Genomic DNA, 237,701 nt, shown 5'->3' with positions numbered 1-237,701 from the left:
GGTTTCAATGGGATGCATTTTTCTTTGCAATTCAACATTGTATTTGATAGTTATCAGTGAAATAACTCAAATAGATTGTGTATGCTAGATAGTCAATTCGTTTCCACAGGGCAATTTCACAATATCCTGAGGATTGAATTCTGATAAGATGGACATGTGCGTGGGAGGGCTAGTATTTGCTTTACAAGTACTAAACAGAACCCTTGCTATTTGACTTCTATTCTGACTCAGTTTCTAAGAAATTATTGCACAGTGTTTTAACAAGAATTGAACAATGCTGGGACAACTTTTAGCTCATTAATCACTTCCATCTCCCCATTTAAATATGGAATTATAAAGAGGATAAGATCATTTAGTCCACATTGAAGAAAAATGGAATAGAAATTTATGAGATTTCCAGTTCTAAACTGGAAAAAAAAGGTGATTTTTTATTCTGTTTGTTTAAATGACCCTAGCCACAATTATAATTTCCTTTAAAGATCACATGAGAAACTCAATCGGCCCTCTGTAAATGCCAACACAAAATGCAAAGTAGAGATAGATGTAAGTTTAGCAATCTTAAGAGATTTCATTGTCCACCAGAGCAATGGTCATACAGTCCAGCAGCCTCAGTTTCATTTGTTCCCAGTAGCATTAACCTTAGATCAAATTCACAAAGGGTGACACGTACAATGCAAAGAGGATTCCCAACTCAGTAGGCAGAATATGTAACATGCCATAGCATTAGATGAGATGTAGTTCAGAGATACAACTTGGAAATAGGTCCTTTGGCACCGACCAACGATGACCCTGTACTCGAGCACGATCCGACACATGAGTGACAATTTCCAATTTTTCCAAAGCCGATTAACCTACAAACCAGAACGTCTTTGGAATGTGGGAGGAAACTGGAGCACCAAGAGAAAACCCACGCGGTCACATGGAGAACGTAGAAACTCCGTACAAACAGCATCCGTAGCCAGGATCGAACCCAGGTCTCTGGAACTTTAAGGCAGCAAATCTACCAGTATGCCACTGTGCCACCCCAAATCATCGGTAGAAAAGTAATAAAAAATGGAAACAGGGGTAAACCAGATGTCCTCAATTGTCAAAAGGACACAAAGTGCTGGAGCAACTCAGCAGGTCAGGCAGCATCTCTGGATATCATATATAAATGGCATTTCGGGTTGAGATCCTTTTCCAGACTCTTCAATTGTGCTCTGCCACACAGTATCATCATTATCAGTTCTCTCCCACTAATCCAGATTCCTGTCAGACCTATTTCCTTCATTGTAATATTCCCTAAAAATACTCAGCTTTGAATATATTCTAATATTGATCAACAGAATGGAGTATTGCAAGGAAGTGCAAATCAAGGGATGCTGGCGGATGCACCAGTGGGTTAAATTCTCAAATGCAAAACACCACTTCATTTATTTAATGGGAATCATTTTTACTTGCATTCATTCATTATTCAGATATCTTATTTTATTTTAACTGCATTAACACAGAATAGACACTGAAAGATGCACGTTAACAAAATCACAGAATCACAGGGGGGCTACAGCATGGAAGGAGACCATTTGGCCCATCAAGTCCATACCAGCACAAAGCAAGAGCAATTTATGTAGTCCACTCCTCATTCTCTATCCATAGCTCTGTTACCTACAGCATTAGAAAGACCGATTAGTTTGGATTTGAACTTGGAGCTTGAATACAAAAACAAATTTATGGAAGAAATAACTGAACTAATTTCTCCTAATTATTCAAACTTGACTCCAAACACAAAACATTGTCCAATTTCCAACAGCTTTCAAATTATGTTTAGTCCCACGGTTTGAAACAAACTCAATAAATCTACATTACCAGTGCAACATTCTCTTTAAATTCATCAGGCTTCACATAATTACATTACGTAGGAATGTCTAACAAACCGCCAGGTTGTAAAGATTATTGTGTAGACTTTGGGCACATTAACTTCTTAGTGTTCAGTTAAAGCAGTAAAAGCACCATTATTTCTAACTCTATGTGAAAGGTCTGCTACTGACAGGAAATAAACCAAAGGTTTGTCTCTGCAATGACTTTCAAAAGCCAAATGGTGAAGTCCGGCCCTCTTCTTAAGATAGTGGAAAATGAATTACTTTCCACATCAGCAAGTTACAGTACATCAAGTCCGCCTCTTGTGCTAGAAGCAATAAGCAGAGTCATTTCACTATTAAAACTGACAAAAACACTGATTATTGCCAGATTATTGCTCGGGAGCATTTTTTCTATAATGTCTTTGGAAAGTGATCTGTACATTAGAGGCAAAGAAGAAACAAGGCTTTAGCCCACCTTGTCTGTGCCAACGTAATTCCCCATTTAAGCCTGTCCCATTTATCTGTATGATCACTCCAAACCTAACCTATCCAAGTATCTGTCCAAATGTCTTTTAAATGTTGTCATTGTACTGCTTCAATGTCTTCCTCCCGCAGTTCATTCCATAGGCCCACATCTCTGTGTGAAAAGGTTGCCCTCAGATTCCTATTAAATCATTCCCCTCTCAGCTTAAAACTATGCCCTCCAGTTCTTGATTCCACTGCCCTGAGAAAAAGACTCTATGCATTCATCCTATTTATTCAACCCATGATTTTACACACCTCTACAAGATCACCCTTCAGCCCTTCTGCACTCCAAGGAATAAAGTCATAGCCTACCCAACTTCTCCCTGTAGAATGTTGCCCTAGAATCCTGGCAACATGCTTGTAAATCTTCTCTGCACCCTTTCCATCTTCATGGCATATTTCCTATGGCAGGTTAAAGTGTAGCCACCCCAACATCTTGCGCAATTGTAAAGTAATGTCCCAACTTCTATGTGTAGGAAGGAACTGCAGATGCTGGTTTATACCGAAAATAGACACAAAAACCTGGAGTAACTCATCGGGTCAGACAGCATCTCCGGAGAAAAGTAATAGGTGACGTTTTGGGTCAAGACCCTTCTTCAGATGATCAATTCATTGACTGATGAATGCAATATGCCAAAAGCTTTCTTCACCATTCTACCTACATCACTGGCAGTATTACTCAAAAGAGTATTGGCATTTGAAATTAGGAGCATACCTCTTCAGAGAGGTTGTTCCACAAGGCTCCATGCACTGGGATTAAATACACTTGGAGGTGGTTTTCTGATGCACCATCAGATTTATCTCCAAACTCCTAATTTTCGTATTTAAATATTAAAGTTCAGCTCATAGTGTGGAATAGAAATACTTGCTGGATTCATATTATACACATGTTGCAAATTAATTACAGGTGAGTTAAGTTAATCATAGTAGGTGCTTTTCTGGCATGTTGTTGGAGTCAACACTTTAATTAAGATGCTTCTCTTTGTCAAAGACCCTTAGGATTTTCACTCAATCCCCAATCCAGATTCAATTAACAGTCACCTAAAACCAGATTCCTTCTGCAGCCACACTCAACCCATCTTGTACACATCTCCCCAGTGGATGGTAGCTCTCTGGTCCTAAAGACAAACTTGCATATGCACGGAATAATGACAAGAAATATATGAAAGGAAAGAGACAAATGAATAATCAATTTAATAACACAGTTTTAAAAAAAGGGACAGATCTACAAACCAATATTCTTTATTGAAGAACGTCAATCTTCAACTTTCAGCAGTGGCTGATATGGTAATGTATCACAAAGTGAACACCATTCTTAAAGGTATCGCTAATTTGATGATAAAAACCAAATCAACCATGTCAGCATTTGCTGATCATTAAATTTTTCATACTTTGATATGACCAATGTCAAAGGGTATCCCGAGTATTTGAAGCAATTGAAATTCTTAAAAGGAAGGTCATAGATGCAACTGTAGATGGTTGGGAACAGGTAACTGACCACAGGAGATCCTGCTGTGAAGTTGTGGGGCTTGAATGATGGACTTTCAACATAACAATTTTATTTTCTCTGTGATATGCCTCCAATCATTGGCATATTTTCCTGTTAGAATAGAATAGCCTTTTATTGTCATCCAGACCGAAGTCTGAACGAAATTTAAGCAGTCATACATATAATACAATACAATAAAAAACAACAATAAACACATATTAACATCCACCACAGTGAGTCCACCCAACATCTCCTCACTGTGATGGAGGCAAAAGTCTTAGGGCTGCAGTCTCTTCCCTCCTCTTCTCCTTCTGCGCTGAGGCGATACCCCCCGGGCGATGTTAAAACCTGTCCTCGCGGCTCAAACACCGCGGCCCGGGGTAGTCGAAGCTGCCGCTCACCAGACCCGCCGACGCAGCCGCCGGCCCGCGGCCGAACCCCCGGTCTCAGGCCACCGCCACCAGAACTGCCGTCCCAGCCCCCGGAGCATCGTTCCAGCCCCGAGCCGGATCGCCCTCACGTGAGTACTGCCACCGTCTCAGCCTCGCGCCAGGCCGCCGCTCCTCCCTCGGGCCAGGCCGCCCCGACCGGGCGCCGCTCCTCCCTCGCGCCAGGCCGCCCCGACCGGGCACCGCTCCTCCCTCAGGCTGGGCCGCCCCGACCGGGCACCGCTCCTCCCTCAGGCTGGGCCGCCCCGACTGGGCGCCGCTCCTCCCTCAGGCTGGGCCGCCCCGACCGGGCGCCGCTCCTCCCTCAGGCTGGGAACGCCGTACCTCCCCGAGCTCGGCTACTCCGACGGGAGCACCGTTCCTTCCTCGGGCCGGCCGTCACAGCCCCTCACGGAAGCCCTGTTCCAGCCCCGAGCCGGGCCGTCCTCACGGGAGCGAGCTCAGTGCGAGTCCTGGCGGGCTCTGCCTCCTGAGCCTCGAGGTCGCCAGCTCCGCCATTAGGCCTCAGCGCAGACGGAGGCAGAGAAGGGGAATACGACAAAAAAGTCGCATTCCCCCGCAGGGAGAGACAGCAAGCCCCGTTTCAACCCCCCCCCCCCCCCCCCCCCCCAAAACACAAACTAAAACCAAAACTAGACTAACCAAAACGAAAATAAACAACCCAAAAAACACAAAACAAACAGGACTGCCGGAGAGCCGCTGCAGCCAGAGCCGCGCCGCCACTAGAAGCCGCGCCGCCCCTGTTAAAGCCCATCGACCAGTTTTACCAGGGTGCCTTGATGCCACATTCATTCAAATGCTGCCTTGATGCCAAGGCCATCATTCTTGTCTTACCCTTGGAACTCAACTCTTGGATGGTAATTTTGACTGGTTGTAATGAGATTTAGAGGTGAATGGTTTAAGAAGGAACTGCAGATGCTGGAAACTCGAAGGTACACAAAAATGCTGGAGAAACTCAGCGGGTGCAGCAGCATCTATGAAGCAAAGGAAATAGGCAACGTTTCGGGCCGAAACCCTTCTTCGGACTCAAGAAGGGTTACAGTCTGAAGAAGGGTTTCGGCCCAAAACATTGCCTATTTCCTTCGCTCCATAGATGCTCCTGCACCCGCTGAGTTTCTCCAGCATTTTTGTGTACCTTTAGAGGTGAATGACTCTGGTAAAATCCAAACGTGGCTTCAGAGAGTAGGTTCTTCCTGAGTAACAGTCGCTTGATAGCACTGTTGGTAATACTTTACTTCCCTTTGTTGATACTTGAAATTAGACGGCTAATCAGAAACTTTCTGTTTTTTTTGTTAACGGGACATTCTCCCTATTGTCAAACAAATGTCAGTATTGCAACAGTGTTGGAACAACTCATCTAGAGCTACAGCTGGTTCTCGAGCACAGATCTGCAATAACACAGCCAGGATGATGCCTGGGCCCTTTGTTGTAGTCAATGCTCTCAGCCATTTCAAGATGTCACATAGAAAAACACCAAATCAGCAGTTGAGCGATGATTTCTGGTAATCAGAAGAAGGTTTCCTTGCCCATGTTTGATTTGATGCATTGAAATTTCACATAGTCTGTAGTCAACATCGAGGGTTCACGAGAATACCCTTCCCCTACTTGTACATCACTGTGCTGCTGTCCCTGGTGTGTCTTTCCTGTGGATGGGACAAGATGTTAACAACTCAGTTGTGATGGAGGAGTCTATCATGCAATGTTCAAGCTATGATTCTGTGAGTACAGTTATATCAGTCTATGCTTGTCTATTCTGTGGGATAGCTCTCCCAACTTAAACCCGAGATCCTAGATGTTGTGAGGAAAGGTTTGCAAACCTTACCAGGTTCAGATCTGGTGCCCAGGTCAATATCAAGCGGTTTTTCCAATTTTATTTTTAATTTCAATGTTGGCATAATGATAAAACTGAGTGGCTTGCAAGACCATTTCAGCAGGTGTGTAATGCCCCTGTCCCACTTAGGAAACCTGAACAGAAACCTCTGGAGACATTGCGCCCCAACCAAGGTTTCCGTGCAGTTCCCGGAGGTTTTTGTCAGTCTCCCTACCTGCTTCCACACCCTGCAACCTCCGGCAACCACCTGCAACCTCCGGGAACCGCACAGAAACCTTGGGTAGGGTGCAAAGTGTCCAGAGGTTTCCATTCAGGTTTCCTAAGTGGGACAGGGGCATAAGTGTTAACCACACAGGCTGTTTTGGGGGGTCTCGTGAAGGCCAGAACAGGTAAGGATCAACCCCTATAAGATACTTGTGGATAAAATGGGATTTTACAACATTTTTGTGATCGTTGTTACTCAGACTAGTTGCTGATTTTCTTTTCACATTCCAGATTATTAACTGAATTTAAATTCCACAGCTGCCATAATAGTTGAAATGAGATCACTGGATTTAGTCCTGACCTCTAGATTACCAGCCTTGAAACTTATCTGATGAACCACCAACCCATATTTATTAATTATTATTGCCACAGTAGTAAAATTGGCTCCTAGGACATTCTTCTTGGTCCAAAGGTCAATACTTGTAAAATAAATATAATTAGCAATTTACAAAAGGCAGCGATTAAGTTAATTGCATTTTAAATAGGTCACTAAAAATGTCAAGGTGGCAGCTAACTATAATTAATATTTTTAAAAAACAACCCTATCTATGTGTGCAGTCACTATGATTCCACAGTAGTGTAGGCCCCACCATAAATACAAATTGAAATCTCTGAATGTTCATAAGGATCGACCTTTACCAACCTTTATCACATCTGGGGTAAGGAAGTGAAACTGCCCTTGGGATAGTCTTCCAATCACATGGCTTTGGATGCCTCAGCACCAAGAATGGCTATGGTGGCACAGTGGTAGAGTTGCTGCCTTACAGCGCCGCAGAACTGGGCTCGATCCCGACTACGGGTGCTGTGCAAGGAGTTTCTAGTTTCTCCCCCTGATCGCGTGGGTTTTCGCCAAGATCTTCCGTTTTCTCCAAAGACGTATAGGTTTGTAGGCTCATTGGATTGGCGTATGTGTAAATTGTCCCTAGTGTGTGTAGGATAGTGTTGATGTGCGGGGAACGCTGGTCGGTGGGCCGAAGGGCCTATTTGCGCATTGTATCTCTAAACTAAGAACAATAACAGGAGCACGTTAACGTTGAAATAATGTGAATTGGAGCATAAACGTGTTATGTGTGCTAAAGAAGACCACAAGAGTACAATTACAAATAATTGATGAGTGGCCAGTACATCTGTTTATTATTAAGGCAGCCATTGTATTTCATCACCTGCCAAGGACAGGTAGCCATAGAGCTCAGAGCTTGGCCCACGTGGCACATTACGTGCAGCAGGTGCGACTGTAAATCGTGCTTTACATGACAAACATATGCTGATTTCCGAGAATAAGCAGAGTGGCAGCTACCTCACAACATTCAAGACACCATCCAGATCTCTGACTACATTCACTGCCAGCTTCACACCATCCTGAACACTCTTTATATTGTTAGCCCCACGGTGTGGGACTAGAGGGCAGTTTTATTGCATTTCACTGTTACATTACCTGAAGCTGGAACCCTGAGATCACATCTGTGCCAGGAGCATTTAAGATTGGCATTGTTCTGATGAATGCAATGAAAGGTAGTGTGTAATGCAATATGCCCAGTCTGTTAGAAGTGGAACTCTTCCTTCATCTGTGATCAAGCTGTGTGGCTGCTTACTTTCTCAACTTGTGGAAAATTAACTGGCCAGGGTCCAGCCTGGATGTGGGCATTACTGGAGAGTGTGAGCCAATGGTTAGAGGTTTCAGATTTATTTGGACCTCAGGGACCAGATTAGTTAAGTCCCTGGTCAATGATGATCCTTAAGGAGGACTCACTGGCGGTACTGAAGTGGTATTGATTAGACTTCTGTATTGGAGGTAGTTCTAACCTGGCACTTTTTGCTACAAATGATGCCCATCATTTATCAATCCACACATGAATATTGACCAGGCCTTCTTAAAACTGCACCATTTTTTGAAAAGCTGAAAATAATTGAAAATTATATAATCATCAGTGAACATCCCCATTTCTCACCTTATTTTGGAAAGAAGGTCAATGATGAATCAGTTGCAATGGTTAGGCTGACACTTTGCCCAGAGCAACTCCCACATTGTTGTCTGAAGATAGATTGGTTGACCTTGAGAATGTTTCTGTCCATTTTCTGTTATGTAAGATACAACTCCAATTATTGGTGTAATTTTTCATTAATTCCATTTGACTTCAGATTTACTGACATTTTGAATTGTCACACTGCTTTGTTTATGTTTGAACCAAAGCTACAATGATGTTTTGATTAAAGCAGAATGGCCAAAACCTGTTAGGTAATTGGTGAGTAAATGTCACTTGATAGAATTGTTAATGATAACATCACTTTGCTGATGTTTGAACCTAAAACGACGGAGCAGTGGCACAGTGGTAGAACTGCTGCCTCACAGCGCCAGTGACCCAGGTTCGATCCTGACTGTGTGGAGTTTACACATTCTACCTGAGGTTTCCTCAGGGTACTCCGGTTTCCTCATATTCCAAAGACATCTAGATCTGTAGGTTAATTGGCCTCTGGAAATTACTCCTAATGTGAGGGGAAAGTGGGATAATATAGATCTAGGGTAATCAATGATTGGCATGAACTTGTTGGGCTGAAAGGCCTTTCCTTGCTGTATTTCTCAACTAAAGGTAAACTAGATTTGGTTTGTTCTGTTTTTTGAGATACCAACATACCTGGCTAAGACTCCACATTGCCAGATAGCTGCTGGTGTTAAAACTACACTGGAATAATTTGTCAGCAGCATAGCTTATCCTACAGGATTTTTTCTTCATGTTTGCTGTATCCAGTGCCCTTAAAATTTATTTGGTATCATGTTCAAAACACCAAATGGTCCCTGTGATAATGAAGAGGCTACACTGAATCATTTCTCGGCACCTCTGGCTGAAGATCTCGCTGAAGGTGGTTGCACAAATTTCAGGCAGCCCTTTGGTGCTTGCCAGCCAGTTTCTCTCATGGCTGAGGATTTACTTGGAGCCTCCTCCTCACATTGTCATTCCCGTTGTCCTCCACCATGAAACACTCACACAGGATCTCCCAATGTTCCCTGGATCCTAGACTTGTCACTCAGAATCTTCTTCAGGAGAGGAATCAGTCTGAAGAAGAGTCTTAATCTGAATCATCACCTATCCATGTTTTCCAGAAGTGGTGCTGCCTGACCCGCTGTGTTACTCCTGCATTTTGTGTCTTTTTTGTTTATAGAACTGACATGTTACAATGCTGAGAACTATATTCTGCCCTTTGTATCTCCCCCTTTGTTCCATTGTACTTGAGTTTGACTTGATTGCATTTATATCATCCACTGAGTCCGCGCAGACCAGCAATCCCCATACACTAGTACTATTTTACACACTAGGGACTACTTACCATCTTTACCAAAGCCAATTAGCTTACAAACCTGTACGTCTTTGGAGTGTGGGAAGAAACAGGGGAACCCGGGGAAACCCAAGCGGTCACAGGGAGAAACCACAAACTCTATATGGACAGCACCCGTAGTCAGGAACAAACCCCAATCTCTGGAGCTGTAAGGCAGCAACTCTACCGCTGTGCCACCGTGCCACCCAAAATGTATTTGTTTCTGATCTGTTTGGATAGCATGCAAAACAAAGCTTGTCACTGTATCTCGATGCATGTGACAATAATAAAACTAAACCTAAGGCCAGAAGTAGATGTCATGGTTTCAGGATGAAGGATTGTTTAAGATGGAACAGATAAGCAGTTTCTACCCTGAGAAAGTCATGGAATTCCTTCCTGGAAAGTCATTGAATATTTACAAGGTGGAGGCTGACAGACATTCGAATTATAAGGGAGTCAAGAGGTAACGCGAGTACATGGGAAAATGGTTTTAAAGCCAAGATTGGATCGGCCACAATCTCACTGAGTGGCAACACAGGCTCGAGCTGTCAAATGGTCTTCTCCTCATATATGCTTCTGCCAAGTAGCCTGTCTGGCATTATTCAGTGTTTTTGGCAGAGATCTTTGACACATTGACTCTCTTGCTAGGCAAAGGCATTTAGGAATCAATCCTACTGCTGTTGGCCTGAAGATATAGGCTAAGTAAGAATAGCAGACTTTATTCCATGAAAGGTATTAGCCAAAAAGGGAGATTTATTTTATTTTACAGTTTGGTAGATTGCTAATTACTCTTATTGATTCTTGCATTGTATTCGAGAACATTAAATGAACTTGCCTATGAACTGGCAAGTGAGTTCCAAGTGTTAGTCCTAACATGGTTTTACTTGGCGTATGATGGGGCATAGACCAAGAAGGTGGAAATTAGTCAATTGCATTAATCGTATTTTTTCAATGGACCGAACATACCTCGGTACCCGAAGTTAATATGTGTGAAAATGTATATTAACATTTTACTCAGATAATATCTAAACTAAACTGAACTGGCTAGAAATTAAACTGTCATATAAATCAACTGCGGAGTAACTTTGAATGTTAAATGAACAGAATGTTAGATTCCCTTTCTACTGACACCAAGATGTATCAAGCTGCAAAAATGAATGGAGACATTTGGAGAGTTGTCAGCATAACTACACACTGAGATCTGAAGTCTTGTCAACTTTCTTTTGTTGAGTGTGATGCTTCTGTAAATCCATTGGAACCTCACGTCTATATTTTCCAGATAGGGTCAGGTTTCAAATCAAGTATATTTTTAGGCAAATATTAAGACCATAAAATGTTACTCTGTAAGGGACGAGCCATCAATTTTTGGATAAAGCTCTGCCTAATAATTTTTAATGTGCCACAAGTCACAGAAAATCATTGGAACAAAATCAGTTATAACATTTGAATGGCTCACTCATTCTCTTCATCAGCTTTTGCTGACATGCTATGGACGTTGCCTTCAGGTATCTAGGGTGGAGGGCCATTGATAGTTCTTCTACTGGCTTTCCTCATCGTTCATAAACTCCCACTCCATTCAGTCATCAATCGATCTTGTTTTGTGAATATATAACTAGGACCCAAAAAAATGAAATGTTAGCACACACAGGTGTGGTACCTGGAGCCTGAGGCAGCAGAACCGCAATATTATCTGGAGGCAAAAGGCATGTATATGAGTAAAACATGTAAAACGGATAAATAAAGAGTAGGAAAGAGAGATAAAGTAGAAGCTTTTTCCAGAGAACTGACACAAGGCAGTGAACTGAATGACTCTTTAAATGTCATTCAGTACAAATGTCCATCAATTTTGCGTCATTGCATATGAGTCAAGACATGGGGAATGCTAAAATGTTTTATCTTAATATTCCTATAATGGAAATGCAGCCTAAAACACTTAGCAGCAAGAGCTATTGCTGCATCTGCACAAGGTTTTTTAAACAATGGCATAAACTGGCAAGCTTAATTTAGAATTACTTTGTTTGACTCACAGAGGCCTGTGTAAATCATTCACAGTATAACTCACCGAAAACAAAAGAATATTGGTGATCATTACAACATAACTAAGTACTAGTGTGTTATTACATAAAGAATCTGCTGGGATCAAAGAATCAATATATTCATACAGCAGTGAACAAGGACATGTAAATATAGAATCATACAAATTAGCAGCATTAGCTTGTATGATCTCACACTGTACTTTTTAATTAGATCATTGCCAGAGACAATTGTCATACCGACTTCATATTCCCATCTACCTTTTTGCTTACCAAGAAGCTATCAACCTCTGCCTTGTAAATATTCAGTTTTTGCTTCTACTGCCCTTTGAAGAATAGTTTCAAAGATTCACGATCCTCTGAAAAAGAAAAGAAAAACCATTCAGTTTTAAAGGGACAACCTTCATTTTAAAAGGGTCTCGACCCGAAACATCATCCATTCCTTCTCTCCAGAGATACTGCCTGTCCCGTTCAGTTACTCCAGCTTTTTGTGTCTATCTTTGGTTTAAACCAGCATCTGCAGTTCCTTCTTACACCTTCATTTAAAAACCCTGGTCCCTAGTTCATGTACAGCATTTTCTCTGACTGCTAAAGCTTTTCACTATACCTTATTAACACATGTGACAATACTAAACTAAACTAAACTAGTTCTAGCTCCTCACACATATAACCATATAACAATTACAGCACGGAAACAGGCCATCTCAGCCCTTCTAGTCCATGCCGAACACTTACTCTCACCTAGTCCCATCTACCTGCATTCAGACCATAACCCTCCATTCCTTTCCCGTCCATATACCTATCCAATTTATTTTTAAATGATAAAATCGAACCTGCCTCCACCACTTCCACTGGAAGCTCATTCCACACAGCTACCACTCTGACAAATAGGAAGCATTTTCTTTACATCCACCCTATCAGAATGGCCTCCTCCTGCACCTATTTTCTATGTTTCTACAGTGCCCTCTATAATGTTTGGGACAAAGACAAATCATTTATTTGTACTCCACAATTTGAGATTTGTAATAGAAAAAAATCACATGTGGGTTAAAGTGCACATTGTCAGATTTTAATAAAGGCCATTTTTATACATTTTGGTTTCATCATGTGGAAATTACAACAGTGTTTGTACATGGTCCCCCCATTTCAGGGCACCATGATGTTTGGGACACAGCAATGTCATGTAAATGAAATAAGTCATGTTTAGTATTTTGTTGCATATCCTTCCCATGCAATGACTACTTGAAGTATTTGGTCGCCCAATTATAGGAAGGATGTCAACAAAATAGAGAGAGTACAGAGGAGATTTACTAGAATGTTGCCTGGGTTTCAACAACTAAGTTACAGAGATAGGTTGAATAAGTTAGGTCTTTATTCTCTGGAGCGCAGAAGGTTAAGGGGGGACTTGATAGAGGTCTTTAAAATTATGAGAGGGATAGACAGAGTTGATGTGATCAAGCTTTTCCCTTTGAGAATAGGGAAGATTCAAACAAGAGGACATGACTTCAGAATTAAGGGACAGAAGTTTAGGGGTAACATGAGGGGGAACTTCTTTACTCAGAGAGTGGTAGCGGTGTGGAATGAGCTTCCAGGGGAAGTGGTGGCGGCAGGTTCGTTGGTATCATTTAGGAATAAATTGGATAGGCATATGGATGAGAAGGGAATGGAGGGTTATGGTATGAGTGCAGGCAGGTGGGACTAAGGGAAAAAAATTGTTCGGCGCGGACTTGTAGGGCCGAGATGGCCTGTTTCCGTGCTGTAATTGTTATATGGTTATATGGTTAAGTCTGCGATTCATGGACATCACCATTTGCTGGGTGTCTTCTCTGGTGATGCTCTGCCAGGCCTGTATTGCAGCCATCTTTAGCTTATGCTTGTTTTGAGGGCTAGTCCCCTTCAGTTTTCTCTTCAGCATATAAAAGGAATGCTCAATTGGGTCCACATCAGCTGATTGACGGCCACTCAAGAACTGACAATTATTTAGTTTTGAAAAACTCCTTTGTTTCTTTAGAAGTATCTTTGGGATCATTGCCTTGCTGTAAAATGAACCACCGGCCAATGAGTATTGAGGCATTTGTTTGAACTTGAGCAGATAGCATGTGTCTATACACTTCAGAATTCATTATGCTACTACCATCTTCAGTTGTATCATCAATGAAGATAAGTGAGCCAGTACCTTCAGCAGCCATAAATGCCCGGGCCATAATACCCCCACCACCATGTTTCACAGATGAGGTGGTATGCTTTGGATCTTGGGCAGTTCCTACTCTCCTCCATACTTTGCTCTTGCCATCATTCTGATATGTTAATCTTTGTCTCATCTGTCCACAAGACCTTTTTCCAGAACTGTGGTTGCTCTTTTAAGTACTTCTTGGCAAATTGTAACCTGGCCATCCTATTTTTGCAGCTAACCAGTGGTTTGCATCTTGCAGTGTAGCCTCTGTATTTCTGTTCATGAAGTCTTCTGCAGGCAATGGCCACTGACAAATCCACAGCTGACTTCTGAAGAGTGTTTCTGATCTGTCGGACAGGTGTTTGGGGATTTTTCTTTATTATAGAGAATTCTTCTGTCATCAGCTGTGAGGATCTTCCTTGGCCTGCCAGTCCCTTTGCGATTACAGGGCTGCCAACTCTCACGCTTTGAGCGTGACACTCACGCATTCCAGCCAATTCTCACGCCCTCACGCTGAAGACTGAATTCTCACGCTGACAGGCTGTCTCTGGATCTGGTGGGCAGCGTGAATCATGTCGCAGCGGCCTCTGCAGTCCGTCTGTCTTTTTATTATTTTTTGTCCTATTTCAATGTAGTTTTTATTTTTTTTTGACGGGGTATGTGTGTGTGGGGGGCGGGGGGTGGGGAAACTTTTAAAATCTTTCCCCTGCACGGAGAACCCGACCTTTTCCTTGTCGGGTCTCTGTTGTCATTGGGGCTGAGCAACGTGGAGCAGCCTCCAGCAGGAACGACCTAGGGCTCCAGTCGCGGAGCTGTGGACCTACTTACCATCGTAGAGCTGGCCGAGTTCGGAGCGGGAGGAGCGGTGGTGGCGCGCTGCTGCGACCGGACCCCCGGAGATTCGGAGGCTCCAACCGCAGGTCTGGTGGACAGTAATACCGGGAGCCCGCGGGTCCCTGCTGGGAGACCGCTTTTCGGGGCTTCCGCAACGGCGACTTCTCCCGCCCGAGTTGCGGGGTTGAAGATGACCTGGAGCGGGGCCTTACATCACCGCCCCGCGCAGCTTGGAATGGCTGCGGGACTTTGCTAGCGCCCGCCGGGAGCTCCAACAAGACCCGGAGTGCGGCCTTGCACCACCCGGCGTGGCGTTAATGGCCGTGGGACAATTACCATCGCCCGCCGGGGGCTTTGACTCTGACATCGGGAGGGGAATGGGGAGTGCAGGGGAGGGATGGGTATTTGCCTTCCATCACTCAATGAGGTTCAAATGACAAATAAAATTGTATTGTATTGTATTGTATTGTATTGTATTGTCTTCAGTCCCTGCACAGCAAAGATCCTATAGCGGAGCTAAAGGGTCTTTGCTGCACAGTTTGTCTCTTTGCGCCACATGACACTGATCTGCACGGATTGGGGAAGCGCATCGGTCCCGGGCAGCGAGTGTCAGCGCTTTTGTGTGCCATCTGCGAGCTCTGCGCTGCCGGCTGCCGCGGCAACCTCGCTCCCTCCTTCCCTCCAACTCACACGCCAGCGCCAGCGCCGCCAATCACGCTGCACCGTGCCCGCCAGACTCCCCATTGGGCGGCCGGGGAAAGAGGGGGAGGAGAGAGGGAGGGGAGAAAGAGAGAGAGAGGGGGAAAGAAAAAAAGGGAGGGATGGAGGCAAAGAGAGACAGGGGGAGGGAATGTAGAAAGGGGAGGAAGAGGAAGCATGAGGAAAAAGAGGGAGGATGAGGAAAGAGAGGGAGGAGGAGGGAGGAAGGGGAGGAAAGAGGGAGGGAGGGGAGGATGGGGGGGAGGAAAGGTGTGTGTGTCTGTCTCCGTGTGTGTCTCCGTGTGTGTGTGTGTGTGTGTGTGTGTGTGTGTGTGTGTGTGTGTGTGTGTGTGTGTGTGTGTGTGTGTGTGTGTGTGTGTGTGTGTGTGTGTGTGTGTGTGTGCGCGCGTCTCTTCCTTTGTGTATGTGTCTCCCTGTGTGTCTGTTGTCACATCCTGGCCTTAGACAGGGCTGCCAACTCTCACGCTTTGAGCGTGAGAGTCACGCATTTCAGCCAATTCTCACACTGATGACAGAATTTTCACGCTGTCTTCAGTCCCTGCACAGTTTGTCTCTTTTGTGCCATATCACACCAATCTGTGCGGTCTGTGGAAGAGCGTCGGTTGGCGGCTGTGAGTGACGTCACATCTCTTCTCTTCTTTCTTGGTTGGATGTGCAGCCGCCGACAACATGAAGCAGCCGGAGATAGAACTAACCAGGGGAATCAGTTGTAAAACATGGGGGGCCCACAATGAGGCCAAACATCTAGGACAGGGTTCGGCAACCTACGGCACACGGGCCGAATCCGGCCCATAACCCGAAAAACCGCATTTATTTTCAATTCGTTTTCGCGGAGTCAGGGCAGGCGAGCCGACCTGAGAGCTGCAGCCAGTCCTTGGGACGCGAGCTGATCTGGGAACGGCAGCCAGTCCCTGGGCACGCAGAATGCCAACTTGATCATTATGGACAAATTTGGCCAGCCATGTACATGTTGTATAACTCTGACTCTATGAAGATCTGAATGGGCTTAGAATGACCATTTAAGCAAAATTGCCCTCGCTTTCCCCATTTTGATTCTTGAGATTAATATCCCTTTGCTCTGTTAACAGCGTTAAAGTACTTATGAGGTAGAGTCAGGAAAGGGAACATGTTATTTCTTTTTAGTTTGCTTTAATTTGTTAGTTGATTTTTTGTTATATCACAAAATTATATAATGAGAATAGGACCTGTTTTGCTTAACAAATAGTGTAGGAAGGAATTGCAGATGCTGGTTTAAACTGAAGATAGCCACTAAAAACTAGAAAAACTCAGCAGGCAGCATCTCTGGAGAGAAAGAATGGGTGATGTTTCGAGTCGAGAACTTCAGCCTGAAGAGGTTGAAAACCAGCCATAAAACACAATGTGTGTTATCCAACTAAGGGCAGAAATCAGAATCATGTGTTCATCTTTATTCACGTGACACCATAATAAATATATTACAGAAAAAATAATTTAATGGGGTGGCACAGTGGCGCAGCGGTAGAGTTGCTGCCTTACTACCACATGGGTTTTCTCTGGATATTCCGGTTTCTCCCATATCCGAAAGAAGCGCAGGTTTGTAGGTTAATTGGCTTCTGTAAATTGTCCCTGGCATGATGGATGGAATTGGTGTATGATAGATTGCTGGTCGGTGTGGACGTTGTGGGCAGAAGGGCCTGTTTCCATATATATTTTTACATATATATCTTAATTTCATTGAACCATATATGATTGAATATGTGGCATTATTTTCGTTTTGTTTCTATATTCAAAGGGTAAGGTTGAAACCGTCTGAAGAAGGGTTTCGGCCCGAAACGTTGCCTATTTCCTTCGCTCCACAGATGCTGCCGCACCCGTTGAGTTTCTCCAGCTATTTTGTCTACCTTCGATTCTCCAGCATCTGCAGTTCCTTCTTGAACAAGGTTGATTGATTTATTTGTGCAGAACAGTGATGGAAGTCCAACTTTTGCTTTGTTTCTCTGAAATGTTCTCTATATATATGCATAACAGCATGAATATAATCTGATTTCCATACATGAATATAGTCATTCATATGCTGCACCTGTTGATCAGAGCCTGGCTCTATTGTGGAATGTAATTAGGAATGTAATTTAGCCGTACATTCATACCTAATCCAAATTAAAGCATAAATGTTGCATTCAAATGCAAGTTAAAAGACTCGTTACAGTATGCACCAGATTGCACAATTTCAAGCTGAAAAATGCAAAAGCTCCCTACCGTGGGAGAGGGAAGCTGCTTGCAAAAGTGGGGAGTGTTTGGACTGTGAGGCGATTGGTTGACACCAAGGTTTGCATGTGGGGGTGAATACAGAAGAGTCAGGGTTCTAGAGACTGAAGCAGACAGAAAGAGTAGTACACAAAAAACAAAGCCAACCCAAAACTGACCTGAAATCAAAATATATGGCAAAATAATGTAATGGGCTCTTCAAAAGGGACAAGAGGTTAATGTGCTCCTTTTTAGATCCAAAACTTAAAAACTAAAATAACTCAAATAAAGGATACTAAAATAAGCCCGCCAAAGGTAACGAAAGATTTGAAAGCGAGAATTAAGAAATTATGAAAAACTGACTCATGATGCCATCTAATGGCTTATTCTTGTAACTATATGGTGACTTCAAAAAGTACTGCAAGAGGATGAGGAGCCACTGTTAATTGGACCCCAGGATTGTCGGACAGGATGGGCACTTGAATGAGTGAATACTTTATTGTCATGTGTGACAAGTCACAGTGAAATTCCTTCCCTGCATACCCGATGTATGCAACATAAAGTGCGCCAACAAAGTTACAAGCATCCCACACGAGGTCCTCCTTTGTTATCCCCCCCCCCCTCAAGACAGTCCCCCCACGCCAGTTCCTCCATTGTTTTTCGCCCCCTGGAAGCGACGTCCTCACTCCCACGTGGTCCGTCATCGTCCATTGCTCGGCGCCCACATCCACCGCCGCACCAACCTCTCCACTATTGTCGCCGAGTCACCTCCTGATGCCCCCGTGGTACTCGACATAGATTACAAGACCTACACCAAACCCAAACCAATTAGGAGCAGATGAGGGCATTCAATCCAATTTGTGATCCCAGCTACAAAGACAGATGTGTACAGCAATTAGTTCTTCCCCCGCACAATTAAAGCATGGAATAATCTCCACCCTACTATAGTTACCTAACCAGATGCAACTAAATTTAAAGTAGCTCTTTCTTCCCAATAACCCTCTCTGGCTTAAGTCCTCCCTCCCACCACCTCCAGTTTAAATTCCATTTGGAATATTTTGGAGGACCAAGAAACAAGAAGACCCCCGGGCCTCAGACGTGGGCTCTGTCGACCCAAGCTTTGTCGGCCACGGGACTCCAACTCGGGAGGCAGTGGCTCCAACCTGCGAGGCTCCGGCCCCAGCTTCTCCGCGGCCTCCTGGAAGGCATCTGCATCATCTCTGTAAGGCTCCTTTGGTCGAGGGGCTCCACCGCTGCCACCAAGATTCACCCTCGCCGCCGAGGCTCATCCAACCCAGGCAGGCTTCGCTGCTCGGCTTCTCTGCAGCCCTATGGGAGGTGTCCTTACTTCATGCTTCCTGCTTTTCAATCATTTCAATGGCAGACAGCAACAAGTTTAGTGTTAAATGCCTGCACATTTCAGCAGGGGCCTCAATTAATGTTAGACTCTACAAATAAAGTCACATTGCAGCCAAAAAGGGGAACTGTTTGTGGCTGGAAGTAGAGATTGTGGTTGTTTTAAAAAATAATCTAGGCTTGGGCTGCATTGAAGAATGATGCATCGAGGAACAAAGGGAGGAGAAGCCTTCTGGACATCTGTTCTGATGAAGCATTCTGACTTGAAATTTAGTTTAGTTTAGAGATGCAGTTGAGAAAGTGGCAAACCGGAGCAACCAGAAGAAGCTCACACAGTCACAGTGAGATTGAGCAAACTGATTGGAGAACTGACTGGAGACTGGAGAAACTGGGGTTGTTGCTCTTGGAGAGAGTAGTTTATGAGGGGATTTGAGAGGAGAATTAAACTTGACGGTAAGCAGTGGGAGCATACGAGAGCCACGCCTATGCAGCAGAAGGAGTGCACCACATCGCAAAATACCCACTCTGCCCCACCGGACACCTCCTGCACCATCTGTGGAAGAGGCTGCAGGAGGATCCCACATTGGCCTCAGCAACCACTTCAGAACCTACAAAACTGGAATGGAGGCAAGTCATACTAAATCAAAGAGGACTGCTGAAGGAGGAGAACAAGATATTGACAGCCCTAGCGAGCAGAAATAAAAATAAATTGTTGGTTTAAGGACCTGGAGAGGGTTTTAAAGTGATAGATAAATTTTAAGTTGGGGGGGGGGGGGAGTATGGAGGATGGGGAACATCCAGAGAATGGTTTTGATCTGGAACTCAATGCCAGTAACAGTGGTGGAAGCTTTTGAAAGAGGCTAAGGGGAAAGAGCAGCAAATACGACGATCTGGACCTCACAGTTCTGGCATGGACTAAATGGGATGAAAGGCCTCATTCTGACCCAAAATGATCCTAACATTCTAAGGGTCCAGGGAATCAGACTGACCACTTGTCGTAACCCCAAATTAGAGGGCCGCTGGTCTCAGCTTCCAAGCACAAAAACATTTTAACTTCATGCCATCGTAAGAGGTCTGAACTTAAACCCAGTATGAGTCTGGCTAGGACTTTCAGAATTTTCCTGGAGCTTTTAGACTTCAAACACTAATTTAGAGCAGAAAAAGTCATTGAGGAATGAAAAGGTCTGCTTTTAAAATCATTTCTTTGAACATTTGTGTTTGGGGTAAAGGCTTTTGGAATTTGGAATCAAGAATTACCTCACTCGTTAATATAGGGTTGCCAACTTTCGAACTCCCAAATAAGGGACAAACGGTCAAAATAAGGGACAAATTCCCGACGGCAATTTGTTGACCGACTCGGCAGTGGCGGGGTGAATGATGAATTGGCCCGGGTGCTGGACTGCACACAAAGCCCAGCCGGCGGGCCAGCTGAGGAGTTTTAGCCTGGGTGCACGCGACTTTACACGCAAAGTCCAGCACACCATCCAACTCATGAACCGATGATCGGCCATGAGAAGGCCGTGAGAATGTGGTGTTGGCGGTAAGCGAAGGTCCGAAGGTCGGACATTTGGCCGGGCTGCCAAGCGATGGGGCCACGGGCGAGGCGCTGATGCTGCACTCCATGGGCTGCACTACGTCGGGACAGGTGAGGCGGGGCCGGATGTGGCGCTCCGACCTGACAGTCCCCTCAACCTGAGTAGTAGCAGTCAAATACGGGACAAGGGCGGTTCCGTATGGGACAAACCAATATACGGGATGTCCCGGTTAATACGGGACAGTTGGCAACCCTACTGGGTAATGAAGAATCTAAATAGAGTGTGGGAAGTCACTGATCCATGGCAGTGGCAGTGGATGGAAAACAATGTTGCTGGTGAGCGAGCTTGGGCCTTAACTCCCACACCCACGGAAGCACTCTGAATGTGTGAGAAGCCTAGGACATGGAGACTGAGCAGTGGCCATGTGAGGCTGTGTCAATGTGTCCGGATTGAGGTGTCAGCAGAGTGGACCGCTGGAGGCCCTGCAGCAGCCTGGGGCTGGATTAGATTGGGTACCGCTCCCAGTGGCTGAGCAAGTGGGTCAGCCGTGGCCTGCAGCGGCACAGTGCAGCATAGCAGCAGTGGAGGACATCCACAATCATCTGGCTAGGTCAACCCCAGCAACCTCGACCCAGTGCCGCTGCCAGAACAAGGGCCTTTATGGTTAAGGTAAAACTCTAACATTTTCAACAACTCTGAACTTGAAGGGGACATGATGGCACTGGAAGCATGGCAACTCTTGAACTACTTTCTAACACTCGTACTTGGTCATAGTCATACAGTGTGGAAACAGGCCCTATCAGCCCAACTTGCCCACAACACCCAACATGTCCTATCTAGTAGTACAACTGCCTGCATTTGGCCCATTTACTCCAAACCTATCCTATCCATGTACCTGTCTAAATGTTTCTTAAACTTAAGAATGCTTGGGTCTAATGTATAGTAAGATTACTACTGAAAAGTATGCAAAAATAAAATCCCTGTACCTAGGTACATGTGACAATGAAGCACCATTAAACTATTGGAGAAGGAAAGACAAACTGAAATCGCAGGCATTAGGCACTATGATTAAAAAATGCTCCAGGAAAATGTCCAAAACGAGTCATCAACTCCAGCCTAACCATGACATGGTAAGTCTAACAATATTCCCAACCATCCACACAGTGCTCTGTCATATAGCCTCAACTGGATTTCTTTGGAGAGTTAAATTCCGGGAAATTCGTGGTTTCTTACATCCCATTTTTATCACTAATCCAACGTGTTAGTTTCTTCCCCTTTGGTATAATCCAGCAGGCAAATAATTTGCATGCATTGCCTTGAAGCTTACAATAAATGCAGTTAAATCTCAAACACACAGAGATAAAATCAAGAGAGAGGCTACTTCCTTGTTAAAATAAACACTATTTAAGCCTCTTCTGGATACTGAAATAAATTTGCATGCATAACGTGGTAAACATGAGATGCTTTCTGTCAAGTCATTGTGATCTCTCATGCTTCTTGCTGTTTTTCACAATCCTCTCTGCAAAATACAAAGATATTGATTGTTAAAAGCTGCACCAAAGCTGTAAAATATTTGGCTCTGTGAACAACTACAGATATCAAAGCCATCATTGTTTCATAAGATTTAGTAGAGGGAAATAAAACATTTTGCCAGATTACGAAAAATAAACATTGGACCAAGAGAAAAGTTACAACTTTTTAAGTTAAAATGAGTAGAGGTGGGACAAAATAAAATAGTTCAATTGGCTTTTACTTTCGAGTTGATAGTGGACATGGGGGTCAAAGGTTCAAACTGGTGTCAGAGAAAACTGAGCTGGTCAAAAAGAAATCCCTTGCAGAAGTAATATGGAGTGCACACACTGCTCAAGCAGTGGAGGCAAACACGACAAGCTTATTGAAAAGCAAGTTGGGCAATGGGATCTGAAAACCATCTACTAATGCTAATGCTTGAGCACAGGTGGGTTAAATCACCTCCTGCACCTTGCTGAGCCAGCGACTGTAGGAATGAAGGGTTGCTTCCAGAGACCTTGAGCCCCAAATGAACAAATTAGTGCTGAGAAAATCATTGACCTCAAAGTTGACTCCTCCCTTACCTTTTATGAAAGGCAACTCCAGCCCGCCAACAAGAAACATCTGTACAAAAGTTTAATGTGAGATGTGATGCTTAAATAGCATATCACAAATCATACTTCCAGATTGCATTTGGGAGCACACTGACCTTTAATCTTGCTGGCATCCTCAGGATTGACAGGAAAAGGAAGGCAGGATAAGTCAGCCAGGAAGTGCCAAGGGAGGTATCCCCTCCAGATTACCTGAAGGAATTCTTCAACCACCCAACTCCATTCATTATCCTTCACCCTCCCCTCATTACTGATCATAAGCCTTCCACACCCCTTCACATCATATGTCCACCTCAGATTCAGATTCAGATTCAAACTTTATTGTCATTGTGCAGTGTACAGTACAGAGACAACGAAATGCAGTTAGCATCTCCCTAGAAGAGCGACATAGAATATGAGCAATAAATAAATATATTTACATGCATACAGTCATGGTAGTGCAATTATTATTTTTCCTATTGGGAGGAGTGTCCGGGGGGGGGGGGGGGGGGGTGATTGGCAATCACTGAGGTACAGTGTTGAGTAGTGTAACATCCGCAGGGAAGAAGCTGTTCCTGGACCTGCTGGTCCGGCAACGGAGAGACCTGTAGAGCCTCCCGGATGGTAGGAGGGTAAACAGTCTGTGGTGGGCAATTTTGCGTTGGGCAATTTTCACCACCCTCTGCAGTGCTTTCCGGTCGGAGACAGAGCAGTTGCCATACCATACTGTGATACAGTTGGTAAGGATGCTCTCGATGGTGCAGCGGTAGAAGTTCACCAGAATCTGAGGAGACAGATGGACCTTCTTTAGTCTCCTCAGGAAGAAGAGACGCTGGTGAGCCTTCTTGACCAGAGTTGAGGTACTGTGTGTCCAAGAGAGGGGTCCACCTCTTTCTCCATCAGTTATTGGTATTTTCAACCTGTCCTCCAGTACCTTCAAGACATCATCACTTGTCTGAAGCCTTCTACCAGTGGTAATTGTAGTGGCCATTTGGCTTAACTCAGTATGTTATAAATTATGGCCATTTGCTTTTAAATTTTGTCTGCCTGTAATTATGTGGGTGGGAGTAGGATTTATTACGTAGTTGGAGGCGTGTTTGCTGCGGAGATTCTTGCGCAGAAGCTTGTAGTTTTTTCGTGTCGTTGAAGAAGCATTGGGGGGTGGCATATCTTTCGACCATGTCGGAGCTTTCGACCATGTCGGAGTTGCATGAGTAAGATTAAAATGTACTTAAACTCACTGTTTTTTACTACGACAATAAAGAAATTATTAATCAAGAGACTGTGTTTTGAAGATTTATCTGTTGACGGCTTTGAATGTCTCGTGGAGAGCCCCCATGCGTAAATGAGGCTATCTCCTTACCCCTTTGTCTTTGACATAGTGGCTAGAGGAGAAAATTCCTTCAACGATATAATAATCTGCCATTACATCTAGTCGAAAGCTACCTTACAGACAGAAGGTGGAATAATTAGTCCCAAAGAAGAGGGTCAGAAGGTTGGGCTCCATGAGAAGAATTAGTTCCAGAAGAGGAACTGAAGAGCAGTTCCTAGGAAGAGGAACTGAAGAAAATAGATCTCAGCCAGGGATTGGCTTCGAGATTTATGGACAGCCATGCGACTTATCTAAGGGAGGAAAACCTCACCACAAAATCGTGAGTAGAACAGCTATTGTATTATTCTGTCAAAATATCTAAAATAAATTCTGGTATTGACCTACTTATCGGACCCAATGCTTTGAAGGCATTGGAACCTATGCAGATTGTGAGGAGCCAAGGTGATGGACCGTTTGCTGTGAAAACCCTACTAGGATGGGTTATCTATGGCTCCTTGAGAAGGAACAACGAAAGCGGGAACCAGAAGAACTACCCTGCCAATGCTGTTAATCAAATATTTACACAATTTTCTCACAGAGAGTGGTGAGTCTGTGGAATTCTCTGCCTCAGAGGGCGGTGGAGGTGGGTTCTCTGGATGCTTTCAAGAGGGAGCTAGATAGGACTCTTAAAAATAGCGGAGTCGGGGAGAAGGCAGGAACGGGGTACTGATTGGGGATGATCAGCCATGATCACATTGAATGGCGGTGCTGGCTTGAAGGGCCGAATGGCCTACTCCTGCACCTATTGTCTATTGTCTACTGGTAAATTAGAAAAGCTATTGATCAAGCAATACAATCATGACTTCAATGAAAATACCAGTAAGGAATCTGAAGAGATGTCCAGGGAAGAGTTAAAGTTCTTGGATATTATGAACTGCTCAGCCAAGATGATAGACGGACAATATTGTCTGGACTTACCTATTAAACAAGAATGTGTTAATCTGCAGAATAATCGTCGTATGGCAGAGCAACGCACCCAGAATCTGAAATGCAAGTTTGGCAAGAATACGAAATTTCATGAGGAATATACGTCTTTCCTAAAGGATATGATTGACAATGATTATGCCAAAATGGTACCAACAAACCAACTGAATCGAAATGATGGAGAGCTTTGGTACATTCCGCACCATGGGGTGTATCACTCGAAGAAAGGGACCTTGAGGATGGTCTTTGACTGGGCTGCAGTCTTCAAAGGAACATCACTTAACTGTCAGCTACTGCAAGGTCCAGACCTTACCAACTCACTCATTGGAGTTCTCATTAAATTCAGACAAGAACCAATTGCTTTGATGGCTGATATTAAAGCAATGTTTCATCAAGTCAAAGTATTAGAAAAACACATTGACTACTTGCGATTCTTATGGTGGTCTGAAGGGGATGCACAACAAGATCTTGTTGAATACATTGAAGGTACATCTCTTTGGCGCAGTGTCATCACCAAGTTGTGCGAACTTTGCATTAAAGAGAACCGCAGACGACAATAAAGTTCACTTTCCAGAAGAAGTGATATCCACTGTGAAGAATAATTTCTATGTGGATGAGTGCTTAAAATCCATTTCTACTGAGCAGGAAGCAATTCAAATGGTAAAACATCTGACTTCCCTCTGCAATCACCCTTTCCAAGTGGATCAGCAACAGTCGTGTTATATTGGAGAGCATTCCACCAGATGATAGAGCCAAGGAGACAAGGGAGTTGGATTTGTACAAAGACAATTTGCCAATGGAAAGAGCATTGGGACTGCACTACGTTGAAACAGATGTGTTCAAGTTCAGAATCTCGATTCAAGAGCGACCATGTACTAGAAGGGGTATCCGATCCGTGATTGCTTCGGTCTACGACCCTTTGGGATTTCTTGCACCATTTACACTGCCTGCCAAGTTGATTTTGCAGATCTTTGTAAGGAAAAGCTTGGATGGGGTGAGAGTATAACACAAACTTCTTCTCACCGATGGACAGAATGGTTAGCAGATCTCAACAAGATCTCTGAATTCAAAGAGGGCTGGTGCATGAATCCTACAAGCTTTGGTAAGATCAGAGGTGCACAGCTGCATCATTTCTCAAATGCCAATGAAAGTGGCTATGGTACTGTTTCATATCTAAGACTGGAAAATGATAACAAAGGAGTACATGTTGCATTCTTAATGGGAAAGGCCAGAGTGGCACCATTGAAACAAATGGCAATTCCCAGAATGGAACTTACTGCCGCAGTCTTAGCTGTTAAAGTTGACATAATGCTGCAAAAGGAACTACAGCTTCAACTGGTCGAATCTATCTTCTGGACTGATTGTAATACGGTGCTTAAATACTTCAACACTGAGAACAAACGTTTCTTGACATTTGTAGCAAACAGAATCTCTTTTGTATTGGGAGCTACCAATGTTTCACAATGGAAATATGTTAACACAAAAGAAAATCCTGCGGCTGAAGCGTCTAGAGGACTGACAGCAGACCGTCTCTTAAGCAATAAGAGATGGATCAATGGACCAGAGTTTCTCTGTAAGCCAGACAGAGAATGGCCAAAACCTGAGCTGGGACTTGAAATCTCTGCTAATGATCCGGAAATTAAACAAAACCTCACAATGAACGTTATTGCTAAAAATCCTATTATTCTCTTGAAGGATTTTCACACTTCAACATTATTGTTACAACACATCCATGAGTTGATCGGACATGGAGGAAGAATTTTCATGCTGTCAAAACTTTGTGCTTTTGTGCTTTGGGCTCTATACTGGGTATCATGCCTGACATTAAGGGTTTGGTGCGCGCGATACAAGTTCAAACTAAGAACAATGTTTTAACAAGGCCAATAACCAAATCATGCTTGCTTCTAGAAGGCGAAGATGAAGATGGAAGAATCGCTGAAGAAGTTTGAACGCGGATATATAATGCATGCTGGTCTATTAGTAATTGCCTCGTTATATACTCAGAACAATTAGGGGCCGGTATGTAGTGGCCATTTGGCTTAACTCAGTATGTTATAAATTATGGCCATTTGCCTTTAAATTTTGTCTGCCTGTAATTATGTGGGTGGGATTTATTACGTAGTCAGAGGTGTGTTTGCTGCTGGGATTCTTGCGCAGAGCTTGTAGATTTTTAGTTTAGTCAAAGAAGCATGGGGGGATGGCTTTCCACCATGTGGGAACTTTCGACCATGTTGGAGCTTTATACCATGCACGAGTTTGACTACGAGTAAGATTAAAATGTACTTAAACAAGAAGTTCGGATGAATAGCTCACTGTTCATCCAAAGAAACTATTAATCAAGAGACTGTGTTTTGAAGATTTACCTTTTGACAGCTTTGAATGTCTCATGGAGAGCTTCCATGCGTAAACAAGGCTATCTCCTTACCCCTTTGTCTTCGACATAGTGGCTAGAGGAGAAAATTCCATGAACGATATAATAATCTGCCATTACAGTGATGCCTCTTGCCGTTGGCCACACTGTCCACCAAACCAAATAACAAGTGGAAATTGATTCAACAAAGGTTAATAATGTTCAACCATTAAAAGAGGGAGTGTCTTCTGTTCTTTCAGCCTCATTGGGTTTTTTAATCAGTTTCCATTTTACATGCAATAATCTCTCTTCCCAACCATTAGCAGGCCCATTCAGTCATCAAGGTTGATGAAGCAGACCAAATGCCAGGAGGTTGCTAATGTCAGGGATTATCAGCATTATATTGGCATGGTCCACTATGTGGGAACTCGGTTGTGGTAATATCTGAAGGGTTGAGTTAAACACCCTCATTTAAATCCATTTTGTCCTTTGTTGACCTATGTTTTTTTTTTTTTTATCAGGTGGCCGGATTTCCAACTTGCAAACTGTTTGGTTTACGAACTGTTCTCAGGAGCAGATCCCTGTCATAACTCAGGAATGCTCGTACTCTTCCCAATTTGAGAAAAATTCCAGAGCTCAGGAACGTACCAAATTCTTCAATATATATTGGGCTAGAATTTGCTGCCTGTTCCAAACCACCCCTCATTCAATACTTAACTCCAACAGCTCCATCTAAAACCTGTAAGAAATTGCAGAGAGTTGTGGATGCAGCCCAGACCATCATGCAAATCAACCTCCCTTCCATTGACTCCATCAACACTTCATGCTGCCTTGGCAAAGCCACCAGCATAATCAAGAATCAGTCTCACCCCGGTCACTCCCTCTTCTCCCCTCCCCCATCAGGCAAGAGGTACAGAAGTTTGAATCTTTAATCAGACTTTACTGGACGGCACTGTAATCATATATAGTCTTTTCACTGACTTGATATCACGCAATAAAAAAGATTATCACTGTACCTCGGTGCACATGTCAATAACAAACTAAACTAAGCTAACTTGCTGCTATGTACCATGCAGTCTCTCAATGACAAAATCCTGCTTGGCTGGCTGTCAAACTTGTCAGTCATTAAACATTTCTGAATTTCGCAAATTATAAAATTATGACAAAAATTAAAGGTTGTCTTTAAACGAACAAAAAATAAAATACGTAAACATTGTTAAACAATTATGAACATTTAACTAAACACAATTAACTCAAAACTTGTAATTTGCTAATCACTTACTCCTGTATGTGGGGTGTTCTGAGATTATGAATGGTGTTATATAAATGCAAATTCATTCTTTAATTACTGGAAGATGGATTTGATTTGAATAGTTTCCTGTCAACCCTCAAACATTTTCCAAGTACTTTGACTTCACTTTTCTCTTCATTCTATTCATTGTAGAAAACTAAGAAATTCTGTTTTCATTGCAGAATGATGTAGGATCTGATGAAGGCAACATTTGCATAAATGTTATAAATTATAGAGGAATTACTAATTTATAAATATTCTTAAATGTAATGCAGCACCACAACTCTGTGCCTCAATTAGCTGTACATTTGAAATATCATTATTTATGCTAAAGACCAAATATACAAAACCAGATTATAGAAGGATTAGGAAATAAAAAAGATTTTATCTAGTATCAAAAGTTTTTTTAGGTAGTTCCACACTTGAGCTAACTTGAGTTAAGGTACTACTATGAGATGGCAGCAGTTGCTAATGTAATTTTTTTCATGAATGGTGCAATTATTGCACAAAGTAGTCTTTGTGAGAACATCTATTCATTAAACCGTCAGCTGAGCTCACTGCTGAAGTTAGTTATTATCTCCATAACTGTAAACTGGGTAATAAATCTCAAACATTTAAAGACAGGAGGCTCTATTTAATGTTCAACGAATGTCACTGTGACATTGATACACTTTCTATGATCTCCTTCAGGTGAGATGGAAAAATAATGTTTGAAGTACAGTATACACTTTGCATCAGTCCTATTTTATCTTTGGAAGCAGGAAGCTTTTTAATTTAGAGACTTGACTAAGTGAGACCTGTTGGGTCCCAGTCACATGGGAGGCCTGGTCCCCCAATGCAACCCATTCCCCAATGCAAGTAGGGGAGGGGGGGTGTGGGGGAGGGGGGGTGGGGGGAGGGGAGTGTGGGGGAGGGGAGTGTGGGGGAGGGTGGTGTGGGGGAGGGGAGTGTGGGGGAGGTGAGTGTGGGGGAGGGGAGTGTGGGGAGGGGTGGTGTGGGGGAGGGGTGGTGTGGGGGAGGGGTGGTGTGGGGGAGGGGTGGTGTGGGGGAGGGGGGGTGTAGGGGAGGGGTGGTGTGGGGGAGGGGTGGTGTGGGGGAGGGGTGGTGTGGGGGAGGGGTGGTGTGGGGGAGGGGGGGTGTGGGGGAGGGGGGTGTGGGGGAGGGGGTGTGGGGGAGGGGTGGTGTGTAGGGGAGGGGGTGGTGTGGGGGAGGGGGTGTGGGAGAGGGCGTGTGTGTGGGGGAGGGGGTGGTGTGGGGGAGGGGTGGTGTGGGGGAGGGGTGGTGTGGGGAGGGGGTGGTGTGGGGGAGGGGGTGGTGTGGGGGAGGGGGTGGTGTGGGGGAGGGTGGTGTGGGGGAGGGGTGTAGGGGAGGGGTGGTGTGGGGGAGGGTGGTGTGGGGGAGGGGGTGTAGGGGAGGGGGGTGTGGGGGAGGGGGGTGTGGGGGAGGGGGGTGTAGGGGAGGGGTGGTGTGGGGGAGGTGTGTGGGCTCACCGGTTCCTGCCCCGGCTCTGACCGCACTCACCGACTCCAGGACCTGGCTCCACGAACACAACCAGCCCCGCCCACGTGATTGACAGCAGGTGCCGGAAGGGGCGTCGCCATCCCGCCGAATAACAGACCAGTAACTTTTGTAATATTTCACTGATCGGAACAAAACTTGGTGCACTTGGAGCAGAGGAGAACGGTGAGTAATAGCCCTGTCCCACGGTACGAGTTCATTCCAAGAGCTCTCCCGAGTTTGCCCTGATTCGAACTCGTCGGTACTCGGGGCTCTCGTGGACATTTTTCATCATGTTGAAAAATCTTCACGAGTCTTCCGTGCTTACCTGCCATTAGTGAGTCTTCCCGAGTACGTGCCATTAGTGTTATGAGCCGCTAAGAGATGTCCCCGAGCTCCGACGTACACCGCTACGTTCATTCTCCATGCTTACCACGAGTTTGATTTTTTTTAACTCGGGAGAGCTCTTGGAATGAACTCGTACCGTGGGACAGGGCTATAAGGTGGCGAAAAATCCTAGCGATATAGGGTACCGATTTTGCGCAAATTTAAAAACAACGCAAACCAGAAGAGGACAAGATGAGAGTTTTAGTAATAATATAAAAGATAGAGATAGATAGATAGATAGATAGATAGATAGATAGATAGATAGATAGATAGATAGATAGATAGATAGATAGATAGATAGATAAGAGCGTGGAAACAGGCACTTCCATCCAATGAGTCCGCACTGACCAGCGAACACCCGTAAACTAACACTGTGCTATAAACTAGTGACAATTTACAGAAGCCAATTAATCTACAAACCTGCACGTCTTTGGAATAGACAATAGACAATAGGTGCAGGAGTAGGCCATTCGGCCCTTTGAGCCAGCACTGCCATTCAATGTGATCATGGCTGATCATCCCCAATCAGTACCCCGTTCCTGCCTTCTCCCCATATCCCCTGACTATTTTTAAGAGCCCTATCCAGCTCTCTCTTGAAAGCATCCAGAGAACCTGTCTCCACCGCCCTCAGAGAATTCCACAGACTCACCACTCTCTGTGAGAAAAAGTGTTTCCTCGTCTCCGTTCTAAATGGCTTACTCCTTATTCTTATACTGTGGCCCCTGGTTCTGGACTCCCCCAACATCGGGAACATGTTGGGTTGATGGGTTGGCTGCGTGACCGACGTCGCAGCGGCCTCTGCAGTCCGTCTGTCTTTTTTAATTTTATTGTCCTGTTGAGTGTATAGTTTGTGGTGGGTTTTTGACTGTGTATGTGTGGGGGGCGGGGAAACTTTTAGATCTCTTCCCTGTACGGGGACCCGACCTTTTCCCTGTCGGGTCTACGTTGCCGTTGGGGCCTAGCAACGTGGAGTAGCCTCCAACCGGAACAACCTGGGGGCTCAAGTCACGGAGCCTGCATAGCTGCAGACCTACCATCCTGGAGCTGGCTGGCTTCGGAGCGTGGAGAGCTGTGGTGGCGCGCTGCTGCGACCCGACTCCGGTGGATGGTGACACCGGGAGCTCGCGGGTCCCCGGTGGGCGACCGCTTTAATGAGCACCAGCAACAGTAACTTCTCCCGCCCGAATTGCGGGGTTGAAAGTGACCTGGAGCGGGGCCTTACATCGCCAGGCGCGGCTTTAAATGGCCGCGGACTTGCTAGCGCCCGCCGGGAGCTCCAACATCGGGACCCGGAGCAGGGCCTTACATCGCCCGGCGCGGCTTTAAATGGGCGTGGGACTTGCTAACGCCCGCCGGGGGCTTTGACTTTGACTTCGGGAGAGGAATGGAGAGCAGGGGAGAGACAAGACTTTGCCTTCCATCACAGTGAGGAGGAGATTCACTGTGATGGATGTTTGTGTAAATTGTGTTGGTGTGTGTCTTGGTTCTTTTCTTGTATGGCTGCAGAAACCAAATTTCGTTTGAACTTCATGTGAGGTTCAAATGACAAATAAACGGTATTGTATGTTTCCTGCCTCAAGCGTGTCCAAGCCCTTAATAATCTTATATGTTTCAATGAGAGACCCTCTCATCCTTCTAAACTCCAGAGTGTACAAGCCCAGCCGCTCCATTCTCTCAGCATATGACAGTCCCGCCATCCAGGGAATTAACCTTGTAAACCTACACTGCACTCCCTCAACAGCAAGAATGTCCTTCCTCAAATTATGGGACCAAAACTGCACACAATACTCCAGGTGTGGTCTCACTAGGGCTCTGTACAACTGCAGAAGGACCTCTTTGCTCCTATATTCGATTCGATTGTGGGAGGAAACCGGAGCACCCGGAGAAAATCCACAAGGTCACAAGAAGAACATACAAACTCCGTACAAACAGCACCCGTAGTCAATATCAAACCTGGGTCTCTGGCGCTGAGAGGCGGCAACTCTACTGCTGTGACACCTTGCTGCCCCTCTCTCCTTACCTTTCACTGATCCCTTAAACTTGTTTTATCTCCAACCATTTTTTAGTTCTGATTGAAGATGATTGATTAGAAATGCTTATTCTGCTTCTCTCTTCATGGATCGTCTGATCTGAGTATTTTCAGAATTTGCTGCTTTTATTTCAGATTTTGATCTTCAGCATCCAACCTACATCTACCCATTTCGTCAGGAGAGGTGTGGCTATAGCGACCCCCGGTGGTACTGTTGTTACCCCAGTGAATCCAAAGTTTGGTGATGTTTTATGTACGTAATTATATGTTGGTTGTATACCACAATATGTAAAGTAAAATTGCATTTTGACTCACTTTAAAGTTATTGATTATATCTTTTGGCCTGGTATTTGCAAGTTTTCAAGGCAAGTGAGACAGGATGGGGAGTGTGGAAGGTAGAGAGGGGGAGTGTGGATAAACCATGGATGTAGCAATGACACTGTTATTAATGGCATCCACTTGTTATCATTTACGTCTTCAGTATTCCAATGGCAGTCTCCCAGTGGGAAGGAGAGCTGAAACAAGGGGTCATGGAATGGAGAATGCCTGGCCAATAGGGAAAACAGGGCATGTGGCGGGGAAGGTGAGAGAGGATAGCAATTAGCAGTCAGGGCGAGAAGGACAGAGCCAAGAGGCCATTCCTTGAAGAATGTTTCTTAATGGGAAGAAAATTGTCACCAATCAGGAGTAGATCAGCAGAAAGACAGACAAAAGGTTTACAAGTCTGGGAGGAATGTACCTGACCATCCTGACAGAGCAATGTTGTGAACATGCTGTAAATGCTCCTGCTTTTTACTGCAAGGTCATCTGAGCACTGGGAAACACCCAACACCAGCCGTTACCTATAAATCAAGCTCCGTTCTGCACTTTTAAAGATAATAATATAGTGGCTCACTGCTCTCAGAAGATGGAATTCATCTGTTGTATTCACTCTGCTCTTTCTTGAGTTTAGACCTATGCATCTGTGGCTTTCTGTTCTTGACGTTACCATGTTCAGGTGCCATCCTGCAACTTCCACGACTCTGAAAAGCCCGATCTTTGCCTCAGGAGATATGCAATTTCTTATATTCTCACTTTAAGTGTCAGTGGCCTGATGGCACTTGATCGATGAAGTAGGGGTTGGCCTGGTCCAGCACAATGCTGTTGGCTCCATCTCTACTCCATGTAAATGCCACAGGCTGCGTTTGATTCACTTGTACACCCGGCTGCTTCTCGCGGCTGCCTCCGCCAACACCAGGACCCGCAGCCACCGCAAACACACTGTCCACCCCTGCGTTTCCATGAGCCGAGGTTGCCATGGCCCACTTCCCAAGCTTATTCCGGAATTTTAATGCGATTTCCGAGGGTGTGGGAGAGGTACAGTTCCCTCTGTTGCTGCAGCCATGATTGTAAATCAATCAGCAGCCAAGGCATTCTCAATACTGTCAGTGAGGGAAATGGAAGAAGGCAACAAGTAAGTGCTATTCAAATGCTATAAATATAAAGCAGTGGACACCTTGTAGCTGCAGGCAGTGGGCATCTTGATGCTACCTTTAGAAACAATGGGAGTTGCTTGAAGCTGCTGCAGGCTTTCCAAGAAAAGTGTTATGACAATGCCTCTGCTGCTTCTGAAGAGCGATGCTCTGTACACCCTCCCAAGGCAAAGAACCCAGTGGTGCATGTGAATGATTCCAGATGCCCTAATCTTTCCCAGATATGTTGAGAGAGTAGGAAATAGCATCAACATTAACTTCCACCTTAGAATCTGGACAGGTCAAGATCACACTTTGATGCAATGGAAGCCATCATCCACCGCCCCTCAAGCTTTGCAATAAAGACTATACAGTATAAGATCACCCCCCTCCCCCCCATGTCCAGGACTGTCCAGCATTGCATAATTTCAAAATGTATGAATAAAATATAATTTGGGGCTTAAAATGGCAGCAAGCAGGCATGTGAGCAGTTGGGAAAGCATCCAGTATTTTCAAATTATTGCTGGAGTGTCTAATCTAATTATTTGAACCAAGTGATAGTTCACATTAGCTTTAAGCTGCACTACCTTCTTGGAACATAAAGAAATAAATGGTCATGTGTAGGAAGGAACTGCAGATGCTGGTTTAAACCGAAGATAGACACAAAACGCTGGAGTAACTCAGCGGGACAGGCAGCATCTCTAGAGAGAAGGAATGGGTGACGTTTCGGGTCGAGACCCTTCTTCAGACTCAATACTGCCTTCAGCATTATGAGCCTGATTTTCCAGAAGTGATGGCAGTGAAACTATATATGTCATCATAATTTTGTGGAACTAACATCAGCTGAGTCCATGTGCTTGTGATGGTGCTGTAACTAATCATACGTGCATATGACAATAAACTTAAATCGAGTTGGCTTGAGCCCTGGCGCTCCCTGCATGCTCATGCTCATTGGCAAGAAGCCAGAGGTGCTCTTGTTGGGAGCTGTACTCATCTGTACTCAGCCATTGAACTGAACAAAAGAGCTAGAAGTTGACTAATTGCCCTGCACTCAGAGAGGGAACAGTGCCCAAAATCGATGCCAGGAGCAGTGGAATGTTTCCCCCATTGACTAACAGTCAACAGTCGGAAGAGACTCAGTTAATTTTTTCCTATTTTAAGAAAGGTTTTCCCATAGCTTACTAAATTAAAAAGACTTCAAAATAGTTTAGTCTTTTTGTGAACAGCCATGTGTTTGACATGTCTGTGATTGCCAATCTGAACAGTTACATACATGACTTCTGAATTAGTAACCAGATTTCAAATCATATAGTAAATCTATAGCCAATCTTGTTATCAGAACTGTAAAACCAATTGATCATTTTACAGAACTAACAGTATTACTTTTAATATTGTTCTCCACAATTCAATACATTTAAAATACCACATTTTTTGATGAAATTCAAATAAATGCATATGATTACAAAACATTCTACATAAATACAAAATGTTAGCCAATTTACCACTGTAATATTGCAGGTAATAGCAACATGGATACACAGGTGCTACAAGTACTACACCTACTCTATCAATGTTTCAACGTAAACTCGGCCAATGTGTGCTTTCCCTGCATGTTGAACTCTCCACTGTGTGAGCTCTGTGCACTGTGCCATACATTATTCAAAGTATGTATTGCACCAATAAGTTGCAAAGATCTGCTTAAGATATTTAGGGTTTTTTATCGCCCTCAGCTTGCAACATTTCAATAAAATTAATCTTGATTGATATTTGGGAGACTGACCCGATATCTATTTGCCAAAAATTATAGGAATGGTACGCGAAAATATTTTGCATCATTCTTTCACTCAAACGGCCAAATGACAAAACGTGTTCAGTAATTGCTAACAGAACAGTACATGGAAAACTCTATGCCAATTTTAAACTCTTTCTAACACAAATTGAATGCACAAGCAGTTTAAACCTGTAATAAGAACCACACCACATAATTCTTATCAATGCTGTGTATTATCCTTTGATTGCCATTACTGTTTGAATATCGGGTCTAATAATGGCATTAGGTACACAAAGGGTTTTTGTTTAAATCTTGGAGTGTGTGTCTTGCACACATTACAGCCACAACCAACAAAGTCAACATCAGCTATATCAGGGCCTCTCAAGGAGACCAAAAGTTCACATGGCAATGGTTTATTTGAAGTAGGAGAGGTCCTTGGGCTTCCAAAGGAAACCCCCAACAATCCATTTGAGGCTTCTCCTTTTTCTTGACCCTTGTGCTGGAGAGCTCCATGTCATGTTCTCAATGGTGGTCTATCCCTTCTCACCCAAAATTCCACAGGCCATGTGATGATTCTAGCTTAGGCCGAGTAGGAACAACAAATAACAAAAACAAGGACCAAGATAAAATGGTTTGTGGCTGATAGTACAGCTATTAAGACTTTTATCACTACCCATATTTTTTATTAGCCTCAGTTGTTCAGGGTCCCTACTCTTGATTGTTACTTATTGACCTGAGGAAATTGATTAGCATTTGCAGTTATCTGATCACAAATCTGTTGAAAAGTTCCCCCAAAACTAAAATTCCTACATACACTAAATTTCTATCTACACTATCAATATCATCATGTACAAAACTCACAGTGAATTCTCTGCAACCATGAAATCATACCTCAAAGTGTTGAACATCTGCTGCAGGCCAGAGATTTTGGGAAGCATGTGAGAGAAAATAGGCAAGGCAAAAAAATATTCAACCAAGAACTAGACAACTGACAAGTGATAATGTAGAAACATAGATCTATAGATACTGGTTTACAAAAAAGGACATAAAGTGATGCAGTAACTGAGCGGGTCAAGCAGCATCTCTGGAGAACATGGATAGGTGACGTTTTAGGATGGAACCGTTGCTTGACCTGAAATGTCAACTATCCATGTTCACCAGAAATGCTGCCAGATCAAATGAGTTACTCCAGCACTGTGTCCTTTGACACCTTTTGACATGGGATAAAGCTTCTCACCCCTTTCAACCCCCACCACCACGTCCAATGTTGACCAAAGTCAATGATCTCCACATGGAGTCCAATGGCAGAGTCCAGTCTCTCTGTGAGTCGCAGTACTGAGCATTCTCTCAGGGGATATACCAAAGGGTTGACTTTCCCTCTAATTTCATTGAAAAATACGTACTATTTTTCAAAATGTATGTTTCTTCAAGTAACGTAAGCTACAAACTCGTAGATAAAAATCGAAGGTAGACAAAAATGCTGGAGAAACTCAGCAGGTGAGGCAACATCTATGGAGCAAATACATGGAAACTGTTAAAAGATCATGCGGCAGCTATAAACTGATACCTGTACAAGTGCTTTGCCATCTTCTCCATGGGTTATTTGATGTGTGCTGACAAATTGTAGAAGTACATGTTCTACAGGGATGCATTTACATGTTCCTTTCGTGAGAAGTCTGAGCACTCATGTTCCCGATGTTGGGGAGTCCAGAATCAGGGGCCACAGTTTAAGAATAAGGGGTAAGCCATTTAGAACGGAGATGAGGACTCACTTTTTCACACAGAGAGTTGTGAGGCTGTGGAATTCTATGCCTCAGAGGGCAGTGGAGGCCGGTTCTCTGGATACTTTCAAGAGAGAGCTAGATAGGGCTCTTAATGATAGCGGAGTCAGGGGATATGGGGAGAAGGCAGGAACAGGGTACTGATTGGGGATGATCAGCCATGATCACATTGAGTGGTGGTGCTGGCTCGAAGGGCCGAAGGGCCTACTCCTGCACCCATTGTTTATTGTCTCCCAGGAAATGTTAATTCATAGCACTAATTTTGGGTCTTTCTGGACTTTGGAGTATTTTTTACTGTATTCATATACATACTTCCTGATCTGTACTTAACCTCCTGCTACGCAAAAACTCACAATGCAAATTACAGCACACAAAGAACGCAGTGTCTTATTCAAGTGGGCGACTGATCAGATGAATAACTGCTTCTCAAGTCCGTTATCAAGCCAGTCACTAGTGCTCGGGTCCACCGTAGACACCAGCCTGTCCTTCGTGCCTTGTTGCGGGGAAGGCCAGTCAGTTGGAAGGTTGGAGAAGAGTTTGGAATTCTAAGTGTAGCACTAAATTGGAAAATGCACCAACAACAGTAAACTACTTTAATTATTACTGCTTATCAGCAAGGCTACAGAGAATGCAAATTACACTGTTAAGTGGCCAGTCAACTATAGCTCATGATGTTAGAAAGGTGCCTATGGCACTGAAAGCGAATTTACTCACTCGCCTTTGAAGAATCTCTACCTTTATTACTGTTCTGGATTTAATTAATTATAATACACAGAAGTTCCTTGCAATATTCAATCACTAACTCAACTTTATCATTCACTTGCTCTGGGTGAAGGAAAAAGATAGCCCAACTGAATTATACATAATTTAAACAATATATTTTCTATAGTATCGCCGGTTGCGATACTAGTTGACGGTGGTTGCCGGAGGTTGCAGATGGTTGCCGGAGGTTGTCCGGTTGTCCAGATGGTTGTCCAGCAACCACCTTCAACTAGCATCGCAACCGGCTTAGACTAAAAAATTACCGATTTTTAAAACGGCAACCTAATTTTAGTCGCAGCCGGTTTTGAATTTTTTGAAATAATCGCCGGAACATAGAAGAAGCAGAAACTACTTTCGACCATTAGGGAGACTGACAAAAACCTCCGGGAACCGCACGGAAACCTTGGTTGGGGCGCAAAGTCTCCAGAGGTTTCCGTTCAGGTTTCCTAAGTGGGACAGGGGCATAACTCTCTCTTAAATCCATCCAGTGACTTGGCCTCCACTGCCCTCTGTGGCAGGGAATTCCATAAATTCACAACTCTGGGTGAAAACGTTTTTTCTCACCTCAGTCTTAAATGACCTCCCCTTTATTCTAAGACTGTGGCCCCTGGTTCTGGACTCGCCCAACATTGGGAACATTTTTCCTGCATCTAGCTTGTCCAGTCCTTTTATAATTTTATATGTTTCTATAAGATCCCCCTCATCCTTCTAAACTCTGAAGAAGGGTTTCGGCCCGAAACGTCGCCTATTTCCTTCGCTCCATAGATGCTGCTGCACCCGCTGAGTTTCCCCAGCAATTGTGTGTACCTTCCAGTGAATACAAGCCTAGTCTTTTTAATCTTTCCTCATATGACAGTCCTGCCATCCCAGGGATCAATCTCGTGAACCTATGCTGCACTGCCTCAATCACAAGGATGTCCTTCCTCAAATTAGGAGACCAAAACTGTACACAATACTCCAGATATGGTCTCACCAGAGCCCTATACAACTGCAGAAGAACCTCTTTACTCCTATACTGAAATCCTTTTGTTATGAAGGCCAACATTCCATTAGCTTTCTTCACTGCCTGCTGTACCTGCACGCCAACTTTCAGTGACCGGTGTACAAGGATGCCCAGGTCTCGCTGCACCTCCCCCTTACCTAACCTAACCCCATTGAGATAATAATCTGCCCCTTGTTTTTGCCGCCAAAGTGGATAACATCACATTTATCTATATTATACTGCATCTGCCACGCATCTGCCCACTCACTCAACCTGTCCAGGTCACCCTGCAACCTCCTAACATCCTCTTCACAGTTCACACTGCCGTCCAGCTTTGTGTCATCCGTAAACTTGCTAGTGTTGCTCCTAATTCCCTCTTCCAAATCATTAATATATATGGTAAACAGTTGCGGCCCCAACACCGAGCCTTGCGGCACTCCACTCGCCACTGCCTGCCATTCTGAAAAGGACCCGTTCACTCCTACTCTTTGCTTCCGGTCCGCCAACCAATTTTCTATCCATGTCAACACCCTACCCCCAATACCATGTGCTCTAATTTTAGTCACCAGTCTCCCGTGCGGGACCTTATCAAAATCTTTCTGAAAGTCTAGATACACTACATCCACTGGCACCCCTTCATCCATTTTACTTGTCACATCCTTAAAAAATTCCAGAAGATTAGTCAAGCATGATTTCCCTGTCATAAATCCATGTTGACTTGGAGTAATCCTTTTACTGCTATCCAAATTCCCCATTATTACCTCTTTAATAATTGACGCCAGCATCTTTCCAACCACCGAAGTCAGGCTAACTGGTCTGTAATTCCCCGTTTTCTCTCTCGCTCCTTTCTTGAAAAGTGGGATAACATTAGCTATCCTCCAATCCACAGGAACTGATCCTGAATCTGTTGAACATTGGAAAATGATCACCAATGCATCCACTATTTCTAGAGCCACCTCCCTGAGGACCCTGGGATGCAGACCATCAGGCCCAGGGGATTTATCATTCTTCAGTCCCATTAGCCTACCCAATACTATTTCTCGCCTAATGAAAATTTCTTTCAGTTCCTCTACCCCCTCAGATCCTCTGTCCTCCAGTACATCTGGGAGAGTGTTTGTGTCTTCCTGAGTGAAGACAGATCCGAAGTACCTGTTCAACTCTTCTGCATTTCCTTGTTGCCCATAATAATTTCACCTGTGTCTGCCTTCAAGGGACCCACATTTGACGTTGCTACTCTTTTTCCCTTAACATATCTAAAGAAGCTTTTATTGTCTTTCTTTATATTCCTGGCCAGCTTCCCTTCGTACTTCATCTTTTCAGCCCATATTGCCCGTTTTGTTTCCTTCTGTTGTCCTATGAAAGTTTCCCAAACCTCTGGCTTCTGGCTACTCTTTGCTGTGTTATACATCTTTTCTTTTAGTTTTATTCTATCCTAACTTCTCTTGTCAGCCACGGTTGCCTCCTACTCCCCTTAGAATCTTTCTTCCTTTTTGGAAGAAATGATCCTGCGTCTTCCGGATTATGCCCAGAAATTCCTGCCATTGCTGTTCCACCGTCATTCCTGCTAGGATCCCTTTCCAGTCTACTTTGGCCAGCTCCCCTCTCATGCCTTCATAGTCCCCTTTGTTCAACTGCATCACTGCCACTTTGGATTTAACCTTCTCCTTCTAAAATTGCAGATTAATCATATTATGATCACTACCTCCAAGCGGTTCCTTTACCTCGAGTTCTCTTATCATATCTGGTTCATTGGACATCACTAAATCCAGAATTGCCGTTTCTCTGGTCGGCTCCATTACAAGCTGCTCTAAGAATCCATCTCGGAGGCATTCTACAAACTCTCTTTCTTGGGGGGTCCTGAACCAACCTGATTTTCCCAGTCTACCTGCATATTGAAATCACCCATCACCACAGTGGCATTACCTTTGTTACATGCCAGTTTTAACACCTGCTGCAACTTACACCCTACATTTACTTCTTATACTTTGCGCATTCATATACAATACTTTTAATTCCTTACGCATCTCACCTTTCACATCGATCCCTATTACACTTGGCCATACTCTCCTATCCCTTTGTGAGCTTCCTTTCTTGGTAATTCTGGGGTCATTAACTATCCCTTTACTCTCTTTCCCTTTCAACTCCATCCTCGACTATCTCATTTGACACCCCACCCCCCTTATTCAGTTTAAAACCACCCGTGTAGTAGTGGCAACCCTGCCTGCCAGAATGCTGGTCCCCCACCCGTTAAGATGCAATCTGTCCCTTTTGTACAATTCCCCTTACTCCAAAACAGATCCCAGTGATCTAAGAATCTAAATCCCTGCCCCCTGAACCAATTCCTCAGCCAAACATTCAGGTCTCGTATCTCCCTGTTCCTGCTCTCGCCAGCACGAGGAACTGGAAGCAAACCGGAGATAACTACCCTGGAGGTCCTGTTTTTCAGCATTTTTCCGAGCTCTCTAAAGTCACGCTGCAGAATATTCATTCCCTTCTTTCCGACATCGTTTGTGCCGACATGCACTACCACTTCCAGCTGTTCACCTTCGCCCTTGAGGATTTTCTGCACTCTGTCCATGACATCCTGGATCCTGGCACCAGGAAGGCAGCACACCATCCTCGAATCCCGTCTGTTCCTGCAGAAACCCCTGTCCGTACCTCTCACAATGGAGTCTCCAACTACAATGGCATTGCCTGACGTTGGCCTCTTTGGTTTTGGCTCATGCAGGTTTGTAGGTTAATTGGCTTCTGTAAGTTGCCCCCAATGTGTTCTGTAAAAGTATGGTACATATTTGTTTTTTGAAACTCACCTGTTTGTAACATTAAGAGGACAATCAATTAAATCAAAATACTTTGTTGTTGACCTTTAGCATCTGCTCCACTTTTTATGGTAGTGATTAACTTTGAAATTCACCATAGCAAAAAATAAGAGTTTGAATTCACTACTTTTTTTTAATAAATACAGCTTCGAAACATCAAACACTAGTTTATCTTATTTGCAAGTTGCCACAGCTTTGCAACAATTTGTCCAACTTTTTTTTGTATCTCATTCACATTTCCTTCTGAAAATGGTTAGCAGTCAAAAACGAAGGTTTAATATAAAGGAGATAGCCCACCATCACTTCGGTAATACTGGCCCCATTACACCCTGATGGTTTCTGTAAAAATGAGAAAACCACAAATAAATGTGTGAGGGGGGGTCACAGTGCAAGGACTCCTCCAGCAAAGAGATGATTGATAATTGATAGTAGACACAAAATGCTGGAGTAACTCAATGGGTGAGGCAGCATCTCTGGAGAGGAGAGACTGAAGATGGGTTTCGACCCGAAACGTCGCCCATTCCTTCTCTGAGATGCTGCCTCACTCGCTGCGTTTTGTGTCTACCTTCAATTTAAACCATTTTGTGTCTACCTTCAATTTAAACCAGCATCTGCAGTTCTTTCTTACACATCGATAATTGATAGATGTTAATTGATAGATTTTATTGGGTGCCAAGGTGCTGCAGATAATTTGAAACCACACAGCATCACATCTCTTGGAAATGTTATCTATTTTATGAAAGATTGAATGCAAAAATTGGAAAGATGCAACATTTATTACACAAATTGTACCTTAACACAACAGTTCTTTTCAGTGGACATCCAATCCACCATAAATGCAGATTGAGATACAATTTCCATTTTAATTTTGCAGTTTACATCGAGAGCGTCTCACTGTTAGCACCACTTAAACACAGTCAGAAAGAATGGATTTTTCTCCCTCAAATGCCATAATTTATTGTTTAAATATCGTGGAAACATATTGGGAAAACTGGCCAAGTTAAATAATCGCAACGAGCATTGATTGGATAAAGAAAAAAGACACAAAGTGCTGGAGTAACTCAGCGGGTCACGCAGCATTTCTGGAGAACATAGATAGGTACCTGCGTGTTGTCTGACCAGCCGAGTTACTCCAGCAGTTTGTGTCTTTCATTTGTCAACCAGCATCTGCAGTTCCTTGTTCTTACTGATTGGATAAAGGTCTTGATCAGGTTGTTTCCAGTTATCCTGTGGATCAAATCAGTTTTCCCAATACTGGACTCGATGACACTGTACAGCAAGTAACTGCCCTCCTGAAAACGTGATCAAAGCAATCCCATTTCAAATTTAAAAACGATAGGAATAAAAAAAAAAAAAAGAATTAGTTTAAAGGAGCTCCTGGAATGAGATTTTCATTTTTTAATTGTACAGACCATAACTGTGTTTATGAGGTTCCACTGTGTGTCTGTTATCAATGTAATGTCATTACAAATTCCCAATGACGGTAAAAGCATCTTTAAGTTACCGATCCCGGTCAGTACACTCAAGCGAGATATCGAAAAGTTAATTAAACATGTGCATGTTGGTTTTTGATCAGCATTAGTCATTTAATAATAAAGTCTAGAGATCGCTCTTACACCAACAAAAGCTTGGAGACCATTTGAGAAACTCTCATATACTCTGATTAAAATGTGATTCGCTGGTCTGGCTGAGTTTTATTTAAACCTACAAACTACCACGCAAGATAAATAGATTACACAATCAAACCAATACCTCACAGGGCTGTAAAAACAGAACAACATGGCCGACGGATCATATATTGGCAATCTATGAGAGCTGCAACTTTAACCTCGCCTGGTGGCAGGTTGCTTAGTGCTGCAATTCCTCACCCTACCCTGCCAATTTTAATGTGTTAGAACGCATAGATACCAGGTGCCCGAGGAAAACTCTAAATATCTGCATCTAGCTTCACAGTTCATCAAACTGAACAAAAATGAATGGGGTGAATAGTAAAATCTTAATCTTAAATCCATTTATTAATATTGAAGCATTCAGTTAACTTTTAATTACCAATGTACATAAGCTCTTTATTTATACCACTTAACTCCTGAATGGTTTCATGTTGTAACAAGCTGAAAAATTCACAGTAGGCAACTAAGGCTATTAAGAAGATGCATCAGTTGGTAACAGTGATGGGCCAAAGGCTGTATGGGTGCCAGCACCAGCCTTTGTCCCTGGTGCAGAAGGAGCTGTAACTTTACTGGGATTGCCACAGTGAAAACAATATCACTAGGTACTGTGATCACAAATACCATTATAGAACTGGACCAACTAATGGAAAGAGAACACAGGCTTGTCAACATCCTCCCACAAGCCTAAATAAAACGTAGCGGGTTGATTACAGGAAATCATACTGAGCAGCCAGATTTAGATATTACTTAGAGAAGAAGGGAGGGGGGGGGGGGGGGGCAGCGATCAAAGATATATTCCACAGCTTTATGTCACAATTGTGATTTTATTTCATTCGCCAGGAAGATTGCTACCAGGGGAAGGAAAGCTGTTTATCATTTGTTAAGTAGATTTGCCTTATGTTTCCATGTGCAATGCACAGCTGAAACATAGGAAAGAAATTCACTTTGTATCAGTAACATTTATACACCTCAGCACTGAGAAGTTAAAAACTGAATATTAAAATCAGTTAAAATGTTAGGAGTTCCCACTGTTTAAATCGTTCACATTAAATGGAAAATATGATACAATGTGAAAAGAATATTTTGTTCTTTAAAAGACACAACACCAATGATTCATACCAACCTCAATTCTGTTTTTACATAATCTTGTGTTATTCATCAGCCAACAAGTTTGTCATTGTAATTTAACATGATTTGGGCAGTGAATAAGAAGTTGCCTGCTTTTTTTCTGCCCTGTGTTAACATAAGTAAGAAGAAAAATTCATGACAAAATGACAGGTCGGGTTTAAATTACATAAACGCAGTCAGTACTTAACATCAAAAAGAAAGCTGGTTTGACCAGTTTCAGTCTTCGAGGGCAGGTGGGCTCTCTTTCTTTCTCTCTCTCTCTTTCTTTCTCTCTGAATTGGCATCCACAGGTGCCATCTTGCAGCAGGCGCTGTCAGAATTCAGCAATGCTGAATAATTGGATGGAGGCAGAGCTCGGACTCTGATGTGAAGCTGGCCTTAAAGTACCTTCACATCATCAAGTGTCTTCTACGGTGCAGTGCAAGGTGGTCCGAGCGGGAAAAGCTGCGGTCACAGTCCGAGCATTTGAAAGGCTTTATGCCGGTGTGCTTGCGGAAATGCCTCGTCAGCTCATCGGAGCGTGCAAACTTCCATGTACATCCTTCCCAGGTGCATCGGTAGGGTTTCTCTCCTAGGAAAGTAGAACAAAATTGTTAATGGTGTGCAGACCACACAACACCTCCTCTTGGATTCGCTAGATCTGGCATTCTAAGACTGCAGGGCATAATCAATTTATCAAAATGGATGATGAGTGGGATAGTGTTAATGCACAGAGTCTTTGACCCAGTGTAAGGGAATCAAGAACCAGAGGACTTTGGTTTAAGCTGAGCGGGGAAAGATTTAATAGGAACCTGAGGGGAGATTTTTTCACACAGGTATATGGACTGAGGTGCCAGAGAAGGTAGTTGAGGCAGGTCTGATACGATACAATAAAACTTTATTCATCCCCGGAGGGAAATTGGTCTGCCAACAGTAACAACGGACAAGGTACACAAAAACTTGAAATCAAAAGTTTAAACTTAAAACTGTAGCAGCATTTTAAAATTACTAGAAAAGGAAAAGTTTAGAGGGACAAATACGGGCAAATGGGACTAGCGTGGATGGGGCACGTTAGTTCGCATGGATGAGTTGGATAGAAAGGCCTGTTTCCATGCTGTAAGACTCTATGACTAATAAAGTTCCAAGTTCTCCTCAGCTTAGCTTGAAAATATGAAATACGGAGGTTGAGAAAGACCACCTCCAATTTGCATTGAGCCTCACTCTGACAATGAGGGTCTCCTTGTCTCCAGATGTCCATTGTCAGAGTGAGGCTAAACGCAAATTGGAGGAACAACATCTCATATTTCGCTTGGGCAGCTCACAGCCCAGGAGTATGAATATTGATTTCTCTAACTTCAAGTAACCCCGGCATTCCCTCTCTCTCTATCCCTCCCCCACTCAAGTCGCACCAGCTTCTCGTTTTCACCCAACAAACAGCTAACAATGGCCTATTTTGTTTTGACATCGTAACTGTGTTGCATATCTTTCATTCATTGTTCTTTATCTCTCTACATCAACATCTATATCTCTCGTTTCCCTTTTCTCTAATTAGTGTGAAGAAGGGTCTCGACCTGAAACGTCACCCATTCCTTTTCTCCAGAGATGCTGCCTGTCTCGCTGAGTTACTCCAGCTTTTTGTGTCTATCTTCGGTTTAAACCAGCATCTGCAGTTCCTTCCTACCCATATCACTGGTAATCTGTCGTAGGATCCAGACCCAAAGATAAAAGTTGGCCGGGCTGGGATAGCAGCATTTACTTGCTGCCCTTCAAAGATTCTCTTAGGATCTAAAGCAAATGCAAATAAAACATGGCAATTCCAGCAGCATAACATTTCCTACAACGTCAATCAAGATTAAAAGTCTTGAAACTACAGCCTTTTATATGTTGAGGGATTTGAAAACCAGTGTTGAGGGAGTTAGTAAATTTATGCCCAAAGGATAACAATAACTACATCAATTAACAGGTCCAGTAACACGAGTCCCATTTTAATTGGGGAATGAAAGAATTTGCTGAGCTGACATTTTAATAAAAAGACACAAAGTACTGGAGTAACTCAGCTGGGTCAGGCAGCATCTCTGGAGAACATGGAGGGCTGAAGACGGGTTTCGGCCCGAAACGTTGCCTATTTCCTTCGCTCCATAGATGCTGCCTCACCCGCTGAGTTTCTCCAGCATTTTTGTCTACGAACATGGATAGGTGATGTTTTGAATCATGACCCTTCTTCAGATTGAAAAAAAGCTGAAAGCGGAGGCAGAACAAAGTCTGGCAGGTAATGGGTTGATAAAACGTTTTTTATAAAAATATACAAATTTTCAACGTGATATAAAACCAAGAGCTGATCTGCATCTCTTGGTAGATATAAAAGATCTCCTCCCTCTACTAGAATAAATGGAGAACTTATCGCTGGTGTCCTAGTCAATACTTCTCTCTCAATAAAAAGCTATGAAAGAATGATGATCTGGTCAATCACATTGCTACATGTGATATACCTGCTGGGCATAAAATGGCCACCTACTTTCCTATGTTACAATAGTAACAGACCATCAAAAGCATTTCAATGGATGTAGAGTGCAGCAGATGTCCAGATTCAGAGAAATTGACCCTTTGACTCACTTTGTCCATGCTGACCATCATGTACCTATTTATAGTAATCCCATTTACCAACACTTAGTCAGTAGACTTCTATGCCTTGGTGATTTAGGTGCTTGCCACAATACGTCTTAAATGTTGAGAATTCTTGCCTCCACCTCCCACTCAGGCAGGTCTGCCTGCTGAAGGAGGCACTGTGCATTGATCCCAGCAGGGTATAGATTATTTTCCTTTGATCCCCAAACCTTTGTCCTCTAGTGTTAGATATCTCCATCATGAGGTAGAGTTTCCCAGTATCTAATCTATCGCTGCCCACTCATATTTTTGTAAACCCCTATCAGGTCCCCCCTCAGCCTCCTCGGTCTACGTAAAACAAAACCAGCCTATTGAGTCTCTTCATAACTGAGTGAGAATGTGTGAAACGTGATACCTAAATGCAAATCTTCCTGTTTAAATGGGAGAAGAGTGTGGTGCATTGCACCAACGCTCACTGCCCCCGCTAAGCACTGTTTCAAAAATCACAATGGTGATCACTCAAGCAAGGTGATGATGAATAACCATCCTCTCAGTACAGATGCTGGTTTTGAAGTTCCCACACTACGCACAGGGAAACAAGAAACAAGTTGGGACAGATGTACAGATGTTAGTTAATACTCTTCATACTATCATCATCGTTTGTTGATGCAACAAAGCCTCTGTGAGGCTATGCAAATTGTTCCATCTTATTTTGCATATTGGCTCTTGCATTGATGTAACACGTGAAGAAGGATTTTCACTCTATCCTTCCTTGTAATTATAAAGTACAACACTGGAACAGGCCTGTCAGCCCACTAGGTCTGTGCCAAAATAAACTAATCTCGCCTGCTTGCACGTAATTCATATCCCTCCATTCCATGCGTATCCATGTATCTATCAATAGCCTCTCGAATGATGCTGTGATGGTATTTCGGTCACGGTCACAGAGGTCGACGTCAGAAAATCCTTCAGAGGGGTGACCCCTCAGAAAGCGCTTGGACCTGATGGTTTACCCGGCCGTGTTCTAAAAACCTGTGCGGACCAACTGGCTGGAGTTTTTACGAACATTTTCAACCTCTCACTTCTGAGGTCTGAGGTTCCCACCTGCTTTAAAAGGCATCAATTATGCCGGTGCCCAAGAAGAGCAAGGTGACGTGCCTCAATGACTATCGACTAGTGGCACTAATGTCGGTGGTGATGAAGTGCTTTGAGAGGTTGATCATGGCGCAAATCAACTCATACCTCGACAAGAACCTGGACCCACTGCAGTTCGCTTACCACCACAACAGATCAACGGTGGATGCGATCTCACTGGCTCTCCACTCCGCTCTGGACGACATGGACAACAAAAACTCATATGTCAGGCTGTTATTCATTGACTATAGCTCGGCATTTAATACTATCATCCCCTCCTAGCTGGTTACCAAATTCTCAGAACTGGGTCTCTGCGCATCCCTCTGCAATTGGATCCTCGACTTCCTCATTCACAGACCACAGTATGTCCGTATTGGTGGAAATGTGTCAGCCTCGATAACAATCAGCACAGGAGTACCTCAAGGCTGCGTGCTCAGCCCCCTGCTGTACTCACCCTATACTCAAGACTGCGTAGCCGGTCATAGTGCGAACTCCATCATCAAGTTCACTGACGACACCACTGTTGTGGGACGAATCACTGATGGGGATGTCAGAGTATAGAAGTGAGATCGGCCGTTTGACCAAATGGTGCCAGCACAATAACCTGGCTCTCAACACCAGCAAAACCAAGGAACTGATTGTGGACTTTGGAAGGGGTAGGATGGGGACCCATAGTCCCATTTATACCAACGGGTCAATGGTGGAGAAGGTCAAGAGCTTCAAATTCCTGGGCATGCACATCTCTGAAGATCTCTCCTGGTCCGAGAACACGGATGCAATTATAAAGAAAGCACATCAGCGCCTCTACTTCCTGAGAAGATTACGGAGAGTTGGTATGTCAAGGAGGACTCTCGATCTTCTACAGCTGCACAGTAGAGAGCATGCTGACCGGTTGCATCATGGCTTGGTTCAGCAACTTGAACGCCCAGGAGCGGAAAAGACTGCAAAAAGTTGTAAACACTGCCCAGTCCAACATTGGCACTGACCTCCCACCATCGAGGAGATCTATCACAGTTGTTGCCTCAAAAAGGCTGCCAGCATCATCAAGGATCCACACCATCCTGGCCACTCACTCATCTCCCCGCTGCCTTCAGGTAGAAGGTACAGGAGCTTGAAATCTGCAATATCCGGGTTCAGGAATAGCCACTTCCCCACAGCCATCAGGCTATTAAACTCAACTCAAACAAAACTCTGATCATTAATAGCCCATTGCACTTTATCTGTTTATTTATGTGTGTATATATATATTCATTGGTATATGGTCACACTGATCTGTTCTGTATTTATGTATGCCTACTTTATTCTGTTGTGCTGAAGCAAAACAAGAATTTCATTGTCCTATCTGGGACACATATAAACTCTCTTGAATCTTGAATGGCACTATGGTATCTGTTCCAAACCAAGGGATTAGGACCCTACAGTTCCCAAGCTGTGCAAGATCCACGGGGTTAACCCTTTCTCTCAACTCTCCTCTAACTACTAGTGAGCAGTTTAGGCCTCAAACAATACAGTAAACCAGCACAATAAGTGGCACTGGCCCAATTTCATGCATGATCTGCTAACACATGGTAGTGCCTAATTGCAGATAGATGTCAGGCAAAATACAGGTTTCCAATAAAGTAATTGAGCTCCAGTTTGGTCAGGGTGGAGTTTGCATGTTGTCTCAATGAATGTGTGGAATACCCCTGGTGTTCTGGTATCCTCAAAGGCATGTGGGTCTGTAGATTAATGGGACACTATCAATTGTTACGCATGTGCAGGTGACTAGAAGAATCTGGGGGTTGGGGGTTATTGATGGGAACGTCATAGAAAATTGAACAGTATAGCACTGGAACAGGCCCTTCGGCCCACAATGTCTGTGCGGAACATGATCCAAATAAAAAAATGTAATCGGCTTACACATAATTCATATCCCTTGATTCCCTTCATATCCACATGTATATCCAAAAGCCTCTTAAATGCCACTATCGTATCAGTTTCCTTCACCACCTCTGGCAACACGTAGCAAGTGCCCACCATTCTCGTGTAAACACGTGCTCACCACATCTCCTTTAAACATTGCCCCTTTCACCTTAAAGCTATGCCCTCTAGTCTTTGATGTTTATATCCTGGGAGCAATGATCTGATTGTCTACCGTAATGAAAAGATTAATGCAGGATTAATATAAATCAGTGATTGATTGATGGTTTGTATGGACTCAGTGGGCTGTAGGGCCTGATTCTGTGCCTAATAAACTGCAGCTACCTGCACCGTCCAGAAAGACCAGCTCTTACTTTGCGTTAATCTTGCTGAGCAGCATGAGTAATGTTAACCCAATGTGATACTCCAGGCCCTAATTAGTAATCTGCACCATTAGTCGTCATTAAGATGATCCTCAGTGACTCCAAGATTAAAAACCACAAATGGCTTTGAAATGTCAACCTCTGTATGGATTCCTGGGTTCCAGTGTATTGATGTTATTCTCTCAGTCGCTAATGAACGGTATTTTTCATACTTTGTCATAAAGGAAAAAAAAATACAGCAAATATTCTACCAATAACACAAAATACACAGTGCAGAAGCAGGCCATTAATTGCAATCCATGCCAGAGGTTACATTCCCCCCCTCACACCTCAATTCTTCCTCATCTGTTTCTCTCAGGCTAAACATCCTGGTCTCCCTGATGTTGACGTTTAATAGCCACGCCCCTCATTATTCCACGTAGTATCGTGTTCCGCAATCTCAAAGTATCTTTTCTTTCATCTAAATTCCCTCTTTGATTTCTTAATTAAAGAGCAGCCCACATTTGGTATTCGACTGGCAACTTCTGACTGATGAGAGAAAATAATTTTCTGACCATTAGGGTGTATCTATATTCCACAACGAGAGCTGACAGCTTGTGCGCCCAGGTTCACCAGTAGCTCCACTCTCTGTTCCAAGCATGCTCTTTTGCTTTCAAATGTCAGTTGAACCCTTTACATGTTGCAGCATCAAGATTTGTTTTTCAAGTACAGTTCAGGCAACATGTTAACGAGAAATATTAAGTTGCATTACTCTTAAATTTACCAGTTTAACACTGATGCAGCAATACTTTTATATAACTCTTGTAACTAGAAATGGAAATTTGTCTTAAAATTCTGCAGTCTTCCCCTGCAGTCCAGGCATGAATCTTTCAATTACAGCGTTAACACTCCAACTTTAGCATCCATTGAGTGGAGAGGGAGTGTAGCAAGAGGCTAGGAACACATTCTTTTGGGGCACTGGTGTTGAGAATTATCATAGAGGATGTTTGCCACCTTCCTTACTGTGTTTCCAAAGCTGTTGTGCTGCTGCAGTAATAATTTCATTGTTCTGTTTAGGTACATATGGTTATTAAACACTTTTGAATATGATCAAGGGGTCATGAAATCAAGTATCTAGTTGCAGAGGAAGCTGCTGACTCCTTGGTCCAGAAGTTTTGTTGGAATTATGGTGTAAGAGGCAGTGCGCTTATCAATAAATGGGAATTAGATGGTCCAGGGATAAGCGTAAGTCCCGGAAGATGGTGTCTGCTGTCGACTTCCTGCAGTAATTGGCGAAGTGCAGTAGGGCAAGGCTCTCTGGGAGACTGAAGTTAATGTGCGCCATGGTGGATGTCAGAGCCAGTGTACGATAGTCATTAAGGCACGCTATTTGGCTTTTCTTTGTCACTGCAATGATAGTGGTCTTCATAAATCAGGTTTGAACCTCAGAATGGAGTTAGAGAAGTTAAAAAATATCTGTGAATACTCCTGGTAGTTGGTCCATGCAGCTCCCGAAGGCATGGCCAGGAACTCCATCAGGTCAGTTGCTGTCTGCCTGTTCACTCTCAGGAAGGCTAAGACTGCCGGGGCTGGTGATGTGATTCCACTGACCTTCTGCTCATAATGATCACATGTTGAGCTCATCAGTTTTTGCCTGCAACAACTGCCTGACATCAGTTTAGCCTCTTATAGCAACAAGCCTTGCCACAATCGATTGAAAAACAATTCAGTTATTCTATCTAACTTACTTAAAATCTTAAATTTTCCACATTACAAAACAAAATATTATTTTTTTGAGAAAAACAATCAATGGATTTTTTTGCTTTTGAACTGGAGTAAATATTGATCTGTGTAACACACAGGAAACTACCCATACACCAAAACACTGAGGCTTAGAAATTCTCACCTGCTCAGACAGCTGTGGTCCACTGATGCAAAGTTCAGTTGCACCTTTTAACACGTTATTGCAGTATTTTGTTGTTTCAAATATGACCTAGGTGAAGTCTGGGATTTCAGAGGCAGAGGGAGGCAACAGCAATGATTAGGCCATTGCAGTGTAGCAGCCTTAATGTGAATGTCCTAAGATCACAAACTTGGTACATGGACAAACTTGAGCGCCCTGGACAGGAAAAGACTACAAAAAGTAGTAAACACTGCCCAGTCCATCATCGGCTCTGACCTTCCTTCCATCGAGGGGATTTATCGCAGTCGCTGCCTCAAAAAGGCTGGCAGTATCATCAAAGACCCACACCATCCTGGCCACACACTCATCTCCCTGCTACCTTCAGGTAGAAGGTACAGGAGCCTGAAGACTGCAACAACCAGGTTCAGGAATAGCTGCTTCCCCACAGCCATCAGGCTATTAAACCTGGCTCGGACAAAATTCTGATTATTAATAACCACTTTCTGTTATTTGCACTTTACCAGTTTATTTATTCATGTGTGTATATATTTATATCATGGTATATGGACACATTTATCTGTTTTGTAGTAAATGCCTACTATTTTCTGTGTGCTTAAGCAAAGCAAGAATTTCATTGTCCTATACAGGGACACATGACAATAAACTCACTTGAACTTGAACTTGAATTGGGATGGTCAGAATCAAGGGAATAGAGGGTCGGGAAGGAGATGTGGGGGGGATAGGGATTGCGTGCCGAGTATGGAGCATATTGGTATCCCAATTCAGCATTATTATGAAAACGCATTCATCCCATGATGGTCACTATCAGGACAACTTGGTTGAATTCCCTTCACAATGCTCCAAAATCAGTGTTGCCTGGAGAGTGATATCTAAAGCAGAAATTGCAGCCAGTGCACAGAACTGAATCAACACAGAAAATCCCAGGTCGAATTTCTGAGGTAGCAGAAAACTATGCAAGAGTAGCCACAATAACATTCACCCAAGGTGACTCCAATCCTCACTTGCGTAACACAAAATAATCAGCAATGCGCAAACGTACGAGGTCTGTCATTCTTCTGGCTTCCAGTGCCCTCTTGTGGCCATCAGAGGCTTTAACATAGATTTCACATATTTCTAACACACTAAAACATTGTTGTGTTTGGTCCTCAAACCATGTCAGGTTCCCCTTATTAAAAACATAACATTTGGTCCAAACGGGTTAGAAAGAGTTTAGAAGTTGTCATGCTAAGGAAGTACTAATACAAGACCATCGCAGTTCAGGGCTGTACCGTGCTCAGTGGGACTCAGCTGCCTGATGCACAGAAATGTGAGATGGGGCTCTGGCAAAGCTCATTGCCTATGGCAGCCAGGCTGCAGCTGCCTCACAGGGAGGCAGGCTGCGGGGGAGATGGGAGGAAGCTCCCAGGTTCACAATGAGAGAGTCCTTGCCAATGAAATACATCCCATGAGGGAGGACATAAATCGAGGCGGCGAGGGGGCTAATGTCAAGATGAGCTGCACACTACTAGAAATAATCTTAACCAGATACACACAAACTCAGCGGGACAGGCAGCATCTCTGGAGAGAAGGAATGGGTGACGTTTCGGGTCGAGACCCTTCTTCAAACACAGGCTGTTATGCCATTCACACTGACCACATGCCCAACCTTCTCCTGCACCCTCCCTCAAAGGCGAGACAACAAAAAGGTGACTCTAGGCATTCATCACCTCCATGTAGACCTTTAGAATGGAGAGGAAGAGGCATTTTTTTAGCCATGGAATTCATTGCCACAGATGGAGGTGGAGGCCAAGTCATTGGGTATTTTGAAATCGGCGATTGATAGGTTCTTGATTAGTAAGGCTGTCAAAGGTTAAGGGGAGAAGGCAGGAGAATAGGGTTGAGGGGGGAAAATAGATTAGCCATGATCGAATGGCGGGACAAACTCAGTGGGCCAAATGGCCTAATTCTGCTATGTCTAATGGACATAGCAGTCACAGGAGGAAGGCAACCTTTCCAACAACACACTGCTCCACATTCACAGAGCTGCCACAGAGGTACTCATCAACTCATGTGCAGGGGCTACATGCAGTCTTCTCAGTATGTTCTGTAATAATGTCACCTAGTGTTCAGGTTCAGAATATTTCCTGTTCACAGGGCCAACAAGTCACCTCCTACTGAGGCCTCTCAGGCAGCAGACAGACCCAGGTCCCACAGCCATCTATTCCAGGCAGCTCCTTCAACTAGTGATGGGCAGCAGTCCAAAGTCCAAATGAAGTGAAAGGTTGTCATGGGTCAGCAAAATCCATGCACTCCCGGAGAGAACAGGGCCATCCGTCCAGCAGCCTGAAAATAGCTGGATGGGGATTACTGCAATGTAGTGCCCAGACACTGAAACCCATGTCCAAACATTGTCCAACTACAAGGCACTCGGATGTCATACTTGACAGACAGATGTCATGGTTTACTATTAATGAAAAAATAGAAGTTGCCATATTGTAAACAATTCCCAAGGCTCCAGCACATGCGGTGGTCAGTGGTGGAGTTGACAGAATATGCATCACTCAAAGAGTTGATGAAAAACCTAGCTTTGCCAACTCATCATGAAAAAATGAATGTTTTACAGCATACTGGAGATTTTGTTTTAAATACAACCTTACTATTAAAAAGCGCTGTATAAAACAATTCTCTTTCTCTGTTAAAACTGGCCATTATTTCCCAGCTGGCTAGAAGTTAACCATGCAGAGACAGACTCCAACTGGGATACTGTATATAATACCAAAGAAGAGGTTTAAATTGATTTCATTATAAAGATTACTTGACATGAACCATAACCCTATTAAATCTTGAACAATCTTTTAAAAAACCCGATAATCCTGATGAAGTTTTAATTATTGATATACAGCAGAACAGGTTGAAATGCACTAAACTAATACTTCAGTTTTAACCAGCAAGTGGCTTCTTAAGCTCAGATCAATAGCAAGGTACTCTTGGTGAATAATTCAGATGTTTGTGCAGAGGTAGCTTGCTTATGTTTTCACTTGCAGATTTTTACATTACTCAGTTTACAATGAAAAGAGCTTGCAACGATGAATACAGAGAATACATAACCATCTTCAATGCTGCCTTTCTCAACATCTATCACCCTATCCATATTCTTATTCATATCCATATCCGTGTCGGACTCATGTTGGCTGTGCTCCCACTGATGTGGCACCTGCAAGAGCCCTGTCCTTACCAAAGAACACGGTAGGTCCACAAATGATAACCAAACCTGCCCTCAACCCTAGGGGTGACACCGACCTGTATGGATCCGTCGGTGTGCCTTTAAGTGAGAGCTCTTCGTATACACTTTATTACATCCCTCAAAGTCGCACCGATGGACACGCCTCCTTTTTGCATCAGGTGACTCAGACCTCGGTAATCGTCGTATTCCGTGCAAACTCTGGGCACTAGGATACGCAGAGGTTACATGTTAGAAATATTTAAACATATATACACATGACTACAATCTTTAAAAATAATTAAATTTAAATAAAAATACAAATTATCCGGTGAATACACTAACACCCCCACATCAGGCCATGCCTCTGAATACCTGGAGCACCAGTAAAATCTGCTATGAATGATAATATTGTATGTGGTAGGCTCCCGAAAGTCTCTTAAGCATTCCTATCAGCAGCTGTAGTTTAGGAGATAAATATCTAAACCGTGTTTATTATTTTAACCCCTCACTGACAGCTGAGAAAAGGGCTTTTCCAAATGAGGAGAATGAACATGCCTTAATTTTGGGTCACTGAAGTCGGCAAGGTTTCTGTAACACAAGCATTCCTCCAAGCAGTAATGTGATGGTAAAATAAAATGAATCACTATTTTGCACTATCAATACGAGCAGATTATTACCTGAGACACATGCAAATTGGTAATGGGTAAACAGGATTAGGGAGGTAAATGCTTGGTTTAAAACTCGATGTGGTAGGAATGGGACCGTAGCACCAGCAATGGGAGGGAGAGAGCTGCTTCGTCGGGATGGGCTTTACTTGGATCACACTGGGACCAGTGTCCTAGTGAATCACAGAGGGCTGTGGACAGGGCTTTAAAATAAATAGGTGCGAGAGCTTCCAAAAATAGAATCGAGGAAAAGAGAGATGTGGTATTGGATAATGACAGGGGCATTGACCAGCAAAGTGTGTCAGGCTGGGGCAGAAAATACAAACAGAAGTTGTTCAACTCAGAACAAATCCAGAGTTAGTAAAAAAATGTGGAAAAAAATCAAGGCTGAACAGTTTTTATTTAAGGTATACACAAAATGCTGGAGTATCTCAGCGGTACAAGCCTCGTCCTCAACTCCAAGAAGACGAAGGAACTTATTGTCGACTTCAGGAAGGTCAGAGGGGGCAGACATACCCCCATCCATATAAACGGGACTGAGGTGGAGCGCGTCTCCAGCTACAAATTCCTCGGGGTACACATCTCGGAGGATTTGTCCTGGTCCCTCAACACCTCCAAGCTGATCAAAAAGGCACAGCAGCGCCTTTACTTCCTGAGGAGGCTCAAGAAAGCCCACCTGTCCCCCCAGATCCTGACCAACTTCTACCGGTGTACCATCGAGAGCATCCTGACCGCCTGCTTCACGGTATGGTACAGCAGCTGCACTGTTGCGGACAGGAAGGCACTACAACGGGTGGTGAAAACCGCGCAGCACATCATCGGTGCCCCGCTCCCTGCCATGGATGCCCTCCACCAAAAACGGTGTCTGAAACGGGCTGGGAAGATCATTAAAGACCCCTCCCACCCCAACCATGGACTGTTTGCCCTCCTCCCATCAGGGATGCGGTACAGGAGCCTCAGGTCTCGTACCAGTAGGATGAGGAACAGCTTCTACAATCATACCGTCGCATTGCTGAACTCGGAGTCCCGCCGATAGATTCCTCCGGTCCCTCCGTCCCCATTGTTTAATTATTCTGTATTTTTTATTATTCTGTATCCTCTTTTTTTTTAAATTTCTATATTGCACTACTACGGACTGACGCAAAACTGCATTTCGTTGTACCCATACTCAGTATTTGTGCAATGACATTAAAGTTGAATTGAATTGAATTGAATTGAATTGAATTGAAGCAGCATCTCTGGAGAGAAGGAATGGGTGACGTTTCGGATCGAGACCCTCCTTCAGTCTGAGTTACTCAATCATTTTGTGTCTACCTTCGATTTAAACCAGGTTCTGCAGTTCTTTTCTACATGGTTTTTATTTAGTTTGGTTTAGTTTCGTTTAGAGATACAGTACGGAGACAGACCCTTCAGCCCACCGAGTCCATGCAAACCACCCAATCACCTGCACACTGGCACTATCCTACACACTAGAGACAATTTACATTTTTTTACCAAAGCCTATTAACCTAGAAACCTGTATATCTTTGGGATGTGGGAGGAAACCAGAGCACCCAAAGAAAACCCACATGGTCAGAGGGAGAATCTTTAACTGTGCATGTGGCATTTGCAATAAGACAGAAGAGCTGACAGCACAGGCAGCAAACTGTAAGTGTGATCTAATAGCCTTTACAGAGAGACCTGGGTAGATCCTGACCTTAGGAGCTGCCTGTGTGAAGTTTGCACTTTCTCTCTGTGACCGAGTGGGTTTCCTCCGGGTGTTCTGGTTTCCTTTCAACTCCCAGAGAAGTGCAGGTTTGTAGGTTAAATGCACTTTGTAAATTGCCCCTGGTGTGATGGGATTGAATGTGGAAGTGGGAACATAGAATGAGTGTGAATGGATGATCGAAATCACTGCCTTCAATTTAAATAAGAGTAATTATAATGCTATGAAGATAGTCTCAGATGGACTGGGAAAATAAACTAAAGGGCCTGTCCCACTTAGGCGATTTTTTCAGCGACAACCGGAAAATAGGCTGTCACCACATGGTCATGGGGTGACGCCTGTATTGTCGTGAGTTGTCCCCTCAAGTGTCGTAACTTTTTTCTTGTAGCCGCTGGATTTTGAAATGTTCAAAACCTTTCGGCGACAGTGGGCTTGACGTTGCCTGTCTTCTCCTGTCGTGGGTGCTGGCGTAGGTTGTTGCCAGGATTACGCCAGGTGACGTTGGTTGTCGCCGAGTGGTGACCTCAGTGAATTCCATTGACGACAACCTACGTCGTCCTACATCAACCAGCGACAGGTACCGGCGACTGAATTGTCTTCAGTTGTCGCCGACAGGGTCGTAGCTTGTCGTAGCTTGTCGCGGGTGGACGTAGGTTGACTTCGGTTGTTGCCTGTGTGGTCATAGGTTGTCGTAGGTGTGGTCGTAGGTGGACATCCTAAGTCGCAACGATTGGGTCGCCAGTTGTAGGTAGCTTGCCGTAGCTTGACGTCGACTAGGTGGTAGGTTGTCATAGACATTGTCGAAGGGGGGGGATCCAGTCACTGCTTTTTCGGCGACCTGCTACGACTGTGACAGTTGCCAGCAGTCGCTGAAAAGATCGCCTAAGTGGGACAGGCCCTTAAGAGACAGGTTTGATTGGGAATGATTGGGCTAACATATGATGAGCGTTTGACAGCACTGGGCCTGTACTTACTGGGGTTTAGAAATATGAGGGGGGAACATGCAAAGAGTGAAAGGCCTGTATAGACTGGATGTGGAGAAATGTTTCCACTAGTGGGAGAGTCTAGGACAAGAGGCCGTAGCCTCAGAATTAGAAAGGAGATGAGGTGGAATACCTTTAGTCAGAGGGTGGTGAATCTGTGGAATTAATTGCCGTAGATGGCTGTGGAGGCCAAGTCAATTGATGTTTTTTAAGGTGGAGATTGACAGATTCTTTATTAGTAACGTTGTCAGGGATTATGGGGAGAATTCAGGAGAATGGGGTTGATAGGGAAAGATAGATCAGCCATGATTGAATGGTGGAGTAGACTTGATGGGCCGCTTGTCCGAATTCTGCTGCCATAACTTCTGAATTTATGAATTAAGAAGGTCACTAGATGAACTGTGGCAGATAATCAAACAGCTGTTCAGTTCAGTTTAATTTATTGTCACATGTACCGAGGTATAGTGAAAAGCTTTTGTTGTGTGCTAACCAGCCAGTGGAAAGTGCCATGAATTAATCCCAGTTAGAAAGGACGATCCCATGAAAAAGAGGCATAAGCTGTGGTTAACAAAGGGTCAGGATAATGTTAAAATGGAGAGTAGAGCATACAATCAGGTGCTGGGCAGAGGATTGAAAAGTCTTTAGGATCCAAGAAAAAAACAAAAAAAAAACGTTTTCAAGGAAAAATGATTTTGAGAGAAAGTTTGCGTTTAATATCAAAATTAACAATAAGAATTTCAATTGATATATAGTCAAGAAAAAGGCAGCCAATGTAGGTGTAGGACCTTACAATTGAGGCCGGTGAATTAATGATAGGAAACAAGAAAATGGTAGATATGTTAAACTAATTTTATATATCATTTTTATCGGTGGAGGGTACCGCAAATATCCCTCAACTAACCAACAGGCCAATTTCAAATAAAAGGAAGTAACTTGTAAAAATCCCAATCACAAGGAATAAAAATATTACAGACATTTTAAATATTACAGACACGAAAGATGGACAAATCACCTGAATCGAAGCATTTTAAAGTTAAGTTGCTGCAGAGATAGAAGATTCATTAGTTGCAATTTTTCAAAACTCCCTAAATACTGAGAGGAGTGCAGAGGTTTGGAAAATAGCCAACGTGACCCACTTGTTCAAAAAGAGAGAAAGATAGAAGACAGTTTAATATTACTGTTGGCAGGATGCCAGCAACGATAATCAAAGAGGAAACAACCAATTATTTATGAAAGCTGAATGTAATCAAATTGGTCAACATGGTTTAATATAAGATAAAGCTGAGAAATTTGGTAAATATCTTTGAGGGTGTGAAACAGAGTTGATAGAATGGAGGTGCAGATCTACTATATTTAAAATTCCAAACGGCATTTGATAAAGTGCTAGAAATTAAGAGCCAATGGTATTGGAAGCAGTGTGTTAGTACGGAGTAAGAACTGGCTGCCATACAGAAAAGGATGATTGGAACAAAACTGTCCTTTATAGGCTGGACAGGTTTTAATAATAATGGATGGGATTTATATAGCGCCTTTCTAATACTCAAGGCGCTTTACATAGTGGAGTGCAGCAGAGATCAATTTTTGGTCCTCAATTGTTTACTATTTACATACATGACCTGCTGGAGGGAACATAATGTGAGGTTTCCAAGTTGCTGATGAAGTAAAAATAAGAGGGAAGTCAAGTTGTGATGATGACATGGGGATTCTGCAACGGGATAGCGACAGATTGAGTAAATGGATGAAAACCTGGCAAATGGAGTTCAATGTGGGGAAGTGAGAGCATGTGCTCTTCAGTAAGAGGAACTTAAATGGAGAGGCTGCAAATAATTCAAGTTTAAAGGAATCTATGTGTTTTAGTGCAAGCTTCACAAAATGTTAACAGGCAGGGGTCCCAGCATAAGAAGTAAAAGAACATGTTGACCTTTTTCACAAATGGATTAGAGTTTAAGAATAGGGATGTTTTGCACATCTTTACAGGGTGTTGGCTACACCTGGGGCTTGCCTAGATAGGTCTCCACTACATAAGACCTGGAGCGTGGACCGGACTTTGGAATGGCGCCAAAATCTGGCACCTCTTGCATGCGGTCTCGGTGGACTATTTCTGTACATTTTATTAATTGGGGGTTGCACTTAGGAATGGCAATACTTTACGAAACTGTATGTTTAAAACGAAGAGCTTCACTGTGAGTTTGCACATGTGACAATAAAGCACCATTGAGATCTCCAGTCTGCAAAGGAATGTTGTGCAGTTTTGCTCCCTTACCCAAAAAAAAATATAGTAAAATTGAAGATAGTCCAAAAAAGACTCAGGGATTCCTGGGATAAGAGGATTGTCCTATCAAGAGAGGCTAAATGATTTAGGTGTGTAGTAGAAATTAATGATCATTGAGATTACAAACATTTGCAAAATCAACCTATTTCTTAATGCAAGTGTTGTTTCACTATTCAATTGCTTGTGTTCTATTTTCAAAATTATTTGTGCATCCTTTTTCAGCTGTCTTGCACAGTTCTTATCTAGGGTGTTGGACAGGCAAACTAGTAGACAGAAGAAAACCTTGAAATGATTAACAATAAAAAACAGGCAGTACCCCCAAAATAACATGCTAAAGCAGAATTTACAGTGTGCCGAGAACCAGAACTGTGCATTTTGTAGAAATCCAAATAAACAAGTAGAAAACGGAGAGAAAACAAAGGATCATTGTCACAAACAAGACAGAGATTAATCTTGATAATTTACAGTCCAAGATGAGCCCTTGCATGTATAGAGGCACCTATGAGGTTAGGCTAGAAGCCCAACCACAAATCATTTGTTCTGCAGCTTTAAGATTTTGTTTCAACAATTGTGTGAACACATCTCTAAGTGGCTTCTCCTTATACACTTTATCTATCTTTGTTCTCTGAAACAATGTTCTTGAAGAAGGATCACTCCAACCATGTTTTACAAAAGGCCACTTGGGTCTCGAGTATTAGATGTGCCAGCACAACACTCTCTGCCTGTCTGCAACAATGGCATCAAAGGCCACTAAACCACAGAGATGTTTTTTTAAATATAGTTCATAATAAGAGTGCTAAAGCTCCTGAAGTAAGAACACAACACATTAGAAATGCTCAAAAGTGTTGGAGGCCTGTCCCACGAGCATGCGACTGCATGCGGCAAGCACGACCAAACCGGAAGCGGGGGCAGCCCGGGGGTCGCGCGGAGGTCGAGTGATCCCCGTACAGGGCCTGTCCCACCAGCATGCGACTGCATGCGGCGAGCGAGACCAAACCGGAAGCAGGGGCCGCGCGGAGGTCGAGTGATCCCGTACGAGTTGACGTGAAGTTCGAGCAAAATCCGCGGGATGTTCGCGCTAGGCGTACGCCGTCAAGACGCTGTGTACGGCGTCGAGACGCTGCGCACGCCCGTCGAGGCGGTGTGTACGGCCTCAATGCGGCTGCAGGCCGGCAGGCTGGTGCCGCGCGGAATTTTTGGACAGTGTCAGTTTTTCGGAGCCCCGCGCAATGTCGGGACCAGCTACGCACAACTCCATACGGCTCCAGCGATCGAAGTGGGACCGGCCCTGCGAGGCCGTACGGCTCAAGCGACCACGTTAGGTTGCGCTTGCCGCATGCAGTCGCATGCTCGTGGGACAGGCCCTTTACTCAGCGGGTTCGGCAGATTCTCTGGAGAACATGTATAGGTGACGTTTCAGGTCGGCACTGTTTTTCAGACTGAAGAACTATCCCAATCTATAGAACAAACCCAACTATATCACAATTGTAGAACAATCCCAGTTATATTTCTGGCAGTACAGCATTACTAAGGCATCATAATGGCCATGAGTGAACACTCAAGTGAAGTTGGGGATCTCAGGGTAGACATCCCCATATGTGAAGAGTTAGATAGCCTTCAGACACACATCTCTCTGGACTTCTCTCATGAACAATGTATGTGCAAGCTCAGTTTTTCAAAGCTGTCACAACCAAAGTTTCACCAAGCTTTATCTAGGAAGAGCTTCAGCATCATCTTTTACCAGGAATGCTCAATGTCATATTGATACTCAACTTCCTCAGCACTCTGATGTGTTCCAACTTGCTGGATCCTTTGCTAAATCAAAGCAGTCACTCAGACATTGAATACATGAAGCAATGATTTACTCTGATTTCAGTGAGAAACAGGTAGGACACTGGGACTTGCCAGCATCATTGCTTTCCCACAACCATAGGCAGTTATTGACTGCATGCACATCACCAAAACAATGCTCTTTAATAATCCTAACTAATCTTTGAATAGAAGATAGACACAAAAAGCTGGGGTAACTCTCCAGAGATGCTGCCTGTCCAGCTCAGTTACATAGAAACATAGATTTTCTATCTATGTTTCTATGTAACTCAGCGGGACAGGCAGCATCTCTGGAGAGAAGGAATGGGTGATGTTTCGGGTTGAGACCCTTCTTCAGACTGGTTAGGGATAAGGGAAATGAGAGATATAGATGGTGATGTGGAGAGATAAAGAACAATCTTTGAATAGGTAGGATTTCCACTTTCTCAAAGTGAAGGACTTTGTGGATCATGAGGAAATACCTTATGAACAAATTCTATGTTTCCAGGAAACGCACATCTCCTTCATCTCATGGAATTGACACTGCTGGACTTTAATGGCCAGTTCTCACGGTGCGACCTGAAGCAAGATGTCACCCGAGTGAAGTGGTCGTGGTCCAGCACGAGTTCCGCACGATATAAGGGGGGATAGATAAAGAGTTCCCACGGTACTCGGCAATTCTGTCATTTGTGCGAGTGACTTGTCCGTCTCCCGATCTTTCCCGTTAATCGTGAATGAACATCGTGGACTGTAGTGTAGTTAATCACGTGGCACAAATGATGTCACTTTTTTTCACACACTATATAAATATCCTCCGTTCGTAGAATTGGCTCATTTGCAGGCATGCCTATACAAAGTTGGTTCGAGTACAGGCTGGTTGTTATTTTCATTGACGTGCTGTATGCATTAGCGCAACATGTGCATCGAAAACGCTTGCGTGAAGGCAGAAGGGTGAGATTAATTAAAAAGATAATTAAGAGGAAGTCTCACTGGGTTAAGCCCATGTTTCAACGGAGACCTCAATTAGGGCAATATGAGCAACTGCTTAATGTGCTGTGCGAAGAGGATAAAAGTGCATTCAAAAACCTTGTCAGAATTTCACCCGAGCTCTTTAATGAGTTAAAGAATAATTTGGGACCTCTGCTGAAGAAGACTGACACTGTAATGAGAAAGGCACTGGAACCAGGGTTGCGCATAGCAATCACCCTCCGCTACTTGGCCTCAGGCGATTCTTATAAAAGTCTATCTTACAACTTTCTTGTCGCCACCAACAGCATCTGTGGTATTGTCAGAGAAACCTGTGAGGCGATCATCCAATTTTATTCAGCTGAAGTGATGGAATGCCCCAGTACACCAGATGCGTGGAAGAGAGTTGCACTGGGGTTTGAAAACAGGTGGAACTTTGCTCACACATGTGGGGCTTTGGATGGCAAGCATGTGGCAATCCGTAAACCACCCGGATGGCTCAAATTATTTCAATTACAAGAAATTCCACTCAATTGTACTCATGGCGGTGGTTGATTATAACTACAACTTCCTGTATGTGGATGTGGGCACACCTGGAAGTGTTGGTGATGGCCGTATTTGGAAAGAAACCTGGCTTGGAAATAAAATGGAAGGTGGAACAGCAGGCATGCCTGATCCAGAACCTCTGTCAGGAGAAGACAGCCCGGACATCCCATATGCGATGGTTGCTGATGAAGCCTTTGCACTACGGCCCTGGATGATGAAGCCATATCCACAGAGGAATCTAACTAGGGAACAGAGGATCTTCAATTACAGGCTGTCAAGGGCCAGGAGGGTAGTAGAAAATTATTTTGGCATCTTGGCAAACAGATTTAGATGCTTGCTCAAGACAATGGAGCAGAGGCCCAAGAATGTGGAGAGTATAGTATATGCAGCATGTGTTCTGCACAACCTGATCCGAATGAGAGGTGCAGCTGCTGGATCAGCAACATCCATCCAGGACGGTGACATAGTGGACAGTGACACAGGGGAAGTAACACTAGGTGCTTGGAGAAGTGGTGCGAACAAGTTGAAAATGGTCTCACTGCAGCGTTTGAAAGGTAACTCGGGCACATCCTGTGTGAAAGAGCAAAGAGACCATCTCTGCGCTTACTACAATTCACAATTGGGGAGTGTGCCGTGGCAGGACAGCTATATTGATGGGTAGCCGACCACGGGAACACTACTGCATGTTATAAGCTGACTTCCTAGTGTTGTCCTCTGAAAAGTGCTTCCTATAAGATGTTCGTCCGCAAAACCTGCCGTTTAGAACATTGTATTGTCCCTTTAAATGCCTGAGTTAACGCTTGTAGCGGAGGTTGATGGATATAATGTGTTTTAAATAATCTGGCGTGCCTCATTTGTTGTATTTCGTGTTTGCGAGGCCCTTTTACAGACAAATGTATTGTGTGATGCATCTCCTCTCAATATGTGACAGAATAGGGTGTAAACGAAGAGGGTGTAAAAGCTGTCCGCCACTACTTTTACATTGCTGCTACAGGGAACAGACAGACTTATAAGATAAATTAAAGGTGACTGCAAAAACAGCACTTTTACATCTGTAGCATTGTATGTTTTTAAATCATGGATAACATTAAATTGTTCTCCTGTACATAAACTAATATATTGTTATAGTTACTCACATGAGCACCGGGGATGCTCAGCAGCCTTCGTCTCCAGCAGGTTGCGCTTTCTCTCCCTATTTCTATAATCCTCTCTGGATTTGTCATAGAGAATCTCATTGCATTGGTACCACTCCACCAGTTCCCCCTCTTGTTCCCTGTTGAAGTTATATGGCCTTACCTTCTGCCATCTAACCTTTATGTTATCGTCTGCTGAGGATATTGTGGAGGCAACAGCTACTGAATGAATGAATGAATGAATACGTTTATTGTCATTGCACAATACTGTGCAACGAAATTCCATTACATCTCCTCCGGTTAAAAAAATACAAACACGACAACCATTGACACATATGTACACTTATTAGTAAAAATAAATAGGTATTTTAAAAGAATTTAAAAGAATTTAAAAGAATTTGGCGGCATTTCTTAGAATTACATTTTGCTTCCCCAGCATTCTCTGTTGGAATTTAGCTCTTTTATCGCACATGGGTAGAAACTATTCTTTAGTCTACCGGTGCGAGCCTTCAGAGTCCTGAATCGCCTCCCAGAGGGTAGCAGAGTAAAAAGGTGGTTGGCAGGGTGGGATGTGTCCTGCTTGATATTTGTGGCCCAGCGCAAGCATCGGGCCCTATATATGTCATCCAAGGAGGGCAGTTGGGCGTTTGTAATGTTCTGCGCAGTTTTTATAATTCCCTGCAACGCCCTTGATCACCCTCTCCCTGCTCCAAGGAGCCCACAGGCAGTGGTATCTCTGGCATCTCCTCTTGCCTCTCCACCTGTCTCTCTTGCTGAGTTTCCTCCTCATTTACCTGCATGGCTAAAAACTTTCTGACTTTCTTTGACCCCTTTCTTTGCGCTTTTCTGAGAGGCATCTCTGCAAGTCTTTTTACTGTGAAAAAGATTATCAAACAATGACAATTAGGTGGGACGTCCTCGATGGACACATGGTCCATTGGCGATATTGAGACCACCTTTTTACTCACCTTATGTCCCTTCTGTCAAGCTTCCGGGTTTACCGTTCGCAGGAGTTCCCACGGTACCCGCAAGTGTCATTACGGATATCGCACGGATATCGCACTGGCATCTGCGTTCATACAATGTTGCAACGCTGCTCAAGTCACTCTTGGAGAAATTCAAAAATGTTTGAATTTTCTCCCGACCTTACCAAGTCACACGACTACCTGCCGTTAGCGCCACGGAGGTCCTCGGTGGTCCACGAATGCCGTACTGCTATCGCAGAAGGTTCCCACGATGTTAAATCTTGTTAAGTCTTGCTTCAGGTCGCACAGTGAGAAAGCCCTTTAAAGCAGCCTGGTCAGATTCTGGAGAATAAAGGCTATTCTCTATCTCCAGGGCTTCTCACATCTTGCACTCTCCAACCAAGCAGTTGATTGTTTCAGAACATTGTATGTGCAATCAATGTTCTGATTACGTATACCTCAAGAACCATGCAAGAATTAGGATCATGGTTGAGAATGCCATTGCTCTCTCAAAGATGAGATTTCCTTGGCTGTGGCAGTCTGGGGATGTCTTGTTGGCAGATGTGTAAACTTAATTGACATTTGCTTCATGATGTTTGATGTAGAAGAGCAACAAGGAGACTGCAACTCCAAAGTAGAGCCAGATGAACTGAAGGAATAGGAGAAACACAAATAGGAATGTCACCAACAAGGTGTTGACATGTTCAGTAATCCACAGTTGATCTGTTGCAGTTGTGCGGCTGCCATGGGGAATGTACCTCTTAGGGCTAGCACACTCCTCTGGCTGCAACATCACAAAGCAAAGGGAAATGTACAATATCAGGGGACAATCCATTATGGTTCACACAGATCCTGCTTACATGATGTACATAAACAAATTAATTCAGATCCTTGGCTAATTGGGTATTTGTGCTAAATCTAGAAATACTTTGTTGCATCAAAAACCTGTGCAATGCAGTTGCTAGACATTTATATAATCAGTCTATGCTGACCTGAAATGACACCACCAACAGGGGGCAGTGAGTTGTTTTTTCTATGGGAAATGTTTTAGTACACACTACAGGATATGAGTAAATCAACTCCTGTGCACAATTGGCAAAGATAGTAACTTCCTTATGCCCCAAACTGCCTCCTGATGTTTTGGTGTTCAGAGGTAAAGTTTAATACAGATGCTTGTGTGACCCATTGACCTAGGAAAGTTTTGTCATTTGGGAGGAGTTCGCTAACAGCCTCACCTCATTCTCTACTAGGTTGGGCAGTTTGTAAACCCCAGAACCGGTTTCAATTTTACTTCCATTTACAAGTATAAAAAAAACACCGCACACGCCAATTTCACCCACAATTATCTCGAAAAAAGTTAAATCTTTCACCTAAAATGTGCAGATACCAGATATAATTAAAAATGGAGATAGTTTAGCAGAGAAGACTGAAGAATTGTTGTCTGACACTAAAATTTGAAATAATGAGTTATCGAGGTAGCTCTGGAGCATTATTGCACTCTCAAATTCATGAGGGTTTTCAGTTATATTTGGTTGAAAACTGCAGAGGCTTGTCTTAGTGGCCTTTGACACAAGAGCATACATAATTCTCAGACATGCAGTGCAATGTGACACGGCTTTCTGAACAACTGTGCTGCTATGTGACCTGGTTCAACAAGTGGGTGTGGCACACTGTGCCTTCATAATGGGGGCTTGTTGTATGGTGGCAAGGCGTGGCACGCCAGCACTGATCAACGGGATAATGCAAGCAGCACTGCGTGCAGACTCGCTGCAGAAACCGGGCAACAGCTCTCAACGATTAACCACCTTAGGAGCGGGCTGATGCAATCACAGCAATCTCCAAGGAGGCTAACTCTACATTGATGAGATGTTTTATTCTAATTCAAATTTGTAAATGTATTGCAAAATTACAATTTACAATCCTCAATAGAAATGTGTGGAGGTTAAATGAAATGCTACCCTCTAGTCTTTATACAGCAATCTTTAGTCAGCTCTGTAACTTCATTGGGGGAGGGTTGGGTAAAGGCAAATTCAACGTAATTACCAAGCTACATGGACAGGACAGAGGTTAAGAAACACTTCTTCACACAAAGGACCTGGGAAATCTGGTAACTCTAATCTTACAGTTTCAGTAATATATTTGTGAAGCTACAATAATTTCACTGCAACACAACTAGTTCCACTGAATAGTATGGTATTAATGAATCAGTTCAACACAGCTGCACAGTGGCACAGCGGTAGAGTTGCTGCCTTACACCGTCAGAGACCCAAGTTCTATCTTGACTATGGTTCCTTTGTCTACAGAGTTTGTACGTTCTCGCTGTGACCGTGTTAATCCTGGCTAAATTGGAGAGGCTAGGACTTCAAAATGGGGTAAAAGCTTCAGGGTTGCCGGGAGATTTTGTCTATTTGGAGTTGCTCTCTGCAGAGCTGGGACAAGATGAGAAGAGGTGTCTGGAGCTTAGATACATTTTGCAAGCAAAGAATGAGAACATCTGCAAACCCTGTCAATTATGTGCAAAATGCATAGAATGAATTGGATGGCTGCAAACCAGACATACACCTTGTAAATAGTTGTAAATAATGTTGCAGTTCTGCTTTGCTGAGTGTTGATTCGATGAGGTATTGAGCCTTGTCTGGGTTTCTGGCAGATCAGGGTAAATGTTTCTAAGTTGGTTTCCTTGCGAAGTCCGGTTGGAATATAATGTATTACGCTGCTGTATTATTGGGTTCGAGAACTGTCTGTTATGTATGGGGTTAATCGATATCTGTAATTGGATTATTAAGAGACCACCCCCATGTGGTTTGGCCCCTCGAGGTCCTGGGACATATAAAAGTCCGCGATCATGAGGTCCAGGGTCAATCTTCTGGGATAGCGCTTGGAACTGCGTGAACTTCTGGAGTGTCTCTGTCTGAGCGAGGCCCAGAGGGCTTGAACAGGCAGATACGAGAATCGAACCCGCAGTGGGATAGGTACAGTAGTTGAACTGTAACGCGCTTTTGTTAAAATAAAATGTAGTTGTTTCAAGTGCTTGGTTCAGTGTTTTTACTGAAACTAGACTGGGGGGAAGCTTAGAAACGAGCCATTTACAACTGCATGGGTTTTCTTCGGCTGCTCCAGTTTCCTCCCACACTCCAAAGATGTGCAGGTTTATAGGTTAATTGGCTTCTGTAAATTATCCCTGCTGTGGAGGATGGAACTAGTGTATAGGTGATTTGCATAGTTGGCACGGACACAGTGGGCTAAAGGGCCTGTTTCCACGCTGTATCTCTAAAGCACCATGAGAGATCCAAGTGACAAAAATCTCAAAGATGTGACTAATCCAATAAAAAATCATTTTTCTAAAGTATATTCAGGTATAATTCATGCTTTTAAAAGTAGGACTGAACATTGCCAAGAGCAATGTACTATGCAATGAAGCCTCACTTTTATCATCTTTGCCCCAGTTTTCTTTCTTTCTATTCCAGAAATGCTGATTCCTTGCTCAGACATGGTTCTAGATACGTAAATTGCTATCCTGTATCATTCCGCGCAGTAGCCACTGCTGGGATCCCAGGAATGTCACCTGGTTTCCAAGACATAATAGGCCAACCATTTTCATCCTTGCCAGAACTCTGCACACATGGAAGTGCAGGAACAAGAACCCCAACTCTTCTAAACTTCTCTGAAGCAGAGATGTTGCAGATTACAAACTGCTGGTCCCCCTCATTTGCCAAAGCCAGAAATAATTTGAGGCAGATTGTGGTCGAATAACAATGTCCTTTCTGCAGCTAAATGAGACTCATATAAGTAGAATTAGACTAAGTGGGACCCGTTGGGTCCATGTCACACGGGAGGCCTGGTCCCCAACGCAACCCATTCCCTCATCGCAATATTCCACCACTCACCCATAGCCCCCATCTGCGCAGGCACGGCTCATTTTTCCTCATTCCCAGCACTATCTCCCCTTCCTCTTCACTCTCCCTCTTCTTTCCGCTCTCCTCCTCCCCTCCCCCATCTCCCACCTCCACCCTCCTCACCTTCCCCTATCCCCCGACTATCCCTCCTCACCTCCCCCACTGCCATCCTCTCCCTCTATTCCCCACTCCCAACCTCCCCCACTCTCCCTCCTCACCTCCTCCCTCTTCTTTCCCACCTCCTCCTACCCTCCCCAATGCCTCCCTCACCTCTCCTTCCCTCCCTCCTCCATAACTCCTCTCCCCTTCCCATCCCCCTTCCTCCCCCAATCTCCCTCCTCACCTCCCCCACTTTCCCCTACCTCTCCCTCAATCCCCCCAGTCTCCCTCCTCACTTTCGCAGGATCTCAAGTTTGCCGCTTCTCTCCCTTCTGGCGTGCCCCGGAGGAGCATCAGCCGACGCGGCCAATCAGTGTGGCGATGGTGCAGGAAGGGGCGTCACCGTCCCGGCGGTGACTGACAGGAGAGGAGACTAATCTGCGCATGCGCGGTTTTTAAGAATTGTAAACGTTTATGACTTTTAAAATATACCACCGATTGGAACAAAACGCATTGCACTTGCTGCACAGGAGAATGATGAGTAAGATGGCGAAAAATCGTAGTGCTACCTGGTACCGTTTTTGCGCAAATGTAAAATAAACCGCAAACCGGAAGTTAACCAGATAAGAGTTTTAGTTATATAACTAGACCAAGGGGGACTGCGTGGAAGGAAGGGGGCAGGGGAGGGGTGGAGGCGAGAGGGGAAGGGGGTTTAGGGGAGGGAGGGCAGGGGGGCAGGGGAGAGGAAGGGGGGAGAGAGGGAGGGGGGAGAGAGAGAGAGGGGGAGTGAGAGGGGGGTGGGGGGGTGAGATATGACCTGGCAGGCTGGGGGGCGGGGCCAGGAAGCAGTTGGGCCAGGTGCAAAAGCATTGCGAGGTCAGCAGCTGGGCAACCTTAATATTTTTTTTAAATGTCAGTTTGGTGATAAATTTTAGTAAATATCTCAGGAAATAATCGACCAAATTTATGGAGGTTTTGGATTTTTTAAATCATAAGGAAATTTTCTACCAGATGTAAAAATTTCACTGTTATTGTAACGTCAGCAGCTGGGCAGCAGTCAGATTTTAAAAAAAGGTCAGATTGGTCAACAATTTTAATTAAAAAGTCTGGAAAATAATGTGCCAAAGGTACAGAGGAGTGGATTTCTAAACTCGCAAGGAAAATCTCTACTGAAAAATGTAAAAATGTTCCCGTTTCGGCATCTGGTTTTCGAGGAGATACGTTTCACATGCAAAATGACAAACACACACCCACACACACAGAGTTTTAATAGATATATGATAGATAGATATGATCATGTTCCGCATGGACATGGTGAGCCAAAGGGCCTGTTTCTGTGTTACATTAATCTATAAACTCTATAACTCTCAGTTATTTGATTTTCTCTGGTGGTGCACAAATTTTACAGTGTTGGTGCCTTCTCAGATTTTTCCCTACGCATTATTTCACTGCTACGATAAAAGGTGACAAGGATTAGGGACTTGCCTGGGTATAAAACAATAAAATCTGACCCAACTACAGCCAGTCTGAACCTGACCCAAGACCACGGACAGATTTAGAATGTCGCAGGCAGGTTCAGGCGAACAGGCTCTAAATAAAAAGCTACACATGGGTACACTTACTACAATGAGTTTGCCCTGGTCAATCATGAGACCCAGGTGACACAATCTGACAATCAATGATCCATCTTTAGTGGTCACCTTTGCTGACTGTCACAGGTTATTCTCCATGTTTATTACAGACAGAGACCCAACAAAACACCCGCCAGCCTTTGCCGTTCTCTTCACAATCTGGCTTAAACACTCACCCAAACGGATCTTCCAGCAGCCGGGCCGGATCAATAGGCCAAACCGAGTCCTCCCTGAAGAAGAGGAAGCAAATAACACCACTCTGTCATTTCAATTATAGTTATCAACCCATTGGTGCACAGTAAACTCTCAAAAACAAACTTACTGTGTTTCCAAGCCAGCTACACTCAAAAGGTTTGTTGCTCTTTTGGACTCAATACGAGATGGGCCACTTTATTTTCTCTGGTTAGCAAACTATGCCAATAGATACTTTCAGATCCAGCTGATGGAAAATACAAATTAATGAAAAGGGGAAAGTTTAAAAGAGATGTGTTGGGCAAGTTGGTTTTTAGACAGAGAGTGCAAGGTGCCTGAACTGCACTGCCAGGAGTGGCGATGGAAGCAGGTATGATAATAGTTTTTAATTGTTTTTTAGATAGGCACGTGAATACACTGGGAATAGAGGGGCACGTATCATGTGCAGGCAGCAGAGATTGGTTTATTTGGCACTATATTTAGCAGAGACATCGTCGGCCGAAAGGCTAGTTTCTCTGCGCTGAACTTTTCTATGTTTTATGATGGCCTAGATTGCATGGCAGTGCGTACAAATTAATTGAGACAGTGCAATATACTCAAAAGGAGAGCCATGACCATCAATGCATCTGGAAGCATTAGTCTCACATGTTGGCAGTTGACATCCAGTACCCATTACATCTGTAAAATAAAAGGCGACAGCCATGTGAATACTTACTCTCTCATTGCCCCCGACACATTGAGGATGGTAGAGTTGCTCTCATGAACACTGTCAAATGATATGTTGGGGGAATCATCATCTTCCTCACTGTCAGTTTTAGTCTCCGTGGGGGACATGGGACTCTGATCGATTCTCACTGCAAAAATAAAATACAATGAAACGATTATTCTGAATAACTGAATAAAGACAGCCTACTTATTTGCTTTACATTTTCAGAGGCCCAGAATGATCACAGGGAAGAGAGATGTCAACTACAAAATCCATGAAGTAGGGAAGATTAAAAGGAGATCTGATGGTGGTGTAGAAAACCATGAAAGGTTTAGATGTGGGGGGGGGGGGGGGGGGGGAGGGGGGGAAGAGGATGTCCCATTAATGAATGTTTCAACAACCAGAATAAAGTGATGGATGAAAAATACAGGAAAGAATGCAAGAGAAGCAGAGATTAATAATGATCTGCTTGGGGAGTGGTACAGTTAATCAGGAATATTAAATGGGAATGGGAAGCCATTTGTTTGGATGAAAATTTGCAGGGAAAGGAGAAAGGAGTACGACTAGCTGCATTGTTCTCGGAAGATAGACACAAAATGCTGGAGTAACTCAGCGGGACAGACAGCATCTCTGGAGAGAAGTAATGGGTGACGTTTCGGATCGAGTCCATTCTTCAGACTGATTTCAGAGATGCTGCCTGTGCCGCTGAGTTACTCCAGCATTTGTGTCTATCTTCGGTATAAACCAGTATCTGCAGTTCCTTCCTACACATTTGTTCTCGGAAGAGTCAGCTGGTTCCATTTTTCCCAGAACCATGACATTTTCCATTTTGTTCAGCTTTCCTTTCAAATTATTCCAAAAATAATCTTTCCATCAACGGCACAGAGGCGCAGCGGTAGAGTTGCTGCCTTACAGCGCTTACTGCTCCAGAGACCCGGGTTCAATCCCGACAACGGGTACGTTCTTCCCGTGACCACATGGGTTTTCTCTGCGATCTTTGGTTTCCTCCCAAACTCCAAAGACGTACAGGTTTATAGGTTAATTGGCTTGGTATAAATGTAAATTGTCCCTAGTGTGTTTTAAAAATTTGAATAATGGCATTTAGTTTGGTAATTAATGGTGGAAAATTTGCTTGAAATAAAGAAGGGTATTTTCCAGTTACGTAAACTCCAAGATATTTACATTTTTCCGTAGCAATTCTAAAAGGAAATTTTAGACGGTGTGTCTGATCTTGAGGTTTTATTGGCATAATTTCACTTTTGTTCCAGTTTATTCTATATCCTGAGAAGGAACCAAATTCCTCTATAAGATTTAGTATGTTTGGAATGCTAACTTGGGAATTGGTAATATATATAGTAGTATGTCATCTGCATACAACGATATTTTATTATTAGAATATTTAATATTATAGCCATGAATATTCGGATGTACTCTTATGCTTTCATCTAAAGGTTCGATCGCAAGGGCAAATAACAGAGGTGATAATGCACACCCGTATCTATTGCCCCTGGATAATTGAAATTTAGGTGAGAGTATTTGATTAGTCAGTATTCTGGCAGTCGGCTTGTTATATAACAACTTTATCCATGAAATAAAATGTTCTCCTAATTGAAATTTTTGCAATACTGAAAAAAGATATTTCCATTCTACTTGGTCAAATGCTTTTTCTGCGTCTAATGAAATAATTGATAAGTCTTCTTTTATCGTTCTTTGTGAGTGCATTATATTAAACAGGCGTCTCAAGTTGTTGAACGAGTGTCTCTTGGGTATAAACCCAGTTTGATCAGGGTGTATTAATTTACTAACGTATTTGCTTAGTCTTCTTGACAGCGTCTTAGCTAATAATTTTGGGTCTGTATTTAGCAGAGCTATTGCTCTATATGATCCCGGCTCTTCAAGAATAAGGTCATTATTTCATTGGCTATGTGTCTTCTTAAGAGCAGGACAATCATCCCATTGAAAATCTACAATGCAAGAGGTTCTGCGGCTTTTGGAAATGTTGAGCGTTATCCCACTTTCCAGCACTTGGTCTGTAGCCCTGCAACTTATGGTTATAGTGAGGGAGTAAGATGCAACTATATCGGGACTCTGCAACATGATATAGAAAGGTGGCGCACACGAGTGAAAACTTGGCAACTGAGTTTAATGTAGAAAAGTGTGTCATTATGTATATCAGTAGGAAGAGTCAAAAAACAAACTTATGTAAATGGAAAGAGATTGCCAATATATGGATTTAGATGAATCTTGCTTTTATTATGCACGTTTTATTCGACAAGTGCAGCAAGTAGTTAAGAGGCAAATGGCACAGTGATCTTTATTGCATAGATGTTAAAGTTCCTCAGAACCTCAAACAATGGGTAGGTGGGGACCCGGCCTTTCCCTTGTGTTCAGAGGTGGCAACGTTGAGGCATATTTTATCTGGATGTAGGACTAGTCTTTCTCAGGGTCGGTATACATGGGGGCATAACCGGGTATTGAAGTGCATAGCTGCAGCAATTGAGAGGAGGAGAGTACTGGTGAAGCGAGTGTAGCGATTAATTTTGTCCGTGAGGGTGAGAAAGGCAGAGGAGGGAAGCTTGCAGGTAGGTATGTCAGGTCAGCTACAGGAGTCAAATGATTGGGAGATGCTGGTAGTTTTAGGAGGAAAGCTTGTTGTTCCGCAGGAAATAATTACTACTAGTTTGAGGCCTGATATAGTGTTGTGATCAGTTAGTCAGCGGATAGTGTATTTTATAGAACTGGCGGTGCCTTGGGAGAACTTAGTGGATGAGGCATATGAAAGAAAAAGGCTTAGATATGTAGAGTTGGCAGCAGAAGTGGATCAGCGAGGATAGAGAGCAAGAGGTGGGTTGTAGAGGTTTCATAGCGAGATCAACCATGTCGTTATTTGGAGAGCTAGGAATTCGCGGACTGAGTTTGCATCAGGATGTAAAGCAAATGTCAGAGGCAGCAGAGTAAGGCAGTAGGTGGATTTTGTAGAGAAGAAATAGTGTCAGTTGGGGGCAGAAAGAAAACATATGACAAGCGGTATAGAAACATAGAAATTAGGTGCAGAAGTAGGCCATTTGGCCCTTCGAGCCTGCACCGCCATTCAATATGATCATGGGTGATCATCCAACTCAGTATCCTGTACCTGCCTTCTCACCATACCCTCTGATCCCTTTAGCCACAAGGGCCATGTAGATGGTTTATGCATGCAACCTATAATGTAGCTACCTCATCACCACTAACCACGCCCCATCATATTAGTATAACTGTAGTATCCTCCCTTTGTTCCTCCCACTAGGTCCCAGTACGCCTGAAGGCTGGATGCAGTCAGTGCTGGGACGTGTGTGCCATGTGCTTTATTAAACTCCTAGTAAAGGTTACAGTGTGTCAGCTATCACTCCTTTACATGGCGTCAGAAAGTTAAACTCGCATTTCCCGTTTACCGGTTTTATTTTATTTGTCCCCGTTAGTGCCCAGTGTTGGGCTTCCTTTGACATGGCATCCTCATGCCGAAAGCCATCTCCCCTTGTCTTCGACGCTGACATTGCGGAGCGATGGTCGACTTTTGTGATGGACTACACTCACTACGTCAATATCGCGCACCGGAACGACCCAGCCGCGGTCAAAGCCTCACTCCTGCTTAACCTGGCCGGTCCCGACGCAATGAAGAGAGCTCAAGCCTTTGTCTACGAACCAGCAGTCCTGGATGACAACGACCAGCCGGTCGAGCCAGTTGAATCGGCCGACGACCCGGTATGTCTTTTGCGCAAGTTCGCGGAGATATGCGACCTGCCCTCCAACCGTATACTGGAGCGGGCCAGGTTCTTCTCATGCAAGCAACAGCCGGATGAACCTGTTGAGTGTTTCATCGCTGACCTGCGCCACCTTGCCCAGCGGTGCCGATTTGAAACCATGCGCGACCAGCTCACCAGGGACATTCTCGTCACTGGCATGATTGACCAGAAGCTACGTGCCGACCTGCAGCCTGCTGATGTCCAGCAACGAATTGCCCAGAAGCACGAAATCCAGCGCCGCTCGCACGACAAATCCTGCCGCCCCCTATCGCCACTGATGCCTGGACAGGTCGTCCGTTTGCAGACGCCCACCGGCTATTCCCGACTTGCCACCATCGTCGGGTTCGACAGCGCGCCACGGTCCTACCTGGTGGATTTCGAGGGGACTGTATACCGACGCAGCCGCCAGCACCTGTTGGCGGTCAACGAGCCCAAACCACCTCCTGCGATTCCGTATACCCCTCCATCGCGTGTCGAGCCTTCCTCAACTAACTTACCCTCTGCTCCCTGCATGCCCCGGTCGGTCCGTTTGCCTCGGGCACCTCCCCCTGCTCTTCCCGGTTTTGCTCCCCAGGCTCTGTTGTCCCCTGCAAGGTCTTCTCTTTCTCCAACTTCTGCTCATTCTACCCCTTCTGTTTCACCTGGCTCACCTGTGCCTCTCCGTTCCCCCTCCAAGCTGGGTTCTCCACCCACCTTCTCTCCCCCTCCTGTTTCTGTTCCTGTCCTTCCTCCTCTTCTTTCGGGTGGGGAGGGTGAGGGTGCTGTGCGCACTCGCTCGGGTCGGATTGTAAAACCTCCGGCTCGATACGGAGAGTTTGCTTAGCTTTGCAGGTACTGTATAACCAACCTGCCATTGTTGTAACTTGTTTAAATTGTAAGGGGAAGGATGTAGATGGTTTATGCATGCAACCTATAATGTAGCTACCTCATCACCACTAACCACGCCCCATCATATTAGTATAACTGTAGTATCCTCCCTTTGTTCCTCCCACTAGGTCCCAGTACGCCTGAAGGCTGGATGCAGTCAGTGCTGGGACGTGTGTGCCATGTGCTTTATTAAACTCCTAGTAAAGGTTACAGTGTGTCAGCTATCACTCCTTTACAGGCCACATCTAACTCCCGCTTAAATATAGCCAATGAACTGGCCTCAACTACCTTCTGTGGCAGAGAATTCCACAGATTCACTACTCTCTGTGTAAAAAATGATTTTCTCATCTCCGTCCTAAAAGGCCTTATCCTTAAACTGTGACCCCTTGTTCTGGACTTTCCCAACATCGGGAATAATCTTCCTGCATCTAGCCTGTCCAACCACTTAAGAATTTTTTAAGTTTCTATAAGATCCCCCCTCAATCTTCTAAATTCCAGCGAGTACAAGCCGAGTCTATCCAGCCTTTCTTCATATGAAAGTCCTGCCATCCCAGGAATCAGTTTGGTGAACCTTCTCTGTACTCCCTCTATGGCAAGGATGTCTTTCCTCAGATTAGGAGACCAAAACTGTACACAATACTCCAGGTGTGGTCTCACCAAGACCCTGTACAACTGCAGTAGAACCTCCCTGCTCTTATACTCAAATCCTTTTGCTATGAATGCTAACATACCATTCGCTTTCTTCACTGCCTGCTGCACCTGCATGCCTACTTTCAATGACTGGTGTACCATGACACCCAGGTCTTGTTGCATCTCCCCTTTTCCTAATCGGCTACCATTCAGGTAATAGTCTACTTTCCTGTTTTTGCCACCAAAGTGGATAACCTCACATTTATCCACATTATACTGCATCTGCCATGCATTTGCCCACTCACCCAACCTATCCAAGTCACCTTGCAGCCTCCTAGCATCCTCCTCACAGCTAACACTGCCCCCCAGCTTCGTGTCATCCGCAAACTTGGAGATGTTGCATTCAATTCCCTCATCCAGATCATTAATATATATTGTAAATAGCTGGGGTCCCAGCACTGAGCCTTGCAGTACCCCACTAGTCACTGCCTGCCATTCTGAAAAGGACCCGTTTACTCCTACTCTTTGCTTCCTGTCTGCCAGCCAATTCTCTATCCACTTCAATACTGAACCCCCAATACCGTGTGCTTTAAGTTTGCATACTAATCTCTTATGTGTGACCTTGTCGAAAGCCTTCTGAAAGTCCAGATATAACACATCCACTATTTCTCCCTTATCCACTCTACTAGTTATATCTTTGAAAAATTCTATAAGATTCGTCAGACATGATTTACCCTTCATAAATCCATGCTGACTTTGTCCAATGCATTCACCACTTTCCAAATATGCTGCTATCCCATCTTTAATAACTGACTCTAGCATTTTCCCCACTACCGATGTTAGACTAACTGGTCTGTAATTCCCCGTTTTCTCTCTCCCTCCCTTTTTAAAAAGTGGGGTTACATTAGCTACCCTCCAATCCTCAGGAACTGCTCCAGAATCTAAAGAGTTTTGAAAAATTATCTTTGTAATTGTTGTCTGTGCAAGTGTATCTTGGTCTTATGCAAGGGAGATATTTGTGATGTTACGCTTAGTGATGGGCTAGGATTATTGGAAGATGAGTGACAGAGGGGATCTCATTGAAACATATAAGATTGTTAAGGGCTTGGACACGCTAGAGGCAGGAAACATGTTCCTGATTTTGGGGCCACAGTTTAAGAATAAGGAGTAAGCCATTTAGAATGGAGACGAGGAAACACTTTTTCTCACAGAGAGTGGTGAGTCTGTGGAATTCTCTGCCTCAGGTTCCCTGGATGCTTTCAAGAGAGAGCTAGATTGGGCTCTTAAAAATAGCGGAGTCAGGGGATATGGGGAGAAGGCAGGAACGGAGTACTGATTGGGGATGATCAGCCATGATCACATTGAATAGCGGTGCTGGCTCAAAGGGCCAAATGGCCTTCTCCTGCACCTATTGTCTATTGAGAGAACGAGAGACCGACTGGTGAACCTTCCCGAGGTGTTCGTGGGCCTAACTCAACGGAACACCAATGAAGAGAGGTGACTACTTCATAACCCCAATTATATACTTGCATCTACTGGATTCGTTTTTTTTAAAGAGCTAATTAATATGTAGGTAGCTGTTTCGTGTTTTTTTGCATATGGAGTTGTTCATTGTAAGTTGGTGTATTTAGTTAGATAATACTTTGGTTTTGGGCTTGGTTTTCTTAGTTGAGTGCTTATCCTGGAGCATAAGTACTTTGTGGCTTAATTTATAATCTTCAATTAAACAGGGTGCGGTGCGGCCACACCTGGAGTTCTGGGTATTTTTGGTCTTCCTATTTGAATGAAATACTAGCATTGAATGCAGATCAGAATAGATTTGACATGCTAATTCTTGTGATGACAGTGTGGTCATGCCAAAAATAGCCAAAGTAAATTGGATTTGTATTCTTTGGAGTTTAGAAAACGTAGGGGTGATCTAATCGACACGCAAGATCCTGAACAGATATAATGGTTGTTGAAATCGTTCCAATTGAGGGAGAGGTGCAAGTGAGGGAACGTGATTTACAAAGTCAGTGGTCAGTCATTTAAAACAGAAGTGCATCAGAGTTTTTCCTCACAATTGGTGGTCAATCTCTGGAATTCTCTACCCTCCAATGCTGTGTGGCTGAGATCACTGAAGCTATTTAAAATATCGTAGATGAATGTTTGAGTGATTGGGGAAGTGAAGACGATGTAGGACTGGCACAGAAGAGGTCTTGAACAAATCAATCATTACCATGAAGGGCAAGTTGGACAACTCCTGATGCTATTTTTTGTGTTCTTGAGCTGTACATACAAGTACTTTCTAACCGTGACAATAGTTTCTTCCTTTACCAAACTGTTAGATAGGCTTTACCACCCTGTTGATTAAGATCTATCAGATCTCACCTTTAATCTTTGTACTAATTATTTTAAACCAGGGCCTGAGGTTTTTCTTTTCCATTTATTCAGTCCTGTTTCTCCATAAATGAGGCATACAAAACCGTCTTGTGTCTTGGAGATAAACTGAGCTTGTCAACTTGTGCTTTCCAGCTAAAATTTGAGAGTTGAAAACATCATCAAATCCCCTGTGCAACTTCTCCAGTGCAAATGCATCTTTCCTGTAATGTGGTGATCAGAACAGCTTGCAGTACTCCGTGGGCAAACTAGCATTATGCACAGCTCAGCAGTGACCTCCGTGCTCTCGTCTTCCATGCTTCAGCTAAAAAAGGAATCCTGCTGGGATTTTTAACCATTTTATTGACCTCCTGCCATCTTGGGGAACTGCAGTCGTACAACTGAATGATCCTTTGTTCCTCCACACTTCTCGATATTCTTCATTTACTCTTCATTCATTGTTTCAGTCACAAGAATTATTTATGATGATTCAAGGCCAACATTTGCAGGTGATGAACATACAATTGGCACAAATATTTACACCCCCAGACAATTAGCAGACATGCTTCACAGCTGCATCGGGTATATAATAGTCGTAAATCAATTGTTTTGAGATCTTCTGAAGAACAATTTTCTACTCAGACAGGAGGATTTCTTAAATTTGCCTTTTTAAAAAAAAACTGTTTTTTGTTAATTGGGAAAACGATGCACCTGTATACCAACATATACAATGAATGGTATAGGATCCCGAAAACTAACATCTAGGTTCAGGAGCAGCTTCTTCCCTACTGTCATCCTGTTATTAAACACTACAATCTCGAAACTAAGCTAAAAATAACACAGACTTGGGAGTTTTTGTCTTTGCACTATTATTTTTTCTTTGTTTGTCTCATATATATTGTAGGTGTGTGCACGTCCATGTGTGCGTGCGCTTGTGTGCACGTGTGTATGTATGTCCATGTGTAGATATACTGAATTTCTTTTGACATTTATTATGATGTTTACAGAGTACTATGTTTATCGTGCTGCTGCATGTGAGAATTTCATTCTTCCATTTCAGGACATAGTGCAATAAAACACTCTTGACTCTTGAACCTCCTTGTTTTGCCAGTACTGATTTTTAATCTTTGTTCAGATGGTTAGTGTTTCCAACATTAAGTGTAAAACAATTAACAAAGTTCCAGTAACCTCAAAATCAGAATAACCTGATTGGTTGCATCATTGTACGGCAATGCAAATGCACAGGACGGCAAGAAGCTACATTGAATGGTGTACTCAGCCTGATCCATCACACGCACAGCCCTCCCTTCCATTGAAAACATCTATACGAGGCACTGCCATCATCAAGGTCCCCATCATCTCCCCACCATGCCCTCTTCTCACTGCTACCATTGGGTAGGGGGTACAGAAGCTTGGTCCCACGCCATCAGATTCAGGCACAGTCACTTTTTTATAACTATCAGGTTCTAGAACACAACTCTAATCCTACATCGACAACAGAACACTACAGCCCATTTATTGCACTATTGTGGACTTGTTTTTTTCTAAATATACCCGAGCACTAATGTCTTGTTATTTGCAGATATGGATCACGTATAGGTAGATGAGATCAGTTTAACTTGGCATCATGTTCAGCACAAACATTGTGGGACAAAGGGCAATGTTCAATGTTCTAACACACACCAGAGACAAGGGGATAATGTATAACCTGTAAAATTTAGTCTTTAGGCTAATGGTTGGCATCAAAAACTAGTGAGTGTACAGATATCTCTGTATTTGGTTATAGTTGTTCGCTCAATATTCACATAGGAAGTAGTGTTGAAAGGCACTGACAGCTGTGGTCCAATTGCACTGTCCTTGAGAAGACACAAGAGACTGCAGATGCTGGAATCTGGAACAAAAAATAAAATGCTGGAGGAACTCAATGGGTCAGGCAGCATCCGGGTGCCACTTGACCTGTGGAGTTCCTACCGCAGTTTGTTCTTTGCACAGTTCTTGTCTCTTCCTTCGGGAGAACACATCATTACAATTTTCAGACTGAGAATCAAAGCACCACATTGTAATTGACCTTTTCATACCAACAAATGTGTAATACTGCCATTCCTTTGCAGTAATGCACCATTGTGCTGGAATATGGTGGAGAAAACACGTATTTAACAATTCTTTTAAATCAATGAAATAATTCAAGGTAATGGAACATTCATTACCGGACCTTGATTCACGTAAGATATTATTGGGCCAAAAGATCAATAGCTCACGCACAGAGGATAGGTTTAGAGGATATACTACAGGAAAAGAAAGAAAGTGCTCTTTAGGATGGGATTTCCAGTGCTTCACATCCAAACAGGTACATGGATAGGAAAGCTTTAGAGAAATATGGTCCAAATGCGGGCAAATAGGAGTAGCCTAAATGGGACATCTTGGTAGGCATGGACAGGTTAGACGAAGGGCCTTTTATGCATCCACTCTATGAAAGGATTATTGCTTCAGACAGAGGAATTAAAACCGGAATACCTTCAGAACCGGATAGGTGCTGATATCTTGGAGAATTGAACAGATAGTGAAGTCTGTACAGGTAGGAAAAGAAGGGCCACAGGAAGAGTGAAAAATGTAAGAATTTTAAAATCAAGGTGCAGTTGTACTTATATCCAAGGCAATCAGATAGTGAGTGGGGAGGTCATGAGCACAAATAACCTGGTGCAAGTTGGGATACAGGTAAGGGAGTAATGAGCAGGAGTTTTGAAGAGTAAAAAATGAGGCCCCAGGTACAAGTGCAGCAGAAAAGTTTAGCTTAGGTGGGTAAAAGAATGGCTGAAGACTGAAGGAGCAGGTAATCTAAGGCTGGAATGAAGATACTGCACTAGCAAATGGTTACATTTGCCGGTTGGAGATAATAATTCTCGGGCACTTTCATTATTTGCCACTTATCATGATGACCATGCCCACATATTCTCAAGGGCACCACAGTGGTGCAGCAGAAAAGATCCCGTCTCACAGCACACGGGTTTGATCCTGACTACGGGTGCTGTCTGTACAGAGTTTGTACATTCTCCCTGTGAGGGGTGAGTTTTTCTCCGGGTGCTCCAGTTTCCTCCCAGACTCTAAAGACATACAGGTTTGTAGGATAATTGGCTTTTGTAAATTATAAATTGTCCTTAGTGTGTAACATAGTGCTAGTGTCCGGGGTGATCGCTGGTCGGCACAGACTCAATGGGCCGAAGGGCCTGTTTCCACGCTGTATCTCTAAAGTCTACAGTCTTGTTGTATGCAGGTGAGGACTATCTAATTTTCTAAGACGATGCAAATGGAATCAAAGATTGGTCAACCATCAACCATCTGACCTTATGACAGAACATCAACAAGCTGAAGATGGCTGGGCCATGGGACTCCATCTCAAGGAAATCCTGCTGTAAAGTCCTGGGGTTTGGTTTGATAGACCTCCATCAACAAAAACCATCTTCATTCACCATGTATGAATATACACAAAAAGATCCAACAAATAGCAGCAAATAAATGTCAAGGTTAAGGGAAAAAACTGAGGGCAAGATCAGAGCAGTACTCCCTTTAATAGTGGGATGGATTTTTACATCATTAGTCATATGAAGCATATTAAAGTTCCACATACAGAGCAGCTTTAATGGGATTTATTGCCAGTTGTTAATAAAACATCTGATTGAATAGATTATAGCAAAACCTATCCCAGTTTTCCACAGAGCCTTGACTTCAGGAGGAATACCATAAAAGGTCACAACACAATACATCCGGCACTGTTTCAACAACAGGGGAGCATTTCCAAACAATGAGTACATGCCGCAACGAAAGAAGGCAGCATCCAGAGAAACCGAAGAACAATTTGCCCAAGATGCAGCCTCCCTCCACAAAAGGCTCTCGTGGCAGAAAGGTGCCGGAAAGGTAAACGCAACGGCATGTGTGGCTTCCATAAATGCTGCAATGGAGCAAAATGCCCTTTCCAGCGATGAGTGTAAGACTGGGTGTCATGGGTGTCATGGTACACCAGTCATTGTAAGACTGGTTCCCTTGAGTTATCACAAGGGAAAGGTTAGCCACTTTGCAAATTTGAGTATTCGTGAAAGGCAGAAATTATACAAGTAAGCACCTTATGTGACAGATATCCAAGGAAAAGCCAGCAAGGATCCTGAGGTAAGATTTTTGAGAGTGCTGGTATCCCTGGCGCTGACTGAGGCCTGGGCAAGCATTTGTACGAGTTGTGCTCATAATGTTCAGAGGTTATAAATGTGAGTGAACACCATCTGCCTAATTATTCTTCCTGCAAGAAGTGTTAATTAGAGGGTACCTCCCTGGGCGAGGAAGGCTTTAGGTGCCATCTAATTTGTCAGAAGGTTTTCTCCTATTTCTGAGGATGACCGCTCTGTTTTTGAAAGTCTCCTGGTGTTTTTGGCCATGGATTCGTGAAGGGGAAACCTGCTGAACCCTCCCCAATGTGTGGTGACTGTGATCCTGCCTTGGCGCAGTTTTCTGGGGTCTATTTTGCAACTTCTGTCTTGTTTAGCAGATAACACCAGAAAATCTGCTATTGACACTTGTTCTTGAACAGGATGCGGTTCCACAAGGACGATAGCACAATAAGAGTTTTCAAATAGAAGGTAACAAATTTTCTCATTTCAAGAACAATTTAAAGGTAAGGGGGAGATCAGCAATGCTGTTTTAACAGCAGATAATAGCCTCAGGACAATAGAAACATAGAAAATAGGTGCAGGAGTAGGCCATTAGGCCCTTCGAGCCAGCACCGACCGCCATTCAATGTATTGATAGGTATATGGATGGGAAAGGAATGGAGGGTTATGGTCTGAGTGCAGGTAGATGGGACTAAGGGAAAATAAGTGTTCAGCACGGACTTGTAGGGCCGAGATAGCCTGTTTCCGTGCTGTAATTGTTATACGGTTATATGGTTATTAATATGATCCTGGCTGATCATCCAAAATCGGTACCCTGTTCTTGCTTTTTCCCCCATCTCTCTTGATTTTGTGAGTCCTATGAGCTATATCTAACTCTCTCTTGAATATATCCAGTGCATTGGCCTCACTGCCATCTGTGGCAGAGAATTCCACAGATTCACAACTCTCTGGGTAAAAAGGTTATTCTTCATCTCAGTCCAAAATGGCCTACCCCTTATTCTTAAACTGTGACCCCTGGTTCTGGACTCCCCCAAATCTGGGAACATTTTTCCTGCATCTAGCCTGTCCAATCCCTTAAGAATTTTATATGTTTCTATAAGATCCCCTCTCACCATTCTAAATTCCAGTGAATAAAAGCCCAGTCGACCCATTCTTTCATCGTATGTCAGTCCAGCCATCCCGTGAATTAACCTCGTGAACCTATGCTGCACTCCCTCAATAGCAAGAATGTCCTTCCTCAAATTAGGAGACCAAAACTGCACACAATACTCCAGGTGTGGTCTCACCCGGGCCCTGCAGAACTGCAGTAGGACCTCCTTGCTCCTATACTAAAATCCTCTCGCTACAAGGCCAACATGCCATTTGCTTTCTTCACTGCTTGCTGTACCTGCACGCTTACTTTCAGTGACTGATGTAATGAGTCAACTTCTTAGTTATGCACCTTAGTGCCAGTTTAGATTATGCATTCATCACTGTATTTGTACCCACAGCCTCGGAGGCAAGAGTGATTGGACCAAAGCTATCACCTTCACTTTGTATTTTGGAACACAAATCTTCTTATTGAAACCGAGGGAGGAGGGTGGTTTAAGGCCAACTGTTGTTTAAATTTCAGTAAAAAAGATCTACAATAGCACATCAATATTTTGCACTCATTGGCAGTTTCAAAATATCAATATGAAATTTAAAAAACGAATGTAAACATTATTATAACTAACTAACTATAAGTATATTATGTTCCCTGAAACTTTGTGGCTGTACCCATTGCCATTAAAATGAAGAATATGCCTATAATTAAGCACATTGTGCTATGCCAGTAGGGGTAGCTCCTAGTTAATGCAATTCAAAACACCTCAAATGAGGAATTCAGGTGCATTGTTACAGATATAAAGGCTACGGAAAAGCTTTGCAAAGTTGCTACATTCACCATAATGCAATGCAAACTCCGAAGAGAAACATACAGTCTCTGTTTTAACAAAATATGCTGACTATCCAGTTCGACTTGCGAAAGACATGCAAGTCTTGTTTTCCAATCTGCAGGCCATTCACAAAATGTTTCCATCATACTCTAATCTGGTCGGTGCTGGAAGGATTGAAATTATTCCACTACCTAGTTATTAGTCCATTAGTTTGACTCTTAGGGGTGGGCATATTCCAAAAAGTCAGTTATTTGTCTATAAGCTAGAAGACAAACCTCAAAAATAGTTATTTTGGTCTCAATAATCTTAAAACCTCCTTTCCAAGTGACCTTGGCTCCTATACTGGCTTTCGCTCTGGATTAGAAAATTTCACTGAGCTGTTCCCCCTTCTTGTGGTCTAGGAACAGACCACCTGCTCTAAGCAGAGGCGAAACTGGGGAAGGGAAAAGGAAACAAAGATCACAGTACAAAAAAAACATGCAAATCTGGAAACTGCCTCACAAAAAATACTGATACTTTTATGCAATTTATACATAAATCCATATGTAAACATTTTGGTTCCAGTCACATCCAAACTTGGAATAAGTTTTAAGCATTTAGCTTGGCTAACACGAAATTTCAGAAAGCCAATGTAAATATTTAAATAATTAGACTGGAAAATAGAAAACATTTGGGCTCCACAACTTGTTGATGGTCATTGAATTAGCTGTTTAGTTAGGACAACAGAGGTGAATCTATTTCCTGGCGTGGACATGATAGAGGGTAGTGCAAGTTAGTTAAATGAAACTAAAACAAACTATCAAGACCTCAAGAAACTTTTTTTTTGTGTGTCAAAGCACATCAATTTTCATCCTGTCCCTGAAAACTCTAATTCCGTAGTGGAATAATTCCCTAGGTAAGACTGTTAATATCTTGCACCATGTCTAATTGCTCTCGGGATGTGTGTGTTACTTCTACAAACGCTTACAGCTGGTTCAGATGTAATTGAATATTTTGCTGGTTCAATCAAACAAGATGGTGTGGGACTGGAGTCACATATAAGTGCGGTTTCATGTCTCAGTTAAAATATCCTTACCCAGCTTTATCTAAACTTCGTACATGTATTAGTTCTAACAGCGACTAGATGCACCATGTTGCCTCTAAACCGGGAACCATGGAAGGCGGCAAAATATGTTTTTAGTTACTTTTCTAAGTTTTCCTAAAATCCATTGGGGTTTACTATATTTCAATAGCTCGATGGACACTTTAATTGATAACAGATTTTAAAATTCTTCAACGTTTCCTCTTGACTGAACCTTAAGAAGATATTCAGCTACTACAAGACTAATCCAATCCAACAATAGAAACCATGACAGTCGATGTGTCTCCCTAATCCATGACTGTTAGCCAATTTGCAGAAACCAATCAGCATAGTTACCGAGATCAAAAACATTTGGGATTTGAAATTGGTACCTTATCAACCCACATGAAAGCACTGTTCACTGAATACATTTGCTATGCCATTGGGAAAGTAGTACTAATTGTTCACTGGCCATCGATCAGAAAAAGACTACTTGTTCTTACGGGGTTACAAAAGTCAAGTCAAGAGTGTTTTATTGTCATATGTCCCGGACGGGACATTGAAATTCTTACTTGCGGCAGCACAACAGAATATGTGAATATGTAAACATTGTATATAACGGGGAGAAAAAAATTAAATAAATAACAAATATAGTGCAAATAACAAATAATAATATACTATTTTGCAGTTCAGAGCTCATAGCTTATTTGTTGTGTTTAATAGCCTGATGGCTGTGGGAAAGAAGCTATTCCTGAACCTGGACGTTACAGTCTTCAGGCTCCTGTACCTTCTTGCTGATGGCAGTGGTGAGATAAGTGTGTGGCCAGGATGGTGTGGGTCTTTGATGATGTTGGCTGCCTATTTGCGGGAACGACTACAATTGATCCCTTCGACGGTGGGGAGGTTAAAGCTGGTGATGGGCTGGGCAGTGGTCACAATTTTTTGCAGTCTTTTTTGCTCCTGGAAGTTCAAATTGCCAAACCAGGCCACGATGCAACCAGTCAGAATGCTCTCTACCGTGCACCTGTAGAAGTTTAGGGGAATCCACTTCGACATGCTGAATCTCCGTAATCTTCTCAGGAAGTAGAGTCGCTGATGTTGCATCGGTGTGCTGGGTCCAGGAAAGATCTTCTGATATATGCACGCCCAGGAATTTGAAGTTATTGACCCTCTCCACCATAAACAGGATTGTGGGCCCTCATCCTTCCCCTACTAAAGTTCACAATCAGTTTGTGGACCATAATTGGACTTACTGATGTTGAGAGCCAGGTTGTTGTGCTGGCACCATTTGGTCAGTCGGTCGATCTCACTTATATACTCTGACTCGTCCCCATCTGTGATTCGTCCAACCACAGTGGTGTCATCGGCGAACTTGATGGTGTTCGCACTATGACCAGCTACGCAGGCATGGGTATTTCACCATTTTAAATGTTGATCTCTTTAGAGAAAGAAAGATATACACCATGGAAACAGGCCCTTCTGCCCACTAAGGCCATCAATTACCTGTTCACCCCAGATCTATGTCATCCCTCTTTTGCATCAACTCCCTACATACGAGGGGCAATATACAGAAGTCTATTAAACTACAAACTACACGTCACTGGGATGTGGGAAGAAACCAGAACATCCAGATGAAACCCATGTGGTCACAAGGAGAATATGCAGGTCAGTATCAAACCCGGGTCTCTGGTGCTGTGATGCAGCAGCTCTGCCAGCTGTGCCACTGTTTTCTCTTGCATACAATAATGGTCGCATCTACACCAGTAACCAGGTTGAGCAACAGTCTGAATAGTTATTCCCATACTATCATCAAAAAAAGATGCCATTAGGTCAATAGACAATGTTTCAATTTTGCTAGATGTTGTCAACCCTCAGCAGGGTAAAGCAAAGCATTTATTTAGTAGTTTATACAGTAAGTTGAGGTGAATGTGTAGTAGGATTATCATGCTCAGAGGGATAATCCTAATACATTTATAGTACCAGCAAACAAAACCAAGACTCAGAGGACATCTTTACACTTCTCAGCACTTAATGCAACATAAATGATGATTGACAACTTGACCACTTCTCTCTTACATTGGGATTTGTTCAAAAACATGTTTTAAAAAAAACACAATAGAAATGAGTTCCAGTATTCCAAATAGATTGATTTCAAAAATGTCAACAATTTAATGTAACTCGCAGTTGCAATTCTAGCTAAACCTGTAGACATGAGTTAATATGCTTTACCTAAATCTCCAGCTGAACTGACTGATGCCTCAAGGCTAGGTAACCACAGCAAGATCACACCGCTCTGCGTATGGAAAAATAACCAATTGCTAAATCAATATGGTCACCAGAGAGCACGAGTTCATTGCATAAAAAGTTGCAAGCTATCTAAGCAATTTAAGAATCAATCTAAAATCAATCAATGTTCTTACCTGCACCTTCACTTTTTCCATCATCCCCAATGAGAGGGACAGTGATTGATGACAAGATGCCATCAGGTTGCACAGCCGTGTAGACCACAGGCAATGACTGGACCACCACAGGCAGATGTTGGAGGTTGCCCATTTTCCTAGGTAAACTGATTGAGGGCACAGCGTGTATGACGTGCAGAATCTGCTGGCCACCAACCCCCTGGGAGGAGGCCAAGATGGAACCTGGCGATAACACTGCTGGGATGGCTGAAGTAATGTTGATTGATCTCATAGATGAGTTGTTCAAAGAAGAAAACGAAGAGGCTGCTATAACCGGAAATGGCGTTGTAACTAGTGGCGCTATGGGCGAGGTCCTAGATTTATTTAAGGACAGATCAACAGGTTCTGTCTGTGGCTGGTTATCATCATTTGAAAGCAGTTCCTCTGGTGGTTCCATTTTAATGGTGCTGAGTAACACCGGTGAATCTTTCTTCAGATCATCAAGCAACATAGACGATTCCATTTTCACATTATTTATCAACATTGGGACTGATTCCGGCCCCTCACATTCAGAAGCTGGGACTGTCTGTGAAGAGAAAAGATTTCTTTTTAAAGTGTTTGCAAATGTGAAACTTTCCATTTATTATTTTGTTTAATTACATTTTACTGTGTGCAAATTGAATTGTATGCTTTTCTTCAAGCATTTAACATATAAAATACTTATTAAAACAGAAATAAATGTTAACTTTTTGGCTTTACCATTGCTCTCAAAAATAGAACAGTAAATAATATTATGAATATTATGGAAATTAGTAAAAGATGAAAGATCACTGTACCGTTCGTTAGACGAGATATTCACCCTTGAAACAAAAGAGTGCTGAACTACTATCTACCTCTTTGGTGACCCTCGGACTATCCTTGATCAGACTATGCTGGCTATACCTTGCACTAAACTTTATTCCCTTATCATGTATCTTCTATACATCGATCCATGGTAAGCTTAATGTTTGGCTGATGTCTTATAGTTTTATTCTTGTTTCTCGGTCTTATAATGGCTTCTTTGACTTTCATTGGCACAACTGTAGATAGTAATGGTAACAATTTCTTCATTGTTACAGGGGTATTGTACAATATGTTCAAGCAGGCAGAACAGTGGAGGGGTATCTGAATTTGACTATCAATGATTTTAGTTTTACAAGAAACTGTCACCAAAAACTGTCTGAAGTCGTAACAAATATCAAAATTATTCTTTGGTACTTGGCCCTGCTGGTTCATCCCACCTCCCTGCTCTTTGGTCACTAGTCAAGGCTGCAGATATGGCTGTTCAAGTACTCATTCTGATACTATTGAATGTAATAGACGGAAGAATTGTGATGGGTGAAAATTGATCTGTGGTGCTTTTCTGGAAATAGTTGCATTGCTGGTTACGTATCAGGGGTGAAGATTACAGAGTTTACCAGTATCCCTCACTCATCAACAAAAGTTTCCTTTTCTTGACCTTTTGAGAAAGATAGCACAATTTGACAGAGAGAGTGGAAATAATTGGGTAATTCCAGTCAGTCAATCCTGATGAGCCTATTACAATAAATGACAAACTGATTTTGTGCACATTCTATACAACTGCCCTCCCACTGCATTTTTCAACTGCTCCATAATTGAGCACGTATTTCACTGTAAGGTTTACCATGGCAACACTATCAGTGCATTAGAATCACTATTTTTGATCACAATTCGAACATGATTCTTTCACTTGCAGTCATATCTGCAGGTCTATTATCATGAACTTGTCAGCATGTTCACTCATATTTTCTATATTTTGGCATGGCTGCGCAGTCTAGACTAGAGATGGGGGCTTTCCTAAATGGCCTTTGAAGAAATTTCATGATGACAAACCTAAAAAGCTTATTTTCCATGAATTCTCACCATTGCTGCAAGAGAGGCTTTTGAAATGGTAAAGAACAAAGCAGGAATGGGCCCAACTCCCATTCTGGGGTCTAATAGCTCAAAGTTCACCTTCATCTGACATTATCACCATATCTGATTCAAACTCCAGGACAAGTGAGAAATGAAACAAGGTTTAAGTTTCAGGGGAAGGTATGTGGTATGGGAGGGGAAGGGGGAGCAGGTTGGGTAAGAGAGAGCAAAATTAGACGCCTGCTACAGACCCAATCACACACCTTCCCTTGTATTCCCACTGCTCCTCCCCCAATATCCCCCAAGTTTCAGCTTTTTTACATTTCTATTCTTTACCAATTCTGGTGAAAAGTCATCAACCTACTCTCTAGAATTTAGGAGATTGAGAGGGGATCTTATAGAAACTTATAAAATTCTTAAGGGGTTGGACAGGCTAGATGCAGGAAGATTGCTCCCGATGTTGGGGAAGTCCAGGACAAGGGGTCACAGCTTAAGGATAAGGGGGAAATCCTTTAAAACCGAGATGAGAAGAACTTTTTTCACACAGAGTGGTGAATCTCTGGAACTCTCTGCCACAGAGGGTAGTCGAGGCCAGTTCATTGGCTATATTTAAGAGGGAGTTAGATGTGGCCCTTGTGGCTAAGGGGATCAGAGGGTATGGAGAGAAGGCAGGTACGGGATACTGAGTTGGATGATCAGCCATGATCATATTGAATGGCGGTGCAGGCTCGAAGGGCAGAATGGTCTACTCCTGCACCTAATTTCTATGTTTCTATGTAACCCAAAATGTTAACCCTACTTCCCCCAACATAGAAGCTGCCTGACCTGCTAAATATTCCCAGCTTTTATCTCTTTTCATTACTGAATTGCCTGAAACATAGATCTAAATCTATGTACACACAGAAGAAGTGAGATTCCTGAAATAGTTCAATGTAAAATTGAATCTGGAAGATAACCACCTATGGATAAGGCTCCACCTTTATGTTTTGCCTACTAAAATAAATAACTTCACATTTACCACACTATTCTGCATTTACCATGTAGCACTCACTTCCCAACTTGTTTACATTGCTTTGAAGCCTTATTATTTCATCCCTCTCAACCTCACCCAGTTTTGTGTCATCGGTAAACTTAGAAATGTTACATTTGGTTCTCTCATCCAAATCATTGACGTATACTGTGGGTAGTTGATGAGAATGCCATGTCTCTTTCACTCGCTCCTGGAGCTCCCAATCTCCACTGCAATCTCTGCCCCATCCACATCTGCATTCCCATTTGTAAGCCTTATTTGCCCCCATAATGTGAGACACCATGGCCCATTTATTTGGCAGCAAAACACAGTTGAATGATCAGGTAATTCAAGTGCTGTGTCAGATGGCCAGCATAACTCTTTTCCTAGTTAAAACCATAGTTTATGATCAGCCATGATCATATTGAATGGCGGTGCAGGCTCGAAGGGCCGAATGGCCTACTCCTGCACCTATTTTCTATGTTTTCTATGTTTCTATCTCCTGTCATAGCGTAAAGAACATGGACAGAATCCAATGTTGATCTATATCGGAGCGGTCATCTTCAAACATCATTGAGTTTCTTAAGGAAAGTGTTCATTCAGATCTTTTGGCATTTTGTTCTATTAATTTGATGACTTAGGTACAATATCAGGCATGTATGTGGTGATTTTTATGTCAATACCGAATAATAAATTCAAAACATGCCACTTTATTTTAGTACAGTTTAAAGATACAATATGTGAATAGGCCCTACAGCCCACAGAGTACACTCTGACCAACAAGTTCACACAAGTTTTGTTATCTTATTTTCTCATTCATTCCCTACTCACAAGGGACACTTTTACGGAGGACAATTAACCTACAAACCTGCATGTCTTTAGGATGTGGGAGGAAATTGGAGCACCCAGAGGAACCCATGCCATCGTAGGGAGAACGTGCAAACTCCTCACAAACAGCACATGAAGTCCAGATCAAACCCATGTCTCTGGTGCCATGAGGCAACAGCTCTAGCAGCTGTACCACTGTGCTGCACATCCACTCATCAAGTTTATCTGCTCTTGCTCCCATCAGATACCCTCACTAATAGAGGTCATTGCATATATAGTCCCATTAACTGGATAAGCACTTCACGATTATAGTGAGAGCTTTCTGTAATTTAAACAATGAACAATTATTGCAATTTGTCTTGTTGGCAATTACATCACTGTGTAAATTGCAATTGCTTACACATCTATCATTATGAGTGCCTGCAAAGCTCTTTAATGAATGCACTTAATTGAAATAAAATAATGCTGTCTATGCTGATGGATCCCCATAATCAGCTGTAATGGGGAAGTTGATTTGGTTTCATGCTCAATCAATATGTTGAACCTTCACTATTGAGCCCCGCAAAGTAATGAAAAATTTGGAAAATAGGAAGGTCTATGTGCACCTACAATGGTATGTTTCCTTTGCCTCTCGGCCTTGTTATGCCGCATCTATCAGTCATGTCCTGGGTTCTGTGTTCTGCATAAACACTACTCTGTAGGTAAAAGTCCTTGGAGAGCTTCTACGTGAGATCCAGAGTCAAACATAAGGAGAACCATATTACAATGACCTCTTGCCATGAACGCTTGCCCAATTATAAGTAGCAATGTTACAAAATTTTGAGATTTTAAAAATCAAGTCTGTAATTTATCCCATCAGATAAAGCATAAAAATAAGTTTAATTTGACACCTAATTCACTTTCATATCTCAAGTATTTAAAAAGTTATGGCCATTTTCATACTCGGAAATGAGCATCTTGTTCCCTATTGATTTTCTATGGACATAACAAAAAAGTTGTGATCGTGAACAGTCAAAAGCCCATAACTTTCTTAAAAATTAAGAGAACTGAATGAAATTTTCAGTTATCATAGATTGAAGCATTCTGAAACAAATATAAAATAATCTTACTTGGATGACCTGAAATTAAAGCATATAATTAGTTAGTTACCTAATTGTAGCTAATTTCAGACTTCAATTACTAGATCTAAACATCTATCCATTTCTTAATAAATTATTAACATTTTTAAATAGCCTAAATGTCCAAATAATATTCACAAATAAGTCACAATAAAACATGATTTTAAAATCTCATTTACATTAATTTATAGACCAAATGGAAGGAATTCAGTGTTCAATTGCTGTAAATAAATGCCCATTTAAATCAGCTTTCTAGTGGGTCCCTGTGGAACGCGCTGGTTTAGAACGTTCACATTGCGGTAGATTTGTGCCCCAAATGCCGAGAAAAATACTGCGCGATATAATGGGGCCAAATTGAGCTACTCGCAATATTAAATTTTGTATAAAGGGATCTTTAGAAGCCCTTTTTAATGTAAAAATATACAACCTAACTTCTGCTATTTGCTTTATGAGACTCTGCGGTTGCTGGCGGCCGCGGGTTTAGAGATTGATTTTTAAACTACTATAACTATTATACGAGGCCTTTAAACCTAATAATAGCTTTTGCGACGGGGTCTTCCAGCGATTTTTCGTTAATAATTAACTAGGCTGAACATCTTCGATTTGAACAGCCTAGAGAAAATCGCGTTTTAAACCCGCCCCCTCTAAACGGCGCCAAAATCGCGCACAACCTCAGCAGCAGATCTTCAAAGACGCTTCAGGTAGGCTTTGCAACATACCTATTATAAGGAGTTGTGTGCATGACCCCTTCATTCCATACTGGCAGATGTGCATGACAGGAGAAGGTGCAGATGAAGTAAAGGTTTTCAGGAAATTGGATGGATTTACATGTCCCCAATAGTATGCCTAAAGAGGATCCCTGCGCTACACAGATTGACGTGATCTTCATCCTCTAGCACTCACTGTGCTGGATAAAATAATGAACCTCACCATCACTTCACGCTCTGGGATGTTGCAGACGGTAAAACTGGAATTTGAGGAAACTGCTGGAATCCCCCCAGCTGCAGGGACATGAAAATTAGGGGATCGCAACTTTGAGATGTTTCCACTAGTGGCAGAGTCTCAGACTAGAGGTCATAGCCTCAGAATTAAAGGACGTTCTTTTAGGAAGGAGATGAGGAGGAATTTCTTCATACAGAGGGTGGTAAATCTGTGGAATTCTTTGCCACAGAAGGCTGTGGAGGCAAAATCAGTAGATATATTTAAGGCAGCAATAAATAGATTCTTGATTCGTACAGGTGTTAGGGGTTATGTGGAGAAGGCAGGAGAATGGGGTTAGGAGGGAGAGATAGATCAGCCATGATTAAATGGCAGAGTAGACGATGGCCTAATTCTGCTCATATCTCTTATGACCTTATGATGTTATGATCTTCAAACAGCCAGAATAATTTTTTGTTTCAAGATATTTTCTTTTGGATACTGGACTTCTTTCAAGGTTTCATTTCCCAAAATTCCAATTTCTCCAGCTGACAAAAGTGGAATGTGTTACCACCGGTTAGAATGTACTATAAAGCAATAAAGAGTAATATTTTCTTTCAAACGGTAATGCTTGAGTGTATTGCATTTCAAATTGTGTTCTCTCCTATGCTTGCACGTCGAATATTAGATATTAACACGGACTTGTGCTATCAAAGCACGTTCTATGCTTCCGTTCCCACATATTGCTTTGTCGTGTCGCCTACATATTTTGCCTCTGTATCAATACAACCCGAAAGTATTCTACACACTTCTCCGAACACACAGTACCCAGCTTTAATCTCCCTGCTTCTACACACACGCATCAGGCATACTCTCCTCTCCTGCCACGAACACACTGTACTCATTTCCAAACATACAGCACCTCTGCTGTAATCGAGGTCAGATTTGGTGTCCATTGCCATGGATCATTTTCTCTTTTGACAACGAGCCAATAGTTGCCAAGGTAACAAGAGCAGGGCATGAACTTCCTGTGGGAGGAGAGGAAATTAGCGCTGTATGCCTTTCACAGGTACTGCAGAAGAGGGTGTGGATCTTAAAAGAAAAAAACTCAAATTCAACTAGTGGAACATCTCAAATCAGAGAGATAATAGCAGTCCAAGCCATTCACGTCGTACACAAAAACAAATGTATTTTCTGCTATGAAAATGTGAGGCCTTGCTGCAGCTTTCCCCATCAATAGCAGCCTGCTGCCGCATCAGGCAGTTCACAATGACCTCTCTGTAGATCCCCAGTCAATACATTCAGCCAACTGCAGCATGGCCTTCTGGAACAGTCAGCTATTCACAACATTTAAAAAAAAGAGTGCCAGAGTGCAGCAAATATCCCACCCAAGTGAAAAAATGTTATTACTGGGAACTACCCTACATAACAATAACTCAAGTTTAAAGCAGATTTTCCACAATAAATGACGTAGTGGGTGACTTGGATCACCAGACTGATTCCTGGGATGGCAGGACTTTCATATGAAGAAAGACTGGATAGACTCGGCTTGTACACGCTAGAATTCAGAAGATTGAGGGGGGATCTTATAGAAACTTACAAAATTCTTAAGGGGTTGGACAGACTAGATGCAGGAAGATTATTCCCGATGTTGGGGAAGTCCAGAACTAGGGGTCACAGTTTAAGGATAAGAGGAAAGTCTTTTAGGACGGAGATGAGAAAATCATTTTTTACACAGAGAGTGGTGAATCTGTGGAATTCTCTGCCACAGAAGGTAGTTGAGGCCAGTTAATTGGCTATATTTAAGAGGGAGTTAGATGTGGCCCGTGTGGCTAAAGGGATCAGGGGGTATGGAGAGAAGGCAGGGATGGGATACTGAGTTGGATGATCAGCCATGATCATATCGAATGGCGGTGCAGGCTCGAAGGGCCGAATGGCCTACTCCTGCACCTATTTTCTATGTTTCTATGAGTTGTACTTCAATACTCTGTTATTCCCACGAGGGGCAGCAATTAGATGGGACGAAAGATTCAACTACATGTAGCAAATGGAAGCTTGTCAGTAAACACTAAGTTGTCGGAACATCAAACTTAGAGAAAAATAATTCCATTTAATTAAAGCACTTTTTTTTTTTTTTAAAGGGTGTTTTAATTTGAAACATCATGGCCTGTATGTTCTGCTGACCATCAAAACATCCAATCTAATTGGTAACTTTGCTTCCTTCTATCCAGTCCATCTTCATGGTGCATTGTATCAGGAAGGCTGGAAGTATTGTGAGTGACGCCTGCCACCCTGGCCACTCCCTTTTCTCTTTTCTACCTTCTCAAAGAAGATACAGGAGCTTGAAAGCTCAGATATCCAGACAGAAGATCAGCTTCTTCCCCACAGCTATCCAACATCTGAACCAATCATCTCTTTCACAGCCCATTCCCGGAAGTGCTCTCCTTATTCTTATTCGGTTATTCCATACTTTAATATTCTTTTGCACAAGATTTTTGTACCATTGCACCTTTTTATACTTTTATTTATTATTTACTGTATGAATATTTTTACTTTGAGCTTCATGTGAACATAGAATTTCATAGCACCCAGGTACTTATGGCAATAAACTAATCTGAATTTGAACCATCCATGAATCACGCTCTGACACAAAGTATATTTTCCAAGAGCAGTCTTCCTTGGGCAAGCTGGCTCCCAGTTGAGACAAAGCTCAGTGCAATGCACCAGCACTTCAAATGTAATGGACAGCCTCAGCACCCAAGAATTGCCTCGACTGTTGGTGAAGCTCTATCCTCAGCTTATCAGAAGTCAAATAGATCGATCGTATTATTAAATTATTAAAATATATTAAACAAATTAGAATACCGGAAAACAATTAAAACCATTTAAATCAATTCGGTATTAAATCAAAATGGAAATTAATTTGTCGTTGACCATCTGTCCGCAGCCATTTCCCTTAATGAATTTGGGCCTGGTGGATAATGGGCTGATTTCCACTCTTCCACTTGGCTCCACGTTACAGTCCAATAACCGGGTGCAGCTAACACAGCAACAGTGATCAGTTGCATTGCAATTTGTTCACCTCATTGGGAATCCCACTTCTACCCAGTTAAATGTGAATTAGCAAATCATCAGATGAAGATCCGGGTAATTGAAATAATAGTTTAGATCATATTGATTGAATAGGCGATATGGAATGGAAACATTCCTTTCAGCCTACCGAGTCATGTGGGCAGACAAGGTCACAGGGAGAACCTGCATACTCCACACAGACACCAGCCAAGGTCAGGATCGTACCCAGACCTCCGGTGCTGAGACAGCAGCTCTACCAACTGCACCACTGTGTCACCGCTTTGAATTATACCAGTTTCGTCACTATGATCAAGTTAAAAATTTATATCAAAATAATGATAAATTTAATAAATTTATTAGCATTTGCATTTACGGTCTCGAAAAATGGTTTAAATAAAAAGTTCTTCCTTAATGATCCATTTTAATGATTTTCTTTTTATCATGGAAGTACATAATTTTATTTGTTTTTAAATAATTGCCATCCATGAATATATCAGTATTATTGGCAAGATGGAAACCTACTCGCAACCAATGCTCACTCTCAGGCTAACCTAGCATAATTATTAGAGGGAGTCCCCTGGAAAGTCTCCACTGTAAAATTACAAGGAGGAAGTGTTACTTCAGATCTGTCCGGGAGCCGCCCAAACCCAGGAAACCAAATTACATGGCGCTCAAGAATATTTTCCCGCACATTTTGGTGGGGTCAGGCGTTGCAAATTGGCGGATCTGAAGTTCCAGCCCATTTGGAATGGAGCTATTTCAGGATGCATGAAAAAAACAGGATCTTAAAGCCCTTTAAGTAGCCACTCAGCTCATTGTACCCATGTTAGGTCTTTGAAAAAGCAATGCAATGGGTCCTATTTCCATACATTCCCCAGATGTGTAACTAGTTCCTTTCAAGTACATGTCCAATTCCTCTTAGAAAGTTACTAATGATTTTGACCTCGATAATCATTCGGTACTTCATTCTAAGCTGTAACTTTCTAGGAGAATATCTCAACATCAGTCTGGTTCCTTTTTAACACATCATACATCTCACTCTTTAGGCTGCAAAGCCATATATTTACCTAGCAAACTAGGCTCATATTGTGACGCACATTTATGGACATACTAAAGGTACACACATAAGTATGCTCATACACATATTAGAATTGTGTTATGGGCATAAACCTTTTAGAATTGGCATCAAGGAATTTGTTCTCCAAATGCGAGTTTTCCAAGTTTTTCTCTCCTTCTAAATTGTGTTCCAATTTCCTACAGAAAATAGCAAGTAACAACTAGGCAAAACACCCCAAAAGACTTGTGGCCAAAACAATGCTGGACTCATCATACCACCACTTTTGCCTCCTTGCATTTCCGAAGTTTACCCAACAGAGCAACTGTGTCACTAGTAGCATCACTGTCACACTTTGTCAGCTTAATGCTGATTCACAGTCCATGGGCTAAAATTGCTGCACCAACAACTTTAAAACTGTGTTGCGGGATATTCAGTGCTGTTTTGAAAGTCACAAAGATCAAGGATTTAATTGTGAAGTCCATGCAATAGCGCTGTCAGGTTTCTCTGTGTAACACCATGCTTTGTCAGTTCCAGTAGGCTATTCTGTTGATTTATTAGCTTAGTTTAGGTTAGTTTCGAGATACAGTGCGGAAACAGGCCCTTTGGCCCAACGAGTTCGCGCCGACCTGTAATCCCCGCACAGTAACACTATCCTACACACAGTAGTGACAAACTACCGTACAGAGAGCACCCGTAGTCGGGATCGAACCCGGGTCTCCAGCACTGCAAGCGCTATAAGGCAGCAACTCTACCGCTGCGCCACCGTGCCCTCCAACGGTTACAAGTTCTCATAACTCTGGTTGCAGGTGGAATCTCCACAGACATCGCATCGTAGAAGCAACCCCCTAATGCCCCTGTCCCACTTTGGAAACCTGAACGGAAACCTCTGGAGACTTTGCGCCCCACCCAAGGTTTCCGTGCGGTTCCCGGAGGTTGCAGCTGGTTGCCGGAGGTTGCAGGTAGTGGAAGCAGGTAGGGAGACTGACAAAAACCTCCGGGAACCGCACGGAAACCTTGGGTGGGGCACAAAGTCTCCAGAGGTTTCCGTTCAGGTTTCCTAAGTGGGACAGGGGCATTACTCTACAGCACACAAAAGGACAATGAATGGTGCTGCAATTATGTGAGGAGGCGAGAGATTGCACCCAGGAAGTCACTGGGGCCTATACAGGCAGATAAAGAACAATGCCTGCAGGAAGTGTGTTTTTTGTATAAGAGGTAATTTGCCACAGAGATGTTTTGTGTTTCAATGCTGTCGATGCTAGTTGCTGGGTATATTACACAGCGGGAGAAAAAAGGGCATCAGAGCAAATTAAATCCTGCTGAACAATCAGGAGACTAATTTGAAAGCAGGCACTAAAACTCAAAGAAATTTGCGCAAAATTGCTCCGTTCAGTGTTTTGGTCATTTTCAACAGGAAAGTGCTGTATTCTGCGAGTTGTGGAAATAAATTTCCAGTCCCATGCGTTTTAATCAACAGAAATTGGATTGATCCAATTTAAGCCTCTCACTACACTGCAAACCTTCAGTCAAGCTTAAGGCTCTCCATCCTAGTTTCTTGGTTTGTGCCTCTAAGATTGTTTGAAAATGCTCCTTTATACACATCAAATATATTGAAACCCAATATTAAAGCTGCTCTGTAATACATGTTGCTGCTCTTTTGACCTAGGGGACTTTGCCTCACTCTCGTCTGAGCAGCAGAGACTCTGCTGTTTCCACGGTACCAGCAAAGACAGAAAACATTATAATGGTGAATACAAATAAATAAATGCATTATCAACAAGAGCAAACCCCATTTCACATGAACGCTTCGCTCATAAAGACCACAAGACATAGGAGCAGTACTAGGCCAATCGGCTCATTCAGTCCACTGTCCCATTCGATCATGGCTATCTATTTTCCCCTCTCATTCTCCTGCCTTCTCCCCGTAACCTTTGATGCCCTCACTAATCAAGAACCTGTCAATCTCTGCTTTTAAAATATCCAATGACTTAACTGCCACCGCCGTCTGTGTCAATGAATTCCAGATTCACCACCCTCTGGCTAAAGAAATTCCTCCTGATCTCCAATCTAAAGGTATGTCCATTTACTGTGAGACTATGCCCTCTGATCCTAGACCATCCCACTACTGGAAACATCCTCCCACATCCACCCTATCAAGGCCTTTCATTATCAAGAGTCGTTTATTACAGTCTGCCAGTCTAGTCTACCAGTCATGATGTATTCAAGAGAGAATTAGATATAGCTCTTAGGGCTAACGGAATCAAGGGATATGGGGAGAAAGCAGGAACAGGATACTGATTCACAATTTTCAGCCATGATCATATTGAATAGAAGTGCTGGTTCGAAGGGCCGAATGTTTCTATATTACCTCCCAGTTGAGATAGCAGTCAGCAATTCCAATATTGGTTCAATTGAATAATAAGTAATTAGGTACCATTCAGCAAGTAGTACTGAAAATATTAAAAGCTATAAAGCAAGGCAGACTTTTAGACCCCTGTTTTGATTGCTTCTTGCCAGATGGATTCAAAGTGCTGCTAATTTGATCACTAGGCAGTTTAGTTTTGTCTATAGATACAGTGCAGAAACAGGCCCTCCGGCCCACCAAATGCACGCCATCGAGCGATTCCCTGTACAATAGCACTATTCTACACACTGGGGACAAATTACAATTTTATCAAAGCCAATTAACATACAAATTTGCACGTCTTTGAGTATGGGAGGAAACCGGGGTACCCGGAGAAAACCCACACGGTCATAGGGAGAACATACAAACTTCGTACGGACAGCACCGAGGTCTATGGTTGTCAGGCAGCAACTCTACCGCTACACCACCGTGTAAATGTAGAAAAATCAATTGCACAGTGCATTCAGAAAGTATTCACACCCCTTCACTTTTTCCACATTTTGTTACGTTACAGCCTTATTTTAAAATTGATTACATTCATTTTTTATTATCAGTCTACACACAATACACTAGACTGAAGAAGAGTAAACAGGTGTTTCGAAATTTTTGCAAATTAATAAAAAATAAATAACTGAAATATCACATTTACGTTAGTATTCAGACCCTTTGATATGACACTCAAAATTGAGCTTAGGTTCATCATGTTTCCATTGATTATTGAGTTTTAAATGGAAGAACTTTAGAACCATCAGGACTTCATACAGCTGGCCACGTGGCCAAACTGAGCAATCGGGGAGAAGGACCTTGGTCAGGGAGTGACCATGAACCCGATGGTCACTCTGACAGAGCTCCAGAGTTCTTCTGTGGAGATGGGAGCAAGTTCCAGAAGGACAAATATATCTGCAGCACCACCAGTGGTAGTGGCCAGACGGAAGTCACTCCTCAGTAAAAGGCACATGACAGCCCGCTTGGAGTTTGCCAAAAGGCACCTAAACGACTCTCAGACTATTAGAAACAAGATTCTCTGGTCAGATTGAACTCTTTGGCCTGAATGCCAAGCGTCACGTCTGGAGGAAACCAGGCACCACTCATCACCTGACCAATACCATACCTATGGTGAAGCATGATGGTGGCAGCATCAAACTGTGGGGATGTTTTTCAGCGGCAGGAACTGAGAGACTAGTCAGGATCGAGAGAAAGAGGCAGAGAGGCAGCAGGCCAGCAGAAGGCGCCGAGGTGGCGGATGGTTCCACTGTCCGGTCCCGGTGGCCGCTCGCAGCCACCTGAGCTACTTCCCTCCCGCGGCAGCCGTGAGTGAGTTGTTGGCATGATCCACGACCCCCTCCTTCTCAACGCTCCTGCCCTCCCCGCATCTTCACACCTGGAAGCCCAGCCAAGTTTTCTACTTTGTGCAGCCCAGGCCGTGCTGACCCAGGCCAGACTCCTCACATGCTGGGGAAAGGAACTCTCCACCGTTTCTTCTGCATGTTGCTGAAGTAAGACTAAAATGTGATTTGTACTTTGATGTGGAATTGGCATGTTCCTTGATTGTCATAAATCAGAAATGCACAGCTGATGGTTAAGAATTGAGTTAATAAAAAAAATAAAAAAATAATTTTACATCTTGTTCCAGACTCAACAGCTAATGGAAGTTTATAAACTCAGTAACACTTAATTCGCACACTAAACAGCAAAAGTAGACTGTATATAATCATTTATTTTCCCAATCTTTTGGTTTAGATTTCATAGGTGGGTGTGTCATGAATGGCTAGTTTACAAACAGAAACATTGAATTTTTATTTGTTTACTAAACTAAGTGGGACCCGTTGGGTCCCAGCATCACACGGGAGGGCTGGTCCCCAACGCAATATTCCACCTCTCCACCAATTCCAAAATTGGTGGCCAGTGGTGGGGGGGGGTGGGAGGGGGGTTGGTATGGGTTGGTATGGGTTGGTATGGGCTGCAGGGACTGGTTTCCAGAGGGCTAGTATGGACATTATGGGCCGAATGGATTCTTGGGCTGGCGGCTCAGTCACTCACGGCTGGTGGGCTGGAAGTTGACTCACGGCTGTTCCTTCAAATTCCATTTCAAGCAGGGTGCAAGGCCACCAAATTCAAGTGCAGTTTCTTACCACTTCAAGCAGGGTGCAAGGCCACCAAATTCAAGTGCAGTTTCATACCATTTCAAGCAGGGTGCAAGGCCACTAGAGACAGCGAGTCATGACCTTTCCCTTCTCCATCTTGCAGAGCCTGAGCCATGCGCACACTTCTGGGTTTTATAGTCCCTCCCCCCCCCCACCAGAAGGGGAGTGGCCTTCATGGCATGATTGACAGGAGAGAGAATTCAACATTTTTTTAAACACTAATAACTCTTATTTTTCATCAATGGGAAAAATCCTCAGCACCTGATGAGCAGAGGGGGACTCCGCGTAAGATGGCCAAAAATCAAAGCTGTACGTGGTAGCGTTTCTTCTAAAATCAATATAAAGCGCAGACAGGAAGTGGTCAAGATTAGACTTTTAATTACATACACAATACACACACAATACACAATACAATTTATTTGTCACTTGAACCTCATAGAGGCTCAAATGAAATGTTGTTTCTGCAGTCATACACACATGAAAAAAAAGACCCAAGACACAACACAATTTACACTGACATCCATCACAGCGCATCTCCTCCTCGCTGTGATGGAAGGCAATAAAACTTATCTCTCCCCTGCACTCCCCATTCCCCATTCCCCTCCCGAAGTCAGAGTCAAAGCCCCCGGCGGGCGATGGCAATTGTCCCGCGGCCATTTAAGCCACGCCGGGCGATGCAAGGCCATGCTCCGGGTCTTGTTGTTGGAGCCCTCAGCGGGCGCTAGCAAAGTCCCGCAGCCGTTGAAGCCGCGCTGGGCGGTGATGTAAGGCCCCGCTCCAGGCACTCCTCGACCCCGCGACTCGGGCGGGTGAAGTCAAGGCAAGGCAACTTTAATTAGGCAAGGCAACTTTAATTAGGCAAGGCAACTTTAGCATTTCCAAACCAAAGGCAACACAGCTTTAGCATTTCCAAACCAAAGGCAACACAGCTTTAGCATTTCCAAACCAAACGCTACACAGCTTTAGCATTTCCAAACCAAAGGCAACACAGCTTTAGCATTTCCAAACCAAAGGCAACACAGCTTTAGCATTTCCAAACTATATTTTCAAACCACATTAAGGGCACTGACAGGTCTGTAAAACCACACAGTTTAGTAGACATGTGTTCAGTGTTATTCACAACTCAGACTGAGAGATGTGACCCTCTCGCTCCCCCATCTTGCAGAGACTGACAGAGGCACTCAACACTTCCGGGTTTTATAGTCCCTCCGGAAGGGGCGTGGCCTTCAGGAGAAAAAATCTCAACATTTTTTTAACACTAATAACTTTTATTTTTCATCGATGGGGAAAATCCTCTTGTCCTGCGCAGCGGAGGGGGACTCCGAGTAAGATGGCCAGAAATCACAGCCGTAAGTGGCAGCGTCTTTTCTAAAATCAATATGCAGAACAACAGGAAGTGGTCAAGATCACACTTTTAGTAATATATAGATATAAAGTACACGCGATGTACGAAAGACAACACTACAATCTCAAAATAATAATAATAATAATGTCTTGGACTGGTCTCCTTTTTGGAGAACATTGTTACTTCAGTACAGTTGGGTATTACTCAAAGTTGAACTCTTTCAAACGTATGCATGCACAGTAATCTGCAGTTCTCTCTCTTGCAAAAACTAGATGACAACTTGCTGGAAGTTCATAGTAATCATACTGTCATGGTTTATTATGGTGTACGATAATCATGTGAGGTTATTTGTATTATTGATTTGACAGTTAAAACTAACCTTCCTCGGAATCTCCCGCCACCATGATCCCAGTTTGCTCCCTGCCTAGCTAGCCTGAAACAAAGCGCGTGATTGGTCAATAGACGTCCAGCTCAATGTCAAAACGTGCATTGATTGGACAATTACAACTCGGATAATTGGAGGTTTTTTCCATATTTTAAAATATATGCAGGGTTTTTTCTTGACGAGTTTCAGATATGATTTCTATAATATTTTTACACAATATGTTATAAATACAGGTAGATATTGGATGTGGGTTACGAAATGAAACAAAAAAGTACCTCGGCCCACGGTCTAATCTGACAAGTTAAGGACTATACAAAGTGAAATCTGTGAGACAGGATGGCCATGCTACACTCAAGCCTTGCTGGCATAAAAAACAAATGATTCACTATTTGCTCTGCAGCTGGATTTGAAATTGTTAGATGCAGCTATCATCAACAACTGCCCAACAATTAGTGTAGCAAATATACTTTACCCAAGTAATTTTTTTGGCACAAGGGACTTTTAAAAACTATCCACATATCAAGCTACATGTCAAAGCTGTGCCAGCTGCAAGACTTCCCACCCTGTACAACTGCATTTGGCTTTCTGACAGCTCAAAGTATAGTGACTGCTCTAAATATCTAACCATGGCAACATGGATAACTGCAAAGGTTGCCAGGCTCGAATGATGAAGGAAATGCTTTAAGGGCCTGTCCCACTTATGCGACTTTTTCGGCGACTGCCGGCACTCGTCAAAGATCGTTACAGGTCGCTGAAAATTTTCAACATGTTGAAAATCCAGTGGCGACCAGAACAAGGTACGACTCTTTGGGCGACTACTCACGACAATAAAGCTTCACCCCGCAACATGTCGCCAGGGTGTCGCCTGTATGGTCATGAGTAGACTCCTAGTCACCCAGAGGGTCGTTGTGTGTTTCTGGTTGCCGCTGAATTTTCAACATGTGACGGGTGCCGGCAGTCACCGAAAAAGTCGCGTAAGTGCGACAGGCCCTTTAATCATTTTATCAAATACAATATGACCTCGGCATACAGCAGATCATTAAGCCAAATAAAACTTGAGCATACATTTCTTAAAGAAATAATGTTATTGCGAAGTATTGCTGCATTCAATTACTTTACCTTCTTTGTGGTAATGTTACAACAATATGAATTTACATTGTAAAAACATACACATGGACATCAGGATGCCAAGCCTAATGAGAAATAGTTTGTCGAGATAATCCAAAATGGTAGGTGATGGTCAGAAAGATTAAGTAGCAAGCTAACTGAAGGGCAGTGAGGGTATACGTCCTCAACCCATGATCTCATGTATTAGTTAAACAGGTTCATGGGAAGGTAGGATTTACCCGTTTCCAGTACACATTTACAAAGCTGACACATTTCTGGCATTTTTGATATAATTCAAAAAGTGCACTTATTTTTTTTCTTTAAATAATATTGTTTTGTGAATTTTTTCCAAAGCTCACTTTTCCCCTGTTTACTCAAACCAATTGACTTTGCATAATGCTGTCTGCTCTCTATAGCCTGACAACTTAAAGGGCCACTCACTTTCTCACTCACCAACTGTTTGTTGTGAAACCTACTAAATACCACTGAAAATTCTACTACAACCTCTCTCGCCCTCACACCATGTTTGGTTTTGACCAGATTATTTCTTTACCCGTTTCCATAGGTTTTTATAACAATGCTTGGTTCCTGATTCTCGAGTTTCTATGTGCCCTCACCTGAACAAACTCTTACAAGTCCTTCTGCAAGCACATTTGACCAGAGGGGACTTCAAGATTTTCAAGCTCATTTTCAAGCCTCTGTATTTCATATCAATTATTTGGCAGTTGTTTTATGAAAGCTTGTTCAGGTGTGAATGTGACTTGCCCATGTGACTTGGCCTATATATCTATATCTATATACAGTGCCCTCCCTAATGCTTGGAACAAAGACCCACCATTTATTTATTTGCCTCTGTACTCCATAATTTGAGATTTGTAATAGAAAAAAAATCATATGTGGTTAAAGTGCACATTGTCAGATTTTATTAAAGGGTATTTTTATATATTTTGGTTTCACCATGTAGGAATTACAGCAGTGTTTGTACATAGTCCCCCCCATTTCAGGGCACCATAATGTTTGGGACGCATGGCTTCACAGGTGTTTGTAATTGCTCAGGTGGGTTTAAATGTCTACTTAATGCAGGTATAAGAGAACTCGCAGCACCTAGTCTTTCCTCGTCATTCCATCACTTTTGGAAACTTTTATTGCTGTTTGTCAACATGAGGACCAAAGTTGTGCCAATGAAAGTCAAATAAGCCATTATGAGACTGAGAAACAAGAATAAAACTGTTAGAGACATCAGTCAAACATTAGACTTACCTAAAAGGACTGTTTGATACATCATTAAGGAGAAAGAGAGCACTGGTGAGTTTACTAATCGCAAAGGGATTGGCAGGCATCCACAGCTGATGACAGAAGAATTATCTCTATAATAAAGTAAAATCCCCAAACACCTGTCCGACAGATCAGAAATACTGTTCAGGAGTCAGATGTGGATTTGACAATGGCCATTGTCTGCAGAAGACTTCATGAACAGAAATACAGGCTACACTGCAAGATGCTAACCACTGGTTAGCTGCAAAAATAGGATGGCCAGGTTACAGTTTGCCAAGAAATAATTAAAAGAGCAACCACAGTTCTGGAAAAAGGTCTTGTGGACAGATGAGACGAAGATTAACTTATATCGGAGTAATGGCAAGAGCAAAGTATGGAGGAGAGAAGGAACTGCCCAAGATCCAAAGCAAACAACCTCATCTGTGAAACACTGCGGTGGGGGTGTTATGGCCTGGACATTTATGGCTGCTGAATGTACTAGCTCACTTATCGTTGTTGATGATACAACTGCTGATGGTAGTAGCATAATGAATTCTGAAGTGTATGGACACATCCTATCTGCTCAAGTTCAAACAAATGTCTCAAAACTCATTGGCCGGCGGTTCATTCTACAGCAAGTCAATGATCCCAAACATACTGCTGAAGCAACAAAGGAGTTTTCAAAGCAAAAAAATTGTCAATTCTTGAGTGGTCGTCAATCACTCGATCTGAACCCAATTGAGCATGCCTTTTATATGCTGAAGAGAAAACTGAAGGGGACTAGCCCCAAAACAAGCATAAGCTAAAGATGGCTGCAATAAAGGCCTGGCAGAGCACCACCAGAGAAGATACCAAGCAACTGGTGATGTCCATGAATCGCAGACTTCAAGCAGTCATCGCACGCAAAAGATATGCAACAAAATACTAAACAGGACTACTTTTATTTACATGACATTGCTGTGTCCCAAACATTATGGTGCCCTGAGATGTGGGGGGGGGGGGGGGGCTATGTATAAACATTGCTGTAATTTCTACATGGTGAAACAAATGTATAAAAATGGTCTTTATTAAAATCTGACAATGTGCATTTTAACCACATGTGATTTTTTTTTCTATTACAAAGCTCAAATTATCTCAAATAAATAAATGATGGGTCTTTGTCCCAAACATTATGGAGGGCAGTGCATCCCTCCAAATTAACTAGCCAGTTGGTTTACAATCTCCTTTACTGTTTATAGAATATCACTGCACCTACTCTAATTTGCTACAAAATAACGATATCTGCACTTCAACATTAATTTGTTGACAAACTCATGGGAGCATTCAAAGATGTGCTAACTTGCAGTGTAAGTGCACCATCTTTCTGTATTCTCTGCAGTTCTTACAATAAATCTGTTGCTTACTTACCTCCAGATCACCAACATCCTAAAGCAAAACAGCTCAGATTGCATTCTCCAATAAATGATTAATACTAGGCCAGCTTTCTCCCTAATGTTTGAGACTCTCGGTAGATGTAACATAAGCTCTATCGATTCACTGCAAACTTACCTCGTCTGCCAGTGGATTCATCTGGATAATAGTTTACTGGCGAATAAATCTAATCCAATTTTCATTACAAAGTTCAAAACAAATTCATTATCCGACAGGATTCACTGAGCAGTCAATAGAACATTATAGTTATCAAGGTTGAAACTGATATGTCAGTTGTAGAGAATAAGATAATGGAGCTTTCTGGTCCTGACTACTCTTGCTAGACATGTTCTTGGAAGTTTCACCATAATTAATGAGTGCTTCCTTCCATCACTGTGCCCTCTTATGCAGCTGTTTCCCTCATCTGTACCTTCATCTACATGCTTCTCATGGGTTGATTGGACCTACTTCCATGTGCTTTGTTACATTTTTAGGGTCTCCAGGATAATCCTGGAAGGTTAACTCTACCCCAGATATACATTTACCAATGCAAAGTCAAGTAATATAACAATTAAGATTGTTGAATTATTTTATAGATGACGAGTCCACCATGAAACTTTGCTGAAATTACAAAGACAATTGGGTTCCCTGAAAAGAAAACAAAAAGAAAAACACCATACAACCAATTCCACTCCATTCTTCAACTTGCACACTTGGCAATTGAAAGCAGATATCACCAGCACCTGCCCATGGACAGGGCTGCCAACTCTCACGCTTTGAGCGCGAGATTCTGTCTGCCTCCACCGCCCTCCGAGGCAGAGAATGCCACAGACTCACCACTCTCTGTGAGAAAAAGTGTTTCCTCGTCTCCATTTTAAATGGCTCACTCCTTATTCTTAAACTGTGGCCCCTGGTTCTGGACTCCCCCAACATCGGGAACATGTTTCCTGCCTCATGCGTGTGCAAGCCCTTAAAAATCTTATATGTTTCAATGAGATCACCTATCATCCTTCTAAACTCCAGAGTGTACAAGCCCAGCTGCTCCATTCTCTCAGCACATGACAGTCCTGCCATCCCAGGAATTAACCTTGTAAACCTACGCCGCACTCCCTCAATAACAAGAACGTCCTTCCTCAAATTAGGGGACCAAAACTGCATACAATACACCAGGTGTGGTCTCACTAGGGCTCTGTACAACTGCAGAAGGACCTCTTTGCTCCTACATTCAATTCTTCTTGTTATAAAAGCCAACATGCCATTCGCTTTCTTCACTGCCTGCTGTACCTGCATGCTTACTTTCATAGACTGATGTACAAGGACCCCCAGATCCCGTTGTACTTCCCCTTTTCCCAACTTGACGCCATTTAGATAGTAATGTTGGGAGCCCTGGGGTCCAATGTATGCAGTCCTGCCATGGACAATGTGTTTGTGTGTTCTGGGGAGGATATGGTAGAGTTGAGAAGATTGTGACATTCCACAAGGGCACAATATAATCTACTCCGAGAGCAGGATCCGTTCTCCTCCTCCACTGTCGCATAAAAAAAGACTGGCACTGCTCCAAGTTTCCACCTCGTCACTGGGGAAAAGAGAAGAAAAACAAAACTGCCGAGAAGATCTGCTGTGCTTTGTTCTGATAGGGGTGCAGTGGGTGCAGAAATTGGAGAAAGGGAGGGGTGCTCCAATTCAAATTCAAAACTTATTTATAAATGAAGTAAACACCAGTCATGAACTCAACAAAACTGTGCCTTCACACATCTGCCAAGGGAGGTTCACCGCACCCTTTGCTTTCCAAAACAATTCAGACTGGGAGAACAATCTGCTTCCTTTCAGCAGGCCAGCATTCAAATTCACCTGAGCTCATAATTCCTACTCTCAAACCCACAGTATGGACCCAAGGGAATAAAAACCAATTTAAACCATGTAAACCACATCCTTGACAATTGACTCCAGTGGTTCACTGAAATTTGGAAATGATTATTACTTGAAGCCAAGTTGACATTATTGCCTATCACAAATACAGTGTGGTACAGGTGCAATGGAAATCTTGTTTACAGCAACATCACAAGTACATAGATTTCGGCCACACTCAAAAACAAATTACACATTTAGCGAAAATAAAAGACTGCAAAAAGACATTCGTAAAAAACACAATTAGTAAACATGCCCATGGTAATGCCAAAAGGTGGTCCATAGCGTTCCACTGCTGAGGTAGGACTAGGATTCTGCAGGTTGGTTCAGAAATTGGCGGTTATAGGAAAGTAGCTGTTGGAAGGCTGATCAAAACACTAATTGTAAATCTGTTGCACAATTGTTAGAAAATAAATGAATTATATTGCACACCTTCACATTTGGTAAATAATGCGAATTTGCCAAGGTAATTACCAGCAGTTAGCTCCCAACCCCTTCTCAATGATTTTCAATAATATTTTTATTAAAATGATTCGGGTCTGATGGCTGTCACGCGTAAGCCAAAAACTCTCATTCATTGTTCATGTTTTCTTCATGCTCTGAATTCAATGCTTTTTCCCTACTTCACTCCCACTCCCTGAACACTACAATAGCAGCCAACAGCACTTCAATACAGCAATGAAACGGAGGTGCTCCCTCTGATTACAACAATTTTATGCAAACAGAGCCCAGTCTCCCAGCTTCTCCACAATAAGTTTACACTTATTAAAAGTACCTTTGCACTTTTTCCAATTAAAAAAACAACTACACCTTATTCTGTTCCCCAGTGACTGTAAAGGACTGACGTTATGTGCAGAGTGTGCTTTCTCTGATAAACAACAAATATCCTCTCAATCGTAGAGTTGCAATTACACTTTATTTGAATCCCTTTAATATAGAAACATTTTCAATCCTGTAGAATGCATCCCATTTATTCCGCAGGAGGGATTAAGTAGCAAGGATAAATAACAACAAGCTCAAGACTACACCTGCACATCTGACAGCTGCTTTCATTTCTACTCCTAAAGTGGACAGGGAAAGACATAGTAAGTAGAAATGCAATAGTTATCCTATACAATTGAGCTTTGCAAGAGGCAGCATCAATATTACATTGCTGCTGTTGAAACTGGGCCTGGCAGAGATGGTAACACAAGGAGACATCCAACAGTGATACTAGTTAAAGAATTGTGGTAAAAATAAAATATGCACATTGTCACCATGCAGAAACTCCAGTGCCCTCCATAATGTTTGGGGCAAAGACCTGTCATTTATTTATTTGCCTCTATACTCCACAATTTGAGATTTGTAATATAAAACAAAAAACGTGGTTAAAGTGCACATTGTCAAATTTTAATTAAGTCCATTTTATACATTTTGGTTTCACCATGAAGAAATTATAACAGTGTTTATACATTTCAGGGCCCCACAATGTTTGGGACACATGGCTTCACAGGTGTTTGTAATTGCTCAGGTGTGTTTAATTGCCTCCTTCATGCAGGTATAAGAGAGCTCTCAGCACCTAGTCTTCCCTACAGTCTTTCCATCACCTTTATTGCTGTTTATCAACATGAGGACTAAAGTTATGCAAATGAAAGCCAAATAAGCCATTATGAGACTGTGAAACAAGAATAAAACTGTTAGAGACATCAGCCAAACCTTAGGCTTACCAAAATCATCTGTTTGGAGCATCATTAAAAAGAAAGAAAGCACTGGTGAGCTTACTAATCGCACAGGGACTGTCAGGCCAAGGAAGATCTCCACAGCTGATGACAGAAGAATTCCCTCTATAATAAAAGAAAAATCCCCAACACCTGTCCAACAGATCAGAAATACTCTTCAGGAGTCAGGTGTGGATTTGTCAATGACCACTGTCCTCAGAAGACTTCATGAACAGAAATACAGAGGCTACACTGCAAGATGCTAACCACTGGTTAGCTGCAAAAATAGGATAGCCAGGTTACAATTTGCCAAGAGGTACTTAAAAGAGCAACCACAGTCTGGAAAGGGTCTTGTGAACAGATGAGACAAAGATTAACATATCAGTGATGGCAAGAGCAAAGTATGCCTTTTATATGCTGAAGAGAAAACTGAAGGGGGACTAGCCCCCAAAACAAGTATAAGCTAAAGATGGCTGCAATACAGGCCTGACAGAGCATCACCAGCAAAGACACACAGCAACCGGTGATGTCCATGAATCGCAGACTTCAAGCAGTCACTGCATGCAAAAGATATGCAACAAAATACTAAACATGACTACTTTAATTTACATGACATTGCTGTGTCCCCAACATTATGGCCCTGAAATGGGGGGGGAGACTATTTCCACATGGTGAAACCAAAATGTATAAAAATGGCGTTTATTAAAATCTGACAATGTGCACTTTAACCACATATGATTTTTTTCTATTACAAAGCGCAAATTGTGGAGTACAGAGGCAAATAAATAGATGGGTCTTTGTCCCAAACATTATGGAGGGCACTGTGCATTGAACATATTTTTTCAATAGGAAAGCATATTATTGTTTCAGAGTACACACATCTAGCAATTATGGACAAGGGCTACGCCCAAAATTCAAAAACCTATTTGCTCGCAATGGGCAGCAGCGAGCTAATTAGCATCTGAAAGACCGAGGGGGCAATGTTTTCGCTATAACCTTTTGTCAGAATCAATGCATTTCCAACATTTTCTATATTATTTCTGAAATCCAGCATTTATAGGAACACTCAGGTCTCATTGTTATGTCAAAGCCTCCACAAACTGAGGGATCCCAACAAGAAAGGCAGAATCTAGTCATCCTCGCCCTAAAGCACTTCCAGCTATGAGAGCTGGGCCTTTACTGTTGTTTCAGTGATAAAACATTAAGTTTCAAAGAAAACATTTTTTTAAACGTCTTTTTGCCATTGCCATTTCCATCAATGCAAAATTGCAATCCATGTCCATTAAAATAACAATGCAATTCTCAAGTCTGAGTAAAATGTTTGTTACTTAAGTAACAAGTGTTTGTAACATTTAATCCTCAAAGTAAATTATTAATGGTTTTGTTTTTATGTTCAGCATCAAATACTTCCTTTCTTTTTCCAGTCTCTTCCTTGGTAATCACCATGGATTGCTTGTTTCCTTTTTAACATTCCCTCTCCCCCTTGCTCTCTCCCGATCCTTCTGTTCAATGTCTTCAGTTCATTTACTCTCTGAAGAATTCAGTTCCAAATATGTCTCCATCACGAGGCTTGTCTATAACCACACCCTGCTGTCACAGGCGTAGGCGGTTTTCCTTGCTAAACTGGGTTTTTCTTTTCCTTTTAAAAAAAAAATCATTTACACAGTCCTTCCCCTTCATTTATTAAAACTCCCCAAATCCTTGCTTCTGAATCTTTCCCTGGAATAATTATCCCCGTATGCTTTCTTTGCATGTCTTTTGTTTAGTCACATTTCAATATCCATTTACCCTTTGCCATTGCTTCTTCCCCAAGCGTTTAACCCTGCCTAAAGCTCTTTAAAACATGTTTGCCTCTACGCCCATCTGCTTTCCACACCCGTTTACTTTGTGTAATGGGTTGAAATTCTTTTTGGTTTCAATTATTTACTTGCGTAATCAGGGATCGATCTGCCTTTTAAAGCAAGAATCTACAGCCTCCTTGTTTGCTATAAAGAGGAGCCAGAGAGATCAAATCAGACACGGCTATTTTAACCTCCTACACTTCCAGATTTTGCCAAGATTAGATAGTTGGTTTGAAGATGTTGCCAGTATTTTTCTTTTTTTATAAAGTAATCTTCGACTGAGATGGTTTTCACACTGGGATACAATTCACAGGCACCAACAACTCCAAAATCCACTGCCGCCCCACCCAAAATACCAACTCTCGTCAGGGCTGCTAACACTGGCTAGGTTTTGACCAAAGACTGCACTGCAGCAGAATTTAATTTTGCCCCACCCATAATCTAAATTTACAATCGCACTTTTTAGGACATAAAGGAAGTGTAGTTTTCCCCACCTTAGCTGCAAGGGACAAAAGCTCAAGCACGTATTCTGTTCTGGATAAAATCCGGAGAGAGATTTTCCCTGAGAAGCATTGGGAATCAATTGTGTTGAGTTGATGGAGAAAAGTCAAGAGGAAAGTGATAGTGGATTCTATAATTAGTGGAGTGGACGGGCTGCAGAATTTATAGGACGATGCAGTTATCACCTTGGTGGCACACTGAATCGAGGATTGCACTAAAGGTTGTGGCCTATATTGGTGCAAATGACATAGTTAGAAAAAGAGATGAGATTCTGCAGGCAGATTTTACAGAGTTAAAAAATAAATAAAAAAATTATGAACCAGGATCTTATGAGGTAATTATCTCCATATTTTTTTCTGGCGTTTCACTAAACTGAAACACACAAGAAGATGGGTCTTACACTCAATATCTGCAACGGGGTCCTATCAACCTACCCCTGCTGCCTACTGAAAATTAGGATTCTCAGAGACTGGAAAACATGTACCTACATCTCCAGGGCCTCTACTTGGTGAAAGTGGGCAATGATGATACAATTCATCAATGTCAACAATTGCGTGTGCAGCCTTTGGACAATTGAGGAAAGGGGCTCTTGAAGATCATGGTCTCAGACTTGGCACTAAATGCATGGTCTAGCACAGCATTTCTCAACCTTTTTACCCTTGCGGAACTCTTGAAATAATTTTCATGTCTCAAGGAACCCATGAGTTGGGGGTTGCCGGGCCCACCACCATTTTGAGATCGCCATTTTGACTCGCGTCACAACGGCGATCTCTGGCGTCACAAAGGGGACCCGTCAGCCGCGCCTGCGCAGTTGGGGGAGGATTGCCAGACCGGGATCGCCATTTTAACATCCAGCGATTTGTATAGGTGAGTGATACTGGGGGAACAATGCCCCCCCCCGGAGCGGCATCTGTAGTTCAATTGAGTGGATCGGGTGTCAGTCAAGGAGTCATCACAATGCTAGCAGCGGACTCTCGAGCCATATACGGAGTGCACGGCTGACTATGGAGGCGCACGCGCACAAGCAGCGTCTCAGGGGGAGCCTGGACACCCCTGCACCGGGGACAGCTGCAGCCCACTCTGGCAATGGGGAAATCATCCCGCGGGCCGGATTGGACCGCTTCGCGGTAGTTTGACACCCCTAGTCTAGTTTATCACTATTTCTCTCTTTTCTCCTAGCAATCTTTCGCAGAACCCTAGGGTTCCGGAGAACCCCGGTTGCAAATCGCTGGTCTAGCAAATAGACTTGAACCATCTACAACAGATACCTCAAGGTAATTGAGAAATCGACATTTCCACAAAATCCTCCAATGATAAGCAAACCAAAATCAGTGTTCTCTCGAAGGTAGACACAAAGTTCTGGGGTAACTCAGCGGGACAGGCAGCATCTCTGGAGAGAAGGAATGGGTGACGTTTCATGTCGAGACCCTTCTTCAGACTGATGTCAAGACAGTGGGTGGGATAGAGATAGAATGTAGTCGCAGTAAGACTGGTGGGAGAACTGGGAATGGGGAGGGAATGGGGAGAGAGGGAAAGCAAGGGCTATTTGAAGTTAGAAAAGTCAATGTTCATACTGCTGGGGTGTAAGCTACCCAAGCAAAATAGGATTAAGAAGGAACTGCAGATGCTGGAAAAATCGAAGGTAGACAAAAATGCTGGAGAAACTCAGTGGGTGAGGCAGCATCTATGGAGCGAAGGAATAGTTGACGTTTCGGGTCAGGTTTGAAGAACGATCTCGACCCGAAACGTCACCTATTCCTTCACTCCATAGATGCTGCCTCACCCGCTGAGTTTCTCCAACATTTGTGTCCACAAGCAAAATATGAGGTGCTGGTCCCCCAATTTGCACTGGGCCTCACCCTGACTTCTCTCAGAGGTCAGTATGCCCAGTTGAAGATAGACCCAAAATGCTGGAGTAACAGGTCAGGCAGCATCTCTGGAGAAAAGGAACAAGTGATGTTTTGAGTTGGAACTCTTCTTCAGATTGAAAGATAGGGATGGAGGAAAGGCAGGAAACTGGAGGCCAGAACAAATCAGGGCCGGGAACAGATTACAGGAAGGGTGGAGTCCATAAGGGCCCATTGTTGGCTGGGGAAGATATGCTAATGAGAGGGATACAAGGATGTGAACAGTGGAACTAGTAGGATGCCTAGGGTGGGGATGGGAATGATACGATACGATAGATCTTTATTTATCCCAAGAGGGAAATTGATCTGTCAACAGTCATAACACACAAGATACATGAAACATGAAATTCAAGTGTCGTGTGGAAAGGATTGGGGATGTGCAAAGATTTGGGCGGGTGGGGGGGAAGAGAGGGCAGTCAGTCTACCCCACGACAGAACGGGGAGGAGTTGTACAGTTTGATAGCCACAGGGATAAAGCATCTCCTGTGGCGTTCTGTACTGCAGCTTGGTAGAAGCAATTTGTGGCTGAAGGTACTCCTCAGGTTGATTAGTATGTCGTGGAGGGGGTGAGCTGTATTGCCCATGATGCTCTGCAGTTTGAGGAGCATCCTACCCTCCAAGACCAACACCCATGAATCTAACTCCACCCCCAGGACGGAGCCTTCATGATGTGTTTGTTAATCCTGTTGGCTTCCGCATCCATCGCTCTTCTGCCCCAGCACATAACAGCGAAGAAGATGACACTGGCTTCCACCGATTGGTAGAACAGCTGCAGTTTTTTGCTGCAGATGTTGGAGTGTTGCTTGAAATTGGAGGAATCAACTTTCATACCACTGGGTTGTAAGTTGCCCAAGCGAAATACGAGGTGCTGTTCCTCCAATTTGCGTGGGCTCACTCAGACAGAGGAAGAAACCTAGCTACAGTATAACGGCTGATCGCTTTCCCAGCACCATATCATCAAAACTGGCATTCAATTGCGAGCTCTGTCTTTGGAGGAAATTACAAGGTGGATAGAGGTAATTCTCCCTTTATAACCTTCTGATTTCCTCCTTAGGGTTGTTCCTCAATCCTCCATACTGGGATAAATTTCATCCCAGCTGCTTGTACCTGACGCAAGCATCCATTTTCATAACCAGAGCCTCAATTTTTCTTGTCATCCTGGGTTCATTACTCCTATCTGCCTAACTCTCCACTCTAACAGAAACAAGCATACCTTGAAATCTCACTATCATGCTTTTAAAAAACATCCCACCTTTCGTTTGCCCCTTTGCCCGTGAACAACCTATTGTAATCAAGCTCTTGTCTGATACAATGTTGTTTTTTCCCCAGTTTAGAGCTTTAACTTGAAGACCAGCCGTGTCTTTATCCATAACCATCTTACAGCTGATAGGAGAACTGTGATCAGTGGCTCCAAAAGGCTCACCCACAGATACTTCAGTCACTTGCCCCGACCAATTCACCAAGAGGAGATCATGCCGTGTCATCTCCCTTGAATGGCCCTCTACATATTGCCTGAGGAAATGTTCCTCAACACAATTGACAAATTCCACCTCATCTAGGCCCTCGGTACTATGGATATCCTAGTCTATTTTGAGCAAGTTAAAATACCCTACTATGACAACCCTATTAGTCTTGCAACCATATTCAAACACGTGGCATATTTGTTCCTCTGATTCCCATTGGTTATTTGGGGCCCCTAAAGTACAATTCCAACAATGTGATCATTCCCTTTTTATTTCTCAGCTATGCAAATATAACCTCACTGGACAATCTTTCAGTAATGTAATCTCATACTGTTGCATGATGTTCTCCTTAATCAATAAAGTAATAACTCCCCTTCCTCTTTTAACCCCACCTCTATCTGACCTGTGGCATCTGCACCCTGGAATAATAAGATGCCAGTCCTGTCCATCCCTTAGCCAAGCTTTCAGATTATAATATCCCAGTCACATGTACCTGTCCACACCCAGAGTTCATGCGACTCACCTGTCAGGCCTCTGCCATTGAAATAAATATTTATATCTAATTGCCTTTTCTTGCTCCTTGCCGTACTCCTACTGATTCTGTCTGATGAACTTGTGGTCACTCACTTCCATATCATCCTCCCACCAGACTCACCACTCCATTGGATTCCATCCCCCTGCCAAGGATGATATCAATGGCCATGTGTGAGAATGGAGATTAAGGGACAATGAGGGTAAATGGGATTTTTCCGAGAGGTGACAGGATCACGATGGGCAAATGGCATTTTTTCATGTCATAGAGAAAAATATGAAACTACGAGGAGGCAAAATGAAGCAGAGGGCAAGGATTTAAAAGGGGCACAAGAATTTACAGATCAGGGGTACATAGTGGCTAGGTTGGTTGAAAGGTGGTTTGAAAAAGCACACCATGTTGTATAATTTGTGCCAGTGAGTACAAGAGTGAGGAGATCACAATGACTTTATTAAGGCACTGGCTTAGTCACAACTGGATACTGTGCTTGGAGAAAGTTTGGACAACAACTTCAGCACTGTAGGTTGAAGCTGGAGTTGCTTACCTTGGAACAGAGATGATTGGAAAGGGTTCGAGGTTTGCAAAGTCAGAAGGGTTCAGATAGACAAGATAAACTGTTCCTACAGGCATATGGGTCAAGAATAAGGATATGAAACATATTGGCATCAACCAGGAGTGATAAGAACATATTTTTATAATGCCGTAAGTAGTTATCATCTGGTATAGCATCTGGAGCAGTAGTAGTGTTCATTTTCAAAAACAAACCAGGTAAGAATCTGAAAGAAACGATTTTGCTGGAGGTGTGGAGACGGTTCAAGCAAAGAATTATCTACATAACTCACATAGAGCTTATTCGCCACAGGAGGCTGGCACTTTGATGAGAGTCCATGGGCAGATGAAACCTAGGCAGAAAAAAGAGATCAGCCAGATGTGATTTATTGTGTTCTCTCGATGTAGAAAATATTCTGTAATTAAGAAAATTCAATTCCAACCATTCTCAAAAACTTGAGCCTTCAGACCTCAGTCCGACATTGAATTCCAACTGTGTTCCATAGCTATCATAAAAGTCCACTGAAGTTCATTTAAACAAACGGGGACTCTAAAGATCACATTTTTATACACTGCAGTGATTCACTTATCATTACACTCTTTACAATGAAGTGGTCTTTCAAGGGGACAGTGCCATAATCCTGTATCAGCACAATCACATCAGCACAGTACACTTGACAAAACCAAATGATATCATTAACCTTGACACTGGGGTGTGTCTGCAGAATATGTGTCAAGCTAAGCATTAAGGTAAAATGTTGGTCATTTGGTCACTTGTAATGGTAGTCATTCAGGGTCATCAATAGTAATATAGTGAACATTAAAGTGTCTTGGTCTAAATACCATCCCATTACGCACATATAGCAAATGTACTCAAGGTTAACATAGATGGTTAACATAAACTCCAATTCCCACTACAGCCCACCACAAAAAAAATGCTAACAAATTTCCTGGTAATATATTTTTTCTCTTCGAATAAAAACCCTCTTCATGCAGCATATTTGTCCCTCTGGCCCTAGAATATTCTTAGAACCCACTGCCAGCCATTCATTTTAAACCACTGATTGTCACATTATTGCTTGGATCTCCTGAAATAAATCAGGCTGAAATAACAGGGTGTCTGCAAGAACTGAAGCAGTGGGCCTGGACAACATTGATTCCTGCCAGTTCATACTGAGTTAGGGCATTCAAAAGCAGGATTTAAAGTCCCAGAACCATATTTCCAAAGCCATCTGTGGTTTCCCCTATTCACTGTCCATCCCCAACTATGTGCGAGTACACATGTAGCATCTGATACAACTCCTGATGAAAACTTGCTTGTGATTATTGGAATCCATTTTGTAACAAAATTGGCACCCAAAATCAGTGCACAAGGACAAGGCAGAAAAGGGAATATCTATCAGTAAGACCACCAGATCTAGCAGGCAAAACTGCAACAGAGCATCTGCACATACATGGCAGTTCTAACAATCTGCACCAAAGCTCTTTTGTGTCTGTAATTCACATGCAATCTTTCAGCACAGAGACACTGCATGGGCAAAGAGTATCTCAACAAGTTGGTGGACATTTCCCCGTGACAGAAGTCAACATTACTGCCTCTTGCACTCATCCAACATCCAACTCGAGCTACAGCAAAATCAGCATACAGATTTCAGTATTAGCATCACCTGTAATTTGAACATACACTGCTCTCATATCCCTGCAACGTTCGACATGGACTGGAGGGGAGGTGCTTTATGCTTTTTTTTTTTTAATCAGTGCCAATCTACAATGATTTCTGAAAACACACTAGTGATGACATTTACCTCATGCTACTTGCTTAGGGGATGTTGATTCATGGTCTGTCTGACCTTAACGGCATTTGGCTCCAGCAAACCTTATCAAGGGCTCATACCTAAAATAGGTATTATAACTATCATTTTTGCCTTTATGACCACACACTCCAACAATGCTTCCGTAAATGTATACACATTGTACCAGATACACAGAGTTGACGTGGACAAGCTTTTCCCATTGAGAGTAGGGAAGATTCAAACAAGAGGACATGACTTCGCAATTAAGGGACAGAAGTTTAGGGGTAACATGAGGGGGAACTTCTTTACTCAGAGAGTGGTAGCTGTGTGGAATGAGCTTCCAGTGGAAGTGGTGGAGGCAGGTTCAATTTTATCATTTAAAAATAAATTGGATAGGTATATGGATGGGAAAGGAATGGAGGGTTATGGTCTGAGTGCAGGCAGATGGGACTAGGGGAAAATAATTGTTCGGCACGGACTTGTAGGGCCGAGATGGCCTGTTTCCGTGCTGTAATTGTTATATGGTTATATAACGCGGTTTCAGCAACAACACATCTTGCGGGTCCCTAACAGTGTTCTCAAACAAAGCTGGACTCTGAGCCAGGGAAGGAAGTCAGGACCAATGGCAAAAAGGACATGTTTCCACAACTTGGAAATGCAACTGTAAAAGGAGGATTGCGACACAAGTAAAATTCCAAAGTTTTGGAAAACTCTGAAGCTCTCAATTGATGACAACACTTCACTTCTGAATACACTGGACCCAATTGAATACTATTCTATTCTAATTTTTGGTGGACTTCGACATAAATTGCAAAATAGAATACTCCAAGGCTACTGCATGAATAGGAATAACAATTCAGCAAACATACCAAAAACATTTTTCCAACTGAACTAGTGCCATGAATGACCAGATAGTGTTTCTCTAAAAATAAAATTATGTACGTCACTCTTGAGAAATGTTATCTTGCTGTACTGTTAGTTACAAATGCTCAGGACTGGAAACCAGTTTTCTGACAGCTTTTGCACAGTCCTTGAGAGTACACAGACCGCATATTATGATCACAAGACCCAAATTCACTGGTAACAAAGACCAGGCAAGTGTCACAAATGGTCAACGCAAGGAAATTAAAAACAAATTCATTTGTTTCTATAATTAGAATGCTATGACAGCAAATAAATATTTAATACATTAAAATCAACTTAAGGGTCATCAATAAATAGCAATAGGAGTCCCACGTCAGAGAAAGCAAAACTACACTAAGTGACAAGGCAGCAATATTACTGAATCATGCAATAAACTACAGCCCCACTGATCCAGAGCAGAGGAATTTCCTGCCATTCGGGTCAACGATTGGAAAACACAAATGTGAGGCACCACAGTACTGGTAGAATTAAATTCCAACATTGGAAATTTACACGGGCCACAGGAATTTATAATAGTCAGGGTAACAACACGATTCAAGGCATTGCAGACAAAAATAATTGAACACAGATGCATTAAATAATTGATCTTATTCAACAGTGAACCAAGCATCTGCTGTTGTCTGATTTTTGATAGAACAAAGCTACAGTGCCCTCCATAATGTTTGGGACAAAGACCTACCATTTATTTATTTCCCTCTGTACTCCACAATTTGAGATTTGTAATAGAAAAAAAATCACGTGATCAAAGTGCACATTGTCAGATTTTATTAAAGGCCATTTATATACATTTTGGTTTCACCATGTAGAAATCACAGCAGTGTTTACATAGTCCCCCCATTATAGGGGAGTTAAAGTTTGACTGATGGCAGCACTCTGCAACTGACCACTCTTCATGCACAAGCTCAGAAACGACAGTAACAGCTTAAAACTAGGGGTTTTCTGTGCTGTGATAAATACTGAAGTAACAACCGAAGTCTCTGTCTCCTTTACCATTAACTCCACCCACCTGTCAATCAAATCCCTTTCCAACCTGTAACCACCTATGACTTTGTCCTGCCCCCACTTCTTTTTTCCAACCTTCACTCCCCCAACTCCAATCAGTTTGAAGAAAGGTCCCAATCTTAAATGCCCTCCATTCTCTCCACAAATGCTGCCTGACCCACTGAGTTCCTCCAGCACCTCGTGTTTTGCTCAAAATTGCAGCACCTGCAGTTCCTTGTGTCTCTTCTGAAGTAACTATATTGGTTTCAGACTTCGCCTAGCACCAGAATTCAGAGTTATTTCACACTGCTGTTGGGCAGATACAAATGATAGAAAAACATTTGTGCATCAGTTGGAACAAAGATATTTATTATTTAGAATATTGATTTCCAGCACACTATTAATCAAAAGGATTGTGATTAGGCCATATTTCAAGGGTTTTCTGGACTGCTCTTACACAAAAGTCTTAAATAAGTTGACAACAAAATCCAGCGTCTTATCAAAAACACATTACCGCAAGAACCTGTAATAAATGGTAAAATCCAAAATTTGATAACTTAAGCAACAGAGCACAAGTGAAGAGGATAATAATAAAACCATATTGACAGGTTGAATGCGCCTAGATTTGGATGCCTTGCTCCAGGAAAAGTCAAGGTGAGAGAGAGGATACTGGATAATTTTAAGATGATACATTTGTGCTGGGTTATGAGAAAAGAAGCAAGTGATAAGATTAATCAAATTGCTTTCGCTAATTGCCAAAGGCTCAATGTCCTACTTCTACAGACCATAGTTAGGAGAAATTAAGGATATGTACCCTAGAAGTTATAGTACATTAAGCCGCCATTACATGGCACTACTCCAAAGCTGCAGTTATAGTCCTATCATACAAACTTGAGTAGAAACAAATATCCTTTCAAACCTGTGACTATGCACTTCCTTCCATCCACTGCAGAAAGTCACCCAATTTAGCTTTAAATTAGCACCCATATTCACTGCCCATCCCCAACCTCAGCTTCTACCTTGCCTTTCAAAACCAAAAGCATTTAAAAGAGAGTTAGATAGAGCTCTTGGGGCTAGTGGAATCAAGGGATATGGGGAGAAGGCAGGATCGGGGTACTGATTGTGGATGATCAGCCATGATCACATTGAATGGCGGTGCTGGCTCGAAGGGCCGAATGGCCCACTCCTGCACCTATTGTCTATGTATTCAAGCACTCAGTAGTCTTTGACATCATTCACTACATCATTCTCCACCAACATCTCTTTTCCACTTCCCAGCTGAATAGAAACACTTTCGCCAAGTTATAATTTTTCTGATTAAGTCTTCATGACAGCCCATTAAGTCACCACTAGTTTCCAAAGCAATCCTATTTCCACACTCATTTTCTCTCTCATGTGGATAGACACTAAAAGCTGGAGTAACTCAGCGGGTCAGACAACATCTCTGGAGAAAAAGAAAAAGTTACGTTTCGGATCGAGACCCTTCTTCAGACCCTCATGTGTCCATTTTCTCTCTCATGTGTCCATTTTCTTCACTCTGATTCACCTTTGCATAATTTAAATTAACAAAGTAAACCTTCCAACCAGCAGATTTTTGGAATATGGGAGGAAACAAGACCACTGGAGCAAACTCATGTACTCACAGGAAGAATGTAGACTTCCATACAACAGTCTTGGGGGTCAACACTGATCCAGAATCAGTGTAGCTACAAGCAAGCAGTACTAACTGTTGTATCACTGTGCCACTCAACATCAGAGGATCTCCAACAATGGCTCTTGTGCCTCCATACAATTAAGTCAAGAATGTTTAATTGTCATATGTACTGACAACTGAACAATGAAATTCTTACTTATTGCAGCTCAACAGGCCCGTAACTGCAAAAGAGCAAACCATATAATAATCAAAAATACAATATATTACTAACCATTATACTAGGTACCTATAATTGTGCAAAACAAGTCTAATGCAACCAAAGACAGTCTATAGAAGATCATAGCTGCTGAGTTATTGTTGTGTTTTTCAAGAACCTTATTGATGTTGGGAAGAAATTGTTCTTGAAGCTGGTGGTCACAGTTTAAAGGCGCATGTACCGTCTTGTGGTAGTGTCGAAATAAGAATGGGCCAGGGTAGATATGGCTCTTTGATGAAATTGGCTGCCGTTAAGATAAAGGCGATCTTTCCTCATCTTTATAATCCCCTTTTTTAAGACAGCACCTTTAGATGGAGAGGTCATTTTGATGATGGATCTGGCTGCATCTACCACTCCTATCCCTTGAGGGTTTGAGTTGGCGAACCAAGCGGTGATGCAGCAAATCAGTATACTATCTACTGTACACCTGTAGACGTTCAAGAGAGTACTCATCAACATACCAAATCTCCACAGACTTCCAAGGAGGTAGATACTTTGATGATCTTTCTTTATAATTGCATCAATGTGCTGGGCCCAGGACAGATCTTCAGAGGTATGCATGCCCTAGAACTTGAAGCTGTTCACTCACTTCATCGGAATCCTGTCAATAAAGACAGGTTCATGGATCCTCGGCTTTCCCCTCCTGAAGTCAGCAATCAACTACTTGGTCTTGCTAACGTTAAGAACAAGAATCTTGTTCTGGAAACATTCAATCAGATTTTCAATCTACGCCCTATACTCTGACTCAATGTTACCTGTTAATCATCCAACAAAATTGATTCTGGAAACCTTAATGAAATTATGCCTTTTCTTTTTAAATACCCATCATATGAACACATTCAACACCATCTAAGTGGTTACATCTCATGACCCCAGCTGTTCTATAGGACCCATTCATTTATAAACTTAAATGGGTTCACCAAAAAGATACTCTCATGAAACAGTATTATCTTCCAAGTGAAATGCTCTAAACAGTGTTGCAATGGCAAGGTCACTTTGATTTTAATCAAAACATCTGTTACGCAAGCAAATCTATGATGAACATGAATCTTTGAAAACTACAAACAATAACTGTGGGCAGAAAGTAACACATCAAACCATTGAATTATCACAGCAACATAATCACTCCATAACAGAATAATTTAGTAAAGATGGAAGAGCATGAAGGAAAAAATAGATGCGGCCACCTCAATACTCTAGAAACAGCAAGGACTACAATATTAAATCTGAACCTGAAAGCAAGTCAAATCATTTGAGGCATCTATTATATGAAAGAACAACCTACTGAATCGAACATGACGTCAGCTTATGCGAGTTGGAACATGATTGCATTGGTTAACCACACCATTGATGCGCCACCCAAGTGACCATTCTTCAGGTGTAACCTTTAAGAAACTCCAATTCTTGGATCTTCTAAACCACAAAAATATTTTTGGAGCATTCAGCAGCTGAATTCTGAATCAGTGTTAGCTCACAAGCAGTTATAACATACTTCTTGATCCACAACACACATATCACCAGGGACATTCAACTGCCATTGTCAATTTTTTTAATCCAGCACACATCTTGGCTCCACATATCAGAACCTTCCTCAATATAATCAATGAAAACACTATGATTCCATACCACAGTGAGCAGAGGAATATTCCCCACAACCTCCAAAGCTTGAAGGCAAGAGAAGAGAAGATATTTTGCCAGGACTTGAGGGCCTGGGCTATAGAGAGACGTTGGGCAGGCTAGGACTTTAAACATCAAAGCAGATGAGGCTGCGGGGTGACATTACAGATGTGTATAAAATCAGGAGGGGAGTAGACAGGTTGAATTTAGAGTGTCTTTTTACCAGGATAAGGGAATCAAGAACTAGGTTTAAGGCGAAAAAACTAATTGGCAGGAACCAGAGAGACAACTTTTTCCACGCTGAGGGTGGTGGGTACATAGAGCAAGCAGCCAGTAGTAGTAGTTGAGATGGTAGTACAATAAGAAACATTTGGCAAGTACATGTATGAGAAAAGATCACAGGGATATGGGTCAAGCGCAAGTAAATGGGACTAGTTCAGATGAGGGCATCTTGGTCAGCCAGAACAAGTTACGCCAAAGGGCCTGTTTATGTGCTGTAAGATTCTCTGACTCGGGGATGAAACTCCTGCAATCCCATAAAAACCCCATACCCAATTTCAAAGACTAGAAATTTCATGCAGAAACACAACTACTAATGTCAATTTACCATTGATCGTATCAAGGAACTACCAAGTAGTCACCTATTTTGGAAAGACTGCTGCAGACTGATATTTATCAAAGCATCCTCTGGCTCTGAGATCTCCAGAGTTGCCCTCCCTTACTCTTAGGCCAATGAAGGGTCTCGACACGAAATGTCACCTATTCCTTTTCTCCAGAGATGCTGTCTGACCCGCTGAGTTACTCTAGCATTTTGTGTCTATCTATAGCTTTGATCCCCTTCCAGTTGAGAATAGGATGGACATCCATGCGAGACAATGGCCTTCTATATCACCTGACTGTCATCCTTGTTCTTCCACCTGAAATCTAAAGAACACCTAACACAGACACAAGGCACAGAAGATATTACTTTGTGTGGCTGGTCTAAACTTTTACAAAGGAAATGGGTGGGTTATACTGCCTATTGGTATCGCATGAGTGAGTTTATTGGTGCTTGTTCATGGACCCACTTTCGAAGGGTGGTCTCTGGATAGAATTCAAAATCCAGGGTTCTGACGAATTCCATTTCACACCCTCAACATCTCCCTCACCCATCCCCCATTGAAAGGCACAAACACCAAATGTGCTAAATCAATCGTCACAAGAAATTAACTCAGCTGCTTTTTCAAATTTACATTTAGCAGGTAATAAATTAAAATTTTCAGATTTCAAAACTAAACAGTTACACATTTTTGAAATATTTATAAAGAAATCAAAAAACCTTACCCCACAACACGATAAATCAGAATGGTTTAAATTATCAGCACTCTCTAAATTGCATTCACCTAAATTTTATAAACCTGCTAGATTTATTTTCTGTTCCATCAATGTTACTGGTGACGTGGAAACTACTAGAGGAAAAAAAACAGGGAGGGGTTCAGGGCTGTGGCTTGTATCTTCAGGGACAACATGGGGTTTAAAAATATATCAGCTTGTGTTTGTTTTAAGTGCATTCAAATAAATGAGTCTTTACCACTAACCTCTCTTTTAAGAAACTGTTACGTTAAACTAAAAAAACTAAAAAAAACTGGTATTGAAATTCAGATCCCAGAAAATTAGAAACATGAAACCTATGTATTAATGCAGATTTCTAGCAGTCTGCGACAGGGATGAAAGAAGGAGTTAATCTTTCAGTTTCCTATGCAAGTCTAACATCGAAGGTTGTCATGACTATTTCCTCCCATCCCACCCCCACCCTATCCCCGCCCCCCCATTTCACCACATTTGCAAGTGAAGGGGTTACATTAGGAAATAGAGAGATATTTTAGACAATGTGAAATAGAAGAGAGGAAAAATATCAGAAACAGGTGAGAATGTTTTACTTCAAAAGGTTAATAATTCTGTCAATTATAAAATAATTAAATGTATACCATATTATTGAATGATTATAAATAAACTGTCTAAAAAGGTGTAAAACAAAAGATGACGTTAGACATTGCGTTTTAAAAGCTTTAAAAATTTTGTTTTATCCCAAGGATAGAAATATTTTCCTTCCATCATCTTCAGACATGGTAGTTTGTTCCTGACATTCCTGAGGTCTGGAAGCAATTAGTGAAGTGTCTAGAGAGTTGGACTTACCCCTTCCCCAGGTTCCACCGGCTCTGTTTTGATTCGTATAGCTGGCATTCCTTCAAGCATTAGCATACTGCTGTACTCCACATCGCCAGTGCCTACAGAGCTCTGCAGAGGGAGAGAATGGGGGGAGGGGTGAGAAGCAGGCCATCAGAACAGTTTTATTCCATGAACTCACAAACAGCTTCCACCCAGACATAAAGATGAAAACAGCAAGTTAAAAATGGTAAACAAAAATGTAAAGAATACCTTTCCTTGTGAAGATCACAGCACACAGATTGATACACAGCCCATTCTGATTTTTTTTAAAAAACAGAACAGCTCCCAAACCCTAGGTGTCGACGCTGAAGGTTTGCAGGCTCCACCCTCTTTTAGGGTGGAGTGCAGGCAGTTAATTTACTACTCCAGGGCAGAAGAGGTCCAGCTGTTACGCAAATTGCTAGGAAGAGCTGCCTCCCTGCCCTGTGCAAACAGAACACTGGTGCTCCAACAGAGTGGAAATAAAGAGAGGCCTCATTCCCTCAAGCTGTGTTGTTCACAGGCAATGAGGGATGAATAAAAAGGTAGAATTCCTACCCCCATCCTCCTGCCCCACCCCTTTTCAAAAAAAGGATGTGCAAGCTCCAATTTTAAAATTCTGTCAGCCGGAGGCTTCTAAGACATTGTAATTATTTTGGTTGACACCCATTTCTCAGGACTCTTCTCCAGTAAAACACATGGGTCCAAACTCACCTGACAGAACACATATTCTGGTCATTTAGCAGCAGAAATGTAACTGCATCATTCATGGCAGTCATCTTACTGTCTTTTAATGTTTTTAAATGCAACACACTGAAGCAGTTGACAGTTTTTGAATACATGTGTTTTACCGTTTCCAAAATGTATGGAATGCACAAACATAGCAAGGAAGCGAAGATTTCCTGGAAATCTACAATGTGGGATCATATCCCATAATAGCAGCACTGGATGATAAATTTCAGGAGGAAATTCCAATGCAGTTTGCAAAATTTAACTCTTTGCTTTATTGTTAGAGATTTGGTCCCTCTACAGTGCAATCTCAGGCAAAGCTGTTGGCAAGAAAGCTCATTAAGTACTGGCTTGACTTGGTTTGATTCTCGAATGTCACATAAAATCAGGATCTGGAAGTGTAATCATGAAAATTCAAGTGTAAAAGTAATTTAGTGTGAGTTTAAACAATTGTGGTAAAAATACAACAAAAAAAGCAGCATAAGATAAATCTATGTTAAAACAAGATCCAAGAACTAAACTGCATCAAACCTTCTTTAACATGGAGGTATCAAGTATGCAAGATATTGCAACACAATATATTGTTGCATTAAAACAGAAAATGCTGGAAACACACAGCAAGTTAGGCAGCAACTGTGCAAAAAGAATCAGTTAATGTTTCAGATCTGGGCACCAATACATTTTAGAATCTTGCGGCTTCCCAGGTTAATGTGTGTTTAAATCATAATATCCAAGCATTCCCCTCCGGTCAGAGAGGCCCGCCTCAGCTGAGCAAAACAATATGCTCAATGGTATCCTGCGATTACATTTAGATTAAGCTTAAGTGCAGGCTCTGAACTAACCCATAAGACACTCACCCTCTGGCCTGTTATACTATGTTGCTGTAATACACAATTCAAGGAAAGACACAAAGTGTTGGAGTAACACTGCGGGTCAGGCAGCATCTCTAAAAAACATAGATAAGTGATGTTTCAGGTTGGGACCCTTCTTCAGACTGTATCTCTCAACTCATACAATGCACATATCAGTGTACTAACCATCTTGTAACTTTTCCCTGTCTGACATATTTATCTCTTCCTCCTTATCCAACAAATACTGTAACCAGTTTTTCTGAACTGTTGCTGAGTTTAGTACAAACAAATGGAAGTTGCCGGCTTGATTATTCAAATGCTTCAACTTTTAAGACTCCTGCAGAACAGCTTATCAAATTCCAAAAATTACAGACCAGGATGTAAAGGATGTTTCCACTGGTGGGAGAGTCTAGGACCAGAGGTCATAGCTTCAGAATTAAAAGGCACTCTTTTAGAAAGGAAGTGAGGAGGAACTTCTTTAGTCGGAGGGTGGGTTAATCTGTGAAACTCATTGCCACAAAGGGCTGTGGAGGCCAAGTCAGTTGATATTTACAAGGCTGAGATAGACAAATTCTTGATTAGAATGGGTGTCAAGGGTTATGTGGAGAAGGCAGGAAAATAGGATCAGGAGGCAGAGATCAGCCATGATTGAATGGTGGTGGATTTGATGGGCCGAATGGCCTCATTCTACTCCTATAACGTACCCACATCCACTAATCCCATTTTCCCCTTTTGTTCTGTAACCTTCTATGTAGATTCTTGACTGGTAAGGATGTCAGGGGTTCTGAAGTGAAGCAGGAGAATGGGGTTGAGAGGGAAATATAATTCAGCCATGATTGAATGGTGGAGTAGACTTTATGGGCCAAATGGCCTTTCTTCTGCTCTGAGAACCTATGAACATATGTATTGGGTGCTCATGTGCTCAACTAGATACTTCCCAAGTGTTATGAGGAGTTGTGTGTGTGGGTGCACCTGCTCATGTTTATCATCTGCTAATCACCATTACCAGGTTCTTAACTGGACCAACCATTTCAGCATTATGGTTGAAATACCAAGACAGCAACTAATCTCTCTGCTCTGGTGTGGTTTAAGCTCCTTCAAAATATGCTCCAACATAAAAAAAGTTAAAGTCAGGACAATGATGGCTGACTTAACATCCACCTTGGACACTGCAGAGAACAACAATTCTCAAACAGTTTATTCTACCCACAACAAAGCAGAAGTCTTTCTTTCCTTCCCTTAAGTTGTGGGTAACATACTCAAAATCTCAGGATTTGAGGGAGGAGGGGGATAAAGATTTTTCCAAAAAAGGCAGAACAAACACTTCCCAAATCATTTTTCTCCTGAAGAAATCCTGTGGTTTTTTTCCAAGGATGAAAGGATTCACCCATCACCCTCTACATGGAAAACGTTGCCCCTTAGGTTCCAAATAAACAAACCCTATGTTATGATTCACTAAAGCCCCTGCCCCACTTAGGAAACCTGAACGAAAACCTCTCGAGACTTTGCGTCCCACCCAAGGTTTCCGTGAGGTTCCCGGAGGTTGCAGGTGGTTGCCGGAGGTTGCAGGTAGTGGAAGCAGGTAGGCAGACTGACAAAAACCTCCGGGAACCGCACGGAAACCTTGGGTGGGGCACAAAGTCTCCAGAGGTTTCCGTTCAGGTTTCCTAAGTGGGACAGGGGCATAACTCTGGGTAAAATACTCTCTGCATTCACTCTATTAAAATCATAGCCTGCCCATCCTCCCTCTATAGCTCAGGCCTGAAGTCCTGGCAACGTCCTCAAAACCTTCTGCACTCTCTCTGTTTTCTCTGCACTCTGCACAAAATTATCTGCACTCCTTAGCAGGTTATAGCAGGTTGCCCAAAGCAGAATGCAATACTACAATGTGTTCTCACCAATATCACGTACAACTGTAACATAACATCCCAACTTCTATACTTAATACCCTGACTGATGGTTAATGTATCGAAAGCCTTCTTGACCACCTCAGCTACCTGTAACACCACTTTCAAGGTGACACCATTTATCCCAGGGCCCTGCCATTCACTGTGAAGATCCTGCCCTGGTTTGATTTCCCAAATGCAACATCTCACATTATCAGCATTTAACTACATTAACCATTCCTCCTCCCACTTGCCCAACTGATCAAGATACAGGAGTAATTTTTGATAACCATCTCCGCTATCTATGCTACCATCCATTCTGATGTCATCTACAAACTTACTAATCATGCCTTCTACATTCTCATCCCAAATCATCGATATAAACCACAAGTAGCCCTGACGCACGCACTGGTCATAGGACTCCAGTCTGAAAAGCAACCTTCCACCGTCACCCTCTGCTTCTTTCCATGGAGCCATTTCTCCATCCAATCAACTAGCTCTCCCTGGATCCCATGCAGTCCAACCTTCCAGAGGAGCCTATCATGCGGAACAGTGTCAAATTGCTTGCTGAAGTCCATATAGACAATGTCTACAGACAACGAGAGAAGAGCAAAACTCAAGAGACACGTGGGTCAAGCTTCTTTTTTTACACAGAGAATGGTGTGCGCCTATAATGTGCTACCAGGGGTGGTGATGGAGGCAGATATGATTGTGGCATTTAAAAAGCTTTTAGACAGACACATGGGATATGCTAGGAATGAAGTATGGATCATGTGTAGGCAGATCAGAGTAGTTTATCTTGACATTATCTTGTTCAGCATGGACATTGTGAGCGGAAGGGCCTGTTCTCGTGCTGTACCAATACTTATCAGCGCACACGGCATCTGAGAGCGAAGTATAGTTTTGGGTCAACGACTTCCATTGAGAACTGATGATCAAGTCCAGATTTAATGATTTACTTCAAATTTCCAGCAAGTGGAGTTTTTGATTTCCTTCATTGGATCGGCACCTGAACCAACTCCATTGCTGTTTACACTGGAAATGCGGAGATCAGATATTGATCTCCCCTGCTCTGTGCACCAGCTACATTGGCCTAACACAGATAAGAGCATAAGGCTATCAACGAGTTGTCAACAAATGGTGGGAGGGGCATTTCTTTGGTAAAAGCTGTTGCCTAGAAACATTGAAGTGAGCTCAGAATGGCCTCCCAGTAGCACTCAATTCAGAATTGCTGCCCGGTGATACAGTGCAGCACATTTCCATTTACAGCACTAATTGAGGCTTCCTGCAGACAGAAGCCTGTCGAATTTGATGTTAGATACGCTACTGAAATTACCCATTCCCATTCTTCTTCGCAGATTTCAAACATTCCTTCAACTTCCGCCAGAGATTAACATACACACTCCACACAAGTCTAAATGTATTATCTGAATGTTCATTTCAAGTGGGAGAGTGTAACCTTCACACTGTGTTTATTTGCGCAGGGAGGGCCATTCAACTGCAGAGTTTTAGTTATCTCAGGGGCTTCAGTTTATCTCTCATACATTCAGCTGCAAAGCTGCAAAAACCCTGCTAAAGTTTTATCTGAGATTTCTGCAACTCTCTTAAAGTTACAGTGACCCAGAAAGCCCTTGTGGAAATTTCACCACACCCTGTTTTTTGAAGTATTTTAAACCCCTGGTGCACTGTGGACATTTTATTCTGTCAAAACTGCAAGATATAAAGTGCATTTTCCACATGTAGAGGGTAGAGGTGAATAACAGAAGTGACAACAAACATTACTGGAAATGCTCAGGTTAGTCAGCTTCGATGGAGTCAACATCAATTTTCTGGATGTGCTCTTCCGTCATAACTTGTTAACAGGAAAATCAATGGCTGAAACCCAACTCTTTGGTTTTCCATTAATTTTTGTTTTGCTTAGTTTCAAGTCTGCTGACCATTTCCCAAATCAAATGCAGGGAATTGCCAGATCAGCACAGTGAAGTATTGCTAAACAAAACGTAAATTGCTTAGTCTGGAGAGGCCAAAAAACTGTTTCATAGCCCATGTTCGAAAAATTGGACATAAACAGTATAAGTGCAAAACCAAAGTGCAGCCAATGACACATATGTGACATTACACCATTGAAGCACAGTCAGTCACACATTCTATAAATAATGCATTATCGGTCCAGCATAGCAGGAATGGCACAGAGTACTTACTGTGCCCTGACAAATAGCATGGAATAAACAGGGATGCTATATTGGAGTTCAGTTCGACATATTGATTGATTTTGTTTACTTGGCAGATCATTCAGATTCTTTCCAGTTACCTTCCCATTGTACCAATGCGTCATGATATCAAAATGCAAGACCATTAATTCGACAAGGTTGTCAAGCACCATTTGCTCATCGTCTGTCTGGAATGAGTTTTGTGAAGCAGGGGATTTTTTTGGGTGGTAAGGGGAGGGGAGGAAATGATGGCACACTGCACCTGGAGATACAAGTACCTCATCCAGTCTGACCCTGGAAAACAGGAGCATTCAGTAACCATAATTTTGGATGAAAGCTAGATGATTGAATGCAGTGGATGCCCTGATCAAGAATATCCACTGATTTCTAATACATTCATGTGACTTGAGTGTCACTGGCAGGATCACATTTTTCGCACATCCTTTTTACTTGGAGCAGAGTAATTTCCAGAGGCAGTTAAGAATGGACGTGTTTGGGAAGGCAACAGATTTCCTTCTCTAAGAGGACAAACTTGAAGGTAGAGACAAAATGCTGGAGTAACGCAGCGAGACAGGCAGCAACTCTGGAGAGAAGGAACAGGTGACTATTCGGGTTGAGACACTTCTTCAGGGCAGTGGGTGGGACAGAGATAGAATGTAGTTGGAGAAAGTAAGACTGGTGGGAGAACTGGGAAGGGGGAGGGGATGGAGACGGAAAGCAAGGGCTATTTGAAGTTAGGGGTCAATGTTCATACCGCTGGGGTGTAAGCTACCCAAACGAAATATGAGGTGCTGTTCTACCAATTAGCGCTGGGCCTCACTCTGACATGGAGGAGGCCCAGGCCAGAAAGGTCAGATCGGGAATTGGAGGGGGAGTTAAAGTGCTGAGCAACCGGGAGATCAGGTAGGTTAAGGTGGACTGAGCAGAAGTGTTCAGCGACACGATCGGCGAGCCTTCGCTTGGTCTCGCCGATGTACAGAAGTTGATATCTGGTACAGCGGATACAGTAGATGAGGTTGGAGGTGCAAGTGATCCTCTGCCTCACCTGAAAAGACTGTTGGGCGTCCTTGGATGGAGTCGAAGGGGGAGGTAAAGGGACAGGTGTTGCATCTCCTGCGGTTGTAGGGGAAAGTACCTGTAGAAGGAGTGGATGTGGCCAGTAGTGGAATCCCAAACTTGATTAGTTTTGTGGTGCATATAGGGTATGATTTTAGATCACCTTGACGAAAGACATAAGTTTATTATTTCAAAAGGTCAAGAAATCCCAAACTAGATTAATACGAAGAGTACTTCATTGGCTTTAGGCCCTAAAACAACTTTTGGCACTGCAAGTTCCCCATACACAGCCCTAACCAAATATTATGTTTTACTACTAATGTTTGAGGAATAAATATACATCAGGACAATGTGGTAAGTGCCCTGCTCTTCAAAAGAATGCAATGGGATCAAGTCCACTCAAAACAGCAAATAAAAACAGATTAATTACTTATTGGAAAGACATCATCCCCAGTAGCACTGCACTCCCCAACTATTGTACTTATGCTCAAATCATATACTTGGATCGCAAGATTACCAATCCAAACTGAGTCAGAGGGCTATCGTAAACCAAGATGAGACCAGTAAAATGTTTTCACAATGCAAGTAACGTTTTGACTCAATAAAATTTAAGCTCCAGTGAATGACAATAGCAGAATACAATGTCAGCCTTAATCAGTTACCACAAGGCAATCCAGTCTTTGAGACTCTAACAGTGTAGAAAGAAGATAAAGTCGAATGGTGTTGACTCAATTTATTAACATTGCACTGACAACAGGTATAAACTGTAACTTATACAAATATACCAGAACTCTAGTGCTGTCAAGGAAAAAGTAATTAAGATTATGTTTGAGACTTTTTCCAGAAAAGACCTGGCGTGCAGTTTTACTTTTTATGTCAATCTGGATGACTTTTCCGCACAATACCGGTCAAACCGGTTTCTAACATTTTACCAAAGTTCACCTATCACCCACACAAATCCACAGGAGGTATGTTCAGCTCCATCAATTGGACAGTTTGGCTAATAAAAAGCAAAGGTACACCAAAATAAATATGTAAGGCAACAACAAACAATATTAAACATGATATAAGAATCTGACTTTGAGAGTTCCCAGGACCCAGGTGGGACAAAGCATTGGTGGAGATGTGGTCAGAACATTCCAGATTCAATTCATAATTTGTATAATTACTCCTCTTCAAATGTTCTGTTTCCATGATAATGGTCAGGGGGAAAAGTGAAACATCGGGATTCAAAATTATACCAGTGCTGGAGAGAGGAAAGATATTGAGGCTGGGTGCAACAGAGGACTGCCTATAAATACAGCAATGACTAATTTCTAAGAACCTCTGATTAATGATGCACCTTTTACGGCTTGGTACAATTAGTCCAAGATGCAGAGGATGCACACAGGTTGCAGATGAATATTCCAACCAAGACGCAAATGCAAATATTTTCAGCAGCAGCAATGGGATTCCAGTTAAAAACCCATAGCAAACTTGAATCAGGAAGGTTTTGGTTGTCAACAAAAGGCTTCATTCACATGCCTGTTTGATTTCCTTCTACCATCTACCCAATGCACTTCTGATTCTCCACCCACACGCCAGCACTTGATTTGAGGAAGACTTTAGATTTTTGAACAGTCACATCAGGCTGCATGTGCACACGTGCCAGTGATCATTCTTCGCGTGCGAGTTAAGACAGGGAGTGTCAGAAGGTAATTCAGCCGTGGGCTGGACGAGGGTGGGGGAAGAGGGAAACGTGGGAATCAAGCACATTCCACCTGAAGCTCAATCATTTCTATCCCCGTGAAGCAATCTCGAGCAGAAACGCTATCAAATCTCCTCCGAACTCCCTACTCCGCCACCTGGCTTACAAATAATTGCAGAACAAAAATAGATCAAGAAACCTTCATCTAACACTATAGACATATTTCTATCGCTTTCCCCCATATCTAGCATCACTATCATTCATCAATTGTGGTAGAAATTCTGCAGCATTTTTACAGAGGAAAATATTTCCCTCAAATTCTTTATTGTATTTAGAATATTGTATTTTGTAGGGATAATTAGCCTTCAATTGCATAGTGTAGGTGATATCGTTTTGTTTATGCCAGTCATAAAATGTCATAAATTTTAAGGAGACTTCCAGCTGGTTCACCCCTTAACCTTTTCTGGATGAGAGAGCCAGTCTCTTTACCCCCCCCAGATTGTTAGAGCTTGTCAGTTGTAATATCAGCCCTCAGGCAGATAGGGGGTCAATATTGGGACCTCTGAGGGCTCTCGTCCACATTGGAAAGTACTGGAAACAGAAACAATATAGGTTTTTAATAAATGGTATAGTCAAGGAAAAAAAATATTGGACTTCAAATCAGCTTGCTTTGAAGGATCCTGAAATGTTAAGGATCAACATGCATTGAAAAGCTCCGATTCCACATTTTGCTAGCTGATTTTGGGAAGTATCATCTGCTCCAGCTAACACTCTCTTGTTCACAACCTTAGAAGCAATAATGAATAAAAATACTGTAGGTCATCTTTTTTCAATTTTCTAGATTTCATAAAAGCATCTTTGTTAATTAACAAAAAGTAAATGGAGATGTTTCCATCCTGTGTAAAATGAGGTCTGCAATAAGTTTGTGTTTTACAAAAAGAAAACAAATTTGCCTGCAAACCAAACTGGGGGAAAAAGCCACAACTCTAACGGATGCGAAATAGACTACGTGTCCAGTACAAGCTCCATGAGACAGGGAGTGGCTCACGGCCAATTAAAATACATGAACCAATATTAACCACACCCGAATGTCAGGAATGTAATGGCCGTCAGTATGACTGCAACAGTTTTTGCTGGATAAGGGTGTGGTTTAATAGGAGTGCCTGGGATGGGAGGAAACACCAACACAATCGCATGTACTGCAACGATGACCTGTAGCTTTGAACTTACATTTAGTTTCAAAGAAACATATTTAACCAACTGTATTCTGTAGCAGCAGTAACCTTCAATTCAGCTTCTGTAAAACACATTATTTTTTCTTCCCCCCCCCCCCTTCTAAATGCCCCAATTGTCCAGAAATCACATATGCTAATTATTAAAATGGATTCACTTCCATTCAAGTAACATAGGGGAAGACAACTTCCTCTTGAACAGCTCTGGTCTCACAAAATAACGTGGCTTAATTCTGCTTTCCATGGCAGTAATAAAAATTGGTCTTTTTAATGGATCTAGTGAACCATGCAAATCAGCAAGTCTCACAGTCCAACACTTCCCTGCCGCTAGTGGATATCAGCTGCGGCAACGTTGCAGGCACAGTAATTAGCCACAGGGCCATTGGGGGAGGGGAGGAAAAGTACCATCACTCAGGGATCTCGATCGTAGTGCAATATATATGTGCAAAGCCTGTGCGTTTTATAATCTCCTGCTGGAAACTGCATATACAGACATATGGTGTGCAGGCCTACCTATATCAGGCTAAATTGTGATAGAGAAAAGAAGCAGGAAAAGGCCATAGGGCTTTTCAATGCCGCTCGACAATTCAGTAAAAATCATGGCTTCAGCTCCACTCTCCTGCCCATCCCAAGGGGCAGAGTGACCAGTTCTTCTGTAGCCAAAACCTAACAGGAGTGGAATTACTGTGGATTCTGAACACTGCCGTTCTGGGCATTGAAGAATGATTGCTTTGTTAACATTCAAGCATGGTCTTCCAGAAAGTACTCAAGCCCTAATCACAGTTATTTTCAAACCACTAATATCTGGGTTGAAAACAAAATATATATATGTTTAAAGCTTTTATTAGAAAAAGCTTTTTACTGCAAATCAAAAATCACAAGATATTTAATGATGACCTTTGTCCCTGGAGCACCACTGAAGGTGACCACACCAAGTGTACCTCATAATCCTTTAAAAAAAAAACACTATCAGGACTCCTCCATGACAAAGCCTATGTTAAAGAGTCAATGCTTGGATGCAGTTGACTCTGAGATAGGATTTTGTCTTAAATTGGATTCACATAAATCAGAAAAAGCATATTCAAAAGCTAGGCCATATCTGCATGCAATTGCTGATGCCAGCCACCAAGTGTCACAGTGATGCAGCAGTCCAGCTGATATTTTAACTGAAGTGGACCAGTATCAACAAACAGAAATACATTAAAGATATTTTCCCCTGATAACTATCCTGAACGTTTTTAACTCCATATTACTGATTCATTCCAATGCAAAGTTTAGCACAAGCCTCCTGAAAGCTTCAAGTTTCATGTCCCATTCTCTGTTATTGCAACTTAAATGACGTGCAAGTGGTATCCTTATCTCTGTCTCCCTCTCAGTCTGAAGAAGGGTCTCGACACACGAAATTCCACCCATTCCTCCTATCCAGAGATGCTGCCTGTTCCTCTTATGCCCGTCCCATTTAGGAAACCTGAACGGAAACCTCTGGAGACTTTGCACCCCACCCAAGGTTACCATGCAGTTCTCGGAGGCTTTTGTCAGTCTCCCTAATGGTCAAAAGTGGTTTCCGCTTCTTCTATGTTCCTGCGATTATTTCAAACAATTCAAAACCGGCCGCGACTAGAAATAGGTTGCCGTTTTAAAAATCGGTAATTTTTTTGTCAAAGCCGGTTGCGATGCTAGTTGAAGGTGGTTGCCGGAGGTTGCAGGTGGTTGCCGGAGGTTGCAGGTAGTGGAAGGTCTAAAAAATTACCGATTTTTAAAACGGCAACCTATTTTTAGTCGCGGCCAGTTTTGGAATTTTTTGAAATAATCGCCGGAACATAGAAGAAGCGGAAAACACTTTTGACCATTAGGGAGACTGACAAAAACCTCCGGGAACCGCATGGTAACCTTGGGTGGGGCGCAAAGTCTCCAGAGGTTTCCGTTCAGGTTTCCTAAGTGGGACAGGGGCATAAGTTACTCCAGCATTTTGTCTATCTTTGGTATATATTACCAGTGCGTTTTAGACAGCCCCTCAGGTTGAAGTTAACTAATTTCCACCACAGTTCTAATTGTGTTAAAGTTAGTGAAATGATCTGTGCAGGATCCACACAAAGATACTTTTTTTTTTTTTTTAAATCATTTCAGTTTCCTTCAAGGAATCAAATGCCTCTTTAGAGCTTGGAGTGGACACTTTGGGAGTCTGACGCAGGCATGCAGACAATGTGGCCCAGCTCCTGGAGCCACTTTAATGTGATCTGGGTCTCGATACTCAGATTGCAAGTCTGGGAGAGGTAAGAGACATTAGTTTGCCAATCCAACTAATGGATCTGGAGAATTTTACACTGACAGCATTTCTCCAGTGTTTGGAAGCTTCTACTGTAGTTATCCCACTATACCTGCCTTATTGCCATAGAGGGAGTGCAGAGAAGGTTCACCAGACTGATTCCTGGGGTGTCAATAAATTGTATAAAAAAATAAAATAAAAAAATAGGACTGTCTTATGAAGAAAGACTGGATAGACTTGGTTTATACTCTCTAGAATTTAGGAGATTGAGAGGGGATCTTATAGAAACTTACAAAATTCTTAAGGGGTTGGACAGGCTAGATGCAGGAAGATTGCTCCCGATGTTGGGGAAGTCCAGGACAAGGGGTCACAGCTTAAGGATAAGGGGGAAATCCTTTAAAACCGAGATGAGAAGAACTTTTTTCACACAGAGAGTGGTGAATCTCTGGAACTCTCTGCCACAGAGGGTAGTCGAGGCCAGTTCATTGGCTATATTTAAGAGGGAGTTAGATGTGGCCCTTGTGGCTAAGGGGATCAGAGGGTATGGAGAGAAGGCAGGTACGGGATACTGAGTTGGATGATCAGCCATGATCATATTGAATGGCGGTGCAGGCTCGAAGGGCCGAATGGCCTACTCCTGCACCTAATTTCTATGTTTCTATGTTTTCCAAACCAGTTACATTTAAACTCTTTCCCATACCCTTGACCTTAAACCCTCATCCAGTTTTTAGGCAAACATTACTTACACCTCCACACTTATCATGAGCAGCCATTTTCACTCTGGTTTCCTCCACTACAACCTTTGCTAAGTGCCATTACGTTAATCACTGTTGCAGGCTATCAGAGTTCAACAAAAAAAGCTGCTGGGATCCCTTCAGTATTTTCATCTGCATCAGACATTGGATTAGAGGAAAATAGGTATACACCTGAAACAATGCATTTAAAAGCATTGCTTTTAAAAATGATTGCATCCATTTCAGGCATCAGGTAAATGAATGAACATCTGATGCGATTCATCCTATTGCTAGGTAGACAAAAATGCTGGAGAAACTCAGCGGGTGAGGCAGCATCTATGGAGCGAAGGAAATAGGCAATGTTTCGGGTGATAGAAACATAGAACCACTTCGACCCGAAACGTCGCCTAGTTCCTTCGCTCCATAGATGCTGCCTCACCCGCTGAGTTTCTCCAGCATTTTTGTCTACCTTCGACTTTCCAGCATCTGCAGTTCCTTCTTAAACATCCTATTGCTAGCATCACTCCACTGCCCCATTTCACACATGCGATGACTGAACAAATGTGTGCAGAACTCATTCCAAAAGGTCCTGAACTGGAACACTTGTTTTTCTCTCAACACAATTAAATGAAAAAATAAATCACAAAGTCAGGAATAAGACACAATTTTCACACCTTACAAGCTCTTTGTACTCTTCCATACTTCCAGTTTCCCTCTCCCCGACTTTCAGTCTAAGAAGGGTCTCGACCCAAAACGTCACTCATTCCTTCTCTCCAGAGATGCTGCCTGTCCCCGCTGTGTCACTCCAACATTTTGTGTCTATCTACAATTTTTAAAATGTCCCTACTGCTCATTTGTTTTAGATTTTAAAAACCTAGCCAGTCATTTTATATTCTAATGAAAATGCAATTACCTGAAGCACTAGCCATGGGTGAAGCACAGGAGAATGGATCTCAATGGCTTGAGGACACTCACAACACAATGTTGGCCCTAACCATTGTCACAGGTGAGGGAGGGTGGGGACAGGGGTCAGCCATTGAGAGAAAATTGCAACAGACCCAGCCCACTTCCCAAAGGTTAATGCATTAATTACAAGGCAGTTGCTTGCTGAGCAATCTGTGAACACACAGGCATTTAAATGCATTTTAAGAGAGAAAAAGGAAGCAGAACTCTCAAAGTGAAAATGTCCCAATATCATGTTTCGATCTTGGTGACTCTCAATAAGGAATTAGGGCTGCATCCAAGATATGTTTACTGCACAAATGTGGTGAGGGTGGGAGTTGGAATTCATTTTCTTGTCTTGGATTTGTGCCCTTTTCTCCATCTCCCCACACTCCCCATTCCCTTGGATCAAATGAAGGAATTCAGGACAGGTGCTGGGTTACTTGTCATTAGCACACATATGGAAACAAACCAACTGCTGCCCTAGGGCTGAATGTAGACAAAGCAACCCAGAGGCAATATGAGACACCACTGTTGGAGATTCCCAGCTTAATAGAATATGAAAGACGGAGAAAACAAGAGTTAAGCAACTTCCTTCAGTAGTGTAGAAACAAGGATCCACAGATGTTGATTTACAAAATAAAATGACACAAAGTGCTGGAATAACTCAGGGGGTCAGATAGCATCTTTGGAGAACATAAAAAGGTAGATAGATTGAGTCCTGATACAAAACGTCACCTATCCATGTTCTCCAACGAAGCTTCATGACCCGCTGAGTTACTCCAGCACTGTGTGTCCTTTTTTCGTTCAGTAGTACTCTGGTAAAAGCCAACACCAGACAGGAGAGCTTAAAAATGGATGTGAACACTTTGAAACTAATTGAAGATATAGAAGCGAATAAAACATGTTGAAGCCAAATGTGGCCATTTCATCGGCTCTCAGAGAAATTTCCTTTCTGCTCACTTTCTCTGTGAGGAGTTCCAATATTTAGACCCAGCCATGATACATTTCCAGGATCTGGATAGGGTGAGATTGGCATGATGACTGTAGAGATACAAATATACAGCATGGAAATAGGCCCTGACGCCCACTAAATCCATGACGAAAATCAAACATCTATTTACATCAATTCCATTTTATTCTCCCCACATTCACATCCAGCCCACCTCCATCACCAAGATTCTACCAATTACACCAGGGGTCATTTATAGTAGCCAATTAACCCATTAACTTGCTTGTCTTTGTGGTATTGGAGAAAACCAGAGTATCATAGAGAAATCCATGCAGTCACAGAGACAATGTGCAAACAACACACAGTGGTAGATTGCAAGATTGAACACTCGTCGCTGGAGCTGTGAGGCAGCAGCTTTCCTGGTTGCTCGACTTATTATGCAGGCCTGAACACAGTTAGCAGAAGTTCAGAAGTGGACATGGGGGTAACGAGTGCCTAGAGTTGTGCTTGTCAGCAATCAAAAATAACAACAGAACTCACAAGATAATATGGGGAACTCTCAGCCACAATAGAGCATTACATGCTAGGATTAGATTTAGAGGGCAAGGGTCATCCATTTCAGAATTACTTTTTAAGAACAAATCAAAAGAAAGTTTATTTCAGTAAAAGCAATTATGGAATCTGTATTCTATCTAAAAATGTATGAGGTTCCATACTAGATTGTATATTCTACTGTCCACTTGCCCAAAAACACTATGTGGGAGAATAAATGAACGTGAAGTAATTTACTAATCTCACCTCTCCTTCTTGATAACCTACTGCTATAAATAGTGGAGGGAGGATCATTTTGTGGAGACTAAAGATGGTATGCCAGAAAAACAATGAGGAGGCATCAACTGAGATGTTTTAGGCACTAGAGAACTTGCTTACATTTACCTTGCAGTCAATGACCAAAAATAAAAACTACCCAGAAGGAGATGCACGAGTTATCCAGCAGTGACCCTGACAGAGTCAAGCTCATTAAATAATAGCAGAGGATTCATATCTCTGGTCAGGGCCTTCTTTGGTGTTCAAATTCCATGCCACTTTAAAACTTTCAAATGTAAAGACTAATTTCATGCAAGTGGCATCCATAATAATGTTACATACTAGCTAACAACACGCTATGTGGTCAATTGTCTGTATATACAGCATATTCACCGAGGAACCATACAAGTTCAGGAAGCTCATTACCAGCACAAAATTACTCAATTCCTAAATATAACAAGGATTAAAATAATGAAAGCAACTTTTGCCACATAAAAATCGACCTAATGAAGGTACCTGTATATCAAAATGCAGGATCCAGCTTTTCCAAAGCAGATCTTGGAGCTAAGAAGCTGTTGCCTTCATCTAAAGGGTTTTGCATCTTTCATGGTTTCACAACAAATTGTTTCCTGGTGCGAGAAGAATACTTTATCTGCCCCACCCATTCCATGGCAAAGCTCAGACAGACACACTAAGAACATACATAAAGCCCAAAAGGAAGCTGGGCTGAGGGAAATTGACTGGATTAGAGCTGGGACACTGCTATTGACAGTTCAGAACATGTAGAGATCAAACAGGCAAATATCAAAAAAACAATATTGAGAAATTATTTTGTGTGTTTGAGGACTGATTAAAATGCTTCCAATCCTATAACTACTTTGTACATTGTAAAATAATAAAAGGGAAGGCTCCAATACTACCCCAAAAGAAAGGAAGTCTTATCTTGCAAGACAAGGGGAAAAAGGCAACCTTTTAGGAGTCGTCCATTTTGCCTGATGTTTCTGATTGTCAGGTACCAGCACTAGATTCAGTCTAGCCATGACCAAGCCAGATATGGATGGCCTGCACTTTTCAGCATACCCATAATAAGGCAGCAGCGTGCTGTACACTTTGGTTGCTTGACAACATGGACGGCTCTGGATAGGCTGGCAATATGTAGCAAGCTATTTTATGCTGCTGGTTCCAGTTTGATGGGGGGGGGGAGTGTGTGTGTGTGTGTGTGTGTGTGTGTGTGTGTGTGTTTGTTTGTGTGTGTGTATGTGTGTATCTGTGTTTGTGTGTGTGCATGTGTGTATCTGTGTTTGTGTGTGTGTGTGTGTGTGTGTGTGTGTGTGTGTGTGTGTGTGTGTGTATGCGTGTGTGTGTGTATCTGTGTGTGTGTGTGTGTGTGTGTATCTGTGTGTGTGTGTGTGTGTATATCTGTGTTTGTGTGTGTGTGTGTGTGTGTGTATCTGTGTTTGTGTGTGTGTGTGTGTGTGTGTGTGTGTGTGTATCTGCGTGTGTGTGTGTGTATCTGTTTGTGTGTGTGTATCTGGGTTTGTGTGTGTGTGTGTGTGTGTGTGTGTGTGTGTATCTGTGTGTGTGTGTGTGTGTGTGTGTGTGTGTGTGTGTGTGTGTGTGTGTGTGTGTGTGTATCTGTGTGTGTATCTGTGTGTGTGTGTGTGTGTGTGTGTGTGTGTGTGTGTGTGTGTGTGTGTGTGTGTGTGTGTGTGTGTGTGTGTGTGTGTGTGTGTGTGTCTCAATGTGGCTGCAGTTATTGGTTGTTGAACAACGTGCCTTGCAATCTAAAAAAAAAACGCACAGGTCAATTCATCACTAAATGAGCAGAAGCATCTTGCCAGAACCTAAAGCTGCACGTTTTCCAAAGCAGTAATAATTCAATGAACAGCAAGTGGTGCAGCAGAGAGTGCTGCAGCCTCACATCTCCAGCAACTTGGGTTCAATCCTGTCCCGTGGTGGTACTCGTGTACAATCTTCATATACTCCCTTTGTGTGTGTTTCCACCATGTTTTCCAGTTTTCTCCCAAGCTGGATGGTGGGTTAACTGGTAATTGTAAATTACCCCCATTATAGATTGGCAGTGAAGAATCAAAGAGTTGATGGATATAAAAGTGAAAATAGGCTACAGGGAATTATGTCATGGGAAAAGGATTGCCTGGAAGCTGACATGGATACAATTGTCCAAATGCCTCCTTCTATGTTGTCAGGATATACAAGTCTGCGGAAATCACACATTTAGCTTGGCATGTGTAACCATGGTAACTAGAGGAAAAGATGTTGCTATATTTCCCCGCTTTGTGATGAAGTAACACATTTCCAGTAGCACAAAGCAGAAAAATTCCAAATTCGATCTCCATTCTTGGCCAAGTCAATCGATTTTAATCATAGCACCATTGAAAATATATCAATTGAGCGCTGGAGAAAAATTCCAAAAATGATTCCCAAAGATGCATCAATATGAAATAAAGATAACAGCAAGATTCCTCTCAGCAGTGATGTTGCCCACTTGTGACTGACCTGGCAGCTAAAAGTCGGAAGGATCCAGACCCAAAATGTCACATCCATTCCCGCACACATATGCCACTTGACCTGCTGAGTTCCTCCAGCACTTTGTGTTTAGCTAAAATTTAACATCTTGGCTCACTTAGAAAATATCACATGGGCAAGGTAGAAGATACCCTATAGAGGTAAATAGGTCAATAGAATAATAGATGGAGGGGGACTTTGGGAAATAGTTATTTCTTTCTATATTAAAGGTTTGTTTCAAATCACTGTGGAAGGCTAAAATATAACCTCTAACTGTATAAAATAAATATATATGAAAGCAAAGGAACCAATGGGTTTGGAACCAAATGTTGGCTTGTATGCACAGCTGAGGCACGGTGGCAGTGAACAGTAACAATGATATCATTCCCATTCTGACTGAAGAATTGACAATGTTTCACATTTGCTTAGGGGTGTGCAAGGAAGCTAGGTGGGAGGAGGAGGGTGGAGGGATTTGCAGACAAACAAGGAAAGGACCTGCAATCCATACAACAAGCTCATCTGTTTCCACGCTGACATCATCTTTGGGACAGCATCCACACCAAATACTGGAGCTTTGCCAAACTCCAGCTCTGCACAATATCATGTAAAGATCCCTAGAAAACATCATTCTGGGACCACAAACATTTTGCCGCCGTGCTAAACTCAGCCAGAACTCTCGGCCGGCTGTATGATCAAGGGAAAATGTGAAAGTCATGGAAACAGGGAAAGAAATTAAATACCACCAGTCCCTCTTTTACATATTGATGTGAATCGTTAACATCATGAAGAAAATAAACTGAAAATCCACTTTTTTTGAGTAGCAGCAAATCCTTTGCGTCATATTTTTAGGGAACTAGAAGACACAATTGGGGAAATATATGGCAGAGGGCGTGAGGAACGCTCTACAATACTGGAGACGAGCCAACAAAATACCATAACTAAACTAGGGCACAATCTGAACTAAACTATGAAAAGTAAATGCAAGCCTATTGAAGTGCTGGGTGGAGTAACCAACATACATATCACACTTAATAAGAAACAGCCAATTTGAATTGAGAAAAGTTTTGCTTAACTATGAAACTTCAGATGTGAGTGGAACTCCCGATGTAATTTATTTAAACTTTCCAAAGGTCTTTGATTAGGAACCACATGAAAGACTCATAGTAAAACTTAAAAGCATGAAAATCCAGGAATAGTAATTAGGGCTAGATAAGAAGAGTGTTAAAATAAAAGGAAAACACAAATCCTCACTATAAATGATTTACATCTGCAGTTTGCAATAAAATTAGGGAGAGAATTAAAGACAGAGGTTATTACCCAAATTACATGCATATTAAGTATGCAACTTGGAAAACAACTGGGAAATTAAATGCAAGGTATTGTACATTCAGTGAAATATGAACAGTGTATATATGAAATGAGGAAACAGAAAAAGACATGTAGAGATATTGAAACTATTGGGAAAGCACAATGATTTTTATGAGATGTATGCGCTGAACATAGAGAAACAATATGTAAATATCTGAAAGGGGACAATGGTTATAACTACAATTCTGCTATACATTAGTCAGACCATTCTTGGGAATACAATGCACTATTTTGAAAATCCACTTCAGACACTAAAGTGGATGCAAGGTCATGACTCCAGTCACATTGCCCTTTCTCTAGGGCAGTTGCTGGTGAAGCTGGTGTGACTTGGGTGGGGGAGAGATGGCAAGGGAGAGAATGCAAGGGTTACCTGAAGTTAGAGAAATCAAAATTGATACCACTGGGCTGTAATCTGCCCAAGCGAAATATGAGAAGCTGTTCCTCCAATTTGCCAATAGCCTCACTCTAACAATGAAGGAGACCCAAGACAGAAAGGTCAGTGTGAGAATGGGAAGCGGAATTAAAGTGTTTGGTAACCGGGAGATCAGGTAGGTCCAGATGGACTGAGCAAAGTTGTTCAGCAAAACGATCGCCCAGTCTATGTTTGGTCTCACCGATGTATAAGAGTCCACATCTTGAACAACTGATACAGTAGATGAGGTTGGAGGAGGTGTAAGTGAACCTCTGCTTAGCCTGAATGGACTGTCAGGGTCCCTGGACAAAGTTGAGGGGGGAGCTATAGGGACAGGTGTTGCATCTCCTGCGGTTGCAGGAAAAGGTATCTGGGGAGGCTGCATTTCTGGAGTAAAAGAATAGGTGGCGTTTCGGGTTGAGACCCTTCTTCAGACTGAGAGTCAGGGGAAAGGGAAACAAGAAATAGATGGAGATATTGAGATATAGACCAAATGAATGAAAGATAATGCAAAAAAACTGAATACATCCACAGGACCTTTGGAGGATAAAAGCAAACCCCAAAACACTCAATAGAACAGAACAGCTTGTTATTCCAAGCTATTGAAAACCCTACTGTCATAAAATGCATCTCACAAAGAATACCAAATGTCACTCATTTTTTATGGAAGAATGTAGAATTGAAAATAGCTATTTTCTGGATTAAGAAATAAAGGTAAAACAAAATTGCTGCCACTATTTACCATGCAGCCAACCCTGCTTCCCACAACGAATGTCAACATCTCAATGGGCTGTAGTATTTGTTACCAAATAACTGCCTGTCAATACTCTCAATCAATATTTTAATATAAATATTTGTCATTTGGGCTTTTTCCAAATAGCTCATCATCCACAACCCTAAGATAAATGGAAATGGAAGCTAAGATCTTCATTGAAATTTAACAATCGTAAAGGGTTTAAATATACATGTAATTTGGTAACCCACTGGAAAATAAGGGTACTTTAAAAAGCTTTCTACGATGTTAAACTGCGCTTCCGATATACTCCTAAAATGGCCCTCACTTGTCTTTTAGACATTTATTTAAGTTTTATTAATGGTCCATCACAGGTACTGGCCTCCCCATCAATAAAGGTTTCTATAGGAGGCACTGCTGCAAAATGTCAGCAAAATATCAATGACCCACACCATTCTGGCCATACTCTCATTACACAACTACCTCCCAAGGGAATTAAACTCCATCATCATGTAAACATCCCACGCCAGGCAGATGTTTGTCTAGCACCGGAGGAGCTGCCGCCGTGGTCAACAAGCACCAGACGTCATACCTTTTCTAACAGAGCTGGGGACAACAGTGGTGTTTCCGGCAAATTTAAAGTGGAGTTGGAACTGTGTCTGGCTACACAGTTATGGTATAGAACGAGTAGAGCAAGGGATTGAGCACACAGCCTTGAGGTGCCCCTGTGTTAACGGTTATGCAGGAGAAAGGCAGTTGATTAGGAAGTTGAGGATCCAGTTGCAAACGGATACACAGAGACCCAGTTCCCTGAGCTTGGAGGAGTTGACTGCCCATCTCCATTGATCCTTGAGAAGACTATCACAAACCATCCTCTTGGAAAACTACAGTAGATTTTAAATCACTCCACAATACTCTTGGGTTGGGTAGGAAGTTCCATTAGTTAAATCCAGTCATTGAAAAGAATCAACAATGCGCTTTGTGGTGTCCAATCTGAGAGGAATTTGCAAGTTGTTGTGCGTCCATGCATTTGCTTCTCCTGTCGAGCTAGGTGGCAGATGTCAGGAATTTGTGAGGTCCTGAGAACGTAGCTTCAGCAAGAGATAACAGGACTTTTTGCAAATGGTACACACAATAGTCGCACAGTGTGCCAGTACTGGAGGGAGTGAATGTTTAGGGTGGTGGATGGGTTGTCAATGAAGCAGAATGATTGGCACTGTTGGAGTTGCGCATCTAGACTGTCCTCAATCAAATTCCTGCCTTGCATCCCATTGATGGCAATATAGCTTTGGGGAAATATCAATCACGGCAGGATGATCAGTCCCTGATCTGTTCTTGCAGCCACAGCATTTGCAGCTAGTCGAGTTTAGTTTCTGCGTCAATGGTGACATCCCCAGGATGTCTATGGCAGTATCTTAGTAACAGTAATTACATTGAATAGCCAGGGGTGGTGGCTCGATCTCTCGCTTGGCACATACCGTACCAGTCACTTATCAAACCATGTTTGAATATATCCCGTGAAGTTGCATATGGAAGTAGCCTGGCATGAGCAATGGTGACCATATATCTACCAGATTGTCATACAAACCCATCTGGTCACTACAGCTCCATACGTCACAAAAACTAGCATTCTTAAAAAGAGACAAGAATGCGTTGTTGTCATATGCACGGGGACTCAAAGAATAGAATTCTTACTTGCTGCAGCTTTACAGGTAATTAACATATAACATTTAGATACGATACTGGCATTTAAGAGGCTTTTAGTTAGGCACATGGGAGCTCAAGGAACAGAGACAGATATGGATCATATAGAAACAGGCAAGATCAGTTTAGTTAGACTTCATGTTGGGCCCAAATATTATTGGCCAGACTGCCCATTACTGTTCTGCCTTCTATGTCTATGTTCTAATGCTCGTCTATGGGCGAATATGTGGTCAACTCTCAACCTCCCTCCAAAGCCACAGGATGGAAAAGGCAATTGGGAATGGGCAATAAAGGCAATACAACAAGCAACATCTACTGCAATTAAATGAAAAATCGGAAAACCCAAAACAAGTCCAAATTAAACAGGATGGATAGGACATAGTGACATTTTCTTAAAAATAAACTCCAGACTTCCACCCCCAAAAAGAGTCCAAACCGTTTTCCACGCATGTTACATAAGGGGCGGCCCAATGATAGAGCTGCTGCCTTACAGCACCAGTGACCCAGGTGTGATCTTGACCATGGGTTCTCCCTGTGTCCACGTGGGTTTTCTCTGGCTGCTTTGGATTCCTCCCACACTCCGAAGACGTACAGGTCTGTAGGTTAATTGGCTTCTGTTGATTGTAAATTGTCCCTAGTTTGTAGTATAGCACTAGTGCACTGGTTGATCACTGTTCAGCACAGACTTGGTGGGCCAAAGGGCCTCTTTCCACACTGCATCTCTAAAGTCTAATCTCAGTCATGTATTAAAGTTAGCTTCGTTGCTCCAAGCAAAATCAGCAGCAACCCCCATTCAAAATCATTTTCTTTGTAAATCAGTTTTAGGTCCTGATTCACCACAGTACACTAATACCTGGTGCCTCGGCTAATAAGAGTGAAAAATGATGAGTAACTGCAAATGCCCATGGGACCAGGCGTTAAAATGAAATGTCGCAAGTATGAAGGTAGTAAGTCCGCATGCATGGAAGTCAAAACACCTGTCCATTTAAAGGAAAGGTAAATTAGACACGATAATGGAACAGCAAGTCTCATTTGAATAACAAAACACTGAACAAACTGCAGAGTAGCTTGGCGGTAGTAGTATTTGAACAGAGTAAGGCATTGGAACAGCGGGCATAAGCTCAACATTGTAAATATCAATTGTACTCATTTTTCTCCTCTTTACATCAATTTACCACTTCAGCTAAAATAACATGGAAAAGTATTTGTGCATCACACATCAAATTGCAATTCTGGTTCAGCATTAGTCTGAAGTTCTGTTACCTCGCTCTTTTGCTCCAGATTTTCTCCATGTGAACGATACAACTCCAGAATAGATGTTGAATTTGTGGAAAACTGTAAACAAATAGAAAATGATTTAACAAATTAATTCCAATTTCAAATCTCCTACTGCTTTTGCTTCTATCATTTCCCAATGTTTTTTTAGAAGGATTTAGTTTTGCATCATTGTTCTCATGCCCAAGGGACCAGAAAACAACATCCAGCCTACACTCCAGCAGAGTGCGATGACTGCATCATCTGAAATAGTAAATAAGGTCCTGGATGCTGCATGTGGACATACAATATCACAGTATATTTTCTTAAAATAATGGAGTTTCCCTGCCACCCTAGCTGGTATTTAGAGCTCAATCATCATTTATAAACAGATTGTCTAAATGGTATCACAGTAATGTCTGAGGGAGCAGAATGACACAAAGTGACTTTTGTTGGCTGTCAAGCACTTTGAAACGTGTAGGAAGGAACTGCAGATGCTGGTTTACACTGGAGATATAGACACAAAATGCTGGAGTAACTCAGCAGGTCAGGCAGCAGCTCTAGAGAAAAGGAATAGGTGATGTTTTGGGACGAGATCCTTCTTCAGACGGCCCAAAACGTCACCCATTCCTTTTCTCCACAGAAGCACTGAAGTGTCGAGGAAAAAATGTCAACGTGACGCATATGTGAAAGTCCTTTTTTATTCCAATTGAATTTATTTCCAATCCACTTTATTAGCATCATTACCTCCAAGCACTGCAAAGGCACAGCTAAAAGTAATGTGAGATCAATTAAATGGGTACTGTCAAATTACAGAGGTCGGGAAACAGATTAATATCTAATATAAAGGCAAATTCTAACCAGTAGTTTTCTCCCATAGAGGACACCATGTGGGAATTAGGATTCGTTCACCATTCAAAAGTATTGGTTTCATTTGACCAAGTGTACTTTGGGAAGAGGGAAACTATTCCAGCTCATTTGTTCTACACATTTTCATACCGGCTCTTATTTGTCTTGTACCTTTTCACACCTCTAGTTTCCTCTCCCTTGATTCTCAGTCTGAGGAAGGGTTTCGACCCGAAACGTCACTTATTCCTTTTCTCCAGAGATGCTGCCTGACCCGCTGAGTTACATCAGCATTTTGTATCTATCTTCGGTGTAGCCACCATCTGCAGTTCACTCCTACACATTCTAAATAAATTACCCTTCATAAAACCTGGAAAAGCTTACAAATGCAAAACAAAAGTTAAAACAGGCAAAGTAAAAGGGGATTGGCCAAGAGAACAAAAGGGAATGTGATCACCAGGTGTGGCTGTGTAACACATGTGGTGAAGGTTCTGCTGGCTGTGGGAGAGTATCTGAAATGTGCAGGTTAGAATTTCAGTTGGAATTCACATTGATTCAAAGCTGAAGCCATTCACCAAGGAAAGATGTGGTCATGAGAGCAAGTTGTGTGTTGCAGGTGTTCGTCTATGGTTAATAGCACACAGTCTAAATGATAAAGGGAATAGGTGTGCTTTGATCTTATAATTCTTCATTTGTTGCTTGGCTAATAAAGTATGATTATGATGATAATGATTATATGCACAATGAAAGCTTCCACAGAGAAGGAGCAAAGTCGACTGCCTTAAAATTGGTTTAGCATTTGTAAAGCTATTTTAAGTAATCAGTTTAATACAGACCAGCAAGTGTGCTGTAATTGGCCACCATTAGGACGTTTGGTAGCACACTTGCCCATGCTTTTGCACAGGCTTTGTAGACTCTGGGGTTTTCCATCACACATTTCACCAATGCAAGGAGGGCAAAGGAAATCAGACAAGTCTGGGGTGGGTTGGGAGATGTTCTGTCAAGGGCTCAAAAAAATGAAGCCACATGAATACAGACCTTTCATGGGGACTCAGTCAGGTTTGCAGCGCCAACCTGTTCAGAGAGATCCCTTTAAATTACATAGAAATGAGCATCACTGGAGAATGTGAACTTTCATTGAATGCATACGACATTCCTGATTTTGAATCACTATTAACTTCCCACGGAAACTGTATTGCAAACCATACCAAATCTATATTCTAAGCCGGTAGGTGTACAATATACACGCAACAACAGTTAGTATGCACTAAAGTGACTTAATCATGACATAAAACTCTCAGATATAAATCAAGATTCAATCACCCAAAATTCACGTGCAAGGACTTCCATCTGGAATCTTGATTACTAACGCAAACAGGAAACTGAAACAACTCACTCAACTCAAACATACAAAATATAATTAGTACACTTTGTTAATATCCTAACAGTCTTGTTTGAATAAGTAGATAAAAGGCAAACTTTTACCTAATGAATGAAAGAGAAGCAACTAATTTATTTTGAGAATACTTTGTTGCAGAATTAAGAGTAGACACAAAATGCTGAAGTAACTCAGCAGGTTTGGAGAAAATGGATAGGTGAGGCTTCAGATTAACAAAGGGCCCCAACTGGAAATGTCACCTATCCATTTTCTCCAGAGATGCGCCCCGACCCAGCATTTTGTAGCCATCTTTGGTATAAACCAGCATCTACAGTTCCGTTTTATTACATATTAGCAGAATTGAGGGATGACCATGTTGTCAGGCTACATCAAACAAAAATGCCCATGATTTGACAATGATAATTTCTAGATTTCATTTCTTTGAGATTTGTGGTGCCACCAGCCCTAATTGCCTATGCAAAATGTTAAAACAATCTGCTGAAAATCTAAAACAAAAAATGCTGACAATACTCAGTAGGTCAAGCAGCGAGGGTGGGAAGAGAAGCAGTCAACATTTTGGGTTGGAGACCCTTGATCAGAACTGGAAAGGAGACAAAGGCCACCAGTAAAGCTGCGGGGAGAATGGTAGCAGGGAAGTGGGGGATGTATCTGACTGGGTGGAGCCATGGTGACCATGGGGATAAACTGTAGTCAAGGTTATCTCATCAGTGAATGAACAGGAGGGCAAGAACCTAGACAAAAGAAACTTGGCAGGTCAGACTGGGCATATCCCCCACTCCCAGACTAGAAAAAGGGAGAAGCAAAACAAGCTAAGTTAATATTACAGATGGATGACAGATGCAGACTGAGAAATCAATTTACTTGGTTGTAGAATTTAATATTGAGTCCCAAAGGCTCAAACATGGCCAAATTGAAAAATCAGGTGCCGTTCTTCAAGCTTGCGTTGGAACTCGCTAGTCTGTAGAGGAGGCTACAATCCTCACACCAATCCTGAGATTTGGTCAGTGAAAGGAGCATGGAAAAATACAGTGGCAGGCAATGGGAAATTAAGGATTATCCCTTCAGATTTAAATCAGGAGTACGGCAAAGCGGTTCTACCAATGTAAAGGGCCTGTCCCACTTAGGCGATTTTTCAGCGGAATGCCGGCACTCGCATGAAAAAACGAGAAACATGGAACACCGACTGCCAGAGTGGAACACGAACACACACACACAAACAGGAAAGGCGGGGGCCAGGGCAAGCGGGGGCAGCGCTGTCTGAAATTCACACGGTGCAAAGCCAAGGTGATACAGACACACGCCGTGATGAACAGGAAGGTTGAGAGCTAGCACAGTAAATCCTTTAAAAGGGGGGGGGGGGAAAGAGGGGTAAAGGCGGGGGAGAAGGAGTGGAGAAGGTGGAGACATTTTTAAGAAGCCAGCCAACTTTTAATAAGCCAGAGATTCACAACTGTGAAGTTTGGCGGGCATTTAACATTCTGAAAACTTGTGCTTAGGTTTTGTTTTCCCCAATGAGCCAATGAAAATGAACGGTCAGCAAAGGCGATGAACTAAAACTACCTACGACTACGTATAACTACATGGCGACCCCACTACAACTGCACCTACGACTACAAGATTATCGATTTTCTCCATGGCGACCAATTTTTGGTCGCAGAAAATGTTTCAATGCGGGGATGCGGGAACTCCTCGCGACCAGGCAGGAGACTCACCAGAGACCACCAGCGAATATGTGGCGACCATGTGGCGAGCGCAGAGTCTCCAGCACTCGCCTAAAAAGTCGCCTAAGTGGGACAGGCCCTTAAGAGTGACTGCCTTGTGAGCACTACATGCAACTAGATTGGAAGGCAGCTGTGGCGCAGCTGATAGGCGTTTCTGCCTCACAACCCCAGGAACCCAGTTTCAATCGTGACCTCAGGTGCTTTCTGTGTGGAGTTTGCACATTCAACCCTGCAACTGTGTGGGTTTCCTCCCACATGACAAATACATGTGGATTTGTAGGTTAATTGAACCACTGATTGGCCTCTATAAAATGTCTTTAGTGTGTAGGGAGTGGATGTGAAAGTGAAATAACATAGAACCTATATGAAAGGCTGATCAATGGTCGTTGTGGACTCACTCGGCTGAAGAGCTTGTTTTCATCGAAGATAGACATAAAATGCTGGAATAACTCAGGAGGGACAGGCAGCATCTCTGGAGAGAAGGAATGGCTGACGTTTCAGCTCCAGTGACACAAGGACATATCCCCTGTGATACTGTGGAATTTAAATTCAGTCAATAATCTGGATTAAAAGGCTAATAATATGATTTGACAAGGAGACACCAATTCGTCAGAAGAAGTGTAGGTTGTCCTATTACCCGATAAAGATTATTTTACTCCTTCCAGAATTACTTTTACCGTTGAACAAAGCATGTGAAATAGTTTATTTTCCTGCAAATGTTTATTAAATTCTCTTTCAGGACAGTAAATCTCTACAAATTACAAGAATGTGAATATAATTACATCATAAAAAAAGACATTAATTGAATGGAAGAAAATTATATTGCATAAATTGAACACGATTGGCCATTTCAGATGTGTTATTCAAGTTCACAGCAACATGCTGACACAATTTTCAATTTGTAGGTTAATTGGCCTCTGTAAATTGCCCCTAATACATGTGGGGATAAGTGAGAGAACTAGTGTGAACAGCTGGTCGGTGTGGACTTGGTGGGCTGAAGGGCCTGTTTCCATGCTGTATTTCTAAATTAAACTAAACTGTTTTTCTAAGCAGAGACCTTGGAGATTTGTAAAGTGTAGAGCAGGAGCAGAACTCCCGGGGTCGGCAGGGGGGGGGGGGCGGACAGGGGGGACCCTCTGTTTTGAGAGGTGGGGGACATCCCTCCCCCCCCCCCCCCCGCAAGTTTTTGTAATCCGTATTTTAACACCCGATAAAATCCCCGCTTTCCGCGAGACAGTGGGGGTGGGACTGCTGATCGAGGGCGCCGATTGGACAAGAGAGACGTCGGTCAGCAGGCAATGGGGGCGGGACATGATGATTCAGCACGATCATTGGAGGAGGGAGGAGTGGGGGTGGGGGTGGGACTGAGGATAGAGAGCTGTGATTGGAGGAGGGAGACGTGGCACAGATCTGCGCCTCATCCGCAGGCAGGATCGATCCCGGCTCACCGGCCCGGTCCCGTCCGTACCTGAGTGCCCCCCCACGGGTGGCCAGAGAGGTCGGGAGTCAGATGGGAGATGTACCCCCAGGCCCACAGCCAGCGCAGAGAAGCAGCGCTAAACCCAGCTCAACTCTGCCTGTCTCGCCAGGTTAACCTACAGCCCTGCCTGACTTCGGAGAAGCAACGCTGGTCCCGTCAGTCCAGGCAAGGCTGTAGGTGAACCCGGCGAGATAGGCAGAGTGGAACTGCGTTTAGCGCTGGATTGAGCCTCCGAAGCCGCGCGCATGTGCGTGTGTAAGCGAGCGCGGCCGCCAAAAAAATTGTGTCCCCCCTGTCCCCTCCATATTTTGATTGCGATTTCCGTGCCTGGTGTAGAGTGCTAAATCCAAAACTACCAGAGAGTAAAACAACTGTCAGTAACCTCAAAACTAGGAATGGCATCTGAGAAAAGGAGGAAAGCCGAGATAAAGAAAAACCTTCATGATTGGTGAAGCTAACATACTGAAGGAAGGGTCCAAACCCAAAATGTCACCTACCCATGTCCTCCAGAGATGCTGCCTGACCCGCTAAGTTACCCTTGCACTTTGTTCTACACAAGATTCCAGCATCTGCAGTTCCGTGGGACTGCAGTTTGACGCATCTTAATTCATCCAACTGCCTGCTGGAATTGCAAACGAGTAAATTATGGTACCAATAGTTCTGCTGTGACACAGTATTTGCATTCCTAAGAACCTTGGCGTTATAGAAAACGAATGTATTAAAAACAATCGTGAAATTGGGGGAAATAGGGTTAGGGGCAGGAGAGGAGCTTCATACCTGCAATAACAAAGTTATTTTTCTTGCAGAATTTTCAAAAGTAATAGGGTTTTTTTAAATAAACAAATTGATTTTTGTTACCGCAAGCTAAACATCCAAAAGGCTGCAAGTTACAATGTTTAATAGAGCATAGTGATCACTCACTATAACGGACTATGGCGCGGGGGGGGGTGGGGAAGAATGGTGTTCATCATTGTCGAATGTCTGCTATAATAGAGTAAGGTCTTGTCCCCCATTGACATCACTCACTGCCCGGGTGCCGCAGAATCCTGGAGCCCCATCACTGAGAGCACAGTGGGACCTCCCTCACCACTTGGAGCTGATGGCCCAAGAAGGCCCTGTGGCACCACCCTGTCCAGCACAGGCGGGGAACAGCAATACTCGCTGCCCCTGCTACCGATGCCCTGCATTTAGAGATTGAGTAAAATGGGAGGTCTGGGGCGTTGGGGGTGGCAGTGTGGCGGAATGTGAAAACCCCGTCCTGCTCCAAGTGAGATTCCTATGATCAGCTGCCCATCCAGAGTCGAGGGTGACATGACAAAAATTCTCCTTCCAAAGACACCAACATGCCTGATGGACGTACAAAGATTTGGATCGGAATCCTTCTTCACACTGATGTAGTAAGGGGGGGGGGGGGGGGGGGGGGGGGGGGGGGAGAGAAAGTTGGAAAAGAGAGGCAAGGGTGGAGCTGGCATGTGAAAAGTGGATGAGGGCGAGGGAGGATGATTGGAAACACCTCACAGACAGTACCCGAGTTTACATTAATCCCATTTTATTCTCCCCCTGGAACCACCGGGTGGTGCCAGCAATGGCTGCCTCACCAACATTCTGTTTGTCCCTTCCTTCTTTGTGTTTTAATAGTATGTGTTAAATATGTTTTTAGTGGTCTTTAGCTTGTTTTATGTGTGGGGGGGGGGGGGAAACTTTTTCTAATCTCTTACCTCGACAGAGATGCGATTTGTTTCCATATTGTATCTCCGTCCGCACTGCGGCCAAACATCAAGGAGTTGGCGGCCTTTGCTGGAGACCTATTTTTGAGAGCTGCACCATGGGTGCCAATGGAACTTTAACATTGTGGAGCCCGCGATCCCTTTGCCAGGGATCGACCTCGGAGCTCCAGCCGCGGGAGCCTGCGGGACTTTAACATCACGGAGCTCGCGGTCTCAGGTCAGACTTCAGGAACTCCAAGCCGCAGGAGCTTCGACCGCCCCAACCACAGGAGAATAAAGAGGAAGAAGTTTGGACTTTTGTGCCTTCCATCAGTGAGGAATGTGGGGAATCCGCTGTGGTGGATGTTTATATTCACTTTTATGTAGTTGTATGTCGTTGCTTTTTTTCCGTATGCCTGTATGGTAATTCGCACATCACTGTACCTTATTTGGTACATGTGACAATAAAAGACCTTTGAAACCTTCGATTTGAACTCACCAATTTAAAGGAACAATTTATAGCAGCCAAATAACCTACCAATCTTGACATTTTTGGAACCTGGGTGGAAGCTAGAGGACCTGGTGAAAACCCATGTAGTCACTGGAAGAACCTTCAAATTTCACACAAACAGAACTGCGGATTAGGATTGTATTGGGTCACTGGAACCGTGAGGTTGCAGCTCTACTGATGAATGGACAATTAATAATCACAGTAAAAAATTCCTGAAGAAATGTTAATCACAGTAAGAAATTCCTAAAGATATGTTAAACAGATGCAACCATCTGCAGTGACCTGGACCAGATAAATGTGCACACATTCAGCTGGATGTAAGTGGGTTATTAATGGGAGAGTGGTGTGGTAAAGGATCTCAAAGGCTTCACACTAGTCACTAAGGACATGGATCGTGTGGCAGTCATATTGTATGTTTTTAGTGACTCTGAATTTTTGGTGACTCTTTCAGTGCAGGAGCAAGACCCGATCACAGATCTTCATACTATGATACCCTAGTAATAAGAGTGTGGAAAAGAGGTACAACAGGTGCACTAACTAAGGTTAGAGATGCCTATTAATATTTTAAGGATGAAAGCTTTGGTTTTCTTTTTGTTTTAAAGAGACAATGGCATATTTGGCGGAGTGGGAAGGCACATAAACAGAAACAATGAGTGCTAACATAGGATGCAGAAAGAGAAGTTGGGTGGATAGTATTTTATAGGCAGAAAAGGAGGACCAAGAGGTCAACTCATGGGTGTGGCCATTTCCAGATAGCATGAGCTTAGGAAAAAATGATTCACTTTTAGGATGATGATCAAGGAAAGAAAAACTTTTTTGCCTTCATGGGCCAGGTTAAAGGGCCTGTCCCACTTTCACGACCTCTGCCGAGTTTGCCCTTGACTCATACTCGCAGCATGGTAGTCACAAGGACATAGTAGGTCGTAGGTAGGTTATAGGTAGGTTGTGATGCGAGTCGTAGGTGCTCGTGGCATCAAGTAGGTATCGGCGTTTTTCTAGCCTGATGAAAAATGTCCACGAGTAAAAAAGCTCGTGAATTAGGTCGTGAAAGTGGGACAGGCCCTTAAGGAAAGCTAATTTCAGTATTTATGACAAAACAAAACTCCCCAAGCTTCTCATTTTTGTTATTGAGTAGGGGACAGCAGGAAAGAATCCTTAGTTATGTTAGCCCAGGATTCCGAAGGCAGGAGAATGGGGTTGAGAGGGAAAGACTGATCAGCCATGTTTGAATCTAACTGCTGATGGTAGTAGCATAATGAATTCTGAAGTGTATAGACACATCCTATCTGCTCAAGTTCAAACAAATGCCTCAAAACTCATTGGTCGGCGGTTCATTCTACAGCAAGTCAATGATCCCAAACATACTGCTAAAGCACCAAAGGAGTTTTTCAAAGCTGAAAAATGGTCAATTCTTGAGTGGCCAAGTCAATCACCCGACCTGAACCCAATTGAGCATGCCTTTTATATGCTGACGAGAAAACGGAAGGGGACTAGCCCCCAAAACACGCATAAGCTAAAGATGGCTGCAATACAGTCCTGGCAGAGCATCACCAGGAAGGCACCCAGCAACTGGTGATGTCCATGAATCGCAGACTTCAAGCAGTCATTGCATGCAAAGGATATGCAACAAAATACTAAACATGACCACTTTTATTTACATGACATTGCTGTGTCCCAAACATTATGGCGCCCTGAAATGGGGTACCTGTACTATGTATAAACACTGCTGTAATTTCTACATGGTGAAATCAAAATGTCTAAAAATATTCTTTAATAAAATCTGACAATGTGCACTTTAACCACATGTGATTTTTTTCTATTACAAATCTCTGTTTACAGAGACAAATAAATAAATGATGGGTCTTTATCCCAAACGCTATGGAGAGCACTGTAGGCTGCATGCAGGCTCAGAGAGAATAACTTTAATGAGAACCAGGATGTTCATTGGTGGACACAAACATCTAATTAGGCAAATTAATAGCTGCATTGTCACAAACAGAGTCAAAAGGTTAAAATACTTGCTGAATGTTCAGATGCAGCAAATCAAATCATGAAAGGAGCGTTTTTTCAGTGGAAGTAAATATATGAAACAAAGACAATATCAGTGATTAAGTAAAGAATTAAACAAAATGCTGGAGTAACTGAGCGGGACAGGCAGCATCTCTGGAGAGAAGGAATGGGTGACGTTTCAGCTTCAGACCCTTCTTCAGACTGAAGAAGGGTCTCGTCCCAAAACATCACCCATTCCTTCTCTCCAGAGATGCTGCCTGTCCCGCTGAGTTACTCCAGCATTTTGGGGCGATCTTCAGTTTTAACCAGCTCCTTCCTACACATGAAGTAAAGAATCTCCGGTCCTACTCTGTAACCTGCCCCCTTTGCTGTCAGAATTCATGCCTTCCAGCACAGAGTCCCATTCATTCTGAATCTAGCTGAATTTGCTCTCAGCTTTCCATTGTCACAATCTTAAAACCCTCACTCTTGAAGTATTTTTGTAGATTTGGCCATATCCACGGCCACAAATTATTAAAAACCTTCCAGTGCACTCTTTGTCCTTTTGTACCTCAGCGTCATACATCATGGAAACAGGCCATTTAGTCCACCACATCCACTGCTCTGTCCTTTAATGCTGGCAGCCAACCATTTAACTGATGGATGGACACTTCAGGATTCACACGTATAGCCCCTCACACTCCACATCCCCCTAACCCTTTTTGATGCCTCCCCTTTAAAAAAGATAAATTTTCCACCAGGCTTTGGACAGCGTTATATAAATCTCCTCCCCTGGCTTGCACTGCTCTTCCTGCATTCTTCTTTAGTTTAGTTTAGAGATACAGTGCAGAAACAGGCACCTCAGCCCACAATGTCCATACCGACCAGCTTTAACTGTACAGAACTGTACACGTTACAATTTTTACCGAAGCCAATTAACCTACAAACCTGTATGTCTTTGGAATGTGGGAGTAAACCGAAGCACCCGGAGAAAACCCATGCAGTCCCGAGGCGAACGTACAAAACTCCATACAGACGATACCTGTAGTCAGGATCGAACCTGGGTCTCTGGCACTATAAGGCAGCAACTCTACCGCTGCGCCACCTTCCTGCCCCTCAAATAGTTTTGAGAAAAATCATTCATACTTTAGAAAAGGTGCTGTATAAACATACTTTATTATCTCAGGATAAAACTCAAGCAGATATTTGTAAAATTGTTGAAGTATTTGCTCGTGTAAGAAAAAAACCTTCTTCTGCTTGTTGTCCCCTTTTACATATAAACACATATAAACCTCGATGCGATCAGTGCGGTAAAAACAGGTAGCATTCCCACTGCTGCCGGAGAGGATTGGCAAGTTTTCCTTATCAACTGTTAGTTTGAGGCGGTTCGGCTTTTCCAAATGGATTTCTTTCTGGGTCATTCAGAGCCTTTAAATGTCAACCATAGAATGTAGAACTGGAGGCAAGTCTCGGGCATTCCAGGGCAACTGTGTAATATATATATTTATACAGTGAATATTTACAGGATTGCAGGGAGCTTGTGGCTAGAGTGTTCAGAGACAGTGGCAATCTTGATGGTTACTAACAAGTTTTCTCCTTGCAATGAGATTATCTGCATGTTAGTTTGAATTATATGTCACAATGCCTCTCTAATTAGCGAGAATAGACATTTAAAATACCAGTTTGGGACAATAGTTTCGGACTGCTCCAGTCGTGGAAACAACACATGTTCTTAAATTAAGTGCGGCATTCTTAAGGTGTGCTCACTTTCCAACCCTCTTTGTGTTGAAATATTGATCCAAGCCCTAACATAACATGTTATTATTCAACTAAGAATAACCGTGGTATCCTGATCAACCGCTGCTTCAAGCTATATTCAAACTATATTCTCACTGTTGTTTGTCCAGTCTCGTTGCATGTAAATCACCTGAAGTGATGCAATGATACCAATTACATCAAAATAATTCACGTGCAAGGCACTTTAAGACATTGAGATACATGTGGGGCCCAAGCTTTTCTTTCAGTCTATTTACCTCTGAAAATAGTTGCAAGTAATCCAAATCTAATACAAGCTACCCTTTTTTTAAAAATATATAGACACACTCTCATAAACATGCCTACAAATTCAAAAGTGCAGCACACTCATTTGAGGAAATGATGTTGCAGCAATCACTAATACCATTTCTCCTTTAAGGACTCACTATCTTAACTAAACCTGCACAATTGCCATTTACATCCACAACTTTGTGTCCTCTACTAACATGTGGGCTACATGCACAATGAGGTCCTATCCAGAAGAATAAGGTTTTGCATTTGACCTCATTGCTGTCTGATTTATATATTACCAATTAAAATGGTGAACCAAGCTAAAGCAGTTTCTGCCAGCCACAAATTGTGTAGGTATCCACCAAATTATTGCCCCATCTCCAAAATCTACTCCATCAACCTCCAATTCGTACTCGGGACAGTTATAAACACAAACTGTGCTCCTCCTCAAAAGTCAGAGGTGGACTGGCAGATATGTAACAAGGCACAATATTATGACTCATAGTGTCAGGAGGGAAGGTGTCTCTTGCCCCTTCTGCATACATGAGCTTTTCACAGTCGAACAGAAATGTGATTCAGGCACAGCCAATATGATAGCCTGAGGATACAGCTCAGAAAAGAGGAAGGAATTTAAATGGGAAAGATTAGGTTTATCGCTAAACGAAAATAAAATGTAAAACAAGACTGATGTTAATACTCAAAGTAAAAAAATGTGAATGCTAAGACATAACAGAAGTGCGCTGTTGAAGCCTGGTGAAAAACTGCACCATTTCCTGAAATAGTTAACCTCAAGGGCCTAGCAGAAATCTTAGTTAAAGTCAGTGTGTTCATGTATTGCTACCCTATGCCTTTGTTTGACATAGGAAGCTATCACAGCACTGATCATTTACAAGCAAACAGAATCCACTGACCTGCTATTCTACATAGTCCAGGATTTTTTTTTTAGTGAAAGGAAACTTCTTGCACAGCTGGTTTTCTGAGCCTAGTCTATTCTTCCGCCCACAGTACGTCAGCATTCGTCACTGATCACGTGAGAGACTTTACCGCACTGCTGGTCAGTGGGTGGGACGTCTCCTGAAGCAAGACAATACTCTCCTCTGCTTCAAACCACAGCGTGCCTAGAATCTGCAGCCAGTAGAAAAGGGGGGCTTGTGACTAACTACAAACATGACACAAAACATCAAGTGAGTATTGTAATGAAATATAAAGCTGGAATTGTACAAATAAAAAACAATCTGTACCAGGGGTTTGGTCCACCGTTTGTGTCTGTACAGCTCTTTAAATGAATATAATTGCTTTGAGAAATAAAGTTCAACATTTTCCACAAACGACCACTGTGAATGATTGCTTGGTCCCCTTCATTTTTTCATAATGGTCAATTATGTCATATTAGCAGACGACCCTTATATGACCCTTTGCACACTATCCCTCCAATCATTCAAGGCTGTAATGTCAATCTTTCCAGTTAATGATCTTTAGTCTTGTACGAACCATATTTTAACACGTTCATCAATCAACTTTTTCCCCCATATTAAATTAATATCATTTCACTGTTGGCCTGTTGCGTCTCATGAAAACTACAAGGTTTAGTTTAAATATTTTTAGTGAACAGGATACCAACGTGTCAAATTTCTCAGAAGTAAACTGTAATCTCTAGAAATCAATACATTTAATTACTCAATCATTTTTAGTGCAGTCTTTTGGAGACCATTGACACTCCAATTCTGTGGCTGGATTTTCTTCGGTGGTGGCTTTAGAGTTGGGTGGTCCTAATATCCCAAAAATAGGAAAATAGGCTCATTAGATAGTTAGAAGACAGAAAATTTGCTTCCTTTTTGATTTGACGCAAATGGAAAAAATAACACTGTATAGTCTTTAATTGGTTTCAACCAATCAAAGAATAGCAAGGAATTATTTATAATACTTTTCACACATTAAAAAATGTCCTTGACAGACAGAAGAGACCAGATTTTCCAATGAGTACAGAGATTCTTGGTGGGTTCCAGGTTGACAGGTCTGCAGGCCATAGTGGACAGGCAAAACCCCAAAGATTACCAAAAGAGAAAAAAAACAGGCTCCTATTGTATTATCACCTATCACCAGAATAAGCGAGTATGGTATTCAAAAATAGCAAGGAATCATGGGATTTGTCAAAGGTCAAATGCTATAAAGAAAATTCGAACAAAGCGCTGTAGATACAGCGAGTATAGTTTGGTTCAGATTTTTTGTCGTTTTTCAAGCTTGTATTTGTCGGAGTGCAGATAGAAGGGGCAGATGCGAGTGGGAGACTGGACCAGTGGAGACATTCTCAGCAGCTGCACGCACTTCATCCGCAGCCAGGATCGAACCTGGGCCCCCGGCACCACGAGTGCTGTCGAACCCCTCCCTCTCTAGACGCGCCAAGGGGGGTAGTTAGAGTGTGTGCGGGGCAGTAGTTAGTGTGTGACGCCGCATGCCACCCACCCCCGCAACCACACGTTAGGGGAACAGACCCAACGGGTCTGCACTTGGTCCAGTATACTTTTAAGTGTGTGTGTGTGTGTGTGTGTGTGCGCGCGTGTGTGTTTTTGCCTTTGAAACGTATTTCCTCAAAAAACAGATGCAAAACAGGCGGAGATTTTTACATATTTCGGTAGGTATTTAATTTATGAGTTCAGAAATCCACTCCATGGTCAATTATTTCCCCAGATTTCAAATAAAATTGTTCACAAAACTCGATTTTTAAAATATAATCGCCGCTTGCCAGCTGCTGACATCACAATGCCCACATGACCGTCAATCAAGGCCCACCTGCCTCCTGCCCCCCCCCCCCCCGTGGACTAAAGCATTGTTTATTTCTTTTTTTCATAGCATTGAATGTTATTGTTTCTCTGTGTCTGTGTCCCTCTCCCTCTCAGCGTTCTGCAGATCGGGAGGTCACCGGAGGTCACAGCAGGTTACAGCCAGTCACCGGAGGCCACTGGCTTGCTCCTTAGCAGCTTTAAACGGCTGCTGTCCGCGGCCCGCACCGTGCTGTAAAACGGCAGTTATCAATGGCTGCGGGCGTCACGATGCCGAGTTACATCAACACTCCCCCCCACCCCCCCCCCGACGGGTGCTGGCATTTGGCTCTCCCTCTCCTTCTCCCTCCCGCTGTCCATCTGTGTTCCTGTTCTGTGTCCCTCTCTGTGAACGAGCAAGTTCTGCAGATCTGGAGGTAACCGGGGACAGGCGAGATCCTGGGGAGGTGAAGCGGGGGAGTGGGGGGCTTGAGGGAGTGGGGGGCTTGAGGGAGAGGAGGGAGTAGGGAGGGAGAGGGGGGGGAAATAGGGGAGGTGAGGAGGGAGTGGGGGTGATAGGGAGTGGGGAATTGATGGACTGCCCCTACCCCTCCCTCTTCTCCCCCTCCCTCCCCACTCTTCCCCTCCCCCCCCACACACCTCTCTCCCCCCTCCACCACCCCTCTCCCCTCCACCTCTCTCCATCTCCCTCTCCTCCTCCAACCCCCCTCTCACCCCCATCCCCACCCGTATCTCCCCATCCCCCTTCCCCTTTCTCCCTCTTCCACCACTCCCTCCCCACTCTTCCACTTCTCTCCCCCTTCCCAACCCCTCTCCCCCCCCCCCACACTCTTCACCCTCTCTCCCCCACCCACTCCCCCCCTCCCCCACCTACTCTCCCTCCTCCCCCACCCCTCGCTCCCCCCCACCCCTACCCCTCTCTCCCTCTTCCACCACGCCACTCTACCCCTCTCCCCTCACCACTCTTCCCCTACCCCCTCTCCCCTTCCCCCATCCACCTCTGCCCCACCCCACTCACATCCCCTCCCCCACCCCCCACCCCTCTCCCCCATCCCTCTTGCACCACACCCTGCTACCCCTCCCCCACTTCTGCCCCCCCCCACCCCTCTCTCTGCCCACTTCCCCTCATCCCCTCTCTCCACCTCTGCCCTGCCCCTCCCCCACCCCTCTTTCTCCCCCCTATCTCCCCACCCCGTCTCCCTCTCCCCCCTCAGGTGTGTTTGGGGGGTGGTTAGTATGTGTGTGACGCACGTAGGCCCCCGTCCCCCCCCCCCCCCGGCAACCGCGCATTGGGGGAACAGACCCAACGGGTCTGCACTTGGTCTAGTGAATACTAAAATCTTTGGCCTACCGCAGTTCAACCTGCTCATCATTAACTTGGTATTGAATATTGATTCTCTGTTGTTTATTGCAATTTAAGAGGCAGATCACTTATAACTAATTTTAACAATACGAGTCAAGATTTTAACACAATAGGATTTTCCATTAATTTTAATGTGTATTCCCACCCTAAACTACCCATTTTACAACTGCAGTGTAGTTTATTTACTTTTTTTTAAATAGCCAGCTACAACTACATCTACCAATTTTTTTTCTTTTTAGCTTCGAATAAACTTCTAGAAGTAAATTTCCCAATGAATAACTATCCTGTCAAATCAAATCAAACTATGGTGATCTTTGCCAATAACTGCTTCTTTCAAACCCTGCTGCGTACATGCAATATTTATCAACATTTCCGTAAAACAGTTTTGTATCTGCAATTATTTTAGAGCCTGCTTAAAATACAGTCAAAATGCCTATGAAAAAACCATCAGATCATTCCAAAACTTGAATTCTGTTTCCCTCTATAGGGGAATGCTGTTTAAACACAATGTATTTTTCAGCATTTTATTCAGGTACATGCTGGAACTGGATTATTGAGTGTTCCTCAAACACAGGTCACAACGTTTTTGATGCCTTTACATAATAGTCAACTAAAATCAGCTAAACAAGAGTTTTTTTTGCCATTTATGCTTAACTCTTGGAACTACAGCGGAACTGATTGGGCCTCAGCTGAAATATTATATTCCACAATTTCACTTTCTTGCATGTTCTCCAGAAACACATAGGAAAACATGACATTTTAAAACTGGCTAAAACATACTCAGCCTCCACAGTTTCCCAAATTCCCTGGGGTAGAGAATTCCAAAGTTTCATAATTAATTCTTCTTCATCTCTATTTAAATAGACTCCCCTTATTCTGGCCACAATACATCATTTCATATTTCCGAACACAAAAGTGGACAAACTGGATCAGCTAGTTTATGTCAACCCTAATTTAGCTTCCTACAATCTATTCTAGAACATACTCATCAACTCTTCCCCTTGCCCCCCTCCCCCTCGGTCCTAGGATCACTCGGTCAGCGTCCTAGGAGTGGCATCGACGGTGGCTCACGAGATGGGGCACAACCTGGGCATCGGGCATGACGTCAGGGAGAGTGGCTGTAGCTGTCCCAACCCACGCAGGATTGTGGGGGTGTATCATGGAGACTTCTACGGGGTACATATTCCATGGTGAGGGGGTGAGGGGGGCGTGATGGGAGCGGGTGGGTAGCAGGATTGCCTACTGTCCTGTATTAGCCGGGAAATCCCGTTTGATTGGGGACGATCAGCCATGATCACAATGAATGGCGGTGCTGGCTCGAAGGGCCGAATGGCCTCCTCCTGCACCTATTTTCTATGTTTCTATGGGAGAAATCTGCATGGCTACAGGGAGAATGCACAAACTCCCGACAAACACGCCCAAGATCTTATTGCTGCTGCACCACAGTGCTGCCCACTGTAGTCTTGGGCAGAGGGCAGAACAGGTGGGACCTGAGATAAAGAAACAGGGATTGGCCTCAGAGCAGAAACAGTAAAAGAGATTTCCAAAAGGGTTTACAACATCATAAAGAGTTTTAATGCACTAAAATAAGAAACAACAAAAAGGTCAGTAATTAAAGGCAACAGATTTGAAGTGATTAGTAAAAGAGGAAAGTTGAAGATTTTGTTCATAAATTTAGCGCCTTGTGATCTGAAACTCACTGTCAGAAGGATATGTCAAATGTCATTAGAAACGGGAATAGTGCTGGAGGATTGGCGTACTGCGCATGTTGTTCCATTGTTTAAAAAGGGGTCTAAGAGTAAACCTAGCAATTATAGACCTGTTAGTTTGACGTCAGTGGTGGGCAAATTAATGGAAAGGATACTTAGAGATAATATATATAAGCATCTGGATAAACAGGGTCTGATTAGGAACAGTCAACATGGATTTGTGCCTGGAAAGTCATGTCTGACTAATCTTCTTGAATTTTTTGAAGAGGTTACTCGGGAAATTGATGAGGGTAAAGCAGTGGATGTTGTATATATGGACTTCAGTAAGGCCTTTGACAAGGTTCCTCATGGAAGGTTGGTTAAGAAGGTTCAATGGTTGGGTATTAATGGTGGAGTAGCAAGATGGATTCAACAGTGGCTGAATGGGAGATGCCAGAGAGTAATGGTGGATGGTTGTTTGTCAGGTTGGAGGCCAGTGACTAGTGGGGTGCCACAGGGATCTGTGTTGGGTCCACTGTTGTTTGTCATGTACATCAATGATCTGGATGATGGTGTGGTAAATTGGATTAGTAAGTATGCAGATGATACTAAGATAGGTGGGGTTGTGGATAATGAAATAGATTTTCAAAGTCTACAGAGAGATTTATGCCAGTTGGAAGAGTGGGCTGAAAGATGGCAGATGGAGTTTAATGCTGATAAGTGTGAGGTGCTACATCTTGGCAGGACAAATCAAAATAGGACGTACATGATAAATGGTAGGGAATTGAAGAATGCAGGTGAACAGAGGGATCTGGGAATAACTGTGCACAGTTCCCTGAAAGTGGAATCTCATGTAGATAGGGTGGTAAAGAAAGCTTTTGGTGTGCTGGCCTTTATAAATCAGAGCATTGAGTATAGAAGTTGGGATGTAATGTTAAAATTGTACAAGGCATTGGTGAGGCCAATTCTGGAGTATGGGGTACAATTTTGGTTGCCTAATTATAGGAAGGATGTCAACAGAATAGAGAGAGTACAGAGGAGATTTACTAGAATGTTGCCTGGGTTTCAGCAACTAAGTTACAGAGAAAGGTTGAACAAGTTAGGGCTTTATTCTTTGGAGCGCAAAAGGTTAAGGGGGGACTTGAGAGAGGTCTTTAAAATGATGAGAGGGATAGACAGAGTTGACGTGGATAAGCTTTTCCCACTGAGAGTAGGGAAGATTCAAACAAGGGGACATGACTTGAGAATTAAGGGACAGAAGTTTAGGGGTAACATGAGGGGGAACTTCTTTACTCAGAGAGTGGAGGCTGTGTGGAATGAGCTTCCAGTGAAGGTGGTGGAGGCAGGTTCGTTTTTATCATTTAAAAATAAATTGGATAGTTATATGGACGGGAAAGGAATGGAGGGTTATGGTCTGAGCGCAGGTATATGGGACTAGGGGAGAATACGTGTTCGGCACGGACTAGAAGGGTCGAGATGGCCTGTTTTCGTGCTGTAATAGTTATATGGTTATATGATATCAGGCACACATTTGACAGCACTTTTCAAAAATAAACTGAAGAAATGCAAATGGGAAAAAAAATGTTTACAGAGCTGCAAGGAAAGATCAGGTACCAATCAGGGCTCTCAATTAACTTTCTTTCCCTGTAGCTGGACGGGCAACCTAGGCAGTTTTTTAGGTTGCCAAATGACAGTTTAGGTGGTCATTTAAGACTGTATGCATGACACGTGCGATAATGAGCTCAGACGAAGTGCGTAGTTACCAGTCGGAATTATGCTCAATGAAGCATTCACATGTTATTTCTGCTTCAAATAAAGTCACAAACTAAACATGTTCACCAATCAAGACATGTTATATACCACAATGATATGCAGCAAAATTATAATCCAGTATCTCAACTCTTTTTACACATTGCAATTAATGCAATTTCTATTAGTTATTTCCACTTCCAAACAAAAGTGTGGTTGGATTATTCAGCATATGATCAACCCGTGTCAATAAATCCTGGACCATGGTAACATATATGCTTAACCATGCACACTACAGATTGATGCAAGCATGTTTTCTGTGAAGGACCGATAATTACCATGACATGGCCATAGCATGGGTCATTATTGCTATTGGCACAGAAACACTCTCGCTTCCCACATAATTTATCCACAACAAAATATACAGGTTGCATGGAAATTTCTAAAGGCATTTTATGATAATAGCTGTTAAAACCGACTATACCCAACTGACAGGTTAAACATTACACTAACTGACAAGAGATGGCCAAAGGACATAACTGCAGCAAATGTTCTTTTGGTAATATGTTTAAAGGTGTCAAAACGCCACGTTACCGGACATTCAGATTAGATGTACGTGTTGTGAACAGCAATGAAGATACCTAGTTTGTACGCACCAGATTTTAAAAAAAAATTATTGATAAAAGCTATTTTCATCATTCCCACTTCATAATTAACGTTAAAATTTCAACTTAAATATCTCCTGACAAAATGTGTGATGTATATGACCAACTGTAGAAGTAAAACCTGGATAAATCCAACGTATAGTTGTGAATGTTGCTCATTAAATAACTACAGTACTGATACTCCGTATTAAGAGCAACGAGTTGCAGTTAAAATGAATTCTGTAATAACGTGTCAATGGTAGCAGTGACAATCGAACACTGCGGTTTTAATATATCATGTGCTCACAATTTAATTAATCCATCTTTATGGACTAAAACAAATATTAACATTGGGAATTAAAACACATTTGATTGCATTCCATTATCAAACATAGTCAATGTTCACTCTGAAGACATTTCCAGCACAATAGGGTCAGGGAGGGGGGTTGTGCGAATCAGTGAGAGGTGGATAGATGGCGGGGAGGGGGGGGTTGAGAAGGCAGTCAGTGCGGAATGGATGGATTGAGGCAGGTGAATTAGTACGTGTTGGTTGGAGTATGTAAAATTGTGAGTGGAGAGCACGGGGGATGTCAGTGGTGTTGAATGGGGGGGGATCCATACGGGGTGGATCAGTACAGGATGAATGGCGGTAGACAAAAATGCTGGAGAAACTCAGCGGGCGAGGCAGCCCCTTCTTCAGACGGTTCCCCCCATTCTTCTTGAATGGGAGGATCAGTACAGGATAGATGGGGGGGGGGGGGTCAGCACAGGATGAATGGGGAGGGGGTCAGTTCAATGTGGATCAGAGGGTCTGTGCAGGATGAATGGGGGATCACTACAGGATGAATGAGGGGATCAGTACAGGATGAATGGGGGGAATCAGTACAGGATGAATGGGGCGGGATCAGTACAGGATGAATGGGGAGAAGAAGAGTACAGGATGAATGGGGGGGGGAACAATACAGGATGAATGAGGGGAACAGTACAGGATGAATGGAGGTAGATAAAAATGCTGGAGAAACTCAGCGGGTGAAGCAGCATCTATGGAGCAAAGGAAATAGGCAAAGTTTCGGGTCAAGGCCCTTCTTCAGACTGTTCCCCCCATTCTTCTTGAATGGGTGGATCGGTACAGGATGGATGGGGGGAGGGTCAGCGCAGGATGAATGGGAGGATGGATACAGGATGAATGGGAGGGGGTGGGTCAGTACAGTGTGGATCGGAGTGTCTGTGTAGGATGAATGGGGGATCACTACAGGATGAATGGGGGATCAGTACAGGATGAATGAGGGGATCAGTACAGGATGAATGAGGGGATCAATTCAGGATGAATGGGGGAGGACCAGGTCAGGATGAGTCTGTGGAATTCTCTGCCTCAGAGGGCGGTGGAGGCAGGTTCTCTGGATGGTTTCAAGAGAGAGCTAGATAGGGCTCTTAAAAATAGCAGAGTATGGGGAGAAGGCAGGAATCGGGTACTGATTGGGAATGATCAGCCATGATCACATTGAATGGCGTGCTGGCTCGAAGGGTCGAATGGCTTACTCCTGCACCTATTGTCTATTGCCTTCTCCCTGAAAATGTATTGAATTAACACAAACATGGACATCGGCCATAAATGATTCCAAAAAATTATTGATCTTAATGGAGTTCTCAAAACAAAGGAGATATGTTTTTAAAAAATATGTTTTTGGAAACCAAATATGGCCACAAAATTATTTTGTTATTACCAGTATGCTTGAAAAGAGATTCAACCCAATAGATGACTAAGTAAATAAAATTGAGTAGTACTTTACAACAATTTTTAAAACTGTCAAAATCCTGCAGATTTAAGCTATAATCACTTTTGGATGAAGGTAGGCTATATTGATGAGTGCAATTATTCACTAAAATGCTTACTCTCAGTCGAGCAAATTTGAATGTAACCGTAGAGGTATAAATCAATTACAGTAAAATGTCCTTGTTCTTTTCTGCCAAATATTGGCACTGTTTCAGTTTCTGCAGCATAAAGTATTAGGACGGTCTTGGCTGTTTTGCCATTGTTTCAGTCTTTTGTTCATATCTGATGAGAATTTTCAAACTGTTGTATGTAGCATATTCAGTAGAATATGAACATGTGAGGCAGTAAATAAAAAGTTATCCATTATGTACACAAGATAACAGTTCCCGTTTCAAAGTTGTGGGCCTTTTAAAAAGTGAAAACTTCGTAAATGTGCCAAACTTTCAATTTGCTGCTCAAATATCGCTTCTAAGGTTTTACTGTACACAGAGTTCAGTTGGATTCAGCTGGACAGTCCCGTTTGGACGCTTTGGAGAGGAGTTATATAATTCAATCCTCTTTTAGTTGGTTCTCTTTCACAACTGTGGAAGGTTACTCTTAAACCAATATTTTCTCATTAAAACTGACTGCAAAAAAATGAAATGGAAAAAAAAAAATCAATAGGACGATTGAAAATTATTGAGAGGAAAATTGCGATTTTAAATACTGTGGCATCCGATCCGTGCAGAATATTTAAAGGGTTAAATGCTGCATTGTCAGCATTGTACTCGGGGGAGTACAAAAATAAAATGGTGTTTTTGGGCGCTACTGAATACATTCCCGATTCTGCATTGGGCAACTCCGCAGCGCCGCGTTGAAGACAGGCTATGAACCCGGAGCATGAGCACAGAATCGGGGACTGAGGAGGGGACGGCACGATCCGCCTTTAAGAGCAGCCGAGCCGAGCGCCTCAGTTCCTGTCTTTGTGAGCGCGGAGGCGGAGGCGGTCGCTGGCGGCAGCCGCCCCTCGGCCCGGGACCCACCCCGCGCCTTACCGCGCCCGCCCGGCCGGCCGGCAGGCAGGCAGCTGGGAAAGGGTGGCCACCCAGCTCCGGGAGAGGGCGGACTGTCGGCGACGACAGCCGGCAATGGGACCAGAGATAGGTTACGAACGGGTTGGGTTTCCCTCCCTCTCAACCAGCCTGCAGCTCACTTACTTTCTCCACCTCCGAGTGCATGGTGCTGCTGGCGTCGCTCGGCTGCCCGCGGCCGCTCCTCGCTGCCTGCTGCCTCCTCCCTCGGTCGCTGCCTCGGTCACTGTGCTTCCAGGCGGGAGCTTGTTCTCATGGCCTGGGACTGGGTGTGTGTTTGCGCGCGGAGGTGGGCAGGGCGGCTGGAGGTTGATTTAATGTACACATACATATATATATCTATATAAATGAAAAGGCCGACCTTGCCCAGTTGCCTGTCGGATCCAGCAGCCTGCCCCTAGCCCCACCCTTGCGGCAACGCCCCGTCGCTGTGTACAGCACCACGCACTCGGGCACCGCCTCAAAGCGGCAGCGCCGGTGCTCGTCGGGGTCTGATTCCCACTGATCCCACGAGTCTCTCTTATCAAAACCTATATGCCAATGTTGCAATGCACCTTTCGGAACTAAATGGCAACATTGAAATCTATTTTGCCCACCAAATGAAAATACCCCTTCTTTTCACCCTGGTTGAATAAAATCTGCAGCGAAGCATCGAATTTAAGCAACCTGTCCTCATCCTTCAGATCCGCGGCAGGCGTTGACTGCCGAGCACAGGGTGGGGTGCGCTACAACGTGCTGAAACCCTACTCCAACCGAAGAAAGGGCTACATTTTAATGCTACAGTATCATCATGCAGTGGAAGAATACTATATATTAAAATTGCAACATAGTAGGGAAATGTTGAACTAATCCATGTTAATCCCCTTTTCCTCACGCCTCTCGTCTTAATATTCTTAAAATATACGTCCTGATGCTTTAATAAGCCAGTTCCCATTAAAAAGTGTTACAGTTTCACCCTCAGTAGCCACTATTAATTTTCTAAAACTTCTCGGCTTTATTTTTCTATTTAAAGGGTTTCTTAAACCATACATTTTCCATCAAGCTGTTTATTTCCCTTTATGTTGCTGCAAAAAGTTGTGAGTAATTTAAATGGATGTTGTTTAAAATCCCCACCCAGGAGGAAGGATGGCTGACTTCACATTTCTCAGCAATGACAGACATCTGCCACCCATCTGCCCATTCCCTTCCCCTGTGTTGTGACAAGGACTGCCCCAGAGGGGAGAGCGCACTGAGATTTGTGGTGGATTGCTCTGTGCTTGTATTTGACTAAGTTTTATATGGAACACGTGCCTTAATATTCTAACCAACTCCATACATGATATATTAAAGGTTTTCAAAATATTTGCAGACCATATTCCTTAACAAATTGTGAATTCTGCAATAGGAAATCCAATCAAATTATGCATGACTTCCATTGATATCTTTATCCCATATTACAAACCCCAAACAATTTACTCATACCACAAGCACTTTTGCCTGATATCCTCCCCAACAGGATTACTTTCTTGGTTAACACAAAACATTTGTTCATGATGCTTTCCTGTGCTTTTGCTAGTGTTGTGTGAAGTAGCTTCACCCAACAGCAGCATTGTGGTACATATTTATATTGTTATATTTTTCCATCCTTTTTGGTTAAAAACGGCAAAATATCTTACTGAATGTCTCTGTCATTTCACTCTCAGGCCCAGGTTGGTTTCTTCCATCTTCAAATGTTCATTCAAGAGAGAGTTTATTGTCATGTGTCCCTGATAGGACAATTAAATCTTTACTTTGCTTTAGAACAGATCAGTGTGTCCATATGCCATTGTATAAATATATACACACATGAATAAATACACTGATAAAGTGCAAATAAACAGATTATGGGCTATTAATGTTCAGAGTTTTGTCCGAGCCGAGTTTAATAGCCTGATGGCTGTGGGGAAGTAGCTATTCCTGAACCTGGTCATTGCAGTCATCTGGCTCCTGTACCTTCTACCTGAAGGTAGTGGGGAGATGAGTGTATGGCCCAGATGGTGTGGGTCCTTGATGATGCTGCCAGCCTTTTTGAGGCATGACTGTGATAGATCCCCTCGATGGACGGGAGGTCAGAGCCAATGATGGACTGGGCAGTGTTTACTACTTTTTGTAGTCTTTTCCGCTCCAGGGCACTCAAGTTTCAAGCCACGATGCAACCAGTCAGCATGCTCTCTACTGTGCACCTGTAGAAGTTAGAGAGAGTCCTCCTTGACATACCGACTCTCCGTAATCATATCAGGAAGTAGAGGCGCTGATGTGCTTTCTTTATGATTGCATCAGTGTTCTCGGACCAGGAGAGATCTTCGAAGAGAAGGGTTTCGGCCCGAAACGTTGCCTATTTCCTTCGCTCCATAGATGCTGCTGCACCCGCTGAGTTTCTCCAGCATTTTTGTGTACCTGAGATCTTCAGAGATATGCACGCCTAGGAATTTGAAGCTTGACCCTTTCCACCATCGACCCGTTGATATAAATGGGACTGTGGGTCCCCATCCTCCCCCTTCCAAAGTCCACAATCAGTTCCTTGGTTTTGCTGGTGTTGAGGGTTAGGTTATTGTGCTGGCACCATTTGGTCAGTCGGTCGATCTGACTTCTGCTCTCTGACTCGTCCCCATCAGTGATACATCCCACAACAGTGGTATCATCAGCGAACTTGATGATGGAGTTCGCACTATGACCGGCTACGCAGTCATGAGTATAGAGTGAGTACAGCAGGGGGCTAAGCACGCAGCCCTGAGGTGCTCCCGTGCTGATTGTTATCGAGGCTGACACATTTTCACCAATACGAACTGACTGTGGTCTGTGAATGAGGAAGTCGAGGATCCAATTGCAGAGGGATGCGCAGAGACCCAGTTCTGCGAGTTTGGTAACCAGCTTGGAGGGGATGATTGTATTAAATGCCGAGCTGTAATCAATGAATAACAGCCTGATATATGAGTTTTTGTTGTCCAAGTGGTCCAGAACGGAGTGGAGAGCCAGCGAGATCGCATCCACCGTTAATCTGTTGTGGCGGTAAGCGAACTGCAGAGGGTCCAGGTTTTGTCGAGGTAGGAGTTGATTTGCGCCATGATCAACCTCTCAAGGCACTTCATCACCACCGACATTAGTGTCACTGGTCGATTGTCATTAAGGCACATCATCTTGCTCTTCTTGGGCACCAGTATAATTGATGCCCTTTTAAAGCAGGTGGGAACCTCAGACCTCAGAAGTGGGAGGTTGAAAATGTCCGTAAAAACTCCAGCCAGTTTGTCCACACAGGTTTTTAGAACACGCCCGGGTATACCATCCGGTCCAGGCGCCTTTCGAGGGTTCACCCCTCTCTCAGTGTTTATGGCAATCACCTCAAACATTAAAATTCAAATTAAAAACCATTTAATCACAAACAACAAATAATAAAAAATAACCATATAAAACAGTGATTGCAATATGTTGCAGATTGCACTTGGCTCATGACAGGTAAAAATGAATAAAATAGAAATATTGAGGTTCAGAAGAACAAACCTTTAAGGGATTATATTTGAGCAAGGAGATGAAAAGGAAAGTAAATTATGTTTGGAAATACATCCCACTAATTACACATGCCTATCACCAAAAAATAAAAATATTGAAGGAAAATTGACATAACAGTTTAGTAACCTTGAAAATAAAGGAAGAAAACAATTGCGAATGTTTAATGATCGTGATTATGAAATCAAACTAACAAAAAATAATCTGGCCAGGGGAGAAGTAGTATTGAGTGAGTTTTACTTAGTGAGGAATATCAGAAATGTAAACTATTTTGATCATAAATTTTCAAGAGTGAGTGGAATAGTCTGAGTAACGGCTTATTTGAAGTTACTTACATTGATCCAATGTATCAAATGGGTCAAAAATATGTATTTCACTCACATTATTCACCTTCAGGGAACTGTTTCAAAAAAGATGAGTCTCCAAGGAATGGTTAGGAATGAACATAATAGCCACACTTGAAAAATGGTTTATAGATAGTCCAGTAAATTCCGCTGAAGGAATGTAAATTGTAGCTTAGGAGCCATGAGGTTAGGTATGGCACAATAAAAGAAAAAGTCATAATGGATTTAAGAGAGGTGGGTCAAAAGTATTTCAGTGACTGCATTATATTTAGATTTGAACCGTTAACAAGTGATTAGGTCTGGAACCAAGTGATTAGGTCTGGAACAGGAGATAAGGAGATGAAGTGATTTCAGGGGAAATAGATTGGAAAATTGAGAAACTAAAAATTGTCATAGTGTCGGCCGATCAAATCCACCCCAATCACTGCACTCACCTATAGTCATTCCATCTACATTGACAGTTCAAGTGCATTCAAATTGTGGTTGAGAATGAAGTGGATATTATAGGGTTGATTACAAAGACCACTGCTTAAAAAGATGTGCATAAGTGATTTGTAATTGGAGACAGAAATAAATCTGTGCAAATCATACAAAATTGTGAGGAGTTTAAAATAGTAAAAAACACAAAAAAATACAAACAGGTTAGAGAAATGTGAAGTAATGACACTGGTGGCGGTTTTGAATAATGTGGGAGGATTTGTAATTTGACATCTCAGTGCCATTCCAAGGTGATTTAGTATTGGAGTTCCCTTTGGAAGTGTTTACACTATATGTTTCAAGCATTGTGTGATTGGATGGTAATCCACACTTCTAGATATAGGTCCAGCCATAATCACCATGTCCAAGGCCTCCGCACAATCTGTCCCTCCCAGGCATTAGATACATCAGTTCTGAAGAAGGGTCTCAACCCGAAATCTCACCTATCCATGTTCTCCAGAAATGCTTAGGGAGGAACTGCGGATGCTGGTTTACACCAAAGATAGACACAAAATGCTGGAGTAACTCAACGGGCCAGGCAACATCTCTGAAGAGAAGGGATGGGTGATGATTCGGGTCGAGACCCTTCCTCAGACCGGAATGATACCAGTTAGAGATACAGCGTAAAAACAGGCCCTTTGGCCCACCAACTCCACGCCAACCAGTGATCACCCATACACCAGTTCTATCCGACTTACTAGGGATAATTTACAGAGACCACATAACCTACAACCTGCACATCTTTGGAACGTGGAAGGAAACCGGAACACCCAGAGAAAACACATGCAGTCACAGTAAGAACGTACTCCGCACAGACAGCACCCATAGTCAGGATCAAACCTGGGTCTCTGATGCTGTAAAGCAGCAACTCTACAACTATGCCACTATGTCACCCTGTTGTGATACTCCAGCACTTGGAGTCCTTTTGTGTATTAACCAGCATCTGCAATTCTTGTTTCTACTTATTGTAGCCTTAACTCTTCTTGCAGAACCCCCACCAACAGATTGACTAACTGATGCTCTGATTTCAGAGAACCAACTAGTCATTCCATCTTGCAGGAAAAAGCAGGTCAAGCAAACACTTGGCTTTACCTAAATTGAAAACTTCCAGATGGTGTAGGACGCCATTGATCGCTCATATATTTTTGTGCAAATTACTTATTCAACTCCAGGTGCACTGTCAATGAGTTGCTTTCCAATCCCTCAGTGTCCAGCAGGTTTGTGACATTACACTACAAATTATTCCCTGTATCCTGCCTAAAGTCATGATGTTTCCATTCTATTGTGCTCCATTATACAATTTGCAATTTAGCTACCACACATCAAAATGTATTAACTGCATAACAAAGACTATTCAATGATCACGTGCAGGATCCATATAATTACTTGCAGCATGCAAAGAGAGAGGCACATGTTGCTGTTGCAAAAGATAGGGCAGACCATTGGTATATGAAACCAATACATCAGGTGGATGGTCTACTCTCAGAGAGCACTTCTGTAATTGGTTGAGAAAGTATTAACAATCATAGTGGCTTATTATAGACTGTTACCCTTGACATCATGGGAACAACGCTATTTAATAAATAGCTGAGGCACAGGAGGAGGATGTTCAGGAGAAGCAAGTGGAAGGAAGAAGTTATCAAAATGGACACCCACTTTCCAGCCAGATATTCTCAAACACTTAAACTGTGACCACAATCCTACTTCCCTCTTTAGCAACAGATCCAAATGCCATTTCCTTCTTTCACTGACTAGCAGAGTAACTGCTTGAGCACAATACGACAATAAAACCCAAATCAAACTAAATGTTTGCAGCATGCAAAGAGTGGATAAATACGACAACTAACCTCCCTTCTGCATTCTACTGTCCTGGTTCTCCAAAGCAGTTTTACACAAGTGACTGCAGCATACTGGCGAAAGCCTATTGACTTGGAGTGAAGGAGACAGTAGCTAGTCTTAGAGGGTGATCTTGACTATCCTTGAGCATTGAGAATCTGTCACAATTTAACAACCCATACTATGGCAAAATGGTAGGAATGGAGGATGAATGATGTCCACCTTAGTGAAGCCAATATATTTATGCTCCATGGAGTTACTGCTAGTTTAACGATAGCCTACAAATCAAGCCAACTGCCAAGTTGGAGTCAAATATGTCTTAGTTCCTTGCATTAATTCCAATTTTAGCCAGGCATCACTAATTCATAAATTAGTTCAAGACACAAATTCTTTGTAATCCATCGGTGTTGATCTGAATTAAGATCAGAGAGACATTCAACACTGAAACATGACCATTGGCCAAACAAATATGTGACCACTAACCTCTCATTTACACTAATCCTATATTAATCCCGTATTTTATTCTTCCCACATTCTCATCACCACCCCAACCCAACCTCCCCCCCACCCCCCACACCCCTACCCCCGTGGCACATTGGCCAATTGACCTACCAATGCAGATATGGGAAGGAACAAACTAACCTACTAATGCAAATGCTAGGATCCTTTTTCAGACCCTGTCTCCAACAGAGCCTTGTCTTGAAACATCACCTGTCCACGATTTCCCCAGATTTTGCCTGACCCATTGAGTTCCTCCAACAGTTTGTATGATGCAGGCATGCCATTTCTCTACTGCCTGCAGTTGTCCCCACTTTTCCGACAAAAGAAAGACAAAAATGCTGCAGTGAGCATTATGAAATGTATTCAGGTTATGTAGTTGCCACATTTGAATAGCCTGTATGTGTGTGTGCAGGTCGTGAGGTAAGTCAAGTCAATTCAAGAGTCAAGAGAGTTTATTGTCATATGTCCCACATAGGTCAATTAAATTCTTGCTTGCTGCAGCACAACAGAATATTGTAGTCATAAAACCAGAACAGATCAGTGTCCATATACCATAATATATATATATATATATATATATATATATATATATATATATATATATATATATACACATAAATAAACAGATAAAGTGCAATAGGCTGTTATAGTTCAGTTTGTTTGAAGTTGTGTTTAATAGTCTGCTGGCTGTGAGGAAGAAGTTGTTCCTGAACCTAGATGTTGCAGATTTCAAGCTTCCGTACCTTCTACCTGATGGCAGCTACTTTGGTTCCGTCTTCACTAAGGAAGACATAAATAATCTGCCGGAAATAGCAGGGGGACGAGGGTCAAAGGAGTTGGAGGAATTGAGTGAAATCCAGGTTAGTCGGGAAGTGGTGTTGGGTAAATTGAATGGATTAAAGGCCGATAAATCCCCAGGGCCAGATAGGCTGCATCCCAGAGTACTTAAGGAAGTAGCTCCAGAAATAGTGGATGCATTAGTAATAATCTTTCAAAACTCTTTAGATTCTGGAGTAGTTCCTGAGGATTGGCGGGTAGCAAACGTAACCCCACTTTTTAAGAAGGGAGGGAGAGAGAAAACGGGGAATTACAGACCAGTTAGTCTAACATTGGTAGTGGGGAAACTGCTAGAGTCAGTTATTAAAGATGGGATAGCAGCACATTTGGAAAGTGGTGAAATCATTGGACAAAGTCAGCATGGATTTACGAAAGGTAAATCATGTCTGACGAATCTTATAGAATTTTTCGAGGATGTAACTAGTAGCGTGGATAGGGGAGAACCAGTGGATGTGGTGTATCTGGACTTCCAGAAGGCTTTCGACAAGGTCCCACATAAGAGATTAGTATACAAACTTAAAGCACACGGCATTGGGGGTTCAGCATTGATGTGGATAGAGAACTGGCTGGCAAACAGGAAGCAAAGAGTAGGAGTAAACGGGTCCTTTTCACAATGGCGGGCAGTGACTAGTGGGGTACCGCAAGGCTCAGTGCTGGGACCCCAGCTATTTACAATATATATTAATGATCTGGATGAGGGAATTGAAGGCAATATCTCCAAGTCTGCGGATGACACTAAGCTGGGGGGCAGTGTTAGCTGTGAGGAGGATGCTAGGAGACTGCAAGGTGACTTGGATACGCTGGGTGAGTAGGCAAATGTTTGGCAGATGCAGTATAATGTGGATAAATGTGAGGTTATCCATTTTGGTGGCAAAAACAGGAAAGCAGACTATTATCTAAATGGTGGCCGATTAGGAAAAGGGGAGATGCAGCGAGACCTGAGTGTCATGGTACACCAGTCATTGAAAGTAGGCATGCAGGTGCAGCAGGCAGTGAAGAAAGTGAATGGTATGTTAGCTTTCATAGCAAAAGGATTTGAGTATAGGAGCAGGGAGGTTCTACTGCAGTTGTACAGGGTCTTGGTGAGACCACACCTGGAGTATTGCGTACAGTTTTGGTCTCCAAATCTGAGGAAGGTCATTATTGCCATAGAGGGAGTGCAGAGAAGGTTCACCAGACTGATTCCTGGGATGTCAGGACTGTCTTATGAAGAAAGACTGGATAGACTTGGTTTATACTCTCTAGAATTTAGGAGATTGAGAGGGGATCTTATACAAACTTACAAAATTCTTAAGGGGTTGGACAGGCTAGATGCAAGAAGATTGTTCCCGATGTTGGGGAAGTCCAGGACAAGGGGTCACAGCTTAAGGATAAGGGGGAAATCCTTTAAAACCGAGATGAGAAAAACTTTTTTCACACAGAGAGTGGTGAATCTTTGGAACTCTCTGCCACAGAGGGTAGTTGAGGCAAGTTCATTGGCTATATTTAAGAGGGAGTTAGATGTGGCCCTTGTGGCTAAGGGGATCAGAGGGTATGGAGAGAAGGCAGGTACGGGATACTGAGTTGGATGATCAGCCATGATCATATTGAATGGCGGTGCAGGCTCGAAGGGCCGAATGGCCTACTCCTGCACCTAATTTCTATGTTTCTATGAGTGTGTGGCCAGGATGGTGTGGGTTCTTGATGATGTTGGCAGCCTTTTTGAGGCAGCGACTGCAATAGATCCCCTCGATGGTAGGGAGGTCAGAGCCGATGATGGATTGGGCAGTGTTTACAACTTTTTGCAGCCTTTTCCGCTTCTGGACGCTCAAGTTGCATCGTCGCTTGGTTCGTCAACTTGAGCGTCCAGAAGCGGAAAAGGCTGCAAAAAGTTGTAAACACTGCCCAGTCCATCATCGGCTCTGACCTCCCTACCATGCTCTCTACTGTGCACCTATAGAAGTTTGAGAGTCCTCCTTGACATACCAACTCTCTGTAAACTTCTCAGGAAGTAGAGGCGCTGATGTGCTTTCTTTATGATTGCATCAGGGTTCTGGGACCAGGAGAGATCTTCGAAAATATGCACGCCCAGGAATTTGAAGTTCTTGACCCTTTCCACCATATAAATGGGACTGTGGGTCCCCATCCTACCCCTTCCAAAGTCCACAATCAGTTCCTTAGTTTTGCTGGTGTTGAGAGCCAGGTTATTGTGCTGGCACCATTTGGTCAATCAGTCGATCTCACTTCTATACTCTGACTCGTCCCCATCAGTGATACGTCCCACAACAGTGGTGTCATCGGCAAACTTGATGATGGAGTTCGCACTATGTCCGGCTACGCAGTCATGAGTATGGAGTGAGTACAGCAGGGGGCTGAGCATGCAGCCTTGAGGTGCTCCCGTGCTGATTGTTATCGAGGATGACACATTTCCACCAATACGGACAGACTGTGGTCTGTGAATGAGGTAGTCGAGGATCCAATTGCAGAGGGATTCGCAGAGACCCAGATCTGAGAGCTTGGTAACCAGCTTGGAGGGGATGATGGTATTAAATGCCGAGCTGTAGTCAATGAATAACAGCCTGACATATGAGTTTTTGTTGTCCAAGTGGTCCAGAGCGTAGTGGAGAGCCAGTGAGATCGCATCCACCGTTAATCTGTTGTGGCTGTAAGTGAACTGCTGTGGGTCCAGGTTTTTGTCGAGGTATGAGTGCGCCATGATCAGCCTCTCAAAGCACTTCAGCACCACAGTCGTTAATGCCACTGGTCAATAGTTATTGAGGCACGTCACCTTGCACTTCTTGGGCACCGGTATTATTGACGCCCTTTTAAAGCAGGTGGGAACCTCAGACGTCAGAAGTGAGAGGTTGAAAATGTCCGCAAAAACTCCAGCCAGTTGGTCCTTACAGGTTTTTTTTTTTTTTTTTTTTTTTTTTTTAATATTTTATTTTATTAGAAGTAAGTACAGTCATATGGCACCAAAGTGCCTAATATATATTTTCATAATACATTTTATGTACAACTTCTTTTTTTTTTTTTGTTACACTGAAAAAAGATTAGAATAAGAAAAAGAAGTTAGATAGTAAAGGATAGAAAGATGTGAAATATATAGTGTGTGAAAAAAGAAAACGAGTAAATGAAAAAAGTTGAGAGAGAGAATAGAGAGAAGAAAAGAAAAAAAAAAAAAAAAAAAAAAAAAAAAAAAAAAAAAAAGAGGAGATCATTATTTATAGTCTTGACCAACCCTCGTCCAGTCCTGAAACAGTTATTTTTTACAGTTGTGTTGCACCATATGATTCCAAAAAAACGACGAATGGAGACCAACTCGTTATGAATTGGTCTGATTTATCCATTAGGAGGAATCGCATTTCCTCAAGATGAGCGGTGTCCAACATGCTTGCAATCCACATTTTAAGCGTTGGTATTGATGTACCTTTCCAAAATTTAAGAATTAATTTTTTTGCTATTATTAAACCATAGTTAAGGAATAGATTTTGAGATGTGTTCAATTTATTCCCATCTTCCATTACGCCAAATATAATCATTTCAGTATTAGGTTCCATTCTTGTCTTGAATAATTTTGTAAATATTTCAAAAATATCATTCCAAAATCTATAAAGTTTTATGCAGGAGACTAAGGAGTGTGTTATAGTTGCCTTTTGGGCTAGACATTTATCACAGGTGGCGGATATATTTGGATAAAATTTGTTCAATCTTGTTTTTGAGTAATATAATCTATGTACAATTTTAAATTGAATTAAATTATGTCTTACATTAATTGAACATTTGTGAATATATATCAGGTATTTTTCCCATTTAACCTTCGTAATTTTTATCATTAGTTCCCGTTCCCACTCTTCTCTAAGTACCTCTGTCGATGGTAGGTCTATATTTAGAATACTATTATATAAATATGATATTAATTTTTGTGAGTCAGCTTCAATATTCATTGCCTCTTCCAATAAGTCAGGAGTTACTTTTTGATATCCTTGTATATATTTTTTCACGAAATCGCAAATCTGAAGATATTTAAAATATTGGTTGTTTTTCAATTTAAATTTTAATTGTAATTGTTGGAATGATAGTAAGTTTCCCATTTCATACATATCCCCGATCCTTCTAATTCCGAGACTTTCCCATTGGTTATATGTCTTATCAATAAGAGATGGTTTAAATAAAGGGTTATTCGCTATTGGCATTAACAGTGATAGATTTCTTAATTTTAAAGATAATTTTATTTGTTTCCAAATTCTTATTGTACCATATATAATTGGGTTCTTCTTATATATTGTGTTATTCAGTTTTTTTGGGGAGAAGAGGATCGTTCCTATATTACTAGGATGGCAATCCTCCTTCTCCATTTTTATCCATTCTGTCTGTTGGGTAGCACTATCCAACCAATAAATCATATTCTTAATATGCACTGCCCAGTAATAATACATAAAATTCGGAAGTGAAAGTCCCCCGACCTCTTTTGGTTTACATAAGTGTTTTTTTGTGATTCTATGTGATCTATAGTCCCAAATATAATTAGTAATATTAGAGTCTAATTTTTTAAAAAAGTATTTTGGTATATATACCGGTATAGATTGAAATAGGTATAGTAATTGTGGTAGGAAGATCATTTTTATTGCATTTATTCTACCTAATAATGATAAGGGAAGTGTTTTCCAAAATTTAATCGACGTATTAAGTTTATTTAATAAAGGCATGAAATTAGCATTGAATAATGCTTTATATTTTCTAGTAATCTGAATACCCAAATATTTAAATTTTTCTGTTGCAATTTTAAAGGGGAACTTCAGTAAGTGTGTAGGTTCTTGAGGTTTTAATGTCATGATTTCACTTTTATTCCAGTTTATTCTATATCCAGAAAAAGACCCAAATTCCTCTATTAAGTTTAATAAATTTGGTATGCTCGTTTGTGACTTTGTAATATATAAAAGTATATCGTCTGCATATAATGAGATTTTATTCTTTGAGTCTCTGGTATTATAGCCCTGAATATTCGGATGAATTCTTATACTTTCAGCCAGGGGTTCTATCATAAGGGCAAATAGCAGGGGTGATAGTGCACATCCCTGCCTATTACCCCTTGATAGTTGAAAATTTTGAGATAACATGTTATTAGTTAAAATTCTTGCCATCGGTTTATCATATAATAATTTTACCCATCTTATAAAATTCTCTCCCATATTAAATTTTTGTAGTACTTTATATAAGTATTGCCACTCTACCTGATCAAATGCTTTCTCTGCATCCAAAGAAATAATTGATATATCTTCTTCCTCTACTTTATGCGAGTACATTATATTAAACAGACGTCTCAGATTATTAAATGAGTATCTTTTAGGTATAAACCCCGTTTGATCAGGGTTTATCAATTTACTAATATATTTGCTTAATCTTCTTGATAAAATCTTTGCTAAAATTTTCTGATCTGTATTTAAAAGTGATATAGCTCTGTACGAGCCCGGATCTTCTAAATCTTTATCTTTTTTTGGAATAAGTGTAATAGTTGATTCTGTTAGTGTTTCAGGTAGTTTGTTTTCTTTAAAAGCATGGGAGTATAAATTAAATAAATAAGGGGTTGTTATCTCCTGAAATTTTTTATAAAATTCATTATTAAAACCATCTGGTCCCGGTGTCTTACCATTTTTCAGCGATTTTATTGTTTCACCTATTTCTTTGATTGTAATTTGAGCTCCTAATTCCTCTTGTTCCAAAAGGTCCAGTATTGGAAGATTACAATTATCTAGAAATTTTTTTATTTTACTATCTTCTCTTTTAATTTTAGATGTATATAAGTTTTGATAAAATTGGGCAAATCTATTATTAATATCTTTAGGTAGTATTAGTAATTCTCCTTCCTCTGATTTAATTTTGGTTATAGTATTTTCCTTTTCTTGTTTTTTCAATTGGCGAGCTAAAAGCTTATGTGGTTTGTCACCAAACTCAAAATGTTCCTGTTTTGTCATTTGGAATAGTCTTATTACCCTTGCCGATAAAATTCGATTAAGTTTAAATTTCAGTAATATTATCTTATTGTGTTTATCTGTCGTGGAATCTTTGGCATTATCCATCTCTAACTGTCTGATTTCTTGTTCTAACAACAATTGTTCTGTCTTATTCTTTTTATTTTGAAAACTTTGATATGAAATTATAATTCCTCTCATAAATGCCTTAAAAGTTTCCCATAATAAAGAAGGCAAAGTACCTGGTATATCATTTGTATCGAAAAAAAGTTCCATTTGTTGTTTTAAATATTGATAGCCTTGCACGTCATTTAAAATATGTGTATTAAACCTCCAAAAAAAAATTTTTCCCGGCATTCCCTCAAATTTTACTGAAAATGTCAACGGGGAGTGATCTGAGATACTACTAATGTGGTATGTTGGGTTGTTTGTATATGGCATTAATTTCATATCCACTAAAAAATAATCAATTCTTGAATAAGTTTTATGCACCGAAGAGTAAAACGAGTATTCCCTTCCAACTGGATTAGCAGATCTCCATACATCTATTATATTCGTATTTTTTATATATGTATTTAGAAGTTCGCTAGTTTTAGATTTTAAATTACTCTTCTTTTGTTTTGCTGATTTATCTAGATATGAATCTAAAACACAGTTAAAGTCCCCCCCTATTATCACATTTTGGTAATTAAACTCTGATATTATGTCAATAATTTTATCAAAAAAGTGGGGGTTATCAAAATTCGGAGCATAAATATTTATCAAAGTTAGTGGGGTTGCATAAATTTCACCCGAAACTATAATATATCTTCCCTCTTTATCTGATATGGTATTCTTTAATTTAAAAGGAATACCTTTCCTAATAAGAATAGCTGTACCCCTAGATTTAGAAGTAAATGAGGAGTAGTATGTTTGGCCTATCCAATTCGCCTTTAATCTTATTTGTGTTTGTTGTTTCATGTGTGTCTCCTGCAAAAACATTATGTCGCTTTTCAACGATTTTAGTTGGGCAAAAATTTTACCCCTCTTAATTGGTTCGTTGGCACCCCGTATATTCCAACTACAAAATGTAATTCCTCCATTCTTTATTTGTCTATCGTCTTGCATTGTAAATCAGGGTAATATTCCTGAATCATATGGTGCAAACAAATACCTCAGAACTTTAGGACTTGGGTGGTCATCCCGGTTTATTAAATTTATATTGCATCTCCTTCTTGTAAAGTGCCTTAGAAAAAGAAAAAAAGAGTGTGATACACAATTACTTTCAAAAAAATTAAACAGATAAAAATCTTGCTTGTGTTTTAAAAAAAAAGGTGCTATTAAGGTATCTAAGGGAAGATACCTTAAGAACGAATAGCCATCAACGATGGCAAAAAATGTATAGACCTCCGTGATGTTGTTATACATTGAGCTCCTCCCCCTAGGCGAATCCTCATAAAAAGTTACATATCGTTTCATATTGTGTTTTTTCTTATATGAGTTCATCAAATCAGTGCTAGTGACAGCCGAGAGAAAAAAGAGACATAAGGAATAAAAAAACAAAACAAATATAGAACAAACATATACACGATTATATAAGTATATATGTCCCTCTAATTTATCCAATCTTAATCTAATCTAAACTTTCCCATATATATCCACCCTGTATTCTTACATAATATCCCATTCTCCGTACAGGTTTTTAAAAGACGCCCGGGTATACCATCAGGTCCAGGCGCTTTCCGAGGGTTCTGAAGGATCTTCTGACGTCGGCCTCTGTGACTGTGACCGAAATACCATCATGGCGAATGGGGGCTCGGGAAGGCACATCAGTATTCTCCCTATCAAAGCGTGCGTAAAACGCATTGAGCTCATCAGGTATGACAGCGAGACCGGCTGTGTTGCTCAAAGTGTGAGGGTGAGAAGAGTCTTGCAGCAACTCTAACTGTTAAATATGTCACTTGACTGATAGAGTTTATTGGTAGATGTATGTGTGAATGTGGTGTTTGAGCAGTGTCTACTGCTACTGTTGCATTTTTAGGATATGACATTTGTAGATATAGTCACTGATATTGACTAAAAGTAATTGAGCTTACAATGCTCTGCATTTTGGATTTGGTATCCCCAGCTATCTGATACTATTGACTTATCAGAGTTTGTTTGGAGTAGTCCCCTGCTCTGTGGATTGAGCACATCTTTCCACCAATGCATCCAGAGCAGCCCAGGATTATGTTGGATCCTTCTCTCTCTGATGTTGGGCTATTCCTCAATGATTCTCAGTTCAAAATAAAGGATTGATTGACTTACAGACTTACAGCCACAACAGACTTTCCCTTTGAGGGGCTGGAGAATCATGACAATTACTTCATAGAAAGAAGGTATTCAACCCATTATGTCCATGTCAGCTAATAATTAATTTACTTAGGTTAAACTCCCCACTCTGTTCTTGGTCCATTGGTTATTGGTTACAGCTCTTCAATTACTCATCCAGATACATTCTAAATGTGGATTCAGTTTCCACTTCTATCTCCCTCCCAGGCTAAAAATAAAATTATTATTATAGCAAAGTTACAAAATTTTGAGATTTTAAAAATCAAGTCTGCAATTTATCCCATCAGATAAAGCATAAAAATAAGGTTAATTTGACACCTAATTCACTTTCATATCTTCAGTATTAAAAAAAGTTATGGCAATTTTCATACTCTGAAATTAGCATCTTGTTCCCTATTGCTTTTCCATTGACTTAACTCAAAAGCTGTGATCAAGGACAGTCAAAAGCCCATAACTTTCTTAAAAATTAAGAGAACTGAAAGAAATGTTCAGTTATTATAGATTGAAGCATTCTGAAACAAATATGAAACACTCTTACTTGGATGACCTGTAATTAAAGCATATAATTAGTTAGTTACCTAATTGTAGCTAATTACAAAATTCAATTATTAGATCTAAACATCTATCCATTTCTTAAGAAAAGGTTAACATTTTTAAATAGTCTAAGTGTCCAAATAACATTCACATAAGAATTCACAATATAACATGATTTTTAAATCTCATTGTCATGAATTTATAGGCCAAATGGAAGGAATTTAGTGTTTAATTCCCGTATATTAATGGCCATTTAAATCATCTTGCGAGTGAGATTTTGTGGAACGCGATCGTTTGGAACGTTGCGGTTGCAGTGAATTTGAACCCCATATCGGCAGGAAAAACACTGCCGGCTCGTATATTTACATAATCACATTTTCGCAACGTGAAATTTTGATTAAAGGCATCCTAAGAAGCACGTTTATATGTAAAAATAAACGGTGTACCTTGTTTTGTCCCCTACGTGAGATCCGTCCCGTCGAGATCCTGTCGTCGTTGACGGCTTTAGAAGACGATTTTAATTTTACTCCTGCTATTAAATTATCCAGCGCTAATTTTATAAACTTAATAAAACGGCAGTCGGAGCGATTTTTCTTCAGCAACTAAACAGCCTGACAAAGATCGATTTGAACAGGCTGGAGAAAAACAGCATTTTAAACCCGCCCCCTCTCAAAGGCGCCAAAGTCGCGCATAAGGCCAGTGACAGAACTGCAGCGCCGCTGAAGGTAAGTTTTGTAACATACCTAATTATTGCATAAACATCCAGTTGAATTGTTTTTAGGCAACTGCAGGAGATGAAACACCTGTTGTTTCCCCACTTCCCTTCCTATTCAAGTATCCTAATGGGCTTGCCAGGTATGCTTCACTTGCTCTTCTAGTCTGGTGTATTGTGTTGGCTGTTCATGAAATGGCCACCTCTCCATTGGGGAAACTGTACACATTTGGGTAACCAAATGGAGATAGAAGAGACTGCAGCTGATGGGATCTGGTGCAAAATACTGACTGCTGGAAGAAGTCAGCAGGTCATGCAGCTTCTGTGAAAGCAAAGGGGTTGGTTGACATTTAGGCTCAAGACCCTGCATCAGATTGGGTAACCTCTTTCTGCAGCCCCAGCATTCGTCTACAGGGGCGAGCCTGAGCTTCCTGTTGCCAGCTACTTTAGTACCACTTTCACAGTTGCCTATCAGTCTGTCACCTCCTACACTGTCACAATAAACTCAATGCAAGCTTACGGTAAATCACCTCATTCTTTGTCTGAGCACATTGGAGTTTTCTGAATTGACTATCGATTCTCTGACTTAGGGAACTCATTCTTTCTGACTGTACCAGAACTGACTATTTCTGCTGATTACTCATCTGTGATCATAGCTGAGCAGTTATTTTTCTCTTAGTAGAATCTGGCCTGCCGGGCTTGCTCCAGCGCCTTGGTTTAGCAACACATAACATAAAGTAGCGTAAATTGCTTTTAACTGCCAAATTAACTAATTTTGTCTCACCCTATCCATTTGTTCTATCCTTCCCTCCCCCACCTTCCCTGCTATTGAAAATTAACTTTTTTCTCAACAGTCTTGGGCCTGAAATGTTAACTCTATTTCTCTTTCCACAAATGTGCTTAACTTGCTTTTTACTGCATTTTTTGTTTCTGCGTCAGTGGAAGTGGGCAACCTCTGGTGCTAGCCTCTCACTTTGATCATGAATGAGGTGTGTAGATACTCGAGGATGGTTACCAATGGGTGCACACACCCATGTCCAAATGAACAGTCAACAGTGTTTGATCCAGTGCCAAATGTAATGAACAAAGATTAACTCCCCATTGTGATTCCCATTTATATTCTCAAGGGCTTTTAAATTTACTCCCCAAGGCATGATAACATTAGATTTGGTCAGTGGTCTTTCATAGAAACCCCCCTAAAAGGTTTCCCCCCTGAGGAATCATGATTCTTGATTAGTATGGGTGTCAGAGGTTATGGGGAGAAGGCAGGAGAATGGAGTTAGAAGGGAGAGATAGATCAGCCATGATTGAATGGCCTAATTCTATCCCTAGCACTTGACATCATTCATAACAAGACAAAAAAAAAGTATTTCTCTGATGTAAATGTATCTTTCACCTACGAAACATTAAAACCCTTCCTTTTTTCTCCGAATTACTCCTTGTTCCTTGGCAATTGATTGTGTACTATCAGGAAAAGCAGCATGTTTTTGTTAAATAATCTTTCTTCTGAATCACTGTTGATACGAGACGTGCTGCATGTTAATAATACTGAACATACCTGCAAGTATCACGTATGCATCCTGTAAGGCTTTGTGGATGTAACATGATGCTGTCAAATCATTCACAGATTCACTGCGCGGTCCAAACACATGAAATTGGCCAATAAATATATTTAAATATTTTGCATACCCAGTGCAGACTCTTGTTTATAAATTCATTCTGTTTCCTTAATCGTATTTCTTCAACAAATGAATGGTAGAACATGCTTATTTACAAGAAAGCCTAATGTAACTTGGAAAAGCATAAAATGCTGTAGTAACTCAATGGATCAGGCAGCATCTCTAGAGAACACGGATTCGTGGTTCAGCCTGGGTTCCAACCCAGTCACTTAATCTGGGCCTAGAGTTCTTCAGGTTAAGTCCCACCCAAGACCCAATCACTTGGTTACAAGTGACCATGTAACTTGGTTATTCGTGAACTTTTCATGCATTCTTTGCATAGTTCCTGGATGAGGCAGTCTGCACTAGGTCTCATCTCCCTTCAAATCACACACCCCACTACCTAAGAGTGCCACTCCTTAACCAATGAAGTTTGGACTTTGGGAAACTAATACAATAAGGAAGAGGAAATTGAATGTTGATGGTAGAAGAGCATTTATAGAGAAGGAAAAAAAGTCTGGATGAGAATAAATACAAAAGTGTAAAGTTAGAAAAATGAACAAAGTAAAGTTTTAATTTTTTTAGATGGGGTTCGGAGGGAGAGATAGATCAGCCATGATTGAATGGCCTAATTCTACCCCTATCACTTGACATCATTCATAACAAGACAAAAAAATATTTTCTTTCTCTGATGCAAATAACTTCATTCTTGTGGTGAATTCTTGAGACTTCATTCTTGTAATTTATGGAAATTGAGATTGATCATCAAACATTAACATTTATCTCATTTTGATCAAATATTATAATATCATGCTGAAAGTTTATCAGTGAAACAGCAAGTTCCTAAATGTGTGTCTATAGAATAGATACTGTATTTTGAGAAGTGTTCATTTCCCGCTTTCCCTTGAAACTTATAAGGTTGAGTGATAAATTTATTAATCCACTGAAGCATCTAAAAGGAAACTAAATTAAAAGTATGTTAGTATGAAATGGAATAACATTCACAGAGTACTATGTTTACATATTCTCTCTACACCAATGACTGCACCTCCACTGACTCTTCTGTCAAGCTTTTCAAGTTTGCGGACGACACAACCCTGATTGGACTGATCCAGGATGGGGAGGAATCTGCCTACAGACAGGAAGTGTCACAGCTGGCGTCCTGGTGCAATCGCAAGACAGTGGAATTGATAGTAGACTTTAGGAGAGCTCCCCCTCCCGTCACCCCACTCACCATCAACAACACCACAGTCACATCTTTTAAGTTCCTGGGAACCATCATCTCCAAGGACCTTAAGTGGGGGGCTACCATCGACTCCACAGTCAAAAAGGCACAACAGAGGATGTACTTCCTGCGACAGCTGAGGAAGCACAATCTGCCACAGGCAATGATGGTCCAATTCTATACGGCCACCGTAGAGTCTGTCCTCACCATCTCCATCATGGTCTGGTTTGGCTCAGCCACCAGGCACGACACCTGGAGGCTGCAGCAATTCGTCTGATCAGCTGAGAAGGTTATTGGCTGCAACCTTCCCTCCATTGACAAACTGTACACTGCAAGGGCCAGGAAGCGAGTGGGTAAGATCATCTCTGACCCCTCTCACCCTGGCCACAAACTCTTTGAATCAATTCTCTCTGGAAGGTGACTCCGGACTGTCAAAGCTGCCACAGCCTGACATAAAAACAGCTTTTTTTCCACTAGTAGTAGCTCTACACAATAACCAAAAATCTGTAGCCTCTTTTTGCTCTGGTATTTTATTTAATTCACATGTTTAATCAAAAATGTTTTATTATTAATGTTTAATGTTTTATGTATCATTCTTAACTGTCAATGTATGTCATGTTGTCACTTGTGGGTGGAGCACCAAGGCAAATTCCTTGTATGTGAATATTTGGCCAATAAACTTATTCATTCATTCATTCATTGTGCTGCTGCAAGTAAGGATTGCATTGTTCCATTTTGGGACATATGACAACAAAACATTCTGGTCTCTAGACTCTTGACTCTTGAAGATTTGTCAGTCCTGCATTACTGAAATTTCAAGCAGAGCTTTACAATATTTTGGAATCAAATTCGTCCAGGTATTTTGGCCTGTACTAGCCCAATATTCTGTGCATGGATAACGAATCTGCCTTGCTTACTTACTTGCTATTTTATGAAAGAACCTGAGCCTTTAAATTCAAACCATGTATTTACAGAGACAAGCTCAAAATCCATTATTTTGATATTGCTTGTTGCTTCAGTTCTGGTCAGGCAGAAAGAGTAGGCCAGTCCACAGATCACTCAGCTATCAGATTATAATTTTCACATAGAAAGTGAAATAAATTCAACAATGCTGTTTGTCAGGTCTATCATTTTTAGCTTCAGTGCGCATTTGGTGAAGGGTTTTCATTGCTAGGCAACAATAGTGCACTCTAATATTAAATGTGAAACATCATTCATTCTATTCAGGAGTAAAGCAAATGTCACAAAGCGTCAAGGAAAAGGCAAATGATTATGAAAAGGGAATGCTGCAAATAAATTAAGTTTCCAGGTGTCCATTTTCCACAGAGTATTCCAGTAAGAAAAATATCCTCTATGTTTTAAAGCCAAAGCAAGTTATTTGATCTTCATGTAAATAAAAGGAAGTGCAGATGCTGGTTCATACCAAAGACAGATACAAAATGATGGAGTCACTCAGCAGTTCTTCTTTATTCTTCACTTGTGCATGGCTGGAGCTACTAATCACTCAACTAATGATTGTTCCTGATTCCATCCTGTGTAACCATCCATCACAGTACAATATAATGCAAGTCAACGTTCATACCTTGGATTGTAAGCTGCCCTAGCAAAATAAGAGGTGCTGTTCCTCCAATTTGGATGTGGTCTCACTCTGACAGTGGAGGGGGCCTTGGACAGAAGGAAGTCTGAAGTCTCGGTCTGAAGAAGGGTCTTGACCCGGAATGTCACCCATTCCTTCTATCCTGAGGTCCTGCTGAGTTACTCCATCATTTTGTGTCTATTCTTCGGTTTAAACCAGCATCTGCAGTTACTTCCTACAACAGAAAGAAGTCAGCTGCCTGGAGAACCGATTCCATCCTCATTCTCTGCGGGTCACTGTAGCGGGGCAATAGACCTGGCGACTGAACGGCCCAGTGTGCCTCGAACATACCCAAACAACGGACCTGGTTCGCTCACCTCGGAACCGGGAACACTCCCAGAGAGGGAGGCTGCCCAGAGAGCTGGCCCTTGCTAGCCCGGTGGTCCAGGAACCAAAGAGGACGGTAGAGGGAGTTGTTGATGGGCGTTGGACGCTGGACAAAGGATGTGTAAGACAAACTGGTGGGGGGGAGGGGGGTCTTACCTTCTGCGCCCTCAAGGTCGACTATGGGAGGAGCCCCCCTTCCCCGCTGGGGAACAAGGGTTGAAGAGGGTCGTGCTAGGAAAGGGACAATGGTTAGTGGGATGACCAGAATGGAGGCGACTGCTGCAACGGGCCTTTGTGGTCCCTTGCATATAGACTCAGTGGGCTGTTCTGCACATTCTGTACTAACCGGGGGATTTAGCTTATGTATAGTGATAGTCTTGCTGATCTGTATGCAAAAAAAAAAAGTATTTCACTGTACCTTGGTACACGCGATAATAAAGAAACCATTGAAGTCTGGGATATTTAATTTTCGGGACATTATGGAGTGGTTTCGAGGTTTCTGGAAAAGATACAAAAAATTAACATTTGAGTTAACATCACTTCCTACGATGCACCCAAACCCGGAGACAAAAAACAAATATTATGTAATGTATGCAACAGTTGGTGAAGTTTGTTTATTTGCTACATTGTCTTTAAAGTGTATTAGTAATTCCTGCGAACAAATTATGCAACATAGAAGCCTCATAGTTCAAATCCCCTGCACTGGATGGAGGGCTCCAGGATCAGGATATATTCTGATATATACAGTACTGATAATCATTGTATGCGTGCAGTTCTGGTCGCCCCATCACGGGAAGGATGTGAAGGCTTTGGAGAAGGTTCAAAGGAGTTTAGAAACATTGAAACATAGAAAATAGGTGCAGGAGTAGGCCATTCGGCCCTTCGAGCGTGCACAGCCATTCAATATGATCATGGCTGATCATCCAACTCAGTATACTGTACCTGTCTTCTCTCCATACCTACCCCCTGATACCTTTAGCCACAAGGGCCACATCTAACTCCCTCTTAAATATAGCCAATGAACTGGCCTCAACTACCTTCTGTGGCAGAGAATTCTTTCTCATCTCAGTCCTAAAAGATTTCCCCCTTATCTTTAAACTGTGACCCCTTGTTCTGGACTTCCCCAACATCGGGAACAATCTTCCTGCATCTAGCCTGTCCAACCCCTTAAGAATTTTGTAAGTTTCTATAAGATCCCCCCTCAATCTTCTAAATTCTAGCGAGTACAAGCCGAGTCTATCCAGTCTTTCTTCATACCTGTTTTACCTGGATTAGAGGGTTTCAGGTACAAGGAGAAGTTGGATTATTTTCCCTGGAATGTCAGAGATGGAAGTGAGACTTGATAGAAGCACTGTATATGAAATTACGAGAGGCGTAGATAGGGAAGACAGACAGAACCTTTTTGCCAGTGTGGAAATGTCCAACACTAGAGGGCCTAGCTATAAGGTGAGAAGGGGAAAAGTTAAAGAGGCTTTTAGATAAACACATGGAAGTTCAGGGGACAGAGGGACATGGATCATGGCAGATGAGGTCAGTTTAACTTGGCATCCTGTTCGGCGCAAAACATTACAGTACAGTGCTGTACTACAAAGTCCTGTGCTGTACTGTTCTATGGTCTATGTTCCATGAAATATTTACATTTGTTTCTGGATCTAAAATATTTCCCCCCTTTTGTCACTCCTTGACCCCACAATCGCTTTACAAGCATTTGTTATCTATTAATTTCAGAGAGGATTTCAGGCAGCTTTAATTTGTTTCAGTTTGTGTATAATTTTGCTTATCACCTGTAGAGTGCATTGTAATTGATCAGTCTAATATCTAAAGTGTTTGTGTGCTGTGTCTAAGCCATGGGCAGGTTTGGGTTCAAGCACAAAGATCAGGGCTAAAACTCCAGGTGAATACTGATAGGGCATTTAATTCTGAAGTAAACTTTTTTGTTGGACTTTAAAGATCCCAGAATGTTATTTTTGAAAGAATTCAGGAGATACATTCCATGTGACCTGCCTATTATCTATCACACATTCAGCATCACTAAAGAAGACACATTATAATGTAATTGTCAAATTGACTGCCCAGGGCAGAATAGGCTGCCCAATTGCAGCACGGTGGTGCAGTGGTAGAGTTGCTGCCTTACAGCACTTGCAGCGCTGGAGACCCGGGTTCGATCCTGACTACGGATCCTGTCAGTATGGAGTTTGTATTTTCTCCCGTGACCTGCATGGGTTTTCTCCGAGATCTGCAGTTTCCTCCCACACTCCAAAGACATACAGGTATGTAGGTAAATTGGCTTGGTAAATGAGATAATTGTCTCTAGTTTCCGTAGGAGAGTGTTAATATGCGGGGATCACCGATTGGCGTGGACCCAGCGGGCCGAAGAACCTGTTTCCGTGCTTTATCTCTAAACTAAAGTTTCTTACATTATAACAGCAAATCTACTGTAATTCAAGATTTGCAGGACCGTGCATAAGGGTGAGGAAATACGAAAAGTTGGGTTGCCATTATATTAGATTAGTACAGATTTCATGGGCTAAAAGGCCTACTTCCATTCTGTAACATTTTATGATTCTGTGAAAAGAACTTTATAGTATACTACCTCAAGTCCCGTCCCCTCAACATGCGGTTGCGGGGGGGGGGGGGGGGCCTGCGGCATCACACACACACTAACCAACCCTTCACACACACACACACTAAGGCGGAGAGGGTGCACGAGGGGGGCAGAGAGGGAAGGGGTAGAGTTTGAGGGAAGGGGGGGGGCATCAGAGGGGAGGTCTGGTTCCCGAACTTCGCTCCAGACTGCAGGCTCCGCTCTATGATCTTTGGCAGGCAGGGCCCGAGAACGGGGGGAGTGGTCGGGGGGTGACGTCACTCGCAGGGCGAGCAAGAAGACAGTGCTCTATGATCTTTGGACTGTGGGGTTTTGTTAGAATTTTTTTCGGCAGCGACGGGCGAGAGCCGAAACGGACCAGACAGCTCTAATACAGGGCCCAACTTGCTTGTTCTTCACTCACAGTGCGTGTCACTGTCTTCAGCGATGATCTTCGGTGTTCAGTCGACGGGGCGACTTTTGAACAACGGGGGGGGGGAGGGAGGGATGGGAGTTGACGTCAGTCGCAGAGCGAAGCAGACGCAGGCGGCGTCATCAGCGGAAAAAACAAGCGTTTTGAATTCAAATTTTGATGGGATTTGTGAACATTTTAATTAATTACTCAAGAAATAAAGCAGGAAATTTTCAGGTAAGTCGATTTTTGACTCCAGGGGGTAAATCTCTACCGGAATATGTAAAAATGTTCCCGTTAGCGCGTCGTTTCTTCGAGTAGATCTGATCATACACACACAAATAAATAAACATATACACACACACACACACACACACACACACACACACACACACACACACACACACACACACACACACACGCACACACACACGCACAAACGCACGCACAAATGCACACACACACATCCAAGATCAGAGTTTTATAGTTATAAGGATATAAATGAACATGATATCACTTATGATGTATTATGTCATAGTAGTTGCATTTTGCACTATCAGCAACATTCAGTACTTAACACAGTACTCAACTCAACGGCGGCACTTAACATGACTACTCTGGCTGTATTTCCCAAATCCACAGACTCCACCACCAAGGACAAGGCCAGCAGTAATCATACATCATTGTTGGAATATTTTCACCTGAAGGACTGCAGGAGTAAAATGCGTCAGTTTACCACAGTCTAATTGAGCGTCATAAGGGGCGGGCAATGAAAAATTAGTCACATATTCTGTTGTGCTGCAGCAAGTAAGAATTTCATTGTCCCATCCCAATAAAACACTTTTGACTCTTGCCTTCAATAGCAAGATGCAGAAAATGAATAGAAAAAGGTATAAATGGTCATGATTAGCCCTGTAAATTTAGAATTTGTTTGGAATGAATTAGAATCACTTTATTAAGCTTGTTACATCTCATGTGTTAGTATGTACACTTTGCAATTGATTTTTGTTGGAGAATAAAACTCAATGAGAACACATAACCTTAATTAGTGACATGTGATAGCAAAGAATTGAAGCCATTAAAGGTGACAAATTCTCTAGGGATTTTGAGTGACTCGTGACTGCATCGTTAGTGAGTCTTAGCTGCTTACTATGAATCACAGCAAATCTAAGGTGCTGACTTCAAGCTGACAACAATTAATGAGCAGTGACTGCAAAATTTGTTAAATATGATGTAAAATATGGTGACGAGCTAGTAACTTTCAGAAGGAAGAGAGTGTAAAATATCAATCGGATCCTAGATTGGAATCAGGGGGGAAAAAAGATGATTAGTGATTACAAAATGATTACAGCAACAACGATGAGTCGGCCTACAGGGAGGAGGTCCAGCACTTAGCAGCATGGTGCGCTGACAACAACCTGGCCCTTAACTCCAAGAAGACCAAGGAGCTCATTGTAGACTTCAGGAAGTCCAGGGGCGGCACGCACACCCCCATCCACATTAACGGGACGGAGGTGGAACGTGTTTCTAGCTTCAGGTTCCTGGGAGTCAACATCTCCGATGACCTCTCTTGGACCCACAATACCTCAACTCTGATCAAGAAGGCTCACCAGCGTCTCTTCTTCCTGAGGAGACTGAAGAAGGTCCATCTGTCTCCTCAGATCCTGGTGAACTTCTACCGCTGCACCATCGAGAGCATCCTTACCAACTGCATCACAGTATGGTATGGCAACTGCTCTGTCTCCGACCGGAAGGCATTGCAGAGGGTGGTGAAAATTGCCCAACGCATCACCGGTTCCTCGCTCCCCTCCATTGAGTCTGTCCAAAGCAAGCGTTGTCTGCGGAGGGCGCTCAGCATCGCCAAGGACTGCTCTCACCCCAACCATGGACTGTTTACCCTCCTACCATCCGGGAGGCGCTACAGGTCTCTCCGTTGCCGAACCAGCAGGTCCAGGAACAGCTTCTTCCCGGCGGCTGTCACTCTACTCAACAACGTACCTCGGTGACTGCCAATCACCCCCCCCACCCCCCGGACACTTATTATCACTTATTCAAATCATTTGCTATGTCGCTCTTCCAGGGAGATGCTAAATGCATTTCGTTGTCTCTGTACTGTACACTGACAATGACAATTAAAATTGAATCTGAATCTGTACATAGCCATTCTGGGGCCAAGGAAAGAGCGTTCACGTCGCGGCCCTGTTTCAACCAATCTTTCCACCACCACGCACAAGAAGCACAAGAAGCGCAAGACAGACACCATTGTGCAGATGCCGAGAAGTGTGTTCAGCTCTGGCTGAACAACTTCTAATCTTGTGTGTGGACTCGATAAGAAGAAGATAGCCATTCTAAAAAATCTGTTATAGCATTGCAACTTGGGTGAGTTCTTCGAATGCACACTGTAAAATACGTTTTGTGTGAACTAATTGATAAACATATTGAGTCCAAGCTACCAAACGTTAGATCCATAGATCAAGACAACTATATATCTATGGACATGGCTTCTAAAGGTAAACATTTAGCTCTTAGGGCTAACAGAATCACAGGATATGGGGAAAAAGCAGGAATGGGCACTGATTTTGGATGATCAGCCATGAACATATTGAATGGCGGTGCTGGCTCAAAGGGCTGAATGGCCTACTCCTGCATATATTTTTTTATGTCTATGTTTCTATGTAAAGACATTTTGGCTTGCACAGAACACCCATGTAAATATAGTATTCAGGCCCAAGACAGGAAGAATGGTCATAGGCCCAATATCAAGCCTGGGTCATCTAAGCATGCGGGGCATGAAAGCAGGTCCTGCATGAAATCCTAACTCATTCAGCACATGTGTAGGTTCAGAGCAGCAAGATGCTTTGATTGTAAAAGGCTATGGTGGAAGACAACCCTCAATCAGTGTCCCAACAGGAGTGAAACAGTTACCAGAGAAAACCACATACTGTAATATTGAGGAGAATGAGCAATGAATTAGTCTATTTAATCAGCATTTGTACCACAGGCAGTGATATAAAAAATCAGCTAATTCAAAATTACGGATAAGTAATCAAGACAGCAAAACATAAAGTACTGGGGGAATTCAGTGGGTCAGGCAATGTCTGAGGGGGGAATGATTCCTGCGACTTCCCTGCCAGATGCTGCCTGAAACGCTAAGTTCCTGCAGCACTTTGTCTTTTGCTCAGGATTCCTGCATCTGCAATTCTTTGTGTCCCAATCAAGACAGCAATGTGAACATTGAGACACAAGGAACTGCAGACGTTGGTTTACCAAAAAAAAAGACACAAAATGCTGGACCTACATGCTTACTTTCATTGACTGATGATCCCGTTGTACTTCCCCTTTTCCCAACGACACCATTTAGATAATAATCTGCCTTCCTGTTTTTGCTACCAAAGTGGATAACCTCACATTTATCCACATTAAACTGCATCTGCCATGCATCTGCCCACTCACCCAATCTGTCCAAGTCACCCTGTATTCTCATAGCATCCTCCTCACAGTTCATACTGCCACCCAGCTTTGTGTCATCTGCAAATTTGCTAATGTTACTTTGAATCCCTTTATCTAAATCATTGATGTATATTATAAATAGCTGCGTCCCAGGACCGAGCCTAGCAGTACCCCACTAGTCACTGCCTGCCATTCTGAAAGGGACCCGCTAATCCCTACTCTTTGTTTCCTGTCTGCCAACCAATTTTCTATCCATGTCAGCACTCTACCCCCAATGCCATGTGCCCTAATTTTGGCCACTAATCTCCTATGTGGGACCTTATCGAATGCTTTCTGAAAGTTCAGGTACACTACATCCACTGGCTCTCACTTGTCCATTTTCCTAGTTACATCCTCAAAAAATTCCAGAAGATTAGTCAGCATGATTTCTCCTTAGTAAATCCATGCTGACTCGGACCGATTCTTTTACTGCTATCCAAATGTGCCGCTATTTCATCTTTTATAATTGACTCCAGCATCTTCCCCACCACCGATGTCAGGCTAACTGGTCTATAATTCCCTGTTTTCTCTCTCCCGCCTTTCTTAAAAAGTGGTTTAACATTAGCTACCCTCCAATCCACAGGAACTGATCCTGAATATATAGAACCTTGGAAAATGATCACCAATGCATCCACGATTTCTAGAGCCACTTCCTTAGGTACTCTGGGATGCAGACCATCAGGTCCTGGGGATTTATCAGCCTTCAGTCCCATCAGTCTACCCAACACCATTTCCTGCCTAATGTTGATTTCCTTCAGCTCCTCCATCACCCAGATCCTCTGGCCACAAGTACACCAGGGAGATTGTTTGTGTCTTCCTTAGTGAAGACGGATCCAAAGTGCCTGTTCAACTCATCTGCTATTTCCTTGCTCCCCACAATAAATTCACCTTTTTCAGTCTTCAAGGGTCCAACTTTGGTCTTAACTAATTTTTTCCTCTTCACATACCTAAAGATGCTTTTACTATCCTCCTTTATATTCTTGGCTAGCTTACCTTCGTACCTCATCTTTTCTCCCCGTATTGCCTTTTTAGTTATCTTCTGTTGCTCTTTAAACATAACTCAATCCTCTTGCTTCCCGCTCATCTTTGCTACGTTGTACTTCTTCTCTTTTATTTTTATACTGTCCCTGACGTCCCTTGTCAGCCACGGTCGCCCCTTACTCCCCTTGGAATCTTTCTTCCTGTTTGAAATGAACTGATCCTGCACCTTCTGTATTATTCCCAGAAATACCTGCCATGGTTGTTCCACTGTCATCCCCTGCTAGGTTATCTTTCCAGTCAACTTTGGCCAGCTCCTCCCTCATGGCTCCATAGTCCCATTTATTCAATTGTAACACTGACACCTCTGATTTCCCCTTCTCCCTCTCCAATTGTAGATTAAACCTGACCATATTATGGTCACTACCTCCTAACGGCTCCTTAACCTCAAGTTCCTTTATCAAATCCGATTCATTACATAACACTAAATCCAGAATTGCCTTCTCCCTGGTAGGCTCCAGTACAAGCTGCTCTAAGAATCCATCACGGAGGCACTCCACAAACTCCCTTTCTTGGGGTTCAGTAGCAACCTGATTTTCAAAGTCTACCTGCATGTTGAAATCTCCCATAACAACCGTAGCATTACCTTTACTACATGCCAATTTTAACTCCTGATTCAACTTGCACCCTATATCCAGGCTACTGTTTGGGGGCCTGTAGATAAGTCCCATTAGGGTATTTTTACCCTTACAATTCCTTAGTTCTATCGATACTGACCTGGATCTCGAGTCTATGTGCCTTTGCTTTCTACAATTAGAGCATTTTGCTGCTCTAAAACAAAGCACGTGCTGAATGATTTGCAGTACATCGGTAGCGAGGTTTCCTGCCAGACCTGCTTTCATGTCACTCGTGCTAACGTGACCCTGGCCATGCCGGCCCTGAGCCCAGATGAGGATACAAGTTCAACAATATCTGATGAATAAGATAAGCACCAGTACTACTTATTAGTACCACTTCAAGGATCACAGATATTGACTCACTAAATTTGTAATTATGCTGCATTATCTTTTGCTTTTTTCCTTTAAAATAAGGAAGGCATCGTAGAAAGTAAACATGATTTTATATCACCCACATTTAATACATATTGTGGCACAGGGTCGTTTCTTTGAATAAACGAGCCAAACCTTGTATCAAAGATAGACAAGAAAAGCTGGAGTAACTCGGCGGGACAGGCAGCATCTCTGGAGAGAAGGAATGGTGACATTTCGGGTTGAGACCCTTCTTCAGACTGGTTAAGGATAAGGGAAACGAGAGATATAGACAGTGATGTGGAGAGATAAAGAACTATGAATGAAAGATAGGCAAATAAGTAACGATGTTAAAGGTTTGTAGGTTAGCATGAGGAGCTAGTGCGACTTGGGTGTAGGAGGGATAGAGAGAGAGGGAATGCTGGGGCCACCTGAAGTGAGAGAAATCAATATTCATACCACTGGGCTGTAAACTGCCCAAGCAAAATATGAGATGCCTTTTAACATGATAATTTCAGATCTATGCTGGAATCAACTATTCTTCTGTGTCAGTTCCCCATAACAATTCTTCAATCATTCACACTTTATCTATCTCCACTTTAAATATATCTGACATTATGGGGGGGAGGGAATTCCTGAGATTCACTTCCCTCTCAGAGAAGAAATGCTGATGTACTTTACTTTGTAGCTATGTCTCCTTATTTGTGACTCTCCCACTGAATTTATTTACAAATGCCTGCGACAAAGGCAAACAGTTATAATGGGTGACTTCAATCTACATATAGATTGGGTGAATCAAATTGGCAGGGGTGCTGAGGAAGAGGATTTCTTGGAATGTATGCGGGATAGTTATCTAAATCAACATGTAGAGGAACCAACGAGAGAGCAGGCTATTTTAGACTGGGTATTGAGTAATGAGGAAGGGTTAGTTAGCAGTCTTGTTGTACGTGCCCCCTTGGGCAAGAGTGACCATAATATGGTTGAGTTCTTCATTAGGATGGAGAGTGACATTGTTAATTCAGAAACAACGGTTCTAAACTTAAAGAAAGGTAACTTTGAGGGTATGAGACGCCAATTGGCCAAGATTGACTGGCAATTAATTCTAAAATGGTTGATGGTGGATATGCAATGGAAGACATTTAAAGACTGCATGGATGAACTACAAAAATTGTTCATCCCAGTTTGGCAAAAGAATAAATCAGGGAAGGTAGTGCATCCGTGGATAACAAGGGAAATCAGGGATAGTATCAAAGCGAAGGATGATGCGTACAAATTAGCCAGAAAAAGCAGCATAAACAGGACTGGGAGAAATTCAGAGACCAGCAGAGGAGGACAAAGGGCTTAAATAGGAAAGGAAAAATAGATTATGAAAGAAAACTGGCAGGGAACATAAAAACTGACTGCAAAAGTTTTTATAGATATGTGAAAAGAAAGAGATTAGTTAAAACAAATGTAGGTCCCATGCAGTCAGAACATTGTAAATTGTAGTGTTGAGTATCAACACAAAAATGTAATCGGTGCTGTGCAGAGAAGAACTAGCTTTATTAATTGCCTTAGAACACAGATATTAGAACACCCTGGGCGGCACGGTGGCGCAGCGGTAGAGTTGCTGCCTTACAACGGTTGCAGCGCCGGACACCCGGGTTCGATTATGGCTATTTTAATTCAACACAATTTTAATTAATTGGGCTGAATAATTGCGTGGTTCCATTGAAGAGTAGTATTTTTCAATGTTCTGCAGGATTTTGGACAGCACTGCATGTTGCTGGCTAGGACCATCAAATCCACTTGGATACAAGCCAAGCTGCTGAAATGGAATGGTATAATAATAAATAAAAGCTGCTTGCCTCATCTGATAGCAAAGTGAGTTCATATACTTAGAAGCTGAGCCAAGCAGATTTTACATTTAACCCCTGTCTATACCACTGTATTAGGGTGAAAATGCAGTGGTATAGATAGGGGTTATTTCACCTTGTATTAGGGTGAAATTAGGTAAAATATTAAATGATTACAATCAATTGATCCCATCCTGCTTTCACCTCGCTACAGTCATCATGAAGAAGGTACAAGGCCCTGAAAATGGTGACCTCCAGGTGCAAGAACAGCTTCCGCCCTACAGACTCAACACTAACCACAACATCACCTCAGCAACCTACCATGGACTTTGTTTTGGTTACACTATATTCTTCTATTTGGTTCTATGATGGTTCAGTTGCCAAGTATTGTTATTGTATTATTGATTATTGTATTTGTGAGTTATTGTGTTAATGGGCCTGTAAGGTCATTGCCAGTACAAATGTAATTATTCCATTGCCAGTACAAATGACAATGAAACACTCTTGATCTTAACATTTTTGTGCACACATTGTAAACTGTTATTTGTTGGCCTGTGGGTGGCATTGTGATGTGAATTTAAATCAAACGAAATAGCACTCCACGACAGCAGGTTTTTCTAACTCAATTTAACCAAAATTAGCAAATCAGCTCAAAATATAATGCAACTTCAGACAAATTGTCCATCTCAACTTCTTCATTCTTTGGTGCAGGGTTTATAAAAACATCCCTTTGTTTGGAACCTGGGCCCCACCTAAAACAATGGCCACTACCTCAGATCGGTTTATTCACCTGGGGAGTTCCACAAACTGCAGCCAATTACACACCTTTGAAGAGCCTCTGAAAATTAAGCATTACTTTTTGATCATTAAAAACTTCTATTGAACTTTTTAAAACTGCTTTTATAATTTACTAAGAAACTGACAAATGTAACGGGCAAATGGTTCTGTAAAATTTTTCTAAAGTAGAGTCGAGAGTCAAAAGTGTTTTATTGTCATATGTCCTAGATAAACCAATGAAATTCTTACTTGCAGCAGCACAACAGTATTTTCAGTTGGTTAAAATTGGGTTATTCATAGATGGTGAAACCGCATATTTTATTTGGTAAATTATTTTTAGCTGTACTGGTAAAACTGGACCCATTTATGGTATATGTTACCTATGTAAGCTTACTTATGTGAGCATGTGTTTCATAATGGTATGATTAGATATATCGACTAGTTAACAGGAGGGAAATAACTGTATCTTATATTCACCAGCAATAAATATTTATCACATCAGGATTGTTTTGTTTCCATTAGTGAAGGGAAATCTCTCAGTGTTCAATAATGACCTCTCTGGTATTTTTGTTCAATCAACTCTCTAATGCATTTACTCCCAGCAAACCACCATCACCTTTCTACTGATAGTAATAGGTAAGGTTAGGTTTCTAAGTGTGCCATGGCACCATACAATATTATTATGAGCACTTTATTTTCTCCAGTGTAAATATCATGCTATTACACTGGATGTTCAGACCTGTGCCAATGGACACAAAAAAAATGTAGATACTTGCCAAGGATTCCGTAGCTTCTTATTCCGACAACATGTTCCACCTCTGACTTACCTACATTGAAAATGATGTGCCAGGTGCACACAAATTCATCAATTTTACCAGTGCCTTCCTGTATCGCAGTGATACATATTTGGCATATGGTGAAAGTTTTAAACTGTGATAGTTTTAAACTGCGCTTCCAAATGTCCATTTCTCAAACTCTAATCTTTTATGTAAATAATAAGCAGGTGGGTTCTTGTAGAAATCGGTCTCCTACCATTCACTAGTCTGAGTAACTGCATTGATTTGACTGGGATGGGTTCAGTGGGAGGGTTCAGTTTTGCTTGAGAACACATGCTATGAAATTACGATTCTCTTTTACAATTTGTTCTATTTGGTTTCCTACAGCAAAGCCAATTCTATTATTCAGCTTAACTGATTCTTGGCTAGGAGTACACTGGAGCTGGCCATAGGAGCAGGGAGGCAGAGAGCAACTGGGGTTAGTGGGGATGAAGGGCACTCTGGGTCTTGCTGGAAGCAGGTGGGAGCATCAGACCACAGAAGTGAGAGATTGAAACTGTACTTGAATACTCCATCCAGTTGGTCCGCATATATCTTTAGCACTTGGCCAGGAACGCCATTTGGGCAAGACGATTCATCCTCTTGAAGGATGTCCTGACATCAACCTCAGAAACTGAGTTCACGTGGTCATCAGTGGCTGTGGCGGCTTTTGTGTCATTGTTCTTCGTTTCAAAGCATGCATAAAAAGCATTGAGTGCATCCAGAAGTTATGAGTTGGTGCCGCTTATGCTACTTAGTTCACCTTCCAAGTACATCCACCACCCTGGTGTGAAAACGTTACCCCTCAGATTCCTAATAAATCTTTTCCCCTTCACCTAATACCTATGTCCTTTGGTCCTCAATGCACCTAGTCTGGGCAAGTTGAGCTTTAATTTTGTGCTGATCACAATTTGAGTAGATCTCTACATAATTTGCACAGCACTCAAAATACAATCCAAACAGCTGTGCACAATTTGACCATCTTGCTTGGGTCGTTTTTTATTGTTTTGATTCTGTACTTTATTGCTTCTCTGCATTGGTTGCACTTTTTAAAGCATGATCTGTTAAAAATCTTAAAACCATTTCAACTAATGCCTTAGTTATTTCACTTTCATTCATGTGATGTCACATTTGATCCTTGCCACGTCAGGTGTTTTGAATTTGTTTATACCAAATCCTGGCAGCTACTTTGCAGAATATTTTTATATATTATCCATTTAATTTTGAAGGTTTTGTGCTGCTTCTCTAAGATTATGTCATCTGAGCACCTTGGATTGAGCTTCCACCAAAATAACTGATGTAAATTAAAAATAGAAGTGCCATCCCACATCAATCCCTCGCAAGTTGTCCAACTACATAAACTCCAATTCTGATACAACTTTTAAACAGGAAACAATTGTTTTTTATATTTCTAGTATTTACAATGTTAAGGATTTATTCAAAATCCCCTAATTTTGAACCTGAATAGCCTCTTGTGCGGAATTCCAACAAATGTTTTTTGAGTATTCTATGGTTTTGAATTTACTTGGTTGCTAAGTTATGCACATGGTTCAGGGACTATTCACGAGGATGAGCTACATCCACAGAACAGACTTTGGTGGCAGATCCCTACTGCCAAATAATCTTCCACTAACCATCAAACTCTCATCAATTCTAATGCTTGGTTTTCTTTTTCTATGCACGAGACAAGATAAAAGAAAGCTGCATATAATCAAGTAAAGAGTAAAGTAAAATTCCTCTTCACACACACCCACACACCCACCCACACACACACACACACACACACACACACAAACACAACCTGCCTTCACTGCTTCATTCGTTACAATTCCACTTTACAATCGTGCATGAAAGATTTCTTGAAGGTTATAAGATAGTAACACCACCTGACTGGAATTTCCTTTCTCTCCTGTAACAACCTTCATAGGGGTCTTCTTGCTCTACCAGCCACATATAATAAAACTCCATTAATCTGACACACTCAGGATTTCAATAAGGCCAGACTGGAAGATTTTCTTAACTATTGGATGTTATCCCTATTAATACAACAACATACTTTTAATGCCTTTTTTCACAATAAAACCTACACAATAACTTTTCCAGTGTATCCAGTTACGTATGAGAAGCATGGGAAATGGGAACTGGGAGTTTCAAGAGAACGCCTGAAACAAAACCCCTACCTCATGTGTTTTCTTCCTATTCTGTACCTGAATATATCCTTTGTTTTTCAGCGTCGAGAAGTGGAGGAAGTGATCTTGGTCTGGTTCAGCTAGGTGACTGAACACGTGGACCACCATTCATTTCCACTGGACAAATCATGCTTTCCTTTGCCAGCTGCTAGCAACTGTTGTTCTTATTCCCCTTCCCCTAAATGAACAGTTAAAAACGGACAAAAATGACTTGACATAAGTGGAAACATTAAACTAAAGTAACTAAAGTAACACTTTCACCTGGTCTTCCTAACACACTGGCTTAGAATTCCCATTGAAAAGTAGTAGGGGCTCCATTCATATAGCAAGTCATATTTAATAGCACACGCAGGAACTCAAAGTTACCACCAACTCCTGCCAGCAAGACCTACCTCGTACTTAATGTTCACAAAAGATTTTGTTGAAAAAGGGTGCAGGGCTTTTAGAATCGCATTGACTTTAGCCCTTGCGGTATGTTCTCTCTCGTATTGGAACTCAGAAAGACTTGTGACTTCACAGCATCTTCCATCTGCCACTACTATTGCTAATTTATGCACTGGAGACAGTTAACAGAAAGACTAGCCACTAGCCGCACCTAAAGAGGTAAGTGCTGAAGAGGAAATCAATTAGAACACTCTCTGGAAATCCAGACTGCAAAATGGCTGCAATTTTTATTATTGAACGTTTAAACTGCTCTGCAGATTTCCCCCTGCATTACCACGACATTACAAGCACACCCTCGAAGCGTTCCTGAAGAATTTAGAATTGACACTAAAAGCTGTGCAGTTCAATCAATGTAGGAAGGAACTGCAGATGCTGGTTTAAACCGAAGATAGACACAAAAAGCTGGAGTAACTTAGCGGGACTGGCAGCATCTCTGGAGGGAAAGAATGCGAATGCAGGGTGAATTGGACAGGTTGGGTGAGTGGGCAGATGCATGGCAGATGCAGTTTAATGTGGATAAATGTGAGGTTACCCACTTTGGTAACAAAAACAGGAAGGCAGATTATTATCTAAATGGTGTCAAGTTGGGAAAAGGGGAAGTACAACGGGATCTGGGGGGTCCTTGTTCATCAGTCAATGAAAGTAAGCATGCAGGTACAGCAGGCAGTGAAGAAAGCGAATGGCATGTTGGCCTTCATAACAAGAGGAGTTGAGTATAGGAACAAAGAGGTCCTTCTGCAGTTGTACAGAGCCCTAGTGAGACCACACCTGGAGTATTGTGTGCAGTTTTGGTCCCTTAATTTGAGGAAGGACATTCTTGCTATTGAGGGTGTGCAGCGTAGGTGTACAAGGTTAATTCCTGGGATGGCGAGACTGTCATATGCTGAGATAATGTGGCGGCTGGAGATGTATACTTTGGAGTTCAGAAGGATGAGAGGGGATCATATTGAAACATATAAGATTATTAAGGGTTTGGACATGCTAGAGGCAGGAAACATGTTCCCGATGTTGGTGGAGTCCAGAACCAGGGGCCACAGTTTAAGAATAAGGGGTAAGCCATTTAGAACGGAGATGAGGAAACACTTTTTCACACATAGAGTCAGGGGATATGGGGAGAAGGCGGGAACGAGGTACTGATTGGGGATGATCAGCCATGATCACATTGAATGGCGGTGCTGGCTCGAAGGGTCGAATGGCCTAATCCTGCACCTATTGTCTATTGTCTATTGTCTGTTGAATGGGTGACTTTTCGGTTCAAGACCTGAAAAAGGGTCTCGACCCGAAACATCACCCATTCCTTCTCTCCAGAGATGTTGCCTGGCCCGCTGAATTACTCCAGCTTTTTGTGTCTATCTTCAATCAATGAAGCGGTGATAATGTCTCTATGTCGCGGAAGGTTCGATCAGCCCCGAGGCGAGGTTCGATCACCCGGCGCGGGGTAGCTGACATCCTCCCGATGTGGGAGCTGATCGCCTCGACGCCCAAATGCCGCCGGCTACAGGAATCAAGATCGTCCCGTCAACGGGGGCTCGAGGCCCACGACCGAGGAAGAACCAAGGGAAGAGACTTTAACTTTATTTCACCTTCCATCACATTGAGGAATGTGTAGGAGTCACTGTGGTAAATGTTCCTGTTAAAATGTGTTTTTGAGTGATCTGTTGCTTTTAATTGTATGATTGAGCTGGCCAATGAAATTCCTCGTATGTTGCAAAACATACTTGGCGAATAAAGTGTGATTCTGATTCGGATTCGGATTCTGATGTGGGAGTTCTTTGCCAACTTTAAGAATATCACTCCCCTTGTGCAGTGAAAAATAGATTTTTTTTAAAAGAGAAAGCCAAGATATAAGCAATAACAATAAGTACAGCCTTCCCTTTACAAAGATGTATGACATCTAATGATTTGTACCTCAAAGATTGAGTTCATAATACACTATAAGACAAACAATCTATTCGTGATTGGGTGGAGAAGGGCAATACGGAAGAGAATAGCTTTGTTCTCTGGGAATTTTGCTGAGAACAAGGACTTCAACCTGAACTATTTCATAATTATTCATGGAACACATCTGACATCCATTGTTTCTTCCATTGCATCAACTCTAGTTGCATCTATTTGGCATTATCTGGTTCTAATAAACTGTGGAAGATAACGCTCCCACAGTTCGACACTGCTGTTTTGAACAGAAATATTTTCTGTCTTTTATTTCCAGTGGCTTTAATCTGTTCTCTTAAATTAAGCTTTTAATCTTTGTCATGATCCATCTAAAATCAACTAAATTATATGATGGTAGATATGGCAGTTATAATAGTGTATTTGCATCTAGCGGGAGATGGATAAAGCCATGATGATGGAAGAATAAAAGATTATGCTGATTAGATTTAGATAAAGCAGAATGGGAGGAGGCTCATGCAGAATAAACACTGACGTGGATCAACTGGCCAGATGAGCTGCTCTGTGCTGCAGATGTTATGTAATTCTACTGCTTAAGGCAAAACAAATATAAATTTGTGACAAAGTCACCTCTTATTGACTATGTTCAGAAATGTAAATCTTATAATTTTTTTAATTAACTTTTTAAAAAGTTGTTTTTCATAGTTTTCCATTTTTTCACTAAAACAAAATTTTGTAAGTGGAACGAGCTTTGCGAAACTCATTCTGTTTGGGTTGTGCCATTAAAAAAGGCAGATACAGACTTTGCAAAAATGAACTGTGAATGAATAAACAAAAATACCTGTGTCCAAAGTTGCCTTAAATTTGGAGAAAATTTGAGGACATTAGAGCCAGATATTCATTCACAAAATAGTGCTATGATATCACAAATTCTTTAGACACTGCCCCTGAAATTCATTCTTTTGGCTTCCACAGAATGGATATCAGAGAGTGATTACAACGTGACAATAGTATTGTAAAAAAAAAAATCACATACTGCTAAAAATCAATGGTGAGTGTTTAGTAAATAGTCCACAGTTTCCGCTTTTAATAAAACCGTTTTGGCGTTACAGCTTGGCACACTCCTTTCACTTGGAGCTTTAATCACAGATGTTATGGCTTATTGAAAAGAGAACGCTACATTCATAGCACTAAATGATTTTGAGGGCTTCCATCACAGCTTTTCACAGGGTGGAACCCAGCACACACCCAGAAAGTAAACGTATTTACCGCTGTGTGCAGACCTATGAGTCAATCAGCTGTCCTTACATTTCCAATATCCCAAAGCCTGACACAAAGAAATGATTACTTTGGATTAAGTGGTTTGTGTATTTTGTTTGGATTCGCACATTTTGTGTAAATCACAACATTTCCATACGCTGGGGCAGGAGACGCTGCTTTAGGCTTGTCACACCTTGTACTCACTTCATTGCTGAGTCTTTGCGTGTCCCTTGGGCAATATGTTTATTTAAAATCTTCATTTAACAAGCAAACACAACTAATTGTTGAGAAACAAGGAACTGCAGATGCTGGTTTACCAAAACTACACAAAATGCTGGAGTATTTGGTCAGGCAGCATATCTGGATAACATGGATAGGTGGTGTTTTGGATCAGGACCCTCCTCAGAGCCTGGGTCTGACCCCCGCCCTTACCCCTGTTGGGTTTTTGTCATCTCACCCAAACTCTCCCATTCTGATGCAGTCCTCATCAGAGGCCTTACCTTTGTACTCCTTCACCCACACCTCAACAAGTTCCAAACCAACAGATCTCAATAATGACACTACTGGGACCCGCTGTCCTTCCCCCTATGCCAACCACACTACTCCTACCCCATACCCCAACACCACCCCTCAAAGCCCACTCCCCCCTCAGCCCCCATCATCCCCCCCCCCCCCCCACAGTACCTCTCCCAAGTGTAGGAAGGAACAGCAGATGCTGGTTTAATGCCGCAGATAGAGACAGTAACTCAGCGGGACAGGCAGCATCTCTGAAGCAAAGGAATGGGAGATGTTTCAGATCGGGAAACTTCTTCAGCCGGAAAGTCACCCATTCCTTCTCTCCAGGGATGCTGCCTGTCCCACTGAGTTACTCCAGCATTTTGTGTCTAACCTCTCCCTAGTCTCCCTGTGCCCTCCTCAGAACCTGGGTTTGACCCCAGCCCTTACCACTGTTGTGTGGGTGGCGAGGACTCCATAATCAGAGAAAAATCCCCAGAGACGGTGGCAACGGGAGAAGATATCAATGTCATGGTGGGCTCGGAACTTCTTGGGGTATGGGGTATGGGCACAAGGTTAAGGCTTCTGTTGTGGACTGACCATTCTGCATCAGTAAGGGAAAGGTCGGAGGATGGTGCAAACGCTGACAAACTCTTCTTCCAAAACCAACAATTTGGTTAACGTGAAGAAGCTGCTAGATATGATAATCAGTCACATCATAGCAAACTGCCTCACAGAATGGATGTGTCCTGGAGATCAATCAGACCATCAGAATTCCAACTCTGATTGCAGAGGAACTAAAAACGACTGCAATAACCAGTTTCAAAAGGAAACAAGACAATAAGACAAAAGAATCGCTCTTGTATTTGGTCTTGGTTTTGGTCTCTTAATCTGAGGAAAGAATCATTCTTGCCATAGAGGGAGTACAGAGAAGGTTCACCAGACTGATTCCTGGGATGTCAGGACTTTCATATGAAGAAAGACTGGATAGACTCGGCTTGTACTCGTTAAAATTTAGAAGATTGAGGGGGGATCTTATAGAAACTTACAAAATTCTTAAGGGGTTGGACAGGCTAGATGCAGGAAGATTGTTCCCAATGTTGGGGAAGTCCAGAAAAAGGGGTCACAGTTTAAGGATAAGGGGGAAATCTTTTAGGACCGAGATGAGAAAAACATTTTTCACACAGAGAGTGGTGAATCTCTGGAATTCTCTGCCACTGAAGGTAGTTGAGGCCAGTTCATTGGCTATATTTAAGAGGGAGTTAGATGTGGCCCTTGTGGCTAAAGGTATCAGGGGGTATGGAGAGAAGGCAGGTACAGGATACTGAGTTGGATGATCAGCCATGATCATATTGAATAGTGGTGCAGGCTCGAAGGGCCGAATGGCCTACTCCTGCACCTATTTTCTATGTTTCTATGTTTGTATTCAGTGTCCCTCGTGAGAAAGTGCAGAGCTCAGTCAAGGGCTGGATTGCATGTTGGTCTGATGCCAATCTAAAAAGGGGCAGAAATAGTCTCAAATCATTTAATGAGAGCATGTGCAGGTCAAATCATTTATTATGATTACAAAAGAAGATGCAATAAGGAAATGGAAAAGTGATACTCCAATGGCAGGGAATGGAATAAGAAGATAGGAATTTTTATGGTTGTTCCTTTGCCACCCGGTAGTATAACAGAGTAATAATAATAATAATAATAAATTTTCTTTGGGGCGCCTTTCAAAAATCGCAAGGACACCTTACAGAGATTAACAAGAATAATAAAACATATAATCGGAATAAAATAAATAATAAAGACATCACCAAAACACAAATTAAAAACAGAATTCAATCCAAAGACAAAAAATCAAAAACACAATGTGACGAGAGAGCAGCGGCAGCTAAAGCACGCCAGCGTCCACTCTCCCTTCCGACAGCCATCTTGGACACAAACTAACATATTCACATTACACACAAAAAAAAATCATCCCCCCACAATGGATACCACTGTGGGGGAAGGCACAATGTCCAGTCCCCATCCCCAGTTCACCCAAAGTCAGGCCTATTGAGGCCTGTAATTGCAGAGTAATTGTGAAGTGACTAGACACACTGCCAGGGTACGAAGCATTGATTCAGGGAGGGGAGTTTCAATTCTATCGCCGCAGCTGGGAAATTTAAGCTCAACTCATTAAATAAATCTGGAATTAAAATGTCAGGCTTGTCAACAGTATCTATGAAACTACTGGACTGTCATAAAAACATGATTTGGTTCACTCATCTCATTCAGATCAAGGTTTGGGCTATTCTGTGACTCCAGGCCCACCTGGGGGATTGGTTCTTTACTGTCTCCTCAGTTCAGGGGCAGATTCGGATGCTGGCCTTGCCGGTGATGTTCACAGCCTGGAATGGAGACTGGGCGCACTTTTAGGAGTACAGTTTTATATGGCTAAATAATTATTTGCACTTTGAGCCTGAATTCTGAATAGACATTTGTGATGACACCGCAGGAGATGTAGCAACTGTCCCTGCACCTCCTCCCTCTTCTCCATCCACGGACCAAAGCAGCACTTCCAGGTGAGACACAGGTTAAAGTGCATCACTTCAAAGCTCATCTACTGCATTTGGTGCTCCCAAGGTGACCTCCTTTACATTAGTGAAACCAAGTGTAGACTAGGCAACTGTTCCATTGAACACTTGCACTCTGACTGCCAAGACCTGCTGGATCTTCCAGTTGCTAACTATTTTAACTCCCCTTCTCGTTCCCATGTCAACCTTCTCCATTGCCAGATTGAGGCCACAAAACTGGAGGAACGTCACTTCATATTCCTCTTGGGTAGCTTACGACGCAACGGTTTGAACATTTAATTTTCCAGTTGTAAGTAACACAACTTGTGGCCCCAACCAACACAAGAGGTACAAGAAACAAGGTAGGACCCTCTTACTTCAACTGGTCTGAATAGATTGCTTCTCTGGACTTTTCGACAAATGCTGTTGCAACCCAGAGAGCTGTTAGACACAGAATACAAACTTTTAAATATAATAAATTTAACACAACAATTATTCTTCATGCCAGTCTCAAACTCAGGTGTTGTTTATCTTGTTGAATAATTGCTTTAATTCCCTTATGAAATGCCTTGCAAAGAAAGTGTATCTATACTGGTGACAGTCAAAATCTCTGTAAACCGACAAATGCAACATGTTGAGGTGCTTGCTGTTCACAGCTTTTCTCTTGCATTTGCAGTGCAAAGGATCTATCAGTCACGGCCCATCCACTCTGGGTCACTGAGTAGGCTCTTTCAACAAGAACTTGAGAATCTTTGTAGCAGATTCCATGCAAGAACCCTGGTGGTTGATGCAGTCAGCTGTGTCCACCCTTATTTTTGTGCTTATCACACCATGGTATTTGAAAACAAGTGTAGCTACTGACTTAGTCGATCAGTGAAGCAAAATGTGTTATAGACATCTCGAAGAAAACTAAACAAATAAGAAGACAAGAGGGGAGGAAGGAGTAAGATATATTTATAGTAGAGGCAGCAGAGATAAATAAAAGGGGAACATATGGAAAGAGAGAAAGAGAAGGTGGTTTGAAGAAAATGGGAAAAGAGAGAGAGAGAAAGGGAGGGAGAGAGGGGAGAGAGGGGATGGGAGAGGGGATGAGAGAGGGGATGGGAGAGGGGATGGGAGAGGGAGAGAGAGGGAAAGAGAGGGAAAGAGAGGGAAAGAGAGGGAGAGGCGGAGAGAGCTGCAGAATGAGGAGAGGGAGAGAGAGGGAGTGAGGAAGAGAGGGAGGGGGAGGGGGGTAGAGGGAGGGAGAGAGAAAGAGAGAGAAGAGAGAGAGAAAGGTCAAGTGCGAAATAAGTGAAGTCCAGTTGGCATTCCATTCATTTTTAAATTAAGGTTATAAGATCATAAGGATAGGGGTAGAAATAGGCCAATCAAGTCTACTCCGCCTTTCAATCAGGGCTGATCTATCTCTCCCTCCTAACCCCATTCTCCTTCCTTCTCCCTGTAACCCCTGACACCTGTACTAATCAAGAATCTATCTAACTCTGCCTTAAAAATATCCACTGACCTGGCCTCTACAGCCTTCTGTGCAAAGAATTCCAGATTCACCACCCTCTGATCAAATACATTTCTCCTCATCTCCTTCCTAAAAGAACATCCTTTAATTCTGATTGAAATTGCCTGAAGTAATACCATAAAAGGGTTACTTTAAAATCATTAGATGGCTCAGAGCAACATAATGAACTGTGGCTCTCTGACCTGGTACTGAGAGTTAAAGAACACCAACAAAAATGGTTTATAGCACAGGTCAAACCATTGTGAGAAAAGAAGTAAACAACAGATCCAACTGTTTATATAACACAGAGAACCAGCCCATTTAGCAAACATAAAGCTCACACCAAATCAAAAACAACTTAAATCAAAGAAGCACCAAGAAGACTTCTCCTTCAGTCCCAACAACAGCCTGGACTTTAATTTATATCCATCCAGGTCATTGACATTTAATTCCTAAGAAGCTACAGTAAGCCACATTAAATGAGAAAAGGGAAAGAAAATAGCAAAATGTAACTCAATAAAACAGAAATGGACATTATTTTTGTAAAATTAAATTGGAATAAAATGTGTTAACCATAGATGACAACACATTTAGTATGACACTAAAATGAGGACACATTTAGTATGACACTAAAATGAGGACAGCAAAAGTAGGTTAAAAAGCACTAATGAAAAAATTACGAAACTATTATTTTACATAAACCAAATGAATGTTGTTGTATTGGCTCTCATATTGGGTTTTCCCATTACCTTAGGTTATCAGAAAATATCCCAACATGTGACAATGTAGCAATGTTACAAAATTTTGAGATTTTAAAAATCAAGTCTGTAATTTATCCCATCAGATAAAGCATAAAAATAAGTTTAATTTGACATCTAATTCACTTTCATATCTCAAGTATTTAAAAAGTTATGGCCATTTTCATACTTGGAAATGAGCATCTTGTTCCCTATTGATTTTCTATGGACATAACAAAAAAGTTGTGATCGTGAACAGTCAAAAGCCCATAACTTTCTTAAAAATTAAGAGAACTGAATGAAATTTTCAGTTATCATAGATTGAAGCATTCTGAAACAAATATAAAATAATCTTACTTGGATGACCTGAAATTAAAGCATATAATTAGTTAGTTACCTAATTGTAGCTAATTTCAGACTTCAATTACTAGATCTAAACATCTATCCATTTCTTAATAAATGATTAACATTTTTAAATAGCCTAAATGTCCAAATAATATTCACAAATAATTCACAATAAAACATGATTTTTAAATCTCATTTACATTAATTTATAGGCCAAATGGAAGGAATTCAGTGTTCAATTGCTGTAAATAAATGCCCATTTAAATCAGCTTTCCAGTGGGTCCCTGTGGAACGCGCTGGTTTAGAACGTTCACATTGCGGTAGATTTGTGCCTCAAATGCCGAGAAAAATACTGCGCGATATAATGGGCCCAAATTGAGCTACTCGCAATATTAAATTTTGTATAAAAGGATCTTTAGAAGCCCTTTTGAATGTAAAAATATACAACCTACCTTCTGCTATTTTCTTTATGAGACCCTGCGGTTGCGACGGTCGCGGGTTTAAAGATTGATTTTTAAACTACTATAACTATTATTCAAGGCCTTTAAACCTAATAATAGCTTTTGCGACGGGGTCTATCAGCGATTTTTCGTTAATAATTAACTAGGCTGAACATTTTCGATTGGAACAGCTTAGAGAAAATCGCGTTTTAAACCCGCCCCCTCTAAACGGCGCCAAAATCGCGCACAACCTCAGCGGCAGATATTCAACGACGCTTCAGGTAGGCTTTGCAACATACCTAGACAATGCCCCTTTAATTGTACCGAGGTAAACGAGACAAAAATAAACCTAAACCTAAACCTAAATTATCATCAGTTAAAATTATATTCAGATCAGTCTTGGATAAAATGTGTGTCTGAACAAAAAACATTATGTTAGTCAAGTCAAGTCACTTTTATTTGTATAGCACATTTAAAAAACAACTCTCGTTGGCCAAAGTGCTTTACATTGGTGGTGTTAGCTTGACTTTGCTATAAATCAAGAAGCATCTCTGCTCAAAAGAGGAAGCAAATCAGATGGCTGTGATGTCCACTCATGAGGGCAATTATCAAGAGGAGTCTCACATCTTGTATAAGACGTTGGTGAGACTGCATAGAATATTGTGCTCAGTTCTGGGCACCATGGTATAGGAAAGATATTGTCAAGCTTGAAAACGTTCAGAAAAGATTTACAAGGATGTTGCCAGGACTAGAGGGTGTGAGCTATAGGGAGAGGCTGAGCAGGCTGGGTCTCTATTCCTTGGAGCGCAGGAGGATGAGGGGTGATCTTATAGAGGTGTACAAAATCATGAGAGGAATAGATCGGGTAGGTGCATAGAGTCTCTTGCCCAGAGTAGGGAATTCGAGGACCAGAGGACATAGGTTTGAGGTGAAAGGGAAAACATTTAATAGGAATCCGAGGGGTAACCCTTTCACACAAAGGGTGGTGGGTGTATGGAACAAGCTGCCAGAAGAAATAGTTGAGGCTTTGACTATCCTATTGTTGAAGGTGGCCAAATTTGAAAGTTATTCAATTATAAAGAAATACCACAGCATTAAAAATGGGCCTACCCACAATCCTTTTGAGCAAATTTGTGATCAAAATCGACCAAAATTTAATTCAAAATTTCAAAATTTGGAGAAATAAAATGAGAAAAAAAAATATTTATAATTTTTTTTAAATATGTACATAAATGGGAAAGAATATGTTAACCTTTCATCGAATTCGATGTTAATTTACTGGAAATTTGCCAGGAAACCAAGAGCATCTGTGTGGACAGGAGCACACTTTCAACGAGACATGGCGTTATCTGGGACCAGATCACTTTTGATTCGCTTCGCTACAGTGCACACACATTACAACAACATAGCAACAAGGAATGACAGTTTAACGGAATTTAAACATTTCTATAGGAAACAAGAAGCGACATTTACGAGAAAAGAACGAAAAAGTGCAAAAAGATTTTTACTAACCAATGATTCCAGGCAAAGAAAAGTGAACACAGTGTTATTCAGAGCACATTGTGCCCACAATATGACCACTGGGACACTGTCTCTTATAGGGTGATTTCACGAAAGGTCACTGGAGCGTAGATCCGCACCCACGTGACCGAAAATTTTAACTGGGGGGCAAGCGTCACTTCCGGTACATGTTAGTGAATGGGGAAACACGCACTTTCACACCCGTTAAAAACATCGAAAACGGCCCGTTTTTGAGCTGCAATTTACTGTCCCAGTCGGGGTGACCGTGAGGCACAGCTACCTAAATTTACAGTTAAAAAAAAAGATAGAAACTAAGGTAAATACAAGAGGGAGCTGAAGGGGCAAAATAAGCGGAAGTTGATAGCGGACATTTTTCGTGGAGATTTAAAGATCCAAAATATCGGGAATTATCGCGTTTGCTCGCTGCATTTCATCAAAAGTAAGGCATTATTGACTTTTTATCTTTATTCATTTGTTAGATGAAAAGTATTAAAAGTTAGAAATCCTTCAGTAAAATTGCAAAATCGCCCATGGTTCTCGGGTGGGTTTTAACATGCAAAATGAAAACGCTTCTGAAGCTCCATTTACCATTTAAATATCCGTGAATCATAAATGCGCCTTGAAATAAATTTTACTCAGATGCAAGCTAAGGAATTGTATAATTGTCAGCTGTTCATTTGACAAAATCAGGACATTTTATTATTAACCAAAAAATGTCCTGATTTTGCCAAATTAACAGCTGAGAATTATACCATTCCTTAGCTTGCATCTGAGTAAAATTTATTTCAAGACGCATTTATGATTCACGGATATTTAAATGGTGAATGTAGCTTCAGAAGCGTTTTCATTTTGCATGTTAAAACCCACCCGAGAACCATGGGCGATTTTGCAATTTTACTGAAGGATTTCTAACTTTTAATACTTTTCATCTAACAAATGAATAAAGATAAAAAGTCAATAATGCCTTACTTTTGATGAAATGCAGCGAGCAAACGCGATAATTCCCGATATTTTGGATCTTTAAATCTCCACGAAAAATGTCCGCTATCAACTTACGCTTATTTTGCCCCTTCAGCTCCCTCTTGAATTTACCTTAGTTTCTATCTTTTTTTTTTACTGTAAATTTAGGTAGCTGTGCCTCACGGTCACCCCGACTGGGACAGTAAATTGCAGCTCAAAAACTGGCCGTTTTCGATGTTTTTAACAGGTGTGAAAGTGCGTGTTTTCCCATTCACTAACATGTACCGGAAGTGACGCTTATGTCCCAGTTAAATTTTTCGGTCACGTGGGTGCGGATCTACGATCCAGTGACCTTTCGTGAAATCACCCTATACTGATTCTTAAGCTCCCTTACCAAATGTTGGCACGTAACCCACCACGAGGTCCGTAGTTCACGTCAGGGTCATTACAACTGCGTTGTTTGAATGTTAAAAAAATTGTGACAAATGCAAAAAAAATCTTTATAGCATTGACGACGTCAAAAAATGGGAGGGACTGCGGCATGAGAAATTGCTAAAATAGGTGAGCAGATTTTCATTTCATGGTTTTAAGTTCTATTCATTATTAAGTATTTCAGTGGAAATCTTAAACACAAAATATAAACAATAAAACAGAAACAATAAATATAAAAATGGTTACTCTGCTTTTAGTTCACACATTTCACGTGTGACCAAATGGACACTGCTTCTCACGTTGTGCTGCAAAAACTTGGGGCGGGGCATCAGAAAGCCATCTAATCGGGTAATAAATGATAAAAATCATAAGCATAATAAGAGGTACACAAAAATGCTGGAGAAATTCAGCGGGTGCAGCAGCATCTATGGAACGAAGGAGATAGGAAATGTTGCCTATCTTCTTCGCTCCATAGATGCTGCTGCACCCGCTGAGTTTCTCCAGCATTTTTGTGTACCTTCGATTTTCCAGCATCTGCAGTTCCTTCTTAAACACATAAGCATAATAAGAATTTGGCTTATATAGAGTTACTTAATTGCAAAATTAACGTAATATATCTGGTATAAATTAGCCTAAGAATTTGATGAAATCCTGTCTGAAAAATGTCACAAAAAAAGGCAAGAAAACAGTGACATATTTGATATTTTTCTTTGTAAAAACAGATTTTTTAATTTTTGCTTCATTTAATTAATTTGGCTATATACCATGATCTATACTACTTAAAATACAGGGTATGAAACAATGGGAATATTATATAAAAAACAGGAACTTAACCACAAAGTTTGGAGATCTTCAGTTTCACTACTGAGTGCTGTATTTACGGAAACACCCATATCTTCATATATTGTGATTCCAGTGGGACAAAGTTTCAAATTATTTCCATTTATTAACATTTCCAGAAAAGTTATTTTAAATATTCGATAATGTAGAACCTGATTTTTTTCATTGAATTAAAGTGTAAGATTGATCATATTCTTCCAAGAACACAGTGTGATAACGGGAAACAGTTTGTGTAGTTCTCTGTAGGTGGACATTCACGGGTGTGGCTATTAAGTTGTGGCAGTCACTGACATTAGGGCTGCAGCAATGGAGTAAGTGTTCAAGCGGAAGATGGGAGGAAACAATACAGAAGGCAGCACTCGTTAAAGGTAGTCTTCACCAGGTCCATTGCTGGGGGGTCCATCATAGGAGATAAAGTAGGGAACTTTCTCTATATACCAATGGAATACATCTCTACGTACACTGTAGATTATAACCTCTTCCAGTTTAGTTTAGTTTAAAGATACAGTGCAGAAACAGGCTCTATGGCCCACCGAGTCTGTGCCATCCAGCGATCCCCATACACTAGCACTATCCTACACACTAGGGACAATTAACAGTTTTACCAGAGGCAATTAACCAACAAACCTGTACGTCTTTGGAATGTGGGGGGAAACCAGAGCACCCGGAGAAAAGCCACGTGGTCACAGGGAGAACAGACAAACTCCGTACAGACAGCACCCGTAGTCAGGATCGAACCCAGGTCTCTGGCACTGTAAGGCAGCAATTTTACTGCCCTCTTTGTAGCAATGTTACAAAATTTTGAGATTTTTAAAATCAAGTCTGCAATTTATCCCATCAGATAAAGCATAAAAATAAGTTTAATTTGATACCTAATTCACTTTCATATCTCAAGTATTTAAAAAGTTATGGCCATTTTCATACTGGGAAATGAGCATCTTGTTCCCTATTGATTTTCTATGGACATAACAAAAAAGCTGTGATCGTGAACAGTCAAAAGCCCATAACCTACTTAAAAATTAAGAGAACTGAATGAAATTTTCAGTTACCATAGATTGAAGCATTCTGAAAGAAATATAAAATAATCTTACTTGGATGACCTGAAATTAAAGCATATAATTAGTTAGTTACCTAATTGTAGCTAATTTCAGACTTCAATTACTAGATCTAAACATCTATCCATTTCTTAATAAATGATTAACATTTTTAAATAGCCTAAATGTCCAAATAATATTCACAAATAATTCACAATAAAACATGATTTTTAAATCTCATTTACATTAATTTATAGACCAAATGGAAGGAATTTAGTGTTCAATTGCTGTAAATAAATGCCCATTTAAATCAGCTTTCCAGTGGGTCCCTGTGGAACGCGCTGGTTTAGAACGTTCACATTGCGCTAGATTTGTGCCTCAAATGCCGAGAAAAATACTGCGGGATATAATGGGCCCAAAATGAGCTACTCGCAATATTAAACTTTGTATAAAGGGATCTTTAGAAGCCCTTTTTAATGTAAAAATATACAGCCTTCCTTCAATTATTTGCTTTATGAGACCCTGCGGTTGCTGGCGGTCGCGGGTTTAGAGATTGATTTTTAAACTACTATAACTATTATACGAGGCCTTTAAAACTAATAATAGCTTTTGCGACGGGGTCTTTCAGCGATTTTTCGTTAATAATTAACTAGGCTGAACATCTTCGATTTGAACAGCCTAGAGAAAATCGCGTTTTAAACCCGCCCCCCTCTAAACGGCGCCAAAATCGCGCACACCCGCAGCGACAGATTTTCAGCGACGCTTCAGGTAGGCTTTGCAACATACCTACTCTTTGGAATTCATGTCCTCTATCCTCGTGTGACAATGGGAAACCCAGTATTGGACAAATAGGTGGCAATGCTATCTCGAAATTGCAGCAACAACATCCTGTCTTATATATCCAACACAAGCAGAAGTACTCAGTCAAAATTTAAATGTCACAATTTAACAGAAAATGAGAACAATCATATTCCACTGCTGAATTAAGTGATATTCAGATCGATGGTGCAAAATAAAAAAATTATTCCATATTCAATTTCTCGTCATTTTTAAAGAGGAAGGAACCTCAACACTAAGGATGACTGCAACAAATTACAATCATTAAATTTAATATGAAGAAGAGAGAATTAATCAGTAAATTAATTTTGATATAACCAGATATGAGATTTACGTTTTGGTTCTCTTCTGCTCTGACGTAGCTTTCTCCTGAATGAATCTCATCTCTTCTTTCTGCTCAGTTCCATCTATCTCCACCTTACATATGTATCAGGGAACATAAAATCCATGAAAACAACTTCACAAGGAAATGCTTAGATGTGGAATACTCCACTGTCTAAAACTGCTTCAAGCCATTTTGTAAATCCGTTCTAAGTAGCAACTCAATAATAGCTTACATTTCAAACAATGACTGTGGACAGTTATATCCTTTGGAAATAACTTTCTTATGGTTTGGTCTATCACGCTGTGACTTTCCCTTCCTTCCTTCAATTTAGGTTTGGTGCATTGCTGACAAGCAGTGGAAAGCAGTGATGGGATCGGTCAAAGTCAGCATGGATTTATGAAGGGGAAATCATGCTTGACTAATCTTTTGGAATTTTTCGAGGATGTAACAAGTAGAATGGATAAGGGAGAGCCTGTGAGTGTGGTGTATCTGGACTTTCAAAAAGCCTTTGACAAGGTCCCACACAAGAGCAAGATGCAAAATTAGAACACATGGTATTGAGGGTAGGGTATTGACATGGATAGAGAACTGGTTGGCAGATAGGAAGCAAAGAGTAGGAATTAACGGGTCCTTTTCAGAATGGCAGGCAGTGACGTGGGGTGCCGCAAGGCTCGGTGCTGGGACCCCAATTGTTTACAATATATGTTAACGATTTAGACGAGGGAATTAAATGTAACATCTCTAAGTTTGCAGAGGACACAAAGCTGGGTGGCAGTATGAGCTGCGAGGGGGGTGCTATGAGGCTGCACTGCGACTTGGATAGGTTGGGTGAGTGGGCAGAAGCATGGCAGATGCAGTGTGGATAAATGTGAGGTTTTCCACTTTGGTGGCTAGAACAGGAAGGCAGATTATAATCTGAATGGTGTCAGATTAGGAGGAGGGGAGGTGCAATGAGTCCTGGGTGTGCTTGTACATCAGTCACTGAAAGTAAGCATGCAGGTACAGCAGGAAGTGAAGAAAGCCATGAATGCAAGAGGATTTGAGTTTAGGAGCAAGGAGGTCCTACTGCAGTTGTACAGGGCCCTGGTGAGACCGCACCTGGAGTACTGTGTGTAATTTTGGCCTCCCAATTTGAGGAAGGACATTATTGCTATTAAGGAAGTGCAGCGTAGGTTCACCAGCTTAATTCCCGGGATGGCAGGACTGACGTACGATGAAAGAATGGGTTGATTGGGATTGGATTTGCTGAAATTTACAAGGATGAGAGGGAATCATAGAAACATATACAATTCTTAGAGGATTGGGAAGGGTACAGTGCTTCCAAACCTCAAAAAAAAATCCTTAAATAGAATCCCAAATTTCCTGGAATTTGATGGCATTTCCTGAAATTTTCAAAAATGCTTCCTGCGTTCTATTTGTTGTTTTTGGGTTTTTTTCACGGGCACACGTTAACAAAGAAGAAAAAGGCAAAACAGATCTAGGTAACTACACTGTATCTGCCTGCTTCTGTTACTCACTTGTACAGTGTTATGCAAGGCAGCTTTCGTTACCTCCAACAACTTTCGTTGTCTTCGTTTTTTCAACCTGCTCTCATGTGTCTCAGTCTCTGCTCACTCTCCCTCCCACTCTCCCTCCCTCCCTCCCTCCCACTCTCCCTCCCTCCCACTCTCCCTCCTTCTCTCCCTCTTTCACTCCTTCCCTCTCTTCGTTCCTCTCTCCCTCCCTCTCCCCCCCTCTCCCCTTCCTTTCCCCCCTCTCTCTCCCCCTCTCCCTCTCTCTATCCCTCTCTCCATCCCTCTCTCCATCCCTCTCTCCATCCCTCTCTCTCTCCCTCCCTCCCTCTCCCTCCCTCTCCCTCCCTCACTCTCTCTCCCCTTCCTCTTTTCTCTTCTTCCCTCCCTTATTCCCTCCCTCTTTTGCTCCCCATCCCTCTCTTTTCCTCTCTCCCTCTCTCCTTCTCCCTCTTTCCCTCCCTCCCACTCTCCCTCCCCTCCCCTCTCCCTCTCCTCCCCCTCCTCACGCTCTCTCCCTCTCGGCCCCTTGAGCCCACCCACCGTACTGTAAGATCAAGGCCAATCCCAATGTAACCGCAATCCCACCGCCCACTGGTAACTTTTCACCACTAGGCTTATCCAGATTTCTACCACTGCCTGAAAAATAATCAAAGGCTCAACTTCCACTGAGAAAGGGAAGTCCAAAGACTCATTGGTATACGAGAATTCTCCCAAACAGTCTGTGACCCATAGCACTGTGGCCAAAGCACTATGTTTAAAGCCCATAGCGCTGCAGCCAGTAGCACTATATTTAGAAAACCTTAACGCTGCAGCTGACAGCTCTTTCTTTAAATTCCCATGCGTTAAACTGACAACGCTCAGTTTAAACCTTTGAGTGCCAAACCGGCAGTGCTGTGTGTATTACCTTTACACCCCTTCATGGGCCGGATGCGAAACAGTCACTCCACCGGATTCTGCTGCTTTTGCACTGACAATTTAATAACTTTGGCACTGGTCACTTAAATCAGCTGCCCTGGACATTTTATGTGTTCAAGAAGGAACTGCAGATGCTGGAAGATCGAAGGTACACAAAAATGCTGAAGAAACTCAGCGGGTGCAGCAGCATCTATGGAGCGAAGGAAATAGGCAACGTTTTGGGCCGAAACCCTTCTTCAGACTGAAGAAGGGTTTCGGCCCGAAACATTGCCTATTTCCTTCGCTCCATAGATGCTGCTGCACCCGCTGAGTTTCTCCAGCATTTTTGTGTACCCTGGACATTTTATGACTGTTTTTTACTTGTATTTTAATGTTGCTGTTTTTACCTGCACGTTTTAAACTATTCGTACTGTTTTATCGTTTTTATTGTTTTTATTTATGTGTGAAATGTTTAAGTTTTATGTGCTGGGAAACGTCTTCTCATTTTGCACTGTACAACTGTTGATTTGCAAGATGACAATAAAGGTTGATTGATTGATTGATTAGGGGAAAAGGGGTGAGATTTAATAAGTTATTCTTCTTCTCACTCCTTTTCGAGCTTGTACAGACACAGAGTTGGACATTGGAACTTTGATTTTGTTCTTCTCATTGCTTTGTAAATATTGATTGTAATGTCCAATTGTTTGATAATTTCGATTTTGTTAATATTAATGTCGTTAATGTCTTTACTTGTTCGGAATAAATAAATAAATAAATAAATAAATAAATAAATTGATTGATTATATTGAATGGCAGTGCAGGCTCGAAGGGCCAAATGGCCTACTCCTGCACCTATTTTTCTATGTTTCTGTGTTTCTCCCTTTCCCCCTCCACTCCCACTAATATTCGTTCCTCATGCTTCATAATTTGCACCTCTTCTTTTTTTTTAATATTTATTTTATTAGAAGCAATTGTACAAGGAGAAAGTAATCGACATAACAATTACACAATTTTCGTACAGCTTCAGTTTTAAAAGAGAAAATAAAGACCCCTGAACTAACGAAGAATAATTTGTACCTCTTCTATCCTTATCTCACACCTTTTGTCTTTTCATCTATGGCCTTTGTCCAACTATCTGCCTGTCACAAACTCTCTCACAGTATGCATCTACCACTCACTCGGCTTTGTCCTGGCGCTCCTCACTTCCAGCTAATGTATTTCCTGACAATCATTTTTACTCCAGTGGCAGTGGAGATTTATCCCTGTATTTAACTTGTCAACATTTCCAAACCAATTTCAACGTTGCTAAACAGCTTGAACCTCGGAAGTGTCTTTCTTCACATGACAGTCAGTTGTTATGATAATGAATGTTGGTCTGAGCACGGCATAATTGCTAAACTGAATTGCATCTGTCTCCTAATTGGCTCCAATAATCTTTACAGACAATGCATAAGCAGTACATTTATTGCTGTGCTAAATCTAAACAGTGGAAACCACAGTGCTAAAATCTGCACAATGAGCCTGAACATCAACAATTTTCTGCTTGGCAGTAACTCACGGTTATTGACAGTCCAAAACAGTACCAGGGGAAAAACAATACCCATCACCAACATCACAATGGATATTTTTCAATGGTGTTTCTCTTCTTTTATGAAGTACTAGACTAAGTGGGACCCATTGGGTCCCAGTCACGTGGGAGGCCTTGTCCCCCGCAATGCAACCCATTCCCCAACGCAACACTCCACCACTCACCTGTTCCCCCAACTCAACCCGTTCCCCCAAAGCAATGTTCCACCACTCTGGGGAGGGGGTGTAAGGGAGGGGGGAATGGGGGGGAGGGGCGGTGAGGTGGAGGGGGGGGGACTGTGGAGGAGGGGGGGGGGGGGGGAGGGGGAACCTTCAAAACCTTCATAACATTTGTACTATTTCACCGATAGGAACAAAACTTATTTGATTTGCAGCAGAGGAGAAGGGTAAGGTGGCGAAAAATCGTAATGGTATGGGGGATCGTTTTGCACAAATTTTATTACAATGCAGACAGCAAGGGGTCAAAATGAGAGTTTTAGTAATATACTAGACTAAGTGGGACCTGTTGGGTCCCATGTTCACACGGGAGGGCTGGTCCCCCAACGCAATAATCCACCTCTCCACCAATTCCAATATTGGTGGCCAGTGGGGGGGGGGGGGGGGACTTTCTGGAGCGCTAGTATGGGTGTTGTGGGCTGAAGGAACTGGTTTCCAGAGGGCTAGTATGGACATTGTGGGCCAAATGGATTATTGGGCTGGCAGTTCAGTCACTCAGGCCTGATGGGCTGGTAGCTCAGTCATTCAGGCCTGGTGGGCTGGCAGTTCAGTCACTCAGGCCTCGTGGGCTGGCAGCTCAGTCACTCAGGCCTCGTGGGCTGGCAGCTCAGAAACTGCCACAAATTCTGCCCAAAACAGGTGAGAGACTCTGTGAGAGAGAAGGGGGAGAGGGTGGAAAATCAATTTTAGACATTTTTTATCTATTTCTGCAGATCACAGCAATGAAGGAGGAAAGTCTATCCTGGCCTGGATCTCACAGGGATCCAATGAAGGGAGGAGAAAAATACTGGGGTGAGGTTTAATACTTGCAGGGGGAATACTTACTGATGGGCCGAAGGGACTCCTCCTAGGCTAGTACAGGCCTTGTGGGCTGAAGGGACTTTAAAAACAAATCTGAATGAAATCTCAGTAAAAGGCAATTTTTCTGGACTTTTCCTGGCCTGGCAAAGGCCTTTTGGACCAAAATGCTCTTCCTGGGCTAATACGGGCATTTTGGGCAAAAGGGACTGGTTGGACCGAAAAGACTGGTTTCAGGCAGGCCAAACAGCTCAATTCATTTCATTTCCATTGCCATTTCAGTTTCAAGCACAGGGCAGGCCAAACAACTCATCTCATTTTCATTTCATTCCACTTCCATTGCCATTTCAGTTTCAAGCACAAGGCAAGCCAAACAACTAATCTTATTTTCATTTCATTTCATTTCCATTGCCATTTTAATTTCAAGCACCGGGCAGACCAAACAACTCATTTTATTTTCATTAAGGGCTAACAAATCATTTATTGCAAGTACATTGCAGACTCACAGTTCAGTTGCCTTGCAATTTAGTTAACACAGCAGAATCAGAGTTGTGGCCTCTCCCTTGCAATCTTCCAGAGTGACTGACTCATGTCCAGGCATCCGGGGTTTTATAATCCTGCCCCCCCCCCCCCACACACCCAGAAGGGGCATTACCTTCATCGTGATGATGATTGACAGGTGAGAGGACCAATCAGTGGATCTCGAGATTTTTTATACACGCATAACTTTTTATTTTTCATCGATTGGAAAAATCCTCGGGGCTGCCTCAGCGGAGGAGGACTGTGAGTAAGATGGCCAAAAATCATAGCGATATAGGGTAGCATTTTTTCTAATATCAATATACAGCGCAGACAGGAAGTGGTCAAGATGAGACTTTTAGTTATATAGATAGATTCATCCATTTAAAGCGAATGGTCATTAAAATAGCAGGGACTTATTAAAGCTGCTTCATTGATATATTTTTTGCCCAGGAACTGAAAGCTTATATATCTAAGGAGTCAAAAAGCAGTCTATATGTGCATCAGTAAATTATTGAAGCAAGGAGCAATGAAATGACAAACAACTTTCTGTTCTTGCAAGAAGGTTACAATACTTTTTACTCCTGTCTATTATAAGAAGAATTTATTTTTGGAGATAGAAGAGACTGCAGATAAATTACTAGGGGAAATCAGAAAGTCAGACAGCATCTGTGGAGAGAACTGGACAGACCACGGGACACTTCTTCAGAATTTATTTTTCATTTACTTGATTGAACAGTTATTGTCCATCCCTAACTGCCCATGTGAAGGTGATAGTGAATCAAGTTCTTGAACTCTAGTGCTCCTTCTGGTGAAATTATTTTCACAATGCAATAGAATAACGAGTTCAGGTCTTCTTCGATATGGGCAACCCCCTCCCCCCAACTCCCCCCCCCCCCCCCCCTCTGTGGATTGAAACAGATGATGTGGGTAAGGGTGTCAATGAATGTTGTATGGCTGAATTTATAAAAGGAATAATGTAAATGTAGTGATTATGGCAAACAAGTGTGCAGGAGTAGATGGGATAAACATGGTTGAAGATAAAGCACAAGCAGCTTCCGTTTTTAAATCATCAAATCCCGGTGAAACACATCCCATTAAGGGAGAGGTATTCAGTGGCAACAGTAAATTTATTTAATTAATAATGTGGGGCTTTTACGTGATCCTATCAAGCAGAAGGGACATCTGCTCAAAGTAGATTTTTACATGGTTAAGCTTTCAAGTTTGACTTTTATTGATTACAAGGCTGTCACTTAAAACACAATTGCTCATTGCCTTGAAGATAAGGAAAGGGTCTGGTCTTGCAAGAACAGAAAGTTGTTTGTCATTTCATTGCTCCTTGCTTCAATAAAAGGGAGAGGACCTCTCCTGTAACAAGGGTATAAGGTATATTGGACATATGATGAAGGTCTCCTCAATACTATATTGGTCTGCAGCTATCGACCAGTACAAAATCAACAGAAACTGTCATGTTAGGGACAGAATCTCCACTCAGAGGAACAACTCCAGGACTGTTTGGAGTCTGTAGACTGGGAAATGTTCAAGGACTCGGCAACAGACTTGAACGAATATGCCACAGTCGTTACAGACTTCATTAAGAAATGTGTGGAGGACTGCATCCCCATCAAAACCTTCCGGGTGTTTCCCAATCAGAAACCTTGGATGAACTTTGAGATCCACACTCTTCTGAAGACCAGACACCGGGCATTCATGTCTGATGATACAGTGGTCTATAAGAAGTCCAGATACGACCTTGGAAAGGCCATCAAAAAGGCTAAAAGGGCCTTCTGCTCCAAGCTGGAGGATGAGACAGATGTTCGGCAGCTGTGGCGGGGCCTGAATGCAATCACCTACAAGGCGAAACCAGGAGGCAGCTCGAATGTCGGCGAAACATCATTCCCTGATGAGCTCAAATGCGTTTTATGCACGCTTTGATTGGGAGAATACTGATGTGCCTTCCCGAGCCCCCATTCGCTGTGATGGTATTTCAGTCTCAGTCACAGAGGCCAACGTCAGGAAATCCTTCAGAGGAGTGAACCCCCGAAAAGCACCTGGACCTGATGGTATACCCGGTCGTGTTCTAAAAACCTGTGCGGACCAACTGGTTGGAGTTTTTACGGACATTTTCAACCTGTCACTACTGAGGTCTGAGGTCCCCACCTGCATCAAAAGGGCATCAATCATACCAGTGCCCAAGAAGAGTAAGGTGATGTGCCTCAATGACTACCGACCTGTGGCACTAACGCCTGTGGTGATGAAGTGCTTCGAGAGGTTGATCATGGTGAAAATCCACTCCTACCTCGACAAAAACCTGGACCCACTGCAGTTTGCTTACTGCCACAACAGATCAACGGTGGATGCGATCTCGCTGGCCCTCCACTCCACTCTGTACCACTTGGACAACAAAAACTCATATGTCAGGCTGTTATTCATCGATTACAGCTCGGCATTTAATACTATCATCCCCTCCAAGCTGGTTACCAAACTCGCAGAACTGGGTCTCTGCGCATCCATCTACAATTGAATCCTTGACTTCCTCATCCACAGACCACAGTCTGTTCGTATTTGTGGAAATGTGTCAGACTCGATAACAATCAGCACGGGAGCACCTCAAGGCTGCGTGCTCAGCCCCCTGCTGTACTCACTCTATACTCATGACTGCGTAGCCAGTCATAGTACGAACTCCATCATCAAGTTCGCTGACGACACCACTGTTGTGGGACGTATCACTGATGGGGATGAGTCCGAGAATAGAAGAGAGATTGAGCAACTGTCCATATGGTGCCAGCGCAATAACCTGGCCCTTAACACCAGCAAAACCAAGGAACTGATTGTGGACTTTGGAAGGAGTAGGATGGGGACCCACAGTCCCGTTTATATCAACGGGTCAATGGTTGAAAGGGTCAAGAGCTTCAAATTCCTGGGCGTGCACATCTCTGAAGATCATTCCTGGTCCGAGAACACTGATGCAATTATCAAGAAAGCACATCAGCGCCTCTACTTCCTGAGAAGATTACGGAGAGTCGGTTTGTCAAGGAGGACTCTCTCTAACTTCTACAGGTGCACAGTGGAGAGCATGCTGACCGGTTGCATCGTGGCTTGGTTCGGCAACTTGAGCGCCCTGGAGAGGAAGAGACTACAAAAAGTAGTAAACACTGCCCAGTCCATCATCGGCTCTGACCTTCCTTCCATCGAGGGGATTTATCGAAGTCGCTGCCTCAAAGAGGCTGGCAGTATCATCAAAGACCCACACCATCCTGGCCACACACTCATCTCCCTGCTACCTTCAGGTAGAAGGTACAGGAGCCTGAAGACTGCAACAACCAGGTTCAGGAACAGCTACTTCCCCACAGCCATCAGGCTATTAAACCTGGCTTGGCTAAAACTCTGAACATTAATAACCCATTATTTGTTATTTGCACTTTATCAGTTTATTTATTCATGTGTTTTGTAGTAAATGCCTATTATGTTCTGTCTGCTGAAGCAAAGCAAGAATTTCATTGTCCCATCAGGGACACATGACAATAAACTTGAACTTGAACTTGAGCAAAACCATTTGTAGCAAAAAATGCTGGTTGAACTCAGTGGGCCAGGCAGCATCTGTGGAGGGAAAATGGACAGTCTTTTCATCTTTTTATTTTTATTTTAAGTTAGTTAAAGTGTTTTGTTTGGAGGTCTAGACTTTTTTATGTGGGGGGTGGGGGGGGGGAGGGGGAAACTACCTTTCAGGGTCCCTACCTGGTCGGAGAGGCAGCTTTTCTCCGGGCTGCAGCTTCGACCCGTCCTCGCGGCCTACCAGCGGGCCTGGAGCGGCGTTTCCTGTCGGGGACCGCCCGGAACCTCGGCTTCGGCGGCGGCACAGCGCTGGAGCGCTATCGCGGAGCGGGCGATGCCTTGCCCGGGTCGCCGCGCTGGAGCTCCGGTGAGCTGAAGATCGCTGAGGAAAACATCGCGGAGCTGCGGGACTGTGGA

At 42.4% G+C, this 237,701-nt stretch overlaps 1 protein-coding gene and 1 long non-coding RNA gene across 8 annotated transcripts; both read right to left on the bottom strand.

Moving 5' to 3' along the window:
• Positions 1–10,444: 10,444 nt before the first annotated feature.
• Positions 10,445–12,095, bottom strand: LOC116979396. Its single transcript, XR_004413708.1, has 2 exons — positions 12,015–12,095; positions 10,445–11,320 (listed from the first exon to the last, which is right to left on the bottom strand). It is a non-coding gene; the product is annotated as an uncharacterized LOC116979396 (long non-coding RNA).
• A 30,759-nt stretch (positions 12,096–42,854) lies between these two features.
• LOC116979074 (Krueppel-like factor 12) lies at positions 42,855–177,047 on the bottom strand. Of its 7 annotated transcripts, none has more exons than XM_033030515.1 (9): positions 176,753–177,047; positions 153,870–153,941; positions 130,500–130,601; positions 121,393–121,452; positions 90,758–91,322; positions 73,577–73,715; positions 72,846–72,899; positions 56,077–56,225; positions 42,855–45,466 (listed from the first exon to the last, which is right to left on the bottom strand). In XM_033030515.1, the coding sequence occupies exons 1-9, from the start codon at positions 176,771–176,773 to the stop codon at positions 45,285–45,287; spliced, it is 1,344 nt and encodes a 447-aa protein (XP_032886406.1). In that variant the 5' UTR covers positions 176,774–177,047; the 3' UTR covers positions 42,855–45,284. The 7 variants fall into 7 exon arrangements, with proteins under 7 accessions (XP_032886406.1, XP_032886408.1, XP_032886407.1 ...); XM_033030517.1 differs by lacking the exon at positions 176,753–177,047 and adding an exon at positions 166,470–166,616; XM_033030516.1 differs by lacking the exon at positions 121,393–121,452.
• Between the last annotated feature and the right edge of the window lie 60,654 nt (positions 177,048–237,701).

The sequence above is a fragment of the Amblyraja radiata genome, chromosome 12 (genome assembly GCF_010909765.2).
Source record: "Amblyraja radiata isolate CabotCenter1 chromosome 12, sAmbRad1.1.pri, whole genome shotgun sequence".
Lineage (NCBI taxonomy): Eukaryota > Metazoa > Chordata > Chondrichthyes > Rajiformes > Rajidae > Amblyraja > Amblyraja radiata.
Note: the sequence above shows the minus strand (reverse complement) of the source record. Positions and strands in the feature narration are given on the sequence as shown.

Coding starts and splice junctions, on each gene's coding strand:
- LOC116979074 (XM_033030515.1), bottom strand. CDS start 176,773: ATGCACTCGGAGGTGGAGAAA. Junction 56,226..72,845: donor CTGCTGGAAGATCCGTTTGG/GTGAGTGTTTAA, acceptor TGCGTATCCTAG/TGCCCAGAGTTTGCACGGAA. Junction 45,467..56,076: donor ACACCGACGGATCCATACAG/GTCGGTGTCACC, acceptor CTACTTTCCTAG/GAGAGAAACCCTACCGATGC.